The sequence below is a fragment of the Grus americana genome, chromosome 17, assembly GCF_028858705.1.
Source record: "Grus americana isolate bGruAme1 chromosome 17, bGruAme1.mat, whole genome shotgun sequence".
Classification (NCBI taxonomy): domain Eukaryota; kingdom Metazoa; phylum Chordata; class Aves; order Gruiformes; family Gruidae; genus Grus; species Grus americana.
The window spans coordinates 13,239,111-13,474,499 of NC_072868.1; the positions used below are offsets into that span (position 1 = coordinate 13,239,111).

At 38.8% G+C, this 235,389-nt stretch overlaps 5 protein-coding genes across 12 annotated transcripts; 2 read left to right on the forward strand and 3 right to left on the reverse strand.

Moving 5' to 3' along the window:
- Positions 1–22,757: 22,757 nt before the first annotated feature.
- CDH26 (cadherin 26) lies at positions 22,758–35,913 on the reverse strand. Its single transcript, XM_054845657.1, has 16 exons — positions 35,881–35,913; positions 34,326–34,403; positions 34,119–34,241; positions 33,485–33,646; positions 32,068–32,215; positions 31,251–31,417; positions 30,951–31,079; positions 28,505–28,690; positions 28,055–28,323; positions 27,288–27,434; positions 26,814–27,043; positions 26,050–26,277; positions 25,353–25,477; positions 24,880–24,954; positions 23,763–23,846; positions 22,758–23,087 (listed from the first exon to the last, which is right to left on the reverse strand). Exons 1-16 carry the CDS (start codon positions 35,911–35,913, stop codon positions 22,878–22,880), a joined length of 2,394 nt encoding a protein of 797 aa, XP_054701632.1. The 3' UTR covers positions 22,758–22,877.
- Positions 35,914–37,888: 1,975 nt separating this feature from the next.
- On the reverse strand, positions 37,889–47,151 carry FAM217B (family with sequence similarity 217 member B). Of its 5 annotated transcripts, none has more exons than XM_054845928.1 (5): positions 47,071–47,151; positions 45,450–45,655; positions 44,148–44,259; positions 43,963–44,048; positions 37,889–43,563 (listed from the first exon to the last, which is right to left on the reverse strand). In XM_054845928.1, exons 2-5 carry the CDS (start codon positions 45,542–45,544, stop codon positions 42,366–42,368), a joined length of 1,491 nt encoding a protein of 496 aa, XP_054701903.1. In that variant the 5' UTR covers positions 45,545–45,655; positions 47,071–47,151; the 3' UTR covers positions 37,889–42,365. The 5 variants fall into 5 exon arrangements, with proteins under 5 accessions (XP_054701903.1, XP_054701904.1, XP_054701906.1 ...); XM_054845929.1 differs by having other exon boundaries at positions 47,067–47,097; XM_054845931.1 differs by lacking the exon at positions 47,071–47,151 and adding an exon at positions 46,782–47,007.
- A 1,051-nt stretch (positions 47,152–48,202) lies between these two features.
- On the forward strand, positions 48,203–53,628 carry PPP1R3D (protein phosphatase 1 regulatory subunit 3D). The gene has a single exon (XM_054845869.1). It carries the CDS (start codon positions 48,204–48,206, stop codon positions 49,125–49,127), a length of 924 nt encoding a protein of 307 aa, XP_054701844.1. The 5' UTR covers position 48,203; the 3' UTR covers positions 49,128–53,628.
- A 3,324-nt stretch (positions 53,629–56,952) lies between these two features.
- Positions 56,953–87,081, forward strand: SYCP2 (synaptonemal complex protein 2). The gene is made up of 45 exons (XM_054845911.1): positions 56,953–57,029; positions 58,255–58,299; positions 58,987–59,127; positions 59,370–59,498; positions 60,455–60,559; positions 61,141–61,165; positions 62,115–62,170; positions 63,052–63,140; positions 63,703–63,737; positions 64,351–64,493; positions 64,574–64,626; positions 65,627–65,672; positions 65,900–65,995; positions 66,463–66,523; positions 67,074–67,222; positions 68,105–68,179; positions 68,659–68,814; positions 69,406–69,505; positions 70,578–70,696; positions 71,457–71,549; positions 71,681–71,753; positions 71,859–71,916; positions 72,657–72,778; positions 73,134–73,231; positions 73,733–73,851; positions 74,625–74,655; positions 75,264–75,316; positions 75,424–75,481; positions 76,145–76,200; positions 76,734–76,782; positions 76,903–77,077; positions 77,473–77,540; positions 79,178–79,357; positions 80,152–80,338; positions 80,764–81,014; positions 81,149–81,319; positions 82,107–82,197; positions 82,773–82,934; positions 83,260–83,387; positions 84,047–84,141; positions 84,224–84,323; positions 85,092–85,150; positions 85,491–85,569; positions 86,014–86,070; positions 86,534–87,081. Exons 2-45 carry the CDS (start codon positions 58,276–58,278, stop codon positions 86,606–86,608), a joined length of 4,290 nt encoding a protein of 1,429 aa, XP_054701886.1. The 5' UTR covers positions 56,953–57,029; positions 58,255–58,275; the 3' UTR covers positions 86,609–87,081.
- Positions 87,082–90,351: 3,270 nt separating this feature from the next.
- PHACTR3 (phosphatase and actin regulator 3) lies at positions 90,352–200,335 on the reverse strand. Of its 4 annotated transcripts, none has more exons than XM_054845992.1 (13): positions 199,829–200,335; positions 140,931–141,092; positions 139,975–140,052; positions 135,627–135,809; positions 131,217–131,420; positions 127,051–127,312; positions 125,810–126,057; positions 120,058–120,211; positions 99,740–99,795; positions 95,433–95,494; positions 94,420–94,560; positions 92,968–93,044; positions 90,352–90,958 (listed from the first exon to the last, which is right to left on the reverse strand). In XM_054845992.1, exons 1-13 carry the CDS (start codon positions 199,935–199,937, stop codon positions 90,943–90,945), a joined length of 1,752 nt encoding a protein of 583 aa, XP_054701967.1. In that variant the 5' UTR covers positions 199,938–200,335; the 3' UTR covers positions 90,352–90,942. The 4 variants fall into 4 exon arrangements, with proteins under 4 accessions (XP_054701967.1, XP_054701966.1, XP_054701969.1 ...); XM_054845991.1 differs by having other exon boundaries at positions 127,051–127,315; XM_054845994.1 differs by lacking the exon at positions 199,829–200,335 and adding an exon at positions 169,365–169,489.
- Positions 200,336–235,389: the final 35,054 nt, after the last annotated feature.

The following is a 235,389-nucleotide window of genomic DNA, read 5'->3' on the forward strand; positions in this document are numbered from 1 at the left end:
GGTTTGGGTTTTTTGGGGTTTGGTTTTTGGGGGGTTTTTTTGTGCAAAGTGTGTAATTTTAATTGTTTCTTTGTGTGGTCTCACTCAGTTTCTTGGTCTATGACAACAGGACTGCAAATGTACTGTCAGGTTTTGTGGCAGCCATGTCTTGGTGAAGAGAAACCATGTTTTGGTAAATTTAAATGAAATCCAATGGCAAACTGATTGACCAGGAGGAGATTGTGAGCTGAAGAGGTAAAGACGCGAGTATGAAAGGGATTTCAGATACCTGATCTACACTTGGACTTTCTTTGTCTTTTTTAATGGTATGTAGCTAGCTGAACAATCATAAACAACGTGATGCTGTTTGTTTAAAATGGGGTTATATCGTGTGATGCTGTGCAGTGCACCTACACAAACAGAGGGAATCTGGTTAACTGTACAGTATAAACACGAGACAGGCTAGACACAAAGTGCTGTCAAAGGTACAAAGTCAGCTGACAGGCACAATAGATAGTTTCCCCTTTTTCAATTTCATTTAGGGTAGATATTGTTTGTAACCATAACAGAAAGAAGTGCACTTTTAATCATTTCTGTTTCTGTTGAAATATTTCATGGGGGCAAGCATCATTTCAAAGAATATCATGTGATATTAACCCTGAACAAATGAATCAGTGGACAAATCTCGAGTGATTCTAAATATTTGCTAAGAATCAGCAGCTCTCACTACACACAGTAACGCTGCAGGAGCTCAGCACTTCATTATGTTTGAGATCAACTGCCTTTAATCCAGACCTATTTCTGACACAGTTTTAATAGAATCAGTTACTCTAATAGATGAATGTATTGCATTCCTTTTTCTTTACCATTGTTTCCTATTTTTTCTTCAAAGAAACTCTTTTTTTAGATTTACAAGAGAGAAGCTGAAGTCCTTTGATCTCTACAATATATGTACTATTTATACCAGAGATGGTGAAACTGCTTTTGTCTAATTATTTCTGATGTCTTGCAAATATTTGCAAAATTCTTCATGGGGATTAAAAAGGTCCACAGAGCTCAATCTCTCTATGACAAAGAAACAGTGTTCTCAAAAGGCAAAACGATTGTTTGTTTGTTTTCTCTTAGAGAGATCCTAGACATTTATCTTCCAACATGGCACATTTTATCTGAGATAGCGAATAATGCATCCCATTTTTAGAAGATCACTAAGTTTCCATAAATAGAACTGTTCTTTAAAAGATCAAAATAAAATAGTGCTAAAAATGGAGTGCATTTGCAAAGCATCAGTTCTACCTTTTTAGAATGTTTTACTCCGTCTTTGTAGAAACTGTTCTTTGCAGAAGCTCCCATTTTAGGGGGCAGTATCTTTGAACTTCATTTAAGTTACTTACTAGAACGAATTTTGTGAGGTCAGCATTGATGTGTTCCCCTCCATTGGCTTACAGAACATCTATTAATTTACATGTATTTATTTATTTATGCAAAATTAGTTCCACGTCAGTAATTACACTTCCACTTCAAAAAATAGCCAGGGTTGCCAACTCCCACTATGAGACTCACCGGTTTGTTTCTAGGGTTTTTTTAATCCCTCGTCCCATGGGTCAAGTGGATGGAGGAATTTATCAGCTTTCACCAAAAAAATAAATTCTAGTCTTCACAGTTTCAGAGTCTTGAGAATATGGTCCATATGGTCAAAAAATGAGAAGCTTAAGTTCATTTTTTTAAAAGCTCATTATTTTTTGCTTCCTCAGGGAATTTGTAACACTTGGGATAGGCAATAGTAATGGAGTCCACGGAAATCCCCTCAGACTAGGCAAGAGGTTTGGGGAGCATAGGGAAGCTCCCAGATATGTGGTCTCAGTCAGGAAACACTCCCAAAGCCAGGCAGAATTACCAGTGAATGCAATCTTGGTTAAGAGTAATTCAACAGATTTGGAGACTTCTGGATACTTTCCCCAGTGAAAATGGATTATTATTTCTTCTTTCAGCTAGGCTCTTTTCTCCGCTGAATTTTCTGAGATTTTTTTGTCCACTTATACAAGTGGGCACTCACAGATCATAATAAAATAATAATATAAAGGTTCAAAATTGTACTTTTTAAACTATTGTACAAAGCGTGGAAAAATTGAGTCATAAGTGGTTTACACTGCAGAGTAGATGTTTTGCTACCTTCTTTAAAATTTCTGTATTTTGTACATGGAATTGAGAGAAGCATTATAAAATCAAGATATGTAAGTTCTTTAACAATGCAGACATATAGACTTTATTTCCTTAGTAAATCTTTTCAGTTTCTTAGAAAAGTTGTATTTCTTGGATGTGGCATAAGTCATACAGTATGAGCGCTGCGGTAAATCCTGGGCAATCTATTAAGAATGTCACACTGTGTTCTTCATTTCATGTCCTTTCCAAGGTGAACAGAAGTGTCATCAGCAAGTGGTTTGTGAAGGTGTCTGTGAGTGTTGGCAGGTAAATAATTTTTTTAAACCAAAGTTAACAGTCCATGTAATCATGTGCATCAATCTGATATCTGTAGAGGCGGCTGTTCTGCTTAGTCTGCTCTGGTAAGAAGTCCAAAATGTGCACAACAAATGGGAGCATAAGGCTGGCAAAGGAGCAGAGTGAGAGCATTCAGTGAAGCAGGAAGGAGGTGTTATAAACCCTAAAAGTGTGAGATACAGAGGGGCTATGCTGGATCTGTGCAAAAGGAATGAAAGGTATCAGAGGCCTCACAGGTTTGTAGGTGGCTGTTTAGATAATTCTCCTGTGACTGTTGGAAGAGAGGAAAAAATCGCAAAATATCTGAGATGCTAAAACTGTGTACAAGAAATCTATCTAGCTGCAAATGCCTTTCAACCTTCTGATGTTTGCATCAGCTGGTTAATCTGAATCTGAATAGGTGTTTGCTTAATGACAGTTTGGCCACTAGAGCCAAATCCTGCAAAACAATCTCAGCTCTCATCTATTTTGAAGGGTTCCTTTAGGCCCTGACTAAGTTTTGTTCATGTAAGTCATTAACAGGGAATCTTCCTTGGCATAGGTCTGTTGTGCTGCTTTGAAAGGGCTGTCATAAACTACACATCAGACCCTAAGATTTCTGTGATGGTGAGATACTTGAGTACTGTACATCCAGACAAACCCTATCCTTGAAGAGGTAGATAAACAAATCCTGCATCACATCTTTCTAACAAAGACCAGCCTGAAGAAACTTCCATCACTACTATAAGAGGTTCCTTCAGCAACAGTCAGAGTGCTCAATGTTATATTCTGTGATCAAACAGGTCCTAATGGCAGCCTATGGCTACGGACAGGTTCGTTGGGTCTTCCAGTGCATTTTTACAATCAATTGTATTAAAAATAATACAATTTCATGTCTCCTCCTGAACCCTAATACATTGCACTAAAGACCATTCGTATTTAATTAAAGTCCTTTCTTCCCTCTTTGTATGTCACCTTTCAATAGCACAGTCCTCCCTTTATTAGGCCTAGTGGCCAAAGAGACCAATAGTGTCTCATGTCCTTCAGGTGGAGTTAGATGTCTCCCACACCTTCTACTGGCAGTCAACATGAAAACTCTCAATGCTACTTTGAGAACCTGTTCCTCTGTACTTCAAATGACATTTTGCTGCATTGCCTTCAGCAGAACTGCGGTGCTCCAATCTCCTCTTGCAGCCGATCAGCTACAGTTTGTGTGGCTTTCACAAGTGAGTGATGGCCCAGTGCTGTCACTCTAAGGATGTATTACTCACTCAGGGTATTTACATCTTGAGCTGGACTGACAAGAAGATGAAAAGGAGGCTGGGTTGCTTGGCCAGCTTTTGTTTTATTATTTAAAAGAGCTTTTGTATTCATGCATTGCATCCCTGTTGCAGAGTGTCTCTATTTCATCCAGGAGTTGAAGAAATTTATAGCTCCCAGATCTCACATTGTCTTTAAAATACTGTGTAATAATCACAGTCAGGACACTGATAAAGAACAATTTAAAAGCTATTTCTTACTAACCATTTGTAGTTTAAAATTATGTATTTCAATAGTAGGATAAATAGGCATATGGAAAATATAAGACAAATTACTTTTACTACTTTGATTGCAAGCTATCCAGGTCAAATATTTCACCTGATATCAGATGTTAGTAAAATTTTCCACAGATGCTTCTATTTTCTGCTTGGAAGGTAGATCCCTAAAACCAGTCTAGATTCACACTGTGGAAACCCAGTGACTCTAGCTTGTGTTTGTAGTATCTCCCACTTGTAAACCACCAAGAGCCTAGAGAACATTGAGGCCATTTTGAAAGGCATTACTTTCATTTTAAGAATCACTGAAGAAAAACCTGTAGTCAGTCATCACTTGTACTGCAGCAGCACTCTGAGGTTCTGCTGGTACTCGGACTCCAGTATGCCAGGTGTGCTGTGAGTACATAGGAAAACGTGATCCGTGCAAAGAAAAGGTTGGTGTAAATAAAATAACAAAACTTTTCACTTTCTGGTATCAGCAAACTCACACATTTTTGTAAACGTTCCCCAAAAGTCTCTGTGACATAGACCGTACAAATGCAGAGAGCAGCAGACGGCTCCCAGCAGGTGTCTACATGAAATGCTGCTCCTGAAGAGATTTCCAAAAGCAATTGCACTGCCTTTACCTTTGATCTTTTCCCCAACAAAAAGCATGTTGTGGTTTTGTTTTATTTTATTCCCTCTCTTATTATCTCATCTTCAGTCACAAATTCATTTTTACAGAATTTTTGCCCTTCGTGTTTTTCAGCTACCATGAGGTATTTGAAATCTGACCGGCAAGGCTAAATATCTTATTTCATTGTCTATACACTAATTATTTACAGGAATCTTTCATTCTTCAAGTTATATCCCATGGCTCTGAATATTAACACAAGACCACAAATACCTCATCAACCTCCTGTTACTGCTTAGCACAGCTAATTTTAATTTAAGCCTTAAAAAAATAGGTAGCCAGTTGGAATTTAGAAATTTTGTCTCATGAATTGTTAAGGATGCTGTGCCAGACCATCAGCTGACCAATATTCACATGAAGTTATTATTAACAAAAATAAATATACATTTCCGTGTACTGAAAATCTTCAAGTACTTATATACAAACATATGTCTCTTGGTACGCTTTAGGTGTGCCATCTGTCCTGCTACCTTGTTAGCAAATACAAAGATGCAGTATCTGCTGCAAAACATTTACCATCTGAAAAGAATAAAGAAATTATGGTCGCAACGTGGAAGGAAAGCTTGTCCACACAGAAGGAAAATCAGGTCGCGAGTACTGGAGAATGGCAATGTTTCTCCTGTGTCATATATCCCTTTCTTCCCACAGCCAGGGCAAACTACCTGCCCATGTTTCTATAATGAACTGAGAGAGTAACAGGGATCAAGCCTAGCATTTAGGTTTATGTTTAAAATGAGATGGTATAGAGGTTCTCAAAGCCTTGTTCTTGATGATGGTATAATTTTACTTTGTTTCTGTGCATTCATATTCATCATGGCAATGAAGAGTCAAATATTTTATTGAAACTACTAGATTTTAAGAGGTATCTTCTTGGCTGCTTTTAAGCAGCTGCTGTAATTGCCAGAGGGATCTGAATAGTATCTTTCCAAGAGGAAGGGAAAATGTAGTCCGTGCAGGGATAAAGAAAGAAAGAAGTGGGCCATCAGAAGGTTTTCTACTAAGAACTGAGCCACGGTACAAAAACTGTGACAGCACCCAGGATGGAAAGGAAGGTAACATGTTCCAGACGACAGGGCATGCAAATAAGTCTCTCATGCTTTTAGACACCACAGTAATTCTCATTTTTTAATCCAAAAAAGAATAGTCACTCGCATCATTTCCTTCCATGGCAAAGAGCAGACTTGATAGTATGAGCTTGTGCTCCTGCTCAAGGTTACAAATTCACATAGGCGTTTCCTTCCTCACTTGTTCAGCCCTCATGCCTTGCCCTTTCCCCATCAGCAGGGAGTCCAGGTCGCTTTACTAGTCCCTTCACCTTTCCTGAAGACTGCCCGGCGAGCTGCGGTCTGCTGCTCCTGTTTCACCCAATTAGTGCCTCTCAATGCAGCATCTCCTGTCAATCATTGTCATGCCAGTGGTGCTGCTCCCAGCAATGCCAGTTCAACAAAGAAGAGACAAACAGTCTAATGGTTGCCAGCAGCTGAAGTGAGGCTGAGGCAGAGTAACTGTTTCAAGTGTTTTAGGCATTTCTGAAATATTCACATACACAAGAACAAATCGCTATATGTGCATATGGATGGCAAAATGACATCTGAGTTTAGCTCTTTGGTACCAGCTGTAGTTCATTCCTGTTGCCAGCGGCAGGGATGTTCACTAATTGAATGGAAAGCTTCAGGATTTGCCTGTGCATCCTCTCCTCCTTGGAAGCCAGAGTCAGTCAAACACAACGCTTCCATTGCACTGACTTTCACAGCTCCTCAGGTTCAGCAGGAACAGTGCTGTGTGCCAGGAGGGGCCACGCTGCCAGGCTGGTCCACAGAGACTGCAGGCCCTAGGATCTGCTATCATGTCATTAAAAAAGAGGAGCAACAGCTGTTTTACATTGAAGAGACAGAAATTAATCATTCTTGGAAGGAAAGAAAAATAAATGAATCTCCAAACAAACCCACCTGCAAACACTACTAAGTCCTTCACACAGGTTCTTGTTCCAAGCAGGCTCTGGGCTGCGTGATATGCCATGAAGGAGATGTTACTCCTCCATTCCTGCGTTTCCGTGACTCTACTGCACTATTTAACTTGTCAATTTACAGCTGCAGCACAAACTTTTGATTGCATTTTCTTAGAAGTGTCTGATGAGAAAAAAGTGTCTCCTACCTTACCAAGACTGACTTTGACTCATTAACCTGATATTTAAGGGCTGACACATTCATTTCTTCCTACGTTGTTTAGAATTTCCTGGTCGTAGACTCCCTAACTAGAATACAAATTCTGAAGATAGGGTGGTGGTGTCATACATTACATGCTGTTTAACACTGGCATGTAATCCTTCATCTTTGGGCATGCAAATTTCCTGCAGATATATGACCTGGTTTATGTGCGTGCACACTAAAAACACAGAAAATAGTTGAGTCACTGCTTGCAAAAATCCATTCGAAAAGTTAAAGAGAAAAAAATCCCCATTGCCAGTTTCCTGTCCTAACAATTTCTGATTCCTAACATTTATTTAACCTGCGTTATAGTATTAGCAGTATGAAGTCCAGTACCAATGAAAAAAAATCCCTGCACTAAAGGACATGAAAAAGTCATCTTTGCTCTGGGGTTCCATATTTCCTTTAAGCCACTTGCAGTGGCCTTGCAGATTACAGGCAACTAACAGTCTGGGTACCTGGTATCTAGTCCATTCTCCTCTTCTGATGATCAGGTGTATTTTGACCATTCTTACCAGATGTGTTTTAAATTATTCAAAGATTCCACTATATCCTTAAGCAATCTGTTCCCATACTAACATTAGAAAACTGAGCCTTTTCATTTTCCCTTAATGACACTGAAATGATATACTTCTTGTCCTAGTCTCCCTAGGCAGGGACAACCATTGAGTGACAACATATTCGAAAAATGTTGTCATCCTCATCTCTCCTTCAGTCTTCTCTTTACATTAGCAAACCAGTCCAGATGTTTGGCACACACCTACTGCCATTTTTGTCCCTATCTTCTGGCTTCTCTTCATTTTATCAACAGCTTTCCCAAAGCATGAATTTCAGATTCAGAGATAATATACTTCAGCTGAAGCATTAGTGCTGGTTGGAACTACATAATTACTACCTGTATTTTAACAAAATTGTGTTTATTTTATATTTTTCTGTAATAACATGGCCTTATGGATTGCCACATAGTTTATGGTCCACTATAAATCCCATAAACCTCCTGCATTATGAAGCCTGTTATATACTTTTCTGACTACAATACTTAGCAATTATTTGATTTGATTTCTTCTTCTATTTGTATTGTATCTGGCCAATCATTCATGGAAAATCTCAGCCTCAAGCTGAAAAGCTGTATAATATCTAATACCTCACACGATCAAGTTTGCTAAGGGGAGGAAATGGGTACTTTAATGCTGCATCTGACATCAAAGACTTTGAACTGGCATTCCAGACCTCTTAATAATTTCCCATTATAATAATACTTCAAGAAAAATTTAAATATTAAATGTTAAAAGAAAGCGTTACAACTTATTTGGCAGCATGTGGCTCATTGACCTGGTTAGTTTTATATCAATGTCAATATATGTGGGATTTTTAAGCATCATTATATACTGTATTTCTGTTGATGCTTCTCTACTTATCGCTGTGGTAATACATTTGGCACAAGGGACATATATAATGCTAACATTTCTGTGATATACATACCCAATAAAAGCTTTTTCAGTTTCATTATTTTGACAGGAAGATTCCATTAACATATCCACAACAATCGTGTTCCTTTTCTTCAGAATCTAAGAGAAAAGGATTATTAAAAATTACAGACAATACCCCTATACACTTAATCTCTCCAAATTCACTTTACAATTGCTGTCAACATCAATAATGTCAGACAGTATAATCAGGCTTGTATACATCAGAACTTGGGTATTCTCCAAAGGGGATTTCTTTCCCCACCAAACAATGCAACTGTTTGGGGTTTTTTTTCAGTCACAAAAAGATGCTCCCAAATGCCTGTGGAGAAGATAAGTGCTGTATGAGAGCCAGGTTGCAGCTCCTTCATCTCATCCCCTTCTCCATACTGTACCTTTGGTCCAGCTTTCCATTTCAAACACCATGTCATAAATAATGAGAGGAATAGGTCTTCTGATACCACAGGAGCTTTTCTTTAGGAGAGGAGAGAGCTTAGAGAATTCACATCCCTTCTTGTTCAGCTGTCATAGGTTGCATGTGAGTAGCCAGAAGCACAAGGCTACTAGCCAGTGGGGAAGTTACTTAAGAGTTTCTTGAGAGCTCATTTGTTTGCACTGCTGGTTTACTCCTCAAGATAAGATGGAAGTTAAAATCATTTCTGTGGACAAATAAAATGGCAAGTATTTTTTTCCTCGTTTTAGTATGGATTTTAAAGAATGCTTGTTGCGCTGTTATTAGGCTTTATATTTACAGTGCATGAAAAACATTCTCATCATCGACAATTATGCTGCATGTCCAGCTGCTCCAGCGGCATTCTTAAACACACTTAGACACAGGTAGAATTCAGCTCGTACTAATTTTGATACATGCAGCAATTGAATCCTTTTGAAAAGCCACATTTTCATTAAGACATTCTGTGGGGAAAAATCATATTATCTTCATGTATATTGCTCTTAAATCAAACTATGCCTACTAATGTAATCTTTATTTTCATTGATACTAGCTTTTCAATATCACTATCACCTCTCATTCTGACCAACCCTGTATGCAGCATTTATAAAATCAGTTTCTATCATGACTTTGTACAAAACAGTTGTGTGCACCCACTTTCATACCAGGTTTATCAGTTAACCTATCAAACAATATATAATTTAGTTTTCCCATTAGGTTCCTGGAAAGTCAAGCTAAGTGTGAGCAACTGGAGTTTGTTACTGGTCTCTGATATGTTTTTCCAACAATTCTGAGTTGTCAGGCAAAGATTACTAAGATACAGAGGTATTTACATGTTAAATCAAAAGTGGTTCAAACTGGGAAGTGACTTATACACTGCCAAATGTTGTCTGTACAGGTTTCCAACAGTATGTTGTTAAATAATGATTGTTTAACGGCACCCACTTTATATTGAACAAAGAGCTTTTATCCTTTTGCATTCTGATGTTGACTAAATTTATTGCAAGTATCTCTGACGGGGGAGACATATAACAGAATAACTCTAATGTTCGAGCAATAATACAACATCGATAACATATATGTTTAATAAATTTAACATGAACGATGACCCCTAATCCCAGCACAGTCAGGGCTTCAGCCAGATAATCTGATTCCTCTTTTCTTAATGCCCGGTTTGTAAACCATGAGATAGATACGTCAGATATATGCATATGGATATAGATCAAAAGGGTGACTGCACATGTTGACAGGACACTAATTAAATTGATCCACAGTTAGTGATTACCTATTCTGAGCTGTTAATTTTGCAAGTGATAAGATAGTCTGCCTTCTTTTTTCTTATTAAAGAGGCACTGATACTGTCTGTCTCCTCAGGACAGTGAGTGCCACCTACTGTACACTCACTGCCGGGGAGCTGCCAAGAATTCATACCAGGATACACCTGAACAAAGAGAATACTCTGCAATCATGCAAAAAACCGCTGCTTCATCTGAGCCAATGTTTTAGTTCTGACCTACAATATGTAAATCATCTCACAGATTAAGTAGAAAATAGACTGAAATTTCTATGCAAGTGTATCAAATTCGGTAAGTAATGGTCCTTCCATCAGCTGTCCCGCATGGTCATACAAGTGTTTTATTAAATAGAGGTGAAGAGCTTCAGGGAATCTAAAAGCTGTGACCATGGCACCTCCCAGTACCGAGGCACTGGGTTTTTTGCTAAAGGCTCCATAGATATGCTGTGATCAAATCTTGATTAAGATCAGAAAGCAAAAGTACTGAAGCAGTTGACAGTGTTGATATTTAGAAAATAAAACATGGCTATATTTCTGATAATCGTCTCCGTGAACCAAAGAAGGAAAAAGAGGTTATAAGGCACTTGTCAAAAGCTCGTTACCAAGAGAAACTTCATGGGTAATTCTCAGAAAATGTGTTTCGTGGGGGTTCAACAAGCCCTTAAATGACTGGGTGAATAATTCTGTTAGGAGAAGCTGGATTTAATAATGTATTTAAGATTCTGTAACATGCCAGACAGAGCTATCATTTTGCATCCTTAGAAATAGCACTGTTGTCTCAGGAATTAATACTGAGAGGGTTTCTTGACAAACTGTTACCAAAGAGATTATGCAAAAGCACAGTGTTTTGCCTGCATTTCATTTATCACAGCAAAATGGCATCTCCGTGCCAAAAGGAGATAGGCATGACTTCTCTGATGGATGGGACAGGACAAAGTGATTCCAATCGAAAGGCAGAAATACTGAAGTTTGACTAAAATCAAAATGAATTCAAGAAAGGAATTCTAGTCAGTCCATTGTCCTTTGAATTTCACTCCAGTGGGAGATTAGAAGATGGAAATGTGCTTCAAATGCCTACACAGAAAACTTTTCAACTGTTCTGCAAGAGGGATTTGCCTGTAAGCAAAAAGATACAGGTTTACTTACCTTGCTTAGAGTCTGAGCCAATGACCATAGAATTAATATTATTTTCCATATTTCCGAGAGCTTTGATTCAGATAGTTGGCAATAAAAAATGAAAAAAAGTGAAATTAAGAAGTAAAAACAGTTCAAGGTCAACAGATTTTACAAGTGATGAGCTAACACAATAGAGCTATGTATATTTAATACATATTGATCAACATCTCGTGAACAAAGGATTTAGGATGGATCCATACTTTATTGCAAACCTTTCTTTCAATCAAATACATTTTTGTGTTTATAAGCCAGATTTGTAATTTAAGAGAAGGATTTACAAGAGGAGCCTGAAGGATGTAAGCACTCAGCTGTTTATGAAGTTCAATGGCATTTGAGAGTCTGACTCCCTCAGGCTCTATTATGAACACTAACCGTAACTTATTGACGATAGTCTTTCAGTTCAGAAAGCACAAAATGATTACCCTTTACAATAACAGAATATTTGTTTTGCAGCCATAACAATAATCTAGTCTGTTTTCCAGGGACTATTTTGTGGTCAAAATCAGGATAATTGACACAATTTACCTCAATGGAAAATTCAGCTTTGTGTGTGTTGGAATGCTGACTTTACTATAGATTTACAATCACAGCAAAGATTTTATCACCTGCTCCAGCTTCTCACATCCAAAAAGCTTTTCCCTCTTGTCTGCTCCCTGACCACATCTATTCAGCAGACCTTCAGCCCAGCCCAGAAATGCTTCCTCAGCATCTCTAACCTGGGCTTGATCCAAGGCCCCACAGACTTTATTCCCAGCTCCCTTTCCCCAGGAACTGATCTGATTCCAGAAAACACCCCAGTCCATCATCTCACTGCTGCTGTCCGGCTCTGAGAGTCTAAATTACATGTTAGGACGTAAAACCAAGAGTTAGGCATGATGAAGATGGATCTGGAGTGTTAGGTAAAGCTCCAGTTTGTCTTGTGGTCTTTATAGGTAGATTTTGCAGCAGCAAATTCTAATAAATGTCTGCATGTGCACAAAAGGGACTGTCCCTCTGCAGCTGAGCTACACTTGGTGTGAGGTCTGGAGAAAGGATCAAACAAGGCTTAGAGACACATCCTGCTATCTTGATAGTTGAGCTGGCCAAAGGCAGGGACAAATGCCTGTTTTACAATTCTTCATGTTAGATAAAGGATATTAAACTTTATAGCTGTCATTGCATAACATTCCTTGACTACTGAAATGTCTGGTAAAAAGTGCAAAGAGACAGAGAGGAAATTGGATGCCTTTACAATAGGGCCAAAATAAGGATGGTGGTAGCTATTATGGGAATACTTACTAAGGTCTCTGAGTTGCTCTAGCAGCTCGACATACCCATTTGACACAATGCCTATAAACAGTGATTACTGCTTGACTGAGGGTGTGAGGAGGGAAATTCTAAGACAAAGTTAATTTACATCTTAAAAGAGTTTCCTCTTAAAAAATGCACCATGGTAACAAAATTTCAGTATTGCAATGATTAATGTCACCACACCGTACTGACTCTACTGCCTCATCATTAAATAGAAGATATTCAATTGTATAGCACTTGAATATGATAATGGTTTATGTATTAACTCATTCACCTTGCAATTTCTTGACCTATTTTTCATTTTTAGAGGCACATAAAGATGGACAGGATACAATAGCATAGACTCTGCGAGCAGTCTCTGAGTGGTCATGGGGGAAGGAGAGACACTGGTGCTATTGGCTTTGCATAAGCCTTCCTGATAAACTGAAATCAAACCCTGGAAGTACATTTTCTAAGGACTTTCTAAGTATTCCAATCTAAGTAAGGGACTAGATACTTGATTCGCAGAGTGTGGTTCTAAAAAATTTTCCATGAACCAAATGACAGCTGAAGAGGAAAACTGGGAACTACGCTGTTCCTTTTCTTGTGAATTGCTACTTGTTGACTGTAGGGATTGCCTTGCTCCAGTAAAACAGAGAAAACACCTAAACTCCTGCTCAAACACACCTCTCCCCCCCCACCCCCAAGTAATCCAGAAAGTGCAAAGAATGTAGTCTGCATTTTGAGCACTAGACAAAATTCCCAATAATGATGTTTCTCTGCCATGTTAAAAACACCTACATTGAAAGATCTTGGGATTTTAAATCAGTAGATGTGTGTGTTTGGGTTTTTTGCCTGTTTCCGTCAATGTCTCACTTTGTGATGTTTGCCAAGTATCTTACGTGAACTGTTTGAATGCCTAAAGTTAACCATTGAAGTTCAACAAGGTACTGAAATAAATCTCAGTTTTGCAGAGGTGTTGAACTCCCACACTCTCCATTCAAGTCAAGCACATGATTGCTTCACCCTCATCATGGTGGTGTTAGCAAATATCCAGGAACTTCACAGCAGGGTGTCAGTTTTCCTCCTCATTTCTGATATAACTAGCTTCTCTACATGAAAGCACAGACTATAAATAATATTGGATCTTTAGCTTAAAAAATGCATATCCTGATGAATATTTATTCAGCACATTAAAAATATCATCCATGCCTTGCTTTCATTTGGCTCATAAACCTGAATATTACAAAAAAACTAAAACCAATATTTATTCAGCACATCAGCATCACATCAGTTAAGGGAAACTTCGATTTTCTGTTCAGGATACTTACACGCTTCCTATTACTGTCCTGTCAAAACACTTCATAATCTTTGGAAATATTTCTTTGAGACAGGAAGGACTGTTCCCATTTCACAGCTGGAGAGATGTAGTAGACAGATTTATGACATTTAATTTCCACTAATTCCAGTGGAGGTGGATGCTGAATACTTTGTTAAAATCTGGCTGCAAGTAACTTACCCAGGGTCACAGAGGAGTCTCACGAAGCATGATTTTCAGCGTTTCTGCTAATTTGCAGATCAGCAATCAACCTGTTGGGACTCCTAGCTTCTTGATTCTCCTCTCATGCTGAAGGAACTTTATTTTGTGACTAGATGTATACAGCAGTATTAGCTTAGGTTTTCAGCTCTCACTTCAACCAAAACTTGCCCATTATCCATCATACCGTAGTGGTAACTTGCTCTCTGGCTCTGCTTTGGAGTAAGCCACCTGGATCTCCAAGCAAGAAAACTTAGTTTATGTCTTAATTATTGGCCTTGGCAGTGCTTCCTAGCCCCTGTGATGGATGCATGCTCCATTTACCTTTTGCTGTTCTGTTGGAACAAGATGCAAACACGAACTATCTCCTCCACCTGAGGTCCTGATTCTCTTGGAAAGAGACACTGCTGTGTCCGGAGAGGGATTTTGCAGTTTGAGTACTCTTCCATGTATGGAGTTGCTCTGGAGACACAGCACCTCTCTAGTACAATTATGTCTAGGTTTGCATTACACCCTTCCCCGTACAGTGCTCTGCTAACAGGCAATATTAAGCCTTTTTAGCTTTAGTGTTGAGTCACTCCAGAATTCTTTACTCTTGTTTATTCAAGTTTGGATTTGAGGAGATACTGTTTTATACTGTGATTTCTAAGAATATCTGAATATGAAGTTGCCCAGTTTCTACAGTCCAAGCCTTCTCAACTTCTGACATCATTGGGAAAGTTTAGCTTGTTTGTCCAGATTCCGTACGTTTGACTCCTTTTGAATATATACTTTCCAAAACGTCCTCTCTTCAACAAGACATATGGTTCCTCCTGTGTAATGCTGGCATCTGTAAGTCGAATATCCTGGTCACAGGCATGGATACTCTGACCAAGAAATGTATGGGGCCCCATCCTCTCCATTTGCTTCACTTGATCACACTGGCTTTACTAGACTCTTCCTTGATTTTCCCCAACATAATAGAAGGATCAGGCATTGGAGTGAGAAATTCTTTCCACTGTAGATGGAAATAGGAATTCACTTGTCACTACTGCTTTCAAATGAATTTCTAAATGAAAATACCTTTTATACTGTCAGTACTGTAACACAGAGATGACAGGTTCTGTTGGTTTTCCATCAGTTACAGCCTGTGTCAGCAGCTTTTCAGGATCTAGAATACACTCCAGTTTCTACACTAAAAGCCTTTTCTTTATGTTGACTTTTTGCTAGGAACAACTGTGAGTGCTAGTGCCTTGTAGTACATTTGTTATTCTTTTTTTCATATAAAAATCTGTAACATGTTCTTTGGAAGATTTGTTGGAACAGCTTCCACAATCATCATCTTTTCCATATCTCTTCTAAATGCAACTCAATTAAATAGGTTGATGGTGTTTGTATTACTCTAAGCAGCATTCTTGGCAACATGACAAGTTGAACCTGGCTGAGTTTTTGTGTTTCTATGGTAGTCCTGGCCATAGTTGATGTTTCTTAAACTAAATGTTTGAAAACAAAAACATGGATTTTTTTTTTTTTTTTAATGTGAGATTCCTATCTCTGGTTATGTAGAAGCTATTCTGGACAAGAGGCAAATATTACAGTATAAAAAATACCCTTTCACAGATATCCTGCAAAAGCTGTTGGAAAAAACTTCAAAAGTACAAATACTATTTCTGTGTCTGACTGCTAGTGGAAGCATCTTGGAGGCCTAATTGGGGACTAAAATCTCTTGTTTCAGGCTCTATCAAGGAATTAAAGATGACACCTGCCCATACAATGTGTAGACTAAGATTCACTGATGTTTGATGGAGATCAGGAAGGATGGTCCAGTGATGATCTACAGTTCTGAAAGAAATAGGTATGTTTAATATTTTTTCTTCTCTTTTATATTAATATACTCATTTTTTTTCTAATCCTAGACGTTTTGCCTTTATCAATTCATTCGAAATAGTTCAGAAATTAGAAATGTGCTGCTTGCCTTGGCAGCTGTTTACAAATCTCCCTACGTAACTGAACTATTGTATCTCAGAGCTGATTGGCAACAGCTCTACTAACCCAGCTCTTGGCCTTTCATAAGGGGAGGCTTCAACTATGGCATTCTGTGGACTAGATGTGTAAAAAAGATGTGAATGCAGAGTCTATCAAGATCACTTTCAGCAACCGCGTAATCGGGATTTGACCCAAGGTCCAAGAAGCGTTGCTTGATTAATTGCATTTCTCCACGGTTTCACATCTGGACAATAACCTCAGTGTGACAGGCAGGTTTCAAGTTAGCAAATTTCATGCTAATCCCAAGTACGCTTACATCAGCAAGAACTACAGTTTGACACTTACAGATGTCTCCCTGAGCCATGATTTAGGCATTTAAAAACACTGAAGGAAGGGAGGGAAACTGATCTCCCCCAGTTTTTGTTTCTTCTTTGAAGTATCAATTATTGCACTGTACAGAGCACCTTTTCTGTTTATGGGATTTATAGGTTTGAATACTGAAAATATATATGGGAGTATGTAAATTGCTTATGTGGAAAATCACATATTGAAGGCCAGTTGCAAACATAAATCGCCTTTTTGTGCTTGAAGTGTTCATTTGCTGGTGTAAATGGATTCTCCCATATGCCCTATACTTGCAGAAATTATTTTAATAAAACCTTTTGGAAAGGCAAACAGAATGAAATGTGCTAGACAGAGTACAATACAGACAAAAATACAGAGAGATCTTTCTTATCCGTCATTGTTGCTGTCTCTTCATCAAAAGAAACAGTGGACAAATAGAAAGATTTCTATATAATGGACACAGCCTAATGCAGAAAAAAATCATAAATATCTGCTTAAGATTTTCATATAGGCCTCCTCAGATTCCTTTCTCCCAGTACTGTTGTATAGCTATTAAGTGGTTCTCTCCTTACATGACGCTGATGAGGAAAGGGGTATGTCTTAAGAAAGAAAACTCCTCTCCACTGACCTTATCAAAGTATACATTTTTATAAGTAGATTTGTTTTGAAATAGTGTATTAGTAAGCCTTCCTTAGTTTTACTTCCTAGTACTGGAAGGTCGATAACTGGCCTGCTTATGCCATCTTCTGGATAATTACAGAACTGCCGTTACACAGGAAAAACCTCTATCAGGAAGCATTAATAATTAGCAGTGCCTTGAAATAATTTGCTAATTGATTCCCTGAAGTAGTTTTCTTTCTTATTTTATAGAATTTAGAACAAACTAAAAACTACTGAATTATTAATAATGTATCATATTCAACTATGATGAATAATCGGTAGATTGTACAAAAAAGATCTTTGTAAGTGTGGTCCCAACAATACAGATATATTTAGTGAAGTTACAGTTTAAGAAAAAATACTTTTTTTATACTGATATTTTACCAATGAGAGCCTCATTTACTCAAAAGACTGGGCTTTCATCTCTTGGGGAAAGTAGAAAGAAGGAATAGGTGTTAGTCATGTTGTATAATATGTTACTGGAGCTTACTGGGCTGTGTGACACTCCGTTACTATTCTGATGCAAGTGGTAGAAGAACCTGCAAAGAGTAGATGATGTTGTATGAGCATCTGGAAATTTTAGCTTTGCTATTCTATTTATTCATTCAAGTTCATAATCAAGTTTTCCAAGTGCTTTCTGTTTCTTGAGAAATGTACCAGTCCCTAAGAAATGTGCACTCAGGATAGAATTAAGTAATTACAGTAGACGTTGTGAATTATGTTATTCTACACATCGGGAAAGTATCCTGGTCAGATCCAGGTCAATGTGCCATGTTTCACTGGCAGCTTTAGCACAGGAGAGTAGAGGTTTCCATTTTGAAGGCTTCTCGTCACTTTTGAAAAGTGTGAAATAATGGGAGTGTGAAGAGCAGAAACGGCACAAGGAAGTGATGGTACAGCATCTGCTTGCCTGTGCTGTGCATGTGTCTTCCCTCACTTTTCCCCAATCACCAGCTTTCCCATCCAAGTGCAATTACAGGCTGAAATGGAAAGCCACATTGGAATGGCATAATTATCTCATTATTCTCAGTCTTCAGCATCAGCATGTGTTAAGAAAGAAAAAGCCCATTTTCAGTTTCTTTGAAGGTGATAGTGGCTTTTGAACTGAGTTGAGAAACTTTGCCACTACCACAAGTGCTACAAGGTCTGTTCCCTGCTTGCTCTCAGAAAACCTTGAGAAAAGTCCCCAGCTTGCCCTATGAATTTTTTTAAAACACTAATTCAACACTCTGTTACTGTTTAATTATTAGGACTGTGAAATACAACAACACCTAAGGCATTCCTAGAAGGAACTAATTATAGCCCGTAAAGCACAGGGTTTGCTCTTCCATTATAAAATCTCTTGCCATGTATTTGTCCTTTAAATGACTTGTTGTAATACCTTAATCAGGACAAATGGATCCTTCAGAAGGGAGAAAATGACCTCAAACCGGCACAGGAAGATTTGATTAAAACTTATGTTCTTTCTGTGGCAGCCTAATGATCCCAGGGGATCTGCCATTGCTCAGCAGAGTAGAGGAAATAGAAGACAGGGGAAATGCTTTCTGTCTGAGACAGATTTTATTGCTAACGTGCTGACATCCACTCTCTGTAGGACCATCCTATGATCAGTCTCTCTTGCTTCCTTTAAAACTCAGTGTCAGAAGTTTGGTTCCAGTGTGATTAATTTCCCCTTTACTGATTGTGTGTCATTTACTTTTAAGTAAGATTTTTATAAATGAGGCAAAACAAAGACAGAGATGAAGATTGTGCGGAGATAAACATTTGTGCTGCTGGGACTCCCACTGACTCGGGCACAGCAGGGGCCAGAAGTAATGGGGATTCACAGGCATCGTGATTAGACCTCTCACTGTGAACAGGTAATTGAAACACTATAGCCCATCACCAGCATTTACAAAACAGCAAGCCATGAAGATTCTTAGTTTAAAGCAGACCCTGAACAAACCAGAGCCTTCACACGCTCCCTCTGCCATTATGTGTGAGCAAAGCATGAGCTGAGGCCATCGATAACATACACTTGTGTTTGCATTGACAGCACTCCTGACACCAGCCATGGTGGTGTCCCACGAGCAATGGCTATTTCTGCACGGTTCTGTGGGTGATGCATGAGCTGTCTGCCTGGCTTTGGGGGGAAGAGGGGCACCAGGCAGAGGCAGAGGGGTCTTGGGAAGAAATATGGTGAGCTGCCCTGACTAGAGGTCCTGTCCCTCAGCCCAGGTTTGCTGCGAGGCACTGGCGGAGAGGGGGTATGTGTCAGGCAGGGACCTCGCATCAACCTGCATGTCAACATTTGAAAGCTCCCTCAGTGACTGGGAGTCTGATGGTTCTCTGTCAGCCTCAGCAGAGACAGGGTGACAGCAGTTGTGAGGCCCAAAGCCTGACTGGGATATCATAATAGTCAGTGTGTTGTGTGGCACAAGTAAACACGCTGCCTCCAGCACTTACCTCTTCGTCTGTCTCCTGATGTAGACCTCAGCCGCACAGCTTGCTGACTAGCTTCCTGCAATATTGTCTTTAAAAGTGTGATTGATGCAAAGTGTGATATAGGTGAGAAATGCTCTGATTTATGCCTCATTTTCACTACTTAGTAATCATTGTGTCTCTTGAAAGCCTGTAAATAAACCTTTTTGATTGTAGTAATGTGATAGCAAATGTATACCTCATCAGCCTGGGCCTCCCTACTGCCAAACTCCACTAAAAGGTTACTGGTGTCTCAAGCAGATGTTTCTCACTTTTAAGACAATGGGAGATTAATCAGCTAATGTAGGTTTTCTTCACTCTCATTTGAGAAGAAATGTCAACTCAAACCTTATAGACAGATGGAGAAAGAAATAATTGCCATGGAGCTGAGGCACAGACCTACAGCGTTAGACTTTCTGGATCCTCTGTTGAGTTTTGCTGGTGTCCAGACACCCCCAGTTGTGCATGACAGATTACCTGTCCGTATTTTGGCAGCAGGGATCATAAGAGCTTTCAGTAGTTTGAGTGGTTATTTAGGTGTTTGTAGCATGCTTTGTCATTCCTACATAAAAGTACTCATTCCTATTAAAAGGTGCATAGTGACCTTTAAAATATTAGAACAATCATTCGAATGAACTGAACACCTCATTATGCGCTCACATGGTAGCTACAGCTACCATAGTTAGATAAAAAGATCAACGAACAATGTGATCATTAACGAGAGTTCAAGTGTCACATCACCAAATTTGTGATTGCAAATGCTTAGTGAGAAAAGGGAGGAATATTTTTTTGTCCAGGTAATTGCATAAATGACAGGGCTTGACACGAATTATTAATATAATGATGCTTCCATGATTACAGTGCCAAAAGGGGATTCTGAAAATCGAGATCCATTCTGCAAGTCTCTTTGATAACGGGAGCTGACGTGATTTCTATTTTTCAGTCTCTTATCTGTAAAATGAAGGTTTTAATTATTTGTTACTTCCATCACTGTTTGCTCCAAGACTGTATATACTAAAGATTTTGCACTGTTTTCATATGACCACAGCAGAGTGCATATTCCTCAGGTCTGGTCAATTGGAACAGCATAAAAAGCTGCTGCAAAGGTCAACATTATTGGTGGAAGAGAAGACATACACGGAGCCCAATGGCTAAGTGCCATTCCTTAGTTTGCTGCAAGCTCTCTGTGTGACTGTGGTCAACCAAGGAGCTCTTTCTGCCTTAATTTCTGGTCCTTAAGTGTAAACACTGCATCTTTACCTCACAATGATGCTGGGAAGGTGTATCAGCTTAGTGTGTGTAAGTCTTCTAAATCCTTGAAGACACTGAAATAATGAATGTGACTACCTGTATGGGCACATTGTATATGACTGTAAGAACCCCCAGTGAAAAGCTATACAATAGCTTTTCATTAAAACAGTTCTTTTTCTTTTGTGCAAGAGAGAGACAACTTTTTCTGGCATTAGCAGCTGTGAGTCTCATCACATCTGATGTTCTGGTGTTTGTAAGCATGATATGCTGTAGGCCCAAGTTTACATGAACAATAAACACACAGAATACTTTCATTACTATTTTTAATCTTCAGTAATGTGCTGCTAAACCACTGGCCTGATCTGAAGTCTTCCATCTGGAATTGTAAGTTAGGGATAGTTTATCAGAGTAGTGATTTATTGTGTAAACAGATCCTGCTGATGGCATTTAGGAAAACTTAGCTGCCTGCCATTCAGCCAAATTCTTTTGTCACACTTGAAAAAAAAAGTTTCCAGCCTTGAATTATTAGTTAATAACATTTGAGCAAAAGCATAATTTATGGTTTAAGTAAACTTTGAAACACAAGAACAGTGCCTTAGATACTAGACTTAGTGCTTGCTTTGGGCAAAGCATTTTTCTTTTAGTACAGAAATGTAATAGAACAGAAGTAGGATTTGTGATTAATTGCATCTGTTATTGCCTGTATAACTTACCTAATAACAGAATACTATCTTCTGAGCTATTCCTTCCTCATTCCTGTATCGTAACACCAATAGCCATCATGCTGTAACTGAGCATAGGTCAACTGCACACACTCATAGAATCATAGGATCATCTGAGTTGGAACAGACCTTTAAGATAATCAAGCCCAACCGTTAACCTAGCACATCCAAGTCCAACCACTAAACCATGTCCCTAAACATCACATCTACCCATCTTGTAAATACCTCCAGGGATGGTGACTCCCCCACTTCCCTGGGCAGCCTGTTCCAGTGCTTGACAATCCTTTCGGTGAAGAAATTTTTCCTAGTATCCAACCTAAACCTGCCCTGGGTGCAACTTGAGGCCATTTCCTCTTGTCCTATCGCTTGTTACTTGGGAGGAGAGACTGACCTCCACCTGGCTACAACCTCCTTTCAGGTAGTTGTAGAGAGCGATAAGGTCTTCCCTCAGCCTCCTTTTCTCCAGGCTAAACAACCCAGTTCCCTTAGCCGTTCCTCATAGGACTTGCTCTCTAGACACTTCATTCAGACTTGTACAAACCACAAAATTTAAAAGTAACACATCCATGGTTTTCATATAGGGAAATTTGATACTATTCGTTCTTTATCATTTTATCTGTTTTATCAATGGTGCTTGAGGAAACCCATTAATTTCTTCATCACATCACTTGTAGCTAATTTAGAGAAGGTAGGTATTTGAATGAAAGGAATAACCGTACTTTGTCCTCTATCAACTCCTTAGCATTTAGTTTTACAGTGGTGTAATAATGCGAACAGCCACCAGATGCCAGCATAAGCACGCGGGCACTAAATAATTGCCTGTTTTATGCCAAAAGGCAAGGATGGTGCAGACCTCTCAGGTGATTATGTGGTTACGTTCACACTAAGAGTGGAAGTACACTTTCTCTTAGATGTTTCAAGGTCATCTAGAAATAAAAGATCTGATAATCAAGTGAGATCCTCATGGCACTGTACTAAATCTTGGTTTTAAAGAGACCTCTTACTGGAGAAAGGACTGTATCACTGGCCTAGCTGGTAATTGCCTTCTCTGTTCAAAACTGGCTTTTTCCATATGGAACTGTGACTGGAATTTCTAGCCTAGTAGATTTGGGGTTTAACTTGGCATACTAAATTGAGGATCCTTAATTTCAGATCTTCTATTGGTGTAAGACTGCACACAGTATGTCAAAATCACTCTATCATCTCTTCAGAGTATAGTGGACCTTCCAGACACATCACATTCTTGGCTGCAGACATGCAGACAGTGCAGGCAGGAAGAATAAAAGGCCAGGTACTCATGGTGCAAACACACTGCAACACTTTCAAGCGCAGATGGTTCTTTTTTCCAAAATTTGTCGGTGCTTCTGCCAGAAGACTTTGCAACACCATAAAGTAATCACAGCTTTCTGAAATTAGTCGAATGATGGAAATCGCTTCTGACAGATTTCTTCAAGAGCAGAAAAGTTTGGTCCCAGAGCGTTCAAAAAATCAACAGGCAAGTCCTCACTGCCACTGGCGACAGAGCACAAGGAGTTACTTAGCTCTAGTTCTCCTTCCTCAGTGTATCTGCAAGGTTCATACATGGCCCCGTAATCTTCCAGTGTGTTGTGGTAATACAGTTTCTAGAGAAGGGAAGAAAAGATACAAATCATCATGGCAGTTTCTACTGCCCTTTTGAAAATTAAGGGCATTCATGGTATGCAAATTAGGCAGGTAAACCAGGAGGTTACAGTGGGGAGTATGAGTCTTTCTCTGATAAGGAAAAGTTTTAGTTTCATAAGCACCAGAGCCTGAACTTTCCCTAGAGTTCAACTGAGGCAGAAAGGAGCACTGATCTGCCCTGGGCCCGCCCGCTACCAAGTAAACATGTGACTGCGTGGAGGCACGCAGCTTGGCCAAGGAGGAGTGGAGGTCAGGTCTGTGAACAAGTAGTTCATGGGAAGAGGAACTAGGTTTCCCTACTAGCACAGAAGTGAAAGAGCAGGCAACTCTCTTTACCCTGCACAGAAATGGAAAGCATTTAAGCTCCACCTCCCCATCTTGAAGAGTTTGCTACAGGTGACAGACCCCAGCCTTGCAGTAACTGCTGGGTGACCAGCCAGAGGCAGCAAGAAGTCTAGGAGACAAGACATTTTCAACAAGAGTCTTCAATGTTTCCCCATCACATGTATCCCTTGCTTTCAATTGTAATGCTGCTTAGATGTGGGCTGAGAAATTAGCTGAAGCCATAACAGCTTTCCAGTTTTGCAAGCCTTTTTTTCCTATTCTTACAAGCCAACTTGACATTCATTTCTTACCTGACCCAGTATTTTGTCCACTATCGGTATGATGCCATCAAGTTGACTTACTTGGAATGTCTTGTAACTATTGTACAGGCCATCCTGGAAGACAGACATAGTATCTCAGGTTTGACCAGCATAAAGTCACCTACTAACATTTCTTTCAGATACAAATAAATCCAACTATCTTTTTCCCTGTAACATCCATTTCTCTTGTGCTCCCTTCTCCAGTTACATTGCAGCTTTTTCTGTTCAGGGACTGTTTCTTCTTATGAGTACATACTGCATGTGTACATGGAGTCACCAACTGTAGGCATCCTTCATAATCTCCAGTAATTAAATATGTTTCTTCCTCTACATTTATTGGATTCCTTTTCATTAACAGCACTAAACATGACCTCAGAACTTTATGTCTACTCGCACAGGTAGTCCTAGCTCCTAACTGCGATCTTAAGGATTGTGGAATTGGGTTCTCACATACATAAAAAAGACTATTTTACATTCTCTTTGCCTGCTGTAGACAGAGATTGTTCTTAGAGTCCCTCGGTGATCACTACGTACTTATGAACAGAACACATGGCAGTCACCTACTGATGTAGGCCAGAATTTCCTTCAGGCATTCTTTACAATAAAAATAGACATCTATTAGAGAATACAGTACAAAAATCCACGACAACCTCAAAAGCCTTCAAACCCCTAGAAGTACATCTTATAGTCATAAAAATACTCATAAATCTTGTCCACACTTTTACAGTATGTTAAGTAGAAGATGTTGACCAGCATGTTTTTGATATCTGAAGAATGATGGTTCCATTTCACTTATGCCAAGAACTAAATAAAATCTTGTGCATATCAATTCAGGTACTGTGATAAGAATTTTGGAAGAAATTACACTTTCAAATATTTAAAACAATAACCAATGAAAAGAAGTGCCAGTCTCAAACTGAAAGCTGTTAGAAAAAAGTTGTCAATGATATTCTGAATAGCAGTGGAATCTCCAACAAGTGACACTTATTTTCTAATTGAACTATAATGCATTATTCTTCCCACTATTATTAATATCAAACCTCATTCTTGGGATTACCAGTTTCTGAGGTATAAAAAAGGGCATTTACATAAGGAAACAGGCAGTTACCTCAGCAATCACTTCTTTTCTAGCCTCCACAGACACAAGTGGTAGAACAGCATGATCTGTAGTATCCAGCTTAGCCTGCATACAGGGAGAGGGATGGTATTAATGAGAAACTGAACTAGGCTGTGAAGGATCACACCTTTTTGCAGACTAAACTTTCATTTACTTCCTTGTTGAAAACACTGGTATGTGCAGTGCGACAAGAGATTATGTGCCTCCTTATCTGTTGGATTCATCAGTAGGATGAGGCACCTGGGATGGTCCTTCTGATGCTGAAAAATGGTAGGAGTGATAATAGTCTGTCACCAGCATTATCCAGTCCATGCAGAGCACCACTTCCCAGATATGCTGGGGGGGGAGCAGCTTTATTTTGCTCAATACCAAAACCAGAGGAAACACAATAAAAGAGATGACTAGTACCAGATTCAGCCACACAACACTGGCTGGGTAATGTGAATATATGCTTTTGCACTTACTTGAGATGAAGACATTCTGCTCTCTTCATTGTAGTTGATTAAAGTTTGATCACCTTCTTGGGGTAGAACAATGGCTTTGCTTTTAGATCTCAGCACATAAAAACAGCAAAGTAGAATACTGGAAACTGTTGTAACAAGAAAGTGAATGGTGAAATGGGCATTGTGAATAGATCTGTATGGCTCAACACAGTGGGTTGGTGAGGTGCCCAGCTCAGTTCCAAATGAAACCTCCAACAATGTGGCTGTGCAGATGCAATGCCTGGCCTGGGGTGGTTAGCCTGCTTTAGAAGGCCAAGCTGTTATCTCCACAGAGCACTGCATTGAGCAGGCGGACGTACGGGATCACTCACAGGTAGCCAGAGGAATAGTGGTCAGATAATCTATTAATTTTTGCTTCACATAAAGAACCAGTAGTTCATCTCTTCAGCAGCAGCCAACATGAGCTGTGTTTAAAAACTAAGGTCTTCCTAAAATTTGAAGAAAGAGCAGGTCATGGACCAGGACACATGGATGCAAGCGCCATGAAGACTGCAAGTATTAACTGCTTGCACTTTGACTATGCTCTAACACGTTAAGGTAAATGGTCTTTCCTGTTAAGGCTGGTAGATTTTAGCACATGTTCATGAGCTGCAATTGCAATGAGATCCAATGGGCAGATGACAGATGACTTGCCTGGACAAGTTAGGAGGTTACTTACCCAGTAACAATAAGAAAGCTGTCAGTATTATTGCAATGGCACCACTTCCAAATCCCACTGCTGCCTGTGGAAGTGGCGAATCTTCACATGTATGTCCATCTGGGCAAAAGCAGAGCCGAACATGCTGATTCTGCCTTGTAGAAAATCCTTGCCTGTCCTGAATAATGACAGGTACCAAGTAGCTACCTTGTGGGAGGCTTCTTAACATTAAAAGTTCAACTGACTCCCCTAAAAAGAAGACAAGCAAACTATTTCAAGACTCATTGAGAGAAGTCTGATGTTCTACAGTCCCTCCTGTTGCTAATCAAAGGGAAACTCATTTGCACCCCAATTTCAAATACTTTTTCCAGCCTTAATGCACCATAGTAAATAGGACAAAATGACATCCCACTTTATCGCCTTGCTGATTCTTCTGGACAGAGAGATCTGTCCCAGTCTTGCTGCATTCTGGCATAGCTGCACTGATAACCTCTAGAATTCATTAGGAAGTTAATCAAATGCAGAAGTGGTTCCTCAGCAGTCTTATCCCCCTTTCTGCAATTTAAGCACATTGCTTCTGGTCCTGTCCCCAGCAGAGATGAAGAACAATGTAACTTTTTTTCAAATTGCAGTAACTTTATATTTTGAAAGCTGTTCTTCTATGTCCTTTCACCCTCATTGAGACTAATCAGAAACAAACCATAAAAGTAAGAGACAGTGAAATAACTAGAAGGTACATAAGTGGCAATGAACTTCTCATGAAGGACATGAAAGGAAGAACTCACCAAAGTTCCTTCCTAATTTCCAGTTATTTTTCACATCTTCAGAGTCCTCGGCCAGCTCAAATGTAAATGGCCCAGAATGTGAATGGAACAGAGCAGACTTAGCTTTTATAATGAGAGGCATCCCTTCTTTTTTGTCACACACATCTAAAGAAGGAGCCACTAATGTTGGCATATGATCATTAATGTCAGACAAGTAAAGCAGGATGGTGCCAGTACCAGTCTGTGGTGGACTACCTAGACAGGAGCAAAAGAAACACAAAACCACTAATAACTGGGTATGGACAAAAGCCAGTCCATTGGCAGGATTTCTGTCTGGCTTATCCTACTAGTCACACATAACACAAGTTTTAAACATTAGGGTGTTCTGCATTACAATTCCCCACTTCGATCCTTAGTCTTACTATCATTTTCTGTCTAACATGCACCTCACCTCAAACAGTTCAAATACTGCTTGAATATTTTCTGACTAGCTACGTACCATGGTCAATAGCATGAACAATGATGGTGTACAGGCTGTTGTTCACATAAGGAGATTCTTGATCAAATTCTTTTGCCACAGTAAGAACTCCAGAATTTTCATCCACACTCAGCCAACCATCTGGGTCATGGGCTAGTTCATATCTTAAAAAGAAAGGAAAAAGTTACAAATGCCGTATTTTCTTCAATGGATTTTGAAGAATAGAAAATTTCTACTGCATCTTTCTTTGTCCTTTTGAGCTCTGTAAGTATTTTTACTTGTTAGTGATGCTTCCTTTTGTTAACTCTATGACAAGCTGTGGGTTTCAGCACAGCCAACAAACAGTTCCCCGTACAAGTCCCCATACCTTGTACAGGCCCATCAAAACTGTTCCTAGGGGCTAAGAAAGTATTTGATTTCCACATTAGATTACCATTCTTAGAGCCAACCATACCTTAGTCCTTTCTATGGCATCAAAATGTTGTCATCAAAAGTAAAATATAAATAATGCAACCTGGTTTTAGGCAAAACTATTTTGAAGACAACAGAAACATTGAGCAACCAAGGACTGACTGCACCTTTAAACTGTATCTTACAGAACTAGCTATCTGGATCTGTAGTATCATCAATAGTAAACCTGCACCTCTAATGTGTATGTTCATATAACTGTAGATATATGTGTGTATGTACATTCATATATGTATATATACCAAATTAAACTTGAAAACCTCTATATATTCCTAAGTTCTTTCTTAACCTGAGAGTTAGAAGCATCTCCACTTACTTTATCTTATTTGGCGCATCATCTGGATATGTGGCAGGATACCTTCTAAATACTCTCCCAGGCTTCATTGAATCTCCTATTTGGACAATAAGTATAGGAGGATGAAACCTAGGAGCATGTTGTGGCTGGAAGACCTTGATGTTCACAGTTGTATTTGTGGATTCTAGGCTTGAGATCGTCACACTGCCATTTTTACAGAAGAAGAAGGGTTCTTCATTTGCTACAGAAATGACAAGTCTTATCTCAGAGTCATTTTCATAGTTGAGAGGCTGAAAACAGCAGACAAAAGTCTGATTAGCAGTTATGAACTTTGAACATCTCTATATACCTGGAACTCAGATGTGAACTGAGCTCACCAAACTCAGCTAAGATGCTAAGCTATTGGTCTTGTAATCAGACTGGCCACGCTACACATTGCCATACTGTAGCTCATCCATTACTGCTCCATACCTCAATAATACTCAAAATGCCTTCATTTGTGACTGGATCCGTCTCAATGGTGAACTGTTCCTTCTCATTGCCTTTTGTTACTCTGAATTTTGCTCTCCAAGCTGGAGTGTTGGGAGAGTCTTTATCTTCCACTTGGATCCGTAATACAGCTGGATGTTCTTGACCTGCTGAAATCTGCAGCTGGTACTGGGAGAGGAAAGGAAAGAAGTAAGGACTATTTCTATTCCCCAGGAGGAAGGAGGTTGTTAGTCAGTTCTGAACCAGAGTTCCACCACTAGACCAAGTGAAGCTACTTTCTGCACACAGTGTTATTGTCTGTGGTGGTTCATGTGTCCCCACTCAGTGATAGAGAACCCTTACATGAGTTACAGAACTAACTTTCTTCCAACACATTCCCACTGACTTTGTAAAGAACTTATTACTAAACCTGATCTTCATATAAAACCAGGTGACTACTCATCTCTCCTCATACTGACTACAGCAACAGGCCTACAAATGCTACTGGGGCTTTTCATCCAGGACTGTCTTCTGCCATGTAGAAGAGATTGGTGCACACAGGCTTAGGCCAGAACTAGTCCGCAGATCTTACATACCTGAGCTTGTAGGAAGGAGGTATGTGTAAGATTTTAGGTAATTTCTCACAATGGTTTAAGTTTTTGATAGTACAGTGCAGCCACCAGCTTCCTAACTAGCACTCCAAACACAGGCTAAGAAATGTCAATTAAATCACCTAAGGCAGAAATATGTCTTAAAAGATAAGAAGGTAATAAAATGTAATTTGTGTTTATTTTCTTCGTATAAGTTGGTCACTGGTTGAGATCTGAAAATTAAGACTCTTACCTTCTAATTTGCAAACAATACTTTCCTTGTATGACAACTTTTTAAAATGCTGTAAAGAATAATACGTGTACTCCAAGAGACGGAACAAATCACTGCTGCGAGAAGGCTGGGAATTTTACTAAACTGGAGTTAATGATGATGAAGCACATATTTCTTGTATAAACCTGTTTTGGCAGATTATCTAACCTTATTCCCTCAGATCTTCCAAAAACCATTCTGCAAGTAGGAGACCTACCATAGTAACACACTGGGAAGTATGTTTGCTTTCATAGGTGACTTTGGACCCATTGTTGTAACCCAGTATCTATTCTTACTGTTCACAACTTCAAATATTTACACATATGAGTGCTTGACATGACTCTGCACTCTGGATGTGAGCACTGGTTTTGACTGGGATAGTTAATTTTCTTCATAGTAGTTTGTATGGTGCTATGTTTCGGATCTGTGGTGAAAAGAGTGTTGATAACACAGGGATGTATTCATTACTGCTGAGCAGTGCTTACACAGAGTCAAGGCCTTTTCTGCACCTCACAGCACCCCACCAGCGAGTAGGCTGGGGGTGCACAAGGAGTTGGGAGGGGACACAGTGGGACAGCTGACCCCAATGACCAAAGGGATATTCCATACCATATGACATCATGCCTAACAATAAAAGCTGCAGGGAAGGAGGAAGGGGAGGACATTCGGAGTTACAGCATTTGTCTTGCCAAGTAACTATTACGTGTGGTGGAGCTCTGCTTTCCTGGAGATGGCTGAACATCTGCCTGCCAATGGCAAGTGGTGAATGAAATGCTTATTTAGCTTTGCTTGCCCACACGGCTTTTGCTTTACCTATTAAACTGCCTTTATCTCAACCCACAAGCTTTTGCACTTTTACCTTTCCAGTTCTCTCCCCCATCCCAGTGCAGGGGAGTGAGCGAGCGGCTGTGTGGTGTTTAGCTGCCAGCCGGGGTTACACCACAGCAATGTGTCAACATGCCAATTACAAAAACAGTCTTTATGGGACTTGAGCTATTAATGGAACCAGAGCCTGAAAACGGATAGCTCTTCGCTGAATTTAAATGTAGCTGTCTACTCCTTCACAGCTTTTAACTCCTCAGAGCCCTCTTCCTGCCAACAAGCTCAGTTGCTGCCATTCGTACAGCAAATGCTCTACAAGTGCCCTCACGGAATACGCCAGCAGAAGCGGTGCTGCCCCACCTAACTGCCCCGTGAAGATGTACTGAGTTTGCAGGCAGGCAGGTTTAGGGCCATTGAGGATCAAAACTAGGATCTTTGAAGAGTAGATTGTAATCAGCACCTTAGCTTCTCAGATGTTAGAATAAGCAAGTCTGTCAGCATCCTTACCGTAATAGTGAGACGAAAACCTTCTAGTGCCGTATACAGAAAATTAACAAAGTTCATCACTCTCAATAGTCTAGCATTCTCTTACTGTCCACATTTTTAAGAGATATGTCTTCTATCACATAAAGTTTATTTGCACATGTTTTGGCCTGATTCTGCATGTGTCTGAGGGTTCCTATCTCCAGTGCTGAGTGTATTTAGCAGTTTGAAGAACTGAAATGTATTTAGGAAGGCTCAGTAAAGTAAGAATGGTTTTCCTTACATTATCACTAGTAAATACAGGGAGGTGGTTGTTGGCATCTTCAATAGCTACATTCACTGTTGCAGTAGATGACAGCTGGGGAGTTCCATGGTCACTGGCTTTAATCAGAAGTTTGAAAGAGTTGGCAGTCTGAAAAACAGAAGAAAGGAAGTTCCAAACTTAGTTCAAAAGCGGTTCCCGCATTTTGCCAGTCACAGCTACAAAGCTGGATGTGAGACTCTCCCTCCCCTTATACCTCGTTAATGTATAGTGAACAGGTATCATGCACTAAATGATAAGAAGCTGCCATATTTACATCACCTTATAATCCAGGCATCCTGACAGAAGTATTGATCCTGTGGTAGGATCAATATTAAATGTGAATCCATCCAGAAGAGGCATTTGCATACTTAGAGAATAGGACACCTGAGAATTCGCACTGCCCTCTTCATCTTTGTCCAAGGCAGTAACTTGGAAAACTGGCTCATCTATGATGAAGAATTGAGACATTAATAAAAGTGTTTAGTCTTGACATGGAGTTTCTCAGGCCTGTCTGCAACACACAAGTCCTAGGGAAACCTGTAACTTCTCCTGTGGCTGTCGTTATCCCTGCAAAGACTCTGGCCTCCCCCTCATTTGGGTGGCAAATCTGCCTAAAGCACTGTTAGGCAATGGAGTTATCACACTCCTGAATTTACTCTATCAAAAACATTCACTAGGTATTTATGCCAGCTCTCAGCCAGCTCCTGAGGAGTTGGCACCATGCCCACATGTCTACACATCCAGATTAAGTCTTCGTATTTCTAAAACAGTGTGTCTGACCATCTTCTGTGAAGCAGTGTGCATGTGCAGGTTCCAGATCCACATTAGTCTGTTAAAGTCTTGGCTTGTAGTTAAGAAGAAATATCTTAGTTTTCCCGGAATGTCTTCAACGTTATGCTAATGTACGTTGAGGTTAATCAGACAAGAAGTCAAGAGGTAGGAAATAGTCCTTCACAGGATATAGTCCCTAAACCCATCAGTGTTTAAGTAAAACCTAGTGAGAAGAACAGATGTAGTAAGAAAGGAGAAAGACAGACAAAGGAATTAAAAAGAGCAAACACAAAAGAGTAGTATCCCTTGTTTGGATGGCACTTACCTTTACTGTGGTTCTCTCTTATTGTAACGCTATATGCCTCCCTGGGAAACTCAGGTGCGTTGTCATTAATATCTTTAACCTTTACCTTGAAAAATAAATGGTGGTCCAATGGTTGACCAGTTTTTCTGTACACAATATCAAAACGTATCTAGATGAGTAAAAACACAGATATCAGAATGGAATGAATGGTATCATTCAGATAACAGAATGGAAGAAGAAACTTTCCATTTTGAAGCTGCTTCAGTCGTATTTGGCTAGCATTTGGCTTTGAGTTGCATCACTAAGTCATTATTTCACCTTTCAAAGGTAGTAGATTCATAATGGTCATCCTGTGCACTAAACAATACTTAAAAAAAACAGTACCTGGAGCTGGGTCTGGGTTATTTGAAGTGGCTGTGTAATATAAAATACATAAATATCCTTGGGGGCAGACAAAAGAATGCTTTCACATGTGCTTCCCAATTCCAAAGTATTTAAGTAGTACATTCTGTTTTCTCTAGCTGCATTTCTATGATGTTTTGGTTCCACATCCATGAATGTGCGGGGGATACAATTCTGAATGCTGAATTCTCCTTTGCTCTACTTATTTCTGCTTTAAAACCAAGCCCAGAATGTCTGCCATGGAACAGCCATGAGTCCAGTGAGGGGGGATAGAAAGCTCCCCAAAATTTATCTTTTTATTATGGAAGGCAAGACCTTGCACAGAAAGCCACATGGAATGGTAACTCTCAATTGGGTACAGTCAATCCCCAGAGACACAAACAGAAATCATCACAGAATAAACATAAGGAGGCCACAACTGAAGATTTTTTTGCAAGAGGAAAACAAACCCACACTCACGTATTTTGTTCATACACTTGTTATCACATTTCTTTCATTGCACTTGTTGCTTATGAACACTTCTCTGCTTTTTAAGGGGAAACATATGCTTACTCTTATGTAAAGTTACAGTAATATAGCTTTGCAGCTCCTCTGGTATTATCCTTTTTTTCTTTTTTTTTTTGTAATACATAACTACTTGCTTCCATTGTCTTGATTAGGAGTTTTGGGGCTTACAACTCAGTGTTCTGGCCACTATAGCTGTAACATACTTTGAAATCCAGGACAACCTTTTCCTTTTTTAGATTATGATCAAGGGTCATACCAAAGAGAAAATAGAAAAGAAGTGTACAGATATTTGTGAAGGTCCAAACATGCCACAAAGGTTTATAATCAATAGTGATGGGGAAGTTACTTATTGGTCTCCCCTGAGAAAATCATCTTAGCATTTATTTAGAGGATCAAAATAAGAAAAGGAGGTCATGAAAATACACACATAAAATTCTTATAGGTGTGTCTCCTTCCTGTGAAGCATTTAGCCGTGAGAAAGCAATTAATATTTGCAAACAGTTTTAAGTAGTTTTTTAAAGTGTGTTACCTGAAAAGTTGGGGTCTTTTCTCTGTCAATGGTACGATGTACATACACATGTCCATTTACATCATCTTCTATAGAAAATAATCCAATCTCTGGCGATTCATCTACCCCAGGTCCACTGATTAAATATCTTACTGATGTATTAAATGATTTTTTATTGAACAGCTTTCAAAAAGAGAAGTAGCACAATGCAGTGTGAGTAGGGAAGACAGAACAGAAATAAAAAGACTTTAGCCCAATTCTCTTCCTGCCCACCTTCTGTTTGCAGATGCGGCCTTGCTTGCAGGCTTGGTCTCAGCCAACTCAACATCTTTCTGGGTTGCAGCATCACTACTCTCTGCACAAAGCGCAGGTACACAGCTCTGTGCAATGATTCTCTTACCTCTCCCACTCTATAGTCTTCTTTCCCCTGAGTATGCCTGCAGCTTCCCATAGAAAGGAGCAATATATCCTCCACACCACACAATTCTAAATAAGACAACTTTGACCAAGTAAGTGTTTTGTTTTTTTTTTAAAAAGGTGCTGTTTGATGCACAGTTCTTGCCCTCTCCTACCTTTGGTATTTTATTGTACAATCTGTGCTGATGAATACCTTACTGAGGTTCAAGAAGAACTTTTACTAAAAGGTTGTTTGTACCTGTCCAGCATATTTTGGGAATGGTCCTTTGTCCTCCTCTTGAATATGAATGGTGGTGATAACCCAGGTTCTTTTCGTGCGCCATAGAGGACGTAGACTGTCTAATGGATAAGAATCTACCCACTATTGGATAAAGAAATGTATTTAGTGTCATAGTTTACATATTAACAGTTGTGTATCTGTTATGATATAATATTGACTACAAACCTGAATACTCCTCTTTCGGATCGCTTGTGTTAAACTGAAATTTTTATTTTCATGAGAAAAACTGTTGGCAGCAGTAACCTTATGGGGAAAAAAAAGCAATTGTGAGAAGTGTAGTTAACTAGAAACCATTGATATGTTTTCTAGGAAGAATTTGACTTCACAGAAACATTGATCCAGTTCTGACAGCATTGTATTAAATCGTATCTAACCCTGGAAACTCCACAAATATCATCCATCTCATTCCAAATGAATTGGCATGAGAGCTTGGATACTAATTTCTCTGGTCAGATGATGCCAGTCCCAGAACATGCACACACTGCATCTAAGAGTTTGTGGTATTACCCCTATGGCTTTTCTCAAACCATGTATCTCCGGTTTCACCTCTCTCTCTCTGTGTCTAGTGCTCCTTTAGAAGTTGTCTGGTATTGGAAGGACTTAAACCTACTACTGGAAAAAGTTACGTCTGGGAGCATTTCAGGTTCTCAGATACTCTGTCATGTGACACAGTATCCCAAACACAGCCGGTTTACCAGAAGATGAACACTGGGCCAAAGTCTCTAATCCCGATGAGTAAAATAAATTGCTGAGGGTGGTGACTGCACCCTAATTGATAGGACTTGCCCTTTTATAAGCACAAACTTCCTGCACCATCTTCAAACACTGCTTTTCACTTGAAATCTTACACCACAAAGGAGTGCGACGGTACACAAATTACACTGTTGCCATTAGCTCACAAATAACTTGTACGCCTTCCTCCTAGTTCTCACTGCTTTCATTGGAAAGCGTGGGGGTTTTATGACTCATTCCATCAAATGTCTCCAGTGGCCTTAAAAAAATTAAGCAGAGCTCTTCCTGCTTAGACTTGGGTGAAGGGGTGGTCTTTACCCCATGACCTTTTCCTGAAGAAACAAAATACTTATGAAATTGCCACGGTTATGAACTTGCCAGGCAATGAGGGTTCACCAGTAATGTCTCCGAGCTACTCTGTAAAGCTGTTGTATAACCCAGGGAAAACCTCTGTGATGTAAAAACAGCAAGCAAGGCTTCAACTTGACACCTACATGTTGTATTTACTAGCTTTGCTCCAGGTTCAGCTCTGCTGGACCACCCAAACAAGCTGCTTTCCCCTTGCGTATGCGTAGCCACTTTTCATTATATTGGAAGCTTTGCTTGTGTATTTTACAGTTTCCGCACTCCTCCACATGCACCAGTTGCACCGCAATGGCTCAGGCTATTGCTGCATCCATTCCAGCCATGGGCGCTGCTAGAAAGGAACAACCCAATTCAGGACCACGAACCCCACAGAAACACTCATGGAAATGCCACTTAATTACTGTGGGGGATCTTTAATCCAGCAGAGCCAATGCTAGGCACCGGTGCACTCCGCCAGGTGTGAACGCCCTGGTATCCCTAGCAGGAGGGGTGGAGAGCCCCCTCCCCTGAAACCCCCGTCCAGGAGACCTGAGCGCGGTACCTGGGGATGGAGGAGCCACCCGTCCACGGAGGCACCGCGCAGGGACCACGATGGTCCCCGGCCCCTCCACGCCGCACCTACCTGCAGGAGAAGCAGCGCGGCGAGTAGCTCCATGGGGCGCGGGCGGCGGAGCGGAGCGCGGTGCGGAGCCGCGGAGCGCGGGAAGGTCCCGGTGCCGCCCGCGCCCCCGCCCCCGGGCAGCGCGGAGCCGCGGGAGGAGGGACCGGGGCCGCGCCGGGCCACCTGCTCCGTGGGGCGCGTCCCGCGGCTCTGGCAGCGCATCCCGGGGCCGGCCCGCGGCAGGAGCAGCTCCCGCACTCGGGTCCAACCGAGTGACTTCCTCGGAAGTGTATACAAGGCTTACTGGAGGCCAGGTTCTTGGGGCTAAGCGGTTACCTGGGGGTTCACTGGCACTTGAGGACAAGCGAATATTTCTGCCTCGTCAGACAAAATTTAAAACAAAACAAAAAACCAAAAAAGAACTGTTGTTTCTGTAAAAGTGAATTGACTCAAAGCAAAGCTCAATTTTTCTTTGGTGGTTTTTTCATTCAGTTTGCAATTGCCAGTTCCAGTATTATGCAAAACAAATATGTCATTACTGTGGTTTTATGACCGTGATACAGCTAGATTAAAACACGTGCCTCTCCTTGACAGTTACTTGGAAATGGCATTTCCTAATGACTTCACAGTTGTTGGCAAAAATGCAGCTTTGTATTTAATGACAGCTATTTTTGTCTGCCATGCCCAGGAGCGCTACTTTCATATTATTTCAGACTTTGAACCAAGAACAACTTCTGTAAAAACCTACTTGAAAACTGAAATAAACAATACTAGATTGTCCTGTTCAACCCAAAAGCCATCAAGCAAGAATGAACTTGTATTCCTGAAGCTGAACTTCCCACCCCACTTGTGAAAAATACATTTTAAATAAAACTACATAAAGAAGCAGGAAATTAAACATTCAGTCTTATAAAACCATGTTTTAAAAAAAAAAAAAAAAAAAAAAAGACTGAGTGGCAGAGATTATGGAGAAGGTCCTGAGAAGGTCCTGGCTTCTATGAAAACAACTTTTACAGCACTTTCCATTTTCCTGTATTGTTTTTACTGGGTACAAGGAGGTTTATTCTTTTTTAGAACTGGAAAATAATTAATTTAGTGTTCTGGACTTTGTGAAAGGAAGACTTAGGGAAGAACTGATCTTCTGTTCAGGGGAGAAGAAAAGCAATACATCATGTCAAATAGGCAACAATGTTTTAAAGAAGAGTGAGTACAGGGAGGAAGGGAGATGGATGATCTTCTGAGATGCACTATTAGCAGGACAAAATAACAGCAACAGGCTTAAATAGCAGCACAGGACCTGATGGCTTAGGTGAGGAAAACCCCAAAAGGCAAGAAAGTTCTGATTGTGAAATTCTTGTATGATACCTCACCAAGGAGTTGTGTAATGCTTAATGTAAAGATTACAAAAATGGCAAAGGGATTTTCAGGAATAGGAATTGCCATTCTTTTCCCTTTCAATCTCCATCCCTTCATTTTCCTCTTGATTAGATTCAGCCGAACATACGAACACGCTGTGTGTGAAAGGAAGTTAAACATACTTATCCATGTATACTAACTAGCAACATGAGAATGTGGTTCTCCACAAGCATCTACCCACACGTGTCTGCTGTTCTTTGGATCATGTTCTAAATGTCCTGGAGATTATAACAGAGAACGTGAAACTTGTTGATTAGTGCATTTTAAAAAAAAGGTATGAATATGATGAAGTAAGTTTTCCTTGTTATTTTCACCAGTGTGATGCCCTACATTACAGAAGTGACTGCTACGTGCAGCAGAAATAATCATACAGCTTTAACTACCTAGCTTGGTCATCAGCAGCAATATAGGTCAGATATGCTGAGCTACAGACTCTGTCCTACACGGCAGTAAATAAATTCTCTACTAGAAAAATGCAGAGGTGCCATCTTGTGGATGATGAAAAAAATACAACTAAGTAACAAATAAATAGGCAGTAACTCACTTTTAATATACTAAATATACAGTAACTTTGAATTACAAGATCACTTTCCAATGAAATTACCACCAAAAATATCCACAAAAAGTTCAAATAAATAAGACGACATGATTATCAACATCAAAAGCTGCAAATTCTCAGTTAATAGAGCTCCAGTCTTTCCAGATAGAGTGGTCTGTTTAATTATTTTTCAGAAGAAAACCCACTAATGCCTATGGGAGCAACAAAGGCTCAATACCTTTAAAATAACGCAAAAAATAGTACATTATAGGCAATTTCATACTATAGAAATTTCAACTATAATATCAGCTCCAAAAAGGTATCACATACCGACTGAAAAAACTCTGTCAAAATACTCTCGAACTGCTAACAAGATCCTTTAAATAGCAAATACAAGACAAAAGTTACCTCCAACACCAATAAACGAAACGCAGAAAGGACACAAGCAATAATGGGATTGTGGGGTAATTAAGCAGTCTGGAGTCCTCAAGACGGTTTGGTCCAATGAAAGCAGCGTGACCATCCCCTGCAGCGTTATACCCCTCTGCCATCCTGCTGGGCAGCAAAAAGCAGAGGGCACTGGCAGCGCGGGCGGTAGGGCTGGGAGCCACGGCCACAGCATCCTGGCAGAGGGGCATCAGTGGGAGATGAGAGCTCCCCACTGCTAGCAACCCATTTGCTCTAAACTCAACTTTCTCAGAACGAATGCTGCTGAGCCTTTTTTGCCTCTGTGAGAAGCACTGTCACCCCACTACCCTGAATTCATAGCAGCAAACGTGATCCCTCACTTGCAAAGAAAAATACAGTCCACCTTATCAGCCTTAACAAGTGGCCACCCCATGATTTCGGATACTGAACCGGCAGTAGGGATTGGTTTGAGTCTTCCTTGCAAGGCTCGTCCACTTGAGGGAGATGTGAAGCCCCTCTTCCCAGAATGGTACGCGTTGCTCACACAATGATAACCCCTCTTTGGAGCATAAACTCTGAGTAACTGCAGAAGCCTGATACCTGTACTACTAACAGAATGAGGACCTGGAGGCATTGTGCAGAAACTTTCTGAACTGCTGCATATAACTGAAAGCTACCACAAGGTGTGAGGGGGTGCAGGGGAGGTAAAACTTTAACTGACCACAGTATTTCACTGCAGAGATGCAAGTAAAGGAGAAAAAAGAAATATGTGAAGAGAAAACCAATATTGTTTTAAAATTCTTCATGTCATGCATTAAAAATACAGAATAGCATTATTAAGGAAAACAGTTTATACATATTGGAGCAAAATTCTGTTTCTTCACATCTTTGTAACAGGGTAATTTCATTGAAAACAACAGATTTGTTCAAAGTTTGTGTTAGTATAACTGAAGTAGAATCTGGTTATTTATTTAAAATGCAACCTGAGTGTACTTGTTTTGTAGGTAGTACTGCAGAACATTAAACATTTAAATTATCCAGAAAAAAAAAGTAATCACTGTTTAAACATCTCACATCGCAGTAAACTTGTTCTCCAAGAAGCATCTTCACTGCTAGACTGAGACACGCAAGAACATATTGCTAAACATAGTGGAAAAAAATATAAATAGCCACATAAACACTGTGCTGTGGAAGCATTTTAATTCCAAACAGAACGTATTTGATGGAATAAACTTTTCTGCTGTATTCAGAAGTGCTTCTAAAGACAATATCCATCGATACAAAATGAAGGAAACACAAACCATAGTCCTCTTCATAAAAGGAGCTTTTTGTCTATAGGCCCAGAACATAGTCAAGTTAAAATGGAAGCAAAGGTGCTGCAGGATAAAATCCAACCCTTGCAGGTCTGCTCAGGCTAAGAACTGTTTGTTGAAGCAAACACAGAATTTCTATTTCTGTGTGTGAACAAAGACAACTGTGGAAGAAGTATCAAATCAATGAACAAAAATCAGACTTGTGTGATTATTGTGCAAGACAAACTTGGCAAGATCACAGCCAGAGCTTAATGATGACCAAGTAGTCAGACTTATTTTAAGTGGCATCACCATCTCTACGTGCTTAACTTTTTAGTCTCCAACATCAGATTCATGTCCATCAGATCACAGCATTACATTAACCCAAAACTTCCCTAGGCCTGTGAGAAAAAACGTTTCTCAGTGCCAATCACCTTTGCTCTGGTCAAAGCTGACTGAAATGCTATTTATTTATTCTTTAAGAAGTGATCATGCAAAATGTACCTGTATCTACATGCCCTCCTTGTAACCTAGGAAAGCATCAAGGTAGAGTAACATTTCAGAGGAAAATTTAATATAGACTAATATTCAGTGCTATAATAACATGCTACATTAATTACTGCATCAAACAATTTGTTTAAAAAACCCTGCGTTCTGATTATTGACTTGATCCTGCTCACGTTGCTTTTGGTGCTTAAAACAGTGCACGAGAGCAGTGTACTAAAATCGTGCAATAAAGTAGTGCTTTGGCAAGAGCAGTCCTACTAACTTTCACTACTGGTAATGTGAATCAGGAAAACTTGACTAACGAAGGCTTGTAGAATTTGGCCAGAATTCTAGCACTGGATGCAAGACCCTTTCATCTAAAAAAACCTGAAATACATGATGAGTCTAGAACAAAACAAAAGGATGAAATAGCAACAATAGAATGTGCTGGTCCTCTGCAGTTGCTGGTGTTGAATGCCATCTTCCAATTTTCACCACACCTCTGACACAGCCAATTTATTTGATCTTTGAGCATGTCAGATTAAGTTTCACTTTAATTGCATAGAGCTGAATGTACATGCAACTACAATGCATTTTAACTGTAACCTCACAAATACTGATTATGCAAATATAATACTGTATATTACATTTGTCTCCTTTATCAATTTAAAATTTCGCATTTGGTCTCCAGTAGACTAGGCAAAAAACACTAAAAATATTTCTTAGACTATTCCTGAGCAATGTTTTTATGAACTGTAAAATACTCTAGTTTATTACTACATTTATTAATATTCTCACATTTTAAACTACATATAAATCCATGCTTTGAAATTTTACAAAGCTGAAGATCTGGTAGGCACAATGAAAGAATAGAAACAGCTAAGCATCTTAAAACCAAGATGAGATCAACAAGAGAAGTGCAATTTAACTATATACATAATGTACTCCCTAGTATTTGCTACTTTTTAATTTTCTACCACAATGTGAAGGATCCACTTGTAAGATCTGGTCCATCAGACCTCAGCTCACTTCTCATAAACAGTTCACGGTGACTGGTGGCTGCGGATGAAGTTAATGCTGCTCAGTATTTCATTTTAAAATCAAAGTACAAAACATCCTGTAGAATTTCATCTTGAACAAGATCGTGTCCCCAGCTGCTGTGATAGATTGGAAATTGTAACAGCTGAACTGACACTTGAATACTCACTGAACTATCCTTCCTGTTCTCTTCTATCTCACAGACAAGAGAGAACAGAGGGTCCAAGGACAGGACCCAATCCTGGGTGTACAGGTTCTGTCTGCTGGGTATTTCCCCATGTCACTTCACGAAACCTTGAAACAAGAAGCCAAGCTAACTGAAGCAGACTGGACCATGAGATAAATAATAGTTATCTCAGGTGACTGAAAATAGGTATCTTTTGTATCAAAATATATCTTTACTTGAACTTACAATAGCCTTTAAATTCACCCCCCAAGAGTCTATTTTTATGTTTTGAGAGGCTACCAGTTCTGAAAATTAGGCCACGCAGTCTCCAGTAATAACCTCAATTTGCATTAGTCCTAAATATCCACGTGCAATTTGAAATTTGGTCATTTCCTCTACATGACAAAAAGCATCAAGGCTTACAAAATGAACTTCAAGGAAAGCTTTCTGTAAACACAGTGAAGATTTCTGGGTATAAAAATATGCATTCCATTTTCTTACTCTGTCACTATTGAAGCTGTCTGCTCCCTAATAATTTTTTGTCTTAAAAAGAATCCTTTCTGCATTAAAATATTTCAAAACATTATCTCCATTCTTCTTATAAAAAAACCCTAATTTATCAAAAAATCCAATTCATCATCTTCTGTGAAGAATTAGTTTGACTTTGCATAGATAAGCATGCTCCATTATTTTGTAAGAACAGTTGAGCCCTCTTCCATCAGAAAACACCACCATCAAACCTGTCTCACAAAATAGCACATCCGTTCACGAACAAGAGCATGGATCCTGTTCTCTCAAATACACCAAGGTAAGCATAACAATCGCCACAGACTTCAATGGACTTAAACTGGTGCAAATAGGAGGACGTGTTAGAACTATATATTCCTCTAAACTTTCATACTCTGCTATTGTTATCTTCACTGAGGAATTGTAAATATTTTTGAGGAAAGACCAATGGAAGACACTTGCCTTCAGGGAAAGATTTCCTGCTGGCCTTGCTGGCTTAAGATCAAATGTATTGAAATGAACAGTGCTGACTTAGAACCATGCATCAAGAACATATTTTCTCAGGATCTTCCTATAAAGAAAACATGACCCTTCTGCACTGGCCAAATGCTTTCTAGCAGTCAAGAAGCATCAACATTTACTAATGATTTTTTCTTCATTTAAATTTGCGTGATGTTTGCTTCGTGCCATTTGTTTTTATTCTCCTGTCCCCTGTTGGTTTTTTAGAAGGAACACAATTGTTGGCATTGCCATTGCCATTTTTCTTTGGATTTGTACACGCGTATGTTTTTAAGCCTTTGATGGGAGCAGCTGAACCAGGAAATGCTGGGGTTTGCCTAGGGGGTCTAACGTTACCAACACTCTGAATTTTAGAACTGTTCTCGGTGGGCTGCATATTGAGGAGCTGTTGCTTTGCAGTTGGTTTTTTTTTCAGTTCACTCCTTACTTCACCAAATTGTCTCTGAGAAGACAGTGCACATCCCATTCTCTCAGAAAGTTTCAAGTGACCTGGATGAGAACGTAACTGGCGACTTTCTTCACAGTATGAATCTCCCCTGTGACCTGAATAGCTTCTGGGCAGCTTTGTAACACTTTCCTGGGGAACCACTTGCTTGTTAGGCAAAGGGCCGAGCAATGCTTTGCCTTTGCCGGGGCTTTTTAGGGTACGGATGGAGCTGGGAGCAGTCTGTGGCCTGGCTTTGGCTGCCCTCCCTTTCTCATTCTGTACAGTCTGCATTTGCAGCCATTCCAGCTGCAAAAGGCGATCGATGTATTTCTCAAGAAATCCTGTTGGCTTTGGTCGAAATTCAGTTTTACCCTCTACATTTACAGAGATAGCCAGCTGCTTCAAGTCCCATGAGTTGAAAGGGGGTGGGAGGAAGTCTGGGTAGTAATATTCTGATTCTTTAAAACCCATATCAGGGACATGTTCCAAACAAACTGGATCGATTTCTTCAGCTCTGAGAATGAGTTCTGGTGGTGTGCAGGGAGACGGGGGAATGGGAATCCTTTCTGAATCAGAGAGATCACTGGCACTATCATCTTCAGCATCTTCTTTAATAATTTGTACTGATTCAAAATCAAGAAACATTTCATCTACAGATGCTTCTTGCCATTTAGAAGAGCATGGACCAGCTTCAGCAACACGTTCTTCGCGATTCTCTTCCAACTGTTCTTTTTTACTGCAATAAAAGTGTTGCAGTGGGACATCTTTAACCCTACGGAAGCTACCTTGTGTGCTGCCCTGGATGCTAGGAGGGATCCTGTGCAGAAAAGATTCATTTTGCCTTCTTTCTGGGAGGCTCCTCTCCGGTCCTTGTGCTCTATGCAGTGACGTGCAAACACTCGTGATCCTAAATAAAAAGAAAGATCATATCCTGTTAGAATGATTCGTGTCTCTGGAACATCAGTGTACAAAGGTCTTGTTGCCACCTTCAAGGACATGGATCTACATGAATGGAGCTAAAACTGGCATGGAAACTTGGTAGTGAGGTAAAATTAATATTTGCTTGCAGAGATAACACTGCCTACTACTGATTTTTTTATTTTATTCTGAGTTTGCCTGAGAACTCACTAAGGCAGGACAGTAAGTTTCCATATAGATAACTTCAATTTGTTGTCCTCATAAATTCTGAATTCTGGGGCCAGTGAAGTCAAAGGCAAAACACAGAAGCCATGATTTCATCACAAGCTTTTTACATACCAGTTCGAAATGACTACAAATGAAACAGAAAATCTTAACATAAAATTACCTTTTTGACTGAGTATTGTCATCCAGCTGCTTTCTTCCCTTCTTAAAAATACTCGGTTGGTTACTCTCTTGAGCGTCACGGGAAGTCTGAAACGATACGAAAGTATGTGATGTTATTAAGAAGCTGACATAAACTAAGTACCCTTTTCTGTAAACAAACAAACAAACAAAATAGAAATTATTTACCTTTTCAATGTCACTTGATACATTTTTGCTTAATCTTCCAGGAGAAGATTTCACATGAGAAATTGGTTTATTTAGTCCTTTGGTGCTCGGATGGCTTGTTCCATTACTGTAACTAGCAAGGATTAAACAGAATATCACATATAAATAGCAACAGATACAATCATCAGAATAGAAATAAAATAAAAGTTTAGACTGCAATTCAGTTTAAAAAAGAGAGTTGATTGCAACTATTCTTAGACTTAACAGTCATCAGAACTATGCCATTGTCACTTCTTATTTTTTATACTACTAATGCACTTCTATATTTTTAATACTGCTAATGCAAAAGTGAATAATTCAATCAGATGAGCTAATAATAGAACTTAGCCCTTACATAGAATCCTCTATCACAGTATCCCAAAGTTACTTTGGGGATAATAAATAGTAAGTATTAGAGACTACATATTTAACTACTAATTTCTATAGTACCTGGTACACGGTCCTACTGCAATATAACAAAAGTAATTATAAAGTACAATATGAAGGCCACTGCAAGCCAAATCTTGCCTTTCTCATCTGCATACTCAACAAAATGTAAAGGATTATTCCTATGAAGTTAAGGAGTAGAAGTGAGCAGGGAGCAAACAGTCTGTTCTGACAGTAATATAAACTATTTCACAACAAAGGTACAAACAGAATTCACCATTTCATTTATAACATTTCACGTTATATCATTAGTAGGAGAAAAACTCCTATGCAAGCAAAAGGAATGGCATTACTGATCTGGACAGCTTAAAACTAAAATACATAGTTCCTCAATTAAATCAGATACGTTGCTGTGTAAGCACACAGAATCATTAAATCTGTGTATGCTGTAATAATCAGAAAACAGTGTTTGTTCTACAAACAAGAAATATTACTAATTTTAAAAAGGAAAGCTTTAACATGTAATTTTAGAACAGGAATAAGCAAACTGTGCCCTCCCAGTCTAATCCAGTTTGACTGCAGTTCAGTTAATCTGTCAGGCTGTACATCTGGTTCACATTTTTTATGTCAGAATAGTCAGAATAGATTTTGTTTTAAAAACCATGATTTCACCAATTCAAGAGCTTATAAAAGAATGAAAATAAGTCTTGTGCCTCCAACATTGATGCAGTCACCTCTGTCACTTTGTGACCTGCATGATCATACTGCACAATCGTTTCTGTTGCAGTGGTTCAGGGGAGAGGATGCAAACCTGAGCGGTACAGCCATGCACTTCTTAACTAATCTACAGTATTTAGAGATTTCTGTAACTAGAAAGAGAGAGAATAATTTCCTTACTTTACCATTCCTTTGTGGTTTTCATTGATTTGGCTTTCTTTTTTCTGTGTCTCTCTGTGCAGTAATAAGGGATATTCTTGAATGCCAGGTCCCATTATTACTCTTTTTAAAGCGTATCTGCAGCTTTGTTTTTACATAATCTTCAAACGACTCCAGTCCTTTGGGTTCGCAAGACGCAGCGTATCAAATGCAAACATCATCACGTCCTAGAGATGCAGTAAACAAACACCATGCGATTCCTCCCAACCTGATTTATTTTTAAAGCAGTAAGATAAACATAATCAGCTACCAAAACGGTGCTGGAAAACACTGTCCCCTCCCCCAGCGCTCGCTTAATGGGAACCAGCATCTTTTGCCTTACTATTGCCGATCGATCCGTGCCGAGCTGTCATCACCCTGGGTACCCAGAGGAGTGGAGCAGTGCGGGCAGCCGTGCTCCCCCTCCCAGGGGCACAGGGTGGCCACTATGCTGCAGAGCTCAGCGGGCCGCAGCCAGCCAGGGGAGACGAGACGGACCAGGCTGTGCTGCAGGAACCCTGCTGCGGCCAGCGGGCACAGCCCCTCGCTCAGCCCCACTACCTCACCAGTACCAGGGGAGGCTGGGCCAGCCGCCCCCAAACCACAGAGCTCTTGCCGTGTGGTTCACAAGCCTGTCCCTCGAAGGTTGTTGGTATATACAGGGAAATACCTGACAGTACAGCAGTGTTTGAAGAGCTACTTTTCATTGTGTAATGTGCTCCTCGTCATTTTGTTCCTCCTGAGCAGCACTGCATGTATTGACTGGAGCCAAGTATCACAGCCACACGGTGGTGGGCGTTTCTGCTCTTAATTTAACAAGAGCAGATGATCAACCACCCGTGTTCTGTGCATGCTGAGTTGGCCTTTTTGTGTCAGAAAATGCGCTCTTCTTAGATTCATATATGCAAATTTTGCATCAAATGCTTAATTTTTTTCTTCTTCCAAAACAAATCTCTCAGCACTCATAAACTCCTACTAAAAATACTCAGGGCAGAAGCTGTAGCATTCTTTTATTTTCCAGAAACTGCATTCCCACACCAGGGTGCACAGACACGACTTGCAAAAGGCGACAGATGACTAGCATCAAAATACCTCTCTCTCCTCACCCACCGTTAGTTTTGTTGCAGTGCTATTTATATGTTTATATTCATGTCTCCATTTGATCCTGTCCCATGTCTGAAACGCCTCTCCCCCCGCTCCCCGGCCGAGGAGGGAGCGCGGGGCGGGGGGGGGGGGGGGCGCTGGCTGACCCCGGCACCTATCAGCCCCCCCCGGGTTCGGACCCCTGCGTTTCACAGCACCGTATTCGCGCACCGGTGGGCAGCTCGCTGCTAGAAGAACCCGCGTCAGGCCATAGCGGCTGCGGGCTGCTTTCGTCGCTCCGAGCCCGTGATTGCCGTAGGCGGCCGCCGAGCCGGGCCCCGCTCCGCTCCCTCCCGGGATGCACCAGCGATTCCCGCTGGTAACGGCCACCGCGCTCCATAACGACAACGCCTGGAAGGCAGCTCGTTAATTTCTGCCTTGCCTTGCCTTGCCTTGCCCTCCCCTCCAGCCCCGGCCGGTGCCGCCGCTCGGCCCCGCTGTTCCCCTGCCCGGTACCTGCCTCAGCCTCAGCCGCCAGCGGCAGCTAAGGGCAAGCCGAAGGCAGCAACGGCAAGTGCGCAGTGCGCAGGCGTGCAGCGCGCACAGGCCGTTCGGTTGGACTAGCGCGAGGAAGGGGCGGGAGGGGAGGATGCCGCGCATGCGCCGTGGGGGAGGAGGGCGAGCGGCGGCAGTCCCTGCCGCGGGGTGAGGGAGCAGTGGTCCCGGGCTGGGGCCGCTGCCGGTGCAGCTACCGGTGCGCTGCCTGCGGCCGCTCTGCCTGCGGCCGGCGCAGGGCCGGGCTGGGCATTGCCGTGTCGGGCATTGCCGTGTCCTGCCTTGCCGCGGGGCGGAGGGCGGGCCGTGCAGCTGATGTGGGCTGTAGAGTCCCCAAACGCGGATCTCTCCCCCTCCAGCCGCAGTACCGAGCCTGCCTCCACAGCCCCGCCCGACAGCCTCCGCCGCGACAGCCCCTGCGCTCCCTCCAGCCTCTGCAGCAGCCCCGGCCTCGGCTCCGGCTCCCTCCCGCCCGACAGCCTCCAAGCCTTCCCCAGCCTCGGCAGCCCTCGCGAGTCGCCCAGCATCCAGTGTGACAGCCTGGAGTGTCCCTGCTGCTGCTGCTGCTGCAGGAGCGTGGGGTCGGTCGGTGTCTGCGAGGACAGCCTGCAGGCCCCTCTCACCGTGTGCAACGGCCGAGGGCGCCTCGGGGCGCACCGCAGCAACCCCCAGGCATCCAGCGACCTCTCCGACAGCCTGGAGTCCTTTGGTGTCCAGCACGACAGCCTCCAGTCAGTCTCCAGCCTGCGTGAGAGCTTCAGGTCCTCCAGCATCAATGGTGATAGCCTTGAATCCCTTTCCAGCCTGACCAACGGGTCCATCAGCCAGCACAGCAGCCTGGAGTTTACCAGCCAGTGACACTGCCTTCATCTCTCCATACAACGTGCTAGCCTCTGGTTTGCTTCCAGCTACTGCGAGAGCTTCCAGGTTTCTGCCCTTTGTTCAGCAGGCTACGCTGTTGCAGTTGATTCTTGCTGCATCCAGTGCAATTACCTCAAATACTGCCTGTGGTTACCATTCCCAAGTTACATGCTTCAGAGAGGCAGTGCTCATTATTACCTGTAGTGTTAATGCTGATTTTTTTGTCATTGGTTAAGAATGGAGGTACGTGGTCCTCGGAGGAATCCCAGCTACCTCTCTGATCTCTATCAGAACATGTTACAGGCTGAAGAAGCACCAGGACAAGGGCAGCAGCAGCCCCCAGCAGTCCGAGCAAATAGCAGCGTGACTCTTCGGAGCAGTGTGCCAGCCAAGGGGGGCCCCCAGCCAAATAAGCTTCAGAGTAGCACTTCCTCCAGCTGTGATCCAGCGTTACGGCCTATCATACGCCGCCGAGCAAGATCTTTGCCTACATCACCCGAAAGAAGGAAGCGAGCAGCAGTGCAGTGTCAAGTTCCCGGATGCCGGAGTCGTATGAACAGGGTGAGATTTGCTGATGCTTTGGGCTTGGAGCTCACCGAAGTGAAAGTTTTCCAGACTGGGGAGGATCCATCAATCCCCTTGCACGTCCTTTCCAGGCTCTCCATAAACTCGGACCTCTGGTACAGCAACTCGGACTTGGAGTTTACCATGCAGTGCTTGGTCCCTGACTTCCAGCAGCCGGTAGACTGTATGGATTTCTCCTCCCGACTTCAGGAGCAGCAGGTGTGTCTTGAACGAGTGACCAGCTCAGATTTGGGGCTCAGTGGCACCATCCAGGTTCGCAATGTTGCTTTTGAGAAGCAGGTATCTGTGCGATACACCTTCAACCAGTGGAAAACCCTCCATGAAGTGTGTGCTCATTGGCACAGTAGCATCCCTGAGAAAAATGGGCAGGGTCAGGTTGATGTTTTCACTTTCTTTCTCCCTGTGCCTCCTTTCCTCCTCCAGCTGTGCTCTGTAGTCCAGTTTGCAGCAAGGTACCAAGTCAACGGCCAGGAGTACTGGGATAACAACAGAGGCAGAAACTACAGTCTTACCTGTCGGACTCACCCCCTTAAGATGCCTAGGGAATGTGAGGAGAGCTGGATCCACTTCATCTGAACGAAGGAAGTGGATGCAGAGCAGCTTGTCAGTAGTCTTGGTGGTAATCTCTTCCTTGGCCTGGCTCTCAGCTCCTATGGTAACAGTCTCCTTTTTGAAACCTGCCAAACTTGGCAAAGTGTTCCAGGGCAGGGAAGCTGCCAGTGACCCGTACAAACTGTTCTATACCTCTCAGAAAAAAAAAAAAGCCAAAATGTGTATTGAGTTACATCTGTTGAAAGCCTGAGGGATTTCTTGTAGCGCATGAGTTGGTGCAGAATGGTTCCAAGGGATGCTGTCAGACTACCAGAGAGCAAAACAAGGCATTTCTTGTTGCTAGCAATATTCTAGGCTGCATAGAATATTTCTAACTGATCTATTTTCCTATTTTGTTCTGTCTATTTTCTAAATGGGCAGTGTGGCTTTACTGGTTTGGTTTCTAATTATCTCACCAATTCTGGGCACTATTCCATTTATGCATAACTTGGATGACAGACACTGTAGGGAAGTACTTGTATTTATATATATATATTTTATTAAGACTGTAGCTATGATAAATATTTCCATTAATACTTGGGTTGGAAATTAAATGTTATTATGAGCAAAACATACATGAAAATGTCCCATCAGCCCCTCTGTTTCCCTTAAGAAAAGGCACTTTTTTTTTTTTTTAATCTCCAGTGTTTGCTGTAGGCAGCTGAACGATTGTTACCAAAGTTTGTGTAAGGCCAATCTTCGGAAGTTCTCATCTTTTTCAGGTGATGGACAAGTGGGGTTTTTCTCCAGGTGGTGGTACAGGAATTGTCCTTCCCTCGGGCACCTGTTTTTACTAAGGGAAACTACAGCAATTTTGCACTTGTGTTGCAATTACAGTTAAAGATCTCAAAGCACTATATGAATGCTAATGATCTAACACTGTTACCTGAAACAGGTAAATTTATAAATCAAGAAATGAATGAGATATATATACAAAAAGGCAATACAGGGAGCTGGTTACAGAGCCTTGCAGTAGTACACTAGAACCCTCAATTCTGGCTCCATTCCCTAGCGTCCCATTACTGCTGCAGTAGTACCTTTGGATTATTTAATTAACTACTTCTGATTATAAACCAGTTGAATTCCAAGACTGCATCCTTTGCAACACAAAGTGGGAGCTTCGAAGCAAAATGATGATTTTACTGGTAAACTGGTACTTCCATAGACCCGTAAACAGAATCCCTTCTGCAGCAGGGAGAGCATGGTAACACTGTGTACACGCAGTCTTCCCATGCTTCTTGCTCTCTCACCTTCATTCTGTGGATTTAGTGTGGTTTAAGATTGGCAACAGGTTTAAATCTGTAAGTAAAAGATTGTCCATGATGTTTTTCATACATATTCATAACTGCATGGAAAGTTTAGCTTTATATGTGTAGCATAAATTTTCAAAACTGGCTGACTGGATTTCTTAGAAGAGTTGCTTTTTAGGACTATACTATGGAAATCAGGCCACTTATTCAGGCATCTTATTTTGCATTGCTGCTTATTCATCAAAATCACAAGTTGTTTTTAAAATCACAGTTGTAAGCAACACACTGCCAAGTATATATTAGTCCAAAAGTCTACTGAGTAATTCTGGAAGTGCAGAAAACCCAGGAAAATTCATGTGTCTGGCAACTTAACGTTACTACTTTGTTGTGATATCCATTTAGCAAACCTAGGATTTCAAGTGACGAAGCTGCCTGGTTCCATTAGTCTTTTGCATTCAAAGGAACTGAAGTCATGAATGACGATTCTATGAGCTGCTGAGCACCTGTTGCAGAGTACTGAGAAGACTCAATCCTGTTTGAAACTGTTGAGAATTGACTGTGTTGTCTGCTTTAACTGTGTATTGGAGCACTGTGAGGTGGAACATTTAAGTTGAAATTGTTTTGAAGGAGTAGGTGAGGCTGAGGTGTGATTGCCAGCTACGGAGTGGAAAGGAGTGCTGCCTGCGTTCAATCCACCTGCGCTATTTTCTGCAGCTGGGTTAGAGGAGTGACCACTCCCAATCTGGCAGCAACTCCTGTCTCCTAGAAAAATCAATGCAGGGAAGTCTAGTCTTCCTCATACGGCACAAAATAATGAGAGCTCTGTAAGAAAGGATGCTAATTGTAAGGGTTTTTTGCCTCCTGTGGTGGGCTTCGTATGACTAAATGACATATGACAATATAGCACGTAACATACCTGAACTAATCAACCTATACTTTTCATAGTCAATGGAGATGTTTTCACTGTAATCAGCAGTACCTGTGGTGTGACAACTGTGTCCCCTCTGCTGAATGCAGAGCGAACACTGTGGGACTGGTTCTGCCAGACTAAAATTCTCAGCACTAGTGCAGATTGTGCCAAATTATGTCAGAGTCTGTAGATGTCAAGTTAGATGAGCTGAAACGCACCTTCAGTGACTGCAGAAGAATCTTTCTTGGCATGAATTGAAATGGCATACCCTTACTTTGATGAAACTTGCTCACTTAAGGAATTCCATTAAAGTTTATCCAGTATTGTTAAGTTCATAGAAGCGGCATTTTATGTACTTGTCAGCAAAGTAATAAGAAAATGAACACACACACAGAAGCACTTGTGCTGAATAAAAGGCACTATTTTATTGTTCCCCACCTCTCTTCCCCTCCCAAATTACTGTATTCCATCAGCAAAACCACTGAATTGCCTTTAGCACACCATTAAAAGTCCCTCTCCTATGAGACTGGTATTTGACACCAGTTTACAATAGCTGTTGCTGGAGCCCAATGCAATACTTGGCTTAGTGGCAGAAAGATGCTGTTGCCATCTTTTGGGAGAGGCTCTTTCATGTGCTAGCAAATGTCAAATCCAAGTGTTACTGCAGGCAGGACAGATGATGTAATGCTGAGGCTGTCAGGTTAAAGGTTAACGTCGGAGAGATGAGGAATGAATGTCTCAGCAATATGTTTGGCTGCTGTTGTCTTCCTTCTGCAACCTCTCAGGGTATTTGCATGTGCAAAATCTTGCATACTGAAGTATTATTCCAAGTTTGCCTTTTCTCTCTTTGCTTGTCTTGCACTGCTGGAGAAGAATTGACAGTAGCTGTTACTAACCAGTTGCCTGGCACTGGTGACTGAGTTGAGCAGCCCTACGTTATAACGGAACTGAGAGTATCTCTGGATTAAGCTGTTAAATATTCACACGACTACTGGCACTTGTCACATGAAAGATGAAATTTGCACTTCTGTTTTGCTGTCACATTTGGTAGTGAACATCAAAAGGCTTCTAGTTGACAAGGGATTAAGCCATTAAGTAGTAGTAATACACTCCTGTCGTGCAGGTAAACTTATGACCACCTTTATAAATTCTCAGGACAACTTGACTGCTTGCACTGTGTTCAAATTCAGCACTTCCCTTATAATGAGGATTTTGTAAAAGTGAATTCTTCACAAGGGTTATTGCCATATAATGCACTTTTTAAAACCTGTATTTGTTATAGTCATACAATAAATTAATGTCTAGTAGTCCACAGTTTCAAAGTTCCTTCAAGCATGTTTTTTAAAGAAACATATGGAATCTATGTAAATGAAAACGAGTTGTCTTTCCTGATTAACGTCTTGTCCAAACTAAAGTACATTACACAGTATATCAATAAAACACATATGCTAGACAGAAGGTCATTTTGTTTTAGTGGAGAGCTGTACAATTGCAAAGTGCTTAATTCATTTTAAAAACAATAATAAAAGTATAGCTATTGTAATACAAAAGATTGTAATAAAAGCTTTTCGCAATTTTATGTTGGTTTTGTCAACGGTACTCCTGTTAACAGTTAAGAAACCTCATGAGGCAACTTAGTGCTGAGTTGTCACTTACAGAGCAACACACTCAGGAAAGTAAGGTGGGTTTGAGTTGCTAAAAAATGAACAGCACTTGATAAAAATACAGTGATCAGTCTATATAGCTGCAAAATGACCAGGCTGCCACTTCTTACATGGAATTTGCCGTCATTTCACCTCAGACTTCTGTGCATGCAGCATTTGCAGGATTAAGATCCAATGTTGGAAGAGAAAGGGGTTTTCTTCTAATAACACTTTCAAAGCTCTGCTAGACTGTACTTAACTCATTAATTCCAGAGTCTCACAGTTGTGTTTTCTGCCATTTGTTCCTTCAGTTTTCATTGCTGCAGTCTTTCCTCTCAAACCATGTTCTTTTCACTCATGGGTTTCTTGCAAATGTATCTACACAGGGTATGCTAAGAGAGTGCCCATCTCCGATTTATCCTCTATATGAAATGCAGCTCCACCAGTGCCAAGCATTTACTTGATACAGTTCAGGATTTGAATAATCTCTTGACAGGTTTCTTCTAAAGCAACATGAATGCATTTAACTACAAGACAATTAAGACATACATTACCACTTTTTAATCAGTGTTAATAACTTCAACACTGTATTGTCAAAGTTGCTTGGGGGAAAGATGATTATAGCAAATCAGTTTAAATACACAGGAATGTCTATATTATGCTAAGTTGTTTAAGAATGTCAATGTCACTTTATAATAAATTTATTATAGAGTATACAGATTGTGTGTTGTATATACTTTAGAAAGCATGGTATTATAGTATCTTGTCTTTATGACTCTTGTTTTTCCATTTCCTATACTACTGATCTGAATTAGAACTAGCAGTAACACCTTAATTGTCATACTTTACCCACCAAAATAAAATATTAAGCATCACTTGGAAATAAATGTGGCAACCACAGAATAGACTAACCAGGAGACCAGCAAAGGATAAAGATAGTGGTCTTTGATTTTAACAAATCACTTGAAAACAATGTGAATTTGTTTTAGACTGGGTGTGTGGGGAGATATTTGTAAGAGTATTTAAGAGAAGGACTGGCTTTTGCTGTGAACGTACAACCATCAGGTTTATCTTACAGGAAGTTAGTGTTATTTCTAAGATAGATGATATTTTTACATTTAATTTCAAATTCATAGTTTCTTTGTATTTATCTTACAAAGAAAAAATAAAGTCCAACTTGTAGTAATAGTAATATGCTAGTCAATTGTAACTACAGTACTTAATTTAGTGTAGCATCAGTGCTCAAGACAGTGTTGTAAGTACTTTACAGCATTGCCTGGTAAAGACACGGAATGGCAAGTCTAAATGATTAGTCACTTGTCAACATGAGTCTAATGTTAGAACTTCTTTCCTGATTTGGCTTTCTCCTTATGATCTCAGATCTGCAACTATTTCAGCTGACACTTGATATTAAAACTGTTGGCATCAACACTTCTGACCCTTCTCAGTTCTACATACAATGGCAGCTGTGCCAAAGATTGATTACATTGACCAGTACAACATTTTCTAGTACCTGTAATGAAGGTAAATATTTCTGCTACTGCAGTGAAGAGAGGGTCCCTGTACATAGTGCTACCCTACCCTAAAGACAGTTTTGCTTCCGTTTTCTCTGAAAATTTTAGGTGTAGTTGCCATATCTGTGGCCCAAAATAATTTCACTGCTTGTTCAGACTGTTTAATGCATAGCTTGATGAAAATTCTGCTTTCTGTTGACCTCTCTTCTGCTAAACCAAACAAAATAGACATTAGAGAATGAGAAATGAACATACAGTAGCTTCCCAGTCACATCAGTGTACCTAGTGCAGGAGGGAAAGCGTACAATCCACTTCTATACTTTATGGCTCGCTTTTCTTTTGCTATAGAATGAGTAAGGCTGTTTTCGTTACAAGATCTGAAAATCTGTGGATAGCCTAAGCCTGTGTGTATGCTAATGTGACTGGTAAGAGAAAGCATCACATGCAAACTAGGTTTTATTCCTTCTGCTTCATACGATGAAAGTAGAATTCAAAATTCAGTTTTTATACAAAACTTCTGATGCTCCAAGTTCCTCATGCAAAGTTTTGTCCCTAGTAGGTTTCCCAATAAAGCTGTACTTCCACAGATCTGCTTCAGACCTCCCACTGCCTTCTAATAAAGTACACTGACAGCGATCGTGATAGCAGTTACTGCTGCAGTTAATCCCTTCAGCTAAACACGCCTCTGTGCAGCACTGCTCAGCCCTGTGGGATCAACTCCTCAGTGGAGGTACTCCAATTCTCATACCACTTGTCATTTTCTTGAATTACAGTGACATCTGGTGGTATTTTAAATACTTTCTGTACACTTTTTTTACCTTTTATAGTATTGATTTGTTTTCATTCTTATTTTAGAAAGTCAGTGGTGTTATTTTATTTACAATTGCTGCAGGTTTATTTGCTGTGAAAGGTGATTCTTCTCCTAGATGCTTCACTATTGCTGCTTATGCTAGGTATGAACAGAAATGCTTCGTGATACTCCCCTGGAATGTGTGAGATTCATGCTGAATTTTATCACCAGTTGTTGTGATACAGGTGATAGATACACCAGTGCAGGTAAACACCACTTTGGAACTGCTGGATTTCATTTAAACACCTAGTTCCCTCTGTATAATAAAGACCACATATGTCAGTAGAAGCCCTTTATCATCAACAGGTCTGTATCTGAGTTTCCATACCTATTCTACCTACGCAGGCACTTGATGGTAATGAAAACGTCTCTGAATTAAGCATACGAATTAATTACACTGGTTTAGCAAACTCATGCCCAGTAACTCCTGTCTACGTGATACACTGAACTTAGCATTCTAAATACCGGGTATCATAGAATCATAGAGTGGTTTGGGTTGGAAGGGACCTTAAAGATCATGTAGTTCCAACCCCCCTGCCATGGGCAGGGACACCCTCCACTAGACCACGCTGCCCAAAGCCCCATCCAACCTGGCCTTGAACACTGCCACGGAGCCAGGGGCATCCACAACCTCTCTGGGCAACCTCTTCCAGTGCCTCACCACTCTAACAGTAAAGAATTTCTTTCTAACATCTAATCTAAGTCTACCCTCTTTCAGCTTAAACCCGTTACCCCTTGTCCTGTCACTACACTCCCTGATAAACAGTCCCTCACCATCTTTCCTGTAGGTCCCCTTCAGGTACTGGTAAGCCGCAATTAGATCTCCCCGGAGCCGCCTTTTCTCCAGGCTGAACAACCCCAACTCTCTCAGCCTGTCCTCATAGCAGAGGTGCTCCAGCCCTCTGATCAGCTTCGTGGCCCTCCTCTGGACTCGCTCCAACACCTCCCTGTCTCTCTTGTACCGGGGCCCCCAGAGCTGGATGCAGTACTGCAGGTGGGGTCGCACAAGAGCAGAGTAGAGGGGCAGGATCACCTCCCTCGACCTGCTGGTCACACCTCTTTTGATGCGGCCCAGGACACGGCTGGCTTTCTGGGCTGCAAGTGCACACTGCTGGCTCATGTGGAGCTTCTCATCAATCAAGACAATCAATAAAGACAATTTGTAATATAAAACAAGTGGAACAGTGGAGGTCCTGCGTAAGCAGGTGCAGTCCTGTGACAACACGACTTTGTATTGCACGTCAGTAACACCTCACGAAGCTCTCCTTCCCGGCTGCAGGGGTGGCTCCGCTCTCCTCCTGCGGCCACGCCGCCCCAGGGCGGTCACTGCACTCGGTAAACGCTTCGCGCGCTCCAGCACGATGGGCGAGCCGGGGTGGGTGCCAGGCCAGCAGGCCACCAGCCCCGCTAGGCGGGAAGGACACGACCGCGCTGCGGGAGCGGCGGGGGCTTTTATAGCCGTTAGGGCGGCTGCGGCCCCACCCGCACCCCACTGCCGAAATCACGTACGTAGCAACCGGAGCCGGAGGCAACTCGGGCCGGGCCAGGCCAGGCCGGCCAGTGGGACCTCGGAATGGCCCGGCCGGAGACACGGCGCTCTCCCGGCCCCTCCCAACCACCGCCTGCGCAAAGCGCCGCCTCCTCCGCGGCAACTGACCGACTGGGCGACACCGTGCCAGGTGCGGGGGAAGCAGAAACCTCTACGCGAGGCTGTCTCACGGTAAGGAAAACCCTCCTCCTGTCCCGAACCGCTGACGGTGATTGGTCCGCATGCCGCGCTCGCGAGCAGTGATTGGCTGGAGACTACCGGCGCTGGGAGTGATTGGCCGGCGGGAAGTGGCGCTTTTTTTTTTGCTCCGGCGGTGAGGTGAGGGACGCCATGGCGTGAGGGGTTTTTCTGCTGCCCTGCTGTTGAGCAGGCAGGGGCTATGCAGGGCCTTTTCTTCTCAATAACAAAGCTCTGGGGGGATGTCAGCGACTATGTGTGTTTCGAGGGTGGAGGTCTCACTCCCTCGTCGAGAAGGAGGCACCTGGAAGGGGTTTATATTTTCTTGTCGGGCTTGTCTGATTAGGCAGGAGATGAGAGACTTGTGAGGTGATAGCAAAAGCTCCAATGTAGGCTGTTGCGTTCTTGTATTGGAAAAAAATAATAAAACTCCCACTCTACTTGTTAGTTCTGTATTACTTAGGAGTACAGAAATGACTAGTGTGTGTTCCTAGTTGCTTGTTCTATAGAAGTTGTCCTCTATTTTTAATCATTATTTCCTTGTGCTTTGCTTTGTCTAATTCTATGTAATTTCTGGGATGGGGAGACCAAAACTGCATGCAGTAGATTTGTTGATGCAGATTAATTTATACAAAGCAAGACAAAGTTTGTTGATTTTTTTTTCACATTAACTCTCAAAGCAAAGAAAATATTTTTGGCTGCTCTTGAGTATTAAGACAATGTTTTCAGAAAGCTATAATTTCAAGATCTTGCTTTTTGGTGGTAATAGTCATGTCAGAGCCCATCACCGTATGAGTAGTTAAGAAGACTCTTTCCCTGCATGCATTTATCACATTTTTCTTAAGTGATTTAATGTACCATTTTATAATGAGGCCCTTCTGGAGTTCTGCTGTACCTATTCTGAATAACCCGATGTTGACAGTATAACGGGCCATCTTCATGGTCATTATTATATAAGAGTTGGCTGCAGGACCCCCAGTTCCTCCATTGCCAGAGTTGATCATTCCTTCCACTCTCTTATTTTAAGCAATTGTTTATCCACGTAAGGATGTGTCCTTATATCCTCAGTTTAATTTCTTAAATAGTATTTATACTAGTAACACATTTTGAAATTTGTAATATAGTGTCACTGATTACTGACGTGTTTGCGAAACCAATTGGAAGTCTATGTCAGTGAATTGTGTTTTCATCAAGTGATGATTGTTCTCTTCTTATGCAGCTGAGTAGATGAATTGCAAAAATGGCAGCCAGGAATGAGATGCAGGTATGTGCTTATGGACCAGAATACAAGTGTTGATTGTTTTAATAACCAGCTTAAAGCATTCCTTCTGGTATTTAATTACAAGCAAAATTTGTGGTGTGGCAAAGAATGTGTTAGGAAGAAATTTTCTTTTGATACAGGTTAGTGCTCGGCAGAAAGCAAGAGGAATTGGAAATTGTTATTGATGAAAATAAATCATATGCATTTGATATACATGAACCAGTTGGGGTGATACTTAAGATCTAAATGTTGAAATCTAGTTATAATTGATTTAGAAAGAATAGAGTGCCAAAATAGTTGAGGAAAGCAGTAGTCCTCAAATATATTAATATTTTTTAAAGTCACTAATAGATACCTTAGAAATGCAAAATATTAAATGTACTAAGGAAGGGATATTAACACAATGAGCACTTACGTAAGCATTTATTTGTAATACGAGGAAAGAAAAAGCATTCAGTTAAGGAAAACTGGCAAATAATTAAAAACTCAGTGAATAAGTATTTGTATGATTAATATATTAGATATGGTGTTCTGTACTTTAGATTTTACATTTAATGATTTTGTGATTCAGAATATTTGCTTAGAATGCAATGGATGATTGCGTAAAACCTATGTTAAAATCTTGTTAAATCAGTATTGGTGTTAAGCATATGGTAATGTAGCTGCTCTGTTTTCTTTTATTGTTGACAGTTTGAAAAGTTAATTGATGAAGCTACAAGAAAAAAAGATTTCCAATTATTAGAACAATTTCTGGCAACAGAAGACTGTGAAAATGTCTCTCACAAATGCAGCAAACAGTTTGTCAACAAATTAGACAAGCTTCTATGTCAGGTAATGTAATCATTACGTCAGAATCATCTATACTGTCATTGTAATAGTGTGCAAAAGATTTTTTCACTTGGCTTGGTTTATACCAGCAGTTGATTTGAAAAGCTGAAATAAAATTTAAGAATGAAATCTCTACTTCAAGCTGTCATTAAGATGGCTTTTGAGAGTAAAAAGGCATCTGGTTAATTAAATATAGGTTCTTCTAGAACTGTACACTAAAGCTTATGTTGTAATTTCAATTTCAGGAACTTGACAAACAAGACGTCAAAAGCATTTCCACTTTACTAAATTCTATTCAGAAATGTGGGGAAAAAATCAGCATAGCAGGAGAAGATGGGCTCCCAGCAATGATAAAATACGGTCTTATTGGAAGGATAAGTAAAACCATAAAGCATACCTGAACTTCTGAAAAAATAATTAAAAATTAATAAAGCATGCATAAGTAATGCTTCAGTGCTGAACAGCTTAATATTCGATTTGATCCTTGATTGTTTCTGAATTAAGAATTCCCCCTAACTTTGCCACAAACATTATTCAGATTTAAATGTTCTGTGACAAGTGTCTCCTTATAAAGTGATGATTCTCCGCCACAGTGAAGGTTTTGCAAATTATGCAATATGTAGTTAATTTAGATATGCTTACAGCAATTACAACAAGATGTATCTTTTTATGTGAGCTTGCTATACTGCTTTTGAATCAGGCATTGGAATTTCCTGGTGCAATTTAACAATTTTTTTGTTAATACTTGCAACAGCAATATTGCACCTGTTCTTTCAAGAGATCATAGTGCTGTTCTGATTATTTTGTGTTATTTCAACGTGCATGTTAAATGCTTAATCATTTGTGACTCAACATAAAAAGTATACTGAAAAATAGACACCGCTTCCTTATTGCTTTCACCAGAGATTTCAGTGAAGAAAATTAGTGGCGGTGTCAGATGAGTGTTACTCAATTGCATTCTCAACTGCTTTAATTAAAAATAAAAATAAAAAGATGTGATGATAACTTCATGCTTATGTTCACACCTACAAATACGCTTTTTCACTGAGCTCCATTCATAGCTCTTTTGTCTGTGATGGCAGTTGTAAAAGTAGATCTCTAGTTTTTGTGATAGAAAGTCAGCTACAGAAATTACTTACATTAGTTTGAAATCACCTACGTTTGTTTAGTGTGAGTGAAAAATTTCAGTCTAGGGCTCAAGTACGCTCAGCAGACTGGTAACGTTGTTGCTGTTGTTTTAATCTTTGTCTAGTTTGTGTAATTTTCCTTAAGTATAAAAGAAACTATTGCCCTTTTTCATGCTATTAAAATAGATTTATTTTCCCATTACATGGTTAACTGGTTTGAAAAGGTAAAAGGAATTTTCATCCTCAGAGGAAATGAAAAGAATGAAATGCTTACAAGTCTGGCTGAAGATTTCTTCGACATGTTGCTGGTAAAAATATATTGATAATAAAATATATTGTCTGTATTTGTCAAAATAATTATTACTAGTTTAGCAACAAAAAGACTTTCAAATGTGTTTCTGCTTCATATCCTTCTAAAGTTAATGTTACAATAATTTCTGAAATAGATTATAAGTCTTTTCGGATAAATAGTTTGCCTGTATTCATACTCATTTTCTGTTCCTGATTAGCATCATGAAATAAAATTAAAAAACCCCAACAAAGTAAGTGTTCAGTGAACAAAAAAAATTCATCTTGGTCTAATTTTGATTACATCAATTATTGATAGGCTAATCCCAGGACCCCAAGTTTATAGGATCTGTGAGTTTTCTTCTGTTCATAAAAATGTTTGTCATTGGGGAAATATATTTCAGTTAAGTTTATGGAAGTTAATTTTGGGAAACCACACTTGGTATTAGAAGAAGTCTCTTATGTTATTCATTAAGGATGAAATAATTTTAAAATCTTAAATGCTTTTTTGATTACTTGCTTTAGGTACATGGTACCTGATTTTTGTGCTGTAATATTTACAGTATCAAAATGATATGTTTTGTTTTGGTTTTCATTGTAGGCTATATGTGATAGCAGACCTGAAGGTGAGCTTAAAAAAAGTGTACACTAGATATGATAGTTAAAGTGTTCTGAAAGAGACATTTCGAAGTAATCAGTGTTAAAATAACTCTTACTACTGCTGGAGCCATCGTGAGGCAAGGTAGTTCTGAGAACATGTATAATGAGGGTGGTACAGAGTTTCTTGATCCAATGCAAATATATGAGCAGATCTATATGCTTCAGCTAATAAACTGTAACAGAAAAGGGCTTATCCTCAAGAGGGCTGTTTTGTGCACAAAGGGCTAATTTCTCATTCATGTGAAAAAAGCTGAACATCAGCTGTAGCTTTGATCGTTTAATTTGAACTTTCTCTACTGACAGATTTCCTTGTAACTTGCTGATGTCAGTAACAAAAAAGCAGGACAGTCAAGTCTCCTCAGAGATGGCAACTGAACTGAGTTTTTCCTAAAAAGAATGTTGTTTCTAAGCTACTGTCATAGCTCAGCATAGCACAGTAGTCCCTTGTTACTGACCTTGCTATCATGAACATCATGCTTCTCTTACCTGTTAGTACAGCACTAGGTAGAAAGTCACTACATACCATTATGCTGTCACTATCAAAATGAAAGATTCATTTCCTTCTTCCTGTGAAGATAAATTCCAGGGTCTGAATTATATCTCAGAGAGCTAAGTTACTGAATTGATCCGATTATATTTTAAAAATAATGATCTTATGCACTGTGGACTTAGGCAGTGATGCACAGGAAAAGAAACATCATGAACAGCCATATTTACTATAAAATGAACTAACTATTCTGTCTTGCATTTAACCTTAAGATGTGTATTTTTAAGTATCAGTAATCCTATATGGAAAGGAAGGCATACTGTATTTTATTTCTAAACGACAATTAATCTTTTTCCAAATGCTGGTGAGGGGACACCCTAATACACTCTCTATAACTCTTTAATTATTTATTTTTTCCTGTTCATTAGGTAAAATGCAAATACTGGAAAACTTTGTTCTGAGAACATGTACCCTCATTGCTGATGTAAGAATTAGTATTTATGTTCAGCAGGAGGTAAACATTCTTATATCTAAGCAACAGTTTTCTGGTTAGTGTTTTACCAGATTTTGTGAAGATAGTAATTTAACTGTACAGATGCTACAAACAAAGAGAATATTGTAGTGCTGTAGTATCAGAAGGATGATTTAATGTTTCTCTGGGAATGTTTGTTGTCATTTATATGTTGGGTTGTTGGGGGTTTTTTTTTAAGATTACTGACCTATAATTTTTTATTTGGACAGTTAATTACAAAACAGTGGTATTAATATTCTGGTGAGAAAGCTGTATAAAAGCATAAGAAATAATATGCTCTGTTACAACTGCTATAAATAAGATTAAGATTGTTGGTTGTAAATTCTCCAGATACTTGCAGAAATTTGTATACATTCTAGTAAACTGCAAATTTCTCCTATTCTAGTAACTTCAGGTTGTCAGGTATTTCTTCTTCTCTAAAAAAAAAGGGACAGTTACAAAAAAGTCTTCTGTAAAGGCTGCATCCCCAAAGGAAAGGGGGTTTAATGCAAATTTAAGATACACTGTAGCTCAGCAATCACCTGCAGACAGAACTCTAGCTTTGAAAGGGGTTTTTTTCCCTATATTTAAACCTGCAAATAAGAAACATAACCCTTTAAGAACTGATGTTCATGTTAAAGCTAAAGCAATTTACTGAAATTGAGGTAGTTATATTAAGAAATACTATTTAAGGTCAGATAAAACTCATTGTCTTTTCTTGTTTTGCAGTTATTAAAGCATGTTATTTTTTTCAGTGGTATGAAATATATTACAAGGGCCCAAAATAAGATTAACTTAAATTTTAACAACTTATTTTATATTTAATCTTACTCCCTTTTTTCCACTCTTCTTAGGTAGTAAGAAAACTTAATTTAATGCTTGACAACACGCCTCGAGATGCCAGGAAAAAACTGTTTTCTACAAAGGAAATGTTGCTTGTCATGTAAATAATCTTTAGTATAATTTTTATATCATTCCATCATTTGCATAGCTGGGCAAAGGCAATTTTTATTAAGGCTGTTTATAATGCATGCAGATTGGTCCCCATTTAACTCACTTTTGCATTTGCTATTGCTTTGCCAGTGGTAGTGGCTGCAGGCAGGTATTCTCATGGGTTATTCTCCATTACAAGCTTAAATTTACCTCTTTCCTGATGTGGGTTAGGGTTGTTCTCATCCCAGTTGTCTTAAAATAATTAAACTCTTAATTACAAGAATGTGTGTAAAGCACAGCGAATCAGTTACTGGAAGGACAAGCTATTCATGTTGGGGAAATTTTTTTTACAGCATTTCAAAAATAAATAGAATAAAAATTCTATAGATCAGGTGATTCACTTCCACAGTACTACGTACAGATGTCTATCCTTAGTATAACAGACTTACCCCTTTGAAATCTAATAGGTTAGTGGAATCAGGGTTTTGTCTCATACGTTGAAAGTTTGTAATTAAATGAACTTTTTGTCTATGCTTTGTCATATTTTGATGTAATGTTACTTTGTTTGGCAGGAGTGACATGGGGAGGAGAATTTTGGATGCTGGAGGTGAGCATGGGACTTAAACAATTTACTATTCAGCTTCTTAAAAATTGCATGCAGACCCATTAGAAATCTAGAGAAGACATTTAGAAGCTGTAGAATGTGGTGATTACAGTCCTCTGAACAATACAAATACTCTGTGAAAACAATCTGCAAACTGGAATATTTCAGATGTATACCGTGTATGACTAACTCTTTGAAGTTTTCTTCTCTAGAATATAAGTTTTAAAATAGCAAAAGCTTATAAGGAAGTCAGTCTTTGAGGACAGTGAACGGCAAGCCATGTTTAGTAGTACTGTAAGTTCTCTCAGGGATCACTTTGGCATCCAACAATTTCCCAGTTCAGACAGGTGAAAGTTGAAAAATTCTTCTCTCTTGCTTATATGCCTAGTGTTGCTCTGACATTCCATGTGAAAGTTTGGTTGAAATTTAATTTTGAAACATTAGTCATCCTTACTCCCTTGGTTCTTTATATCCTTTATGGGCTACATATTTGGTATGTAATATGTAATAGAAAACGTTCAGCACTGCTTATATCAGTTTCCTACGTAATAATATTTTTTTTCACATCAGTAGTATCTTTAAAACTACTATTCCTGTAAAATGTATTGTGCTGTAGACTATGACCTGCAAGTAGCCATTACGGAAGCTTTATGCAGAATGATATCAGAGAAACAAAGAGGAGAGCTGGCATGCCAGTGGTTTTCCATGGAGTTTGTGTCCAATGCATTTAAAGGAATTAAAGATGCTGAGTTTGAAACAGTAAGTCACATGAAAAATATTTTCAGGGAAGTAAACTTTGATTTTATGATTCTTTTTAAGGCATTTTTGTGTTTTAATAGGATTGCAGAAAATTTCTTAACCAAGTGAATGGCATGCTTGGCGACAAAAGAAGGTAAAACTGAATTCTTTAAAGCTAATATATTTTTGGTTTTGGATTATATGGACATTCATTGGGAGCAACCTTTGTATCAAAAAAACTGGTTTTGGGAAACGCTGAATTAAAATAATACAAGCAAATAAAACTAATATTGCTGTAGTATAAAGTCAAGGAAGCAGGCAGAGCTAAGATATTTTAAAAATATTAAATAGTAAAGAAATTGAGTAATACCATCCTCTGGCATGTTGTCACTGATATTATCTTCTCTATCAAGATGTTAATTTTATGTAATTCCCATATTTGGAAAAAAGAGACATAAGTTTCAGAATATTAGATAACAGCTTGAAGAAACTGTTCACTAAATAAAGAACATTAATTTGAAAAGATTCTTAAATAATATAAAGCGTATGCTATGCTTCCTTTAATAAGGAGCTAGTTTTTGTACTCTATTTAATTCTTTTGCAAAATCCTGAGATGCTCATTAATTCAATAAACATATCACCTAACAATAGCTAGTAATCTGTTGGTATATATTCCTTTATTTATTTATTTAGGATATTTACATTGAGATAATAATCCATGAGAATATCTGCTAGAGAAATAGGACATGAAAAGGAAGAGAAAATATGAGATTTTTTCTTATCTATATGATCACATGCTCTGCATGTTACTTTTATATGTCATAACAGCAAAGAGGTTGTCTGGTATGTCTTTATATCAGGCGAATATTCAGTTTGAATACCATTCTTAAAATACCAGCAGATAAGCTGAAAGTGGGAATGTAGTGACAAGACGTCTGAGACCACTGCTTTAATTGTGAGGATATATAAAATTTCATATTATCCCCTTTGGGGAAGAAGTGCAGTCAGATGACTGCTCTTTTGATTGCTGTGATCTCTTAGTCTCTAAAGTGCACAAGTTTTGTGCTGAAAACACAATCTGGTTGCTGTGTTCAGATATGCAAAATTTGTTTACAGCATTTTAGGATACTTGACAAAATATCCTTTTCTTACAGGGTTTTTACATATCCGTGTTTATCAGCAGCTCTTGATAATTATGAGGTAAGTTACAGGCTTAATCATGTATCCACAGGTTTTCATTTGTGCAGCTAAGAATTTCTTTGCCTTCTAGTTAAGAAAAAATAAGGATCAAGTAAGAAAATTCTTTTTTTTTTAGGAGGGTACAGATGTGCATGTATTTAAAGTTTGTCAGGCTGTAACACAAAGCCTATTAGCTGGTATGAGTCATTGTTCTCAGCTTTTTTTTTTCCTTTTTTTTTTTGTTTTAGCTACAGATACCATTGGATGAAAATCTTGAAGAATTTTGGATTGATTTCAATGTCGGTAGCAGAAGTATATCTTTCTATGTGGCAGCAGATGATGCAGTAAGCTAATTTTTGTCCGTCATACTAGATTGTTCTGAGGCAGTATATACACATTCTTCCAGGTGTATCGTTTGTTCCCCCACATCAACATGTGGAAGTTGTGTGTGTGTCTATAGTGTGAAGGGAAAAAAATTATCTAGATTTGGTGTACATATTTAAATCAAACAATTTAGATGTAATGACTTTCTAACACTGTTTGTGAACAGTTCAACATATGCACACGTGAACAAGAAGCCATTTACAAGGTTGCAGTTATTATTTTTGTAGATGACACTCAACTGTTTAGATTAATGTCTCTTCTGAAACATTGTTCACTGTTATCAATGAAGCATATGTTCATTGCCACTCCTTCTATCAGAGGATTTAAAAAGTTGAAAACTTGTCCTCACTGAATAACTTTCTGATCACTCCATTTAATTGTAATATAATGCTTTTCTAGCTTTAAAAATATGTATTTTTCATATAAGGATCATCAGTGGGAAACAGTCATTATACCAGAAGAAGAGGTAGACCTGTACAGCCTTGAAGGTATTGGTGCTCATAAATATGACCTTTTGTTACACACTACCTTGGATTTTCAGTTGATTAATCCTGTAGTACTGACTCAATTCTCAGAAAAGCAGAATTCCCACTTAAGATGTTATAGGTACTGTTTTTATCAGGGATGAAATTGCACTGCAGTCACATTTGCGTTTTAGACATGCAGGTGTGTTTTTATTAAAATAATTTTAAAATAATGTCTTATAATTATTTCAAGGCAAAATAAGGTGTGAGACTGACATTTAATAATGTTCCTTTTAAAATAGAATAGTTTTGTAAATATCTATAATTTGTCTACAGCTATAGTAAATAACCTTCAAAGAAAATTCTACAGGATAATATACAGAATAAGTATTTCTAAAAGACTGACTCTTTAATCATTTTGCTAATAAAATTTATGGTAGGTTAGAGTGAATTAAATAAAATATACATCTTAATAGCTGAACTGAAAAATGCAAGTAAGTTTCATGTATTTACAAACATTATATGAGATGTTAAATTGTAATGAAACTACATTTCAAATTTTGTTTTTGTCCAGAAAAAGATTCAAAGAAATTATTAACAATAAATCTAAAAAGCCCAATGAATGTGGGTAATCAAGAAGGAGATACATTTTTTTTGTATTTTGATTCTATCTTGGAAATCAAAGATGTAACCAGAAAGATTTATGGATTTAGTAAATGTAAGGTAAGATTTAAACACCTTTTTCAAATAGCTTTCAGTTGATTCAAAATAAATGTCTCATTGCCATATAAATGTTGTTATAGCTGTAATTATTGGTATCTATTTATACTGAGAGTTTCTGATTAACATCACCACTACAGAGCAGCATTTCTCCCATTTTACGTTAAGCTTCAGTAAAGATGCCTAATAAGGACAAAAGGAAATGGCCTTAAGTTGTGCCGGGGAGGTTTAGATTGGATGTTAGGAAAAATTTCTTCATCTAAAAGCTTGTCAAGTATTGGAACAGGCTGCCCAGGGAAGTGGTGGAGTCACCATCCCTGGAGGTATTGACAAGACGTGTAGATGTGGTGCTTAGGGACATGGTTTAGTGGTGGACATGGCAGTGCTAGGTTAACAGTTGGAATTGAATGATCTTAAAGGTCTTTTCCAACCTAAATGATTCTATGATTCTAAGATTTAAAATTAATTGCAACAAAAATCAACAGGCTGGAAAGGGATCACCATAGCTTAATGTCAAGTTTTACATGTATAATTTTCCAGAACCACAAGAACTGGATGCTTACAAATATGGAAGTCTTACAGAAATGATTCATTAGCTGTCTCGTTTTGCAGTACACTTACCATTCTTATGAATTTACTCATCTAGTAAAAAATTTTTAGCAAGTCATAGCTTACTCCTTGCTGGTTGTAACAAACTACGTTGTCCTGAACTCTGACTGAGAAACTCATGAGGAATGAAACTGGTATGAGCTTGTAGAATCTATTTTCCCTTATAAGCTGATTTCAGACACTTATGATCTCTGTCTTAAATATTTTATTTCTGTTTCTTGTTTTTAAAAAGTGAGTAAAGTGTATGTCTTACATAGATGGTTATTCACTTTGTAGGGCTTTAGTAAGAAGCAGTCTGCATCAGTTGCCAAAACAACTGTACATGTTGTCTTTGATGAAAGCGGATCACAGGTATCTTACTTCAGTATGCTGAGATGGTTGTTTTCTTGGTTTTTTTGTATTTAGTCTGATTATTAGCTAATTTATGATCATTCACCATAAAAACAAGGACTTTTTAAATGTCAATAAGTAAAGATAATTCTAAAACCAGTTAAGTGATTTCTAGTTAAGTATGTATTATATATTTGGTGAGAAAATTATATTAATATCCAAATCATGTAATACTTAAGACAGATATACACAGGAGAAGTTCTTTTATGTGAATTGTGATTTGGTAACCCATCCTTGTTAGTGAAAATGACAGTTAGTTTGGATGGGTTTCAAACTAAAAGTATGTAAACTCTGAAGTTTATCAAAATCTACAGTGAGGAATGTGTGACTTAGGGTAAAGAAGTTACTCTGTGTGTGTTTGTATAAATATAAAATATAAAACAAAATAAAATTCAAATATTGTATAATTATTTTTTTTTTAAATCCAAAATATTATATAGGTTCTGATACCAGAAAGTCAGTTGTCACCATGTTCAGAAGAAAAATCTGAAGAAGAGCAGAAACTCAGTAAGTACAAAACTCAGCAACTTCCTGGAGCTTTGAGGACTCTGAATAAAAATAACAGTCAAGAAAAACACAGAGGTGGTTCCTCCAAGGTAAGCAGGATTATCAAAACAGAAAAGAGTACATCAAAAATAGAAGTAAATTTAAATATTTATCAATTTGATAGTTAAAACCCCTGTTATTTTTCATTTGGAATATAATTAATACAGGGTTGATTGTTATAGTTTCAAAATACATAATAATGAAAAATGTTTTACAAAGCGATTTATATAGCTCAGCGTCAAGTCAAAAGAAAAAACAATGTGACAAAAATAAAAAGCAATTGTCAATGTTCTGCTGGTTTATAGCTTATGTGACAGCTTTGCAGAAACTCCTGGGAATCATCTTGGTTACTTTGATTGTTAACAAGGGACAGGATTTGTCCATACTTTATTGAATTAATTTAGAAAGGAACAATCACTGATCTCAATTTAAAAACATTAGTTTTAAATAATTCAAGTATTTTGGTGAACTTTCCCTAAAAAGGGAACTGCATAAAAATTGCACTACGCTGTGTGCAGCAACAGCAATTGACATTCCAATAATAGAAACTGTCAAAAGACTCTTTGAAATAGATTTTCTAAAATCTTGTGTTGTCATCCTTAAATCTGTGTATTACGGTCAAGTTTTTTCTGTTCCTCAAGATAACTACGTCTTGTAAAAGGAAAGTGTCTGAAGCATCCGTGCTTATTCCTGGAACTACGAGACTTTCCACACGGAGTCCACTGGTATTTGTTAGCACATGTAAGCTTACAAGTACTTTCAGGGTAAAAATATGCTATAAATCATCTTTGAAATACAAGCATGAACTGTGATCCTTTGCAGAGCTGGAAATGAAAAGTAGACCTTATAAAATCTCCCTAGCAGGTGCTTTAAACTTGAAATTTTTTGATTAGAAGACCTAAAACATGGGTGTTTTTTCATCTCTCTCCTCATATGCTCTTCGTTTAAAGAATTCTCAGCAGTTAGTGCTTTTATAGCAGTTGCGGTGGAAAATCAGCTTTCTCCAATGTGTACGTCTATCACTTGCATTTTACTCTTATCTAGAAACTGCATGTGTTTCTTCAAGGGACAGTTGTTGATATGGTCAGTGAGCAGGGCGGGATCCACTGTAAGGTTGAATCACAGGTCCAGTGCTACTGATGGTTATGTCGAAAGTGCTTCTTACAGAGAAAAGGATAAGGAAGAGACTTTTATCACAAATACCTCACTTTCCTACTAATAGCCTTAATGTAACAGATATTTAATACTTTCTACAAGGGAGAGATTTTTAAGACAAAGACCAGTAGAGGCTGGAAATGCAACTAGTGGCAGAACAGCATGACTTAACAAACGTAATTGTCTTGCTTTAACTGTTTCAAGTGCATCAGTATCCTTAGTTACATATATCCATGTATCACATATAAATGAAGAGTAACAGAGGCTAGAAAAGAAAGCATTTTCAGATTAGGATGGAAAAAAGAGAACTTCTGTCACGTTTTTATTTGGAACTTAACCACACAATCTATTTCAGGAAAAATATATCACAGTAAAATCTTTATATAGGTGACCATTTTCTACCAGAGCCAGGCTGTAAAAAGCATTGCTTGCCTCCAAACATCCACAGCCTATGGGCTCATTAACCTCCATGTAACTTAACTGAAATCAATAGATTTATAAAAAGTACATAATGAGTTGATATAAATACTAGCTAACTTCTTTTAAAGTTTATGGAATAGATGTGATCATGGGCAATAATCTTCATAGTGATGTCACAGCACAGTACTTGTAATAGAAGAAATGGTAGAATTCTAACATGTCTCTGGTTTGTTTTCAGCCACTCCTTGTAAAGGACGATTTAAATTACCTTTGGAAATGATGAGCTCTGCTGAAAGGTCTAACAATAATGCAATTAATGAGACCAGAACAAAGAATTTCTGTCAAGAACCTACTGGAGTATGCATGTCATAGTAGCTGTCTTTTACTTAGAATAACATTAATTTCTATTCTAATTTATTCCTAATTCATATTTTAAAGAGCTAGAGTTTTGCAGTCAGCAACTCACTTTTAGGAAATAGTGTGTTTTACTTTATTGCATAATGTTTTCTTGTCCTCTGGATTTCAGGTTTAATATGTCTAAAGTAAGCTGAAGTCTTACAAAATTAGCTAAAATTTGCATTCACTCATCAGTTCTAACCGCAGAATTAACTTGCTTTTACTAGAACCACAATTCTTCCTTTGTGTATAATATGAGAATGTTGTATGCACAGAATCTCAAATTATGTAGTGTTTAAATACTTTTAAAAATATGTAATACATTCAGCTATAGTTGTGAACTGTTAATGTCTTCAGGTTATAGAATTTATAGCATTGGTTTTAGTGCGTATTTGATTAGGCATTCACTAAAATCAGACAAAACCACAGAGGTGTCACTGAACTGCAGTTTTGAGTATATGTATTTTTGCTTCTGTTTCAGGTGAACAAAGACTTCAAAGTAACATTTTTATTTTATTCCTGGGTTCTAAATGTCTTTCTGGGTCAGATTCAGGTCAGATCTCAGACTATGGGATTCTGAAGTATTTTTTGATATAGCCATGCTTTAGAAAAAGGCTTTTACATACAGAATGTGTAGACTAGAATATTTCAAGTATTATTTTCTAGGAGAATTTTACTTTTACGGATTGTAATTGTCAGTGTTACTTATTGTGCTTTTTAGAGTGGGCAAAGATGTACACTAGACGATGAATTTTGTAAAACAGAACAGATCAGGAAGTCAAATATCAGAAATGAGACAAAACTACCTGAAAAGGTAATGGAATCAGCACTTCTATGAAATGAAAAAAATAATTTCATATTTTATTAGGAAAAAAACAAGTTTATAAGGTTATACTGTTTATAGTCCTATGCTAATATTTTCTTTTGGGTGTTATCCCACTGTAGCGTATGTGTGCTGAAGAAGTTTTAGAAATGATACAAGAGGCAGAAATTGAGGCTGCACAAAAGCAAACTTTAGGCAAGTAATTTTACAAGCATTGATAGTCCTTACTTTTTAAAGTTATTTTAATTTTGTCCATTTCTTCTGTAATAATAATTGATACCAAATTAATGTCTCATTTAGATGAAGTGTTAGATATTGTTCCTGATTCTCAGCCAGTAGGGAGAAGCAACAAACCTTTGTAAGTATTGGGAAAGAATACCAAGTCACTGTTATTGTCACTCACTTTGAAGGGAGTATTTTAAAGTAGTGCCAGAATTGAAATTTAGTTGTATAGTTTCAGAAGGTGCCAGAATTTAATTGTGTCTTACCTGAGAGTTGCATTAAGAACTATTGACTGTGTAAGTTAGGTCACTTTTCTTATGTTGATTTATATTTTTATTCTGAAATTCATGGTACCAAACCAGCACTCTTATATGTATTTGCTAAGACTTCTTAATGAACAATTCTATTCTGTTGTCTTAATCAAAGACTTTAAATTGGTGTATCTTTTTATGAAAACAGTACTCATTAATAGGATCAGAGTAGGAGTTTAAGTAAGCTTTAGAAGTAACAAAGAGAGTAGTTCTTTCAGATCACATCAGAAGGTAAAATAAAAATGACAAGTGGGTTTACGTAAGTGAAGTGTACCATAAAAAGTAGTAGATTTGACACACCACAGAGTTATCTAGGTTAATGGTTTAATGATGGCCACAGGATATTGTTGTCTTTTTGAAGCTGACTTAATAATACTCATGGTTTCTGAAGGTTTGCCATTTTACAATGCGTTGGTTAATTGAATGATGGTAGCAGGCTTAAGTACCAAAGTAAAATGCATTGATATTTACAAGTTATCACTATTTTCCTATTTTGTAATGCATGTTTATTATAATTAAGACTCTCTGTGATTCACTGATAATAAGATGGTATTATCTTTGTTAGGCTGTCTGGTCTTTTGGAGAGTTCTTTTGATAAAACCAAAACATGGAAAAAAAGAGCATGCTCTGTTCCTGAGAAGAATATAACAACTGGTGACAAGCAAAAGCTAAATACATCATTGGCACGTACGTCCCATCCATGTTATGTTCACACTTTGTTAACTGTTAGTGTTAAAAATGTTTCAGATTAATTTTTAACCTATAGCTGTGCTTCCCCCGCCCCCGTATTAGTTTCTACTGTTAGTGAAAGACCTGTGAAACAAAAAGCTTTTTGTTCAGTTTTTTGAAGTATCTCTCCAGATAAATAAATACATTTTAAAAGAGAAGAAAACCAAGAAAATTAAATTGATACCATGAGGGAAGAAAACTGCAAAATACTTAGTGGACAGTCAGAGTGTTAATCATTTGAAACAGAAATTAAGTACAGAAGAGAAAAATATTTAAACTACTACTGAAGCATCATTTAAAACATTTCTTTCAGCGAGAGCGTCCGAAACATCTTTGCATTCTGATTTTACAAGAGAGGTACCTGATGTTCTCTTTAGAAAAGAGACTGCAAATCCCAAACAATCAAAGGTGGTGAGAGTTTCTTACCTTCATTTCTTTGACTTGCAATTAAGAGAATTGTCAAATTTTCAGTGTTTCAAAATCTGTGTTTTACTTTCATTTAGTCACAAACTTATTTTGAATTGACTTTCCACTGATCCTGAGTGAATTAAATAATGTCAATTTCATGGTTTACTTTTCCAGTGTGACCTGAATTTCTTTTTAACAATAATCTTTTAAGAAAATAATTCTTAAATAAGCACCAACTTGTGCTTCTCATGCACTTCTTCATTCACTTTTGAATATTATAGTACATGAAAACACAACATTTAAAAGAAAATACCTGCTAAACTGATGTTTTATTGCTCGCTGTTTGGGCATTGCAAGGGAGAATGGTTTTCAAAGCAATGTGATTTAGTACACCTAGAAGACATTTAATGAAGTTTAGGTGATTGTTGGGAACCTGTAATTGTTTACAGCTTTGCCCTTCTGTTGAATGGGCTCAAAGTTGAGTCTTAAACTCTATTTTTATAGAAAACAAAGGCTACAGAAATGACAGATGCAGCAAAATCACTAATTAGTAAAATCAGTGACAGATATCAAGTAAAGACTCATGAGATAAGCAAAGCAAGAGACTCCTTGGGTTTTAACAGGTATGACATGAACTATTTACTTTTGTGCTTATTCTTTTTGTGCTTGTGGCTTTGCGATCTACACCTCCGTCTACAGTTATTTCACATCCTACTTTCATCTGAATTTTGTTCACTTCTGATAAACCCTATTGTACCGAAGAGTAGGAGACTAGTAGTTGAATAGTTCCAGTAGCTGAAGTAACTACAAAGACTGTTAGAAACTCTATTCAGTGGTCTTTCACTCATTCACTCACAACACGTTTATTGGAGAGAAAGTAACTGGGGTAGTTCATGGGCACTGCACATGTTGGGTGTCTCCATCCTATCATCATAGTTTAGGGGCCAAACTTGGATTCAGTGATCAATTTTCTGATTATGTAAAGTTCCTAGTTCCCTCAGGAGGAGTTGACTGTTGGAGAGTTTAAATTTAACAAATTCTTAAATAAGAAAAATTAGTCTTACCTTGCTGGAACTGATGCTTGGACATATAATTACATGCTCTCCATGTTTGTAAGTGGATGACAAAGGACTGGAATAGTTAGGCTATGTCACATTTTAAGCCTTTTGGATAGGGACTTGGAAGACACGCAGGACCTGCTGCAGTATAGCTGTGTGATTGATCTGGAATGAATTTTTCTGGAGCACAAAAGTGAAAGGCGTTAATCTCTTTTAATCCACTTGGGTTTGTATTTAAATGCATGAATAAATTTGTGTTTGATAAGGCTTTTATATAAGCAGTATTTTAATGCATATATTGTAATTAGCATTTAATGAAATGTATCCTTATTTTTTAGGCCACATTTAAATAAATCCTGTGTCTCTAAGGTAACACACTTTGCTTTTGTTGGAAATTTTTTTCATATCAGATATACATACATATATGGTGGTAGCTAGTAAACGTAAAGCAAAAGTTCACAAATATCGCTGAATGTTAAGTATCTGTAGATGTTAATTACGCATTGACTGTACATACCTAAAATACTTTTTATATATTTACTTATATGGAATAATATTTTTACAGGCAACTAGCAGTCAGTGAAACCCAAATTAATTTCTGTTTACATGTGATATAATTGAAGCTGTTCCTTTTGAACATAGAAATGCTAAATATTTACAATAAAAATATTATAGTAAATGAGATTATGGAATCCTTAAATGGGATCTGGCCAGGACACAGAAATTAGTCTTAATCTTTGGGGGGAAAAATATTCTGAGGTTTTGTTGATATACTTAAAGGACAAATTCTAAAAGAGTTAGTTTCTACCAGCTCTTCTCCCCTTTTGCCATATTGTACTGTTGCTAATCAAGTGGAGGTCTGAGCAGCTGCTAGGTTTTTTCATGTGTTCATGATGAAGACCTTGCTTTTTGAGATGACTGTGTATGAATGCATAGTCCAAATTTGACATATGAGTTAACTTTTTATTTATGTATAGGATAGAAACCTGAAAACCACTACTTTTCTTAATATAACTGCTGGTCATATTATGTAAGTAGTTAAAACACTTTCAAACAAAATTTCCAATTACCCATACCTAACTTTGTGAAATGTTCATTAATTCAGTCACAAAACTGATCTGTGTGTCTGTTTCACAGGGATGATGTCTACAACTTTAACATCAGTGGGTTTGATGAGCCTACAATAAAGCTTGGAGTAAGAATATAACTGACACTAAGATGTTATGAATAGAATATAAAGGAGCTCAGTCAAATTATGTCTGCTGAAAGTATAGTTAACATCTAAAAATTCAAATTGTATCACTGAGCTAAGTGGGGGGAAAAAGTTTGCCATGTAAATATGTCCATTACTTTCAAATGTATAATGATACACACCATCCTAAGGTTCTGGCCACTTAAAGCTAATTACAATGTTTTCCTGTATTAAGAAGGATTATCATTGTTTTTAAATTACCCTGAAAGCATTATTGCCATCCTTCCAGTCCCCATTGTAGAGACATCTTTGCCCAGATGTTTGAGTAAACAGAAAATCTAGCTAAGATAAAAGCAAAAGACGACAAAAGATAGTTAAAATCCACTGGAACTGACTGAAGCTTTCAATATCTCAAACTAATACATGAGTTTCCATCCACTTGCTTCACTACCTCCACTAATTCAGCAGGCTTCTCTGAGCCATAAGAAGCAAAACTATCAGCTCTGTTCTTAAATAATTTCTAAGATAGAAATTAATCATCGTAAATTAATTGCTCAGTATAAAAACTGAGCAAAAAAGCCCTTAGCTGTTACTATCTGATGGCCTGTTTAATTTTAAGTTGTATAACAAATGAAAACCTTCATTTGTTTCTTATTTACATTTTAGATCCAAGAATTGCATGTTACCGAACTGAGTGTTCATACAGATCCAAAGAAAAAAGGGTAGGGATGTTGTATTGTGTTCTAGTCTCCTGATTATCATCAAGAGTAGTACCGTCTGCATTCTCCAGTATTCCATTGTGAAAATCTAGGGAATGCATGCATGACAATAATATCTTGACTGTGTTGTGTTTTCAAGCAATAAACATCACTGCTGTGGTCTCCTAGGCTGTTTCCTGATTTTTCCTTTGGGAAGCTGATAAAGAGGAAAGAATGTGTTCCGTGAAGAAAAGAGCTTTAATTCTCTTCATGGAATACTACAGGGATATAAACTCCTGAATAGAGGGGGGTAATTTTTTGTTTATGATCAGCCTGCAAAGGGACATATTATTACTGTGTGTTCTTACTGATCATTAGCAAATAAGCACATCCTTTAGGATTTAAGGTGAACAGATATTTCCAAAATGGATGTGAAAACAAAAGTAGGTACATTTGTTTGAATCCTTAATCCACATATCACATGAGTAGTAGAAATACTTTAGAACAAGTATTTGTAAAGGTATCATTTAAAGGTGCTTTTTCTTTTTCTAATTAAGGAACACAGATGACAGTAAAACTAGTACTGAAGTGAAAGGAAGAAAAACAGTAAGGCTCAGATTTTTGTGGATCAGTATACCCTGTCTTCCTGCCTTTAAGTACCAATTATGCAAGTGAAAAGTATGTTAAAAGTAGATCAATAACATAAGAACTTTTTTTGTTTTGTAGACTAGAAACAATCAAAACAAGAAGCATCTCTTTAGTGACACAGACACAGAATACAGAGGTGATGACAGCAAGACAGACATTAGTTGGCTACAAGATTCAAATAGAAAATCTAAAGCCCAGTTAATTGATTACAGTAGAAATAAAAACTTGGGGAAATCTATAAGCACAGACAAAAGTAAGAAACTTTTTCATATTTCTTAAGAATGCTACAATAAGACTGTCCATAGATGTTAACTGCACAGCATGTAATGTGCTGTGTTGCAGATACAATATGTTTTTGTTGTCTTATTTCCAAGCATAAGGAATCTTCAAATTAGTTCTAATAATTTATAAAGGTTAATTTCCAAAAAGTCTGTATTTTAACATAGAAAATTATTGGAGGATGGGACAACGGGCGAAGGTTGTTGTCAACCAAAAAACCTTTGGCTTTTTAAAATAATGTGCTGAAAGCAGTTTACTGAATCAGTAAGTTTGCGGGCATAAAAGTGATTCTCTGACTTTACAGCTAAAACTCTAAATGTCAAACATTTGAATATTTTGCTGATTTTTCTAACTTTTGTATTGTAACAGCAGATAAATTCTGTGAACCTGCTTGCGACATGGATAAACCTAAAGGCAAAAATGCAAGTAAGAAAAAGGTAAATGTAAATTTGCTTGTGATGCATATTCAAAATGTCTTAACTCACTACAGAAACTGGTTTTAAATCATTTTTCATAAACGTGACATTTCTCCATGCTTATTTCAAGATCATTATTTAAATACAGTTTGTTCTTTTCAGGTACTACGTTCTTTTTATGTAGTATTTAGCTAGCATTTCAGGCATAATACTAGCTATGAGTTAGAATGATTATTATACATTGATGCTTTTGTAAGTTTTATTACTTAAAATTATTGATTATGTCTATTTACTGCTTCATAGCTATCTGCTCCATTGAATACACCATTAGCTTTTCATTGAGGGTTTTCATGTGTCTAATGTGCTTAATTGAATTTTAGTACCTTTGACCTTATAATTTCTTTAAATGAATATATGTTATGTAGCAAAACTGCAAAAACAAAAATGTCATAGATGTTAGGAAAGAATAATAATTGCAAAATATCGTAAGCATATTAAAGTTGGGAGTATAATAAATTATAAGTGATTATGAACATGTTAATGGCAGATGTTGTAGATGTTTGTAAGCCACAGTTTAAAAAAAACAAAAAAAACCCAAACAACAAAACAAAAAACCACAAAAAACCTTTCCCTGTCCAGTCCAGACTATTCTTTGGTGACTCAGACTGTACAAGAATTATTCAAATCTATTTAATGTTAGTAGCTTAAAGGTACATATATGTACTCAATGTAAATAATGCTTATGAAAATATGATCACCACATGTAGGTATTGATGTTGATGTCTAGTCCACGTAAATCAAAACTGAAGAGGGCTTCAATTGCCCAATGTTGAATCTGCCTGCTTCCTAAAATGTGTCCTTTTTTAGTAGCAAAATTCTTCAGATCTACCCAAGTAAGCTCAAAGTGCCTACTTTGAGGAGGTAGGGTTCCACTACTGCATAGGCTTAGATGGAGAGCATCTGAAGCTCAAGAAGTCACTAATAGACTTGACCCTGGAGATGAGGAAGCTGGGAAAGCATACATTTTGCATAGAGCACTTTTCAACAGGGTAGGAGGCAAGAATTCTAATCTGTCCTAGTCTGAGAGGCATTGCATGTACATTTTACGTCCCTTCTAATGTCAGGTCCCTGGCGTACTTTCAGGGAGAACGTGCTTTGCTGAATTTCTGAACAGTGACTCCTATGTAGAGGGAGTGGCAGTAGTTATGGTGTAGAAGGGGGACAGATAGAAAGCAAGACTTGAGTAGTCTAGTGGTTAAGGTTATCAGTTCAGAGGTGATGATCAAAGATACTAGTTCCTTTCAATATGCAGGATTTCGTTCTATTTCAAACTAGTTACAGTCTAATTCAAATGTGCACATATTTCAGAGAGCAAACTTTGGAAACCCACTTCAGCTTTGCCGTAGTTAAAGAATAGCATTTACTTTGCCTCTTCACTTTTTTGACTTTTACATTGCTGCTGCACTGTGCCCTATGTACAGTGAAAATTATCTTCCCAGAATGCTTAGGAGACTCTCTGAGCTTTGGTAAAGTTAAACTTCAGTTGTTTCGACAGAATGGATTTTGAGTAACTAAACCAAGTTACCTGCCACTTATTCTTACACATTTATTTATTAATCATCCTGATGTAAACTGAAGTTATGTTTATTCTTCCAAAGATAAACAAACCTAAAAAACAGAATTCAAGAACTGATGAAATAAAAGAACAAAGCACCAGAGAAAAACGACCTCGAAGAGCAGCCTTAGCAAAAAATTACAAAGAGCCTTCCAGTTCAGAGTCAGAGAGTGAAAGGAAATCTTCAGCTTGTACCTCTAGGGAGGAGAAATCAAAAAGTCAGGTATACAGTTGCACTTTTTTCTTAAAAATCCTCTTCTGCTATATTTTTCAAAATAAACCTTGGTCTACTTTGTACTTAGTGTGCCTGAATTTTAAGTGCCCAGCACGAGCAAGTTGAAATGAATTTTAGTTATTATTTGTAGTAGTGCCCTTTTTTAATGATGAGTATTTAGCTGCTAAGAAAATCAGTCCTAAATAATTTTCTCAGTCATAATAGTATTTCAGGTTCTATTTATGAAGTGTATTCTGCTGCAAAAAACTACCGTGTCCTTTGTTTTAAAATCTTAACAATATTTTGAAAATGTCTATTAAATAGGAGGCTTTAGTGAGCCAAAGTTTTGTTCTTTTAGATAAAGTGATTTTGATAATGCTGTCCCTCTTCAGTGTACAATAGAAAATGCTGACATGATAGAGAGTATGTCAATACATTCGCTGAATATCCAAATAGGATCTTGAGTAAATTAAGCAATGGTGTTGGGCACTAAAACATTTTCTTTCTTTTAGCATAACATTCCACTGTATATGGATAGGTCTCATTAAATCTTGAAGCATTGGTAATTGCCTCCAATAGTTAAGAAGTTCATAAAAATAGAAATTTGGGTGCTGAATTAAATAAATTACTTACTGATATTAGAACATCTGATATCCTTATGAATTTAAGTACTTCTAATGATGTTCCTTTTTGGACCTTCTGCTTGCTCAACAGTACTTATAGATAATATGCTTTTTACAGAAGTGTGTATATATGCAGGTATGTTTACAAATAATGTTTATATAAGCCTTGTATTTTAATAGAAACATTTGAATGGGGAAAACAAGGATGATAATCAGCAAAAGGCATTCCAGAATGTTGTATCTATGGAGCCAAAGAGAGTAGCTAACTTTGTACATAAAGCATTTATTAAATCAAAGAATTCTGCAGAACAAAAGGAAATTGAAATGCCTTCATCCGAGAGTCCTGCATCTCTTGAGACAATGAGATGTAGGTATTTTGATTTTTAATTTATAGCAATACTGTGTCAGAAGTTGGAGGTTAAATGACAGTTATCACAGTACAATTTTACGTTTATTTCGTGCTTTTAAAATAAGAGATATCCCCTAATTCAGTGTGTACCACCTAATTTAGGGAAGTGTATTAATACGTCACTAACTTTTATAGGTTGGTGCAGTTATTTGACATCAGCATAGTATAAAAGTGCAATATGTAAGTGTTAGAATGAATCTGGTAACCGCTAAAATAGTGCAGAGAGTGCAAAAAGTGCAAGTGGTATGCCAACACTTGAAGTAAAATTTCACACATCTGAGACTCGCAGATAGCTAGAGTTGGAATAATTAGCAATATGGGGCTTTAATTTACCTTTTTTAACTTTCATTTCTCATGTTGACAGTTAAATAACTGTTTTCTAGGTGCTGAAAGAATATCAGAAGGAGATATTACTCAAGAGTGTACGTATAGTGAAAGATTGTCTGGTCTTCAGGAGTCAACACCAGAAAAAAGAGAAATGTTAAACTTTGAGAAAGGAATCTCTCCCAATAATTTCTGTCCACAAAAAAAGAATATTCAAAGCCTATGTCTAGAACAGTCCCCTAAGACGACTGTTAAAAAGTTAACATTTGGAAATACAAGTTTCTCACCAGTTTTAACTGAAGCATCTTTGGTAAGAATATTAAAGTTACTCTGCAGTTATTTTAACTGAAAGTGTTCCATTTATCTGCCAACTGTTCCATGCTTTTTTGTACATCTCCTTTCAATAATGATTTTTTTGGTGTGTGTGTGTGTGTTAATGTCTAGCTCAGCTTAACAACATACAAATCTGTCAGTGGAAAACATGCAAAGGGATCTGTATCTGAAACACACGATAATAACGAAGACTCAAGTTTCAGACATTGCTTTTCAGACACACTTTCTGTTAAAGGAAAGCTACAAGATATTGCTAAACCTATCACCAAAAGTGAAGAGGAGGTATGTTACTAAATCTTTTACTCTTCAGAAGAAAGCTGCAGCTTTTCATCTATTTTATCTACTTTACAGATGGCGAGGTTTAATGGAAATGCATCTTTCTTAATGTTAAACACACACATATATATATATATAATGTTTGCTTGTGACCTGCTTGCAAAATCCTTCTAGTTAATTTTTAAATTTTTGAGATAAATTGGGGAATTATTTATCATATGGATACAAGGAAAGAATTGTATCCCAACAAGATCATTTATACTTAATATCTTAAAAAATAAGTAAATATTATCTTCCTGACTTTCAATAAAAAATAAACAATTTTTCACAAATTAGAGAATTTTGACATCTGCATGGAAAAATTCTTGAGGTGAAAAAGTGCTCTCATAGTTTTAGCATTAATGTACTACTCAATATAACAACTATTTTAGCATTGGCAAATAAATAAAAACTGCTGTATACCTTCAAACCACTTCTTGTAAGTACTTTTTCTGGTGAAAAAAAGCAGTAACGACAAAGAAATAATTTTGTTTGTGTCTTCTTGCAAGAAACAGACCTCATTGGTCATTTAACTTATTACTATCATTAATTATTAACATGGTGAAGAATTTGTTTATTCTTTCATCTAGTGAGACCTAGTAGTAATTCATGAGGTGCTATTTTTTTTTTTCCTTACTGTGGTTGTGTTCATGTCCCTAGTTGTAATGAAAAGCAACATAAATGTGGATTTCTGATGAAGACTTCTAAAAGTGCTTTAATTTGGAAGCTAATAAATCAGTGACTTTTCTTTTAGGATTGTGTACCACCATCTCCATTGTCTGCTTCCAGTGGAAGTAAAGCACAGTCTTGGAGTGAAGAACCTTACGGCCCCATACATGAATCAGGTACAAACATTTAATTTAAAGTAAAAGACTTCCTATGTGTCTCCATGAAGGTTAAGAAAAATGTTTATTTGGTATAAAAATATGGTCCAAGTCTTTTAGTCTTATATATATTTTCAGTATTATTCCATTTTTACTCTTTCTCATTTTCTCTGCTGTTTTAATTACCCAAAAAACCCCTGACAATTTGGCTCCAATATGCAGTTACTATAAAGAGTTAGCTGCGCTCTTAAGAAAGAGTTAGAAGCATTGCCACTGACACTGGAAAAAAAGTGGGGGTAATGGTTCTATCAGGAAAAGAGGGCTTAAGGTGAATCTCTTTGAGTGAGTCTCACACGGGTCAGAGTTCTGAGTTCCATTGAAATCCTGTTGTTCGTTTACATCAAGTTCTCATGTCTACTGAACATGCCCTCCATAAATGTAATGCTTATTAATTTTTATATAGTTCTTGAGCTTTAAAGCAAAGACACATATTCCTAGAATTTGGATCCAAAGGGTCAATAAACTCTTCCTTTATCCTCCCATGTCATTGTTCTAAATAACCCTAAAATTAAGCATTGTTTTCATGTATATTACAGGACCAACTATACAGACATTTCTCAAACGAAGGTACCACAGTGATACAGAAAGCAATTCTGATGAAGTAGAAACAGGCAAAGAGGAGGAAAAGAAAGGAAACAGAAAAACAAAATTACAGCCTAGAAAATTATTTAAAACAGATGATGCTGTTACTTACAGAGGTCAGTTATGGAATGAAAGTTGACTACAGTTGTGCAAAAGTTTAAAATAATGTAACAAATTAAAGCTTTAACAAGAAAATATAATATCCATAAAAATGCATGTTACATGTTTAAAAAAGAAATAAAAAGAAATGCTAAATATTTAGACACTATATCCATGTAAAAAGTCAGAAAATTGATATGAAAATAGAAACTGGTCTCATCCATCTAATTGGTGAAATTAATCTCTGTATAACAAAAGCTGTTCTAGGCCCTGTTGTAACTTAAGATAGGATACTTTTTCATACTGAACTGTGACATTATCTTTTTTTTTTTTTCTCTTCAGTGTCTGAAAGCATATCTACTGTATCTGTAAATGATCTGTCTGTTTTGGATGGGGAAATCTGGGAACCTGCTTGTTCAACAATCAGTATATGTCAGAAGCTCCAGAAAGAATTTACTAAGAAAATTGAGGCAAGACATTTCATATACAATATAAGTTGTCTGTGTGGGTACATGTGCATGATAGCTTGTTTTACACCACAGAATTTCCTTACAAGGACATGAAAATACCTATGTGCATAGAACTTCAAGAAATTACAGAATTCAAGTTTCCTTTTATGCCTTTCTCAATTACTTTATGTACCTAACTCTCCAATGATTTTCTTTCCCAAGTCTATTTTATTTTTTTATCCTGTCTGTTGATTCCAAACAAGCTTGTGTGTCTAAAGTAATGTGTACTGCATTTTCATTTTTTTCAAGTTGTCAAACTCATGAATGAAATTATTTGCAAAAAGCAAATGAGCCAGAATAATGCATTTGTTCGTCTAAGACAGCTGTAAACACATATCGTTCATTCCATGTATACTTTCTCTATTTTGAGGAAATACATTTTTCAAATAATGTACTTCTAATTAAGTTAGGTAGAATTTTATCAAAAACATAAATCCATGCTTATTTATATTTCACGAACAGAAAGCTTTTCCTTAAAGGATAGGGAGATATTAAAAGAAAAAAAAAGGTTTTTTGCTCAGTATGCTGTGTGATACTAAGCAATTATAGTACTAAACATACTACAGGTTTTTTTCCTAAAGTAAAAATAATCTGAATTTCATGTTAAAACCTCCTCATAGAGCCGCTCACGGAGAATGGATCATTTTACTAAGCAATCATTAAGAGTTGCCCATGAGCATTTAACAACAATGAGTTACCAGCTTCATGAATGCAGGTGTGTAATGAAAAATTTATTTTAAAACACCCCTATTAATGCAGTGAATACCTTCTAAAAGTAACTCGTTTTATTTTGGTAGGATCAGGCAGCTGGACAAATTTCATTTTGCTCTCCTTGAGGAACTTGAGAATTTTGAAAAAGATTCTCAGTCCCTGAAAAACATGGAAAAAGAATTCTCGGTTTGTATTTTAATTGCTTGATGATGGAGAAAAACAAATTCTTATGGAATCTATAGATTATTCATATCATCTTTACCTTTAGATCATTAATTCTGATTTAAAAGCCTTTATCATTTTGCTTAAGGTTAGGTCAAGTTTCAAATAATGAATTTGAGGTGTTAGGATTGGCTAACAATATGCTCTGCGAATTTCTAAATCACCACTATATGACTTTCTTCCTAGAGTAAACTACTACTGCTGCTTTTGATGGGCTGTTTACCCCACTTCATGAGCCTTTTTTTCAGCTGGCCTGTACTTCAGGAACAGCATGTAGGCATTTGAACCTGATTTGCTGTGTGTTCTACAACGAGCCAGTTGACATTATGGGTCTGCTACTTGCTCTAATGTAAAAATCAATACACAAATATTCATATAAACACAGGACTATATTAGCTTTTATCTTTTACTCTAAAGGCATGGCTTAAATTATATGGGGAGTCTGATTAAAATGCTGTGCATATTCTTTTTCATCATTTTGGAACTGTTATGCAGAACAGACTTCTGGTGAAACTGGTTCTGTGCAAATAGAATTCTTGAGGTGGTTCATCCTGCCATCTAAGCTTACTTTTTTTTTTCCGCCCAGGCTTCTGTGGTGACTGTGTAACTCCTACCCATTCTGTGCTGAGTCTGTGGTTGTAGGTTATTTTATTCATATTAAGTAGCAGTCAGGTTTAGTTCAGAAAATATTAGTTCCTACTGCTTATCACCTATGAATATTTTTCTTTCCAGACCTTTTGGAAAAAACATACACATACTTTTGGTACATACATGAAAAATGAGCAACAGAGGTTAGTAGGCTTCATTAATCCCAGGTGGAGAATTGTTCTGTTTGTTTGAGGTATAAGTTAGGCCAAGTACTATTCTCTATGCAATTTCGCTCTTCCACAAAATAGAGATAGCAGATGAGATGAGAAAGTGAGATTAAAATGTTACATTACAGGAAGAATGTAATTATTTGCCATCTAAATTTCTCCACATACCTGCTGGACTATTCCAATAGTAACAATGATAGTAATATTTATCCATGCTTTTTAGAACAAATAGACTACAAATACCGGGATGTATTCATGATGCGTGTGGAAAGTTCATACGTAGCAAACCTGTTTGAATTGCCTTTTATTTCTTCAGAATTCAGATTCTTAAAACTTCATTTGAAAAGAACATCTACCATACTGTTGACTATGAAGAACATATTTTTACTTCAGAGGTATGATGAAATTTTCTTTCTTGGTTTTAATAATTTTTAATTCTTTAATTGTACCAACAGATATCAGTATTGACTCTTTTCCAAAGTAAGTTTTTATGCTCAGCATTGTATTAATGCCACAGAAGTATATTTTTAGTTTTTCATTGTCATAAAATATCCTTTAATTTAACAATATTCAGTGTTATAGGGTTAGATTTCACCCATTAGAAGGTGTGTGCAATTATCTGGAAAACTGCTTGCAAGATTTATTCTATATTCTGTGGCTTTGTTTACCAGTGTTAATCATCCGAGAAAGAACAAATTTAAAACATGTCCCTTTCCTTAGGCAAGTGGATGCACGTGCATCTGTACCTTTTGGTTATAAACCATTTAGGTTGTAATTGTGTTCTTGAAAATGGGTTACCAATTGTGAGCAGAGAAGATGCATTCAGTATTTTTTTATAGATGCATCTGATGAAAGAAGACATAAAAGGACTCCAAGAGAAACTTCTTAAAGAAATGGTAAGTGAAGTTATCTTGTCTTCATTTTTACTTATTAAATACAGCTGTTTGAACACTAAATTACTAAAAATTGTAATTTCTAGTCCCCTATGAAAAATAAAAATTAGTCAGAATCCAAGTATCACTGACATTTTATACTTTAAATCTTGTCTGGGTGATAAAAGCAGCGGGTAGATATGGTAATGCTGTTTTAGTTCTGAGTCTTAATGTCATAGAATCACAGAATGGTTTGGGTGGGAAGGGACCTGAAAGATCATCTAGTTCCAACCCCCCCGCCATGGGCAGGGACACCCTCCACTAGCCCAGGTTGCCCAATATGTTGAATGTTAATGTGGAAGGAAAAAAGTATCATATTTGATATGTTAAAAGCAGCATATACTATGCACCAGAATTACAATACTTAAAATCTTTTGGTTTTTTTTTTTATTTAAAGTATGTGATAAATGTAATGCTTTTTGCACAGCAAGAAGAGGAACTGTGTAATGTTCGCAGAGGATTGCAGACTTTGTTTCAGTCAGAAGATAGAATTCTGAAGTAGTATTTTCAGATACCTTCCTGAAATTCAAGGTGAATATAACACTCTTTTATAATGTAAAATTTGACAGCTGTTTTTGTTTTGTTTTTTTTTACACTCAAGGAAACTATTGTAGTGAAAACATATTTTCCTTAATAATATTAAAGTCTTTGTTGATAAGACTTCTCCTTTTGTATGTGAGATTTGGAATTATTTTACTGAATCTGCTAAAATGCAATATGTAAATTTTTGGATTTCTAGCACATGCTATTTTTTAAGAAGTCTGTAACAATTTTTATAGGCTATTTAACGGACTTGCAGAGAAATTCACTTTGAATATATGTTTTGGGTCTGTGTGTACAGAATACCCCTTTTGTCTGATCCAGAATACAGTCAGAATTATTTAGGAATCAAATCTCCTGTTTCGGTCTCAGTCCTATTTGTCTGTGGTGTTATACTTCAGTAGGAATATCTAAGAGAAAAAAAACTCTAAACACTTGTGGTTGAACTATGTTGCAAATAGTTGTATTAAATATTTTGAGAAAAAAAAATATATTGTCTGTTTTGGTGGGTTTTTTCCAAAATGATGTCATTACTATTTTGCTTTAAATCAGTAATACATATTTGCACATCAGGTAAATAAAACTTACTGCTGCTTAAATATCTCCTGTAAGACAACAGATAGCAAGAGGGTCTGCTATCAGAAATATATCCTGCGTACTAATACAGTCTATTCCATATACTTAGATTTCAGAAGATTTTCTAAGAAAGCAACCAGTGAGTCATAATTTACACTTCTCCTTTGTTGCCATGTATCAACTAGAAGGTTTCTTCTGAATATTTATCATGTGCAACTCCTAAGCTAATATTTCTCTTAATTTGCTTTTAAACTAATCAAAAATCTACCTTGCATTTTATAGTTGCTTAGCAGCCTTGTAATCTTTTTTTAACTTGCAATCCTGCACATATATACTGTAAGCTTTTCAGGCTCAGAGCAATACCTTTTAATATTTTTCATTTAAGTTCTCTTTAAAAATGGGGATTAAAAACTTTTACAGCTGATCAAGAAGGTAACAGATGTAGAGAATAACTCATAGAATGTGCACATCTTGGAGCTTGTTTACATTACCACATGCAGAACTGCCTCCTTAGCACGGAACTGACTCCAGATTAACACTCCCAGCATCTCAGGGGCCTGAGCTCACTCAGCACTGCACTAACACAACTTCACAGCTTCTGGAGTAAGGCTGAATAGGATTACATGCTTGTCTGTAGGTGATGTTATGACCACAGAGGTCTCAAAAGAATATATTAGCCAATTTGGGGGTAACGGCTCTTCACAACTTGATGACTTTATAGTCCTTATTTTACATGCCATTATACCTCTTATTTCGTCCTTTGGTTGTCTTTAAGATCATATATGCATCTCTGTCACTTCTTGCATTATCCCCTCTACCCTCTGAACTCTTCTGGTTTTCCTCAGTTTCCTTTCTACATTCCTAATACTACTTTTACTATCAACACAGAGACCTTTACTTACAGCAGTATTCTTTAATCTAGTTGTTTTGTCATATGTTATTGAAACCACTCGGTCTATATCCCTCAAACTCTTTATTTCTTTTCATCCTAGCTAGTTCTGAATGCAGCTATTATGTTATATTGCTGCTATTATTGTCTAATATTTTTTCAAACATCTAATAGACTGGCTTTCATCATTTAAGTTGTTGTCTGTTACTTAGGTCTCATGTTGATTTGACTTCCTTCAAACCCACCAATCATTTTTTCAAAATATTTATCCAGCAGAAGATCCCTGCTGAACCTCACCACTATCTGCATCTTTGGTGATACTTAACCACTGTTATTAACACTTTGTTGGCTTGCCCATGCAATCTGTCTGTCCTTTCAGGTACTTCATATATTTTTGATTTATAATTTGGTCCACTCATCCCATCTACATAAGTGTACTTTATGCTTTTCTAATTTTTCTGACCCTTTGATTTTTGATTGGTTGGGTTTGGGGGGTTTTTTTGAGCCTGTGATCACTGTCTCCACTAGATGGACCTCATGAGATGTTAAAGATTTTTTTTTTTTAAACTGTACAAGGTTTTAAAAAGTGCACTGCAAGGCCCAAATTCTTTTTGTACAGTGAGTACATATTGAAAAAATAATACAACTGCTGTTTTTAGTGAGGACTCATGATCAAATAGAATTATGAAATTTTACTGTCCACCTATCAGTCTTTACCCCACCCCATTAACTACTAAAAACTTTGAGCAGGTACAATCAACTTTAACAAATGTAAAAATGCAAAGCATATCACAAGGGAGTAATCCCAAAGGCAATGTTCAGCATAGGGAGATTGCGCTTTTTTTTTTTTTTTTTTTTTTAGTTTGTGGGTGGGAAACCCCAGGGGTCATTCAAAGCAGACACCTGGATTATTAGCCAAGTTTGTAGTTAACAGTGGGTCAGCTACTGTTCTCAAACTAAAAATGGTTCTTCTGCTGAAGAAACTTTTCTCTCCTTTCTTTTTACCCTTTTTGTATATTACACCTGGACTATCATTATATTGTTGTTTAGAATTAATAGTATTTTATTAATAATAAAATTAAAATGATTGATAAATATAATTAACAGTATGTTAAAAGTCTAGTTATGATGTTACATATTTCTGTGAAAAGCCAGCAAGTTATAAAATTGCAATAAATAGAAAAAACCATCTTTGGATCAAGTAATTGGGTAATTCAAGTCTTCAACTGGTAGCCACATAAGTCAAATATTACAAAGTTGTACAAAAAACCAACTAGCTACAATGAAGCTGGCAAGCTTCATTGGTCCTGGGCACCACATCTCCCATGACTCCTCAGTTTTTTCTAGCATTGCTCTTACAGACATATATGTTAAGTGTTGCACTGTATGTTCTTACCTTCAATTCCTAAATGTTATTTTATCCAAAGAACAGCACAGTACTTATTCCATCCCCACACTGAGCAGCAGAAGAGAATTGAAAGTTAGTCTCTCTGCTGTTTGCATTCATTCCATTCACCATCTTGCAGCAATTTAGTAGTAGTCTATACAATTTTACATACTGTATTTTCTTTATTATTTTCATGCTTCATGGAGATCATCTCAATGAAGCTACAAGATCGAGAGCACCTTTTTCAAGTTTTTAACATTGAACGACTTCTAAAGGATAGCATTTAAGACTTCCAGAGAAATTTTTGTCTTGTGAATGTATTTGCCATTTTGTTGCTGTCTTGTCAGGCATGTTTTCCAGCTATCAGTGTATTTTTTTTTTTCTCTAAGTTTTCATTTTAGTAGTATTTTGAGTAGAATTCTCAGATGTTTCTAGAGGCCAAGCATTATTAGAACGTCTGGCTTTACATTTTTCTCAACCTGTTCTATTTGCTTTGTTGTTAGCATTTAGAAACTTTTTTCTTCTTACTGTCAAGAAAGCATTAAAATCATTTGTTTGCTAAGTACATAGTTACATTTCTATCTATGCTTGTTCAGTTTAGTAATTTTGAATGAGAATAACAGTGAACTTGTCATTCTTTAGAGGGCCAGAACCTCAACTAGTGTAGAATGACAGTCGTGTTATGCCAGTTAGCATCTGGTCCGAAACATCGATGTTCCACAAAATGGAAAACCTTAGTTAAGATCATCCTTTTGAAGACTCCGTATTCACAAAGAAGTGACGTGATCTGGTGCATAATAATCTCTTCCCTTCCCAACTGTCCCTGGGAAAAAAAAGAGCTTTAGGAAACATGTTCATTTCCTGCAATAAGTAGTCATTTAATTAAAGAACAAAAGTAACAGGAATCAAAAATGCTTGCAGCTGTGATTCTGTTAGACATTATATAAAAAAGAATGAAATTATAATACATTAAATTAGTTTTTAGAACATGAACTTAAGTGTTTTACAAACTAATTGTGGTAAGTTCAAAATGTCTTCTCAACATAATACTGAATGACAGTGTGTCATGTCCATTTATGTCAGAGGCCTTGGAATGGTAAAGCCTGTACATGCACAACATCTCCTTTTCCAAGATAGACTGCAAAACAGTTTAAAACAAGTGTTAAAGGAGAGTAGTAGCTTCTTTCAAGTAGCTTTACTTCAGTCTTTTTCAGCAGATCGCCCCACTCCACAGGCCATCGCTCTTCTGACTTCAGAGTGAAGTACATCTCTGGTGTTTCCTTCTGTACGTAAGTGCTGCAGAGACTTCAACTGCAGAGTCCTTCTTTCACATAAACATCAAGGTATCCTGGACTGAACTTTAGGGAAAGACTTATATATTCCCTGATATGTGTTCAGCAGCAATATCAAAAAGTAAAGACAGATTCTTCTCAGAAGAAAATTTCTATGGCCTGTGAAATCTAGGAGAAATAAGAGACATTTTTCAAACCTCTTTGAAATAAAATATAATTTTTAAAGATTCTATGTTAGATTAACAATTTAAAAAAAAACCACAAACCCTATTCATTCTGTTTAAATGTACAGTAACAGTATTGAAGAATATTAGTGACTTTAAGTCTTAATTTTTCATCAACACATTTCCACACATATGCCATGACTTTAGTGCAGTTACAGTCCTCAGGACACAGTCTAGCCAGTTTAGTTATTTGGGAGTGCAAGTGCAATACAGGTGTTGGGTTGATTCTGGATTTTGTTTGTGCGTTTTGGGGGTTTTTTTTGTGGTTTGGCAGGGGGTTTTGTTTGGGTTTTGGGGGGTTTTTTGGTTTTTTTTTTTTGGTGGTTTGTTTTTTTGTTTGGGTTTGTTTGGGGTTTTTTTAGGAATTAAGCCACACTGTCATTGGTAGAAATATTCTTTATTGTGCAGTGATCTTATTTTGTAAGAATTAAGCAATGTTGAGCTGATGCTTCAGAATGAGGACATACTGTTGGTTTAATGTACAATGTACTCTTAAGAGTCTGTCTGGAATAAATATACTCTTGCTCTGTAGGATCGTTGTTTCGGCTGAGATACATAATTAAAGCCCCAATCATTTGTAATGCCTTGGCACTAATTGTAAATTGTAAGCTTGTTTACTCCTAATATCCTGAACAAATTTCAAAATATATTATTATAATCTACTTAAACTCCCCAGGTAGCTTCAATTAGAGAAGGTATATCTCACTTTTAGACTTAAACTGCAGCCATCCCATTTTTTTTCCCTCTATTTCATTCTATCAGTGCAGTGATGACTTGCCATGAACATTGAGTCTGAGTCCTGTGATGTTAAAAGGGCCCTAACAATTGCATGAACAGTCTGGAATTAAATAAATATAGCATTTAGATCAACGTACATTGCATTTACAACTCAAGTGTATTTGCCTAGACTATCTTTTCATTGAACAGCCAAAGCTCAGGTGAGCTGGAATTCATTAATAAGCATGGAACTGTGGGCCCAGGCACTGCCGAAGTGAGCCTTTAGAGTGTGAGACTGCACGCCATGTTCCTTAGCACACTGTTCGGAACTTTAGCAGCAAGCACGCCTGAGATGCTTACAGAATACCCTGTGTTCCCAGCAGCTTCCAAATCTCTGTTTTAAGAGCAATTGGACTTGCTCAAGAGACTTCACAGAGATTGTGGGAAATAACTGACTGCTCTTTCAATTTTTCTCTGACAAGGTCTTTTTGCAAGTAATAGTGGCTGTGGAATCAGCCTCTCACATTTTTTCCCACTTAGAAAAGGGAAATGAATGTTTTCCTGCATGTTTAAACATCGTACCTGTCTGCAGTACTGGCCCATGGAGCAAGCACTACATTGAGTAGGCTCACTGGCCCAACTGCTCAGAGCCCAAAGCAGTTACCTCCCCTGACCTCTGCTGGACTGCTGTTAAGTGTTGGGGGGGGAGCTGCACCCCTTCCAGTAGCAACTGGACTGACAGTCAAGTGATACTGAAATCTACAGACTGAAGCCATTGGAACAAATCTAATTAGAACAAATGCATTACTTACGGGCAATATGTATGTCTTGTGACGGTATGCATATGATGTTTGCAGTCTCAAGTACATTTAATTCAAACACCTTTATATAGTGTATTAACTTGTTCATCTATTTTTAAAACAAGTCCAATTTTTTTCTATGTTACATCCTACATTTAATTTTTTTGTGATAGCTTTTGAACTTTGGTGCAAAGAACGCAAGCTGAGATATGTTCTGGAGAAGGTCTGGGGGTTTCTCAGTATATGCTAATCAAAGCACAAAAACCCCAAAACCAGAAAAGCCAGGTTCTGAACAGGAAGAGAAGCATTTCCTTTTTCTTTTAAAATAAAGCTTTGTTTGCATATTCTCCCACGTCCAGCATGTAAGAGCAAAATGATTCAGGACTCAAGCAGACTGTTTTTAGTAGGTAATGGAAATAAATAGCTGAAAACTGACCTTGTCAAATGTTTGCTTGATGCATGTACCTCCATTTCATTACTTTTGTATTCATTTAGCTCTTTCCGAATTGCTGCCTAGGAATTGAAGATACAAGGTTAACAAATCCCTTTGTATCTATAAGCATTGTAAAATATCAGACTTGCAAAGCAGAACTGGAGTTTTCTAAAGTAGAAATAATAGGTATTGAGCATAGCAAAGCATATATTTAAGTCATGTGGATCAGTGATGTGATACTTCTTATCATTCCTTACTGATTGCTGCAGGGTCATTTCTCTCTAGAAGCAATTCTGACAGGAGAATAAAACCACAGAGCTTACTGTCTCACGTTTAACAAGATTCTAGTTAAAATTTATTAAAGATCAAGAGAAGTTGCTGAGAAATTGATCAGCTGGTCAAGTCATTTTATGGAATTTCAATGTGCGTCTTTTTTTTAATAAAAATCAGACTGTTTGCCTTATCACAACTTGCAAATACCAGTCCAGACGGTGTTATCACCTGTATCCATAGGATTGCACAGTAATAAGTGAAAAAAATGTTCTCTTTTGGTGCTTAATATAATGAAATTCAAGACTACAAAAGTGAGCACATTCTTTTGTTTAAATGTCAACTGCGAGTGAACTGTAACTTACTGGTGCTTTCACAGATTCTTATATATTTGGTACTAGCTACCTAAAATTATGAGGCTTGTACCCTTGTTCATGTTTTATATCAGAGATTTGGCTTATTAAAAGAAAAATGAGGAAAAATAATGTATTTGTCTAGTCTGAAAGAGAAGGTTTTCAGTCACAAATGCAACGGTCAAACTCCTGACCTTGAATTCCTCAGGTATGCCACCAGTATATGTGATTGAACTCTGTCACCTTCTTTTTAGCTTATAAACCTGCCTAGTTAACAATATAAAATTTTCTTACTACTCAAGCACCTAGAAGTGAAAGTTAAGATGTAAATCAGCTATATGGTAGGTATGTGATGGAACAAAATTGAGTGTTTGTTTATGCTCATAAAAATGTGGGATTAAGTGACTCCTTGAGCATTCATAGGAAACAGGAAACATTTGCATGTTTAGAAACATGGTGGAGGATATTTGCATGTTTGGGACAAAACTTCCAGTCTGAGGATACATGTTACTACCGTACTGGCTGGAAACGTTTTTGAGTTGCAGCCCTTAAGTATTAAGCAAGACTGCATCCAGCTTTTTCTTTTTTTTTTTTTTTTCCTATCACTTAATGGGCTGGGTAGAAGCCTTTCTAGTACTAAATAGGCATTTTTATAAATAGCATTTTTTTTATGACAGTATGCATTGGTCAGTGTGGTTTCAGCATAAGAAATAGCGGTAAAGTTTACAGAGATTGAATGTCCCAGAGGTTAAATGTCTTTGCAGAATCTGATGTATCATTATGGACAAACCAAGTAGAAAGCAGTAATATGTCATTTTAATTATGTCAGTACCTTATCTGCTGCTGATAGTCTTGTCCATGGTTTATCTGCTCGCCTGTCGTAGTCCTGTGCTTTTGCCACTTCCACATAATCACTGAATCGAATCAGGATTTTTCTGTCTCTTAGTTCATCAACTGTAGGTCTCTGGTTAAGCTGTATTAAATAGTTTTGTAAAATAAAGCCAGTGTTAATAACAGGCATATCAATAAAATGTGCAACATTTTTTGCTTCCCATCTTAGCTTAGTGTGCTTTTATGTATATGGAAATAACTCCAACCTTGGAAATTCCAGGGAAATACTCAGTCCTTCAGAGGACTGTTAGGAGAGTAATAATGGTTTAAATGGAGTTATGGGCTACAGCACAGTGGCTTTATAATGGGCAAAAGAGGAAAATATTTTAACCTGGATATTGATAAAATGTATTTACAATATGTAAAGGAATCATAATGAATTTATTATGGTCTGTGAATAGTAGCATATGCTGTAGGGTTTTCTGCTACAGCCAGTTGCAGATTGTCTGCGTAAGGTTTTCAGGACTGGACCTATTGTAAGAATTTCAGTTTGGCTTTAACAAGTTATGGGCACATTTGCCTTATAATTCCAGTAGAGATGCCCAGGAACAGAACAATAACAAGATCTAGTTCTGATTCTGAGAATACCTTAAATGCAAAGAGAAATTTACTGTGGGAGCACACCTGGTGCTCAGCAGGGAGTCAGCTCTGCTACTGATTGCTACAAAGAATATAGTTCTTTTCTAGCAATAGAGTTGCAAAATATGCAGTGTGCAAGCAAATACCCATTTTCTGATTTAAACTTTATATGTAAATATTCTACCAAGTCCCAGGTAGCTGAGATAAGGTAGATATTTTTATAATTCATATTACTAGATACCACTATCCCAGACCATGCTGAGGAGGACGTATATAAAGGGACGTTTAGTGTAATAATGACCTTTACGACTGGTTGATGTTATATTAGCTTTTCTAAATTTCTAAAAACCAATAGAAGGTATTGCAAGATTTTACCTTTCTTGTAAGTCTCTGTTTGATTTCTCTTCTTTCTTCCTGTTCTGTTTGATCATTTCGTTCTGCAGAGAATATAAAAAAAAGGATGACTTTCCTCATGAGGAGGATTGGTATTTTCCAAAGTTCCAGGCAATAAAAATTAGAGCACAGAAAAATTAGTAGCTGTTTCTTAGTTGTGTGTTTTGTTAATTCAGTACATCTCTCTGGTTCTCTATTAGAACATATTGTTACTTCTCTGTAAGGACAATGTACTGATGCCAGTGTCAGCTTTTCCTGTGCTCTAAACTCCAAAGAGATTTAATAAAACAACAGCAGCCACACTGACTCTCCAATTGCATAAACTTTGTAAGAAAAATCAAAATATTCCATAGTTAATCATCATCTTTGTTGTCCATAATGCTGGAGCCAGTCATTGCTGTTACATGCTGAAAAGACTTATTGCGGCAGCTCCAGGGAAAGTATGTTCTGTCCCGAATAACCTTATTCTCAGGCTACGTCTTTAGATGGTCACGCTGCCACAGTAGTTATCTTTATCTTGCATGCTTTTTCCCTTTGCTATTCAGGACATGCCACTGACATTAGAACCTCTTTATCCTCATGGGGTTTTCTTTTGTAACGTTGCATTCTAACCTAAGCCAGCTTGCTTTTGTGTGTTGTGCCTATTAACATTCAAGCCGTGATAACTCCTACACACTGGGTCTAAAAATAGACTAGAGTGCCGTAACACTGTGTGAAATCTATCCTTTGCCTTGGGAAACGAGTTAATGGTGTTTCTATTTCTAGTACTATCTGTTACTAAATTAAGGCCTGAGCCTATGACCTGAACAAAGCTGAAGACCTAGAGAAAAATGTTTAACCATTCTGGGATTCTCTAGATACTACCGTGCAGTTTATTATACCACTTGCATTGGGTATTTCCAGTGTTAAAGCATATGTGATTTTTAATATGCCTCGAAAAAACACTAGCACTGCAGATGGGTTTCCAAAATATATTTTTAGTAATGAAGTATTCTTCTCCCTTATTTTTATGCTCATTACACTGAAATGCAATCATAAGCATCTATTAAAAATAACATAGTAGTGCATAGCCACAACTGGCTATAGTAGAAATGTAAATCAAATGAATCTAAAATGCTGTAACGTGCTGTATTACAATTTGGTGGCAAGGCACACAAATTTAAAAGATAGTAAAAGACAGCTAAAATTAGTGCTGTGTCAGGGATGAGCAGCTATGTAAGCCTGAAATGTTTAAAAAGAGAACAGGCTTTAAAAAATAGAGTGTATTCTAAGACGTAGAGATACCTGCAAGAAGTAACTAATATGCTTCATTCAGTTTTAATTCACCCCTTCTAGAGTAGATATTCCTATTTATATATTTTTATTAAAAGAAGGGAGTTTTCTGTGGCATAGTGCCTTTTAAGATATGATGGTGACATGCACTGAGAGAATTCCTAAAGAAAACCCACAAATACACATTTCTGATCAGAAAATGCTTTTCCAAATATTCTAAACATGTATAGTGACCCATTTCTATGAGACATTCACTCAGGTTCAGTGCTTATTTTCAGCTTCAAGAAATAGTTCTTTTAGAAAAAATAAAACAAGTTTTGATAGGAAATGCTAGCAAGCACATTATAAAACTCGGGCATTATTACAGAGACAAACCAGAGAGGTTTTCCCATCAACATCCCTCTGCCACACTTAGATCCATTCATTAGTGAGGGCTGGTTTTATAAATCTCAGTAGAGAGACACTCCCAATTACGAAGTGGCATGTGCAGCACTGTAATTCATTTTGCTGCTCTGTGAGTTACTCAGGGAACTCTTAGCTATGCGTGACACTAAAACAATTCCTGGGGTTAAGAATGAACTGGGGATTGCACAGTGTGATTTAAGAGATGCTGCCTTCCTGGATGTGAGCGTCAGCTTTCTGTTGAATGCAGGAGGAACACATGTGGTAGCTGGGTTGTGATTTTAGTTCATATGCTTTTCAGGCTTTGTGGTAAACCACAGCAGTATTTCTGTAGTTCAACTAAAGGACTTAGAAGATCAACACGATTTTAAGAAAGTGTTGGCTTTAAGTTTGCTTTTTAAGTATTACTTTTATCTCAGAACATTTCCCTAAGGGAGATAAGTCACTTTTTTTAATCTTACCGAGATTTGTTTTAAAATAACATAGTAGTTGCACTTAGGCATTTGCAATATGCTTCTCATTTTGACGGAGTTGTGCAAATGTGAAATATAAGTCCTTAAAACAGCTTTAGGGGTAGCGTTGCTTCTGTTAGCAGCACGCATTATGAACATCAAAGATGTTAGGAAACTTGCGACACAACGGTACAAACTCTTACAGTCTGGAGGAGGTTGCAGTGATTTCACTGAAGGGCTCTTACACTGCTACAGCTTTGCATGTCAGACCCAGTCCAGGTGTTTTTAAAGTCCCTGCCCAGAATGTGGATATCCCTATTAATAACAGGAGACTTTACTAATTTCCAAATTCACTCAAAACTGACACTAGAGTTGTTGCATCTGTCCAGGCTTTTAAGATGACAACTGACACAGCTAAGTGATGACCTTAGCTCTTTACAAGATACCCAGCTTTTTATATAATGGAAAAGGTAAATAAAATAGAAGTGGTTCTGATCTCAGCTGAACCTCTATAAAGCCTGAGCAACTGCACTGAAGTCAATAAATTTGCTCCATGCTGGGAGCTCTTTAAATGAGATACAAATCTAGACCAGTATGTTTAGCTGGAATTCAGGAAATATCTTTAATTCCGCTTTATCTTCTTTCTGCTTTATCTCTCTCTAAGCTCATTATATGAATGTATTCAAACTTTTTTATTATTAAAGCTGGTCAGTTTAACCCAGATTAAGGATGTAACCAGCACACTTCAAAAAGTAAACATAAAGGAACAGATTTTTTCAGTAGAGATCAGCTCTTCCTTAGTAAGGAAAAAACCCAGAGAAACAGATTTTCAGAGATCTTAGGTACTGAGTCTTGAAAATCTGGCCTCACATATTTCAGAATCTTGGGTTACTGCTTTTTCTTGTCTCTTGTGGTAGATGACAGGTGAAGTTAGGCCAAGTTCATCCACTCACATTTTCAGAGAATGTATCCTGTTTCTCGTTTAGCTATGCACGTGTTAGATACATCTAATTTTACCAGGTGCAATGTATGCATTGGAACAGTACTGAAAATACTGATAAATTTAAGTTGGCTACAGAATGTCTTGGTGTTAAAACTGAAATGAAATCCCCAATAACTTCCATGGCAAGAACATAAGGTTTTTTCTATGAACTACTAAGAAAGCTCTGAGACATTCAAATTTAGGTAACAAAATGTAGGTAACTTTTTTTCCTAGCAAATTACAATCACATTAATAATTAAATACGAACTAAATAGCATAGGCAGCATTGCTTGTATGACATAAACTTATGTGGCTTTATGTTTTATGATCGTTTAATGAGAAACCAACTGTTGTTCACATCACTCTGGTTTTTGTCTTTCAACACTAAATAGACCACGAAAATAACAGAAGCAATATACTTTTCCTTCAAGCAGATGGCCTCCCCCTTTCTCCTGTCTGGGACTTGTAGTGGAGACAATTTCAAAGCTCTCCCTCACCTTCCCCTAACTTAGAGGATTCCCAGCACTTGTAAAGAAAGGGATTATGTTCATCACTTGTTCAATCCCCAGGTCGGAATACCAATCTTTAGAAAAGAGTTGCAAGTTTATGCCTTGTGTTTATTTGAGAGATGTTGAGAACACTTCCCTGTGGCAGCATCTGTAACAGGCCTGGAACTGCCCCTCTGATAACTGTAATATCTCAGAATGATCTTTCTTTGCCTTGTCTTTGAGAAGGTCTCTAATGTCATGGACAAATGTACTTGCTAGGAGAATCACACTTCTGCAGGGATGCTTTCTCCATTCCACTTTAGCCTTGGTGCTATTCAGTGTACAGTTTGCCATGACAGTCCACATCTTGAAAAATGACAGCCGAGTTCTCGTTGCACTGTGTGACACCAAGACTGTATTCCCTACTTAGACATGTGTAACAGGGTAATCAGAATGCAAATTATTTGAAAGCCTAAATTTGAACAAGTCATTCTTTTCTGCACTAAAATGCATGCCTTTATCAAAGTGTAAATTCTGATGCTTGAATATTTGAAACCCAGAATGTGAAAAATTTAAAGTTTTAGGTATAGAAAATCCCAGTGAATTAATTTGTCTGTTTAAAAATAATATGTTCTAGAATGCAGTTGCTGGTTTCAACAAACACATAAAATACTTTAGGAAAAAAATACTCACGTTTAAGTATATTTCTTCTTTCTAGCTCCTCAACAGCAGGTCTTTGGCTGAGTCGCCTGCGGAAAAACACCAAAATCACATTTTGTACCATGCCTGTTCTTTGGAAAGTCTGCAGTATTCTGAGTTGTGGTTGGTCTTTTCCTCAGGGAGGGGAGTGCAAAATCCCTCCAGGACTCACGAAGAAAAAAAAATAAAATACAAGAATGCCGGCACCAGAATGCTTCCTTATATTATTTTTCCCAAATGTCAGCAATGCAGGCAGAAGTTCTCCTCTAGTTTGCTCTGCTGTCAGTGAAATGCTTCCTCAGAACGTGCATCCTTTTCACCATACTTTCCAGACAGCCCCTTGGAACCAGTGCTCTCCAACAGTTAAATTCACTCTTGAGAGGGTATTTAAGGTGGTTATCAAATAAGTTGCACAGTGATCTTCTGTAGCTATCACTGCCTCTACCTTCTAGCCTCACGTAGCAGCAGGCTTCCTTTTTTCTAGTAACACCAGTGGTGCATCCTGACAAAATGCAGACTTGCCAGAAATAAAGCTTTCCTGTGGTTTCCCCTCTAACAGACCAATCCAGCAGCTCTCCTCCTGCCTGCTGAATAAATTTCGTGTGCTGCTCACAGCCTCATGCTGTCTGAACAGAGTGTCGAGTGTCTTGTGCAGTTTCACCTCCCCTTTTCAGTAGTGCTGCTTCAGGATTGAGTCTTCAAATCATATGATCAGTGCCACAGCGATTTTATTCTGCATACTAAATGAGACTTCCCCGTGAGACACTGCTAATATCTGCAGAGAATCTCAGGTAATTGAACCCCTCCCTTAGGAAGACACACGCACATGCTGCATTTGCTAGCTTTCAAGTAATAATCCAGCAAGCAGATCGGAAAGAGTTTATGATGCTTTCTGGCCTGCGTGCTCGCAACGTTAAGGATTCTTATTGTCTCCTCTCCAGCAGATGTTGCCAAGCCAGAGATGAAGTTACAGAGACAAAGAAATACTCAGAGCAGGGACCACACTGCAAACCCCTGCTGCAGTAGTTATCCCTCTACTGTGCCCAGGAAATAAAGGAATGATTACAAAGTAATGCTATAACAAGCTCTACATTTTATCAAATATACAAGAGATGAAAAAATGAAGTAACTCTTAACAGACTGTAAAAGAAACAGTAATAGTACCTGATTCTAATTTCTCCTTGTTTTGTAAGCCTTACCAAATATACCTTCAAAATCATCCCTGTATTCCTATGTTCTGAGACCAACAGCATAAAATATGAATGCAACTCCTTATCCTTTTTTAATTAATTTCCCTGAGATGACTGGGAAAGCTCTCATCTTTGGCAACAGGAAGGCATCACAACTATTATACCAGATTCACACCAACAGAAAACTTAGCTGATGAGCTCTAGCGCTTAGAAACACCTACAGCTTAACTCTCGGTCTTCCTACATTTTGTATCACCTAAGGTTTTTCTCCTGGTCTCTGGATTTCTCTTTGGAAAAGTAAGCCAGGTACTGAAACAGGAATGATGCTGAAATGCCCTTCTAAAGGTTTTAAACATGTATTTTTAATTCCTGTTACCTTTGGACTACTCCCTCCTCTCTCATTTCTCTGTATGTCTCAGAAATGATACAACTCTGGCTAGCTTTTGTTTGGAAGAGATTAATGTGCATTTTATAACATAAATCAGGGAAGAATGACTTACTCAAAGAGCTTATCTGCAAATGAAAGGTCCACCCGACCTGCTGCTCGCATGCCTCTCCCCAGCCATTCTTAATTACAGCCCTTCCATGTAAGATTTATAGATTCTCCCAGAATCTGTACATTAGATCTCAGAGGCCCCTTTTAAACTGGGGGATTAAAAGCCTAACAGAAATTATTAAAGCAGTATGAGAATGCACATGTATATGAATGCTTTGTAAATTTTTATATATATAGTTACACTATGTATGATGGTTAATTATTTAAAACTCTGTTACCCTTTTGGCTTTGATAAATACATGGTAGGTACCCAGAGACACCACTACATTTCTGTGCACACCCTCAGCTTTACCCTCAACAGAAGGAAAAGGTGCAGGCATACACAGTCCTATACGTGCACGAGAGGGCATTGCATTGTTTTTCAGAGACATGGTCCACGCTTCCAAGTATTCTGTCATAGCCATGAAACTAGAAGTGGGCTTTTCTTCAAAATAAAAATCTAACAGTTTGCTTTCTCTGCTGTGAGAGCCGTGCTACATGGTGGCTGGGTTCTGGGCGAAGGGGAAACAGTGCAAGTTGGTGGAGGTGAAGGACTCCAGGTGCCACCACCAAGAGCTGCCGATTGTAAAGAGGGGAAGCAGCTGTGAGCACGACCCAGCCTGGCGAGGGGGGCCACGTCTCCACTGAGCTGGAGCAAGTCAGGATGCCAGAGGCCCTTTCTGCAGGATGGTCTTTTCCACATCTGAAGAGGAGTGCGCCCGCTCACAGAGCCCACTGCCTCACCTGATCATCCGTCATAGCAAGAAAGTAGTTGCTGCCGCGGGTATTTACTGCACGAGCAGAGCCCATCCTGCCTGTGTTGCTCAGCTGCTTCAGGACAGAACAGGGTGCTTCATCCCTCCATGGGGGTCTAAGCCTCAGCTGGGCTGTCCCAGCCGCACTTTGTTTCCTCAGAAGGGGACTCGCAGTCCCCCTTGATGCCACTAACTTCCCTCAAAGCTCACCTGCAGCCAGGCTCGGAGCAAGATAAGGAAAAAAACCACATTTCTGAGGGTTCCTGTCAGGCCAGTGGCTCAGCACTGGGGGAGCAGGGGAAGCTGCAGGTTACCTCTGTCAAAAATGCACATCCCTCTTGAAGGGAGCTTTGAAGTAACAAACTCTTTCAGATAAGTTTGTGCCTCTGCTTGGGTAAGGTGTTCTTTGGGCACTGCGGGGCTCCATACGCTCTCCTGAGCAACAAATGCTCTATTTTGGATATTTATTTCATATTTTTCTCTAAAGCTGTTCAAATATAAAATCCCACCGCTGACAGCACCAGAAAATATCCCCTGTGTGTTGAGCTCAGTACAGTTCCTCAGAAGGAGCCCGTCCAGCCCTGTGGAGAGGCAGCACCATGGCCTTGGAAACACCTGGGGAAATGGCGGCCTCAGGGAAACCTGGCCGGGGGAAATGGCAGCCAGCTCTCCTCACACCATTGTTGGGGAGTGTGGGCCAGGAAGCAGGTACTGAGACTAAGGCTCTAGAGAGGGGATGCTCAAATCTCCTGTTTAAAGGAAACAAACTCCAGCTGAATAACGATTATCAGCAGCCTGCATCATAGCAGGGGAGCCTGTGTACGATCCCAGAGGATGAAGCAGGCACCTGCCATGAAGGATCCTTTGTGAAGGCTAAAAACTGAACCCTCAGTAGCCTGTGGATGATCTCCACAAGCTTTGCACAGAGATGATTTTGTGTTACACAGCTGCAGGCCATTTTGAAGCAAAGTAGAGTTCTGGCTCATTTCCTGTGGGTTCAGCAAAACACCTGCACCTGAGTATGGGTGGTTGCAGGGCTTCACTCTTGGGTTAGCCTGCACCTAACCTGGGTGCTATGTTGCTCTGGCTGTAGGAGCGCTTTGAAGGTCTGAGGTGGGTATCAGACTCTAGCAGTGCTGCAGTGTGGACACGGACACGGACACGGACACGGACACAGACGTGTGAGTACTCTGCTTTTTGTTTCTGTTGTTTTTTCACCTGGGTGCTTGCAGCCCTGGGTGGGACTCACCTCAGTGAGGTGACCGTAAGCTCTGCTCAGAGCACTAAGATTGTGTGCCATTTCTGTTGTGTTACACTAATGGTTTCTTTTCAGTTGATTGAAGTTTAGGTATCTATTTTTTGCTTTTAGGAAAAGCATCCAATCAATGCTGTTGTGTTCTTGGGTGATGTTAAAATCTAGGTTTGTGTATTTTTGCACTGTCTGCTGAGGCAGGAGTGCTCCCTCTGAGCACCTCTGCAGGGCCAGCCATTTTTCAAAGGGTCTTGAAACTTTCTTGAAAACTCTCAAGTAACTTGCCGGCAAATCGTATCTCTGCCCAGATCCCCCATGGTATAAAGGCATCAACTGTCATTGATATTGCTATGCTAAGAGTAGCTACTCTGGGAATTTGCTTCCCCATTAGCTTAAACTGTGGGATGCCAAAAGCAGAAGTAAGCGGTGCTCAACCTGCAGAGCCTCAGCTGAGGCGGCTGCAGCTGCCTTACGGAAACCGAGCACAACTGGAGGCACCAATGTCACTTCCCTGTAAGTGATGTTTGGATATAGTTCAGACAGAGTTTGCTGTACATATGTCAGTGATGTTCCAAGTTTGGAGAGAGACCAAAATCTGAATGTTTTCTCATAACGCTAAAGCAGTCCCCATAAGTTGGGGGACACACAGCACTACGTGGACTACATGGACAGCTGTTTCTTAAGTTCAGAAAAATAACACAGTTTGTGTGTTTGTTGTTGTTCTGTGCAAAGTGAGCATAAACCTTCAAGCACCAGGTGTTCTTCAGCTGTTTGAAGTTCGGGGAGCATTCTGGGGGTCTTTTCAGATGACCTTTAAAATGTTTTCCCCAGTAATCTGGGCTCAGAAAGATAACGGGATAAATGTATATATTTCCATCTCTTAGAAGCCAAAGACTTTGCCTGCTCCTGTGTTCTCTGCAGTGTTACTCCTGAGGGTGAGAGGAGCAGGTCATTGCAGGTTAGCTCAGTCACCTGTGGCTCGCCCCAAGAACACCCTGCAGGTACAGCCATGTGTGCTCTTGGTCTTGAAGTACCACGAGTGCTGAGAGCCTGCACATGGCCTCGAGATACTTGTTTTCTCCCCACAATGTGCATATGGGTATCCTGTGACATTCATGCACGCTCCGTGCACTCTGGAGGGCAATAAATCCATGTGTGTCTGGCTGTTTCCCTTGACGTACCTGTATGGTGTATAATTGTAGCAAAACAGGCTGCCCAGGGAGATAATGAGCTCTGCCCCTACTACCCCATGGGTGGGGAAGTCTCTGTCAGCTGGTCTGGTGGAGTGGGCTGCAGCCCTCCGCCACGAGAGTCTGGTTTGAAGTCCTGCTAACTAACACGTTCCACATATGCACAAGTGCAGACACTGGAGTTGGCTTCAAGGGGAAAAGCACTAATTGCTTGTCCCCTCTGGAGCAAAGTCACATGTTCATGAGCCCAATGACTCTCATATGTGCCTGTGACCACTGATCAATAGATCAATATTTACTTCACACAGTCAGATAGTTTCCTTTGCATTCAAGGGAACTAATGTCTTGGGACCAGCATTACACCATGGTTGATAGTATTGTTACAGGTGACTGAATCCTCAGCAGTCTGAGGATTTGCATGTCACTGGATCCCAGGGTCTGCTATCAGATGGGCAATGCATCAGTATGTGCTACAAGCAGGAGATGGTGCCAAGTTTTCTGTCCTCACAGTTAACCTTAGCAGTGTCTGCTTTATCCATTGTGGGAACTGCATCTCAGCAAAGCCACAGGAAGCTGTGGGCTTGCAGGTATGGGCACAGAATAGCTGATAAGAGACAAATTTGGAAGAGGTACAGCCCACTTGTATGCGTATGGGGCTGTGCTGACTTCCCACACCTCAGACAGTGCTTCCTTTCTAGCTCTTCTTACTAGTCCGTGGTCTCACCTGCCTGGCAGACCCTAGCAAGTGTTCAGTAGAATCCAGTCCAAAAAAGGCCGGCATTCTTAGTTTGTGGGGTGTCTTATCTGTTCCTTTGTCTCCCAAATGTGTTCCTTTGTCTCCCAAATATATTTCTGCATAGAGTCTGTTGCACAGTATCTGTATGTATGATTGTAATAAAACTGGATTTCTTTTGGATTTATAGCTGAACCCAAAAGACACACTTTGGAATCCTGTTTCTGCTCTTAGTTAGATCCATGTGATTCTGATAATCTTCTACAAAGGGAGGACATGTGCATGTGACTCTGGACTGACAAGTGAGCAATCAATTCAGCCTTCAGTAAGTGAGCTGTAGCCAGCAGCAATTGCATTTATTGTCTCTTGCGCAGGTAGTTTTGCAGATAGAGTTTGGAAGGGGGGCGGTGGGGGGGATCCCTCTCACTGGAAAGCTCCTACCCTGGCAAAGGGAGAACGGGGAGTGCCCCTGTGCTTGCTCCTCATAAAGCAGCTTGTGTCTGCTGTCCATCAGGAGACAAAGGCTCTGCCTCTTAAATTGGCATCTCTATTATGAGAACATCATGTTCAATTCAACAAGAAGTTTATTTTCATCCTTCCTATAAGTAGCTGTGAAGAGGATGTGTGCCAGGGCTTTGAGTCACCCACGCACTGCACTGTGGCAGTGCAGTACTGTTTGCAATGTACAATTATGGGTAGTAGTAAATCCTTGGTAGGAAGGACTTGCCTTTTACAGTCTGTACAAAATTAGAAGGCAGACACTGAGACACAAACTTGTTTTTAACCCAAGGTAATTCTGGAGCATGTAAAAAGTGCCAGAGTTTCCCATAACAGGATAAGAGTAGTTGCTGCCATTCTCTAATAGTAGGAGGCTAAACAGCAGTAAGAAAAGGGTGACTTGGTATCCTAAATTCTGCGAGTTGCATGCAAAAACTCTACTCCTTTAAAATTGCTTGATATTTGTGTCTATGATACTTCATAAACTATTTTTTGCATCCAAATAAGAAAACTACCTTTGGGTGTCCAGTAGAAGATACTGGATAAATGCAGAGGCCACATATGTTGCCTTAATTACATATTCACTTGTTTGGCCTTTAGTTCTGTCTGGATTTTCAAGGCTGCAAATCAGTAAGTTCAGTTAATTATGTTGTCACTCATCTCCCAGGCAATTACAGTTGTCCATCATTATAATTTCTGTGATAGAAGCCCTGCAATGAGGAGTTCAGATTTCAGTTGCAATGAAAACTACATACTTGCCCAGTGTGACCCTTGTATCGTAACCCACTGTCCCTGAACGACCTACATCCTTGTGACAGGTCTGCTATTGCATAGTGTTACTTAGTGATAAGCACTGTGTGGGCTGAAATACAACCCACAGAGCCAGTATCTAATTATGTGAGAGGATTCAGATGGAGAAGGCTTTACAGTAATCACTGTTTTCACCACTTGTGAAAACCCTGCTGCACTTGACCTTTGGGTTCATAGTTTTCTCAATGTGTGAGGCAAAAAGGCCAGACACAGCTGGAGAGCAGAGCCTGGCTCTCAGTTCAAAGGCCTGCTGCAAAGTTCAGGGAAGATGCTGAGTTTCTTTCCATCACCTTCAGGAGGCTTTTCCTTTCACACCTCTCAACATGCAGTTAAGGATTCTAGGACAATGTTGTGGCACATTCCAGGACCGACGTAACATAAGGGTTTTCATTTTCAGTTGAGCTATTAGTTAATACACAAGAATGAACATGCCTACATCAGGGTGTAAATGTAATGGCTGCTTATTTCAGAGCTGGAGCTTTCTCCTCTCCCTTCCATCTGCTCCCTCACTCTGGTTTAACAGAGCTGCTACATAGTGGATCTGTCCTGTTTATAATAGAATTACAATATTTCATCATTAGGATGACAAAAGTACAAGTGATTATTCAGCCAAAGGCATGCTCCAAGTTTGTAGTTTGAGCGTTTCTTTTGGTAGCAATGTCAGCGTGAGCAGCACTACCGCTTGCTCTTGTTTCTGCTTTGCCTTGCAGCTGGGCAAGGAACTGGTTTGGGGAATACATTCAAGCTAAAAATAGCTCAGCAAGAAAAACTGCTGAAAGAACACACTCTTCAGATAACAGTACGTGGTGCAGACTCCTGGTGCAGCTCCTGCTGAAGGCTGATGAGGGCTCAAGGCTGTGTATTAAAACGTATGTGGAAGGGTCTTCTGACTGAAACCACATGCTGGTTATGATCTAGGTCACACTGTGCAGGTCACTGGAAATGGTGAATAATGTTTCATTGCAAAGCAATAGATTTTTTTTTTTTCTCTGAAGCAGGAGTAAAACCCTGGAGCCCTATGTTCCCACAGAAGAAAAAAAAAAAAAAGATGTTAAATATCTCCGATTTGGGCAAATTAAGAACATTGTGGCACAAGCAAACAAAAGGAATTATATAAATCCCAGGGGTTTAGTTCTATCCCATTATGTATGTATTACCATTATATTATATTTAAATAAAGACTTCTGCCACTGCTGAAGTGATACTAAAATCAAGGCTGATAGGAACTGCTTGAGCAACAGTAGGGAGTCTGCACTCAGTCACTAGCAGACCAGAAGCAAATCTTAGCCCAGTGGTGAGGACTGCCACTTTACTGAGACTTTCCAATGCTCCTAGTGAAACAGTTGCATACTCCTGGGTGCTTACTGGGTAATGATATGTACAAAAAGAAAAAAAAAAAAAAAAAAAAAGGAAGTTAAATTTTAAACTTCACTGTATAAATGATATAATGCTTGTTCTTCATCTCCTCCAGGAAGACTGAGGGTGGCTTGCCAGCCAGCCCTAAGCCCTGTAAGAAATTGTCTGTAGGCTCATGACTCAACTGCCTGGGCAGCCAGGAATGCAATTTCAGCCCCCACGGTTAGAGCTAACCGGGCGAGGAGGACAGAAAGACATGTCAGTTTGGACTGTAGCACTAGCTACATTTCAGAGTCCGTCAAATAGAGATATTGTACGTGGATGGAAGTGTCCCAAAATATCCTGAATTCAGCTAGGATGCTCGCTGTTGCACAGCTAGCGTTAAGATCCTGCAGTGCTGTCCTATAACCTATAACCAGTTGCCTCTACCAACAGATGCTACTGCAACATACAGCTGTGGGATTTGGGTCACTGGAGAAAACCACAGCTGGATTTGCAGAGAGCAGACAAAGAAATATTGGTATGCATAGCTTGTCAGGCTGCCTCTGCTGACTGTATGTAAATTCTCCTCCACCCCCTCATTTAATGCAAAATTATTTGAGAATGGCCGTTCTTGCCATGGATACAGACTGCTGAGAATTTCCCCATGCAATGTGAGCTCTGGAGAATATACTTCTCTGTTCCCTGTAACCTGTATTTGTATATAAAGGGCACTTTAGCAATCTGCAAAGTGATAAATAAACATCTGTGGCATATTTGCCATTGCAAGGTGTCGCATAAAGCAACAGCAAGGATTTACCCCAGAGGTGGTGGTATCAAGTTGTGTGAGCCTACTAACCCAGCAGCTTCAAACCCTAACAGGAGAGGGCACGCTGTTGCACTTTGCAAACTGGTTGTAATGTCAGGCTTTACATCAAGGGATCGCTTTCTTAATCACTGAAGTAAATCAAGGAAACGCAGCGTGCTCTTGGCTTTGTGTAATCCCTAAAGAAAAAACTTAAATGATGGTGATTCCTAAAGTTGCAAATGCTTCTGGGATAGACAGCCCCTGCTGGGACCATATGTATGACTGCACACCTGCTAGCCAATTGCAGGAATCTCTCTGGGAACACTCTCCCTGGCAAGGCAAGCACTTTCTAGTTCTCTCCTGTCACTCACCCACACAGCATCCCCAAAAGGATGGGATATCCCTGCCTTCAGATAGCATATCGCCATCTGTTGTACTATTTTCTGTTTCTCTCGTGCACGCTATTGTTAGGCCAGCATTTTTCAGCACAGAGCTAGACCAACAGCTTACCCTCATGCTGTCATTAACCAAGACTGGCAAGGGTCACACAGCTTTTGCTCACAGCGTGCTCTGAATCCTGCTTCTTTACTGCATTGCCAGTTATTTTATTTTAATCTTTGCTTTTTTTCAAAATTTCTCTTGAGGTTATCTGTTGATTTGCAATGCAACGAGTGTTCCCGCTATCAGCGTGCAGAGTGAAATGAGAAATTCCATTGACAACTCAAAGATGTGGCACAAGCGCTCTGTAGGAGCGTGAGTGTTGCAGGGAGAGGAATAATCATCTATTTTGTAGTTATTTCACCAGCAGATCTCAGTGCTCTGCAAAGCTGCTCTGTATGGTTATCTCTATTATTCAGAATAGGAAAATGTGGCAAAGTGTCTTGTCTGGAAAACCAGACTCACATACCCTCCAGGGATTTATTCACTTCTCTCTGCAAATGGTATTTTAGTGATTCTGTGTTTCTTTGGTTTTAAATTGGGCTATATGAGGAGTATGACTTGTCACTTGATGCCACAAAGCGTGACACTGAGCATTACAGACAGGCTAACTTAGATGAAAATGCAGAAAGGATTTGAATTTTAAAATGTCATCCTCATATTCTGTCTGCTCTTTCCCAAAGCTTTTTGGGATCCTCCTTAGTTCTGTTTAGGAGCCTGTGTTTATTTATAGTGGTGTAAATCCAAATAGAGGTTGCTGGCAAATTTCAGTCAGGACAGAAAATTCTGAGCTTTTGAAATCCGGGTTCCTCAACTGAATAAAACTTAAGAATTTAATTATGTAACATTTCCTATTAGCCTGAGCATGTAGTTTTGACATTACTGCTATGATTTGTTGTGGTACAACATACACTGGTTTTTACTGTCAAAGTGCAAAGCAGCAACGGAAAACCTTTGTGAGGTCTCCATGTTCTTGAGAAAGGATTCAATTTTACCACATCCACGTCTCCTTAGAGTTGCGTTCTGTCTGCTGAGTAACTGCTGGGATGGGGTAAGCTAAGCAGAGCAATGTAAGGTGGCAGTGACAGGCCTTGACTCTCTGCAGATGACCTCCATCATACACTGGTTTTCCAGGCTTTTGTAGTATGTTTTGTTTCATTTCAGCTGATGCACAGCAAGTCATAGGTAATGCTGCCTTTGCTTTCTGGGCCTCTAGTCCACCAAAAAGTCCTTGCTAACCCTGAGCTTCCTGCTCTGATCATCCTTGTAGACCTAAGCTTGGTATTTCTACACACCTGTCATTCTCCATTATCTTTTTCCTTTATGTTGTAAACAGGCTGCAGAAAGACTTCTTTAAACTTAGTTGTGTGATGCCTGTAAATATAACTTTCCTTACCACATTAGTACTGGTTTGCTTAACCTTTTCTTGAGAAGGAGGATTTTTCCCCTGTTGGGTGGTATTTGGAAGTACTGTAGCCACTCCCTGTGATAGTTATAATAATAAGGCTGCAGTGTAGCCTGGCCAGAATGTGGCTTTTGCAGACACCCTCAAATTAGCCTGATCTCTTAGCAATAGACCAGCTGCTATCTGGAGAGACTGTTGTGAGATCCTGGCTTTTTATTTTTTTAAACATGATTTCTGAAAAACTAATGAAGTATTAATTCATTCAGAATTTAATTTGCTTAATGAATATGATCATTTCAAGCAAATTACAATGGCTGTTCATCTGTGAGCCATGTAGTCTTGATTTTGAGGGCTTTTTACAACAGTGAGGCAGTCATGTTTTTATTCTGGTGTTTGTCTCTTGGCCGAGTAGTTTTTTGTATAGTTTTAATAAAATAACTGTCACATGTTTGTACAACAGTGGACTAACTAGATTGAAGTAACCTGTGTCTAATGTGATTTAAGACTCAGATTTTACCAACACGCTGGTTATTCAAGCAGGTATGTTTCCTAGTTGCCTTGATACAGTCTTTTGCTTAAGTGGACCTTCCACAAAAGGAGGTCCTCAACCTCCAAAGGTGGTGTCTGTTTCTTTTTCATTTCACTGGATAGATACTTGAGCATGGATTGATACATTTGGGAGTCCTTTTTTTGTCTTTTGGTGTGTTACATGTGACAGCTAAAGAAAAAGATAGAAAATGAGAGTGCTTTCCCGGGGCGGGGGGGTGGGGGGGAAGTCTCCAGAGCCTGGAGAAGTCAAGGAAGCGTGCTGGCCACTTGGATGAGTTAATTAATCTGAAAAACAGATACTGAAGGGAACTTGTGGTGCTCTGTTTGACCCAAGTAGCTCCCAAGCTACACAAATAAACAGGAAAACGCCCACAAGACCTATTATACAGTTGCAGCTTGCCAGGTGGGCACAGGCAATGAAATCAAAAAGATTTAGCTAGAACTACATTTTAATAATTGATATGACTGTACAATATTTATTAAGTAGTGTTTGACTAAAAACAATGACCTTCTGTTCTGACCTGTTTTCTCTCCTTCCCCCCTCCCTATTTTCTAAATATTTCCCTCATTTTTCACCCCCCTCGTCTTCTCTAAGGTTATTTCAAAAAAGGTAGAAACTCTGCTCGACTGACCCAGTTTTTCTATATGAAAGCAGCAAGCCCAAGCCTCTGATTCCTGGGAAGAATTAAGATCTTGAATGAACCAGGCTACAGAAGTTGTGCTCAGAGCCGCAGGAGGAGGAAACTATAGTAACTCTAACAGTATTTGGAGGGCCAGCAACTGCACTGGATGAATTGCAGTTTTCTTAAATCACATGTGGGGAGCCAGTTCTTGGAGGAGAATCCAGAAACATGCTGAGTTCTTCACCCAAAGGTGCAGCAGATGACTCATCTGATAGCACTGTCCCATAAATCACTGATAACATACTGCTGTGGTACTAGCCATATGCCCTCCAGGTATAGTGTGAGCAAATGCGACGCGCACAGTAAGAAAGCTTTGTCTCTTCCCTTCCCTAAACTAAAAGCTGCACTACAAATTTTGTGGGAGAAGTGAATTCTATCTGCTTAGGTATTCTGCAGGCAATTCACAGCAACAGTTAAGGTGAAACTCATTCGTATCCAGTCTACATATAAATTTGGTTAGGTTTAAAAGGAGGGCTGTGGGGAGAACCATTACAAGACCCAAATTACCTCTCTTTCTCTTTTGTTCTTATATGCTTCAGGTGGCAAGTCTGAAATGGGGTACATTAAAACTGAGAAGCATGCAGCCAAACCCTCTTCTAGCTGAGATTTTACTTATACCAGTTCATTTTTTCAGGCACATGCTGTCCACCCTATCTTGTTTCTGTTTCAATTACAGTGAAGTAAGTGCTTGGCTTTAAGTGCATAAAACATTTTTCCTGCATTTCATTAACAGGTCTAAACCAAAAAACTAACCCTAAATAATCACAGAAACACAGCAACCATCCTCACAAATGGTGAGGGCTGCTACCGTGAATGCCCGAGTCCCTGCTCAACACTTGTGTTATCAGTAGCTCACAACTGCTACAGCACCTTGTTCTGGTCAGGTTTTTGTCATAAAACAGCACAAATGGCTGTGACAACCAGAGCAGCTTATTTTGGTCCCTATCGATTAAGTTCTGCAAATTAAATTAATTTCTTTCTGTAATTACTTGTGCTGCAGATCCAAACTAGCTTAAGGACCTGAATCATAATCCAGGGTAAGGTGAGGTATTACAGAGCATTATTGGCTTTCTGCAGATTTCCATTTTGTTTTATGACTACTTCTCACTTTACAGGGCTAGGGCCCAGATCTTCAGGCATGTGTAGGTGCCTAATTTCTGAGAGAGGATTTGAGCCTGAACACATGCTGCTATTCGTAGGCAGTTTGGCAGGGCAAAACAAGTGCACTATTTTCTTCCTTAAAATGTGTTTTCCTTATTTAATTACACTTGCTTTAGCAGTTTTCCTGCAAGTTTATTTACATAATTATGCTCCCTCGTGATATATTACAGCTTTCTGAACCCTGATTTTTTTTTTTTTTATTTCTAGTTTCCCATGTGCCACTTAGGCCAGAAGACCTATTCAAGGAATTGACTCTGTGTCCCAGAAAAGGTCCTGGACACTCCTCTCTCTGTTAACACCTGCTGCTCTGCTCTTCCCTTTCCTGCTGTGCACTGACCTGCTGCCCTTGCCTTCACTGTGCCATGGAAAGCATGTTTGATTATGAATTCCCGGCACTGGAGCCAGGGAAGTAGAACAGAGCAGTGCAAGGAGTTAGTGTCTTCCCAGAAGAAATCTCTTAATGGCTCTCCTCGGACACGTGAAATTTTTTCTTGTCCCCAGGCAGAACTGCCCTCTGGAATGACACTTCCTCATGTTTGCACAAAGTAAATACCCAACACTTTCAACAGGAAGTGTATGCTGAATCCTTAGCGATACAAACCTGCATCAAGTCATATGCATGTTGTTCAAATCAAAAACTAGCACAAAGGACTAAGTCCTCTCTGTTGCAACCCTTTATAAATGAATTAATGTGTTCAAAAATTCCTGCCAAATGTGCTGTGGGCTGGTCTGAGACAACAAACTGCTCTTTCTGGTTCAGCTGCAGATCTTGCCCAAAGCTGATAGGGTGTTCCATAATTAATTGTGCATGCATGCACTGTGCTTCATTACTGAAGCAAGCAAGCACCTCTGGTTAAAGAGCTTCTGTCCAGAGGGTCTGTTATGATCACACATGCTCAGGGCAGTTAGGTTTGTTACTTGCTAACCAGGGATTCATATTAGTAAAGTTCATTCTGTTTTTGCAGGTGTAATATCTGAAAGGGAACAAAGATTACCCTTCTCAAGAGCTCTTCAGCCCTTAAGAGAAAGAGACAGGGTAGTCAAGGTATGGCATGTACAGATGTACTTGAACCTCTTCTAATACACATATGTGAGCTGTAATGCAGCTCCCTTGGACCTGAAAAGCCTTGTAAACAGGAGGCTAAACTGACTCATTGCTTGGAGATGTTAAAAAAACCAACTTCAGCTTTTTCCCTTTCCTCCTGGCTTTTATCCCTGAAGACTGTTTCAGAGTAACTCTAGCAGCAGACACTAAACCTCAGCCCCCTTGACTGTAAGGCCAGTGCTGTCTGTCACCAGGTACATAACAGGGTTTTCAACTGTGTGTCACTGCCTGACACCAAGGAAGGGCATAGGCAATATTAATGCCTATGGGATCCAGCAATCTAAATCCTGGAGGCAGCTCCAGAAAGTCTCAGCTATCACTTGCATCTCCCCAATTCTTCCAATCCTTCCCCCTCATCACCCGCAATATTTTTCTTTTCTGTAGTCTGAAAAGCTGAGCCCATAATGGAAAAGGGACAAAACATGAAAGAAAAAAAAAATCCCAAATCCTCACGTAGCACCAGGTTTAAAAAGCACTTGGGCACTGTACAAGCTGTTAACAAAATACTGCAGCCACATGCAAATATCCAACAGCACCCCCCCCAGCTGGTCCCCGCTGCCAGCATCTTGTATTGCTGTCTAGTGCAGAGCAAGGAGAACAGGAGACTCCCTCGGCTTACACACACGCCCACAGAATTAAACCGTAGCTCTATATATAGCTCCTGTCTCATGCGAAGAGCTGAGCCTTTCAGGGCCCACGCTGTGCTTGCTGGAGTTATTTTTAGCATCAGTGCCAAGGTTACCTGGATGATTCCTGCCAAATAAGAATGAATGCTTTAAATTGTACACAGCTAATTAGTGGTGACAGCTGATCTTTTCTTTGTGCCTACCCCTGCCTTTCTGTCTCTGGAATAAATCTGTGTTGAGTCTTCCCAGCCTTCTGAATCCAGGGCAGTTCCCTGATTTCTAGTTCAGTGAGTAGGAGTTTGAGCAAAATTGGAACTTCATCAAAAAACCTTGATAATCTCCAGGTGAACTTAGGCTAGTCTCTAGACTGAGCTCAGTTCAGTATCTGCGTAATTTCTCCATTAAGGCTTCTAGTAGTTTGTACACCCCCACCCCTTTTTTTTTCTTAAAATCAAATGAAATATTCCCTGCAGTTCTGTGGACTCAGCCCAGTTTCCCACTGAATCTCTTGGTCTGGAGGGCCAATGCCTTTTCAGTCAGCAAAGCTGCACTGAGACATTTCTGCAAGGAAGCAGCACCAGACATGGCATTCTTGAGAAATAGGGCACAGCTTTTGCTTTGTCAATAGGTAAAATTTTCCTTTATGACTGCTCTGTGTTGAACTGTCACGCTTTATGCTTTTAGGCTGCAAATCTGAAGTGCTGTTTGCTTGGCTTTGTTCTGTCTCCAGCAGCACTGTGAACTTCATGGTCTGTTACGTGAGGCTGAGGTACAAACCAGGGTCTAATCTGGGTGTGCATTTAGCTATGTCTGCAGTTTCTGGGCAAGTCAACTTGAAAATGCCTTTCCAAGAACCTCAGGGCAGCACTAGAACTACAGATTTCCAGATGTGGTAAAGTACTGAATAAAGATACCTCCTTTACACTCTGTGTTGCCAAGAAACCTTGCCCCAGCATGATCTGCTTACCCATGCCAAGATTTTCAACATGGTAAAAATCAGGTTTAGGTGCTCAAGTTTTGGTTCTGCTCTGTGTCTGCATTATTCTTTGTCTGATTCCTTTGATGCCCACAATTCTGTATCTGAATTCCTGTCTCCATAATCTTTTAAGTGTCGCTTAATGCATCGTGTCTACTTATGCAAATATCCAAGGATGTGAAACAGAACATGAAGCGAAAATTACAAGTATAATCTTTTCCGGGAATTCATGTTTTCATTGAAACATTAAGTAATAATGGAGTGTCTTTAACTGTGGTTATACAAGACATACTTGAGAAGTACCAGCCACCCAGGCAGTTCAAACATTAACTTTCTAAACAGTCAGATATCAAATTTAATTAAACAACCTTTTCCTGCGTCACTCATCAGTCTAGCAACTATTTTACTCCCCCAGGTTTCAGCTTAAACCCCTTCTAGAACAAAGTGAGACTGTAAGGCAGAACACAGTTATTGCAAATAATCGTACTTGCAAATGTCTTTTCTGCCTCTTGACACAAAGAGCTCTCAATTCACTGAATTCCATGGAGAGCTTATTATCTGCACTCTGAACTCATAATAATGGGAACCAAGACCTGTTGGGAGCCCTGTTGCCTAATGCACAGTAGAATATTGCAAGTGCACACCATGGCCTGGGGCACTGGGGATGCATGAATTAGTAAGAGAAAACATTATTGGAAAGGGAAGTCTGGGGAAAATGGAATACTGCCATTTTGGATGGAGGAGGAGGAGGAGGAGGGAGAAGTGCATGTTTCCACGGCAACAAGTGGTAGACTAAATTGGCTGGAGCATGAAATATGGGAAATACACTTTTCAAAAGCAGCAATGCACATAAATGAATACTTGAATCTGTACTCGTGCTGCTGTCAGTTAATAATAAATCTGAAGTCAGTGGACTTGCACTGCTGTAAAAGTAGAATCTGGTCCAAAAGATATAACAGAATTCCTCAATCTTTCTTTTGAGATGGAATGAGTGGCAAAGTGAAGAAAAATAGGGATTTTAGCTTTGGCTGCGTAAACACTTATTAGCATGATAGCAGAGTGTTGGTTTTCTCAGCAGGTTCACAACTAGTCTTGAAATGTATTGCAACCAGAACCATTTAAAAAATGCAGTGGTTTTGAGAAAATGTTATTGTTTTGTGTCCCCATTTTTGAAGTTACATAGACACTATTAACAGTATATTTTGCACACTATATATGTCACCACAGCTTTCCCTCCAGAGTACAGAGCTAGGCTGTGTTAGCTGTAGGACTGAGGCAATTTGCTAGACAGCTATAGACTTTCAAATCCCTACAAATGTGCTGAAAATTACTGATCTTAAAAACAACTGCCTGTTTACTTGCCATTCTTATGTAGATAGCCATTGAATAACTGCTCAGTAATCTGTCCATACATTATTCTTTTGTGCTGAAGTACAGGTCTATAGCCTGATGGTACATGTGGATTCATAGCTGAGCCAGTAATTCCCATTGCTGTTATTAAAGTGTTACTAGTGCAGCAGCTGCAGTAACATGTTCCTGTCTGCATAGACAGTGGCAAAATCATACAGAGAACAGGCATTTCTATGGGATCCCATTTCCCAGTCAGTGCTTCACACCTGAATGTTTAGCAGTATGTTCCTTAGCTACATACTTCCCCAAGTTGTCACAAAAAGACTGTTCTGCACAAGTACCAGTAAAATGAATGGATTTAAAGACCTCAAAATCTCATGCAAGATTTTCACTCTGCCCGGTGGGGTTACATTTCCACACTACTGTCAGGTAGTGCTCTCAACTTGGGGGCTCTGGGGAGGTCTGGGTTTTGTGGAGTGAGACCTAGTCAGTCCTAGCCAGAAACCCCAGAGGGATATCTCTAGGACTTTCACTCTTTGGCCTTTACCAGTACCCATTTTTACTTTGGTGATTTTTTTTTTTTTTGACATATACTTGCTTTTGCTGGTGTAAATATTTTCCTGCATGCATCCACCACCTGAGTTTGTTTGCATGGTCATGTTCTATTCTGGTGGATGAGTTAAGAGCTGAGCTGAGCTCTGCCAGGGCACATATGTGCTCGAAGTTGTGTGGGAGATTGCTTCCAATCTGTTTTGCTGTTCCTGGCTATTCCAGCAATCTCTGCACCGTCTGTTCCCTGAGATGTGCTGAATCTTCCATGTTCCAGGAAGAAGGAGCTAAATGAAAGCCTGTCTTCCAGCACTTGGAACAAAGATGGCTTTTAGCCATCCTCTAGACATTACCAATGAGACTAATGGCCTGCACCACAGATTGCTCCATAACACCATAGCAGACAGTACGGAGGCTTCCTTCACCACATTTACCTATAGCCAGTACATTTCCTATGCTTCTAGTAATGACCAGCCCTTTTCTTTACCAGTGGAGCAGTTTCTTTTTTAAGTCCTTGTACTGACACTTGACTTTAGGTATGTCTCCTTTAAAATAATTCTTATGGCTCATTATTAAGCAAGCTAATTGGTAAATGAAAAGAAAGGGATAAAGCCTGTAGTTATACCACCTGAAGCTGCAATTCCATTAGACCTTTCACACTAAGAGAAGTTAGACTGTATCAAAAAGAGATGTGAACTAGGCATTTCAGCAATATGAGGTGTGACTGGATATGAGATAATCTTCTCACTCAGTGAATGCTCTGGTTTGGTCCAACTTGGTTTTAGGGATGTAGTGGGGTGGAAACCATTTTTTGTGTATTTTAGAGCCATAAAATTAGGCTCCTAACCTATGAAGACATTTCACGAGCAATTGACTGGCCAAAATACTGGAATTAACAATATCAAAGTGCAGCTTGAAATATTTCCCTGAATGAATACACAAGGCTTGCAAGGTCAAGATGATCAAGGCCATGGTCAATGTCCATGACACTTTCCTTTCTAAGACAATGGGTATTAATGTGGCACATCTATGACTTGCTCTGCCTGTAACTCTTGGAACTTAATGTGAATTGTAATATGACATTCTCTACCTATATGAGATGTACGTGTTTTTTGTGACAGGGACTGTCATCTGCTCTGTCTCGTGTGGTCACTGGCACAATGCACTGTTCTCCTTTCAGTGTAAAGTGCTACCGTGCTGCAAAGAGTAAACAGTAATCACTGAGACTGGAGGAAGGCGATTGTTCCATCTCCAACATTGCAGGGGCATCGTGAAGTGCACCCAAACTCTTGTCTATGTTCATTCAACAGCTCGTTTCTTATCTGAGGGCAAGTGTGGTGATGGCAGTGATGTTTTCCTCCATAAACTCTGGTCCATTAGGACTTGTGCTCTGATCCATATGCGCACTTCTCTTTCCCTGTACCCCGAGGTAAAGTTTAATCAAATGCACACACATGAATGAGCAAGCCTAAATATCAATAAATGTTTCTTTCAGGAGAGGCTTGAGATATTTAATATTTAATAAGCCTTGAAAATGAACTTCTGTTCATGTTTCTCAATTTGATTCCAAGCATTTTGGCGGCGAGCAGTGTTCACTGTTCCAGTGTGGGCAGGCACAGCACAGATTATTTAACAATCCACTTTGTCTCATCTAAAATATTCATGTTTGCAGATATCCAAATGTAGCTCTTAAAAAAAAAAACACATGCAAAAACCAAATGGTGCCGTCTGAGCCTCACAGTTACCTTAAATCTTTTCTTTAGGCTACACACCACAGTAATGCTGTTTCTCTCATAGCTCTACCCTGTTGCCCTGGTTACTGATCAAAACCAGACCATTCCTGCCATCCCTGCAGCTGGACTTACACAAACGCCTTGCCCATGTGAGAACAATGCTGCTGAAGTTGCTTCTTCCTTAAAGCAGAAATACAGCCACCAGTGCATATAGCGGCTTTCCCTTGTTCATGTAAATATGCAGCTATAACAATTGCCTTTATCCTCAAATTCAGTTAGTGCTGACAAAGCAAAATCGGGTTAATAATTATATTATTTTTGCTAAAGCACAAGCCTTTCTGGAGGACTTCAAAATCTTGATTATGTCAGTGGAGCTGCAGGTAGATTTGGCAGAATTTTGTTTCCCATGTTGACTTCTGTCTTGTTTTCTAATGAAAACAAGGGAATCCTGACTGAAGAGGGAGTTAAGATCTTTTTCATGTGACTGATTGACAGATGAAAATGTTTTATATTAGTTTGTGCGCGATTCACCGTGGGAAATGGACTTGGAGGTGGGTGACAGTGTCTCATCTGACAGTACTCAGAGGACACTCCATTGCAAAGGGAGGTTCCTCCCTGTTCTTAGACTTACTTTGAGAGTTTCATTTCAATTTGCTGTCGGATTTCCTGTCTTTCCTCATCTGTCCTCCTTGGGAAAATATTCCTGTCTTCCAGCTCCTGCTTACTTGGTCTGTTTCGTAGTTTTACTGCCAGCAGTTCTTTCTTGCATTTTCTTGGCAAAGTACCTGGGACATGCATTGAAAAGACAGTTATTAGAAAGACAGCTCCTGGAGATGAACCATGAACATATGAAGAGTGGGAAACCTACAGAGTGACGGTGATCTGTATGTTAGTGTGCAATGAGCAGTTGTATACATTAATATACGTACCGCTTACAGTTGTGCAGCAGTCAGACACTAAACTGCTTACAAATGCAGAGGGATCATATTCCTCTGTTATCTTTGTTATCCATTATAAGCAAGCAGTGCGCTCAGGTGAAAATTATTTGCAGCTGAGACATGATTCATGTCACTGGTTTAGAAGTCAAAGGCTGTGCATCTTGCCTCAGTCCTCTGAGTATCCCTATGGCCCAGAGCAATCCCTATTTCCTGAACCATTTCACGGTTCCTTTGCAGAAGGACTGTATCGCTCAGTGACAGGAGTGGCTGGGACATGTACACCTTCCTTTCTGGTCACCAGGTATAACCAGGAATAGATAATGGTAACTCAATCAAGGTTGTTACTTGGCATGTGTGTATATGTGCACGCATGCGCACACACACGCTCTCTGTGTGTAACTCTAACAGTAAATGTAAGCCATTATGTATGTCTACATCCTGTCCAGTGTGACCATGTGTCATAACAGAATTTCATTTAACAATTGATACTGTACTATGCTGTTGACATTAAGCCTTTCCCTCTGAAGAGAGCAGAGGCAAATGTTCCAAGGAATGAAAGAAAAGGCCAGGTTTTATGATGATTTGCAGGACGCTGGTGACTTAATTGGGCATTCAGTCAATAAGAGACACGAATACTGTGATTGCATGACCTGTTGTGCTTATTGTAAAAATATGATAACACATGCTTTCCATCAAATCAGACAACCTAAAACATTGCCATTACAAAAGAACTGTTCATAGGAGAACATGCAGCAATTTTTTTGAGTAGGAGTCTACTGCTCTGCAGGGTGCTGGATGTTGAGTCCTTGATGCTGCCCCTCTGATGACATTAGAAACATCCATTCACTCTTAACTAGAGGCAACTGTGTTTGAGCTTAGGTGTTTCTGTATCTCTGGTGGAACTCTAAAGAGTTCAGCAGGCCAAACAAATGAAAATTGGACTCCTGACCTTATAAAACCATTTTGCCATGTGTTTGGAAAGGCATGCAATAAAATCGTTGCAATGTAGAAAGCCATCTTTATTTTCAAATGCAGATTGAAAGCCTGAAGTGATGTCCGTATTTAATACAGGGTAGCTTGCTTATGATGGGGGGCAAAGAAGAGGAAAGTGCCATTAAAACCACTGAGCTGCTGAGTCATACTGGTAGGACTGTGGTCTTCCAGCAATCATGTTAGAGGTAGGTTGTAAGCAAGTAAATTTACGCCAGATCCCCGCGTGCCTCTACCATGCTGTACTGGCTTTTCTAGTGTCCAGCCCAGGGCTTCAGCCGAGCCTGAAAATTAACATTGCAGAGTAGCACCAATCAGATGGGGTTTAGAGTATTGTCCGGGTACGCAGGAACTACAGTTAAATCTTTGTATTTGCTTCATCTTGGGAGCATGGTGTGTAGTAGGAGGTTATTTTGTTTTGGTTCCTTTTTACCTTAAAGGTTGTTTCTTTTTAATTTAATGCTTCACCTTTTCTAGAAAAGGTCACCTCATTTTTGAAGAAAATGACATTTAATTGGTATTTTTGTTTGGCATTTGAGATAGGATTAAAGTCTATATTTTAAAGGATGCTCTGGAGGTTGGCAAGAATCTAAATCCTAAATAGATTCTCATTCCCAAATATTGGGGTTTTATTTGCTAGGGATCTGTGGACCTACATTATTATTATCACTATTGATTTCAAATTTCTTTATGCAGAGGGGAGGATTCTATACCACATCCACACATACATGTTGGAAAGACAGGACCAGAGAGTATTTGTGGTCTCTCTGTGTGAGTAGGGACAAGTCCCTTGATAGTTGCAGTGGTCTAAAATTAAACTTTTTAGAAACCATAATCAGCTCAAAACCCCACTTAGAGTCTAAAAGCTGTGCCCTTGTTTAGCACCTTCCTCGTAGTGCTTTCAAAGTCTATTGCAAACATTAATTAAATTAAACCACACAGCCTTCTGTGAAGTAGCAGGTATACATTTAACAGATGGGTAAAAAGTTAAATGATTTGGCTGATGCCACACAGAGCCTTCTGCTAACTGAATATATGACTCCATCAGAAGCATTTGGCTCACTAAGCCACAGGCTTGGGTCTCTGTCAAGGTTTTTCAAGCCTCCACTACACTGGGAGTGGGTGCAGAGTGGGCGTTTGCAGTGCTCAAGCCGCACAGCACAGGAACTAACAGAATTCCTTCTGGAAACAACCCAAAGCACATTTGGGGTATCCCTGAACATGTTCTCATTTTCACCTGGAAATTTTAAACAGGTGGTAAGAGGAATTTGGTCATGTCAGGAGATTTGTGCAGAAAGACTGCACACGCATGTTAAGCCCAGCGTCTCCAGAACATGATAGATGTACCGCCCACGTGCTGGCCATCTGCGTAGTGCATTTGCAGGCAGTTCAGTGTATTGTGGGTGCACTGAAAGCAATTTATGTATATGCTATACAGCATGTGCATACATCTCTGTCCAGAACTGCTTTGAAGGAAGGAAGGGAGTCCTACATGTGCACTCAACATTTTTTTTTTTTTTTTTTTGGAGGTGCACCCTCCAATGGTTATTCTCCCATTCATCAGTGACACCTAAGGTATGAGCATGCAGAACTATCCCTACTCCCTTCAGGCTGTTATAAAACTACTTGTCATACCATACTATACCTGATCTTTGAATTGTGGAAGGACAAGGGCTAGTATCGCAGTGATTATTTGCTCAGATGAGGTCAGGGCTCATTTTCTGCTGGCCTTCATGTCATTGAAGGCCAGCTGAAACCAATGTTCTGCAGGTAAAAGACTGGACCTTTTTGCAAGCACTTTTGAAGCTGATGTGGAGACACTGGCTTAAGCTAGCTCAGTGTATGCCCTAGAGGCTTGTATTTCAAAGTGAGATGGAACAATGCAATATTTTGCTTGAAACAGTAAAATGAAGCCGCTCTTCAGCGCTTTGACTACTCCCAGGCTGCTCTGCTGTACACTTAGAAAGAGTCCACTACTTTGCGAAATTAAAAACACAAATCATATCTGAAAAATCTCAACTTTAACCCACATCCTGCTGTTGTATTAAAGGAGTGGAGAGCATATAACCCACTCAGGATAAGCTGCGCTCACTTCATCCAGATGTCTGGATTCTAAAAGGCTTATGCTATAGCCACTCCCATGGTCCATATGCACTGCGCACTGATTAATCTTTAGGGTATTTCACCAAATAAAAAAGCAAGAGATCTGGATTAAGCTGATCTGCTAGTCTAAGGAGCCATTCCCCATGCCTGACCAATTGGGTTAATACCTGAAAAACAATACCTGCCTGACAAAGTGAAAAGAGGGAGATGATGTTACTCCCTTCAGGGAGACATGCTGGGAAACACTGGGTAATTCATCTGTTTTCATCTTGACCGGCCCACTGATGGCCAATTCTGTTATTCCACCTGCTGCAGAAACCCATATCTGATGTTTCAGAATTAATAAGCAAATAAATAAAACAAAACTAGAGAACAAAGAGGAAATAAAGCCCTGAACTAGTTTCCCCCATGTCCATTTTCAGCACCCTGAGTCAAATTCTTTCCTGACCATTATCTCAGTGGAAAGTGAACCTCCAAATACCCTTATTTAATTATTTTCTTCCTAAGGGTTACTTTTCCTGGTCAATAAGGCATGTTCAATGCCTGTCTGCCCCATGACCAAGCTATCTCAGGCAGGATCTTGGCTGTGGCCTGCTTCATGATTTATGGCAGCTTCGTTAGGTCAACAATAAATGCTTTGAAAATTCACACCCTTTCCATGCTTGGTCTGCAGGTTCCTGACAAAAGTTCCTGGTTTAATTCATTTGAATCATGACACTTAATTTCCTGTATGTTTACTGTTTTTCCTATCAAGCAAAAGGCAAATCCTAATACTGATGGAAAGACCTTGCTTGGACTTGTTATCAGTTGCGGGCTACATGCTAGTTATATTATTTTTTAAACTCATGTACAAGACTACTGTCTTGCTTTGGTTTTTTAGAGGTTTCAAAGAATGATATATTGAATGCTAATTGAAAGCCAAGGTACAATTCCTCACTTTCTCCTGAGTTATCTGTGACCTGTACCAATCTCCCTGTAACCATGGGGCTGTTGCACTGATGCACTGTTCTGCATTGGAGTGGCAATGGCAAAGTTGGTGACAAACTAAGGCAGTACACTAATTGTAAAGCAACTATAGATTGATGGATAGTTTTACCTCCTGACTTGCAAACCAGCCCAGATTTTTTAAACTAGAAAGAATCTGGAGCTTTTCAGGGAATTATTCTGGTGCTATCTCTGTCACTACTGCATCTCTAGCTCCCCTCTGAAATGCAAATGGCTGCATTTGAATGAATGCTGGCACGAGCAGTGCCACCCAGTGTCAAGACGAAAAATGCCTTGCTTGTGTCCCAGCTTGCACTGAGTAAATGGGCCCCACTGGCATCCCCAAAGCTACTGTCTCCTCAGGAGCTGAGGTTATACCACCCCACAGCAGGACTTGTGTGGTTTAACCAGCCGTGTTGCCCAGCTTGCCATATACCTGTTCGTGGCAGCCTCCTTAGACATCAAACAGCTGAAACTTTGCGTGGCCTGGGTTTTTGTTGCGTACCTAAACTGTGCCTGAACTTGAACACTGGCAGAACAAGCACCAGGCTTGTACAAGAAATTAGGGGTTTTTTGTAAATGCATGTTTACAACCTGCAAGGACAAGACAGTCCACAATGATCTACAGCCATTTTAAATAAAATGGTCTTATGTATAAAGCTCTAGTCTTACGATGACTTGGGTAAGTTTTAGGGGTGTATGGAATGGGCTTCTTGGTGCAGAGACTGAAGTTTAGGTGTGAAGAGACTTGAATACCAAAGTGTGAGATAAATTAATTATGAGGAAGAAGGCTGTGTAGCTACAAACAAAGAAATAAGAGAAAAAATCTTCCTAAAAATTATTTTTGTTGAAATTGGAAAGTGTTTTGCATGGAAAAAGGGGTTGTATTCATATCTGGGGCCTCTTTATCAAATGATAAACCAGCTGCATTTGCTCTCTTTGCTCTCAGTGTACATCTGCAGGTAAATACTAATCTGTATATGATCACCACACTACCTAATTTCATAACATCCACAACATGGCACTGGGTATACAGAAAGCTTTGCCTACTGACAGCAAGATGTGTCTGCAAGTGCTGCCATTCATCTGTAGTAGTACAAAGGGTACATAAGTAACTGAAAGGGTAAAGCTTACGGATACGTTGACTTACCAACATAACTCTAAACATCATCTTAGTATGCAGTACCTACCAAGACAAACATGATCACAATCACTATGACTCTAATTTAACTTCAGCTTTTCACCAGGATTTCTTGGAAAAGTTGATGTGACAATAGAGGATATTTTCTGTCGCATGCTGCCTTGTTTATAGCATTCCATTAGGTTACGATAGTATATCTTTATAATACAGTAAGTGACTTTCCTTACCAGAAATAATGGAGTCATTCAAAACTTCCTCATCCTGATAGAAAACAGTGTCTTCCTTGAGTTCTGAGTTCATGATCATGTTTTCTTTGTTCTCATCCGACTCTTTAACTGAGTTCCGCTTGTTTTCTGAATCACTGCTGTAACTCAGTGAGTTCTCCTTTTCTTTGTTGCGCTCAATGCTAGATGTTCTGGATGGACGGACATCCACTCTTTTTTTTGGAGAGCCTTTGCTTTCTCTTCCATGGAAGCTGTGAGTGGAAGGTGCACAGCCCAGTTTTTACAAAAGACTGTTTTATTGCCATAGTAGGAACTTAGCATTATATGAGAATGAGCAGAATGTCCTGCAGCTCGTAAAGGCCAGGGCAGTGTGTTCAACATGGGACAACATGGAATGGCATTCTCAAGACTGTGTTGAGAATGCCTGACACAGATCTACTTTCCTATCTCTGTCATAAAAATAAGGTACGGAAGGGTAGTGACTAATGTATTTCTTTGAGAGAGAGAGATATATATAGCCACATACTATATTGTACTGATTAAAAAACCCCACACAGCATGTCCTTCTAATGTAAAACATACATGGCGTGAAATATTACCATTCTAATATTTTATGATCATGACGAAGGTTTAACAGGGCCTGGAAATAGTATCATATGAATCTATTCCCCATGACAATAGCTGTTACGGAATTGAGAAATGTTACCAACTTAACTCCAAAGCTCTATGATGGAAAAGGTTATCTCTGTCCTCCCCTGATACACAGGAGGGCTTATAAGGAAAACCAGATGAAGTACCCAATGTATCTCCACACAAGCATTTGTATTAAAAATGGGTATCGTATATGCTCATGTATAAGCCAAGAGATATATACTGAAATAGTAGCATTTCTCATACGTAGAGTACTGATATTTAGAGCAGGATATGTCTTAGCTACTCTAACTTGGTATCTTGTGGGGAGATTTTCTTTTGCAATAGGTCAAGGATTATCAAATGATTCTACCTGTTTGAAAACCTACTTCCATGTCACAGTAGCCTCCTTGTAAAGGAAGAACATACTTTAACTGCCAAATTAAGTACTTGAACCAGGGATGGATGTTCAAAGAAGTGACATCAAGAGGAAGGCAAGCCCAAGCTTTAGGAGTACATAAAATGCTAATAACAGGGTAGGGACATTTACCCAGAAAAATTATTTAGTGGAATGACTCTCCTCATGCACCCATTTGCCAAGAGGCTGTAGGTACCTGTCCTGCCGGTGTTTGGTGGCCAGAGCCCTGTGGAGTTCTTCAATGACTCTGCTGGGAGGTAAAGGCAGGTGGACGGCAGCCAGGTGAGGGGAACCGGTTGGTGGTGTTACCTGTCCTCTGACATGGGGATCTGAACTTTTCTGGCCAGAGGGATGGAAGAGGGCAGCTTGTCCTGAGATTTGGGAGGAGCTAACAATGACATAATTCTTCAGGATGGTGGAAGGAGGAGATTTCATGGCTGGGTCATCTATTTCGCTTCCTGCTGTCAAAACACAAGAGGATAAGAGGTTGGGCAATGCTGCTTATTTTTTTGCACACACAGTCTGCACTGAAATTAATTTGTTGTGTTGTACAGAGGAAAATGGTGATGTTTTGTTCTTGCTAGGAGGTAAATGGTTAAGCTGAGTAACTATCTGAATTCAAAACATTCATACTACACAGAATCCAGATCTTTGATCTAGAAAAATTGATGCCTCCTCCATTTCCCTCTTTCCCACAGTATCAGATGCTCCTGTGCACAGCCCATGAATGCATTCTTGACTGCCAGTAGTGTTCCTACTGACCACCGATGGCTTGTACTGCGGTGGCTTTCCAATCCAGCACTTTCTCTGCTGGACTCTGGCAGACTGTATTAAAATTTATGCACTGTGGTTCTGAGTCAGGACAAAATGTACCGGTGACTATTATCTGCTCCTTTATGATTGCTGCACAGTTTAGACCTCTGTCTTTCGTATGCCAGCTGAGGAAATGCCAAAATTATTATAATATGAGGATAATGTTCACATAACAAAACTTGCCAAATTAAATCCAAATGAAAGATGTGGTATTGAGCACTAAGAAGAGAAAAGGGGGGGGGGGGGGGGCAACCTAATCTTTTTTTTTTTACCCCCAGATTCAGATTTTTTTGTGCTATGTAAGCATTTTATTGGAAATTAGACTTTGATATATACATTTCTCTAGCACCTCAGTCCAAAACACAGTGGACATTTCCCTGGTTGTAAATTTTGTAGTTTCACACTCTTAAGATAACTCAACATCTGGCCTGAAAAACATGCTGAGAAGTTTTTCTGTTCTGCAGTTCTCTTCCCCTTTCCCTTGTATCTCCGTCCCAAGTCTCTGGCATATGGCGTTGTTTACACACCAGTAGCTCAGTCTGGGTGTAAAAGAGCAATGCGAGTGCTTCGTACAAGAGTATTTCTTTTCGCTTGTTGCCACCTAGTGTTCTAAACAGGAATTTAAACTGACAGCTTGTACAGCTTTTGTATAAACTTGTTTTCACAGATCTTTTTCCAGTTTTCACTTACTTTTGAGGTAAATCCTTCAGTTCATAGCAGAGAAAAACTTCTGCTCAGGTCAGGATTATCCTGAAATACCCATGTAAAAAGGACTTGGTTCCTATTAGCAGGGTAACTTACTAGAAAACTGGAGAGGAAAACAGTAGGTTTGAATATTAACTTCAGTTATTAAATATTTCCTCTCAGACCCAGCATCCTGCATAATGGTTACCAACTACATGCCTCTTCTTAGTTCACTGCTGGAAATCTGGTACAGGTCCGTAAGGCTAGTGCTTGAACAGAACTGGGCATCTGGAGGTTGGAGGGCAGTATTACTGAGGACAACAGCAAAAGCACAAGCAGGAAGGAGAGCTCCTGTAGCCATAACCAAAATAAAAAATTTGAGAGTGACAACACTAAACCTTATCTCTTTTTCACATTTGTGGGTGAGGAGGAGAGCATTTTTCAATGAGGAGAGTTACATCCACATTACCATCTTCTCTCTTATTCTAAGAAAGGTTCCACTTTTTTTTTTTTTTCATTTTTGGAAGGAATTTTTGCACATTTCTCTCCCTCCCACCCAGCACTCTAACCAGTGGCTAGGGCTTCATTCATCTCTCTATGCATCCAGGTGACAGGGGTCAAGCTAGTCCAAAAGTTACCCTATTTAAAATCTGAAAATGTCTGAAAGTGTGAGGGCATTTCTTCAAGCGTCTAGGTGCCCAATGTGCAATGAGACACCTTCCTACCCTGGAGCTCCTCCTGCACTGATCAGGATGGTTTCTGTGGCTAGCACACAGCCAACCTCTGCTAAGCGAAGATGTTTTTCTGGCACTCAAGAGGATTTTGATTATCTACTGCTGTGGAGATGCACAGAGGACATTTATGATCGAGTGTTTCCCATTGAATCATGGCCTGAGGGGTTGAAAAACACACCTCTTAAGTCACTTTATACCTCTGCCCAGTGAGAGAGGATGTCCATGCTTTCTCAGAGCAAGAACCCTGGGTTCAGCACCACCCTAAAGCAGGAAGGGAGAAGACTTTATCTTTATACCTGCTTGTTCCTGGAACAGGTCAAGGGCCAATTTTGTCCTCATTGCAGCTTGGACCAATATTGAGAGTTTCCTTAGATCACACCTTATTTTTCCTAATGACAGCTGTTCAGTGAATAATCTTGCAAAGTGATGTCTTGGCACCTTGCCCTGTTCCCCTTCTCTCTGTGATTAATTGGTGCTTGGCTTATTCCTCACTCCTCTGCTAACAGCATCTGTAACATTGTTAAGGGGGAAAAAACTAAACACAAAAGAGTTTTTTAACCTCTTTGTCCTCCTTTTCTTTCATCATCACTCTTTGTTTCTCTCTCCCTATACATTTGAATTCCCTTTCACTCATTGACAGTATTTGTTTAGTCTTAGCTTACCTCTGTCTCCAAATCCACACAAAAATAAGCAAATGTATAATCACTATTGAAAAAGTGTCTATAGTTATTGGAGTCATTGAGAAAACTAAGAGTTGTTCTTCGTGGAAAATTTAGATGAGAATGAAATACCTAAACTCAGAATATCTTAGACATTAGAGGAAATACTTTGCTTAAGCAGCAAAATGTCTAGACTCAAAATGCTGTGAAGTGCCTGGTGAAGCTGTAATCTCATTACCCTCTATGGATCAGGTTTTCCAAATAGCCTACATCTCATACAGAGCATGGCCTTCTCATCAACTGAGCAAAGTCAAAGGGGTGCCCTGGTTGTGCCTGTTCATGTTGCAAGGCGGAAGGGGCAGGCTAGAGCCTGACTCATAGCAGAGAATGTGGAAGCAATCTGAACAGCAGCTCCCAAGACGCAATATGATACCATTTTGAATCCAGCTCCCACTTAAACTCTTATGGCTTTTAAGCATGGACAAAATATGGATATTTTCCATGGGAAACAAATACTTGTAATTTTCCTCAAAAAGACTGAAACCCCCAATATTTTCTATGAACCCCAGTGGTCAGATCACAATGCCCCTTTGATATTTTGTTTCCTGGTGACTTTGAAAACCCTATTCTTTGTGCCAGTAGATGAATGTGGATGCAAATCAGGGCTGAGATAATGGCTGTCATTTAAAAGTCTAAATATCCAACAGGTCTGACATTTAGATGTCAGGACTTGATTCTAATTTGCAATAAGGCCCTTTTAACTGCTTTTACCATATGTAGGGGCCCTAAAATTGGAACAAACTAAAATCATATTCACTTTAACACCCTTTCTGCAGTGCCAGAATGTTGGAAAATGTAACAACATTGGCAATACATTATCAAATCGAGCCCAGAGGAATTGCTCTTGAAACATTCGATGAAGTCTGGCGCAGAGCATTGCTTTGTGGGATCCAGGTGTATCACTTACGTGTGTTCTGTGTAACTCGTCCAGATTTCATTTAGACCTACCCTAGAGAGGAAACCCTTCAGACAGAAACCTCTACAGAACCTATTGACTTGAACTTGGTTTTGGCTGTTGTACTGTTATCCAGTGGGAGTCTAGGTAATGAAAACATTTAAATCTTCCTTGTGTTTTATGGCATATCGATATGAGCATCTGATTCAGCAGATGTTTGCGGTTGGTTTGATTTGTTTTACAAGTGTTTAGTGCAATAGACTCACAACAAATAATCCCCTGAGAGATTCAGATAAATATGTGAAGTACAAAGATCAGTGCATTGTTATCGGGCAACCGGACCACTCAGTTCATGGAAATCGTTAGCATTCTGTTCACTCAATAGAACTAGCCTGATTCACAACAGTTTGCGGCAATAGGCTTAGAAAAGGATGTAAGGAAAAAATGATGTACAGTGCTGTGTAGGCGAACAACACATAACGGATGAGAAAGTCTTTACTGACCAGTAATGACTGACCTGTTACGCTCTTTGTGATTTTGGAGATTGCCTTAGGTGGTGGAGCTGGGAGCAATGGAGGGCTGGGAAGCTGTGCTGGGTTTCCTTCTGTCTGTTTCTGGGGGGAATCTGTAGATTCAGATACAAGTAAGGCTTGTGGACTGTCTTCAGATGCTGGCAGGCTGGCATCTTCTAATTCTTCCGTGGGTGCTGAAGGTTTCTTGGCTAGTAGGAAGATGAGTAAAATTAATGGAACGTGAAGTTAATAATAATGATCGGCCAGGGGAAAATGCCAGGAACATTCAGAAGAACAGAACACATGGCACACAGCTAGAAGCACTTCTCTTCCATAGTGAAAATAATTATTGTGTGAAATAGCCAACCAGCCAAGTCAGGTGAAGAATAAAATGTATGAAGATATTGAAAAAATGTTAGTTTTGATGTTCCTGAGAAAACTGCTGAGCTTCCCTTACTTCCCTAAGGCCTTTTTCCCTTTCCTTTTTTTTTAAATAATGAAGACAGCAAGGCAAAGCAACTTTTGAGAACTGCAATGAATTTTCTTACAGCATGCAGCTGCAGTGGCACAGTTACTGAGTGAGTACTTGTCTGTGCTATGAACACACAGCCAAAAGGGGAAGAGTATCAAACTGATAATATTACATGAATGATGACTTTCCAGTTGTTTGTTGTACACATTTATTTTCACAATTTAATTTTATCTTATTTAATACATGACTGTAACTTGCATCCAAAGTCTTCTTTTACTGTACCTGACTCCAGAACTGTTGAGTCTTTCCTGAGGTTAAAGTTGATAACCAAGAAAAGCCTGCCATAAAAAAGATTTGATATTGGATCTCAGCAGCTCGTGTGGAACAGAGAATTGGTGAAGTACTTGAGAAAAACATCAATCGCCAAAGCCATAATTGGAGATGATGAAGCAGTGCTCATTTCAGGATTGTCTCCTGAAAGATGGCAAAAGCACTTAGCACTTAGCTCTTAAAGTTAGTGCAGACTGAATTACTGAGCAATTCATCAAATTGACCTGGCTGTGATGAGGGCACAGGGGAATAGATCCAGAAAGGCATGAAACTGAAGCAGGACATAGGTGGAATTTCAGTGCTGAAGTCCAAAATTAACATCCTTGAATCCTGCTTTAGATACCAGCTGACTCTGGTAGTGCTTAAACTCACTGTTTGACTTTCACACTCTGTTACACATCCTGATCTCTGCCTTGGCATACGTGGGGACCCACAGAGAGGCTCAAACCTGACTCTTACCCAGGACCCCAGCCGCAGCCAGGCTCTCTCCAAACTGCATTTCTAGCCACTGCAGGCTCAGTAGTAGCCATGAGGGTTATTTTGCCTACCCTAGCAGATGAAGCACTCATCCAAATGGGGAGATCAATGTTTAAGTCTCTCCTCAGCATAAGAAAGGTCCAAACTGCTTGGGATGGATAAATGGCAAATCCCATTCCTTTTAGCATTCTGAATTGTCTAAGCAAAATACCTTTCCCTCCAAACCATTCTGGGGCATCTCCTAAAAACTCACAGCAGCGGGCAGCCACAGCTGCCATGTCATAAATCTTTTCTTGGCTCAGTTTTGGAATACAAACTCTCTGTATTAATGAGCATTCAGAATCCTCGTGTTCAGAGTGCATGGGGAGGCACCAAAGCACTTAGGCAGTTGGAAACAATAGCATTGGCAAGACAATAGCATTTAATTTGTTGACAAACAGATTAATGAGTATGCCTAGAAGAGCAGGAATGAGTATTTATCAGTCAAAAAATACAGAAAAGTAGAATAAATATGCATCATTAACAGGAATTCTTGTGAAATTTGGCTTGATAGGAAAGCTGCTGTATGTGATAGTTGCCTGAATTATAGAAGGAAATAATTTTCTTTTAAATATACTTCTAGGGAAATGCTTTGTTCCAGGCTGACATCACTTGTATTTTTGGGCCTACTGCATAGAAGACAAAATGTGGAATAGAGGAAGAAAAAAATGAAGTCATTAATGGGTTACATTACAGAAAGATCAAGAGCTCCAGTAGATGTTAGTAGCTTGATAGGAAAATTAGTCAGATTTCACTGCATTCCCCTGAGTGGAGTGATACTTTCTTCTGGCAGTAACTTCACTTCAGTAGACCTCCCTGTGACATGAAGTGCTGTTTGTCTCAGATGCAGAGGACCAGCCATGGTGGGACCTTCCCTATAGAGAAGGTGGATCTGAAACACACTCAGCCTCAGTCAAAGAGATCTTTTTGTTTCGGAACCCCGTCCTGTTCTGAGAGTGGTATCATGAAAACAAACTGGCATTGTGCACTGTTGTCTAAAGAATGTCCCTTTTACATTCCCTGCAAAGAACAGTTTGCTTCTAGTTTTTTTCTGTGGTTGTTTCTGGTAACAGCAGCACATTTGACTCAGTCTGAAGGCAGACCTGAGTCTTGAGTACACAAACCTATTAACAGATTCAATACTGCAGAGTGAATATTATTCTGCTGAACATATTCCAAGTGTTCAGCACTAGACTCTTTGCCAGAGTAGCTAATTATTCATGGAGTGCCACTTGTCAAAATGCCATCTCACTACTAGGTAGCAATCCTCCCCTTGGGACTGCCCCCAAGCCCATTGGCTAGATTAGGTGGGAAAAACTGCCCTCTTTCTGCCTAGGCTATTCTTTTTCTGTGTATTAACCAAACATGAAGTCTACAAATATTTCCTTCTGTTCCCTTCTCTTCCCCTCCCTGGCCTTCCCCTCAAATGCTCAGGATGAAATATGACATACTGGGTATAAAGCAAATGTATTTGTTTTGTTTCTAGCTGGTCAAATATTCATATGAATTTGTGGAAAGACACCTACTGCACTGGGCCTGGATTGAGCCCAAGGACAAATGTTATAATAAACTCAACATTATAATAAATTTAGCAATACACTCTGACAATTTTGAAGAGCTTTCCCACCCAGTGAATTCCTTAAGATGGACTCACTAGAGACAGGAATGCTCGAATACACAGACAGGGATAAATTAACACATGAAGATTAAATCAACAGTAATCATTTTAAAAGCCAGAAGCCACCAGTGAAAGAGGTAGGAAGATTTCCAACGAATAGGAGTGGAGTCTCGCAGACCAGGGAGACAGGAGAAGGTAATCCCACTGTCATTTTTTGGAACTTGGAAAAATGATACCTCAAAAAAGGGAGGAAAAGAAATACAGAAGAGAGGAAGGGTTGTGCCAGGGAGACAATAAAAGGAACTAGGATTAGAGAAAGAGACATAAGAAATTGGGATGATTCTCAAAGCCTCAATTTTGAAGACAGTGTAAGGTAAATTTTAAATCATAGTACTAGATTTTGCGGAGTCATAAGGTTAAATACATGATACATTATTAGTATCATCTTTCCAGGATAGCCTGTCCCAATGATAAGAATTAGAAGTTCAGAGACAAATTTCCTCAGTGATATGGAATGAAACGCTCTAGAAGAGAGTACTATTGCTAATAATAGTAGCGTCTGAAGGATTCTGGTCGAGATCTTGGTCTGGTTGTTCTAAGAACAGGGAGATGAATGGGTTTTTCCTCAATTAACTTGAGTCGTACAAAACCCAACACAGCCATAAAGGATAGAGTTTGAAGAGAAAGGAAAACAGCATTAAGGGCATGTATTAATAGAAGCTGTCTATGTCCAATTCTCTATTTTGTCTCTATTTTAAGGGAGAACAAAAGGCAACCAGGGCAGATGGAGAAGGTGTAAAGATTGACCAGAAGGATGGGCAGGAAGATCTGTAATCACTACATGGCACTCCTCACAAACTAGGATAAAGCATTATCTTTGCAGCTTTGCATTTCATGGTTGTCAGGAAGTGAATGGAAACCCTCCAGCTGCTGGGTTGTGCCTGGCTGCTCTGGTCCCAAGGAACTGCTGTCACAGATGAGCTCTGCCAGAGCACAGTTGCGTGAAAGGAGCTTCGTTTAGCTTATCTGTGCTCCTGGTATTGAACTTCACCTGCATTTGCAGCGTATTGTAGACAGGGTGATGATATGGACAGTGTGGGCTGTGTATTGACATTGTTCTCCTGAGCCAGGACAAGCAATTTCAGGCTTGGCACAGAAGTTTAAGAAATGTTTTTAAGAGAAGCTTGTTTCATCTTCACAGCAGTCACTGCTAATACCAAAGGGGCACCATGCCAAGACTGGATTGTCTCATAATCCAACTAATCCCATTATGCCAAGCTTTGCGTGGTCCTTCAGTTCGGTAGCAGTCTCAAAAAAATCACTGTGTTTACATACTGTTTGCCACCCTAGTATGGGCTGAGCTGAACAAGGTGCTCTGACCCTTTAATGCACTGACATATTTGACTTCTCATAAATAGAGCAGCAGAAATATTTTTTTAACATTTTATAGTTTTTTTGAAAACATTTTCTATCCAATACCTGCGTCTTCTTTCAACTCATCCAAATGCAGCTCCTCACCAAGCGAGGTCACATTCGTTGTGGCTGCTATTGTACTCTCTTGCTGCACCTCTTCTGAGGCAAGTGCCTGGCACACAGGAGCTGGAGGGTCACTCTGCGTTGCTCTCGTGGCTTCGTCACCAGTGCAGGCTTTGCCTTCGTTATCTAAAACACCAAATCATTTAATCTTAACTAAACCATGAGCACTGAAAGCTGAAACTCCCTGCTATCCTCCTGAGAAGAGTGAGTCTCAAAGCTTCTAGTGCTCAGGGGACTGAGATTTGTCTTAGAGTAGCACCTGATTTCTAACAGTGCTGAGCATCTGTAATGCAAAACTTGTGGAGACCAGCCCATCTGGATACTAATATCCACCTATTTTTCGCAGTGGGGCACCTTCTCCTGGGGGCATCCAGCAGCCTGGGCAAATGGCCATTGTGCGTGCATAGGAAAGCCAGTGTACTCTGTAAGCACCTGCTATATGGGACGTGAGTACAAGCATGGGAAATCAGAGGTCTCTGGGACAAGACAATTCCTTGCACGAGCAGAGCTTGTGGTGCAGCACATGCACAGGTTGCTCTGATGTGTCTGAGTTGTGTCAGGCTCTGTGCGCAACACTGCTATCCAGCTGCCCCAGGAGAAATGCCAGAGCCTTGCTGAAGACGAGGCTGCTAATGTTCCCTACCAAGCTGTAGGTTTTCATCATAGTTTTAGTTACTCATCTTTGAAAAGCATGTCCTGTGTGATTGAGCTGATCAGAAATTCAAATCCCTCTTCGTGCAGACCTAGAAACTGCTCCCTTTGCTTACTCTGAAAGATTTTTGTGCCAGTGATCCCTGCAGCTGTACGCATCTTGATGACTGAAGCTTTTCTAGTATTCTCCTATTCAGGCAAGAGTCCTCAGAATACAAACTATCCTTTTACTTCATGACTCTCTCAGAATTTACAATATCTACATCACTGTTGCAAACCAAAAAAAGCAATTACTTCCCGCTCTAGCCAGCGCTCCATGCTGATGGATGTGTCTGCTGTCCACCCCTGACCTCCTAACTTGTATTTCTCAGCCCTAGACACTCCTTTCTGGAAGCTCCTGACAAGGCTATGTTTTCTTGCAATGATATCACAACAAGTTTCTTGAACATTGATTTAAAATAGCAAGCATTCACAGCTACTCCTTTTTAATACTATTTGGACAATCTGCAGAGTAATTTATTTCCCTTTTGGGTAAGGGTATCAGATTTTGGCCCAGAGATGCTGCGGAAGGGATGCAGTATTTTTGTACGCTGAGCTCACTCAGTCTGCCTCATAATCACGTTTGGTGAAAAGTTGCTGTTCTTAAAATAGCCCCTGCAGTAGCACAGTTGCTATGATACAGAGAAGGGGAGGGGGAAAAAGTTCATTGCCTACATTTCAGCTCATTGTGAAGGCAGCCTATACATAATCAGCGGTGTATTAACAGCTGCCTGCATTATTTGACAGGCAACCCTTATCTCTCAGTGCAATAAGTACAGCTACATCTGATCGGTTTTGTGCTCACAATGGGAAGAAATATCAGGGGAAGCGCTCTAAATGTTTTCAACGTAACTCTGCTTTGCACGTTCCTCACATCCTTTGGAAAGGCAAGCTGCTGACAGCTGTGCCACAATGAAACTGCAGTCAGAGACGTAAGTTCCTTCAGATCCCGGCCGATGGAGAGTGTAATGACTAATGAAGTAATGACAAGCAGAAGACAGCCCTGTTGGGGAGCATCTGAGACTCACTACAGTGATGTTTCTGGTCAGAAATGATCAGCTCGTGCTTAGATCAAAGTGGATGTGCTGCTTTGATTGGCAGTGGGTCCCAACAGAGTATTTTAGAGATAATCCAGGGACAGGAGAAAGCACAGACCTTGGATCCACTGGTAAGGAAAGCAGCAGAGAATCTTGAGTATTGCAAAATAATCAGAAGAAGCAGGGCTGTAATTTAGTTGGGAATGAATCCTGCTGTATGCCAGACCCCGCTGTAAGCTCTTACAGAGTGCAAGTTGATTCCCTAGAGCAAAGCTGAATTTTCCCTGTGTGAGCAGAGCTGGAGAGCAGAAGGCAGAAGGGGCCCAGGCTGTGCAACTTCATCTGCACACTGTGTCTGGGCAGCTGGGTTCTGGGGTTGTGTGAGGAGAAAGGGTGACATAACCTGTTAGGATGACTCATCACCAAAGCAAGGACGGTGCAATTTCACCCTGGGCTGCTCACAGATTGATGCAGATTCTGCGCTAGCTTTGTGGTTTGCTCCTAGCCAAACAGTCCAGTTCAAAATGCTGCTTGACAGACTTTGTACTACGAAACTGGAGTGTGACACAGCTATTGTAAATGCATGAAACAGATCTAGAGATTTCTCAGACTACAGCTTCATCCCAGTTTGGGCTGTTTATGAAAGTGAGCAGGAATTGGGTCTCTGGAGGTGGAGTAGAGCCTGATGAAATAGAGGGATTTTAGGATTTACTGTAGTCTTTTAGCATAGTATTGCTGCTTTGACAATTGCAACTTACTGCATAAATGAGGACTTAGCCTTGAAACTGCTGCTACTTCAGCTCAGTCCAAGTAGGGCACTAATCATTTACTGAGAATTATTTGGGTCAATTTTTGATTCCTGTTAATAAGCTTCTTCTACTAATAATATAATAAAATAACCCTGGAGATTCACAATACTCTGTAAAGAAAAATAACTTGCAGGCAGCTGCAATGTCCTTCAACTGACTGCTAGCCATTCTCTCCTTTCTGGGCAGCAGGGTAGTACTCAAAATTTGTTTGATGTTTATAGGAGCTCTATGCAATTTTATTGCAGACAGGTAAGCAGTCTGTCTGCAGCTGCCTTTCAAAAGCACAGCTTGTCATCACTTCTTATTGGACAATATGTATGTATTTAAACTATTTTAATTTTGTTAAAACGATCTTGCAACTTAGCATCATCTGTTTTCCTCCCAGCCAGTTCTTTATGCATGCAAGAGGTTTATTGATTCATTATTATTATTATTATTACCTTTTAATGTGCTCTACAGAAGTTCTATTTTACTTTGCTTTGGCAAAGCTCTACTCTTGTCTTCAAATTCATCGATTATGGGGAACTTCCATACTCCTAGCAGAAACGGGGTGTATTTTTCTATCCCATAGTGCTAATATGCTAATAGGGGAACTAATTATCTAGAATTATGAGACATACACAGACTTCAATGGACAGAATTAAAAATGAGCTTTCTAAAAACTTTCATTTTAGAATAAACTACTGGTTTTATAGAATTTTTTTTAACTTGAACATGAAACTCATATTAAAATATATCCAATAAAATAATATGAAAATTGCTTTACTGCAATGAAAAAAAACTGTTTAAAATGCTCTTTTTCTGACTCTTCAGTTGCTCGGTTACACTCCAGCATAGCATCACTGAGTATTGTACCACAGGCTATTTATAGGCATGGCGTTTGTTTTATACAAAGAAACTCAATTATCAGTTTCAAAGAACAATTTCTATCTATCAGATTGGTCAAACTCAAAAGGCCGATCTTTCTCATGACAGTACTTTCTGCTATAAAGTTTTCAAAGTAAAGATGGATTTGGGTTTTTTATCTCTGTTTTGGTGGAAAAGTGGCATTTGGGATGTTGTCCATAACATTGGGAGCTCACTTGATCTCACAGAACAGTCACCCAGATCTCTGTCTCCCTTGAGCATCTGTCGGGGCTTTGGAGCAGGGATATACAGAACCACAGTTCTTTGTGCATGTTCCTGACATTTTATCATCTTTCATTCAATGACTTCTGCTGAACCTGGTTTGTACTCAGGAAAGCTTTAAAATGACACTACCAAATGCTTCACTTTTCCATGTGAATGAAAAACAGGCAGAATGGTAATAAGTTTTATCACAAACTTGGTTCACCAGAAAGCTGAAAACATCAGACTAAGTATCATTTTATGAGATTTGAATTCATGGGTTGCACGTGTTAGCTGAATGCATCTGTATGTTCAAGTTTATATTTATATCCGCTTTAGCTGACTTTCTCAGCAGTAGGATTTGGCTAGGTTTAGACCAATTGAATAAAACATACATACCAGCTCAGATTTGCAACGTGTATTAATCAAGCAAAGATGGAGTTGCATTCAAGATGGTAAAACATCAAAAATTAAACTGCATGGATTGATTGCAGTAGGGAGGAATTTGAAGAAAGACATGCTTAATTCAGATACTGAGTTTTCTTCTCTGTTTGGATTATTTGATTGTTAGGGTTCTTCTTTGCACTTAGGTGTTTACTATTGCTCTGAAAAAGACTTTGATAAAAAAGATGAAGAATTTTTACTTACCTTGTTCCATCATCTCCAGAAGGCCTTTCTTAATGAGTTCATCCCGACCTTGTCGTGCTGTCATCTTCTTCTCCAGCACTGCAAGAAGTAGTAGCATAACACAGCATCAGTTAACAACAGAGTATTCATATAATGGAGTGAGAAAGATGCAATGTGGAAATTTCCTCTAGTCTCAACTACTGTGTGCTTGGAAAGAACTGCAAGGATTTTGTTTTAGGGACCGTGGACTGGTCAGCCTGTTTATGCCTTTTCCTTTGTTAAAACAGCTGTAAAATCACCCACATGTGGAGCTGAGATTTATGATCTAACCTACTGTCTGATCAGACTGAGTGCAGAGTAACTGGGATATTAGAACCGTCGTGCTGTTTAATACGGCACGTTGGAGCTGCTTTACTGTGATGTTCCACAGGATATTGGAGCAAGTGGAGGGAATTGCACCATCCTATCTTAGGAAAACACAAGTGAGTTTGCCTGCTTACTGATCTCCTGGGACATCCCTGGAGACTAGTGAGAGCATGCAGTGCTGTGTGCTGGGCTCCTTCACCACAGAGACAGCTGCTTGAGGGAAGGCATTTTACATACTGTAGCTCTCTCCTGTCACTTTTCATAATGTTACTGTGACCTATATAATATTCACTCCAAATAAAAGGGGTGATGATACTTGGGGCCATAAACGTAGCCTATTTTGGAGAAGGGAGAGCCCATGAAAAGCAGTCTGTGTTGAGGCTTTGTGCTTCACTCTTATTTTGACCTTTTCTTCTAAATGTACTATGTTGTATTATATACAAAGTCAGCCTATATGGGCTCTTTCTAGCCTTAACCATTATTAATCTGTAACGTGCTGAAATCTCTGAATTAGATTTAGATCAGGTCACCGTTAACGTTTTCTCTGTAAGCAAATTTTGCCTAAGCTAAGCTTTGCTCTGTGCAGCATCACTCTCTTGTTCTTATCCTACCTGCAGATGTCTGCTTTAGCTTCTCATTTTTCTTTTTCCGCCACTTCCATGGTTTGAAGATCCTGCCCAGTGTTGCCAGTTTGCTGTTCCTTCTCACTGGCGGAGTTCGAATCCCTGAGACCAAGTAGTCAGAACGCATTGCAGGAGACTGCTCCATCTCATCTGAGAGGGGAAGAGAGGAAAGCCAGCTGTTAGACAAAATGCTTCAGCATAGACTTAAAAAGGGGAGGCAAATGGAGGCTCTCCAGCTCAAAAGCATTCAGTCTAGTCACCAAGATAAGCAGTGCAAGACTTTGAAAGAAAGTGTCTGCATTGCTGGAGCTGGTGGCCAGGCTGAGGGATGCCAGCCAGAGAGGCGTTCAACCTCACCGTGCCAGCCCGGTGCTTCCTACCAGCTGCTCTCTTGACTCTGGTCTTGCACAGTACCTGTCTGGATGCCAAATATTCCAGTACCTCCACTGCTGCTGTCCCTCATGGATTAATCAGGGCTATTAGGCCCATAGAGAGGGGGATGTGCTGAATTAGTACACCCTGTGCTGTATGCCATTGCTTTCCTCCCTTTGTCCATGCTTAGTACTCACCAAGGTAATGGTGTTACTCTTTCTCCCGAGGGCTGCGTGAAACTGCATTACAGCCTTCTGAAACATGGAGAGCTGAGAGCTCCCAATAGCTTTAATAGGAGCAGCAGAAATTTAACACATCTGTAAACCAGGCCCATGTGGCCTCCAGTTAATCACGTAAATGTAATGTTCATTTAGAAAAATTTAGACCTTTATGAAAAGCTGAGAGGAAGTGTGAGAAAGCTCAGGTCCCTTCTGAATTCCCAGCTTCCAGTTCTGTTCTCAGGCCACAGGATATTGCTGCCTTTTAAATGAACTCTTTTCACATAAGCTAACACAGAAGACACTGACTTGTGTGAGCTAATGCAAATCTTTTCTATAAGAATAGTTTGTTTGATATGTACTACGTAAGCTAACTAAATAACTACGTAAATTATTCCTTGAGGAGACTAAGGGGAAAATTCTTTCCCTTTTGTCCAGCCAAGCCACAGGAATTCAGAGATAATGCTTCAACTGGAAAAGCAATTAAGGTATTTTTAATATTTTGTCTGAAAAACACACTGTAAGTTTTGCTTATAGACATGAAACAACACATACAGCCTATTCATAGTTGTGTGCTAGCCAGTACCATGAAAGAAAGTAGCACAGTTCCATAAATGGGGTTATTGATGTCTTTAGTGAGATTTTTATTTGAGCACCAATACAGTGATTGTTCAAAAAGAAGCTGCCATCACTCATCAGACACGTTACATGAATAAAAACTGAATGGCAATTTGTATTTTTTTTCAACAATCAGTTATTTAATGAGCAATGTGGAGCTATGAACATATGTACATTACCAAATAATTTCTCACTGGAACAACAACATTTATCATAAATTGCTTTATGACTGCAAGATAAAAACTATACAGCATCTTCTAGGCTTTGTTTTTAAGTTAACAGGGTGAAAATGCTTAAATCACAGCATGGAGGTGGGGATTTCCGAGTAAACAGGAAACAATTTTTGGAAGATTATTAAACACAGCAGGGGAATGAACACATTCCTCCTCTTCCATTTAATTTTGAAAATACTGGTAATAGAGATGAATCATTCAGTGGAGAGAAACTAAAAACTTGGCCACGTGAACTATGAGAACAGAGAAAAGGCTGTAACAATCCCCCCCGCCCCCCCTGCCCCGTGCATGCCCAGTGAATTTCTCTGTCTGTGTACTGAATTTAGAGCATCTTTTGTCTCATTCCACAGAGTTTATCTTGGTATTTCGTTTAGAAGAGATTTAAAATGTATGTAAAAATATATTTTTACCTTTGTAAGAACGGTGTCTACCCAAGGTGATATTTATGATTTACAGTTTGGAGGTCAATATTAAGTTGAGAGCAGAAACTTGCAATGAGGCCAGCACAGAAGGAGGGCTGTAGCCTACAGACCACAGCTGGAGCGCCAAGATATCGTGCTCCTTTTCTAATTGCATATTCAAATATGAGAAGTATCACAGAAATAAGCTTTGAAGAAGTAGAGCTGCTCTTGATTACAGAGATGGCAATGAGAATGGAAAATGGCAGAGTAGATCTGCTATTAATTTGCTATTATGATTACTTTAAAGCTGTAATAGAAGACTCAGAAAATAGCAGTTGGCCATTTCTTGTGACATCCCTTGAGTGGGAGTGGAAATATTCACAAAATTAGCTTATCTCAAAAGAGCTGTAGATCAGACTGTAAATCAGACCCTTGTCCCTGGGAGCTGCAGTGGAGTAGGACAGCCTCAGCTCAGCCATCCCTGATCCTTGCTTGTGAGACTGCACTGCTGCTCAAACACTTCCTGCCGTTCCAGGAATTTCTCAAGCATGTTAAATGAAGATTAAATGAGAAACTGATTTAAAGCAGTACCTTGGCAAGTTACTGATCCTGCTGCATTTCATTGAGGATGTAGGTGTCTGCAAAGTGGTTTAGGCATCATCCACATGTTTTGTTTAACACTGGTAGCGTGAGATCATATTACCTTTTTTTGCCATGTAGCAGGGGATGTAGACAGAACCAGGAAGTCATTCAAACCCAAACCTGTGTGTCTCTAGCAATGTTTATTGTCCCAGATATTCTCCTAAGAGAATGGGGAGATGTTGCAAAGGCACTAAGAATTCCCTACGTGCCTTGTAGTGATCGGTGCTTCTGTAGTTTCTACCAGCCCTGTCAACTGGGTTTCTTCCATCCCCTTCTGCCCTCTTGGTTATGGAAATTTAAGGATTTTATGCTTTAGAGCTTGGTTACAGATGAAATACGGATAGAAATCAAATGTCAAAGAAAGAATAGTAGCTAAAACAAATGTTCCAGTGGAGGTTTTCGTGGGCTTTTTAACTTTATTAATGCTTCTCATATGGTACAGAGAGTTCTTAAGCAAATGGTTTTATCACCTGGTACATTCTCACCATATGCAGTTCCTACACTGTGCGTGTGGCAAGATGGACACAAATAAAAATAGAGACACAGTGAGACAGATGTCCTGAAGTCATAAATAACAAGGAAATGGTCTCACTGGCAATAAGAATCACAAGAAAGCCCTTGGAGCTCCTCATTTCCAGTCAGTTCATTTTTTTCTTGCTTGTGGGTTGGCTGCTTGGGAGGTAAGAAGTTGACAGCACAAAAAGCAGTTCCCACATACAGCAATGAATACTGAAGGAGAAGGCACGCCTAAATATCAGCCAGTTCCTGCAGCCAACAAGCTGCCAAGACTTGCCAACCCTCCAACCACTCTGTGAAATATTCAGCACATTTTTTAATCTGCAGTCAATATTTTAATTATGCTAACTGTTCTGTGGAATAATGCGGTTATTTCTCCCAGAGCCTGATAGCCTGGGGCCAGGCTATGCAATTACATAGAGGATGTCTGCAAAATGTAAACAGCCAAGAGCCAAATCAAGACTCTCCAAATCAGCAGGGAGAAATGAGCAATAGCTTAACTAGCTGTGTAATGTAGAAGGATGAGGTATAGTTGTTACACAGGGTCAAGCAGGCACAAGCTTAACCCACAGCACAGCAACTTAAGCCTACTCAACACAGGGATACCAGGCTCTGCTTGTCCATCACTGCTGGGACAGACCAATGGGTCCCACACTGCCCCACAAGGAGACAGTCATCAGCCCTGTGGAGCCAGAGGATTTTGCTCGGACTGAAGCTTGTTGGTGTTTATATCAAAATTACTTTCAAGTCCCTGCTCTACCCTATTGAGGGTAAAGGCTTCTGTGCTGGACCTCCAGATCCAAACCAGACTCCTCATATATCACACAGTTGTCATCTGTTCTGTGCGTCAAAGGGGTGAAATGAATGTGGCTGTGCCCCTGCTGATGATGCTGGGCAAGTGCTTCTTACAGTGCTAGCTGGGGGAATGTCTAGAGCTCCTAACAGTGGTCTGTTAGTTAGTTCCTAAGAGTGAATGGTTTGATGTCTGAGACATCCCAAATCAGATGAGGGGAGAGGTTCTAACCTGATGGGTATTGTTCTGCAGTACTGCTCCAGGCTGCAGAATAAACCAGGCAACAAAGAAGAAACATAAGCACAGTATTCATTACATTTGGCTGCAGGGTGTGACCCCTGAGAAAGTCTAAGCATCTGCAGCTTCTGTTTACATCAGCAGCAGTTGTGGTGATCAGTGATTCTGAAAAATGCCCTTATGCTTTCTTCTTTAAAATATTGTGGTGACATAAATAGACTACTCTTCCTGTGAGTCCCTTCTCTATAGGAATTGTGCATGGATTGTGAAGTTTTTCCGCACATAGAAGCTCTCCCATTTACAGATGTCAAGTCCTGACTCTATCCCACCCAGCCTCCAGCAGAAGTTGGGCAGGTTTGCTGGGAGTACTGTGAAGTTTGTGTCCTGGATGTGTGATGAAAGAACATCCTATGCCTGCACATAGCCTTCATTTGTACAGCAGGTGGTTTTGGTGCCGAGACAATCACGTCTGAGTGATAACAATATTGCGAAGATGAGCATTGGGTTCAGTCAGTTGGGTCTGTCTTTTGGGGTTTTTCATGATGAGCCAAAGAGTCTGTAGCTTGAAGCCTGGGTTGCTGATTATAGCAACTGCAGGCTGCACTCTGCAGGCTGATGTATGGCAGTTGGGAACATCAGGAACGCAGAGCTGAATTATACTGACCTTGCCATGGAGAGAGGCTGGAAGAGACGTGGGATGTCCTCTCGTGAATACGCAAATCGCAGGAAGAAGTTTATGAGAAGATGAAGGATGCTGAATTTTAATGTGCTGGGAATTTTGGTAACTTGAATTAGTGGTAATGGAAGTTGTGCCTTGCTAAATCCTCTGTGTACACTGTTAGGAGAAGGACCACTGAAAAATCTGCAACCTGCAGGCAGTTTAAAAATAACACAGCCGACAAGAGCTGCAGGCAAATTTGTAAGGTAGGCGTGCTCTGTTTTCTGATGAATTGGTTTGTAATGCAGCTCTGCATGTTTTACCCTTTATTGTCATTGCATCTGTCTTTGCAACTCAGATACAGAGTTAAAAAAGGAAAAATGGTTCCTTTGGCCCACTCCAGAGGGTAGAGACAGTGAGTGGAATCAAAATTACTTTTTGGCTTTTGGGATAGAGGTGCCTTTACCACTACCAACTTTCTTCAGTGCTGCCTAGAATTAGTGTCTGCCTCTAAAAAGGATGTTAAGGAGGATGTCACAGGGAGACCTGAGCTTTTAAAGGGTTCATGTCTACTACTGGTCAGTCCCGAATCATGCAAGCCAGACATTTGTGAGGTTAGCCAAGAAACAGCACTTCTCTACAAAAGGTGCTCTATACAGAGGGTACTTTTTATCTAGTGAGAGAAATCTGCAGCGGAAAGAAGGCAAAAAGGTTGTCTTGGTTTTAGAGCAAGGACTATCCTGAGCTTTGGGAAAGAGAATTAGCAGCAGGAACAAACCCCTTTTTCCTTAGTTTAGCATCCTAAAAGAGGGAAAACTGATCACAGTGATTGAATCTGCAGGATAGGGGTGAATTGCTTGGGTCTAGGAGCCTTTGAAGACTTCTGTTATGTTCCAGAGAAGCAGAATTCAAACTGAAGATACTTTTTTTATTGCACTAGTTAGATGTTTCCTGTGATGGAGCTCTTCCTTGTTCTAAAAATGTTTTCTGTCACCTGCATTTCTGCAGACATGCTCTCTTTCTTGACTGTCTTTGAAAGGAAACTGCAGTGGAATGTTCCAGTTTGAAGTTTCCACTTCAGTTTTTTGAACACATAGTATTTTGGGTTTTATGATTTTGAATGAGTGTTAGAAATTAAAATTACAAATGAGAAAAAAACTTTTTTATGAACCTGAAATTTATTTAATTTTTGAAGGACTTTGTATTTGAAGCTGTGAATGTTTCAATATTGTTTTGGGTCGGTTTGGAAAAATTTACACAGAATCCTTTGTAAAACAGAAAACCTAGTTCCTAACAGTTTAGTTATTTAGAAAACAGTACCTGTAGTACATTATTGAATGTAATCATAAGCTAATTTTGGATGCACAGCTGCTGATGTGACATAGATTGTTGCTCTGACACATCATATTTGTTACACCAGAAAAAATATTGAAACAAAGTAGGGAAAATTACAGGATTGAGGTGCAAATTCAGGCATTTACCTGTGCAAATTTTTAGCTTTTGTATGGTCAACAGTGTAGGTAAAAATGGCTTGAATTGTCATCTCTCTCTGTTCTCAAAATTGTAACCCTTTATATTCATGATTTCCCACCTCGGATTTCATCTCACCCAGTAGTTTAATCTTAGAAGGATACAGGTAGTGTGCCAGGTTCATCCACCTGATAAGTACGTCATTCATCGAGTTACCTTGGGGGGGGAATCTGGCACAGTAAAATTGTGTAGACTTCAGACTCACGGAGATATGTGAAGGCAGGGTGAAAATAGTAAGATAAATGGCAGAATGACAAAGGAGAATAGAGTCCTTTATGAGCACCATACCCAAAACAGCTTCGGGTTCAGCTTCCATTGAGTACAGACTGTTCTTGGACTGTATCACTTTTCTTTTAGCCAGGTGGTTTGAATCCCGATTAGGTTTTTATACTTCCCTGGATGAAAATGCAACTTACTGTGCTTTCCTTTCTACCTTTCGTGTGGTCTTCAGAGTCTGAGCTTCCATTTTCACTTCATACTCAAATGTTTGCCATGTATCCTTGTTCTGTAATTTCCACTGCTCTTTAGTATGTTAAATTATGATTTAACATTTTTCTTTAATTGAAGGAGGGAAAAAAAAAAACAACCAACCCAAAACATAATTTGTGGGTGGTAGGAGGGGGCTGTGCTTGCCAGGGAAGTTTATTTCCATTCTGTCATTCTGAGCCTCCCTTCAAAGTATTTGGATTTTAAAACCAGCTTTAGCCGAAATGAACGGGGAAACAGATTATACTTATCAAAGGAAAGAGAGCAGAGAAGTGGCAACTCCAGCTAAATCTCTTAGATAAAAATACGTTTTATATGCTTGAGATTTGTGATTTCTTCCAGAAAATGTTCCTCCGGGAAGTTGACATATCACCTAACAGCATTACCGCCGTATGAGCCAAGGTGCAAAGAAATTAATCAGGAACCTTTCATGCTTTTGGATCATTGCATCAAGTCCCAATAGCACTTCCTGTGATTTACAATGCATAGTGTGACATTAGCAATTCATTAACAAAATGAGTTTTTCAGCATTTGTGTAAAGGAACTCACAACATGCTTTACCTGGATAAGGAGGAACTAAATAACAGTAAGAAAATGAGGCTAATGAAGGATTGCTGGCTAATCACAGTTAATTCAGTTACCCAAGCCTGTACAATGTCTTCTTTTGAGAGGGGAAACTTGACATTTGTGTGCCTCTCACCCAGTGAGAGATTGCTCAGGCAGCAGAGCAGCATCTCCCGAGATTCACAAAAAATCTATTAAAATAAAGTCAGATGAGCACTGCCTCTACAGAGGGCCAAGAGCCAGACTGTGGACCAAGCCCTGTCCATCCTGCATCTGCAAAGGGTTTTGTCCGTACGTGTTACAAATTCCCAGGCCTGGGCAGTTTCCCCAAGCCTCTTGGAGAGTTGCTGTTCTGCAGGACAAAGGGAGGCCAAGCCCAGGAAGTACAGGAATGGCTTGAATTAGGCTTTGCCGTGCACTCATAGTAAAGCTGATGTCTGCACTGCAGGACCAGTGTTTCATCACCTGCAGTTGTTTAATTAGCTGTAGCCTTGCTGCAAACCTGTTGAAAGGATGTTTTTTATAGCTTCCTCAGGGAGTCTGCAGACTGAAACACACCCTATGCTGTCTCCAAGAGGCACCTTCAAATCCATTTCACTGCAGCTTATCGCGGATAACAGTTACATTTAGAGGGACATGTAACAGCCAGGGAAGTCATCGGTCTAAGAGCACTGTGCTTGCTAACAGGGAACTGTGCAATATTATTTTTTCTGGGATTCATGCTGCAGAATTGACCTGTTTAGTGTTTCTTCTGTTTATGGGAGTCTATGTCTGTCAGACATACAATCAGTTCTCACTATATATCCATCCCAAACTTGTGTATTAGATAAATAATCAAATCCTCATGTCCTATGTACTTCTATGCCCTTGTAATTTAATGCATAATTTCCTTCTTCCCTCAAACGCACCATAGCTCTCTGTTGGTGCTCTGTCACTGTTCAATGCCACTACTGCAGATAGAAAACATTCTTTCTGCTTTGTGAAACACAAGAGCATCTGCATTTGGGCTGGTTTTTTTTTTTTCCTTTATCACTCCTGCTGCTTTGCACTTTCACTCTCCTTACAGCCATTGGCAACAAATACACATTAGTCGACAGTCTCTGGTGCGTACTCCAGGCCTGCTATACAGAATAGGACAGACATTTGGAAGAAGAAATACTTAGACAACAAAATTATGACATACACCAGAACAGCTACAGAGAAAGGTAGATAGAAAACAGGCACAGTGACTGAGTTCAACTTTTGTCTAAAGGTTATGCATCCAATTTGGCTCCTTGTAAAACTGTTATAAAGCTGCCGGTGATTTCTACATATGGTCAGTATGTAAATTGTGATGAAACCCTTCTTAGGAGGTCATATCACCTGAATGAGTGGTTAAATACTTTCTAGAGATGGCTTGGTCTGCTGCACATAATGTTCTGTAAATATGAGACACACATAGGAAATACTTTGAGGGGAGCATTATTTTTAAGTATTTTAAAGATCCATTTATCCCACTGTCTACTAGTATTTTCCAAAGAGGCAATTACACCAAATACTCAGCAGTCTTCAAAAGACAGCAAGGTACCACAAACCGTGTTGTCCTCAGCAAGAAAAGACACACACGTATGTCCCTCCACACAGAGCAGACAGTCAGACAGTACAAAGTCCCCATGGGCAATGGCACTTCTCACCTGTTAGGTCTTGTGTTAAGGTTAATATTAACTGCTACTTACCATGGCACTATCAGATAAGGGCTTTAAATCACTGATCTAACAAAACTGCAACATGCTTAACTGTAGAGATCTCAGTATCTTTAAAAATTAATGAGTTCCTGGGAGGTCCATACTCTAAAAACTGAGATTCTGCTTCCAAATAGATGGGCTCTGGGTAACAATCTTTAAAGTGCTAATAGAGCAATATGCCTTCTAAAATGAAATTATTTACTGGTCAAGGGCCAAGAGAAAAAAATGCTTATTAAATTTACTGTAGTGTTTATCACTGTTTGTCTGAAACAAGACCACAATCTATTCCTAATAGGAATGGCAGGATCTTCAGGGCAGGAATGAGCATGAAAATTACTCAAAATATATAAAGCTGTCTTCTCTGCTGCTCTTGGAATGATTCCATTCCAGGTTGTTTTCTCCTTTTATTATAGGAGCTAGGAAAAATAAACTACTGAGTTGTAATCCTTGCCCTGTGTAAGAAATAAATAATAGAGAGACAATGTCCCACATGGCAGCAACAAAATGACAATTTGGCAGGAGAACTGTGATCTCTGTCCATTAATTCTCCATGTCACCCAGCAGCCAAGCAGGGAGAACAACTATGAAAGTAACTACTATTCCTTTCACTAATGTAATGTATTGGTTGTGTGTACATTAGCCAGTAATGCAGCCATTAGAAGTGGGTCTCTGAACAGCTGGTGCTGAGGACTCAACATCTTCTGGCGTGCATTTGTTAAGTAGAATGAGCTTGGGACTAACTTGACAGAGAATGAGGTCTTTCCTTATGAAGTGCAAAGGAAACAAGGTTCTTCTTTAAAACAAAAATGCCAACCAAATTAAACAACCATTCTTCCAAAAATGAACTAAGAATTCCTGTATTTTCTTTCCAGGGGAAGGATAAAGATCATTATTTCTCTTACTAAATGATGAGATTCAAAAGCCCCTAACACACATGCAAATTCCTATGAGTTGTTGGTACTGAAAATCACTAACTTTCATCAAGACTTTGGCATTTATATTTCTGTTGAAGTAAAAATTCCCTTGTATTGTGTTTTAACCCATATTACAGCTTATCTGAAATGTCCATATACTACCCTTCTCTGTTATATATCCCTCTGTCCAGAATGGCATATATCTTCCTAGAGTCCTTCAGCGAGACATTTTAGCATCAATGAAATTGCTATGCATAAATTAACAAAATAGATAAAATGATAATTTCAAACTTGCTAGAATGATGCTATGTTGTGACAGAAAAAGGAAACTTACTCTAATGCACAGATGGACCAGTTTCTTTTAGCTTGTTCTTTTCTAAGGTTTATGGTGCACTGAATTTAGTGGAGAAAGGGCTTTACATTTAACCAGAGTTCTACTGGTTTCATTAGTTGGAATGAGTCTTTATGCAGGTCAGTACAAGAACTGAGTTTTGTATTAATTTTTCATTCCACATTCTTTCCACACAAACTAGACAATTGCTGCTAAAAACAAGTCAGAAAATTCATCATAATAATGTCTTGAAATGGTTACATTTGAAAGAAGGGGAGAGAAATGTCTTAAATACCATTTTAATATTCATGTTTTTACAACTTATAACTGTAAATGTCACATAATCTCAACAATATGTCTGCACATGGTTACTGTCTCTAGAAATATTAGGCAATAGTATGTACAAGCATGATGTTTAATGACTACAGTGCTTACACCATCTACCTTAAACCGAACTACCTTAAGCTGAAATAAACGGAGGAGGAAGGAGGTAGCATACAAACATAGTCAAAGTAGGTACAAAGAATGCCATGAGCTAAACTAAAATGTAAATGATAACTGCTGAGAAATGGGGGGGGGGTGGGGGTGGTGGTGTTTGATATTTAAAAAGTCTATAGCAGCATTGGTGAAGGTTCCCCACATCTGCTTTTAAGTGCCTGGAAGGTTTCTCTAAGTGTCACCATGTGGCTAATGCATCAGGCGTTGTCCTGCTCACCCTAGACCAGCCTGCAGATGAAACAGGAGAAGCTGTAGCAACTCTGAGTTGCACAAGATTTTCCTGCTAATAAATTTTCCCATGGCTTTGTCAAGGCAATTTAGCGGTCAGGGCCAGCATGGTGGATATGGAGCAGCTTAAATCTGCCTCAGTATAACAAACCCTCTCTGTACTGTGTTTCACATACATAGAGAAATTGCTGATCAAAATCCTATTCTGCAAATTCTCTCTGAACAGGTAAGATTGCCCCAGTTCTACATTTACAGACTTAATTTATAATGTAATGGTGTAAAAAAAAAAAAAAAAAAAAGAGAGATTCTAGAGAAGTGTCTAGGGAGCACATGATTACACTTCTATTTGGCTGGTCAGTGCTTATGCAAAAGAACAAAAAATAACTACCATTTTCAAAATTAAAAGCATGTCAGGAGGCTCTGTCTTTGTACAGACAAGTTTTGTTAACTTTACTGGCAACAGGTTTTAAATTGGCTTTTTTTTAAGACTACCAATCCCAAGCAGTTCCTTGGTCTCCAGCTCTTGATTTTCATTTAGGTCATGTTTTTGAGAAGGAATCATCTATGAATGTTTTTCTAACATTTGCCTTTCATCAGCAAGAATATTTGGACTTTTCCCTCTTGTTTCCTTCTCTTTTTTAAAAAAAGTTTTGAATTTTTTTATGCAAAAGGGATAACCAGGTCTGTGACACAACTTTCATTTTAAAACCACCGTAGACTATGAACTGAATTTCTATTTCAATGTATGGTTTTTATTAAACAAGTAAATAATAGTCTTGTTCATTTCAACCATATCCTGGGCCTGTTTTTATAAGTCTCACAAAGCCCAAATAGCATGGATGGAAAAACAGCATGGAATATTTTTACTGTCTGACCTAAATTTATGTATTTTTTAGTTCTTCCAAGAGAAAGAGAAGTGGAATAACTACTCCCTCTTCTCAGTTTCTTTTCAGCTTTCATATTTTAACTGTGTTCTCAGCTGCTTGCATGAGTCATGGAGAGCTGGAAACAAGACCCCCCCCTCCCCCCCAATATTATAACAACTGCTTCCTCATGAGGAAGCCTATGTGTGTTTTGGGGTATGCCACTAAAAAGCCACAAAAATCTCCTGAAAGCTTCTTTGTGCCAGAAACCTGCATGGACTCTAATAGAAGAAGTGACAATATCTTAGCTGCAAACACTGATTACTTATGAGTATAATGAAACCTAAGATATTTAGATTTCCATATCAATCTGTCCTCAAATTTATGCCATTTTTCTTCAGCCTTTGCAGAGATTTCAGACTGCTGTTGACTTTGTGGATTGTTTTCTGTAATTATGGTATTGAATTTCACTGGTCTAGGCATAATTTGGATTTGATCCTGTGATGTTCCAAGAAACTCTAAAATCCACAGGCTTTTATGAGAACTGGAAGGGCGTTCAGTGCTTGCCAGGCTGATCCATGCTATTCCAAGCTAACATGTTCATCATTGCCTGCTCCTTCCTATACAGAGCAAGGTATATACAAACTAAATCTCTGTTTGAAACTACCTATAATATTATATTTATAAACAACAGGGGAAGCTCATGGCAGAAAGCCATTCTTCATTCTGAAATCCCATAACTTTGTTTAGAATAAGCCAGATCCCTCATACTTTGGCTCATGTCTAGACTGAGCAGAGCATATCATATCAGGTCAAGGATCTTGAGCAGTAAGAGGTGAAAAAGAAAAAAAAGGTCAACTTACTCAAGCATAAGCCAAATTCATTGACAGGTCAAATGGATTCATAAAACAAATGATACAGTGCAAAAAAGTTGTGAAACACATTAACAGAGGATATTGGTATCAAATCTGCCTGTCAGCTCTATTGCATTTATAGACATGAGTTGTTATGCCTTATACTGCCCTGTTTCAGTTATGTTGGCTTAAGCTTACTTGCCTCTAACGTAGAACTTCAGTCCTAAATTCCTGAACATAAGGTCAGACAGGAGTTTATTGCACTGAAATTACATCTCCCCATCAGAGGCTATTCCCTTTCTCACTGAGCTACCCTTCCTCTTCTCTATACACATTCTGGTTTTACACCCAACTCTGGTTTTTGCTATCATTTCATCATTTGTACAGATCCGACTACTTATCCTGCAGGCAGCCTTCTCTTCCTGCTCAGTACAGTTTACTTATCCTCTGGACAATAACAGTCTGACTTTAATCAAGACTATGCAGGAAAAGCCTTTCTTCTCAGAGAAAGCTTTTGGACATTACAAGTATTCAGGATTTATTTACCACATTGGGTAATGAAGCAGACCTAAAAATACCATATGTTCCTTTGACATTGCCCATTCATTACAATAAATGACTTAAATTTCTGTAGTTTCAGAACAAAACATGTTTTATGTTTTTGCTTTTAAGTGAAGCTGTGTATAAAGCTCTTTGCCACTTGGAATATCCTCTGAATGTTTTACATATGAGGATAACAAACTTTATTTGGAAAATGCAGAGAAGCCTACAGCTTGTTTTCCTCTCATTTTCCTAAATGAATGAGGAGAGATCTTAGAATGTGAGATCACAGAAGTGTAACTGGCCAAAGTTTCTCTGTTATGAGAAAATATAGTGAGGAAATTTGTTGACACTGCCCTTCAGAACATCACCTCTTATTGGCAATTCACTGCACTGGATAAGCAGAAGTCCTTTCAATCATCTTCAAGCCTCCTATGTGATCTGTGTAAGTCTGTTTCAACAACAGAGATGAGATTATCAAAGCACAAGAAAGAACTGACACATAGGACCAGATTGTTTGAAGATGTTTATTTTAAGCCATTTCACATAGTCTCATTCACTATTTTCGTTTTTTGAACTCAGAGAAAGAGAGAGAAATTTTTTTTTTTCCAGTAATTAAAAGTCTGAAGGCGGATGCTCTTGCCTGCACAATAAAAGAACTTACAATATTTTAAAAAGTATTCTAAAAAACCCCATAAAAACCTCAACTAATTTCTTCCTTTCAAGTGCTGAAATGATCTAATGCTATTAATAGAAGATTCTTTCTCTGTGGAAAATTTATTCTTCTATTTAAAGCTACTGGGGAAAAGCTTGAACGAACAAAAAATTATGATTCTGCTATCTTGCTATCGGTATAGCCTTTGGATGATGAGTTCAGACAGTGGCTCTAAAATAAATACGTTTATTTGGAAGTAAGGTAGAACAATTGACAAGTCATCCTTTCTCTGCACAATTGCATGCAGTGGTTGCATACCTCCTAGAAGCCCACCCAGATTGTCCCTTAGTGCTGAGGGAAGCAAATTTGAGGATACCAGATTGACAGCACAGATTTTTCTTTGTGCACAGAAATCAGCACAGCTAGCAAAGCAGTGCAACTTCCCCATGCTGCTGATCAGCAAAGCCTGACCCTGACCTAAATGGCCCATGATTAGCAGAGCAGGTGTTAGTCTGTCCCCGTGATCTTCCTGCAGAGGTATGAAATTGATACTAGCTGTGATGACATTTTGTGTGGGCACAGGACTAAGAATTCCTGTTGCAATAAATCAGCAAACAGAATACATCCCCAGGAGTTTAAAGAGGACATTTTATACTGAATAGCTCATATCCTGCTTCCAGGCACCTGATCCATTAGGCTTTACTTCTTTGACATGTGCTGGTGCTCGGTGATTTTGTTCACATGCTGACCACACGGCCCAGGTGCCATTCTAGCAGTTTACTCCGGAGTTATGAGAGTTACAGGTCTTGTGCATTCCTGGTGGGATCACTCAGAGATCATATTTGCAAAAACACATGGGTATGTTGCCCAAAACATGTGATTCACAATAAAACCACCAAAACCAGAACAGAATGCTTAAAGCTGAAAATAAAACACATCTTATGATTTTGTTCTTTCTTTTGTTTAATAAGGAAATGGACACAAGAGACATTTGTAAAATGTAGTGAAGCATGGCGCTAGAGATCTCTGGGTAACCCAACAAGCCAGGGTGTTTAAATATCACTGCAGAATTTGTATAGCTATGAGCTCTAAAATGGAGAGCTAAGAAGCACTGGCAGTTAGCAGGGTGCTGGATGGGACGAGTTATGTATTTCCATGATCTATGTATGGCATTGAATTAGATTCAGCAGCTCAGATTTCCTTAACACAACTTTTCTTCCACAAGGTAGATAAACCCTTAGAAGATACAGACACAAACAAGTAGACCCTGGTTTACAAAGTCTTGGGCTGGTATCCAATAAATCTAGTTTTAGGGCATTTAGTATCAGATCAAAACTACCATGGTCCCAATGATACAAAGTGCAGATCCAGTAGAAATTCATTCTGTCATCTCAAACGCATTAAAGAAACGCTGATCAGTCAACTTTGCTCCTGCAAGCTTTTTGCCGGATCAGGTATCATTTGTCTGCGCCACTTGCACTTTATGTCGTATCAAGCATTGTCTGTCTTCCCACAGTTGGCATCAATCTGGCGTAAAAGCACAGAGCTGGCATAAACTCTGATCACAGCTCTGGCTGATTTGACAGAAATATGATTGTTTGTCCATGCCTGATCTGGACGAAACCTGTACTGCTGTTAAAAACAATCATGCACAGATCTGGTGTTAACATCAGCCTCACATAGATGGCAAAGCCTGTCGGTGCCAGAAGGTGATATGAAACTAATGGAATGTCTCTGCCTGCCACCCCAGCACAGGGGGCTGGGTGGCAAGAAGCAAAATGAGATATTACATGGTGGCTCTAGCCTCGGTACTTCTGCTCAGTGACCTCAACTTTCAACAGCAGCTACATGCTATACGGGAACAGCAAGGAGAGTGCTTTCGCAGGGCGTGAGCCAATGCTGTGCAGCTGCATCCAGGAAGGCAGCAGGGTAATACAGAACAGCTCCGTTTTCAGAGCAAAATAGACCACCCTTTTCCACATGTTTGCTTTTCTTTGGTTTTGGCTTTGGGCTTTTTGCTTAGGCACTACAAATGCATGTATGCTCCACCCTCCCCAAATTCGATACAATTTTATAGTGTGTCCATGTCTACATAGTATATCTATACAGTATACATGGAGGCACGCAGTATTATGCATTATATTACATATTAAAAAATCTAAAATAAAAAATCGAGGAGTCTGCTGGTAATATGGATTTGGTTATAAAATAGCTAATTCTCATGTAGCTCAGAGTGAGAGAGGGTTTGGGAGCTTGATCTTCAGGGGGCATAGTCAGTGTCATAGATCTTGTAAATCCAGGTAAGTTACCTAGCAGAACCCAGTGCAAAGTTTGACTAGCTCAGCCATGCTGTTTCTAACCCGTTCTCAGTAATGCACCTAATTCATCCTAGTAGCATGTATAATGACTTTCAAATAAAACAAGGCACAAGGTAGAAGTTAAATTTTGGTATCTATTACAGTGCTGTCTTGAACGTTCATATTTATAACGCTTGAGTGCCTAAATGCACGGTGAAAGGATTGTGAATAGACTTGAAATGCAGTTCCCATTAAAGCGTTCTTTAGCTCTCCTCACCTCTCCTGGTATCTTTTTCTTTGTTTTTTCTCCTCTGATTTTTGTGTTTCCTCCTTTTTTTTTTTCCTTTTTTTTTTCTTTTCCCCCTCCTGGAGTTGGCAGAAGGGCAAGGGGAGAAAGGTAGTGCTACTTAGTATTTATTCAACATTAAAAGTGAAAAGCTTTGACAGTTAAGTGTCTCCCAAGCCAAAACTGGCAAAACCAGCTGAAACACCCCCGAATGTTCGTGTTTCAAATTGCAAACTTTTCTTATTTGTTGAAAATGTTCCAGGGTGGCTGCAGGGTACACTGAGCCTGCCTAAAGGCAGGTTTAGCTTACGTTTTGACCATTTAAGAAGGAAAACAACTCTCTTCCTCCAGGATGCACTTTGGCACTCAGCAAATAAATTTTACCATGGCAACTGCAAAACCACTTGAGACGTACAAACTCTTCACTGAAGTGGTCCTCAGCATCTTGCTCTACAAACTAACCTGGGTACTCGATGGTTGTTAAAAAACCCACATGAAATAGCTTAGTATCATGTATTAGTATCATGTTTTCCAATTGTTATGTTAATATAACAGCTGAATCTTACATAATACTTTTTTTGTAAGTATATGCCCAAGTGCTTTACAAAGGAGGAAAGCTAAAACACAATGTGTAGTGTGACCTGTCTCAGGTTGAACCAGTGCTGGAAAGAGAATCTTCACCTCTGAATATTGGACCAGCACTCTGCCTTTTAGCTTCTTTAGCTAAATCCTGCAGCCCAGCAAATTCTGACTGCAGTCACAGGCCAAGGAAGTTCCACAGAGTTGCATGATATATCTTATCTTGCTGTGATCATGAAAGAATTCAGCTGTGAGGTCAGTACTATCTGGACTGAGTGCAAGCTGAAGGTGCACAAATGGATAGTGTACCTGGATTTTTTTTCATCAGACCTGAATGGTGTGTAGAATCACTGCACCGACAGTCACAGAAAAATATTTTCAATGATTGTAGTGTGCAGCTGTGCATGAAGGATGTGCATATTTAGACCTAATTGGATATATAGTTGCCACAGCTGTATGTATGAATCATATAATGGCGGTATTCTTGGCCAGTTCTGACTACGTACATGTAACCACTCAGTTACACAAGCAAAACCAAGGATTGCCAATGTACGCCTTTTTGCAGACTCATTTAATCATCTCTCGCTGACATTGTGGCCTTAGATTCAGTGCAAACAGAAGGACAACTTCACAGTTCTCACAATCTGCAGAATGAGACCTTGCTATACAAGCATAATTTCTTCCCATGATTTTTCTCAAAATAGATTAATTTTGTAGAAAATGAGAGCAGAGGCTAATGAGGGTTGAAGCACAGATGGGATGGCACCGGTAGCTATTTCATACAAACACAGCAAAGTAATAGTTTGTAGCATGACATTTAATAAAATCAAGACCTACTAGGGGAGTTTATTTTGAAGTCAAATATGATGCTGCCTGGCTGCCTTCAGTGGAAATACATGACACATGGTCTATCTCATCTTGCCTTCATCAATTTAATCACACTTTTAATGAGGAGAAACATAAAAAGTAAACAGTTCCTTTCACCTCTACAATAATACTAATTTTCTTTCTACACTGTTTACTTTGAATAACTAGAGTTCAGTTTTAGACACCTGTTCAATATTTCATTCAAAGAACTTCACAAGCATCTTCCAAACGCTATTTTGAAGCTTCAGCAATGTTCATTTTTGTACTGATAATCAATGCAAATTTCCTGGGATTTTATCCCCTTTCAAACAGGGCTCTCTCAGGTCAAGGGGAAGAGTTGTTTCTTGGTTTGCTTATGAATCCAGCTCCATTCCCAACTGAGAGAAAAGCAAGAGCTGTGTATACCAAAATACAGTTGCGCTGTGGGTAATTTATATCTTAGCCTCTCATTTGCAGATAGTCCCTAAAATCTAAATGTTATTCAGAGATGTGTTGCCTTCTATTATGAATTCTGAATACTGAATAATGAACTACTATGAAAAAAAGTAGCCCAGTGGGAAAGCATCAAACTATGTTTTAGTAGCTGTGGAATGACAGGTATATGTTTGCATCTTGATATGTGTGCAAGTAACAGCAACTGGCATTCATAACAGCATTTAGTAAGTCGCCATGCTATTGTACGCTTGGAAGAAAATAATATGGTGTGTGTTTTGGAATAAATTGCCTTCTGAATTAGCACAGAAGTGCATATCCACAGTAAGCATCTGTACTAAGGAAGGCCAAACCCAGTTTCTTCACCTCAAACTATTTAAAATCATGAGTCAGAGATAAGAATCACAAGATTGATTGATTGATAGATTGACTTCGGATTTTATTTTGTCTTCAAGGACTCTCTAGCCTAATGGCTGCCTCCTCATTTCTTGTCTGCAGCCAGGAAGATTAAAAAAATTTCAGCTTTTTACCTGAAAACTGAAGATTCTTTGCAACTTCCCGATTCCAGAGCTTTATAATCCCAAATTCCAAATGTGATACTCACTATAAAATTACACTAGTTGACAGCTCTGCAGATCCAAAGGCTTTTTACCGATGCCATCAGTTCATTGGGGACAGCAAAAGCTAGAGCTGGAGAAAATATTCCAGGTAACATTTTTCAGTGACACCTTTGAGTTGAAAAGTATCCTTACCCTCCATCACCAAAACAACTCTGATTAATATGTTTGTTATGAAACTATTTGTTTCAACTTCCTTCGATTTATCAAAGTATGAAATGCTTAACATTTCCTTCAAATGGAAATTTTTTAAATACTTTTTCAGAACTGCCAGCATAGTAAAAGATTAGTTATTCACACAGCTCCAGGGATCTCTGGATTTGCAGATTGTTGCAGTTGCGCTCTCATTTTATTCATTATAATTGGGTTTCATTGTGCTAATCTCTCTAGAGTATAGCATTTATCGCCTTCCAGATGATTGTTAAATGCTGTATTGAAAGGGAATTATCACCTATCTTCCATCTTCCTGAGAGGAATAAGAAAAACTGGGAAAAGTTGTGGTTATCTGGGGTAATGGGAGAGCTGAGAGGATCCTGCTGTTTTTCTCTACTTTGTGCAGCTGTTTATAGCTGACTTCCAGCGGCAGTGCAGGTGCAACATGACAGTGGTACTCTACAAAGGGCACTGTGCCTGTGCCAAACAAATAGGCCCACTGCTATTTCTCTGGCACTAAAAATGAGGGAGAAGACTTTTGGCTTGCTGACATAGGGAGAGAAAGAGTCCCTTGCCTGTATTACTACTGCTAGGTGTCTGAATTGTAACGTTGCCTTGAAAATTGCATTCCCATGCCCGCACCCTCTTGTGGTTTTTTTCAGGGGGAAAGGGAGAAATTTCAGGGATCTCCTTGGCTGTCTGGTTTTTGAACCATTAGCGGGCATGTGGATCAAATTTGCAAGGCTTATTCTCCAGAAGTGAAAAACAGAAATTTGCATTCTTAAAAGCTTCAGATACTTGAATGTATTTGTTCATCTTCCAAAGTGCTGCCTAGGAGGTATGGTGCTTGGTGATCATGCCTGGATAAATCTGCAATAGACTGAGATCTACTTTTAGAGAAAAATACAGTGCTGCAAAAATAACATTGAGGTCTGATAGTTCAGTTTTCTGTGAGTGACAGAGCTTATTTCTTCTTGAAGAACATGAATAGATTTTGCAAATAGACAATAGAAATTAATTAATTTACTGGCCCACCTGGTTATTCAGAAGAGCTTGGTAAAGTGAGTCATAAAAGCTCAATAACCCATGGTTTAATTTAAGTTACATGACATCTCAAGATTTTCTGGGGAGGAAGGCGAACTTTCTGTAGAAAGAATTAAAGAACAGGGAAGGACTGAGTAAGTAAATCTGAAGGAATTTGGTGCACAAAATCTGGAGAAAGCCAGCACAAGCAGCCTCAAGGGAAGATGGGATGGCAGCAACCCATGCTTCATATTTGAATCCTGTCCTTTGTTTTAGTTTTAAAGTAATACTTGGCAGCAAAGTTATAAATAAATAGATTAACCAGAAGCAGAAGGTTGAGACGAGACTGGCTGCATTAAATATTACAAGTAACTGTCAGGTTAGTCACATGTGGCATTTTCCTCTTCAACCACTGCACAACGGGTGAAGCTGAGCATTTGTTGTACAACTAACAAGTCGCGGGATATTGAAACAATCAGTACTTTCATCAAGTCAAGTTTCTACCATTTCATTACATTTCTTTTGAAATTTACTCTGATTTTATATTGTAGGCTTATATATTCCCTGAAATACATTCCTCTGTGTATGTGGAGCATGAAAAATTAATTCCATTAACAGGTGTTCTTTAACTAGGTCTCCAGAGTTCTGTGAGCCTGAATTATGCTGCATTTTCCAGTATCTTTTTAATTTTGCATGTTCTAGATAAAAAACAGTTTCCTTTAAAAATCATTGCCCTCTTCCATGTAATGGTGACAAGAGGGGAAGAGGATATTGAAAAGTTCCTCATCAGCATAAATAAATTAAAATCCCCACTTCATAGAAGTCAAGAGGAATGAAGCTGCTATTAAATGTTTTAAGAGGAAGCTAGAGGCAGAGATGACCAAAATGAAACTCCCCAGTCTAAATATATTAGGAACTCTCTCCATACTTGTATTTTTAAATGTCAGATAATCTATTAAAACTGAAACATCTTTGAAGGTAGAGTGGCTGGAGAAGGGATTGTGATACAATGTATTTAAATAACGGCAGATCACATTTGCAGTTCTTCTGTACTTGCAGGTTAAAATTCAGCTTTCTGTTAATAAGGCCAGTCTCGTATTTCTGTCACAACTGTCTCCACTCGGGCTCCTCCTCTCTTTGTCATCTCTTTCTATACTTGCCTGATGATGCCTTGTTTTGCAGGGATTTCAAAGGTCTGCAAAATTTCACAGCAGTAATCCTGTGTCATCCAGCAAGGGAGATCTATGTACACTATTTATAAACTCATACAGTTCTACTTGCTGCATAATAGCAAATTCATGTTTAATTAGATATTTTTGTTTTTTCATTATCCAGCTTGCATGCATGATTGTCATAACTGTGCCCATGGGGTAGATTCACAGCTGTATATATAAGCTGGACCGAGGCATCTGCTGGCACAGCTTCTCTGTAAATCTGGAGCTGGATATGTAAGAGCAAGTACATTACAGACAGCCTTGCTAGGTATAATAAAACATCACGTGCACCTACACTGCAGAATGGAGAGCAAGAATTCCTCTGCTCTGGCCCGATCAGGAGCTGAGTGACGCTGAGTAGGAGAATGCGAGTGGTAGCCCAGGGCAAAAGCAGAGATGCTTCCAGGAACTGCTGTGGCACAAGGTACATGGATCCCCTTTCTCAGAGCTTACTGGCTTTGCATTGCATAGGAGACAGAAAGGATGTGGCAAAACTGCCCTTGACCTTTCAGTGACTTCTCATCCTAGAAAATGCCAGCAGTATAGCTCCCCTGACCTGCATGGCTTAGTGGTGACTGGTGGGGAAATAGCTGATTAGGGTGGGGAAAGGCTGTGGTGAAGTCTTCACAAGCAATGTGCCTCCCCAAGCAGCACGGCTATCCAATGGGTGGTGTTGCAAGCCTGAGGGATCTTGTGGGAAGACGAATCTGTAACACAGGCAGCTGAAATCCAAAGTGTGCGGCTGGGACCTGTGTAGACTGTACTGCCCTGCCCACTTGTCCTGCTGGGTAATGTCAGGTTGTTCTCAGCAGATGTGCAGAACCTCCCCTTGGGCTTTCGGTCTGCTAACATTTATGGTTCATGATTTTGTTAGGGAATTACATTTTTCTTTGTTGGATGCTGTTATACTATCAGGTTTGTGTTGTTCCTTTGGCTTTTCATAAGCAAAAGCTCTCTGACAAAGTCAAACATCTTTCCAGCACATTCTGGGCTAGAAGCTGCTCTGTTTATGACGGTCCCCAATGACAGCTTGCAGCACCCTTGTCCAGGTTGGGTCGCCTGCCGACCAGGTGAAATGATTCTAACAACTCCTCATTCACACTTCCCTAACTTGTCACTTCAATGATTCATTATTTATTTGTAATGACATGTGGCAACACAGTTGCTAAATGCTTAGCAAAAATAATTATGGTGTTGCTATGACTGAGAGTGGTTCATAGCAGAACTAGCTTTAGTGGAATTTTCGGAAAAAATGTTGCTAAGGGGCAGCTCACTTGTTTTTCAGTAAATCTTTATCAGGGAAGATTAATTCTTCTTCTAACACACCCAGTGTGGCCACCTAAGGATTTTACCCTAAGTTTTATAGTATTTGTGCTTCACTGTGGGGGGTTTTTCAGACAATTAACCATAAACTGGACACTATTTACATTTCTTGCCTAGCTTTTCATAAAGACTATCTGTGTGCATGGGCCAAGATATGCCAAACCTGGGAGTACTGTTGATTTTTTTTTTTAGTGCAGTCCTGCCATTGACTTGTCCAGTGGCCTTGAGCAACCTGTTTCCTCCCTCTGGGCTTCATTTATCCTCTTTGAGTAAAAGGGATACAAGTAATTTAATTTACTCTGAAAGGTATGACTATCATTTGCAATGTCCATTGGATTCTTAAGATGATGGATGGATGTCTGTTTAATAGAGAGGACATTCCTGGCAGTTACTTTGGCAGGAGGATGCCTTCCCTGTGTCAGGAACTATTCAGCACCATTTTAGGCAAAAAGAAATCTGATGGCTTTAGAGTCATGCAGTGCTAGTGAGGGGGAAATGAGAAAGATGCACAGAGTTTCTAAGGTGATCCTGTTCTCCTCATTTGGGCAACCTTTAATTTTTGAATGCCAACCTTTTCCCTACAGTACCTCCTTAACCTTCTCATTGCCATTCATGGTGTTTTAGGACAGCTTCATCCTTAGTTATGGGCATATATTTCATCCTGGTTGCAAACATAGTATGTTTTTATCGACTTAAAGGCATCTTGCTTTTTGGACTCTCTCTTTCAGGGTTTCTTTTTTTACCTAATCACCTCATTTTTATGTAGTCCCTTTGCTAGAAATTAAGTACCTGTATGCTGGATGCACTGGGCCTCCCATCCCCCCACAATTGTATTTTGGCTGTTACCTACTTAAACCCTTTTGCACTGAGTCCTGAGCACCACTCGAGATGAAATTCAGAACGGTATCTTTTCTTGTGGGTTCTAAGATTAGCTGTTTGATGAAGCAGTCATTTACTATGTCCAAAATCATTTATCCCGGAAGAGGCAGCGATCCAGGCTATATGAGGGGAGTTGAAATCTTCTACTATTGATACTTGTCTGTAATTTACAGTTTTTCCTTAAATTTTTGACTCCTGAGGTCTTGCAAGTTTTTTTCACTGAAAACTGAAATTTCCAGAGTCACACTTAAATCTATTTTATTTACTCGACATATTTTGTCACTGAGATGGTTATGCAAATATTAACAACCTCTGTAAACAAGAACAAGCCACACAGGGAAATGCCTCCATAACCCGGTCCCTGAAGAGCCATTTGGAACAAATGGCTGTGTGCATAATACAGTTTTTTCTAATTAGCATCTCTGCCAATAAGCCACTTGGGTATATTTGATCTGCTTTTATCTTAAGATTAAATTTACATTTGCTGCTAGGTAGCTTTGACATCTTCATTCTTGTTTTAGATCTCTGTCATAATATATGATTGTTGTGTGACAACTACTCGCAGCAAACCAGCCCCTATTTGTATACAGCTCAGACTTATCTACAGTGATGGGCTCTATGATCGTGCCAAAAAAGGAGTTTGGTTTTTTTCAAATTGCCTCTTAGAATTAAAAAATTATTGTTGTAAAAGTTACAGGACAGGTTTGGGGTTTTTTTGGAGCCATATACAACTCCAAGATATAAACTGTAAAAACAACCAAGAAAATAATTGATAAATAAGAGACTGTTTTTGAAGAGATTGCAATTTAAATATTCAAAAAAAAAAAGGGTTAGTCAAACTTTACAAGATAGACCAAGGCACGGATTTTAATGATTTTTCCAAAGTTTTGAAGAACTGGATATAGAACAGATCCTTTCCTTAGTCTAGTATTCTAACCACAAAACTTTTTCCTACCACAGGCAACTAAGCACTTTCAAAAATATGTTTTCAAAGGCAGATTCACAATCAGTGTTATAAATTGTTACAACTTTAATGAAATGTGTTAATCTATTATTGATTATATCAACAGAGGATCTGCCACAGGACTCTCCAGTGAAAAATAAGTAAGTAAAAAAAAATCAAATGAAAGTGCTTTCATACACATTAGAAATAGATAGTAACATGATTTTTTGTGCCATGAAAAATTCCATAATTTCCAAAATTTTTATGTTAAAATAGAACCTTTTTTTTTCCCCCCAATTCTTGGAAACAATGAGAAAATTTTCCCAGGTCACAGTAGGAACTGTTGTCTAAATCAGATCAGTCATTCATTTAATTCAGTTGAAGCATTTTTACTATTAGGTCTCTCACCAGCTGCTTTAGTGAAAAGTGAGTCGTTATTCTGAAGTGCAAAAAGGAGTGGAAAATGTCATACCATTGCAAAGTTACCTCTCATAGACATCACTTTTGGAGATTAGAAATAGAAAAAGCAAACCGCAATAATAAGGTAAAGTGACTGCTACAAATCAAACAGCAATCCAATTCAGTTCACCACACGGGCCTTTGGGATTTTCATATTTTATATGCTTAATCAGATTTCAGATGATGGCCATTCATTATGAAAAACATTTCTATTTCCCCAGGTTAGTAGATTTCTTCCTCCAAACAGCTTTGTATTCCACTCTCTCAACCACAAGAGCCTGTTAAGTGTTTAGGTCAAAGCCACAGAACAGGAAAAAAATAACGCAAAATTGGAAATATTTTACCCACTCTCAGTTAAGATTTGTTCACCTCTAACACCACAAAGAGAGTGAGGAAAAGTGTTCCAGTCATACAAATCTGAGGCTGTATTGGGCAGTTGTCACTGTGACAGGACCTGGCTGAAGTAAATACCGGGATGATACTCGTATGAGGTCTACTATAAATCAGCTCCTTTTCAACCCTCCAAAACCTACATAAATCACATTTTGTTCACGCAGGGTTGCTTTATAATTGCAAAATAGTGATGGATTTCCAGCAGAAACAAGGGTTTGGTGGTGGACAAAATATTTCCACACATTTGAGATCCATAAATTAAGTATAATTTATGAACTCATAATATCAATAATAATATAACATTCATAGCATGCTCTTGAGTATAACATTTAATGCTTACAATATAGACACTATAGATTATTACAGGTATGACGATTGGTGCTACTAGGAATTACATGCAATAGATTCAATCTATTGACCTAACAGCGTAAGTCCCATGGCAAACCCCATATTGTCCATTTAAAGAGAGATGCATATATTTTATCCAAGTTTCCTTAAAAAAGATGTTACCCTGAAGAGCCACTGAAAGTCTCCTTAACCTTTTAATGTGTATAATTTAACTTTTTTTTTAAAGAGTGCTCTTAACCTGGGTTATTTCAGTGTTACACTTCACAACATTGCCTCAGAAACCATTCAGTGGGCAAAAATGGAGGACTGAGCAGCTGAGTGCAGGATGATGAACTACATGTAGGAATGGAAACAAATAGCTAAAGGCAAAACAACTACTATATTGGCTTTGCCTTCAAAGTACATGTCCTAAAACTCTGTACCAGGCTTAGATTTAAGAGAAGAAAAATTGTGCCTGGGAATGGCAAAGTGTAGGATTAGAAATATGAAAGAGAGAATGATCTGGACCCAAAATTTCAATAGAGACAAAACTCAGCTGGAGAGGTTTAAAGGTAAAGAAGAAAGTTAAACTGAAAGTACGCTGTCATCCAGAGCCACAAATGGAATCAAAGATTATGGACCACTGTTTCTCTACTGGAAAATACCTGTTGGGTGCTGGTAAAGATTTCTTCTTCATTCCTGTCTGCTGGTTCTGTTCAGTTACCCTGTTATTCTCTGCAGTAGATCTACTGGCTCACATAGTGCTGATGAAACAGTGATGTTGATCTGTGTGGCAGAAGGTCTGGGGCTGTTTTAATTCATATTCTGAAGTCTTTACTAGAACTCATACATGCGTGCTGCTGGCTACATAATCTTAATGTGATATTCTATAGTCATTCACTGAGAAATTGTATGATGGCTTTGCTGCAAAAGTCGTGAATGGGTCAGGGAACTGTGGGAAAAGGTGGATGAAGGCCTTGGAGAACTGGGTTCTCTCTCCTACCCCTGCCAGACTGCTCACAGGGGAAAGGAATAAGTCATTTAAACAGGGTGCTCATCTTGAAACTATGGTTGACATGCAAATCTTCAGGTAGATAAGAATCTACAACAGAATTTAGTAGACATTATTCTCTAAGCATATAAAATGCTGCCTTATGTAATGGTCCTGGAAAATCATAGTATACACGTCTCAAGTGAGGCAGTCAAAATTTTAAATGTCTCCGATGCTTTGCACACTCCCCAACTATGTAAAGTGGACACACCAGCCCCACACTACTTAAGGCTTTTGTGGAGTAGGTACTGTAGTGATAGGCACTACAAAACGCTTCTGAATATATTAATACTTCTGCCTTCACAGATTACTGGAGAAAAATGTGTGTAATCCTGCACTTAAAGGCTGCATCATAATGCATATGCACAAGGAACCAAATGAAGGTTACATAGGCAACCATAATTCTGGCATTTCCTAAGTTTTTAGTGCTTGCCTTTAAAATCTTAATAATGTGCTCTTAATATAGTGGCTTTCCAGTATATAACATGTAATTATCTGAAACTACGTATGTGATGTTTTCTCAGTATCTGGAGAACATTTTGTTTTGTGCTTTAAAAGGATCCTGAAGAATAATCACTATTTAACTAAAACATCTTTGGCTTTCTTTTTGCTTTGCTTTTGTGTGGATGCCACAGAACAGCTTTTCACATACCAGATGAATAATGTGTAGGAAGAGTGAGAGAGGAAGGGAATTGATGACTTTTTTTTTTTTAGGTATGTGAATTTAATTTCTCCAGGCACTTTATTTTAATCGTAATGAACATCCAAATTTATTTTTTAAAAAAGGATCTCCTTCTGAATGCTTCAATATGTTGTTTTATACATTATTGAAAAAGTTCATATTTTACAAAATAATACATTTCTTTTCAACTGCTTTTTTCAATTGTAGGCTGAAAATTAATATACATCAATGTCTTAAGTACTAGGTAGCATAAAAACATTCTGCATCTTCAAACTATACAGCAAAATGCAATCATAGGCATGCTGGACAACTGTTAGATTACCTGAGTAGATTTAAAGGTTTCACAGAAATAAATTTTTTTACATTGTTGGATTTTTTAGAGAAACTCTTCTTCTCATCAGTGCCAGGAGGAAAGAGACCAGCTATCCAATACACATCTAAACTAAAAAGCATTGTGACACTTGCAGTGGGAAAAATTCCCTGTTCCTTTCCCCCCCCCCAGCTTCTCTGCAACATAACTGTAGACATAAATATCTCTCCCTATTGAAAAAGCGTATATATCAATATTGAAATGAAGCACATGTAATAGACAGTTATGCAATTAATCTGCCAGCACCATCACTGATCCTAGTTTTGGAGGAATACATTCATGGTTATGAAAGATATGATTTTTGGAGCACAAAGTATGAAAGAACAATCCTACTTTTTCAGCTAAAAGATAGCCAATGGAATTTTCTTTCTATATTCCCAATGATCACAGATGCAACACATTCTTGCACATTGTATCACAAGCAAAATGTCATAGGAGTCCTAATTCCTGAATGTTAAAAGCTAGCTGCATACCCTCAATATAGAATCTCAGAAATATTAAAAAAAACCCCAAAGCTTTAGGGTATATAATGTCCACTCACCTCAGTTAAAACTCCAAGTAAATATGACAGATCAGTTTAACAAATTAAGGCACCAGAAGCAAGAAGTATTTATACATTTTTCTATTCATTTCTTCTATTCCTTGCACTTACCTCTGAGTGCTGCTGTTGCTTGGAGCACACAGAATGCAGCAGCTCAATCTGAGGAAGAAAACGGTTATTTCCTTTCACCCTCTGTTACTGTTCTCCCTTGAAACTCCTTCACTTTTTTCTTTTCAGGTTGCACAGGAATACAAGGATGGACCCTTTGGGCTCTATCCAGGTCTGTTTGTATTATGTAAAACAGATGAATGCATTTCCTATTTTAACCATGAAAATCATGTCTTCACTGACAGGCGTGTGGATCATTAATAGTATACTGTATGCAACTGTGAAAACCCACGTAATGCTCAGAATTGGGCTCAGTTTTCTAAATGAAGAACCAGATGAAAATCTGCAAATCAACTTCTCTTTGTTGTGAAAGTTTCTCTTTTCCTCTCCTGTAGGAGCAGCTGGAAGTCACTGTTTAACCAATATAGATTTTCATTGGAAATGCTGGAGGAGACCTCTAGACTTGGTTTAAACCAGAAACAAACATATTGGAGATGTTTTCGTCATTAAAGTGCCTCTAACCCCACTGTAACTTTTGGTCAGCTACCACATCAAACCTGTGATTCCTTTCTCCCAGGGCAATTTTGTCTTACAGCACTGTCAGCAAACTGCTTCAGCACTGTTTGAAAAGATTCCATCTTAAATTACAGTAGTGAAAGCCTGTTCTGGGCTTTTCCCTGACTATATTTTCTGGAATATTTAAATTTCATATTATTCCCCACCCAGCCATAACCATACTTCCCAGAATGCAGGAAAACAGTCTTTCCTTCCTGCAACCCTAAATGCCTTCATTAGGGAGACTTAACATTGAAGTGTTTTGGAAAGGCAGATGCTCTAGATTTAAAAGAAACAAGAGAGGAGTCTCAGTGAACAGCTGCATTGCTCTCAGCTTCAAGTGAGCCATATCTCAGAATGGTTTTGTACATTATTTTGTCACTGGAAACATATTATTACCATCTAAATTTAAAAACACTGGCTTTCTTGCATGAAGGCAAAAGCAGGCTTAAAACCACAATGACTGTTCTGTTCAAGTATTCCATGCCGATGATGCAGAAAATAAGATCAAAGTGAAAAACAATTCTTGTTTGAGAAGGTCTTTGCTTGCAAGGTGACTGTACAGAACTGGCCAAAAACATAGGTACAGGAATTCTTGTACACTCTCAAATATAACCACTATTCACAGTTCTTTGTTGAAGTCTTATTCTGCAGCTGCTTCAGCTCTTTGTTGACCGCTCAGCAATATCTTGTCCTTACTATTGAGCAGTATTATTTTACATAAATAAACCAAGCACTACCTGCTTCGGTAGATATTGGGTCATGTAATTCTTCAAATAGTGTTCTGGCAAACAATTCCACTTTGGAGCTCTAAGCATACCTCTTGCTCTTAAAATGGCTAGTGAACTTCCAAAATCCAGGAAGAAAATCTAAACAAAATTTTAAAAAAATCTTATGAATTTAAACTAAATCAGTCTTTTTTGCCCTGTGAAATATATATTAACAGTTTTTCTCAATTTATTGTGTCTTTTTATGCATCTTCTACAACCACCAACATTTATTTTCCAGAATAGTTTAGCCAGTGACTGAATGATTCATTGTAAATCGCTCATTCTGAAAAAAGTGCACTAATCATATGGATAATATAAGATTGATTTATTTTAATTCAATGAACATATGTCAAACAGAGGCATAGACTCTCACAAACAAGACTTCAATGGACAGCCTGTTACTTCTTCCCTGAGGGATACTTTAAGGAACAAGTTGAATGAAGTACTGTTTCAATTACTATTAACATCATTGGGAGTCTTTTAATTAATGTCAATGGCATAACTTCAGTAAAAAAATTTGTATACATATATATATAAATATATATATGCGTGTTCTAGTTAAGGACTTCCTTACTTTTTCTGAGTATAATTTTTGCATTTCAGAAGTACCTGATTCTCTCTAGAGGTGGAGCCAGCCTAGAAATTTGGGAAGTTTGCTTTTTGATAAATCTGGGTTTCTTGATTGTTTTTATGTAATTACATCTGTAATGTGACAAGAAATTAAATATCTTAGAGAATTAAATGCAATGACAAGTTTTAGTATTTAGTAGAAGTTTGCTAGTGAGCATTATCCTGACCCATCAGTCAGTATCTGGCCATTAATCTAATTGTTATTCAGTAAGCTCTTCCTATTACAATCTCTCAGGCATATGCTACAAAGTCTAATGATCTTTCTCTGTTGTATCATAAGAGAAAGAAGGATGTTGAGTCACCTTGTGGCTGGCAAGACTAGCCTTTTCTGAATGATTCCTGAATGGAAGAATGCTAAAGTTGGGCAGGCAAATAAGGTCCAGAATACTGGACAGCTGGCTAAAGTAGAGAAAAGTGTAAGATAAAGTCGAACAAGGAAAAGTGTACTTCCTTGCTTGTATTGAAGTCCTTAGTTAATTTAAAACCGACCCCCCCCCCCAAAACCCCCACAAAAAAACCCCAAAAAAACCAAAAACCATAATGACTGTCTCACTATTCTGTGTACAGAATTCATCTCTTCTACTTACTGATGTTCTGGAAAAAGCTATGACAAACAAAGGCCTACCTTTCAAATGTAAATAAAAAATATTAAGTAAATCTCTATGAAAAATTAAAGACTCTGACCCAGCAAAGTTCCCAAACATGTGCTTAAATTTAAGTACATAGTCTTAACAAGGTTAATAGGATTCATCTGTCAGTGAGATGCCTTATGCGCAAACATGCTTCTTGGAGTTTTAAAACCATGTTTGCTAAGCTTCTAAATACTTGAAATTTAGGCACACAAGTTTGAAAATCTGGCAAAAGCTTCTTAAATGTTTTGCTGAAAAATAAAACAGATCTTTTCTGGTTTAGAAGTTAATATGAATCATTAATCTTTAGGCCAACAGAACTGGTTGTTAACCAATAGAGGAGTTGTGTCATGGCCACACAGGCAATGTTGGACTGCAGCAACGAAGTCAAGTTGAAACTTTCCATACAGGACTGAGCTAACAAATGAATGAACATACTGAGAAAGTTGATGTTTCGTACTCTTGCTGATGGGCAAAATTCCCCAAAAGCTTGGAATGGCTTAACTTCAGATTCAGATTTTCCATTGCCATAAATAAAATAGAATTTTTCCTCCTTAACAAGACCCAGACTTTAATCATGCCTTTTTGCTTGAGACTCAGAACTCTCATTTTTATGCTTCTGTCTATGAAGCTCCTCTGGCAACTTACACTGAGCTAATAAATAAATCTCTATAGTAAATGCACGACTTTTTAAAATATCTCTTTAAGAATCTGAACTCCCTTCATACACTGTGGTGTACTAGAGAACTAGTTTTTTGTTAGGCTTTTCTTAGCAAACATACTTCAAGTGTGTGAATTTTGCAAAACATCCTAAATGTCTCATGTAAAATTGTGTGCATGTGGTAATAGTATTGGATATAGTATTCTACATTTTAGTTGTCAGTGTATTTCTGTGTTAGAAGACATTCATTTATTTATGAGATCATAGATCTTCTTTGGATTACAGCTAAAATATAAGATATTCTTTGCTGGTACCAAATGGTGACCCTTTTCATGAAAGCTGGGCAAGATTCCATCTTCCAATATTTTATTGTGTAGTTTGTTTAAAAGTCTTTCAATAAAAAGAGATTAAATTGTCAAAGTTACCAGGTAATGACTTGAGCAATTGATGTAGCACATACTTGGCATACAAAACCCTATATGGATACTGAAAAACTTTTTTCCCCATTGAGGAAGAGGTGGATGGGGGCAAATTGGCAAGGTTACCTCTTGAAAATCCAAGGTGTTTTGCTTCCACGTCCTGTTTTTCAAGAAAAAAAATGATCATGTGAAAATTTGTCTGTGTATCAGAATGCTGAGTGCTAATTTTAGAACTTCTCAAATAGAATCAGTAGACTCTGTGAAACTCACACTAAAGAAAAATTTGCATTTGAGGAATCCCTCTTAAACAGGTTTTAAATGAGGTGACATTAGGTCTATAACTTATTCAGTATTTCTTAAATACTGATAAATTGTGTTTGGACTCAATTTTGAGACTGTCTTCTATCAGATTTAATGAATAGAATGAAAAGAAGAAGCATATTCATAAAAATTGGAAACAACTACTCATAAAGCCAGAAACTTTGAGATAGATTTAGAAAGACTGTAGAATGAAGCATTTGCTCTCCTGTTGTCATGAACCTGAAGAAATTCCTCTTTCTTTAAAGCCTTTTTTCATTTGAATACACTTAACATGATTGGAGTACTTTGTTACTACTTCAATAATTAACATTTGTAACCTTTTCTGATTTAGAATTAATGTTATAGTTAGTAGAAAAAGAGAGACCAGATATTCCAATATATTCCTGGAAGTATCCTTAAAATGTCCAAAAAAGTATTTTCAAAAGCTAGAAAATACATATACCACTAATCCTGTGTCTCTTGATCAGCCTTAATTAGGATATTTTTAGTTTTTCAATGTGGCAATAAGTTCCTTTTGTTTTCTCAATGCGGCCTTTTTTAATTTTTTATTTTTATCATCTGTCATAAAAATTAGTTGTATGTGTAAGCAATTTAATGGTTCACGGAAAGGTTGTTATGCAACTGAATTGTATAAAATCCTGTCCAAGCCCAAAAATTTCTGTAAGGGGGAAAGAGCAAAATGGTGAGAGCCTGAGAATTTAAATATGTTTTCTGTTTGTATTTATATCTTTTATATGTGATTTTGTATAGCTACGGTCTTTGTTACCCTGTGAGTGTAAGAGAGAAGAGAAGATTAGGTACCTCATGTGAGAGGTCAGGAATAGATAGCTGCTGCCTATTCCCAGCACAGTCAAGACTCTAGAGTCATAATTTAGTCAATGGGGAATATGTAGTACCATGTCTGTTTTACATAGGTTTGAAACTATTATTTCAACAGTATACCATTGCTAGCTCCATTTCATGGTTAGTTTTTCAAACAGAAGCCACTCAGTGTAATACTGAGCTATATGATTAAAATCATTAAGTCTGGGCTTAACAGCATAGGTGAAGAAAGATAAATGCAGTATTCCAACTGCACTAATGTCAGAACTCAAGGACTTTCTATTGATACTCATTATAATCCTCTAAGTGAATGCAGTGGATGGTAAATATTATCAATTGGTAAAGCTGTCATTGATACAGCTTATTAGCTACTGTGATAGTATATACAGCTATTCTGAGTATGAAGATCAGGGTGCAATTAATGCAAGGGGCAGATTCTGCCAGTATTACTCACTTGCATTACTAAATCATAGATATTTCTGTTGACCATTGTTGTGATTATTTACACAGCAAAGCATTACTCTATGATGAAAGCTGGATAATTTGATCCTAAACTGATTATACATAAGTACTACTCCAAAAATAATGGAAGACCTAACGTTACGATTTTTATTTCATTGACACTGATTTCCACAGGAATAAGAGCTCATCTTAAGGTATTTGACAGAATAAAGAAATGTAGTCATGTTGTACACTTGTTTCTGCAATCACAGGATATAACTTCATAAGTCAGTTTATTTTCCAAGCATAGCATCCTCTGAGAAACTAGAAACTCTTCCTTGCAAAGAACCTTTGTATTGGGCTAGATGATCTGAGATCTCTTCCAACCTGAATCACCTTATGATGCTATGATCTGTTTATGTAACTCTGAGAAATAAAATCCATGTCCACATCCATCAATTATTTATCTATATTTTTACAGCTGTCCCAAATGTATGTTTTTGACCTTCAGGCAGAAACACTGAAGCACAATAGAAAATTCCACTTGACCAAAGTTGGAAAAGCTTAGAAGCCTGTAAATGATCCACTACTGTAGACTGCTAGAGTAATTTTCATAAAACAAGAAATAGTAATTCAGGTTCATTTTGGCTCAGTACAAAAAATACCAGCAGAAGTAGAAAAATTGTTGATAACCAATAGTTGGTATTGTTTAAATTCTTGGGATGAATTTTTGTATTTGCAATTGAAATTGCTAGTTTGAGCTCCAAATAAATTTTTGAGAGAAGCATTACAGATATTACCTAATATCGCACACAATAAGTATTTCTCTTGTCACCTGTTAAAATAAGGTCCTTGCAACTTCTAACATTCATCACCACAGAGCATATCACTTGAAACATGGATGACCATTTTTTCACGAGCCAACATAAAAGAAAGTGAAAAGAGCAATGTCAAAAAGCAGTTAACACTGAACTGTAATTCCCTTCAAGATTTTCTCCTATCCTCACACTATATGAGCTTTACTTTACAATCTCTTTTGTCTTTTCATTTGAAATCATGATGATCTTTCAAGAGAATAATCAATGAGAAGGTGATTTGCACACTCTATAAAAGTACATATTTTGTTTGCAGTCAGTTCTGAAAACATAGACTTCTGTACTCCCTATATAGGATAAATCATTAAATAACTGAATATAAGCATACTGTATGTTGCACAGGCCGTAGCCTTGAAACTGTATTTTCATTGCTTGGAGGACTAAAACTAGCTAATATTTTTATGCATATACATAGAGCCAAATCAGCATGTCATGAATTGTTGATTTTTTCTCTAATAATGCATTCACAGACTGCTGTTTTGGGCCTCTCTTCATCAGCCTCCCTCAAAAATTGCTATAAGAATTGAGACTGGTTCTACATTAATCAGCTAATAAGAGGAAGATATACCAACATGATATATATCCTTATAAACGTACATCTATCTCTAGCACAGGGAGCACCAGCGCGGTATTGATGCATACCAGAGAGGACCCTCCACTATTCAGCACCACGGTCAGCTCAGGACTACACACAACCTATAGGAAAGGACCTGAATTCATTAAAAAATCAAAACTCCCATCAAGATATAGAGCAATCTTGAATTAATAAAACACTGTTGGAAATAAGCAATCCTGATAGAGAAGATTTTACAAAAAAAAAAATCTAAAGCTTAAATTTTATTCATTAACTATATTCTTTATAGAACATTTTATGTGGAATATAATGCAAATGGTTAGATGTGAGATACAGTCTGTAATGTTATTTACTCTTAGGAATGCACAATGCAGCTACCTGTATGTGTGGTGGAAGAAGAGCCAGATGGATTGTGGACTGGACTTGCATCTATTTTTCTTCGAATTGCCTACATACAAAATATGGGCTAAATTGTGCCTTAGGCATAGTCTTGAACGAAGATCATAAATTGCGCAATCTCAGAAGACATGATATTGTAGCACAGCTCCCTCTTTGCTTCATGATAGGCCAGCCACAAATTAACTTTTTCAGAAGCAGTCTACAGCATGTCTGTGATGTCTCAGATGCGCTCACTGACCAGGCATCGCATTGTTACAATAAAAGTCTATTTCTCTTTCTACTTCTCCTTGTCTACTCCTAAACTTCATCTTCCAAAGAAAGATGTCAAAGGTAACAGGTTGCGTGCATGTGCCCTCATATGCAGACTGAGACAGATATACATTTTCACTTCCTTTAATCAGATGTATGTACTCTTTCACAAACCTAGAGATTTTTTTTGTGTAGGTTTAGCTGACTTACATTTCCTTTGAGTGTGGACTTTAAACACCAACATGCATTGAGTAGAACGAGATAAATCTCCTCCTTACATTAAACTGATCTAGATGCATGTGAAATGCTAACTCAGAAGGTCTCTATATATTTTATACATGCAAAAAGGCAAATGAGGTCCTACTGGATTTATTATGTATCAAGACAAAGAGTCCTTTAATTTTTAGAGAACGAATTGTCATAGGTTCTGAACAAGACTTTGGCAATCCACCAGAGACAACAAAGCTACACTGACAATATAAAACTTCTAAAACTTCAAAGCGGTTGTGTAGATTATTGTGTTGTGATAGTAGACAATTCTGGTAGGTAGTCCAAAAAAACAAAACTGCAGTAAGGTTAGAAAATGTTCCCAATGCAGCAGCCTGGAATATGTAGTATCACTAGAGAGAACATGGCAATAATGCATATGGGAAATCCCAAGACAAAGACAAAAGTAAATCACTGTACATTTTTTTTAGTTAAGTAACCAGACTGATACAGTACTGCACACAGACATTTCAGCCTAAATGTTGTCCTTCACATGAAGCTAAGGGCTTTTTTACATGGCAATGCTTACAAAATCTAATCCAAACTACCTAACTCTGTGTGCTTGGAGTAGCTTAATTAAGCCACACTAAATTTGCATGAATACTTTCTCTTAGAATTAAAGTAATCTTAATTCAATTTAGGTTAATTTACTTTGGAAAAGAATAAGCCTAAATTAAATTGAGCTCACTTTAATTCTCAACATGAGTGTCCACATAGTTAATAAATCCACTGTACTTTCATAAGTTAAACTGCATGGATTTTCATAGTCCATGTTTATGTAAACAAGCTCTAAACACACTCTTATGTTATTTCAAGACTGTTCTATTTTCTATTACACTCCATATGGGCTAATTTCACAGTCACTAGGAGGAGCCAAGTATTAGTGGTTTGTTTTTAACTGAGACTGTATTTTCCATGACTGTATATAAAAGACAATTTGTTATATATTCTCTGAATTACAGTCCTTAATGTAGCCCTTTAGGCCTTAAGAGTCTACTGATGATGAACAAAAGAAGTTAGATATGATTCTTCAGAAAAGAGTATTATTTAAATTACAAGTCTAAAAATGATATGCTTAAAGATGTTCCTTTGCAAAATAGCTTATAGCATAAGAATTGGATTTTCTAGATAACAGATGCGCTAAAAACACAATTTGAAACAATTTTTGGACTGTGTCCCAGCACAAATCAATCTTATGGATTCTGAAAATGCTAAGATAGATCTTGAAATGGTAATTAATTTGATATCATGATTTTGATGTCAAAGAAGAAACTCTGTTTTATAGCTGTTAAGGCTCTAACTCAACAATTATAAACAATGGGGTTTTAAGTTTCACTCTTCCCAAACTTGTTGGGTCTTCTCATTAGTTTCAATTTTTAAAATGTTCTCCTAATCACGGGGTGAGAAACTCTATCTTTGGCTGCAACTCTGTTCAAATCACAGCTTGTTAGGCATGGTTCGTGTTAGCTATGATTTCAGTTGGCAGGGCACTAGATTAGCTGTTGACATCAAGCCAACATTTAATTTTGTTTTCTTGAGTCATCTGTTGCCAGTTCCCATGACAACTGATCTTCTAGCCTTCAGATTTACTAGACAGAACCATTAAAATGGCCAGGAGTACGTATAGAGATTCTCTGAAGTAGATGGAAGTTCAACCATTTCTTCAATGGAAACTTTTTTTTTCAGCTTTTACTTCAGCAACATGTGACTTCTGCTCATGAAAACACAGATGTTCTTGTATTAGAAAAATAGAGTGAATGGTAGTGTTTAACAAGAAATCTGGTTTAGCATCTTTCTACTACATCTACAGAATGAAGGTCTTTGTGTCTAAAATCATGGGAATGCAAAGGACAGGAAAAATATTTTTCTATTCTCACTTGCATAGCAGTAATGAAAGATGAAATTTAAGATATGGATTCTTTTGAGCTTCACTAGAGTCCTTGTACATTTCAATTTCTTGTTTTGCAAATTTAGGTAAAGGAAGCATCTCAGGAAGACATCCTTAGTGCACTAAGTCAACCCAGAGGTTGTAACAGATCAGAGGAAAAGGCCAATTAGAATGCTATAGGAGCTTCTTGAAGAAAAAATACCTTTGGCTAAAAATAGTAGTGTATATAAAATATGTACAATCCATATACATACAGGTTAGGAAAGCATAAGAAAAAAAATAAATAGCATATTGGATCACAAGCAGTCCTTCTAGTAGAATGTTAATATGCAGTGGTTATTTCTAAGACCATCTCCTGTTGAGTTTCACAGGACTCTGTGCAGGAGTGGTTTCCAAAGCCTGAATTCCATTCCTTTTATATACTGTGTTCAAAACATTGCAAAGCACTAAGCACGCCTTTGAAATAAATGGAAACACAAATATAATAGAAAAAGATGCACAACTGGTTCAAATACTGTTAGAAAAAATACTTCAGAAATACTTCAGAAAAAAAACCAGGCTGTCTCTTTACCTTTTCGTTAGGTACACATTTGCCTCCAATATATAGGAAGAAGACAAGCAGCTAGACAACTTTGTCATTTGCTGGGGGTATTCCCCACTGCCCAGGAGCTTGTACGAACAAGCATTATTTGCAGGAGGATGTCCTATTACCCCGGACCTCCACAGAAAGTGCAGCAGGCATTGCAATGCTTGCAAACTCAGGTGTTGACACAATACTCATGAATGCATTCTAAGAATTAATAGCCCTCTGCAAAGGCAATAGACTAGAGGTTTTTATGCACCCCATTCAGTTTATGTTTCATTGTAACTATTTGGATGACTTTTCCAGGTTGGTTCTTCAACAGCAACTCAAGATTGCTTTCCTAAATGTGAGTGTACATAGGCCTATCATCTCAATTAAAACAGAGAATAATATTCTGACAAGAAGCTACCTTGCTTCTCTTCTCCTCTGCCCAGTAGAAGCAGTTAAAACATTTTAAAGATAATGGGGGTGTATGTGGGAGAAAGTGAAAGATAAGAGAACGCATCAGTTCCTCAGCTTGAGTTAACTATCCCAGTTCTGCTCAGGAAAGGCATTTTCCACCAGCTGAAAATCTAGCCCATTAGAAATCACAGGTGGACAAGTGAGTTCGGTACCAGTCATACTGCATGTAACTAAGTGGCTTCCCCTTATGATGACTTTCCCCCATTTGAGTATAAAGCTACCCTTTGCACGAGACTGTTGTGACTGGTAAAAACTGGTGTAAACTAATGACAAAATGAAGCACTGTGGCTGGGATATATGATTGCCATCTTTCAATACTACAGTGGAGATTAAACAACTGCATACATTAACTCTGGCAGCTTTTCCTGTAATGGTTCAGGCTGTGAATACAGGCTCTGTGTGATTGCTTTAGAATGCAGTTGGCTCATGAATGTCATTGATGCAGATGCTGGCATACATTCAAAATGATGTGTTTCATGTTTTGCTTTTATCTTTAAATATATTTGAGTAGGTTTTTCTCCATTCTAAAACAGCTCATACAATAGGTAGAACTAAAAATGATCTAATAGCTTCAATGCCTTAGAGCTACTGCCATACATGAAATTCAAACTGTGACTATAAAAAGAAGGAGAGCTTTCTCTATAATTCTCATTTTTAGCTATTTCTGTATTTTTTGAGAAGGATAGAACTTGTTTGTGTTTCAAGTCAGCATCAGTTAAATAAAATGCAATCTGAAAATTATTGCAGGTCATCTGGGGCACAGGAGGCAATAGTCTGGGCTTTTTTGACTAGTTCAGAAGGCAATAAGTTCAGAAAGGTTAGTAGTTACTAATTAAGGTTATAGAGTGACCCAAACTTGTTTTTTACAGTTTTTACTGTTTTAGATTCAATGATATCCATTATAGGTGAGCAAATAATTCCTGATGAGAAATGTATTTGCACGTTCTTACTTTTGATCTGCATATTCCTTTTGATTGTATACAGTTTTCCTGACACAACCATCAACTTGCAATTGCCTGATTATTCTGCAGTGTTCAAAATGTGTATTGTATGAGTTCAGTGGCCAAACACAAGTGGCATTGCTCAGTTCTAGTCCAATACCTTATGTCAGTTCACTGTATGACTGAGTGCAACTTTTAATTAAGTTTATTTATATGTGTGCAAAACATATGCTTGGTTATTCAAACCTTGCTTTGTACAGATGTTGCCTAATTTTGTTAAATGGGAGAGATAACTACAACTTTTAGGAGAAATTAGCCAAATTAGAATAGATTGAACCATTTGAGTGTGTTCCCAGACTAACATGACCATTTGGTACTTTGTTTGTGATAATTTAAATATTTTATCTATTTAAAAATGCTCTGAAATAAGAATCTGTGATTTTAATTAATATGGATTTTTATTAGGGTTTACTACATGCTTCATTCCATGAAGCATGGGTCATACTGGAAAGAGGTAGACTATGTTGTATCCTTTAAACCTGTTCTAACGATTCAGGCATTTCATCAGAGACTGACAGATTTATTATGAATAAAAGAAACAGGAGGATACTAAGAATTTCTTCAGAGAGGCTTAATTAATAGTGCATTGGGTAATGAATGACTAATTAATAAAATTAAAGCAGAATATAATGGATTTGTACTTTGTTTGTACACAAAAGGCATCAATAGAACTCTTTAACCATCATTAGCTCTATCTCTTCTGCAGTGAGTCATTCTGCTCCCTGAAAAAAGTCTAGCTGCATTATAAAACTGCCAGACCATGCAACTGATATGGCTAAAACTTTCTGGATTGTCCTCCTAGGTAAGATATTTCTCTGAATTTAGGGGATTCGTTCCCATTTCTATTTTTCCATTTCATGGTGAAATGAGTTATGCAGATACCTCAAGGCTAATCTCAGCAAAATTTTCCAAAAGTGAAGTTCTACAGAGAAACCCCTGTTTGGATTGGACCCCTACCGAACAGTCGCATCAGCTATGGTCTCTTGGGGGACTCTGCCTGACTTATTCTGGGAAAGAACCGGCACATCTTAGGTGTGGAGGAACCCAGAGTAACTGAAAGTGGATAACCTTAATGACAGCTCCTGTGTTTCTGGTGCATTCAGACAACCTGGGTGTCACTCAAACTAAAATTTGGCCCATTGTAAATGGGAATGAGAACTCATTTGCTTCCGAGGAGATGATCACACCCTAGAGGTCCAGAATAAGCAATCCTTGTCTTAACCAACACACAATAACCTATCTTCACCAATTCAGAATCAGTGCATTTGCCACATTTCAAACCATTGTGATAAGATTAAATAAAGTACCTGTTGAGAAACTGAAATCAGAACTTAAAGAGCAGGGATGGGGTAATCAGTTAGTAGCATGATTTATTTGGTCTTACAAAAATGAAAATTAAAAAAGGAACATTGATGTAATGAAACAAAACCAAAGAAAGAAAAGCAGTCTAGCAAATTCCGGCCTCTGTGCTATCAGCTCTTTAGTAAGTAGGTTCTTCCACAAGTAGATTGTCAAGGCAGGCCCCAAAGTCACATAAAGGGATTGTTCAAAGTTCAGTTACAAAACCACCTTTCTAAAATTTGTGTATTTCTAGTAAATAAGACAGTCCTTTATCTACAAAGAACTAGACAAACACATAAGAATCAGTCTTTGATTAGGAAAAAAAGCATTATTCATCTGATCTGGTTAAGTAGTCAGTCAATTACAATCATTTGGTTGAAATATATAGCAGTGGTAATTGTGTGCTTAAATGCTTTGAATATTTAGTATAATACATTGTGCAAAATGAAATAGGCATGGCAACAACGTATAAAAGAGAGGTCTTTTACATACAATGAAGAAAATTTGTAAAATTAGATGCTGAAATATACAAATCATTTGTATGCACAAAAATCCCATGAGTGCATATGCAAACCGCTTAATTATGCCTGTTATTGTAATTGCCATTAACATGTGCAATTACTCGCTCTGCATCACAATTCTAGGTGAATGGTTAAATCAGCTACAAAATTATGAATAGCTGAAAAATTCTGTTTCAGTCCCCAAGCCATTTCATTAAATCTCTTATTGTATAGTAAACAAAGTGCATATCATGAACTAACAAATTGCAAACTATACTTTTTCTTGAAGTGACTGTAGCATTCCCAGGGGAACTGAAGTTCTCTGTTGTTTACAGAACAAGAATTCCACATGCAATAGCAGTGAAATTGTCCTTCTAGTCCCTCCCATCAGGGCTTAATCACATCATCAGGATGAGTTATTTTGGCCCCTTCAAACCTTGAGTGTTCTGTAATGGCTGTTATATACTTTTTTATGCTGTCTATGATCCGAGTATTTGAGCACTTTCTGCATAAAACTATTAGCAATAACTTACAGATGTAATTGCCTGGCTCTTCTCTTTTTTGAGGGGCCAAACTTTGGGGGGGTTGGGTTTTCTGGAGTCTTTTTCAGGGAGGGGAGGATAAGGATATTCTGGAAATAGAATGGGTGTTAAAACTGTAAATGGAATTTTTGGTGGAAAAAAATGGAAAATGAGGATGTTTATGTAATATTTCTTAAGGACTATCAGACTAGATTTGCCCAAGCACTTCTACAAGACTGTTCCACAGCTAAATCCTCTAGAATCTAAAAGTTTTGTTCTCATCTCTTATGACGGCCAAATGGCTTCATCCTTGGCTCCACATTCTTAATTATTTTTGAGAAACAGCTCTTATAGTAGTACTTCATCGGCTGAAATTCAGTCCTAAATATAGCTGAAGTTTGAGCAACCTCTTATATATGGATATTAGGGCCAAAGTTGGTGCTCTAGTTGGCCTCTCCTAAGCTCGCTCAGAGCTAGTTTGCGGATGTGACTGCAGGTGTGATGGATTTATAGTGACACGAGCCAGGAAGAAAGGAAGTGTGAGAAATCCAGACTACCCTTTGGGTTGTGCTTTTCACCTAATATGTTGAGAGAAAAACACACCAAAATATAAAGGTAAACAGGTGGCAGTTGCCATCCCCTCCTTACCTCTCCTTTTCTCACCTGCCCCCCCCCCCAATAAAAGCTGCAAATATTATTTTTCAGCAACAATGGTAAAACTGAAAAATTAATAAAACCTGATGGCTACCCTCCTTTATCCTAAAGCTTGACCATAGCTGCAGTGCCAAAAAATCTAGTTACATACTTTTAAAATTCATATTCAGGCAACAACAAAAAAAACCCAAACCCAAACCCCTTCCTTTCCCATTAGGACCTGGACCACATGTAGACTGTAATTACCAGAGTTATTGCTGAGGAGAGACCATACAGAATGCAATTATGCTATTAGGACAGGGTAATCAGAATAGCTTGCATATTAGAGAAAACCATATACTTGTCCTACGCTATTATTTTCACTTATAAAAACTAGCCTTCTTAAGAGATACTACAATTAAACAGTGACTATGCATATCAAACCAATTTTCAATAGGTATGGTTTATATGATAGCACAAGACCTGAGAGAGAATCACAGTTAAGTGTCCATGCATTTAAATAGTGCAAATAGTTTTGCAGTGACGCACTGGTTTAGATGTGCAACTGTGAGTCTCCATTATCCTTAGTCAAACAAACTGATGGACAGTGGTATCAAACACAGACATGAAATGCTCATTAAAAATGTATAGTTAGAACTGTTAAATTTCAGACAAAAGTCTAAAACAAATAATATAATTACTATTCAAATGTCACTGTTATTGGAATCTGATATTGGAGCCACTTTGAATTTGCTGATTTGCAGATAAATGGATAAGACCAAACAAATACACAAATACCTGTGATCCCAAAGTTGCCGACAATTTATTAAAATGATACTATGGAGATCTTTGGAAAACAATTGCTGTAAATAACCCATCTGTCATGAGAAATAATCCTAAATAACAAGGTTGTCACCTCAAGTAGACTTAGATGGCAATGGAATAGACGAAGCCGCCTTCTCATCTCATAAGGCAGTGCGTTATGGGCAGAACAACAATGAAATAAAGCAGCTACTTAAAACCACTGCAGACATACTATTTTGGAACAGTTGCTTTGAAGTCATACCTTCTGAAAGCTATCCAAATGACAAGATGAGAGTGGGAGCACTGGGTCAGCCAGGCTTGTTACAATGGTAAAATGCCTACAAAGGAATCTCAGTGCTACTTCCGGAGAATACAAAATGTCTGAGTTACCAGTGATTTTGTGTTGTGCATAGATGTATGTTACATGGGAAATGAGGGAACAAAAAATTGATTTTGAGAAAGTATAATTAAAAACTTCACAAAAACAGTCATGATTTTAAAGTTTGGAACATGACTTGGATGGTTAATGAAGAGCTATGACCAGCATTTTTGTGGCCCCTCTGATAATGGGATTACTGATTTGTGGTATCAAGTGACCATAAGATCTGACTTGGAAGCTGTAAGCCAGGAAATACTGCCGTTAGCAACACATACAAGACAAATTTTGCAAATTTCAGCACGTAGTATTTGTTATTCTCAGCGCAATCTTCTAGTACCAGGTTTTGATGTCATCTTTGGCTGTAAGATCTGAGCATGCTTGAACTTTGGCCCTTTAGTGCTTGCCTTTGCTCTGAGCTTATCAGAGTCAGGAGCTGGGAGAGTCACAGCTCTCTGACTCTGCAAGAGACATGAGCCCATGGAGCAGTTACCCAACATTTTCATGACTCAGTACCAACACCTGTAGGGCTGATGCAGGCTCCTTGGAAAAGTCTTTGAGAGTTGTATAATGGAAGAGCAGGATTCATGTGGTAAAACAGCTTCCAAAAAGTTGCCAACCGCAGCAATGTGGAGAAAAAAAGCAGCCACTTAGTATAGCTATATAGACCTTGCCTAGTAGCTGTTCTTTCAACAACTTATATATGCAATTATGTATCTATTCACCATCATTGCAGGTGCAAGCTGAGCAACAGCACGTGTATAAATGTGTGTGGGTGTGCAAATGCTTCATTATGGTGATTTGTTAGCACAGTGAGTGAAGCTTTGTGTCCAATGAATGTGTAAATTAGGTGCTCATCTTACTTCAGTGAAAAACAGTTCACTTTGCCTCCTTAGCCCATCCCTCTCAACAATCACTGGAAAAGAAAGTAGTTAGTTTCATTCCCTGGCAAAGTAGCAGCTTCCATCTAAAACCTAATCCTGCTTTCTTGTGCTGTCCTCAGGTTTCCAACAATGAAGAGAAGTGAATCTTGAGGAATTAGTCATGTTGAATGATATCTTAATCATACGCATGATATGCTCTTATGTAGCATTAGAATAAGAGGTGTCACATCTTGTGTTGTCATTTCTGGGACAGAAAACTGGGACTGCTAGCTAGCTTTAAATCATTTCTGGCATTAACGAGATTCTGACCAGAGGCTCTCTTTCATGTTCAGGATATGCACTGCATTATTTTCTATTATATCACAATACATTGCAAATGAACAGCTAAGTTACCAAGACTAATCCTTTAAGTCTTTCTTTCTTTACAATGTCAGACAAAATAAGACTATGCCATATTTCAGTAATCTCTCTTGTATTATGAGAATATTATGATCTATAACAACAACAAAATCCCTAAACTGCATGCATTCCCGTTGGCTCTGATATGTTTAGACTTGTCTCTTTCTGTCAGAAAAGATATTTCTAAGTCTGTATGATTTCATTTTAACAGACACTACCAGGCTAAAAATCACATCATTAGCATAAAGCAGGAAAAAAAAGGTTTCTGGCGTTTAAAAATTAGTATTTCTGAAAAGACATGATGTAATACCTGAGGTTCTCCTCTTTTTTCAAAAAAATACTTAAAATGAAAGTAAATTTTGAAGATCTAGGGTATCTACTTCTGCTTTTATTCTACTTGGATATGTATATTTAGATTAATCTCTTCAAAAGTAGTTTTTGTTCCCAGACAACTTTGCATCAGCTACCAAGATCTAAAATAGATTTCTGCAATGCTGTGATGGCAAATTGCAGGGGAATTTCTTGAGGGAGGGTGGGAGGGGAATTTGAATTAAAAACTAATTAATTAAACCCATAAGAAGTACCCTTCCATTTCCTTTAATATGATGAGGGAAAAAAAGAAAAAAGAAAAAAAATGCATAAAGGTGTATTCTCCTTCTGAGAGCTGTCCTTTTGGATAGAGTGAAAACATCATTCCATACATATCTATTCAAAAATTTAGGGTGTATTTCTCTGTTGATACTTTCATGATGTCTAAGCTGCTAAGAGCATGTTCAGTAACTTACCTCTTTTAAAATCACTTCATTAGAGTAGCCAAAAAAACATGATGTCAAAATGCATAAGCTCTTGGCAGTGTAGTTTTTGTTTGGGTTGGGGAGGTGGTGGTGGGGGGGTGTTCGGGGGGTTTTTTTGTTGTTGTTTTTTAGTAAGTTACTGAAAAATATGTCTAAAATGCTCAACAGGCAAAGAAATAGAGGGATAGATAAATATTAAATTCCAGGATGGGAAATGGAATGAATTTTCTGCAGGTGCAGGACACAAGAGAGTTGATTATATAAAACATCATCTCCCAAATAAGATATATGAGTAATGCCCCAGGTCATAGTGCAGGTTTTTTCAAAGAGGTTGGTAGAACTAGAGACCTTTGATGTGTTGGAATAAAGCCCAAACACATCCTAGAAGTAGTGTTATGAGAGCAACAGTGAGAAAAATATAAATGGAACAGCAACTTACTGAAAACATCTATTTTTTGCTTCCAGGTTCTTCTTTCAGAAACAAGGGTTATTTAATCACTGTTCATCTCATGTCGCCCACAATAACTTTGGAGCTTACTGGCAACTTTCAACAAAGGATATAGTTCATGAAAAAAGACACTAGTGACCCTATTGAGTATTACTTGCAGGAAAAGCCTCCGTGTGAGGTCAGTTTTGCTTACGTACCAAGCGTCCACACAGGAGAGATGCTATCAGTGCCCTAAGGGAATAGTTTTCAGTCAGACTGACACTTCATTAAACAATAGAGGATCAAATCTTAAGTCATAAGTCATAAATGAGATTTTTTACAGTTTAAGATCAAATTGAGGACTGAAAATGCTGAAACTATAGGAAGGCAGGCTTTGTTGGCTTCTCTGTTGTTATAGTAGTAACACCCATTCTATTTCCAGAAGAATAATTCTGGAGAAAGTCATCTGGAGCAAGGGGCTCCTGCATTTGCTAAGGCAGAAGAAAATTGCTAGCTAACAGAATAAAATCAGACTAGATGGCAGAAACATGAAAAAACTGTAGAGAAAACAGACTGAAAAGTAAAAAAAAAAAAAAAAAGAAATGAAAAAGTTGCAACAAGCTCTAGTCTTCCACAAGAGAACAAAAGAATTTAGGAAAGCACCAACGCAGCGAGATAGGAATGCCAGCTTTCCAGATCAGCCTATGTTGTCTTCAAAGATACTTTCCTGGACTAAAGAAAAGACTTACAGGATACATTTTAATTATGAGTTAGGACCCCTTCTTAAAACATTTTCATTCACACACAATATTCTGGATTTTTGAAGGATGCTTCTTTGTACTTTTACTTCTTAAAATGATCTCTTTTACTTGGCTTCCTTTCAGTTTATTCTTCTGGTTGAATTACAGCAGAAAATGTACACCATAACACTAAGAAATCTTTGCTATCTATCTTGACAGCTGTTGTTCACATACCCTATGTTTGCCTTAAGAAAATATGCATCTGATCATGTCATCTGTTAAGTTAACCACTACTGCAAGGATTCAACTAAACTAGCCTCAGGCAATGGCTGATATTTGCTCCTATTACAGATCTAGCAGAGTCATGGTTTTTTTGTATCACACCATTCAATTCGAAATCATTATCAGGAGTTTACAGTAAAATAGTATGTTCTTCAGGACCTCTGTTGTGTTCCTAAATGGAGAGGATTCTCAGGTGACATTAAGTTCACTTATGTTCCTCACTTGCAGGAAGAAGTGTTCCAGGTTGCTAGGTTCTCTGGAGTTAAGTATCTTATATCTGAAATCCGAAGTGATATCAGTTCAGATTTTTCCATTAATTTTCTTGAGTTAAACAAGAAACTAGGCATTTAAAACTCATGGAGAACAAGTGGAGAAGTTGTATGAGTGAAAAACTAGGCTCCATTTTCTTTTTTCTAGACCTTTCTCTGCATAGTTAGTATTCTAATAAGAGTACTTATTCTCTGCTTCTAGGGATTGTAACATAGAGCAAAGTCAAATGAGCAACTGTTATGGAAGTAAACATTTTAGCTGAAGTTAAGCTGAACTGCTGTATCTGAAAACAGGATGCATTTCTCCTTGAAACCTCTGCAATCCCCGAAAGCTGCTACCCAGTCTGCATAGCTGCTATTTTACTTTTAAAAAAAAAAAAAAGCACTATCATGCATTGTCAGCAACCCAAAAGGGGCTGAGGATTTAGGTAGCTGGAGAGAAGGGAAGCATACAGACCTGGATTTGTCAGTCTCAACAACTGTGATTTGCAAGGCCTGCCAGTGAAAGTGTGTCCCCTTTTCTGCAGTAGTTCGTGAAATCCCCCCTTGCTCTGATTCATCATTAGAGGTGACTGGCACACTGCTGAGGGAGCGTGGGTTTCACTTGTACTGTCATTTTTTCTCTGCTGCTGAAGCAATGTGGGATGGTCAAGATTAAGGTTCTCAATCCACCTGTCTCACTCTGCCATGCTCATTCAAAATGCAGGGAACAAGTCATTGCAATGCTTACAATAATCCAGTGATCCCTCAAGTGGATGTTCAGCAGTGGCCATTATATAGCTGACCATAATGTGTGCTGGGTGAGAAGAATTCTCTTAACTATTTTCTTTCTCTGTTCCCGCACTACAGTTCTCCAGACCAGCTGAAATTACGTTGTGACACTAAGTATTGCGTGGGGAACTTTCCAGGCTCCAGTCCTGAACTTCCCATCATCTTTCCCAACTCTGCCCATCATGCATAACTGAAAGCATTTTAACTCTGGAGGCTGAGGTATTCTGGCTTAGACAGTGACTTCTTGCAAAGCACCTCATCACATCTCTTACCCAGCAAGACTTGGAAATAGGGAAGAGTGTATAATTCTTCTGTAGAATAGTAGCTAACCTTTCTGTTGAGAATGTTTGCTCCTTCTAAATATTCCACACAGATTCATATCATTCATGATGAAAGAATTAAAAAGTACGTGCAGGAACCAAGAAACTCTCTTGGAGACTGATTTCTACTAATGTTTTGTCTGAGTTCCCCCAAGCAGGCAGGGCTAGTTCTAGAAGCTGAACAAACTTGCCCAAAGCATCAACACTTGTGTATGTTATTTGAAGTCAGACACAGAAGCTTGACCCTGAATACTGATTTTGGTATTCATGTGTGTTTATTCAGCCACCCTTTGCTTTGCTTCCAATCTGTCTGAAGCTTCAAGGCTAGGCCAGTACACTCTCCCTAAATAGTGTCTTCTACTGCCCCTGTCAAGAACACTGTCCTAGACTGGATGGACCACAGTTCTGACCCAGCAGAGCATTTCTTATGTTCCTATAAGGATAAAACAACCAAGTCTTGGTGCAGGCTGTTGAGTTAAGAGGTCAGATACAGACATCTGTGAGCAAATGAATGAAATTGGACAGACATTCACAATAGATCAATATGGGCAAGGCGCAGGGAAGACTGCGTGGCCCGAGGGATGCAGCAGCCCTCAGAAAAGGTTGAAGGCTTCACTGTTTTGATGTACTGCAGTGACCTATGTCCAGTTGCCGGTTAGGCAGCAACAGAACAATCTGAGGACATTAAAATAATAATAGAAAAGAATAAGGAAGTTAACACATGAACTGTCTCTTCATTATGTGCAACAATCATGAAGTGCTCTATGCATAAGGACGTGTCTTTCTTTCATTATAATCACAGGTCTGCATGCATGAACCACGTGTGATTACAGGATATTACTGTACCACAGAGAGCAAGATAAGATACCCTTTGATTAAGATCATCTTACTGAAATATTTATGCAGACTCGAGCATGAAGCTATTGACCTGCATCAAGTAGTTATATGATGTGCTCTCTAGGGCGTTTATAAATTGTGTATACATTAGACCATAAATCAACTTGAATTTCAAACAAAAGCATGGGATTTAATGGGCACAAAGAATCCATTGTATTAGCATACAAACTCTAGCTACATTTAGAAGCAAAATGAAGGTATCATGTGTAGCTTTACTTACTCTTTGGTATTTATAGATCTGACCTGCTTAGAGAAGCCAGCATAATTAATTCTACATATTAAATTTTAAAAATACAAATCAACAAGCTTGGTTAAAAGTGCCATAATGTTATAAATAAATAAATGATGTAGCCCATTCATTATAGCACAAATTGGGCAGTCTTGAAACAGGTTCCAAAACTAAAGATTTTGAAAGATTAATACTGTTACTTAACTACTCACTAAAATCAACAGTTAAGTTTCCAGATAAACATGACTCCAAGCATTATGTAACTCATTACATTTTCAAAGTGTGGTGCAAACATTAATTGACTGAATAATCTTAAACCATCTTCATTCATAGCTAAAGTGTGATTATTTTTCTATTATTATTTGACAGACATAAGAATTTATCTTATTTGCACAGAGAAGCAACTAATTGTGTGCACAATTATTACGTGTGCAAATTAAGTCTGAGTACTTCTACTTAATGTATGCAATCAAATTTGGAGTTTACTTTTGTTTTAAAATAAAGCCCGTAACATTAAAGAGAGAAAGATAAGACAGGGTTTCAATACTCCATAGACTAGTTGATTGCCTGAACAATTTCCATTCTATTCAAGTGCCCATTCTGCCTAACTTAGGAGAGGGATGCCTGTTTACTGATCTCTTTTTTCTTTTTTTTTTTTTTTTAAAAATTCTGTCCTTACTGAAACTGGTGTTTCAGTGAAGCTGGACAGGAAGGTGTGGAGAAATACTTATTTTCTGATTTAACTTTTCTCTGTCAGGTTCCCAACTACCTCTACTTCATATCAAAAAAGGTCATTAGAAGGTAAATTAATTCCAAAGACGAAGAAGTACTAAAAGGTAATTAGAAATCCTTATCCATCTTTCATCAAAAAGCCCATGGTTTCCCTTTTTTTCCTATGAGTTGAAACAATATTCAGCACAAAGGCTGAAACTCTGAAGACTTTTAACAAATAAAAATTCTTGTCCTAAATCTCCAAGTGAGAGAACAGACTTGCCTGTGATTTTAAATAAACTGTCCCAGTGTAACATTATGCAAAGAGCAGAGTTTCAGATCTCTTTTTTTTCCTTAATTCACCAAATCTCCAAGATGTACTTGCCTAAACTGTTTTCTCCATTATTAGTAGCATGAAACACTGGAAGCCATAGAACAAGAAACTGCAGCTACATTTAAAAAAAAAAAAAAAAAAAAAGGTTCTCTAACCTTACAATGAGAACAGATTTCCTTTTCTATGCAAAATATGTTTTCTTCTCCCTTCCAATTTTTTCCATGAGTTGACTAGTAGACTCTGAAACACCTACATACATAGGCAGCTTTCATCCCAAGAGTAGTACTGCTGTGTATGATTTCTGTGGTTAAGATACAGGACTGAGCCTTACAAAATCCGGAGTCAACTTCGAGTGGTGCCACTGGCTTCCTACAGAAACTCGGAGAAAGCAATTAATTACAGCTCAATTCCCCATATGTAAAATACAAGAAACATTTGGGGTTTTTTCACTGTTTTCTGTCTTTTTCAAATTAGATTGCAAACTACTTAAAGTGGGAACAGTTTCTCTTTATATACTACAAAGCAACTGGCACAATCATGCATTATTTCCAATATAGTCCATAGGTATTTCTCAGACTAGACATCTGTGTTTGGAGACTCTGAGCCTGAATCTTTTTTTGTAATCTGTGATAGTTCTTTTATGATACATGAAAACATCTGAGGAGTTAAAGAGGGAAACAGCAATGCCCTTTGTAGAGAGTATACAAGAGACCTGTAATACTTCTCTGCGTGATGTGAGATACTGCAACTCTGAAAGAGCCCTTTTTCACTCATACAGCTTGCTTTGATGGTTGTATACTTAAGACCTAAAAATTTCTTCAATAGGATGCAAAAGCATTATTTAGATATCAATATAAAAATAATTTAAAAATCAATCCTGCATTGTTTGCACAGTGTGCAACGTCATCCCTGCTGCTTTTAATGCTGGAGTATAGTTGCTAAAACTAAATATAAGTGTGAAGAAAGAACTTGTGTGCACGTAACTAGGTTCCTTCTGGTGCATGAGAAAGGATTCCTAGGAACTAGGGGAGATATAGTATTTAAGACATTCCAGAACTAATAAATTAATTCTGGTTCAACAAGGGATAACAGAAGCTGCTAGATCAAATAACTAGTGAAAAAGCTTTTCACTGACATGTGATAGACTCCATACTCTAACTCTGATATTCAAGTTTAGACCCAATCCTTTACGTGTCCCAAGGGTTTTGCTAGTAGCACTGAGAACAGGAGAACCAACAAGCATCTGGAATATCAGAATAGCAGCGCACTGGGTCTCTGTAACATGGGAGCAGAGTGCACATTTGCACTGTGATGGTCCCTTAGACTTCTGCGTGAGTGAAGTCAGAATTTCAGAGTGACATTCTGCTCAGCCTTTCTGTTGAGAAGACAATGATTGTAAAGCTAGAGGAAAACAGGACCCTCAGTTATTGCCCAAGGATGCAGAAGTAACTATAGATGCAAAAAAAAGTTCATAAACCAACACCAGGTATTTCCGATATGATGACCTCACTCTCATTAATCCAGACTAGGTTACGATGGGGTATAATCAGTATTTCCACTTCTTGGACAAAGAGGTTTAAATAGTTTAAGTATCTTTTCAGCAACATTCAAACTACTGCCAACTTGGCATTTAGGAGAAAAAGAGAACTCTAAACCACTTCTTTTTCCCCATTACAAGTCTCTATTTCATTTACAGAACTCTAATATTTGGCTAAATACAAGCCTCCAAACACCGGAAACAGTCAAACCTTGGAAAAACCTTAAAACAACCCTCAACATGAATAGCATACTTATTAACTGATCTCTTAACTGCTGCAAAAGTAGCATTAAAACGTAACTTCACCAAGCTGTCTCTTGAATCCCCAAAAATAATCTAAGTAGTTAGAGTTTCAGTAAGTAAAAAAGCCAGGCAACCAGCATAAAGCAGTTTGTGTTAAGCATGCATCTTGTTGAGCAACATGATACCACACCATTGCAACAAATCTAAATATCTGCAGTACCCAAATCACACTATTAGAGCAATAGAATCTACATCTAGTAATTCCCACCTGTGCAGCTTGCCCAAGTGCACTGTACCCATTTTCCTCTCCAGAAATGGAGAGATTACTTTCCCCTCCTGGAAAATGCTGGAGAAGAGCTGCCATGCATACGAGATGCACCAGGGAGGAGGGCTGCTGGGGTAGGAAGAGATTCTCTACTGCGAGACAGAGGGAAAAAAGGGAGTTCTGTGCTTCCAGTGAAGTTCCTCTGCATCACAGGGACTTGGGGTCCAGTTAGATCAGACCAGCAATGTAAAAGTAAAAGGAACACAACACTTCAATTTTCTTCTTAGCATCTTAGAAGAATACTTACAAGAATGTTTCCTGCTACAAAACTTTTGATTTACAATAACTAGAAACAGTGATGAAGGAGCTTTAAGTTTTATGCAGTTGTTCTCTCCCTGAGTTAATTCAGTGCACAATACTGCTAATTACACATGGTATCAATAGAAATTAAAAGGGAATTAGCGTCTGGCTGCAACATAGTTGTACATCTCTGGAACAACTATTCTGAAGTAGCTTTAACTTTTCAGATGTTGAAGCACATCACAGCAAAGAGTGTAGAGGCTGAGAAACCCTCTTCATTAGTCTTCTCCAATGAGAATGCTAAAAAATTATGCTAATGTATCTGTTAACAACCTCTAACACTACTGCTTGCACCACAACAGCTCCTTGCCTTGGTATACATCCTACACCGGAGGAGAAGACAGACGTGGTGGACCATTGGCAAGGTCCACTGAAGAACTCAGTAGTGCCAATCCTGAAAAAAATTCTTTAATTGCATGGTGCCAGAGAGGAGAAGTAGCAGCATAGAGAGCAAAACATGATGGCACCAATGTATGCTTATGCAAATTAAAATGGATTACCCCAAAATTGAGGGGGGGGGTGGCATTTTCACACATTGTCATGGCTGTCTGTATCTCCTCACGTAATACCGAGTTTTGACATGGTGTGCTCTTCTTCAGTCTGTGGAGCCCTATCTCTTATGACTACAAATCAAATGAGATTGTCAATCTTTTCTAAGCCCTGTGACTGCTGGAAGGATATAATGAGAGCAATATTTTGGCTTCCTGCAACTGTCTCTCAAATAGATGGTGATATTGAAATCTGTTCTGAATCTCATATCCCTGGCCTCTTTAGGCTCTCCTTTCTCTCTTGATCCTTACCTGGAAAGATGGAGGAGGGGAAAGAGAAAACGGAAAGGAAGTGATGATCTCTGGAACTAATGAAATCTCTCTTTGCATTATGTTTTCTTAAGTGATTGCTGTCTTTTGCCATCTAAATCATCTTCCATCACCTTTTAATTTTTTAAATTAGAACTTAACTAGAATTTTATCATTTTTAAACTTCCTTAACTGCCTCAAAAAATTCCCCTTGATGTTATGGCAGGATGTGTTATTTTCAAGAGTAGTTTTTCAGCTCAGAGCTAAGCCTAGTTCTACAATCAATTCAGTTGTGAGTTTATACACAAAATCTGATACAATTGGATATTCTGGCCTTCTCCCAAACTCAGTGAAAACAATGGGACTTTGAACAGCCGTCTTAATGGCAGCAGGGAAGGATGCTATTGGTTTTAGAACTCTTTCCTAAGAAGATTTCCAAATGAAAGTTGTGTGATTCTTCTCCTGTGAATCTGGCATTACATTGTGGCACAATAAGAAAAATGAAATTAACCTTATTAACAACCACACAGTCTAGAGACAGTCTGTAGTTAAGCAAGAAATAAGTATTTGATGTATGTTTCTCAAATTCAGGACATATTCCTTTCTAATGCTTGCTCACTCACTGTGACAGCATGGTTAAATAAAGATTGAAATATGACATCCAGTGTTCATAATTCCATAATTCTCATTAAATATTGCTCAGTGGCCCTAAAATAGTTCACTTAAATCACAGGCTGAAATGCCTTATTTTGTCTTAAAGGAGAAAATAACTGATTCAATTAAAACAAGGAAACATTCCTTCCTTCTTACCTTTCTTATACTATTTCCAGTATTCTCTACACTACCAATAGGAACTATATGCACCATTTAAATGCTGGAGGAAATTATCTATTTGTCCGTAGCGCCTGCACAGATAACTGAAGCCCGTATTTTCTTCTCAGACCATGACTGTGACATCTTAATTGGTCACTGTGAGGAGCTGCTGTTTAATTAAAGTTGCATGTGAAGGATCTGAATCAGTGAATTTGTATCTCTGTTTTAGAATAAATAGCTATTAACTGCCTCTAGTTGAGTTTACTGAACACCTTGTTTATCTTATTTCCTGCAGGAACATTTAATAAGATCATAGTGACATGTGTTAATTTTTTAAGCTTTTTACATGTGATAATTTTCACTGTAGTCTAAAGATTACCTCTGTTCTAGTAAATCAAGGTTATAAAATAGCTTTTCATTTCTACAGTGAATGCTTTGTAAAGAAAAGCACACTAGATAAGAAGCTTTATCGTGAAGCCCTGATTGTTCAAGGCTTGGAGTAATTGCAGCTTCTGCTGGCATCAGTCAGGACTGCAAGTGTCCAGAACTTCTCAAAAATCAACATCTAAGGCTATTTGAACCAGCCGGTTACTTAGTTATTCTGTGCTCTTGCTGGAAGAAGAGGGAATCCTCTTGAAAAACTAAACAAAACAAAAACACAAACAAACAAAACCAAAAAAACCCACCAAAACCTGAACTTCAGCTCTCTTCTCATGTGGGAAACTCCCTTTTAGATTTGACCTCACGCAATAGCTCATCAAAAAAATTGCGAATGAAAGCAATAGAAAGTGAACTAACACTTGCCATCTGCAGCCTGTTCATCCCGAGTTCCTTGAATCCGATGTTTACGTTACTCAGCATTGGCTAAAAAGAGATTATATGGTCCAATGATAAAAGATTCTGAACTTGTGCAGGACATGCTGTGTACAGTCAATACTACTGTTAAGCTGGCATTTCACGAGAGAAAGGAAAATGAAGCATTGCATCAGAGAATTTTCTGAGGTAAATTCACGAAAAGCTATACACTGCTACCTCTACATTCTCAGCTGTGTCACTGAAATTTCCTGTATAAAGCTGGGCTAAAAATAACACACTGTAATTGTATAGGTCAAGAAAAGGAATATAAATTATGTCTTTAAACAAACCCACATGAAAACCAGAAAAATGTTTAGAATATAGGCTGGCTTCATCTATTACCACATTTTCTACCTCGGTATACTTTCCTACAGTAGACACAGCCAAATGAATTGGTGCAGAATAATCCTTCACCACATCGTGCACTCAAGAAAATGTTGCAAAACAAGAGTGCATCTCCAGTAGGAGTATGCTATATACATTCAAATGCTATATGAAAGTAGGAATGTTTTTGTAGTCATCCTTCAGTTATATCCATATTTTGTTATTGGCTTATTTGTATGTATAATCTAAATGCATGACTTAAATGTTAATAAAAATTAATTTAGTTTTTAAATTAACAAAGAATCCTACATGTTCAAAATAACTTCTCTACATGGTTTGTCTGTGAGCAGGGTTGGGATGTAAACACAAACTTTGTATCTATCATTTAGCATTCCTAAGACTTTCTTTTGACTTAGAGTCCGTAGGTGGTTATCTTGGTATTATAATGATAATGATAAAATTATTTTCCAGAATAATAAGATAAATTACAATTATATCACCCAGCATACATAATTCTTACAATAGTATAAATTGTATTTCTGTTTTTTGAGTAGCCAATTATTTGAAATTGCTCATAGTAAGTGCTTACAACACTGTAGGGCAATATATTATTTGAATTAAGTAATTCATGTTTCTTTTATGATCATTTTGAAGCATACGGATGTTCAATACTATTTGATAAACAAATTTAAAACCTGAAAAGCTTACCACACGTGCTGTCTCTACTACTAACTACTTATACCTACCTGGACAAAAAACATATGTATTTATCACCTTTTGTTTCTCTCCACATATTGTATGCATAACACAATACCATAAAAGACATCTTTTCTTGCGTATTAGTATAGCTTCTGCCATGCAATGGGACACTGTCTTATCTGATGAAGTCTGTATTAGGGGAAAAAAAATGCTACTTAGTGTTGATAGTTCTTTCTCCTTACAAAAAGCATTATAACGTTTATATCTTTGTCTCTATGTCAGACATGTTGTGTACTTTCTTTGTTGTATATTTCACAAAGGTCAAAAGAATTGATTAGCGGAAAAAAATATAGAGGAATTAAAACTGAGATTGCATATGCCTTCCTTTCATTAGTCACTTCTGCTTCCAGAAATGAAATGGCAGAAACATACATTCCTCTCTCAGTCAAGATTGCCCCTTTGGGAGCGAGTCGAGCAGTTCATGTTAGAAGAGTCCTTTGTTCCCTTCACTTACGGTACCGGAACAGTTGGGCATCAGAGATAAATCATCTACTGTTTGCCTTAATTTAATTTGTATTTCACTCCAGACCAAGGTGCTCAGAATCGCTTGATAAGACAAATAAATAGAAGAACTTAAAATAGTTACAAATATTAATATCCTTATTCGCTCAGAAGGAAGCAGTATAGCAGGTGTATGAAAAGAGCCTGGAATATTGTCTTTACTCAGTAATCTGAAAGAGACCGGAACTAAAGTTCAATCCAAAATTGCATTCAGGGACTGTCTCTTCCTGGCTGATAGTGCCTGGCCCAAAACCCAAACCCATTTCTAAGTTTAGAATTCACTGTAACAGGCAATGATGATCAACAGCCCGTTCATTGTCTTACACTGTTTTGATTATTCCTTTTCTCATAAAGAAACCTTCCAGTTCTTGTATGACCATCTATTCAGGTAAACTGAGAGTAAACTGGCTCTTAGCCTTTGCTTCCAGCTTGTTGTTGTGCTTTCCTTGCAGTCACATCACATCAAAGTGATGTAGTTATTTCTTTTTTTTTTCTAAAGAGGTCATCATTGCTTAGATTCTGACAATCTGAAATTACTGAGTCACCACCAACAGACATTTAGAATTATTCCTCAAAGTGAAGTTAAGCTGAAAACACCATTAGCCATTGTTAAAGAAAAAAAAAATCTAATCACAATATTCTATTTATATACTAGCGATTCGGCTGTGTCCCCCAGCACCACCCCCTGTGCCTACACTTCATAAGAAGATTACGCTTCTCCCTGTGAAGTGAAAATTACCTTCTTGTGGGGAGAAAGCATTTAATTATGACTCTGCTTCCCCTTGTCTCCATGGTGATCCCATGCAAACAGCCTGCTTTATTAGACCTTATTTACCCCGCCCCACGAAAGTAATAAATTAGCTCTCTGTGCACCTCAGTCGCAGCGTTAACCGCTGCCCCGCCGGAGCGCTGCGCCCGGGGAGGGGAGAGCCCATCGCCTGCCCGCGGGCGGCCCCGGGGACCCCACCGGCTGCCCAGCGCCAGCCGCGCCCCCCGCCCGCTCACTTTGCGGACCAACGCCGCGATGGCAAAGCCGCGGGCAGAGCTCCGCTGTAATCCTATTTGGAGCTAAGCCGCTGCATCATTTCAGCACTTACTGCAGAAAATATGTTCCCAATTCCCTGCCCGGCCGTGGCGGACAGGCGCGCTACAAATTGGCGGATGATCCCGGCGCGCCCCTGCCCGGCGCCTCCCCCCACCTCTGCCCGCTCAGCCGGGGAGCGCGGGGCCGTTACCTGGGTGCTCCCCGGCGCCGGGGCCCGCGGGGTCGGTGAGGATGCTGGGGTCACTCTGCGACCTGCCTCGCGGGAGAAAGCAGCCGGTCCCTTCTTCCGATGCAGCCATGAGGTGGAGGGCGGGAAGCTCAGAGGCGGGGGGAGGAGGAGGCGCTCATGGAGCCGGAGGCGGCCGGGGGACAATGGGGACGGGGGTGCGGCGGCGGCGGCGGCGGCGGGGCGTCAGCCGGGCAGGACCAGCCGCGGCAGCATCTTCCCCAGCGCCGTCGGCAGGCTGCGGCGGGGCGCTCCGCCGGCACCGGGCACTCAGGGGGCAGCTCCGGGCGCCTCAGGGGGGTGGGCCATGCTGCCTGGCGGGGTGGGGAAGAGCCGGGGCGCGGGCCGCCGGCCCGGCCCCCCGTCGCCCCCTCCCGGGACGCCCCCCCCCCCGCCGAGCGTCGCTCCCGGAGTCGCCTCAAGCCGCCGCGCTGCTGAGCGCATCCGTTGGAAAACATTGGGATTCTCCCATGGTGCCCCGCGAGCGGCCGTGTGACGTCACGGCGGGGGGGCGGGCGCTGCACCTGCACTGCACAAAGGCGGGGGCCGCCGCAGGTGCGCGTGGTCTTGGGGTTCCGCCCTCGCCGGGAGCACGTGACTGAGGGCGTGGGGAGGGGCTGCCCCGCCCCCGGGATGCGGGTGAGGACCCCGCCGGTTCCCCTCCGCTTGTCCCGTCCCGTCCCTCGGGGCGCTTCACCCAGTGGCGGGAGCGGCGGGACCCTCTGGCACGGGGGCAGCCGCCGCCGCCGCCGGGCTCGGTGCCCATCGCATGTCTCCGCCCCGGGCTGAAGGAGGGTGCCCTGGGGGGGTTGTTTCCCCGTTTTGCTGTGGGCGCCAGCAGCGGGGCTGCCGGTGTACACCCAGTGCACCGGGTAGCATCTTCTTGGAGTTTTGACCTGTAAAAACCGGGGGTGGTTTTTAATTGCTGTCTTAGTGAAGTCCTGCAGGATGCTCAGTTAGTGCGTGTTGGGATCATGTGGGTTCTTGTTTATTCTAGCAGGTAGTGTTGGGGAGCGTGCTTTGAATGTTGCTTTTGTCTTTGTATAGAACTAGCGTTAAGGACTATGTGTACCTACAAGTAGATTTCTTAGGCTGACTCGGGAGCAGTGGTTGTGTGAGCTCCTACCATAAGACAGAAATAAGTTTGCCAAATTTTACGGATGGAACTTTGTGTCAGAATTTTTTTCATTAATGTGGTCATTTGTTCATGTACATACTTGTTTTTACAGAAATATATGGCAAACATCTTGTGTATCTTACATAAAGCAAATGTGTTTTAGCTATTTCTGTGGGGTTGTGACTTTGTTGTACTTTTGGGGGATTTAACCCAACATTCATCACATCTATCACACAGAGAAGTGTATTTGCCTCTCTCTTGAAGCAGGAGTTTTGGAGTTAACCACCCGCGCACATCTTGTTTGGGAGTCACCTTTGGGCTATGTACTCCCTGAGATTTGCTCAACTCGGAGACCTTCTGAAAAAAACAGTCTGCGGACCTCTGTTTAATGTAGGGCTTGATAAGAAAATTCTTCAAAGACTCCATTAGAACAAGGCCTGAGTGTGGCTGTTCTGGTCATGTCTGCCGAAGGCCGGGGTAAGCTGCTGCATCGAACAGTGAGTTTGAATATTGTCACAAGAACAGAAATGGAGCAAATAGTTTAAAGCAAAATAGCAAAGAGTTTCTCATTCAATGAGTATTATCCCTTCTTGTGGTGTATAAGGTAGATCCTAAGGAAAAAGTAGCACGTAGTAGTGTAATCTAAGCTGTATCATCATGCAATGGAATAAATCAAGGTAGCAAGGGCATTCTGTAACTTGGGTTTTTTTGAGCTTAACATTGCCATCTTGACGCATTTTCAGTGTCAATTTTTGTAATTGCTAGTCAAACAGCTCATCATAATTCCAAAAAGACAGCTAAATGAACCATTTTTATCATGCTATAAAGCATTCCCAAGGAAACAAACAAATAAATCCAAAACACTTGTTTAAGGGATGCTTTAAAGAGATCAGGATGTATTTTGTACTCCTTTCCCCCTCAAGCCAAGCTTTTAAGTTGCTGTGACTCAACTCTGAAAGGGAGTCATGAACTCTAAAAATTACTTACGATAGATTTATCTCTTTTTTTTCCTGTGCAAACAGATAGCACAGTCTGACGTAGGCACTGGGCCCAGTTTTCAAGTAAGAAATCTCCCCTTTATAGTGAAATAAGCCAATTCTATTTTTAGTCCTAAAAAGAGAGGAAGTAGTAAGTTTTAAATGTGTCTTCTCTATATAGCTTTTAGGTCATGCTGGAAAATGCTGATGGCTTCTAGTGAATTCTGTGAAAGTCTCTTTGTACTAATGATATACCTGCCTTCTACAATGAAGAATGATACTGATTTCTTGTATAAAATATATAGTTGAAAAGTTCCAGATCAGATTTAAGCATTTGTACAAGATCAAATATATTAAAATATTTTCAACCCAAGAAAGAATCTCTCCAAGACAGCTTTAATACCTATAGAAGCACATAAGATGAGGCTGGAGTATTTTTAACCAACTTGCATATGGATTGCCTCTATAGAGAATGTTTCATAGGGTTCCTTTGGATCCCAAAATATTGTCTGATAGAAAGCAGTCAAACAAGGCTGGAATCTGCCTTGCTGTTTTAACTTAGCTAAAACATTTCATTTTCTCTCATTCCTGCTAAGCCAAGCATCAAGAGACTCAGTCTGGGAATAAATACTAGGTGCTGTGCGTGCCAGCTGACGGAGCTGCCCCGGGGCCACGTTGCTATTCCTGAGTGAACCATCATCGGGTCCGGGGGTACAAGGAAGCACATAATTGTGTTAAATTATTTAAACCTATGTTGCTAAATAATATCTGTTGTGTAAAAAGTATCATTATCTGCATGTCTTTGACTTTCAAGTTGCATATGTAATGATGATGTATCTATTTGCACTTTTCATTTCCTTACCTTAAAGCGGGCTCTGCATTCCTTCTAGGGGCAAAGCTTTTGAAAGGAAAAATAAATGTGAGGCAAAGTCTTTTCTTCATGTTGAAGGAGCAGTGCCAAAAGGAATGGTGCATTTTTGCAGAAGTAAATAGAAATTGATGGAGGTATTCACCAACCAATATATGGTAAGTATATTGACTGTAAATCCCTCTGAAATTGGAATGAAACTAAGCCTGGTTCTAGGGTACTAAGCACTTGAAAAATTGTTCTTAAGTTCCCTTTTACTACTTGATATAATTCTATAAATGTCACAAACAAAAGTATTTGCAGGATCAGAATGACTATTAGTAGGAACATGATTTTCCTTTTATTTGGTTTATTTTCTCACTATAGCAGTCTTGTGGTAAAAAGTTTGCAACACTTTCCCAGAAAGTACAATGATCTGTTTATTTCTCTTTCAGAGGATTTCTAGCCTTTGATATTTATGATGAGATTTTTCTACCTTAGTGGCAGATATTTCTGCAATGGGATCCCATTCAGTTGCAGAAAAATACTACTTAAAATGAAATATCCACTCAAGGAACACAAAAGAGAAAATAAAATTTATTTAGCCTGATACATACTCCACAACCAAACCAATGCATGTCCATTTGATATGCCTTCCCTTGATAAAAATTTTTAAAATGCAATTATATAAATGGTATGCATGACTTGATTAATTTGCTTTCTGTTTGATGGGCAGCTGAATTCCTGTTTCATTATCTAGTTATATAAAGAGAAAACCTAACTTGTGTTAGAAAGCAATAATTCTCTGAGGAGAAAGGAAAGAGGTGAGTCATGTCAGTGCTGTTTTTCTCGAATCAGCAGAATATTAAACAACTTCATTTTCATTAATCTGAAGCCTACATGTGATCCCTGAGCATAACTCTGATCTTTCTGCACTGTTATTTAGAAAAAAATGACTTCAGGATACATTCAGATTGACAATATCAGCTTTCATGTTGAAATTGTTTTGATGACCGAGGGACAAATTGCCTTGCTCAGAGCAGTTTTCTTAGATGCAGCAACAGAAAGCATTTGTTCTGTTGCTTGTGAGTCTTAACCTAGATTTTTAGGTTTTATGCCAGCTTGTTGTAGTTCAGTATGCTTACAGTAACAATAAAGATGGGCAGTCCATGGCTCAAAAGGCTCTTGTCTCTATTTACTTTGGGTTTGGGGGGGGGGGGGTCCCCTCAGATGCTTTCTTGGTAAAGAGGATGTAGGGTCTATTTTTAGCCTTTATTTGTCAAGAAGATAAATGCATGTCACTGAGAAGAGATATAAGTATCATCCAGCAGTCACAACTTTGGAATTACAAAGACTTGAAAGATGTCTTCTCCAAAGTATGATGGTGTAGTTGCTACTATGGAAGGCAAATAAAAAATGAATAAGCATCAGGGACTTGTTTGTCAGTGGCTTCATGCACATGTTCACATTTAACATCCCTGATACTTAAGAGATATTCTAGGAATCACCCATATTAATTTTCATGTTTGCTTTCTCACGGCTCTCGTGCTCACTTTGTCATTTTATAAGTGAAGGAACAGGAAAGGAAAAGGCAGGGAGAAATGTAGGAAAGGTGGTCATCTCTGCCTCCTGCCTTCTTGACAAACAGCTCTACTCACCTAAGTCCTTCTAGGTAGCAGTGCAATGACAATGAGAAGGTGAACATCTACTCTTAGATCAGTTATTCAGTTATATTATTACACAGCTTGTAATAGTAACAGCAACAAGTCAGTTTATGGGGAGGGAAGTCATATCTGTGACATGCCAAAGCCAACAGAGAGTTACAGGGATGTGATTACTGTGTGTAATAATTGTGTATAAGGAGCAAGGAAAAGGCAGCTGTGTGTGGAAGACAGTGGAGGACTCCTGCAGCACTGTCAAAGCCAATGAGGCTAGAGGTGATGTGCCATGTAAGTATTGTTTGTGCCAGTTTGAATTTTGAAGGGATGAATCTGATTTTCCTCTTTTGTTCCTTTTAGACCTCAATATATCTGAGGAAGAGGAACGTATATACAACTTCCATAGCAGGTCCAAATCTTCTGCATTGCCTTTTGGGGAATGAATATTCTTGCATACAGATCTTTCTCTTTTTCACAGGCCCACCATACAGGAAGGTGTATGGCTAGAAGTTCCTTATTCTCACTTTTATCCTAAAAGTATTCCATGGTTTCAGATACCCAAAACTATGAAAAACTGCAGACCTGGGAGGTCTGAAAGCCATGTCCAGTGTCCTTGAGACCCTGCAAGCTCTACTAATTAATACAGGAAAACCCAGTGAAGTATTTCTTGTTACATTTGTAACATAAGTGGTAGAGGTTTTAGACTTCAGGATGACAGAAACAGCTTAAAGAAATTGGTGTTTGTTGTAAATCTAAAAAATGCATTGTAAGATCCCACAAGAAGTTTGCCATTGGAGTTAGGAAGTTGCATTCTGAATCATTAAACTGTCCTTTGACATATTTAAGGGTGTGAAAAAATGCGTATCAGGCATGATCAGGTATTAATTGATGCAGTCTGGCCTGAATCTCTAGCCGTAGAGGTGTTGTCACAGATGACATCTTGGCTCACCTGAGAGGGAAATTTTCTGCTGACTCCATTTTACCCTCAGCGTCGCTTTTCCAGCGGGGTCCTCTTCTGTACGCGTGCAGTTTCCCCGTTAAACCACTTTTCGCCTGAGGCACGAGCCCGATCCCCCGCAGCGGAGCTCGCCCCGCCTGTACCGCGGCACCAGGCGCGAGCGGCAGGTGGCGTCACGGCTCGTAACGGCCGTTGGGGCGCGAGGCGCCGTCTCTCCCTCTCCTCAGAGCCGCGGTGCCCCGCACCCTTGGTCGTCCTCGGGACGTTTGGCGTTGGAGGACGCTCCTTCGAGGTATGCACCTGTGGATGAGGTTTCTTCCCTGCTTTCCCTTTAAGCTTTACCGGGGTTTAACACAACCTGCTCAAGGGCTGGCGCGTTCCGTGAGGTTTGCCACAAGCGTCCCGTTGGGTGGAGGCTGAGGAAAGCCTCTATGCAAGAATCCCATTCCTGCCCTGTGTTTAAACTCTGACACCTTTAACCAGGATTTATCTCAGCTTGGCAGGTACTTGACCCTGGAGTTTAGCTCCACGGAATCAGGAACCTCATTTTATGAAAACATTTTAGGCCCATATAACACTGTATAAATATTGTTAGTTAATAGTTTGATAATATCAACTGTTTAAAGACTTTTTTCCCTTGTTTAATAAGGGGAGGAGGGAAGGCTGCTTTCCCAATGATTTCTGAGCAGCTGGAAACAGTATTTTATTTCATGTTTAGTGCTTTGCTTCCTAACAATCCACATGTGAAGATTTAATTTCTGTCTCAACTGAATTTGTAAAAATCTAGGACTTTTCTTCACGCTAAAAATAGCCAAGACATGCTAGCGAAGGGTTTGGAACAGTCTCACCTTGCCTAAGTACTCTTAAGACCAGGCTTGGCAGTATGAGTGGAATGGGTGTCAGGAAGGCATTGTGGACAGCCTGCTAGTCACCTTCCTCACTGTGTCCAGCAAAGAAATATGGGAGGAAGGATTTGCAGCTAATTGAGATTTCATTAGGAAAACCACTGTTCTCCACTTCATGCTTCTAGGGCTGCGATCCTGAAACTGTTAGCAGCAGCACTTATTAATGCACGTATCTGGCTGTTCTGTTTAACTCTTTTCCTCATTCTGCCGTATGTTCAGAAGCTTTTTTTTTTTTCTCTTTTGCCAGTTGCCATCTTGCATGCCGTGCCTGAGCTCTTCACTAACACAACCCTTTCACTGATCAATTATGTCTGTCAGCTTTTCTTTACATATATTATTTTCTTTCCGTTATTTATCTTTCAAAATCATAGAATCATAGCATGGTTTGGGTTGGAAGGGACCTTAAAGATCATGTAGCTCCAACCCCCCTGCTGCGGGCAGGGACACCCTTCACTAGACCACGTTGCCCAAAGCCCCATCCAACCTGGCCTTGAACGCTTCCAGGGATCCAGGGGCATCCGCAACCTCTTCCAGTACCTCACCACTCTAACAGTAAAGAATTTCTTTCTAACATCTAATCTAAGTTGACTCTCTTTCAGCTTAAACCCGTTACCCCTTGTCCTGTCACTACACTCCCTGATAAACAGTCCCTCCCCATCTTTCCTGTAGGTCCCCTTCAGGTACTGGTAAGCCGCAATTAGATCTCCCCGGAGCCGCCTTTTCTCCAGGCTGAACAATCCCAACTCTCTCAGCCTGTCCTCATAGCAGAGGTGCTCCAGCCCTCTGATCAGCTTCGTGGCCCTCCTCAGGACTCGCTCCAACACCTCCCTGTCTCTCTTGTACCGGGGCCTCCAGAGCTGGATGCAGTACTGCAGGTGGGGTCTCACAAGAGCAGAGTAGAGGGGCAGGATCACCTCCCTCGACCTGCTGGTCACGCCTCTTTTGATGCAGCCCAGGACACGGCTGGCTTTCTGGGCTGCAAGTGCACACTGCTGGCTCATGTGGAGCTTCTCATCAATCAATATCCCCAAGTCCTTCTCCTCAGGGCTGCTTTCAATCCATTCCTCGCCCAGCCTATAGCTGTGCTTGGGATTGCGCCTACCCACGGGCAGGACCTTGCACCTGGCCTTGTTGAACTTCATGCGGTTCGCACGGACCCACCTCTCTGGCCTGTCCAGGTCCCTCTGGATGGCATCCCTTCCCTCCAGCCTGTCGACCACACCACACAGCTTGGTGTCGTTGGCAAACTTGCTGAGGGTGCACTTGATCCCACTGTCCATGTCGCCGACAAAGATGTTGAACAGTGCTGGTCCCAGTACCAACCCCTGAGGAACGCCACTCATCACTGTTCTCCACTTGGACATTGAGCCGTTGACCACAACTCTTTGAGTGTGACCATCCCACCAATTCCTTATCCACCGTGTGGTCCATCTATCGAATCCATGTCTCTCCAATTTAGAGAAAAGGATGTCATGTGGGACAGTGTCAAATGCCTTGCACAAGTCCAGATAGATGACGTTAGTTGCCCTTCCCTTATCCACGGACGCCGTAACCCCATCATAGAAGGCCACCAAGTTTGTCAGGCACAATTTGCCCTTAGTGAAGCCATGTTGGCTGTCACCAATCACCTCCTTGTTTTCCATGTGTCTGAGCATAGTCTCCAGGAGGCTCTGCTCCATAATCTTGCCAGGCACGGAGGTGAGACTGACCGGCCTGTAGTTCCCTGGGTCTTCCTTTTTTCCCATCTTAAAAATGGGGGTTATGTTCCCCCTCTTCCAGTCGGCGGGAACTTCGCCGGACTGCCAGGCCTTCTCAAATATGCTGGAGAGTGGCCTGGCCACTTCATCCACCAGTTCCCTCAAGACCTGCGGATGCAACTCATCAGGTCCCATGGACTTGTGCACCTTCAGAGTCCTTAGATATTCTTGAACCTGATCTTCTCCTACAGTGGGCGGTTCTGCATTCTCCCAGTCCCTGCCTTCTGTGACCTGGGCAGTGTGGCTCAAGCATTTGCCAGTGAAGACTGAGGCAAAGAAGTCGTTGAGTACCTCAGCCTTCTCCATATCCTGGGTAACCAGTTCACCCGTTTCATTCCAGAGGGGACCCACATTTTCCCTCGTCCTCCTTTTCTCACTAACATACCTATAGAAGCTTTTCTTGTTGTCCTTGACATCCCTGGCCAGACTAATTTCTATCAGGGCTTGGGCTTTCCTAACCTGCTCCCTGGCTGCTCAGACAGTTTCTCTGTATTCTTTCCAGGCTACCTGCCCTTGCTTCCATCACTCGATGTATTGAAGAGAAAAAATGATGGAAGCTATTTGACTTGGTATACTAAGTGGGAGAAGTTCACAAATGGCTAAAACTTAGCATCTGCTACTAATTGATTTTTGGATTATGAAGAAAATGACTGCATGCCACTTGCTTATGAAAGTCTGATTTAACTAACTGTGATCAGTTTGGCCCAAGAATGGGAGGGCACGTGCTTGGGAAGAAATTGTGGTGTGGAAGGCTTCCTTCTATGCTGTGTTGGAGAAACCATGAAACTGTTTACATAGGGTGCTAGAAATTAACACTTGTATCACCAAGGTTTATACATAGTTGTGATCTAGTCCTTTTTTTCCCATAATAGAGAAAAGACAGAGTATGTAACAGAGACACTCTTTAGGGTGTATGGAACAATGAACAGCTGAGTAAATCATATTTGTACACATGTATTTCAAGTAGTAGTAACCACCATAATACCCCTATGTTTAGTACATTATGTGATTTTTTTAATTTTATTTTTTTTTATATCAGCATGTTGCTGCAGCTCCTATGCTTTCCATATATCTTACATCATTTGATCTTGAGTTCCATGTTTCAGAGGGTAAGTAATACAGGAGCGCAGTGCAAGGAAGGCATACATTGTAATTACTGTAATGATGTTAGCTTTCTCCTTGCAAATGGTAAATTGCTTAGAAAATAAGTAGACTTTATTAATAACTATTTTGAGCACTTACTTAAATTCCATTAGGAAATAAAGTATATATGAAAAAGAATAACCTTTCTTTGCTTATGCTTTGCTGTTGGAAGTGTTTGTGTTTTAGAAGCCACACAGGTCATTTTTCAGGGATCATATACCGGATAAGTTGTACCCTTATCGGAGATGTCCTTTCTTTTTATTATGTATTGTATTCAGACAGTGCATTCTGATTCAGATCTCATCTTGGTGTTACCAAATCTGGAATAACTTTGATGTATAATTTTCTCAAATTAATTCAAACAGCAAAGATCATTCAGTTGTCAGCAGAAGCAGAAAGAGAAAATTGGTGTTCTGTCCTAATTTGATGAAAGCTGAGGAATCTTTGACGTAGAGTTACAGGACAAAATTCTGATTCCGCTCATGATAGTATAAGTTTCAACATTTATTTCAATGGGATTTTGATGTCATTTGTATATCAGTTTCATTTCTTGTGTAACACAGGACTTTGGCTGGTGTTTTACATACTGACCATGATACACGAGAAATTTGGCAGCTGGAGAGTTAAAATACTTTTGGGGTCAGGGATACATGAAACTAGTGACAGAGCTTCCTTCAGTAGATCACAGTTTACAGTTCCTGGGGACCTGAAATCTAGTGAAGACCATAATAATCAGGATTTATGAGCATCTCACAGGAGACACAACCTCATATAATTGGGAGCTAACTTGGGCTTGTCTTCTAATAGGAGGGACTATAGGAAGTCTAGAGTTGATCAGCAGCTGAAGGTAAGAGAATGAAAGATCAAATTGATTAGAACTCATCATAAGCAAGGTCTGAGTTAGCAGCACAATATCTGTTTTGAGATTGAAGTTATGTATTGCATGACTCCCCAGAAGTCATAGCCACCAGTTCCAATTCTCATACTCAGGTGCCACATAGTGCAACAGAAGATTCAGTTACCTAGTTTTATGTGTATCTGGGATAGAGTAAACCTTGGGATGGTTCCATCCATTCCATTTCCTGCTCACCAATTCCTGAAGCAAGACTTGAGAAGGGAAGCAGAACAGCTACAAATAAATTGCAGGAATTTTTAGTTTAATTTTAAGGAACACTAGGTCTGAATACCATTCTTACATAGTAAAGTTACTGCTGTCCAAGTGATGAAGTAGGGACTTATGTAGTGTTTTGCATCCTCATTTAGGCAAAATATTGATATGCAATAAGATTATTGCTGTGGAGGTTGTGTTTCTGCTCTTTTGCAGATGTAGTAAGTCTTTTTGAGAAATCATTCTTCAGTAAAAACTGAGCTGATTTTTTTTTTAAGTATTGGATTTTTGACAGTTGTGTATGTTGCCATGACAGCAAGCAATCTTAAAACAATCTGCTTATCTACTGTATTGCAGTTTAGTATGCTGTTTGTTAATGACACAGATGCCATCTTGCTGCAAATTTTGGAAGGGCAGGTTCTTAGCAATTTAAAGACAACTTGTTTGATGGACATAGATAGTAGTTGTTTTTCTAGGCTCAGTTCTAATAGTAAACTTTGAACCTGAGAAGTTAGCCCAAGACAGAATTAGACAGATCTCGTTTTCCATGTCTTCAAAGCTGGAAACTGTGACACTATCATAAGCAAAGTCAGAACAATTTAATCATAGAAATGTCAGTACTGCAGTTCTATTGTAAAATACACTTTGCCAGCCTGGTCTCCAAACAGCAGTAAACTGTAATCAGGTGAATGCTTTCAGACTATGCAGCTTTGATCTCATGTATTTTGGAAACAAATTCTTTAACATCTTTATCCAACAAGTAAAATGCAGATCTTGCCTGTCATACTCTTCCAGTGAGGTCAAAATTCAGATGGTTGTTAAAAAGCCCCTTCTAGGCCAAGTGACACATTGGAATAAAAGTGCAAGTAGGATTTTATGAACACTATTTCTGATAAACTTGTTGAAGAGCCAAATTCTTAACCAGAATTTATGATTATGTATGAGTTAATTAGTATTTAAAAGGCAGGAGTCTTTCTTCACTAGGATTACCAGGTGTGTTAAAACACAAGAGTCTGAAAGTATAGTTACGTAACATGGTGACTTCAACAGTAATTTGGTTTCAGGAGTTTTACTTTGACCTGCTTGTTTTCCACACTGTAGTTTGCTATCTCCATCAGTTGTTTTAATATGGTTGTGGGACAGGTATAAACTGAATCAATGAAAGGCTGAAGGTTAAAAACCAAATCCCCTTTCTTTAGTGCTGCTTCCAACCTGGCTTATGTCAGTGATCAGATTTTCTGTATGGTCAAAACGAAGAGTTGTATCAGCACAACTGACAGGCTTGCAAATTATGAGCTCAGTAGGGTGTGTTGTGCAAGAATGATTTATGGGGATTTTGTTGGCAAAGTCCTCTTACCGTGTAATTACACTAAAAGTGACATTCTAACAAAGCAGTCTCATCACTCACCGACAAATTCAGGAAACACTCTGAAATACTGTAATGAGTGGATTTAAGGAAGTATTACCAATGTATTTGAAGGACATTGGATGTGGCTCTGAACTTGTACACTGCAATGCCAACAGCTCCAGCTGCTTCCAGTGTTTCAAAGCCACTGGCAAAGCCAGAGCGACAATGAAAATCTACATACTATCAGATGCTTGTCTGACAGTCATGTGTTTGTAAACATTGGAACATTTTAGTCATTTGGGTTGTATACCATGTGCATTGATACTGTGCAAATGTACATGAGTGTTAGGTAAATGGGAAAGCATGCCAATTTATACTGGAAACAACACCAGGAAAGGTATTAAAACAGAGACCTGGGCAAGCTGGCGTATGGAATGGGCTTTACAGCTAGATCCAAACCTTTCTGAAGTCAATAGAAAGAGTCTTATTGTTTTCACTTAGAGGTTGTTCCTAATATGTGCCTCTCATTCATATAATCATTTAGGTTGGAAAAGACCTCTAAGATCACTGAGTACAACTGTTAATCTAACACTGGCAAGTCCACCACTAAACCATGTTCCTAAGCACCACATCTACATGCCTTTGAAAAACCTCCAGGGATGGTGACTCAACCACTACCCTGGACAGCCTGTTCCAGTACTGTACAACCTTTTTGATGAAGAAATTTTTCCTAACATCCAATCTAAACCTCCCCAGCACAACTTGAGGCCATTCATCATTGTTACACAAATGTATATTTCCTAGGGCTAGGTATAAAAACGTTGCATTGGAAAGGAATTCCCAAGATCAATTTAATATTGTCTGTGATCCATATAAGTATTTTAGGCTTCTCTCCTACAAATTACTTCTGCAAGGCCATGTCCTTCAAGTTTTAAGGTCCAGTTGCAGAACTAGATATTTTATTAACATGTATTCTAAAAATGTTTTATTCTAACCCAATTTGAAATATAGAGACATGCAACACAAGTTTTTGCTAAATATGCAAATAATTATGTACATGAATGGCTTCTTAGAAATCTTGCTAGTCATTTGTAGGCAAGTGTATTGGAAGTACATTTCCATACAGCTAAGAGATTGTATTACCCATAGTATTTATGATTAGGTAATTATACTCTTGCTTAGTGAACTAGCAAACAGAGGGGGTTTTGCTGGTGGTGTCCCCCCCCCGCCCTGAAAGAATAAAATAGAAATAATTCCAATTAAATCAATCAGGGAAGATGCCAGTAGGTTTACTTCTTCCAAAATAATTCAGAAATCATGAATTATTTTAACATTTTATCTTATTTCTTCTTTGGCTTTGTGGCTGTTACAAAAATTCTGTTTATTAATGCATTATGAACCAAAGCTGTCAAAATGAATCTTTTTCTCCATTTGTAGAGATGTTCTATATGTGCATCTGAATGATACAGTATGTACTTCTTAAATTCTCATGTGGGCCTCCTACTGGATTTCCTGAATAGAAGACTAGCTGACAACATAAGAATGTCACAGCTTGTGTGTTCTGCCCAATGCAAATGTCATATAAATATCATTTACAGAGATATTTCCAGTTCTGTAAAACAGTGTTACCAGGACCAGGTTTGGGTCCATTTTATATCACTCTTGGGTTTTAACCTGCATTTTCCTATCCAGTGCAATGAGGAGCTCTGCTTGAGACCATAGGGAGCTCTGTTTAATTATAATTGGCAGTATGCAATCCTTTGTGCTGTCAAGGAAATCATGAAGCTAATGGATGATACTGCAAACACTCGGTAGTGGTTTTATGCTCAGCAATTTTTGCTTTATTTGGCTGAATAAATATCTGATGGAGGTGAGAGAATACATTATTGTATAGAGGAAATTGTTGATGTGCCTACTAAGGAGTCATAGGAATTATGTAATTATTTTAAAGGGCAATTTTGCCATCTAGCCTTGATTTATGCATCTGAAGTAGCAAACATCAAAGTATAATTTATCCTTAGTAAGACATTTTACAACAGCAGTGTTACAGGCCAATGGTTACAGAAATGTGTCAGTTACTATGGGCAGAGAATAGTCTCCTGTCAGACTGTTATATACCAGGACTTCAGAGGTCTTGAGAAAGTCATCTATGACAGAAGCAACTCTCCATTGCATTAGTATCCAAGAATTTCCCAAACTATTATGAGGTTATATTATTGTGATAATGGAGGTTGAGAAGTACTGGGAGACTTAACCAAATTTTTACTTTATCTGGGATTCTAAAGACTAATATCTAATATCTGTTCATATTGGATTTTTCACATTTTTAAATTATATTGCAAATATTACAGTGTGGTAGAAGAGTAGAAAGAAAGCATAGTTTAAAAAAGCTGTAGATAAAAGCTTTCTGCAAGGTTAAGAAAATAAAGTTCTATATATTAGAAAGAAATCACACTGGAGTGGTCCTTGATTTTATTTTCATCTTGGTCACAAGGTTAAGTTCAACACTGGTAGCAGCAGAAGTCCTGTGTTTTAGTGTTGCGCTTCTCTAAAAATATTTCAGGGTAGTTTTTTTACAATCCCTGAACACCCACTCTGACTTGGCACTGAAATGGAATGTGGGTTAGTTGTCTGGGATGCTTCATATTTCAATAAGGAAAAGAATGGTTGACTTGGATGCTCCCAGAATTTGCCTTTCACTTACAATATTCTGACCTGTTGTACTTTTTACACTCAAGAAATCATTGTGGTTTAACCTGGCAGGCGGCTAAAATAAGAACACAGCCATTCGCTCACTCCTTTCTCCCAGTGGGATTGGGGAAAGAATCAGGAAAAAAAAAAGTTAAAACTTGTGGGTTTTAAAGATGGTTTAATCTGTCAGAAAAGGAAAGTTGTTGTTGTTGTTATTGTTGTTGTTGTTGTTATTATTATTATTATTAAGTGATGCACAGAACAATTATTCACCACCCACAGACCACTGAATCCCAGCTAGTTCCCGAACCCTCAGCCAGCTTCCCTGTGGTTATGTACTGAGCATGACATCATATGGTATGGAATATCCCTTGGCCAGTTGGGATCAGTTGTCCTGGCCGTGTCCCCTCCCAGCTTCTTGGGTGCCCCCCGACTCCTCACTGGCGGGGCAGGGTGAGAAACTGAAAAGTCCTTGAGTTGGTCTAAACATTGCACAGTAAGACAGTACAGTTTTAATAGCCCAAAATAGGCACCGATTTTGCAATGTGGTCATCTCAGCTGGAAAGTCTAGATGGAGCAGAAGGGAATGGTTTTCCCCTCACACAGTCATTTGTAAGATGAGGAAGAAATCTGGCACAGCTGGAGTTTGTTAGGGAGTCAAAAGGTCCCCTGTTTTGATACTAACCGTGAGACACCTAATATACTAAAGAATCATCAAATGTGTTAATTTTTTCTGCATATTTCCAGACACGTCAATATTTGCACTTGTGTTATGGAATTCAGTCCTTAAGAAAGAACAAGGCTTGGGTCAGTGCAGAAGGCTGTAGCAAACACAAGTGCCTTCTCTCTCCCAAGACTTGATAATTTCTTATAATAATTTTCTTAATAGATCTTATGTATCTGGACAAGGTGAATTGTTGAAACAGCTTCACAACAATTTATTAAACATGCAGGAATAAGATCACACTCAGTAAGGGAAGAGAAGGAATATAACTGTTAGTCACCTTTTTATTTGCATCATGTGTTACCTGAGTCTGTGCCTTAAGTCACTGCGTACTCCTCAGTGAGTTGTTAAAGATGTAAGGTCAATGAGTCTGGAGACATACTAAAATGCCAAATTTATTCTCATTTAAACAGAAAATTTTTCACTTTCTGATTCTCATTCAAAATGTCAGCTCTGATTAATTGTAACCAAAGGTGTTTGAAGCCCATTTCTACAAGCTGTTGCAAATAGACAGGGCTACCTGTGTACTAGGTTGATCCTCTTTGCCAGAAGCGCTGTTCTTTCAGTGAGTCATGCCTGACTACAGGGGCAGCTGAATATTTGATTATTTGATTATTTTGTATATTTTAAAACCTGCCATTGCAGTCTACAGGGGTTTTATGAGTGACAGCCACTAGAGAGCACTATGTGATTGTAGCTTTTCCAAAGTAGGGCGTGGTAGCCAAATAGAGAACTACAATGTGAAGTTAAATATGAAAGGCTTTTTTCACTACATTTCTTAAGAATCCTCTTGCGTTTTGCACAAAATAGAGTATATTATGCCCAGATTTTAAGACCTCTGACATTTTGTTTTGTACAATTATTACTCTTGGTGAGGACTTCTTACATCAACATTTAATTCTTGCTCAGTAGTTTTTCACAGAGATCTGTAATATAGCCAGGAAAAGTCCACTATAGTTATTAATGTATGGGCTATTTTTACAATAAGACTGAATGATGATGCTTTGATGTATTATGTATAGATAACCTTTGGTGACTCTATTCCTATTTTAGCTTAGTTCTTAGAAGAACTTTTACCTCAAATCATTATGATTCAGCAAACCATGAATGGAGCCCATCTATGTAAAATACGTAAGCAAACTCTTAGAAATGGTGATTTACAGGGAAAATGCTGCATGAATGAATCTGCTCCTTTCTTCCTGATGCTAGTATTGATGTTTCCTTATCTGACCAACACTGTATTTTTGTAGATCTCATATGGCCCATCTCCCATATTCCCCCAGAAAAAAAATGCATTATTCTTTTCTTTTTAAGTACCTGTGCCTCGAGGTGGTTTGTTGTTTTGGTTTTTTTCCTCTCTTTTCATACTGCTTTCTGAAATCAGCTGTCAGAGACCTTGGTATGCATTGTCCTTTTAAATCTCTTCTGTGCTTTTTGGGAGGACTTTCTCATTGAAGTCATTGGTATCTTTCAGCTTATTGTATGAGAAGAAGGTGGAAAGGCTGTAGCTTAAAGCTTGGCAGTGATTGTGGAAGAAAGCAGATTCTCAGAAGATAAGGGGCAGCCCAGAAGTCCAAAATTTTCATCATGAGGTCTGCAGTTCTATTTACAGCAAGTGATTAGTGCAGCTGTGGTCAGCAAAGGGATTGTTGCAGAATGGTGTTTCCTTACTTAATAAATTGGTGCTGAGAAGCAGAGCCACTTATTACACTGAAGTGAAATTTTACTACTTCTTGTCAGCATTATTGAGTCAGAGCAGCTGTAGGGGACTAAATCGGATTCTGAAGACATTAAATATTAGGGCCAGCTGTGTAAATGGAATACGTGGTGATGTGGAAGACCCTACCCATGACAATGGTATTTATCACATAAGAACCTAAATAGACCAAACTAAAAAAAAAAAACAAAACCACCCTACCTTGAGTTGCAGATCCCCAACTTTCTTTGCCAGCTTGTTTATGTCAGTGTTAAACTTGAAAACTTAACTAGCAGGTTTGGTTTGAAGTACTTGCTGACAAAGCCCACATTGCTTCTATGACAATTGAACCAAACAAAAAAAAAAAACAACCAACAACAAAAAAAGAAATAATCACAGGCGTCCCTGTATTTTTGTTTGTTCTTTTCCATAGTTGCTCTTCACCAGTTATGAATAAACTTCATAAGAGAGACTACATTTCTGTTTACTTTTACAGTACAAGAATGCTTAGCTGGGAAGTCACTTGGCCATATGGAAAGTGTTACTGGCTTTAATTCAAGTGATGAAATGTAAAAATTACTCAATTTGTTTAAGCAACTTAGAATAAACAGCATTCAGGTTACAATCTAAATGGCTGAAGAAGTGTGAACAGTTTATTAAAATCTATGACCATAACCTCTTATAGAAATTAATAAATCTGCAAAGATTTGAGGTCACTCCTTCAGAAAGGAGCTTTTATATATTCCCTAGTGATTAGAGTGTATGCTTAGGTGATTGATTTGTATGTTTGCATTGATTTGCATGTAAATTAACCACACTGTATTTAATTCTTCATTCTCTTCTTCTGGCTTAGCTTCAGTAGGAAAAAGTCAGTGCCTATACACTTCACATTATTGCTTTTTGATTGAATGATTTTTATGTTCAGAAGTAGCTGAAAATACTGAAATTGTGATCTGTTTCAGAATTTATAATTAATGAATCTTTATGACTCTTAAAATACATAGATTAAATTAATGGAGCTTTTTATGATTTAAGGTGTGCAGGCAAATATGTGAAAAGTCATTTATATAGAAAAGTTTAAAAAGAAATTAAAATCTAGCCTTAATTTCCTAAGGAAGTAGCTATCCAAACGATGTCTAATGGATTTTGTGTTTCTCTATCATTCACAGGGCCAGGAAAGAAAGAGTTTTTAATTATCGGGTCTATAAACTTTTTAGGAATATTTGGGGCTTTCTAGGAGTTTTCCTGGCCTTTCTAGGACATCCGGGATCAAGAACCTTCCTAGGAATACCTAGATTGAGACCTATGCTATGATTTACTGAATTAAGAAAATTTCAAAGAATTTCCTAGCACTTTCTTGCAATTAATTGATCTAGATCTTTTCTAGGAGTTTCTCTGGCCTTTGTAGGAATTCTTGAATGCATAACCTTTCTAGGAATTCTTGGACTGAGACCTTTTCTAGGGTTTACTGGACATACAACCTTTCTTGGCATTTTCTCACTTTTTATGGGGATTCCTGAATCTAGAACCTGAGGTACTTCCTGTGCTGTTCTAGTAATTTCCCTTCCTAGGTTTAGAACCTCCCTAGGAATTTTCCTAGGATTTCTAGGAAATCTTGGATCTGGACTTTTTCTAGGAATTGCCTGCAAAAATTCTTACAGGAATTTCATGTCCCATATGCCCTGATTTTGCTTCAAGGCCTAGAAATAAATGTTACCAATTTTTTTCTATCAGAGATAAGCATTCATATGCATAATTGAGTAGCTGTAGGCATTCTGCAAAAAACTGTGCTCTGCTCAAAGGGCTTGAAATCTTGTTTTAAAATCAGTTACCACAAAAGTGATTTTTTTTCTCTCTTAAAATTCACTGTATTATACATTGCTCCCAGGAGTGATAATAAAACAGCTTCCTGAGTGCAATCTGCATTCCTTCCTTTCTCTGACTCTTGTGTCCCTCTCACAAAGACTTCTTCCCCACAGCCTATTCAGAGCAGCATTTTTAATAGAATTTGGAAAGCATTTGTCTGTAGCTGGCACCCCTTTAAACTTGTGCACTGTTAGCATTCCCGTCTCCTCCATAAACAAGCATATGAATCTATTCTCTGAAAAACATTTCGTTCTCCTGGCACCTTCCTTGCCTGCTTGAACCACAAAGAAGCGTGACTAGATGAGGAAAAGCCATCAATTTACCTAACTGTAAACCCTGCAGCACCACCTTCTTCCACCAAAGAGACACCTCTTCCACTGAAGAACTAGCCATTCCTGCATAAAGGACATGTATAAATACAGACCACCTTTCATCAGTGTGGGACATAAGACATCAGAAAATGTGTTGTGCCTATTTGTTGGGTACAGCTGGACAGGGTTTTCCTCTGGGCCAGAGTGTGAAGTCCCCCAAAAGGGATATGAGCAGACAAGGAGAGAAAGATAGGAGATAATTTCAGGATGCCTTCAGAGAACTATAGGAGAAGTTCTAAGAAATGAACAGCACTGCTAATTTAGGCTGCCCCAGGTCTTGAATCTATCCAGAGTGATCTAGATAGACAAGGATTTCCAGACATATCGCTGATGTCTCTGCTGGAAAGATATCACGTAAGTGACTGCAAGTTTCCACTGAGTTCAGTGAATGTCAGCACTCTGCGCACTAATAGAAGTATCCCACTTAGTGCAATGCAGTCACATCTGAGGAAAAGCACAGGTATACAATGAGATGGCAGAGAATGACTTTCAGACCTTGTGAATCTGGCCTCCTTCTGCCAGTGAAAGAAAGTTTTGCCACTGGGCAGAGAGGAGCAGATATTTCAAGTTAACTGACAGGAAGAAGAATATAACACTGTTAAGTGTTAATGCATAATAATACAGCATGTAATACATGCTTTGAGGTCAAGCGTCAGGATTAGGGAAGTATCAGCATGCCAAACTTATGGACTAGAAAAATTACTCCTATGGACCTCATTAGTTAATATGTGAACTCCTTCCCATAGCATAATACACACAAAGGCAAGTTATAAAATGTTTACTCTTCTCCTTCTGCCAAACACTTGGAGCCAAAACCTTAATTATACTTGAAAAATAAGTTTATATACTTCCCTTTAGGGCACTGAGGTTTTAAACTGGGGTAAGATGTATGGCTAATCTCTTCAATACTCAGTTAACTTTTGTGGTCTAAATTCACGTTGAGAATAAGTCCAGTCTTCCCAGAATGTTCTGTTGCAGCAGTGATTATATTTTTCTGAGAAGGAGAAGAATGCTCAGTACACAGGGATGGTATGGTGTTGTCTGATCAATGGAATATGTCAGAGCTATCTGAAAATTTCTAATCTTACTAGCTTGCTTTTAGCACATATACACACATAAAAAAAAAAAAAAGAGAAAATGAGTTCGTCAATGTAATTCATAAATATGTGCATACTTTTGCGCAGATCTCTTACTAAGCAAGGTGTAATCTACAGATGCATGTGTTTTGACCCAGGAGGTGCTGGTCCATTATGATCTCAGTAAGAAAGGTACTCAGTTGCTGTAAAGTATCACTTCAAATGATATTTACTGGAGGTACCATTATAAGGAAAGACTAAGTACAGATAATCTTATGTCCCTTTAGATGCTAGGAATCCCGAGTGGTGTAGCACCTGCATGCTGTGCAGAACCCACCCGTAGAAGTTCTCCCATTTTGGTCATTCAAGCTGTTACAGAATTTTCTGACAAGAAAACAACTCTATTCATCATTTTTACTGTCAAACTGAAAGGATGTTTGCATGAGAACTTCATGCTGCACTTTCAGATAAAGGCAAGGCCATGCAGGTGGTGTAACCACCGGTGCTAAGTGACAGCTCCCTGCCGGCTCTGCTGTTACCGTTAGGTGGCTAAGTTCATCCTGCGGCCAGGGAATTTTTGCAGCACAGCACACCCCTGAAAGCCACACTGCATATGCACCATAGCACAGCACAGCACAGGCCTGGTCCTACTGAGACCAACTGTTAGGTGGATCTCTAGCTCCTCAGTGTATAATTGTCAGCATCACAACATACGTGTCCTCCCTACAGCTCAGTTGAAAACTGGAAAACTCTACCTCCCAAGTGAGATAAGAACTGGGGTTTGAAACTACGTGGACTATAATCATAAAGGCTCCCACATCCATACTGTTGCTGCTTGAGAAATGTTAGAGCACTTAAATGTCTCATACACCTAATGGAATGAGAGTGTTGGCTTTTAGCTTAACATTCAATAAATGTGCTTTGTACCTACAAACAGCAAAATTATCAGATGATCATCTGTTGAGATAAGATACCTTTTCTCCTATTGCACAGAGCAGACCAAAGGCTAGCCCCAACTTATGCCACTTTCCAGTCTTTGAAGGAGAAAAGTGATACACATGGGACACCATGCTGAACAGCATAATGGCATCTCCTGTCTTTGGGACTCTGGTAGTCAAAAACTCAGCTTGTGCTACTTCAACACCAGCTGGCCATGTTCAACACACCTGATATTTCCCAAAGCCACTGGTTTAACTCAATCTCAGGAAGCAATTTCCTGACACTGACATGTGTCATGCTGTATAACTGCAAGTAAAGTAACTAGCATTAATCACTACAGAGAGTTAAAATGGAACTGCAAGATAAAATGCTATAAGCAATACTCAGCAAAGGAAGAATTAGATAATTTAGTAGGTCTGTAGCTTGAACATATAGAAATCAGTAAGAAAATTAGAAGGTTATATTTTCTCAATTTCCTTCCTTCCTTTTCACATCACTTTATGATTTACATAAGTTTAAGAAGACTAGCCAAAGCACCCATTGCTATACCGTCACTCAAAGTAAGCAGGTGTGGAACCATTTGTTATTTTGTGGCTCTTGAAATAGAACTGTATTTTTCAAAGTGACAGCAGAGAGAACAGTCCTCATGGGCCAGTTAAAGTTTCATTATGTTGTGAGTTCAATTTAAGACTCATGCATCTTTGGTTCATAGTTGTGTTGAACTGAGTTACCTTACTTCCCACTAAGCATGAGTCATTCTTCTTGATTAATTCTGATAATAAAAGTATGTATTAGAAGCCCTACAGGAGGAGAAATAATCACTGAGGCACTGTGGGAATGAGGGAGTCAACTGCCTGTATAGCATACCCTTTAGAAACTACAAAATGCTGCTTTCATGATTACTGCATAATATTAGTAGCCAAAAAGCAGCATTGGAGAAAAGCTTGAACTGCAAAACTGGCATGACAAGTTAGAGAAAGCCACTCTTCTGTGCTTCCTGTTGTAATGTTACATTGAATGGGTGTTATGTCAAGGGAACGACTACAGTCAGAAACATGAAAGATTTAAAATTAAGAACTAAATGATACTGGCTTTATAGTGCTTGTAAATGATGTTATTCAAACTGGCTGGCTTTCATAAAAAATGTAGTTCATTTGGTCAAATTACCGGCACATTTCTTTTCGCAGCTTCTTTTGAGCCAGCTCCAATTATAACCTTAAAATAGCATCTTTACTGGAAGAAGGAAAACGCCTTCAGACAAGACATGTGAAAGCAATCCATTTCCCTTAGCTCAGATCTCTGATTTGATTTTTTTAATTTTTTTTTTCCTCTAGAAAAGCACCTTTGCTGAAGTAGAAGTTTCAAACAGATGCTTCATCTCACTGAACTTTTTGCAATTTATTTGGGTAGGTTAAGATCTAAAAGTCACAGTATAAAAAAAAAAAAAGAGTTCATTTTTTCCTGTTTTATCATGTAGTGTTTTCTCTTTTACTTGCTGCAATCATGCAATATCTAGCACCAAACTGGAAATTAAGATTCTAGAACTCTCATTCATTGCTTTGTATGAACTGTTTGGACATGTCCTGAAATAGTTAAACTAAAAGGCCAAGCAAAAACTTTACAAGAAAGCATACAGAAAGATATCTGCCCACATATTATAAAGGAAGGAAATATTAAAATTTATAGTCCTCTTACCCTTTTTGATGTGGAATTTTTAAGTGAATGCTAATGGTGCAGGGAATTTCATATTGCCATTAGCATGCTGCTGATCAGTCCAGCTGTTATACTCAGCTCCGTACTGTCTGTTATCACTTTCCTTGTAGGTGTTGAATGCTTTTCATCTTCAAAGCTAACACAGATGATTTTCATAATGTACTTGGGAAAATACTCTTTGGGATGGAGCTTGTCACTTAGGAGTCACTAATGGCTAAATTTACATTTGCTCAGTACCTGGAATATGGGGGCCTTGTGCTGTGAGTTGGACTTCTGTAATCTGTCATGCAGAGGAAACTGCATGAGGTGGTCATGAACACAGGAGTAAAAACTGTGCTTAGAACTTTGTGGCTCAGTAGTTTCATACCTGGACTGTGGTCAGTCTCTTGAGAACTACTTGCTAGTTTCTTCTGTCTGTAACTGAAGAGAGAATTTATGAGTGTATTCTCATCATCTGCCTGCATCTGACTACATCATGCTCTTTCAAAATGCATCTGAAAATTGCAGAATGCCATTCTTGTAGGCCTGCTAGTATTGGATTAAAGGCCTGTTATTGCCTGGAGCCAGTGACTAAAGAGTATTTATCAGTCTATGAATTCATGACAACGAGTACAATGTTTAGTCAGAAATGAGAGATGGTCACACACACTTAGGAATTAAAATTATATCAAATTTTGTATCTTTATTTTTCATTAAAAAGGAGGGAAATTACATTTTTAAAGCTATGCAACATGGTAGTGAAAAATCCTGTTGATAGAACCTTCAATTATTTCTTCCGTACCAGTAGCCAAACATCTTCTAGAAAAGAACTCTAAATGTCCTGTAAGTATGCTAAAACTTATCCCAATATATGAAATGAGCAATTTGGAAACTGGATCATGATTTTTATGTCAGAGAAATGTTTAGTTGACTGATGTGAGGAAACACTTGGTTTATCATCGATTAAAAATATGTGATCCTCTCATTCTTCTCTTTTTAGTTTTGAAAAAGACTGGTTTATGTCTATCTTGGTGGTGTGAATACTGAGTTTCTTATTCTTTCTCACCATTTAGCACACATCTGATTCAAGTTAAAAGATGCACTCTTCAAGATTTATCTTTTTAATTTGCAAATGTATTAATTTGAAAATATTTGTATAATCCAATGTAAATTGTCCTATTATTGCTGTGGTTTGGGGTGAACTACCTGAGCTCACAGCTTCTTTCCTTAGAAAGGAAAAGTCCAGATCCTCAGCTTGAATAAGATAGATTAATTCACATTTGCTTGGATTTCCCTTTGGATGCACTGAATTAATTTGTAAGCATTTAACATAGTTACTGCTTGAGAGTTGGTTTCTTCACAGTTTTTAGCATGTAGAGTATGTGGACTGTGTGACATTTGTAGCTGGCAAAGTTTTACAGTGGTTTTACTGCAATGAGGAGGGAATCGAAGAGCATTTTCCAGGAGGGGTTTAAAGGGCCTTTTCTTGTGCTTAGTGTACTGAACTGAAGCTGTCAGAGGATATGATGGTGTCTGCAGAAACACAAGGGACACATACAAAAGAGGGGTTATAACAACACTGAAAAACTCAAGTTTAAATACAAAACTGAGCAGAAAATTTATCTCTTTTTTAATACTAGTATATGATGTGGTTGCTGCAGGTGACAAATTTCATGACTAGGTCTTTTCCAGTCCTCTCTGGAGTAAGATGTAAAATATGGAGGTTTAAACAGCTTGTGAAAAAAGATTCCCAACAAACCATTAGCTGTGACTTCAGTATTGAGTTTTGTTTCCAGTAGTAGAATTTAGCCAGCGCCTAAATTCTGCAGCAGAAGTTTTTGCCTTGTGAGGCAAAATGCATTAAAATTCACACTTTTCTCATGACCTAAGACAACTCATCATGACTTTGGGCCAAAATAGTCTGTAGTACTTAGCTCTATGATAAGTGCTAGTATAGACAATTACACACTTGGCCTTTTTTAAGACTTGATGATGAAGCAATTTCATTTAAACCTACTTCTCGCAAAGCTAAATTGTTTGCTTTAATACTCATCGCCCTCATTTTCCATATTTCCTTGTTCTTTTTTCCATCCAACTGTTGAAGCTATTGGAAAAGAGATCAAATACCTCAAGAGCAGAAGTTTTTATATCTTCTATGTTATTTCCTTTTTATAAGAATCCTACTTAAAAATCTTTTTTGGCAAGAAAATACTAGAGATGGGAAGCATCTGACAGCAACCTAACTGAAGGCCTACAAAAACTTTCTATCCATAACAGATGTTAAGTAAGGCAGATGCTACGTTAAATACACGTCTGTGCTGCTGGTCTGTGCCATAAATTATCTTTGGCATTTCAGCTCGTAGGTTTATATGCAAAATATAATTTTTAAAATTATGTATCAGGAATTTCAATTAAGGATAATCAGGCATCTTCTAAAAATAATTCTTTCTGATTGCATTAAGATTTATATTACAAAAATTTTCAGGCATATGTGTATGAACTATATTGACTGAGACTAAAGTGATGGAACTTTTACAGCCTCTTCAACACTTTAGTGTGCATAAAGTAAGAGATACATCTGTTAATGAAGCTGTAAAAATGCCCCCTGATAATGCCATAGCAAAATGGTCTCCAGTGTGATGATGAGGACTCTTGAAATGTCCTGAACTGAGTTTATAAAATTTCTTAAAAGCAAATTGAAAATAACCAGTGTAAGTTACATTATTTTCTGGGAAAGCTGTTAAAAAATAAATTGTCGGGTGACACTAATGAACTGTGTAAAATGTTTTTAAAACTCTAATATTTAGCCCAATGTAGTGAAGAATCATTCAGCTAGCTGCAGGGCACAGGGCACATGCACCATTTTTTTTGGCTTTGTTGCTGACCTTGGGCAAGTCTTATTAGGGACGCATAAACAAGTTACTTCAGGGCAAACTGAACTGGAAATACATCAGCTTCTCAGCAGTATTGCCAAACAAACATTCTTACCCCAAGATAGGAAGATAATCCACCTCAAATTTACCTCTTGAGGTAAGAGAAGAATTTATCCTCTTTTGAAATAATTGCTTTATAGGATAAGGATGTGCATCTATTTCTCATGGAATAACTGGAGCTCTTCAAGTTTATACCCTTGCTTGCCCTGCAGAAACTTCTTTGTGTATTCCTATCCTCTGCATCTTTCTTTGTGTGCATAAAGAAGAAATAATGTTTTTAATAGTTCTGTTAGAGTAGTATGAGATCTCCAGATAAAAGTGGAATAGATGTAATAATTCCTTTTTTACATGTAAGATATAAATGATATGACAATGAATGGGGAATCAGAACAGCATGTTATGTTGGCTTGTTTCTAGTCTTGGTTTGTTGTAATGAAAGCTGTGGGAATAACTTTTTTTTTTTCTGGTTCACCAGTTGAATGGAAAGATTAGAAATTAAAAGTACCTTGTTTCCAGTTTGCTCAAATTAAAGGCCTTTATATTTTTTCCCATAAATTGCTATGCTAATTAACTGCTGAAGATAATTTAAAAAAAAAAATCAATAGCACTTTTAAAAATATTTTTTCACTTACATAATTTCCTCAAATGAATCTAACTTTATTTTATTTAATTCTATTCTATTTAATTTCATTTGTGAGTGTGCACCCTGCATGAGAAAAAATGTTTTGGATCAAAAATTTTACCCCAAAAATGGTTGCACTAAAGTTAATCCATTTTAATAACAAGCAACCACTGAAGTGATCCTGATTCTGCTCTTGCCCTTTTCCTTGTACAAGTGAAGGTGTTTGTTTGTATTCTTAGCCAGTTCAGGGAATTCAACTGAAAGCAGGATTTTTGCAGGGTTATTTTTCTGGTTTAGTTCCCTATACTACCTTGCTATAGTATAATTAAGGGTCATACCCTATAGAAGAGAAATGGCTAGAGTGCAGCTGGCATGAAGCTGAAGATTAGCTCTTTTGGCTGAAACTGGGTGTTCAGTTGACAGCAGTATCATGAAACTGCACCTTCAGTTCTCCATTTGAGAGGAAAAAAACATTATTTAAAATCTGAGATTCCTTTAATGAAACATATTTGTAGACTAAATACTTTTTGCACATTCTAATCCTTGGGTTAGCATAGACGCTATTTACAAATAAGAATGTACAGATGTAAACTATGATCTAAGCATTTGGAGTTCTAATTCTGTATGAAAGCTGAACATTAAAGGCTTTGTATATAATTTGCTGCCTAGTTTTCCAACTGCTAAAATGCCCAGCTGGTTTGCAAAACTCTGTATGCAAACCATCATGGTGCAGGCAATTAGTTTAGCCACATACATCCAACTAGCTAGCTCTTTCTGTGTCTTTATTGATACTTGCTTTATTTATGTTCTCCAAGAGCCTTTGTTGATTTGGTGTTGCCATTTGGTTCAATTGCTAGAGAAAATTTTAAAGAAAGATACTAGATGTCATCCCCATTTATATAAAGGGGAAAAAACTGCTAGAATTCATTGCCCTTCAGGGTCACTAGCCTTGAACCTGGCATAGCTCTACAGCCTTTAGGTCTGAGTGTTGATAAGAGTAGGGCCAGTTGCATATCTGATCCATGGAAATGAATATGTCTTTTGAGCACAAATTTCATGCCTGGCACTTTCAAATTTTGCTACTACATTAAAATAGCCTTCTGCACTGAGTACACATTTTGCGTATATGTAAATGTAAGATAAAATGTAAAGTAGAATAACTTGGTAATGTTTGGATACCACTGAAATTTATGGGCTGCATAGTCCCACCAGAAGCACGTTACCTTTTCCTCCCTCAATGAAATAATGTGTTTAAGCTTCTACTAGTCATTTTTTATCCTTTCAGAGTCTGCATAGTAAGGGAGGAAAATATGTTTTCAGTGGGGCAGAGCTGTTAACCAGCTCAGATTTCATGTTATACCTGACTACTGATAGCTCAGTAAAAGGGGCATGCATAATATGTCTTAGCCTGCTGGGCCTTTTCAGCTTTCTCCCTCTTCCCTGAATTTTCCAGGGAGAAGAGGATTATGTTCCTGAGGAGATCAGTGGAAGAGCCTGGTCAGTATTGTGCACTGATCTTATTTGGTTATTTTTCACAAAGAGAGAAACCACAAAGCAGAAAATCAATTGATGGAAACTTCTAAGACAGTGCTAAAACCATAAATCTTCCTTGATTGCCTGGCTTGCTTTTAAAGAAATTTAAATTTTCACTGGTGTAGACTGATGCAGCTTACCCAGGGATCTTACAGAAAACCTAGTTCCTGAAGTTTCTTTTCTCTCCCATTTATTTCATCCACATCCTATGTACAAAGTAGATTTAGAAATATCCTTCAAGAGCATTATGGACAAACAGTGGCTTTGTTGTTTGTGCTCATTCTAGTGTAGTAGCAGAAAAACAATTTCAGCTGTGCAGGCAAAAGTGAATTTTGCAATCCAAAGCCTGAGGGCATAACTAATTACCCCTGGAGGATGGGGCTTTCTTGGATAGCGTGAGTAAATTGTGTTACTGAAAGAAAATGAAAAAAAAAGGGCTACTTCTCTTTCTTCCTCCCTCCCATCCCCAGTCACTGCTGCCCAATATGATCTGACCCCTTCCTCAATGACAAAAGGTGCCGTCCAGGTTCTGCAGGAATCCAGTACAAGTGAAGTGGGGGACAGTCCCTTCCGTGGCCTGTTTTGCTGTCAGCAATCTGCTGTCTTAGGCAAGAGATACTGTTCCGATACTGACAACCATTCCTGGCAAGAGGATTATATGTACACTGTAAATAGTGAGGAACTGGCAATTCTATGGCTGAAAAACAAGCTGGCAGGGAGAAGTTTTGCTTGAGCCTGCCATGGCAAGGCTGCTTCTAATTCTCAAGGCATGGTAAAGTTCACTGTCTAGAAACCAACCTACCTATGCAGGAGCAAAATTTGGCAGAATCAGTCTTTTCCAGTTGTTGTTAAAAGGTGTATCTTTGTAGAAGTGTGAAACTACAGTAACTTCTGTTAAATTTAACAGAAGAATGAGGTGAATTGTGTAGTTTGTTTGTTTTAATCCAGCCTTATTATATTTGTTCCTGTCTACATTGTCAAGTGTTTGTTGCTATGACTGAAAGAGTAAGGTCAGCAGAAATCATGCCTAAATCAGATTGTTTTTCTAGGGCAACTAATAATTAAATCTACTGGGTCTTCTTAAAGTGACTGGTTGCAACTAAACCCTGTTGTCAGTTTAAAATTACTTAAACTGTTCTGTTCTTGATTCTTCAGGTATTCATCTTCACAAAAATAGAGGTCATTCTGTTTAGCTGGACTTTCTTATAAGATGAAAGGCTATTTAAAATTTGTAGGATTATATTTCTAATTTTCAAGGGACATTTTTAATATTACCTACTAAATATTAAAGAACAGGAATGACATTTCTTAGTTCTAATCAAATCTCAAAATATTTTAAAATTTTTTTTATATTTGGTACCTTTGAAAAGAAGTCTCATGGAAGTGACTGTTTTGGAACTGTTATTGTTTTTCTGGGAGACTGAAGAAATTGTCGTCTGCATGGCTCATGCACAGCAAGATTGCTTGTTTTCTGTAAGCATGCCACAAGGTCAGCCTGCTCCCTGATCATATGAAAGGAGCAGTACCTGGTGATTCAGTGGTACTAGAAAACAGGTTAGATACTAGAATTTTAGGACTAAAATAAGGAAAAAATGAGAATTTAACCTAGGAAATGGAGGATGAATCTTTTGAATTTCAGAAATAATTGTGCTTTTTTTGTACTTGGAGACATGGGATAAACCCCTGACTGCGTCAGGTAGCAAAATTCATGCTTCAGGTTTATTGTCTTGAAAAATGCAAGCTTTCTCCTGGAAAGATTGTGCAGTTGAGTAATCGACCATTAGTGTGTCTTCCTATATTTTTCACATTAGGAGTCTTAAAAGAATAAATTTGTTACTCCTATGTAGTCTTCCTATTTATAAACATATTAAAATATGGTCTGTTACTGTCTAAAGCTATTTCTCTTTTTTTTTTTTTTTTTAACTGTATAGTGTCTTGAACTGGTTGTTGTGAGAGGGACTGCAACATGAAATACAGAATTTGAATGTTCACTTGATGGCAGTGAAAACTGAATTCACTTCAACTGCATTAAACAAGCTGCCCATATTCTATTTAGCTACTTGTTGGCTAGGGAAGGTTTATGAAATCCAGTGATTGTTTCTTCAGAGTTTTTTTTTTTAGGGGCTTTTATATGAAGATGACCTAATAATGCCATGTAATTTATATTGGAAGAACTCTCTAAGGCCTTGGTTTATTTTGATGAAGAGACAGTTCTTAGTAAATGGCTAGCAGAAGCAAAATAGAAAGAAAAATACATGTTATCTCTATTTAAAAATAGTTACGCTTGTAGCTAGGTTTCTGAGACCGTCTTTAGGCAACTAAATAAGTGGCCTGGTTTTCAAATATTCTGAACACTGTAGACACCTTACAGAAATGTAACTCTTTTAAAAATAATTTCTGAGAATAATTTTTGAGTTTATACAAAATCCTAAAATAATTTAGGTTGGAAGGGACCTCTGGAGGTCATCTGGTTCAAACCCGTACTCAAAGCTGTTTGGAAGTTAGATTTAACTTCAGATTTAGCTTGGGTACCTTGGGGCCTTGTCCTGTCACAGTCTTATCAAAACTGTTTTTATTTTGACTTATCTTGACACTTACGTGAGCTTCCTGAGTACTTGTTTTGCGGGCAGCTGCATATAGCAATTGCTGAGATCAAAAAGGGATTTAAAAGATTAACACAATACTCTGGAAATTGAATATTGCTTAGGGATCCATTGGTTTAAGGAATGTTATAAGCTCCTCATTATAGGCTGACCTCTAAAAGTTGTTCATTTCCTCAGAATATAAAGCAAGTGCTATTAATAGTTTTGCAATGAGAAGAGCATCTTATGGAGACTTAATATCCACATGGTAATTTTTTTTTTAATTTTGTGCTGATTGTTTTTCAGAACTTGGCTTTCCTGCTTTTCTCACACTTAATGATGGTAGTATATTCTCAGCATTTTAAGCTAATGATTTCTATAGAATTTCACATTTCTTGTTTCTGCTTTACAGTCAAGAGATTTGGATTAGACTGATAACCTTATTGCAAAGGAAGGGATTTCACTCCAAAACATTCAGAGAAATCCTGAGACAATAACATAATTTCTTATTTGTTTCCTTTGTGGACAGCTTCACTGATTGGGGGGTGGTGAGGAGGAGAGCACTTTTTTTGTATGCTCTGAGAAAATTAAATTGCAGGCTATGCTGTTCATAGGTATTGAAAGTAATTATTAGGTTTGAAAGAACTACACTAATTTGCTAAGTGTTTGAAAATGTCTCAAATATAACTGAGATTAAAAACCATCAAGAGATTATTGTTCTAGTCAACATAGCCATGGAATTTCAGTTTATTTCACAAACTCTTCAGATAACTGTCTGAGGAAGGCTTCTGCTCATTGCTTTTTAATTCGATTTTACCATAAAACAAAACCAGCTTTTTAGCGTTTTGTAAATTGCTATTGGCAATGTTAGGAGCTTGGTTACCACCCTTATCTTAAGTGGAAATATTTTGAGATGAAGTGTTTATCAATGTTCTTCCTTCCATTGGTATCCATAACTGTTTGCTTCTATCCTCTGATACATGTGGAATTTTTCCTTCTCTATATTTTTCCCTTGAGTCGTGTCTTCTGGCTTGTTCCATAAGATTTCCATACTCAACTGGTGGTCTAGTTGTTCACAGTTCTCATCTGTCTGTATCTGTTCTCCTTAAAACCAAATTCTCACTGTGAAAACTTTTCTGTTTAAAGTGGGCTGGCAGCATTCCTTTTTAATGTCTGTTCTCTCTGTCCCAATATGACTTGCCTCTGGCTGGAGTTCTTACATGTCTCCAAAGATATTACTAATCCACTTTGGAAGAGAATGGAAATTTAGTTTTACAAAGGTTAAAAGTCGTTTAAATTGATTTTGGAACAAAATGAGTCCACCCCTTCAAAAATATTTTCTTTCCAGAAAATAATTTAAATTTGGGTTTTCACTCTTTTATAGGAAAAAACCTACAAATAAAAATCCATATCAAGATTAACAGTGAAGTTCTTAATTATTTTTTAATGAATCAAGATTTTATATTTTTTGCCTAGTATTGGAATTAGTAGTAGGATTTTTTTCCTCCCACTTGGAAAAGAAAGATGAGAAAAGTCAGTAATATTGTTGTCTAGTACTTCAAATTTAGCAAAATTACAGCAACTACTAAAGAATTAATCCAAGTGGGTTATTTAACCTTGGTCTGATTACCTAACCTTTTCTTTTTTTTCATTTATTATCCAGTTATATACTTGCAATGTTGTTCTGGTTCCTTCCAACCCAGTCTAAGCCTACTTTATTGCATCTTTTTTCAAAGCATAGAGTCTTTCATATGTGTTCCAGTATAACTAAAATTTCTAGCCTTTTTTATTTGGTTGAAAAACACTGTTCTTTTTTTCTGGCTATGAAAGCCTTATAGATTGGATCTTATCCCTGGAGGAAAATATTCCAGATGCTTCCTCCCAGGTATGCCTGTCACTGGTTCATCTGCTTTATCTTAGAAATAAATGCCTTGGAAGATAAAAAAATGCATCAAAATTATTCTTCAATTGTAAAACTACAGTGATCTACGCTACTGTACTCATCATCTGTTTCCAAATGTTTTATGCGAATCTGCCCTTTCACTTTCAATCTTGGAATATTAAACTCGCTTTATTTTGGGGCAATTGATGCATATTCTTCTTATTTAAATGCACATATGTATCAGTGCACTGACAAGTATTTCTTTTTTATAATATCAGTACTTCATTTATCCAAAACAATGTTCCCTCTTCACCTTTAAGTAAAGATAGAGATCTCTTTACAGTAACTTTCCATTGATTGGTCTTAATTACTTTTTGCAACTATTCCCATGAATCATTAAGGTCTAGATTTTTGCAAAGACTAGTCCAGCAGACTCTGCCCGGACAGCAGAAGGCTTCAGTCTGTTTGTGCTTTCTTATTTCTTCCACTGAACAGGCAAGTCGGGGGAGAGGGAATATTTCATGCACAAATTCTTCCCTATAGTAACTATATAGGGATTACCATAATTTGGTATGATGCTGGAGTGAATCATTTCCATTCTCTCCTCAGCATGAATGTGAAGGAAGTAGAGACTGAGCTGCTAAAAATAGAGCTCTGAAATCCTGACCCTGCTGGAGTCGATACCTGAAGTTCATCCTGATTTCAGTGTGGCAAGGATTTCACCATGTCTTAAGGGAACACCTTGCATGTTACATATTGGTACATGTTCTGTAATGTTCATTCTTTGTAGCTGAGCCTGGATGTGTTGACTGTCCCTAATTAATCTAGGAAATTTAAGCAGGTGAGCTTAAAAGTTGGCCTTGAATGTGTATACTGTATATATATAATAAATCTTGCAATACTTTTAGATATTTGCCAAGAGTGGTGCTGTCTGAAATTGTTTGAAGAATATATTATCCTCTTAAGACCATGGACTTTTTTGTTTCTTTTTTATTATTAATTGACAAAATGGAAACTGTTGCACATGCTCTTCCATAAAGTGAATCTTTATCTCTTACCATTTCATTATCAACTCTCAAAGAGAGTGACCTAAGATTGCAATCACTGTAAAGAGAATGGCCAGCATGTGGAATAAAGAAAAATAACTGTTGCTTATCTTTTAGGAGGGAAAAAAATACTTTTCTCTTTGTGAGACATGAAGGGACATTTTAGAGGGATGTGATAAATAGTAATAGTTCTGTCCTTTTGCTTTGAGTAGCAGAAGGTGATGGTGAAAATGGAGTATGGTTCTAGTAATAATGGAACCTCTTTTTAGCCTAAGAGGTAAGGAGGGCTTTGAGTAATATGCATGCTTTTTCAGGAGAAACATACAGAATTTTTTAGACAAATCTTTCTTCTTACTTATCTTCATTTCCTTACGTATTTTGGAGAAAGTCTAGGAAAATGTCAAGTGTATAGGTGGAAAGAAGTTAAAGTGTTTAATCTCTGGATGAAATTACATAATTTACCACTTTGCTTCAGTGTCATCATTTTAGGTGTTGCTCCTTTGAGAGTGGACTGTAAATATTAAGGATTTCACTTTCACGGGTATGAAAAAGAAATTCTATGGCTTTCAGATAAGGACATTCGCAAGGTAATATAAAGGCAGCCCAAGAATACAATGGAAACTTTGTATTTAGGAAGTGCCTGAGTGCTGACTTGGTGGTGAGCCCTGTGGTTTCAGTCACTTGTTCCTTCAGTTACCATCCAAGAAATACTGCTTGATGCGTGTTGACATACTTCACTCTTTTAACCTTGGTATGTGGGGAAGAAATAAATTTCTTGTTGAACTGCTCACAAACAATGTTAATGTTATTTATAATTTATTTAAACTCATCTTCCTAATTATTCTCTTTGGTGACAGTAACCTTTAGTATCTTCTTCTATGTAATATTAACTTATTGACACAAGCTATAGTACACATATAGCAGTAATAGAGCTACATCACATCCTTAGTATTCACTTGTTTATCATAGCAAACCACTATTTAGCCTGTGGCTTTGTGATGTATGTGCATAGGCTTACTTCAGTTTTTAAGGAGATAAACTTCCATCTATTATATAGATGGCCAAAGCTTATGTTAGCAAATTTCAGCCCAAGAAGGTGTACAAAACATGGCAAAGAATTGACACTATTTGTTTCACTAGCTTAGTGATAGTGTGGAAAATAATATAAAATCTTTGGTTAGAAAAAAAGACATTATAAAGACAGTAACAGCATTACTTTTTCCATTCTTGAATGTGTGTTATATTCTATAGTACAGAAAGCAGTTAATATTTCATAACAGTGTGAAATTTTATCATGCAGGTTTCATCAAATGCATAATTAAACCTCAGCAAAGTAGTTTAAACATGCTGTTACTGGTGTGACTGGTTGGTGCTGTGAATGAGGGAGAAGAGAGTCTGATTAGGGAGCCCGTAGGCAACAGGATGAAAGACCGATGTCAGCAGCATCTTAACTAGCTGAGAAAAGTCTTTGTGCCCAACATGCTGCTTCTTGTGCTTTAATAACTAGTCATCACCTGATACTTTTCCTTTTGATAACCAAAATGTGAACTGTGACCAACATACATCAGCCACAATTTGGGAGGTTTCTTCCTGGTGTTTTAAGAGACTGTTTATACAATAATAGATGACATGAGTTACAGAGCAATAGCATGGACTCCTTCTGCAAGAATGTTTTTCTAAGAAATAGTTTGACTAATAGTTCCCTTCTTGTAGTGAGTATCCAAAAACAGTTATTCTAGAAAGCCAGACAACCAACTCAAAAGATTAAAAAACCCAAAGAGGACAGAGCCCAACTTTATCGAAATGTGTCTTGTCTTATAAAATTGGTGGTAACACAAATCTGTATGAAGAGAGTATGTGTGAATGCTGGGGCGTCGTGGTGGAGTTTTGATATAGGAGACATGCAAAGGTAATATTTGAACAAATTGATTCAAATTGATACCTGATATCAGGGACTCACCTTAAGAATTTCTGAACCTTCAGTCCTAAATATGAAAGACTAAACTCTACTCTTTAAAAGACTTAATTTTATTTTTATTGTACACAGTCTTCCA

Excerpts from the sequence above, each read along its gene's own strand:
- CDH26 (XM_054845657.1), bottom strand. The coding sequence starts at position 35,913 with ATGGAGCTACTCGCCGCGCTGCTTCTCCTGCAG. Across the intron at positions 34,404-35,880 it reads CCGCGCTGCTTCTCCTGCAG|GTTACTGCTGCCAACAGTTT; the intron begins GTAGGTGCGGCG and ends TTTCCCCATAAG. Across the intron at positions 34,242-34,325 it reads TCCGAAAGAGGAGTATTCAG|TGGGTAGATTCTTATCCATT; the intron begins GTTTGTAGTCAA and ends TTTATCCAATAG.
- FAM217B (XM_054845928.1), bottom strand. The coding sequence starts at position 45,544 with ATGGGACCTGGCATTCAAGAATATCCCTTATTACTGCACAGAGAGACA. Across the intron at positions 44,260-45,449 it reads AACCACAAAGGAATGGTAAA|TTACAGTAATGGAACAAGCC; the intron begins GTAAGGAAATTA and ends AATCCTTGCTAG. Across the intron at positions 43,564-43,962 it reads GACAATACTCAGTCAAAAAG|GATCACGAGTGTTTGCACGT; the intron begins GTAATTTTATGT and ends CTTTTTATTTAG.
- PPP1R3D (XM_054845869.1), top strand. The coding sequence starts at position 48,204 with ATGGAGGTACGTGGTCCTCGGAGGAATCCCAGCTACCTCTCTGATCTC.
- SYCP2 (XM_054845911.1), top strand. The coding sequence starts at position 58,276 with ATGGCAGCCAGGAATGAGATGCAG. Across the intron at positions 64,494-64,573 it reads AAGATGCTGAGTTTGAAACA|GATTGCAGAAAATTTCTTAA; the intron begins GTAAGTCACATG and ends GTGTTTTAATAG. Across the intron at positions 69,506-70,577 it reads ACTGGTATTTGTTAGCACAT|CCACTCCTTGTAAAGGACGA; the intron begins GTAAGCTTACAA and ends GTTTGTTTTCAG.
- PHACTR3 (XM_054845991.1), bottom strand. The coding sequence starts at position 199,937 with ATGGCTGCATCGGAAGAAGGGACCGGCTGCTTTCTCCCGCGAGGCAGG. Across the intron at positions 140,053-140,930 it reads GCTAAAGCAGACATCTGCAG|TGCTGGAGAAGAAGATGACA; the intron begins GTAGGATAAGAA and ends TACTTCTTGCAG. Across the intron at positions 93,045-94,419 it reads GACTATCAGCAGCAGATAAG|GCAGCAATTCGGAAAGAGCT; the intron begins GTACTGACATAA and ends TTCAATTCCTAG.